We start from the raw sequence: 288,358 nt of genomic DNA on the forward strand, positions 1-288,358 counted from the left end.
AGTATAACAGTGTAACAATAATTACGACATGAAATTATTAATATTGTAAAGTTGAAAATTGCATGGTGTCATGATATGAAAAGTTAGATTTTGCTAAACTTGATACATGATGGCATAACAACATAGGCAAATATTGACACTTCACGCACTGAAAAATACCGTTATAAAAATAGGCGATGTTTTTCATTTGAATCAATTGTTATAAAATTTTCAGTGCAGAATGGATTCTACTTCTACTGCTTATACTATATGTTTCTTCTTTTTTTTAATATTTCTTTTAAACTCTTTTAAAATGAATTCCTACATCTAAAGCAGAACGATAAAACTAAACGTAACTAACCTAAAACCGAACAGATTCCGTTATAATACGTACCTTATAAACAATATTATATTGTTATACCATAAATGTAATACCCATTGGTATATCTTGCGTGATTCTTTTCGTTTTTTTTATTAATTGATACTGCAGAGTCTTATAGTACAAAGCATGCCAATGGTCTGAGTCACGGATTGGCAATAACGTGCTAGTTATATATGTAAAAGATACTATAATAAAGTTGTTTTGTTTATTTAAATTGAAAATACAATTGTGAATTGCTGACTGTGTATCTATTGTTGTATGACCTGACCCTAGTGGCAGTTTAATAGATCTTTGCTCGGGGTTTTATACTTAGCTTTTGTGTGGCTTTCAACAAATTTGACTTTTTGTCATGCCTTTAAGCGTTCAAATGACTATGTTGAATCAATTAAACGCTTGAGTGACAACAGCACGTGGTTTATCGGTAGCCCTGGTGCGATGACAGTTATAATTGAATTTAAATCGTAGGGTTTTAACTTTTGACAAATTGTCGTGTCCACTACTACTCAAGGGCAGATACTTCTTGTCGATGATACAATGTACTGAATAATAAAGCCCGTATTTGCATTTTTATGAAGTTGTTCCGTCATATATTTAAATGAAACGTTTTGAATATGAAAAATGAAATTGATCCGATTATACAAATTTTACGGTAGTTCGGAAGTTGAACGAGATAATTCGGACGATCACCTTGAAACCCCTTGGAGATCTGAACGAAAAGCAACAGAATTTCAATACCACACACGTTAATTTTCGCATAGCAATTTTATGTCTATAAATTTGTCAAGTTTACAAAAGTAAGCGCCATATATGTATATATTTACATATATTATTTATCCAGTTTATTTCGCATTTTTTAGATGCACATCGTGAACCTTCTAGAGAAAAACGATATGAAAAATAAAGTTCTTCTTGAACTATCTCATTGTTGGTACTTTGCCTGCATCACGTGATTTATGTTTACATCTTAATAAACTGCAATATCTATAATACTAAAATTACGAGGTCCAATTTGTCAGCCGTCATCACGTAAAAACGACGAATCAAAGAATTCAACTTTATATATAACTAATATAGTACAACGGTGTAGATTAAAAATTACACCACTCCAGGCCCTTTTGTTTTCCACGTAATTAATATTGCCAATAATTAAGAAGTTCCGGGTCGAGTCCGATACCGATACCAATAGTATATTCACCTGTTACCTATTACCTTATCTGTACGTTCCCCAACTGACAGGCGCACCACCAAACGGTGTATTCAGGATTAATATGCTATATACACGGGTCATAATCACAGGGTTGACACTACTAAATTGTCAAATTGTTACCTATTGTAGTATTTTAATCAGTAAGACTTTCTTAGATAACAATACGAATACTAAAAATCTGTGACTAAAAATAAGGCGTATAGATACAGTTTTCAATTTGTTAGCGGGCATGACGTAAAACAGCGAATTAAAGAATTCAACTTTATTTATAACTGATATAGGACAATGCTGTTGATTAAAAAATACTCCATTCCAGGACCTTTTGTTTTCAAAATAATTAATATTACCAATAATTGATAAGTTCCAGTTCGACGGGTTTAAACAGAAAGATTTAAAAGCAGAGAAAACTATGTATCTTATAATCGGCATGACTTTAGATGACAATACTAATACTAAAATAAGGCTTGCGCATAGTTATATACTTTAACTCAGTCACGGACCCGCGATATCACGGGTGTGTTCTAGTGTATTTTATAATTACGAGTCAGGCTTTTGAAGTTAGAATTGAAGACTACCATAACCCAGAAATGAATTGTCCCCCATATTGTATACTTAATTTAAAAAGTGAACTTCAGTAAACATCTAGGGTTTTACCTCTTCTATAAAAATAGATTTTGACAAAAAACTGTTCAAATATTTAACCCTATTAATAATATCAGCAGATTGCACAGAGTGTTTACAAGATTAAATTGTTTACATGTTTACATACTGAAGTGTTGAAGGAGAAAACATTAAATTGTTTACATGTTTACATACTGAAGTGTTAAAGGAGAAAACTATCTTTATTTCGCTGCACAAAGTACGAGTGTCAGGATATTGGTATGTAGGTTTGGAAATTTAGAGGATTGAACGAATTATCATTGATTTGACTCTTTGAAACTTCTTCATCCCAAATCAAATTTGCTCAATCCCTTTTCAACTGTCTCTAATATTGAAGTGTAACGTGTATGCTTAAGATAGCCTTTTGTAGATAGTCTCTTAAAAAAAATTGTCCTTGAAAATAATATTATATCAATGTGACAAAAATATGAACTGTTTTGTATTCTGCATATGAAACAGTTGAAAGGCTCTGTTAAAGGACAAAGTTTTTGCAGAAACTCTCGATCTTCCAGTTTCTAAGCCTCATACAAACAAAAAACTATTTTTCTGACATTGACCTAGTATTGTATATCTACGTTTCACGATTTGCTGGAGTGTGTTTAGCCTTGAGATCTACGTAGATGTTATTATGGGGTCAAATTAAGCTTGGTATATTGTATTATTGTATAGCAATATAATATTTTCAATAGAAAGTAACCAAAAGTTAGCGTGCAATAAATTCTAATATTGCACTAGTGCAATAAATCTTCAAAATTCATGACGTCATCAATGACAAAATCTTAGTTTGAACCAATTTTTACTTTCAAATATTATATTGCTATACAATAAAAGGGTTATTGCATGAATATTGGGGAATATTGTCCCTCGTAGAACATATATTGCACTCACAAGCTCGTGCAATATAAAATTCTACTCTGGACAATATTCCCCAATATTCATGCAATAACTCTATAATACTGCAACAAGTTAATCCATATACGAGGGCCTATAGGGTCTTTCCTGTTTGTTTTCTACTAGCATTTTTTTGGGGAACGTTTTACATTTATTTTCAGAAATAACGCTTATTCTGTTTAATTCTCATGAAAATCATTTTACCATAGGATACATATTTGTTTTTCATACTTTAAATAGTCTTTATTTCCTTAAACCCTATTAGTCTCTAATCTTCAATTTTTGCTCATTTGTCTTTATTTTTTATTTTTCTTGTCCCATGATTATTTTCTATTCTGGGAACCCAACCCGGAGCCTTATTAACCATACAAAAAATAAGGACTGGGAGTTAAAGTGCATATTTATTTTATACTCTTTAACGAAACGGGATATTTATTTGGTCTCTTAAACTCCGAAAATTGGTCAAATATGGTATTTTGTCAAAACTGAACTCGTAAACGTCCGACAATAATGTGACGTTGCACGTACAAGTAATGTCTACTGTGCAAGATAGATTTGTGAAGTTGGATGTACAAGTAATTCCTTACTGTGTAACATATATCATGTGTTCATATCAACCATTTAAAATACGGAATAATTCAGTAAATGCTGTTAAGCTCTTTCTGGTCCATAAAAGGGTTATGTCTTTATACGGAAGTGGGTTATAATCAAAAATAGATCACTAGTATATTATAATAATACAAAACATTGTTTATAAAACTTTTAAAAATTAACTTGCGTGTTTTTGTTGTTTTAGAATGTACAAACAATTTTTTTAGATGTCAGATATTTTTTAAAAGAATTTCACAAAAATGGGGACCAATTCTCATAAATGTTAAGTAATACACAGAAAATCACGGCCGATTACTTTTGTCATGATAACAGTACAGTATCAATTAGCGATAAAGCAGAGACAATACGAAGGTCAACAATCTTATCTCTTTACAAACAAGTAGAAGAAGATAGCTAGGCGTGGGAATGCATTTTTCATAATAAATACAAGTTTATTGATGATTTTAAAGATTTTAAATGCTATTCAAAAAAATGCTATTGACAATAAATTCTATTGCTTAAGATGATTATTGAATGGGCTTTTTACAACATATAAAAGAACATCATGATAATTTTAATGTGATTATTATTTAGAAATTCTTTCAAGGTGAAATATTTTCAATGCTATTCTAATTTAGTGTAAAAAATTAAAGCGAATTGACCGTTATAGGTATTAAAACCATTGTATATGTAATAAAACGTTTTGTAGACTTTGTCACTGTAATGGGAGTTAAAACAGGATAATAGCACGCGGAGGGTGATAATGGAAGGTAATAACACACGGAGGGTGATAATAAAAGGTAATAACATACGGAGGGTTGATTTCTTTAATATGAATAATCTCTTTATAGACGATTTTTACACTTTAATGGGATAAAGAGGCATACGTCCTTTTATTAACTATAGAACTGATTGATTCTGTTATTATACTGACTTTCTCACCGTTATCAATATTTTATGTCTGATAAAATAATATTCAGATGAATTGGTTCCGGTTGAATGGTGTAAGCGGGGAGAGGTCAATAGACCCATATTAATAAAAATCAGAAGATGTGATATGAGTGCCAACAAGACAACCCTCCATTCAAGTCACAATTTGTAAAATTTGTGAAACTGGAAGGCGAAAAAAGTAAGATTTTATAGGATAAAATAGAGAATTGGAAATAAGGGAATGTGTCAAAGAGACAACAACCCGACCATAGAAAAAACAACAACAAAAGGTCAGCTTTTAACATATCATATGGGTAAATATTAAGTTAAACCTTCATTTTTGAAACAAAAAGCGGTCACGAGGGAGGATATCACAGTAACGAGGGAGGATATCACAGAAACGAGGGAGGATATCACAGTAAATCATGGTTTATTACCGACATTTTGACATTTTAAACATGCCCAAGTGATGAAGAGTTCGAAAAATACATGGTAAATTTACCTTAGCTGCAGTTTTCTGTCTCGCAATGCCAACACGTCTTTTACCAAGTGACTGACTAGGATGTCAAGAACTCTCTCACATTAGCCATGTCAAACTTCTTTTGTGTTCTCGCCTCTTGTATGTAGGAACACGTCTGTATGTATGAGCACCTCTATATACTGAGCATTTTCCGGATTAAAACAGATCTGTCGTCCCATACATGTATAACTGAAAGTTGATGATATACGTGTCATATTGACAGGGACTTGTTTTATATTTTCAGGCTTTATTTCATCAGGTCAAGTTGACCATAGATGGGCTAGGATGTATGTATGTTTGAGGGTCATATGGTAATATAGATAAACATTGGATCTTTCAAATATTTAGGTTTGAGCAGTTCTATTCACCTCAAAAACTAACAAAACCTTTGAATAGACTTATTAAGAAGGGATATAGTTACGATACTGTTGTCAGGTCATTAAAGAATGCATATTTTGGCGTTAATATTGATTCACTTATAGGGTCTTTGCATCGGAACTAAACACATTTATTCAAAAACCAGTTCTTGGCATGACAAGGGTTATGTTCTTCTCATATATGTTATGATGGTATGATACTAAACCCCTAACGGGAAGGATAGTGCCTGATGTTCATATGATGAAATCATAATCTTTCAGTCAGTTTAATTGAAGTCTGGAGCTGGCATGTCAGTTAAATGCTAGTAGTCTGTTGTTATTTATGTATTATTGTCATTTTGTTTATTTTCTTTGGTTACAACTTCTGACATCAGACTCGGACTTCTCTTGAACTGAATGTTAATGTGCGTATTGTTATGCGTTTACTTTTCTACATTGGCTAGAGGTATAGGGGGAGGGTTGAGATCTCACAAACATGTTTAACCCCGTCGCATTTTTGCGCCTGTCCCAAGTCAGGAGCCTCTGGCCTTTGTTAGTCTTGTATTATTTTAATTTTAGTTTCTTGTGTACAATTTGGAAATTAGTATGGCGTTCATTATCACTGAACTAGTATTTATTTGTTTAGGGGCCAGCTTAAGGACGCCTCCGGATGCGGGAATTTTTCGCTTCATTGAAGACCTGTTGGTGACCTTCTGCTGTTGTTTTTTTCTATGGTCGGGTTGTTGTCTCTTTGGCACATTCCCCATTTCCATTCTCAATTTTAATGAAAGTCAATATCCCTTGGACGCACAAAATATTTTAACAAGTCACTCTTGTAACAGTTTAATTGAAACATTGTTTAAATAACCCGGTAGAAAACGTTTTATAGCTTTATCCTGTGAAAATTGAAGCTACCTGCATTAATTAGGACATAAAAGAGAAAAGTTGTTACAACTTAAACACCTGTGTCACCTATTAACTATCAGTTAAGGACAAGATTTAAATGTTTACATTCAAACTTAAGTACCAATACATTACTAGTTACGACTTTGAAAGGCGTGAAGTTAGGGAAATTCCGACAACTTCATTAAATATTTATAACACTTAGGACTGGTGCAGTACCTATGCACGTGGCTGGTTTGAGGCGCGTTTTGAACATTGTCCCACTAAAGTTCTGATTGTATTTCAAAATATTTGTATATAGTATAAAAAATGACCTTCAGATGCATTTGGTTTTTGTTTGTAGATCTGTTTTAATTACATAGCTCCTTATATTTCTACGTAATGACACAATTCTAGCCTTTTAAAAATTAAGGTTTTAACGTTCCTAATAATGGTAAATCACATATTTGGGTTTGAGCGTTTCTGGTGAAGGTAAATCACATATTTGGGTTTGAGCGTTTCTGGTGAAGGTAAATCACATATTTGGGTTTGAGCGTTTCTGGTGAAGGTAAATCACATATTTGGGTTTGAGCGTTTCTGGTGAAGGTGAAGGTAAATCACATATTTGGGTTTGAGCGTTTCTGGTGAAGGTAAATCACATATTTGGGTTTGAGCGTTTCTGGTGAAGGTAAATCACATATTTGGGTTTGAGCGTTTCTGGTGAAGGTGAAGGTAAATCACATATTTGGGTTTGAGCGTTTCTGGTGAAGGTAAATCACATATTTGGGTTTGAGCGTTTCTGGTGAAGGTAAATCACATATTTGGGTTTGAGCGTTTCTGGTGAAGGTAAATCACATATTTTGAGCGTTCTTGATACGTACGCGTAAGCATAAGTACAGAGTGGGCAAGTATACGTACGGAATGAACAAAAATACGTTCAGAATGGGTAAGCATACACACAGAATGGGTATGCATACACACAGAATGGGTATGCATACACACAGAATGGGTTAGCATACACACAGAATTGTATGCATTCGTACAACTGAATGGACAAGTGTACATATAGAATATATAGAATGAGCAAGTTTACGTACAGAATGAGCAATTGTACAAATGTACATATAAAATATAGAATGAGCAAGTATACGTATTAAATGAGCAAGTATACGTATTAAATGAGCAAGTTTACGTACAGAATGAGCAATTTTACATACACAATGGGCAAGCATACGTTCATAATGAGTAAGCATACGTACGTAAAGAATTGGCAAGTGCGATAATACGTACAGAATGGACGAGAATACGTACATGATGGGCAATTAAACATACAGAAAGGGCATGTACGCCTATAGAATGGGTAAGCAAACGTACAGAATGGCCAAGAAGTCGCATAGAAAGAACAAGAATATGTACACAATTGGTCATCAAACGTGTAAGCTGGATAATTAACGTACAAAATTGATCAACATACGTACAGAATGGGCAAGCATACATATAGAATTGGCAAGAATACATACAGAATGATAAGTATACTTACAGAATGAGCAGGAATATGTACAGAAAGGATAGGTATATGTATAAAATGTACAACCTTACGTATAGATTGGATAAGCCTGCGTACATATTGGGCATGCATATATACATACAGAATAGACATGCGTATAAAAGTGGTCAGCATACGTATAAAATTGGTCAGCATACGTATCGAATCACATGTAAGCGTAAGAATGCATTATAGTATACCTTTTATATACATTTATGACGGAATATTTGACAAATGTTCGTGAATACTTTCGTCCTTTTCTTCTTGTATTTGTTTGACCGAAAAACAAAACACGAAGTTATGCCTTGTCTTTATAAACCGAGAAGGCCATATCATTTTATAGTGTGTACTATTTTCCAACCCATACCCTTCCTTGATTGATGATCGAAGTGTCATGTTGTAAAAATGCATGAAATTGTGAAATTTTGCATTTGATTCTTTTTAAGTCATGTTTGGTATCAAAAGTCATTATTTCTTATGAGTAATTTAGTTTCAATATTTTTATTACGCTAGAAGTGCATTTTATTAGGAAAACAAGATTTTGAACTATTTTTCAAATAATCTTAATTATGTCCTGGTTTTTGACATTTGAAGCATTTTGAATTTCTAGCGGCACACACAGTCTTGTTGGTATGTTGTTTTCCACATTTTCCACACATTCTGATAAACTCTCCTCTTTCTGCCATTTTTACAACATGACAGAAGTCATATTTATCATATATTAAAATATAAACGGTATGCAATAACATTTGCACCGAAATTGTCATTCTTTACTGCAGATTAAGGCGAATTGAAATATTAATAATAACATAAACCCATCTGTCTTATATTTGCCAGTAGACAGATAGTAGAATTTAATGTTCAACTGAATTAAATCCGCTAATCTTTTTCAGAGTATTGTAATTTGCTTGAAATGTCCATTTGAATAAATTTTCTCCAATTTAAGTAATAATATTTTAAATCATTTAAAATCACTTACAGTAATGGAGTTATGCAAGGTCGGGTGATGTAAACATAGAGAAGTAGATACAACGCGTCGCAATAAACTTTGGCATATGATGACTTTAACCTTTGCTAGTGAATAACATACACATGGTTCTCATTATATAAAATATCATACATGTATACAAATGGCAGACAAATTTGGTTTAGGTTTTTTATTTCAAATAGTTTAATTTCACTGACTAGACGTTAATAGACAACTTACGAGTTCGATGCATTTCCGTCAAAAACTCTGGTTTTATTGAACGCCATTTGTGCGTTTAGGGGCGTCGTCACTTCCATTCCAATGTTGAGCGAGTGGTAGGAAAACTAGAATAATATCACGTTGTACGAATTATACGGCAAATTGAATTGTAAAAAATTGACAATCAGCACTGCTGTCATTAGGGAATTGTCATTAAGTACCTACAGAACAACCATTATTTCTAGTTTATCCTGCACAATTACGATCACTAAGACCCTTCATGAACGTAAATAGTGCAGGGATACAGGCGAGCCCATCATCTTGTAAATGACGTCATAAAGGCGTGCATAATTGACGAGTTTTTTTCCGGTGACGGATGAACTCGAAAATGGTCTATTGTGGAAATGCGCATCTGGTGCAATTATATTTGTACTCTTAATATTATAACCATTGATTTGCCCGGGACACATCATAAATGATCATTTAGTTAAACTACAAATGCCCAAGAATAGACGAAGCAGGATATATTAGCCCAGCGTTGATTGCAAAAGTTAAATACGCCGTGTTGTCTTACTCAAAGGAGACTGTACACACATATATATATATATATATATATATATATATATATATATATATATATATATATATAAAAAAAAAGTAAAATATCAAAAATACCGAACTCTGAGGAAAATTCGAAACGAAAAAAACTTTAACAGTGGCGGATCCAGAACTTTTTATAAGGGCGCCAACTGACTAACATAAGAGGGAGTAGCTCCAGTCATGCTTCAGTGATTCCCTTTATAATTAACCATTTGTTTCCCCCACAAAACGAGGGACAGGCTTCCAGACCCCCTTTTCGCTTAGACCCGCGTATGCAAACATATCAAACGAATGGATATAACAACCGTCATATTCCTTTTTTAACATTCCGGGATGTATGTAAACTAATGGTTAAACTGGACGTGTTGTAGTTACCTCTGGTTTGGTCATGAACTAAGACATCACGACGAATTATATTACCTGTAGATATTAAAGATGTAAAATTTCAATAAACTTTTAATATTACTTCGATCCAGCGTGGGAATTTTATGGATTATTGACTATTATAAATTTATATTCAATTTAAATCTCAATAAAAATATTTTGATACGTCTATATTTTTCTTATTCATCTTGTGCAAATTGAGAAAAATGAATTTAGCTTATCGGAGGCCAAGTTTAAGGGTCGAAAAGTTAATATTTCTCTAGGAAGAGGAAATATATTCAAGATTTTAAGAATACTAGTATATTAAGAATCGCTGACTTTTATAAATATTGTAAAAAGAGAGAAAATATTTGTAATAAACATGATAAATTCAAATTGAGTATACAAAGAAGAAGATTTTATAACTTTTAAAGGAAGCTTTCAATTTAAAAATTGTTAAATTGTTAAAAAAAAAAAAAAAAAAAAAGGCAAAATATTTGAAATTCATTATTTTGGAATTGTTTTTTTTTTTTTTTTTTTTTTTTTTTTTATCTTTAGTTCATCAATCATGTAATGTCTTCAAATCGATCTCCACCAGAAGATTTTTCATATATAAGTTTGGCGAGTTGGCCATGTCCCCAGTGGTTGTTTTTTCTCGGTTTAAACGTTTTCTAACATACCTGAACTTGTCTAGAAATATCTCAAAAACTAATTTAAATATTGTAAAAGTGACTAGTATTACTTAATCGTGATATTTCCTTGCAGTGCCCCACTAAACCAAGTAAGACATTTTGTTAGTTTCTATGCAGAGATATTTAAAAATAACTTCAGTTATGTTGAGAACCTTAATCTGATTTTACGCTTCAATTTTGCAAAGGATAAATAATAAAATCTAACGTTATATGTAATAATGTCTGAACGGAATAATCAAGCATGTCGTTCCCACGTTAAAGCGCCACCTGGCATCAAATATTAGGAATTGATTATCCTATACATGTATATATTCATTACTATTGACAAACAAATCCGAATTTGACTATAACTCAATCACGCAATCGTATTCAACAGAAACGTTATCAGACACTTACTTGCTGATATCTCATATATGTCTTTGTGACATTAGTTTTAAATATATACATTTGTATTATCGTCGTCGACTTCGTTGTTGTTTTCATAATCTTCATCGTCGTCAGCGTCTTCATCATCGTCGTCGTAGTCTTCATCGATCGTCGTCGTCATCATCATCATCATCGTCGTCGTCGCCGTCTTCGTCGTCGACATCATCGTCTTCGTCTTCATCGTCCTCCTGTCCTTGTCAGTTGCATCAGCAATGTCAGCGTCGTAGTCGTCGTCGCCATCCTTCTCCTCCGCAGCAGTTCAGCAGCAGTAGCAACGTCGTCGTTGACCTTATTATCTACTTCATAGTTTTCGTCATTATTCTCCCCTTCGTAGTAAGGGAGAAGCCAATTAACTTCGGGGCCGGAGGAGTCTGGTTTTTTGTCTCAGTCAGCCTTTTTTTTAGTTTTTCGACACTATCAATCAAATGATTTTTTTTCAAAATTTTACGTTTTTTAATCAAATTAACTTTGACGGAGAGATTGGAATACAGGAAAACATTTTGGACGTACCTATTCATGAAGTGTTATTTTTTTTTTATTTAAAGTATTTTGTCTAACAATGTATGAAAGTAAGCCTGAGAAGTTTTGTGCCTTACAAAGCGCCACTTTTTTATGCGACAGCTCATCTATAAAAAGTAAAATCATAAAAATACTTAACTCCGAGAAACATTCAAAACGGAAAGTCCCTAATCAAATGGCAGAAAAGGGTATATAATATAGCATTTTTTTATTCTAATGTATGAAAGTCTGCCCTAAATGTTTTTACTCGTCTTAAAGCCCTATTTTTATTGACATTTTACTATTGACAGTGCAGCTTTAAAAAAATATTATATAGTATCTTATCTAAAAATGTATGAAAGTGTCTGATTGGATAAAAGAAATTCAAATTTGTTGTAAGTAATCTTCCTCTGAAAGATTTTTCATCTTATTACAAAATCATTGTGAGTCTATTGAAATAATTTCATTTAAAATCATACGTTATTTCTTTTCAAGAATATTTACTCTTTCTTTTTGTACAAAACAGGATTTAAAACCTGTTAAAAACTGTATATACAATAAATGTACCGTACTGTATAAGTGGAAAATAATATTGTAAAAAGTTAATGTTAGTAAATAATCATAAAGTCGGTGTCCTTTGATGTCTAAGTATCGTCTAAAGATACTGTTATAGAATAATGAAGCCCATTTATTAAATACCACTTCAATACTGTTCCGCCTTCCAGAGCCTTTCAAGAGAAAATGACAAAATGACAAAAACTACTCTAACAAACAAAATCCCTGCATGACATCAAAACACATTATTTGTTAGTTAATTTTATTGTATGATTACAACACGGAAATGGTAGTATATCAAAACGAACGCTTTCTATCGAAATCTGGATCTCTTATGGGGAAAAAATGTTTAAACTATTAAACTAATACACAATTTTATTTAGGGGCCAGCTGAGGACCAATTTTGGGTGCGGGATTTTCTCGCTGCGTTGGAGACCCATGCATTGATGGTCTTCGGCTGTTGTCAGCTCTTTGGTCGGGTTGTAGTCTCTATGACACATTGATTCCACATTTCCGTTCTCAATTTCATTCTACGTAAATCTCTGAATTTAACAAACGGTACAACAGATGAGTGTTCTCTCTATCAAATCATAGTCAAATCATTGTCAAATCATAATCAAATCATAGTCAAATCATAGTCAAATCATTGTCAAATCATTGTCAAATCATTGTCAAATCATTGTCAACGCATAGTCAAATCATAGTCAAATCATAGTCAAATCATAGTCAAATCATAGTCAAATCATTGTCAACGCATAGTCAAATCATAGTCAAATCATAGTCAAATCATTGTCAAATCATTGTCAAATCATTGTCAACGCATAGTCAAATCATAGTCAAATCATTGTCAAATCATAGTCAAATCATTGTCAAATCATTGTCAAATCATTGTCAACGCATTGTCAAATCATAGTCAAATCATAGTCAAATCATAGTCAAATCATTGTCAAATCATTGTCAACGCATAGTCAAATCATAGTCAAATCATTGTCAAATCATTGTCAAATCATAGTCAAATCATTGTCAAATCATTGTCAAATCATTGTCAACGCATAGTCAAATCATTGTCAAATCATTGTCAAATCATTGTCAAATCATTGTCAACGCATAGTCAAATCATAGTTAAATCATTGTCAAATCATTGTCAAATCATAGTCAAATCATTGTCAAATCATTGTCAAATCATAGTCAAATCATTGTCAAATCATTGTCAAATCATTGTCAACGCATAGTCAAATCATTGTCAAATCATAGTCAAATCATAGTCAAATCATAGTCAAATCATTGTCAAATCATAGTCAAATCATTGTCAAATCATTGTCAAATCATTGTCAACGCATAGTCAAATCATAGTCAAATCATAGTCAAATCATAGTCAAATCATAGTCAAATCATTGTCAACGCATAGTCAAATCATAGTCAAATCATAGTCAAATCATAGTCAAATCATAGTCAAATCATTGTCAAATCATTGTCAACGCATAGTCAAATCATAGTCAAATCATAGTCAAATCATAGTCAAATCATTGTCAAATCATAGTCAAATCATAGTCAAATCATTGTCAAATCATTGTCAACGCATAGTCAAATCATAGTCAAATCATTGTCAAATCATTGTCAAATCATAGTCAAATCATTGTCAAATCATTGTCAAATCATTGTCAACGCATAGTCAAATCATTGTCAAATCATTGTCAAATCATTGTCAACGCATAGTCAAATCATAGTCAAATCATAGTCAAATCATTGTCAAATCATAGTCAAATCATTGTCAAATCATTGTCAAATCATTGTCAAATCATTGTCAACGCATAGTCAAATCATTGTCAAATCATAGTCAAATCATAGTAGATAGATAGTTTATTCTCATAAAACCATACAAGTACAAAGGTTACAGAGAAGTTAAAAAATAATATACATAAAAATAAAAATACTGATATAGTCAAATGTAAAAGTTAAAATTGTATAAAAAAATACTTTCCATAAGTATAAGTATGGTAAATAAATAATGGTTGTTAAGAAAATCAAATCATAGTCAAATCATAGTCAAGTCATAGTAAATTCATAGTCCTGTATATATGTTCACAAAACACGTATGCTTCATTATCCACACATAGGAAAGAATTTTGCCCAACCGGTTTAAAAGGATTGTCTTCTCATTGAGATAGACAGAGAAAGGAAAGTTGATGATGGAAAATTCGATGACAGAGCCAAGTGTATCTTTAGATTGAAATGTATTCTTCTGATAATTTCACTATGTGTGTTGAGTTTTGCGACATAACACAGTTATTAGATTTCGTTCAAAAGAATTAAGAATGGACTGATTCGCTATTTGCACTGAAACCTGTTTAAACCGAACCTTTTCGTGATTTCAGATTTTGTTCGGTTTTGGCCAATGTTCGGTTTTATCAGGTTCACAACGCATACAATTTGATATGACGGTGCTTCAGAACATGTTTGGTTTATACGGGTTTTCGGTGTATGCAGAATTCGGTTTAGCTGGGTTTCACTGTATTAAGATAACTTGAAGTATAGTAGCTGATATCCTAATAAATGAGAAAGTAACTGTTTATGTCTTCAAAAGGTTTTAACGAACGAATACTGTTGGGAATATAATTTTACTTAAAATGTAAATGACAATACAACGGTTATGTCATCTTGATGTAATTGAAAGAAATTTTACTTTGATCTTTGCTTCAAGAAATATGAATTATTTATTTTTTTGGTAGTTTCTTTTCTATTTTTCTACAAAAATAAACTTTAATAAAGTGTCGACTACATATTTCAATTGATGTACAATTTTTATCATAAAACTTTTAAATGCTATATTCGATTATGACAGTTCGCATAGCTAATTTCTTCTCTGAAAAAAATTTGTATTTTGATAAAATTCAGTGGAAATGGATAATATGTCAAAGAGACAACAACCCGACCAAAAATTCAGCCGAAGTTCACCAATGTCTCTTCGGCGCAGAGAGAAAATTCCGCACCCGTGTGTGTTACATTGGTTTTTTCCTGCATGTTGACATGTCTGTGTTGTCGTCTATTACATATTACATTATGCTAATTTGTACCATTGCTTAAGATTCGATTCTTGCGTTTGTTAATTTGTTAGTCCTTATCTGACCTTAAAAGTGCGAGATTTGGCTAGCCACAAAACCAGGTTCAACCCTCCATTTGTTTTAACAATATCCTGTACCAAATCAGAAAAATGGCCATTGTGATATAATAGTTCATTTCTGTGTGTGTTACATTTTAAAATTTTCTGACGTCAGTTCGTAGATAGTAGATGTTTTTGTGTTCTGTTAAATTGTTCCTTTTAAAATTGTTAAACGATGATGACTGATGTACCCATATTTTGACTATTTTATTCATTGTGTCTGTTTATTTAACGCATCAATGTAAAAATATCGGAAATTGATGAGTCTGTCATTAAAGTGAGAGGGTTAGCGCTATAGAACCAGGTTTAATCCACCATTTTCTACATTTGAAAATGCCTGTTCCAAGTCAGGAATATGACAGTTCTTGTCCATTCGTTTTTGATGCGTTTTGTTATTTGATTTTGCCATGTGATTATGAACTTTCCCAATTGATCTTCCTCTAAGTTCAGTATTTTTGTGATTTTACTTTTTAGTGTTGTGTTTCTGTTGTGTCGTAGTTCTTCTTATATTTGATGTGTTCCCCTCAGATTTAGTTTGTAACCCGGATTTGGTTTTTTTCTCAATTGATTTAAGAAATTTTAACATCGGTATACTACTTTTGTCTTTACCTATGTGTTATCGTGTGATTAATAATTTTTTTGTTAAAATTTTGGAAACCACCTTGATGATACAAAATAAATTTGCTGGACAATTATTCTTTTCTATATATAATATTTTTTATATACTTTTGTATGTTACTAGTATTATGACATCTGTTTATGTCTTGGGTCTACTTTTACTGCCAATACCTTACTTATAAAGAGTAAAGAGTTGGTATTCCACTTTTGATTTATTGAAGCCTAGAAAAACGTCTAGATGAAAGTAGATGCAGGACCCATTGACAGTGTAATTTGAAGACATTTATCTATTTAATAGACAAGTGGTATGAAAGTATGTGAAATGCCTATAAACTAAATAACATAGACAAATATGGGTTCACTGTTAGTAACAACCGTACCAAGTCTTAATATTAAAAACAATCAAATCATAAAAACCCAATTTTCTGATAAAACGTGATGTCTCGGTAACCAGCGAGACTCTCAGATATTTAGTGTTTGTTTTACAAACCTTCACATGAAAATTTACACTTGAAAATAATTGACAATGTTTACATTAGACATTTTATTGACAAGAAGTTTGATAAAACTTCAATATTTTTGATAAGCATATAAGTGATTGTGATCATAGTCCATAAAAGGCTTGACACCTAACATTACCTCGGTATAATTATACAATATTTGCACACATAGTGTTGCATCTCTTATCTAAAATAAAGTACTCATAAAAAAGATACACATTATAAACATAAACATTGCAATTTGACCTAACAAGAAATTACAACTATCAAATGCATTGTCAGATGCAAGTGAATATAACGGTTTAAGTTAACAATCATTTACTATTGTATCACTGCAAAACATTAAGTAGTGTTTTGAATGTTGTTCAATTTGACCGTGATGTATCTCGGTATTTAATCATATGCTGCTTTAATACTTTATTTGCATGATCTCTCTTATGTTTAAGTTAATTATATTCGTTCAAAAGCTTCCAAAGGTTTTCGTGTTCGAACTGGTCCCGAAAATAAAACATACAGAATATTTCACATTACCATAAAAGCGCGAGGTTTGGCTAGTCACAAAACCAGGTTCAACCCACCATTTTTTTCTAAAAATGTCCTGTACCAAGTCAGGAAAATGGCAAATTTTATCTTATAGTTCACCTCGGTTTTAGATTGTATCCCGGATTTGTTTTCTCTCAATCGATTTATGACTTTCAAACAGCGGTATACATGTACTACTGTTGCCTTTGTTTGACACCTAATTTAAGTTTACTGTATAAGACTACTAAGTCAATGTTTATGTAAGACGAAACCGGGTTTTCTTTTTGAGAAGTGCATTGTTTTAGCAAAAATGTCTACTGGCATTTTCAAAAACCTTATTTATTTGTCATTTCTTGACACCTCTCAGCGGGCTCTCTGCAATTATATAGGACTTGTGTGTGGTCACATTTATAATCAGATTACTAAAACAGCATATACGTGTTAACAAACGGTTCTCAAAGATCCCGGATGAGCTATATCATTAATTTTATTAGACAGCTGTTTGTTTGTGTCCATAATGTAAATGTCTATTTAAGAACTCATCAATCAACTTTCAAAATGGCTGCCATTGTTAGTGGGTCTTTTAAGACACAGTAAAAAGTAAACATTTATTTCTTCAAATTTTGTTAAATTTATTTTATCAGAATAATAAATTATGTTACGTCACGGTACTTCACGTAGGGTTATCAAACAAAACAGAATATTTTATGGATTTTTGATAATTTTACTCTTCACATTAAAATGTTATTTCACAGAGGGCTACAGGATTCTGCATGTTTGGCCCACGGTGGTCCGATATTTTATAAATTGTTAATAATTTACGGACCAGAGTGTTAAGATTGAAATATTTAACATATCCCATTAAAATGTTATTTCACAGAGGGCTACAGGATTCTGCATGTTTGTCTATGTATATGTATAAAGGTCTTAAACATGATAAATTATTGTTCTATTAATTTCTCAGTATACAAAAACCTAACTCTATGTGATAAGTATTACATAACGTTTACTCAAAAGTAGTCCGTAGGATTTATACAAATGTCGATTACATCCATATATAACTATAAACAGGACACAATATTTTTTCGTCAGTGTTTTTGAAATGTGTCGCCATGCCAATTAAAACTGTGTGCAATTTCTTGGTGAAATAAAATAGACCAGAACAACGATTTTTCCCTTAGACAACAAAACATACCAAAGAAGACAAACATCGACATGCAAGGACAGTTGGTTAATGTCTATCTTGTATAATTTGGTTAATTGTTTTAGTAGTCAGCACTTGTTGTGCTGACATGAATTATCATTGATATGGTTACATTTATAAATTAACTGTTTATACAAAATATTGAATTTTTTAAATACTAAGGCTTTTCTACCTCAGGCATAGATTACCTTAGCTGAATTTGGTAAAACTTTTAGGAATTTCGTACTTTATTTTTTTTTTTACTTTTTTGGATTGACTGATGAGTCTTTTGTAGACGAAACGCGCGTCTGGCGTATATACAAAATTTAGTCCTGGTATCTATGATGAGTTTATTTAGCGAAATCAAGGAATTCGGTCTTCTCCTTTGAAATGTTTCCCATTTTGTTATGTTGATGCCTTTTGTAGCTTACTATACACTATATATATATTGTATATTGAGATATGGTGAATCATAACGGCAAGAGTGATATACCGGTGTTCCAAAGTCATCAACTGATCTAGAGAAAACAAATCAAGGTTACAAACTAAAACCGATTAAAACACATGAACTACATGTATTTTATAAGGAACATGTCAAAGATGATTTAAATGTGAGGCAGCTAGGACAACGGAACATGTAGCACATGCATGTACATGGTGACCGGCTATGACAATGGAACACATATATATATAAAAGGTTCTTTCAGAGGCAAGGTGGTAACTCACTGGAACACAAACATTATGTTTTAAGAACTGAGCCGTCAGCGACAAAATTTAAAAGACAAAATCACGGCCAAAACAGAAAAGACAAAAACATGGCAAAAACTAAAAAGACAAACTCATGCATGACCAAAACAAAAAAGACAAAACCATGATCAAAACAAAAAAGACCATACTATGGCCAAAACAAAAAAGACAAAGCCACGGCCAAAGCAGACAAAAAAATCACAACAAACTATCCACACAACTAACTACACGGACAACTTTGATTGAAGAATGAGCAACATACACCCCATCAAATGCCATGGGTAGACTGATGTGCTTCGGTTGTCGTTAAAGTTTTAGGTGACGGCTTTCACAGGAGACAATATAGAAAGTGCATTTAGATGGAGGATGACCACGACAATGGAATATATATATATAGTTCTTTCATTTTCTGGCTAAGTGCTACAATGAAACATATAAAAAAAGGCATTTAGATGGGAGGCGCCCACAACAATCGACTATATAACACGTGAATTCACATGAAAGGTGTTTATGACAATGGAACATACAAAAAGTGCATTTAAATGGATGGCGGATACAGAAATGGAACATGTACGAAGTGTCTATAAATACACCGGCTACGATAATGGACGCCGTCACGAAGTCCGTTCAGTTGACCGGTAGCTACGCAATAGAAGATATAAAAGTGCATTGAGATGGCAAAATCTCGAAATCAAAACGACAAACAACTAATATACCAATTGCGAGCTGACTGTTACATTTTAAAGTTGGTATGAGCGAATAGTGGTAGGCCACGGTAGTTTTCAAGTGAAAACAGAATAAATTTTAATAAATCTAACGGAACCATAAATATCAGCTTTGTGTTCATTAGTAAGTATTTCCCTGGGTTTTTTTTTTCTTTCGTTTATTTTCTGTTAGATATTTTTATCTTTTTAAATTATTAAATTATAATGACTATGAACTTTTCGGTCCATATCACAACTTGATGAAGATAACAAATTCTAGAAACACCTATCAAAATGAAATATTACGTCGTGTCGTCATCAAAACATCAATTCATTGTTTAGAATATTAGCTATGATTTATGTTTAATAATTTTACCATAATCATTTTTATTTCATAATTTAACTCGTTCACTATCAGCTCCCGTTCTAAAGCGATGACCTCCATGAATATTTCATTCAAAGAATTAAAACCTTTTATTTGTTATTTTATCTTTCGATGATCATTAATTTCTATTTAGTGTTCCCTATTCATCCAAAATTTTATATCAAAATTCAATAGTTTATCCCGTTGCACTTGAGGTCAATGAACAAATTAATTTTTTAGCCCTAGTAACTATTTTAAGTTTGATAATTTATTCGTCAATGTAATATTTGCACAATAAATAGATTTTATACAATACATAAGAAATGACATTCATTCAACATTCCCACGCTCCGAGCCAGACAAATCAGCTTTGTCGGAATGTCCCATACAAGACTTAATTTAAATAAAATCTATAAATGTACATACTAAACGTGGTTTCCAATACAAAAGAGTTATATAGCAATGGAAGCTTTCGTTATAATTTGCAATGCATTGCTGATCACTAAATGCAATCTATCTATTTCATATAAACCATTTTATAATTTACTTTCTTATGTTTACTAGTCTAGCGTTATGTGGGAAATGTTAAATATATTAATAAAGTTAATGTTCCATGGGATTAATGGTCGTTATCAAATTTTTAAGTCAAAAGACATGAAAATATATCAAAATGTATCAAAATAACACTTGCGTATGTTAGATATGAATGTTTTGTGATACACTATATACGGTTTACAGAACGAAATGTTATTAAAACATCCTTAATGTTTTCTTAAACCCTTGTATATAGCCAAAATCAACTGTTATGTTTTACTATAAATCCTTTCAGACCTGAAATAGGACTACTATTTTTATCATTTGTTATTAGGGTTAATCACTTTTTATTGCATTTTGATACATACAAACATTTTCTAATGATTTTAGAGGTGTATGTTGGTTAATAATAAAAAATCACCAAAAGGAAAAGCCTCATTTTATAAGTCAATGGGGTAACCAAAAGACAAATTAGTAGTGTAAGAGTTATCTTTCTCAAGATTTCTGCATTTACAACAGTTTCTCCCTTATCAATGTTACCTGTAAGCATGTTATGCAAAAGAAAACAAACATTTATGTTGAAAAATATTAAAAGTAAGTAAACGCTATATCGTAAATGAAAATAGTGCCTATGGTGTACCCTTATAAAAATATTTTTTTAACAATTTCCTGAACTTTGAATTATAAAATATATTAATTGTAGAAGCATGCACCAGGAACAACATATAAAATAGGGGAATGTAGCACTTATTTTGTAACTAAATCTTAAAATATACATGTAAATCATTGGTGTTAATGTAAATGGTGAGGCCACTTTGATAAAATAACACCATTGACCAGTTTAGTACCACCACTGAATATGTTACGACAATCACCATTTTTTTGTGTTTTTTTATGTTTAAGAAGCGAAACATCATATTATTTATGAAAAGCAATACTTATTTAACAATGTTTTAGCAATAACATGAATTACATATACAAAGTTTTCAAAAACTGGTGTCTGCTGGTTATACCAATGACACTATTTAGTAATACTACTGACATTTTTAGTTATTGATATTATGTTCTATAATTTGAGATTTTTTAGCTTAAGAAATATTTTTTTTCTTTTTCTTTTGCTCAGTGTTCTTTGTTTTGTGTTCAGTACTTAATAAAAGTAAAATTTAAAATGTGTTTTCAGTGGTGATACTTTTGTGTCATTGGAGTTACTGAAGGGTCAGTGGTGTTACTATATAAAAATGCGATATTTTTTTTAAATTTTACTCATAATGTCAATAAGTGGTAATTTAAACCTTAACAACAACATGGAACAGTTGTTTGATGTTAAACAATAATATTTAGTTCATAAATGCATGTTTTAAATTGGTAACACTTTTGACACGATTCTATCAAAGGATGACCTAAAATTGTTAAAATTGAAGGAACTCTTCATTTTCCCTTTGCATATTTCTGAATATAGTTGCTAAAATTGAGAAAGGAAATGGTGAATATGTCAAAGCGACAACCACCCGACCATAGAGCATACTATTTACAATATACAAAATATAGTCCTGGTATCCATGATAAGTTTATTTAAATAGAATAGAGGAACACATTTAAATGTTTTAAACAATAACATCGTTTTTCCAAATATTCCTTCATCGAAATTTGCATGTTTTTCGATATGACCCTTAAAACATATTATGTATTGAGTTATCAAACTATCACACTTACAGTTATTTATTTTATTTTGGTATGGAGTTCAGCATTCCATTTCCTTTTTACAAAAAAAAAAGACAATATGAACAAATATTTTGGAACAAGCCAAATAACTGATTTAGAAGCCAACTGCATAATGATGGTTGAAACCAAGGAAGATATATGAATATCTTGGCAGCGTAAACTACATTACCAAAATTATTTTCAAAAAGAAAATACAAATACTCATTCAATGAAATTACAAACAGAAAATATCAAGTCGATACTGTTGGCCAATCGGGTGCATGATAAGAATGAATGACCAACGTTACTTTGTCCCCCTTGTTCAACAATTATTATTCTTGTTCAACAATTATTATTCTTGTTCAACAATTGCTTAATCATCGATTGGTGTTCTTGTTCAACAATTGATGTTCTTGATCATCGATTGGTGCTCTTGTTCAACGATTGGTGAACACGAATTCAACGATTGGTGTTCTTGTTCAACAATTGGTGTTCTTGTAAAGCGATAGTATATTTAAGGTTTCACTAAATTCAAAACATAGGATACGTCATAAACAGGTAAACTTTGCTTGTATTTTACAACCTATAATTAATAAAGTTATAAACTGTATGAAAACATCTTCATTTAAACATACTTAACATACACACACTGTTTCAATTTAAAATACACTTGTAATTGTTATGTTGTAGCCAAACCAGTTCTTGGGATGAACACTTAATTTTCAAAACAATTTGGAAGCCTGCTAGACGACTGTATTGGTATAAAATTGGTATGGACGAATACTGTTAAATGTAATGCAGTACAAGCTAATGTTGATTTTTCAGAAAATGTATTGATTTACGAGTTTATGTTAATTTCATGTATCTAAATGAACGAATATCGAAGGTACAATATAGAAATTGGACAAATTTTGGCATTGAAACATATTTATTTGACAAAACAACATTTTATTTTTTTTAAAGCTTGTACTTTATTACATGTAACATTATTCATCCATACCAATTCTAATCAAATTAAGTCGTTTCGTAGGCCTTCAGATGTCTTGGAAAATTTAGTGTTCACCCCAAGAACAGGTTTGGCCACAACATAACAATTTCAAGTTCATTTTCAATTTACAAATTGTGTATATGTTAAGTATGTTTAAATGATCAGAAGATATGTTCCCATAGTTTAGGACTTTATTCATTATAGGTTGTAAAATACAAGCAAAGTTTAGATGTTTATGAAGTGTCCTATATTTTAACTTTAGTAGAACCTTAAATATCAAAAGGACTTTAAAAGAATCAGCAGGTACATCTTAAAAATATTATTATGTAGACTCTAGATTAACTGATCAGACATTGTCGTTTAAAATCGTGCTAGAACATGTAATAGTAAGAACAGTTGTTTTAACTAAAAATTACCGAAGAGTACAAGTACGTACACCATTCATGTATGGCTACTGTTATTAGGATATAGGTTCACTGTTAAAATATTGTCGCATCGGTCACGTTAGTGCAAATGTTCCCAACAAATAAGCGATCTATCAATCAAAATGATTTTAAAGAACCTGCATATATACATGCATTTACACTGCAACCGGTTGTGTTTATTTCCTTAATATAGTAACACAACTATATTGTGTACAATGTCAATTTTATTATGGATCACTTTTCCCACAACCAGGGGTTCCTTAAAGGATGAAAATAAGTTTGTAATTAGTTTTACAATTAAAATATCAATGCATTAATTTAAGTTGCAGTATAAAAACAATTTGAGGTGACCATCAGAAAAATATAAACTCTTTTGTATTCGGCGCAAAACTGGGAAAGGGATCTGTAGAACCTCACCCTTCCCCAGTTTTACAGCCTCATACAATAAAGTTTATATATTTCGGACATTGACCTCCTATTGTATATTTATTGGTACTATTTGTAAACTTTTGGTTCCCTGATCAGACATGGTCGCAGCCAAGTAGTCAGGACTTCTGTTTTGACATGAATTATCATTGGTATTGTCATATGTATACTGATTACAAAATTTTAGATTTTTGAAATTCTAAGACTTGTCCATCTCGGAGAATAGATTTCCTTAGCTGTATGTATTTTTCAAACCTTTTAAGGAATTTTGGTCCCCAATGCTCTTCAACATCATACTTTATTTACCCTTTTTGGCTGTTTTACCTTTTTTTATTCAACATTGTTCAAGCGCCGCTGATAATTCTTTTGTAGACGAAATACGTGTTTGGGTCAAATATAGAAATTTCAATCCTGGTATCTAAGATGAGTTTATTCGCAGTAGTCGTGTTATTACATGTTAAATTATTCACCAGGAAACAAAAAGTAAGAACAGTTGTTTATATATAAAAATACCTAGCTGCAAAGAGCCTGCACTTACATGTCTATTGGTGTATTATATATTATTGTGTATAGAATCGAGGTTCATTGATTATACATTGTCGTTTCTGTTTTGTCATAGATTCAGAATAGTAATAAATCAAAGAATATTTTACCGTGTGACATAATATGAAAAATGCATACTGCGGAATTATGTAAATTTGTTTGGTATTAGAATATGAAAAATCATCGCTCTATAGAATTCATGTTTTACTTATATGTTTAACTGCAGTAAAATTACAATATATCTTTATATAGAACATGTTCTTCATGCTTACGTTGTTTTAATGTGCAAATAATGTGTTTTTATGTATTACCTATGTCGGCTTGTTACTTCGCTTTTTATTGGTCTTAGTTACTTGTTAAATAGTGCACGCATGTTCAGAGCCGTTTCATGTCTGCATGTTTAAGTGCAAGTTCACAGCCGTTCCATATCTAAATATTTCAGTTGTAGATATTGCTGTATATATTCGCACTTTGTCGCCTGTTGAAATTAAAAAAAAATAATATTTAAAATAAAAAAGGGGAAAATAAGTTACAATAGAAAACATGAAAGTCAAATAAACAAAGATAAAACCATGACCAAAACAAACAAAAAGCAAAACCATGGCTAAAACAAAACACAAAAGACAAAACCATGACCAAAAAAAAAAAAGACAAAACCATGGCCAAAACAAAAAAAAGACAAAACCATGACCAAAATTAAACCGACAAAATCACAACAAACAATCCACGCAACAAACTTCCCTGAAAACTTTGATTGAGGGTTGAGCGATACGCATCCCATCAAATACCATGGGTAGACTGATGTGCTCCAGTTGGGGTTACAGTTTTTGTACAACTAACAGCATCTGTCCTTCTCATGTTTGAAAAATGACATCGCAGTCACAAAACTATCCGGAAAACATTCCCTTGGATGATAAATAAAGATGAGGGAATGGAAAAGGGGAATGTGTAAAAGAGACAATTGAAACAGCACAAGGCCCCAGATGGGTCGTCAACGTAGCGAAGATGTATGCTAATTTTTTCCTAGGTTTCCTAGAGGTAAACTTTTATGGGCTGATAAGAAGGTAAGCAATTTAACCCCTTTGTACTTCTTACATTATATAATTTTAAACTCGTCTCTAATCGTCACCATTCCAATGATAAACTGATTATCGCAAGAGAGTAACATATCAACATAGTTTAGTATGCATTTGAATAGATATTTCAGAAGAGGGCAATAAATAAAATTACACAGAAATTAAAAATGAAATTTTTCCAGCTGATTTCATTTTTGTCATGATGACATATATATCAGGTGTATTAAAATTGTCGATTGTGAAAATAAGTATGTCGTATAAATGTCATTAAAGCAACAGAACGGGAATATAACAAGGGGAGACAAATGGAAAGATAGATACTGACTCTTTTATCTCTATAAAAACGACATGAACAAGTCTATATGTTCTATTAAACTGAAAAAGGTAACAAAATAAACGGTTTAATTTGCAATTGCAATGAGCATGGACTACAATAAAATGGTAACGATCTCAATATAACCTGCAAATCACGCGGTAATAAATTTAAGGAATGTTGAAATAATTCTGAGAACCTCACAGATCGTCACGTGATTTGTTAGAACCTGAAAAATCGTATCGCGTTCAAATATTATCTTAGTACCTTTGAAGTTCAGTCTGGCCAATTCCTTGCTTTTTTATTCTTCTGTTATCCTTTCTTTAATTGTTTTGTTTCCTAACCCGGCTGTTTTAATATTGCCTCAGCCCTGCTAGAGATATAATTGAAACAAAGGACGGATGATGTCCCCTCTGTTTAATTTGAATTAAGGTAATATTGATTACACTTCCTCGAGTAATTACTATATATTTAAGGATCCGGTTTTATATGCAAAGTTTGTAAATGCAAAATAATGTAATATCGGTTTTTGTTTCAGTGTTGGGTTGAAATATACACCGTTAACCGTCCTATATCATATTTCAAACACAACACGGATACGATCATACAACGTTGTGTCTATGCATATTCTTTTTTCTAATGAAAACGGAGTTCTGTTTTACATTTTTATATTAAATGGACACATATAGTGGGACAGTGTTCTGTGCTCTTGTTTATACTCTACAAAAATATATGATCTTATATTAAAACAAGGAGTTTTAATACTTGTTCAGCAAACTCATGAGTTAATAAGGAAGAATGAAAAAATAAAGCATATCTTTCCAATCAAACTTAAAATAAAAGATACAAAAGATATAGTTATGTCTGGCTCTTTGGCTAATATCTGGACTTACATCTAAATATTGCCAATAAGGGTAGGATGAGAACAAAACTTTACGTCTATATTATTAAGGATTGATTTGATTACATATGCATTAGTGTCTATAATACTAGAAGATGCTCGGGAAATTTGCGGTACAGTTGGGCAAGTGTTGAAACAAAGGAGATTGAAATTTCGCGGGCAGTACGTCGAATAAGCATGCGCGAAAGCGTATAAGACACGGATCAGTAACGGTCCCCGAATTTGGTTATTTTCTCAAAAATTGGCGTTTTCCGTGGAAAGATGGTTTTAAAGACAAATTTATGAAGTACAAAACACTACATTTATATGTCATATCACAAATATTTCCGACTTTGTATGGTTACAGAGTAGTTGCGGTTCGACGAAACCCCTTCCTTTTGTAGTATAGAGATGATAAAACATATTTATTTATTAAGTATTTTTTTAATGGTCTCGGTGACCGAGCGGTAAACAAAGGTTCACCTAAAGGGATCACTAGTTAGGTTTGTGATGTTGAATTGTGGGTAAAACTTGTGAAATAGATTGCTACATTATTTTCCGCTACTAAGAGCGGTGATTCTCTCCGGTTATTTCGGTTGTCTCCATAACAAAAACTGACCGTCATGATATTGTTAGTGATTAAGCATGGGTTAAACACCATATTTGGACAAGATTTATAATAACAGAATGTATTTATAACCAAGCACCTGGTCTTTCTGCTATCATTACCGTAACAAAAAGAATAGAGGGCAGCTACCGAGGCTTTTAAGAAAATATATAAGGGACACTAACGGTAATTATTTATAGATTATCGATGGTCATCTCAGCGTACGGCGAAAGTGAAAAAAGCAATCGAGATAACATAACCAATGATAATCTGTTTATCGCTATTTTACTTACGACCACATTGATGATTTTTATTGACAACAGCACGTGTGCCCTTACTTTCTAGCGATAACTTTTCAGTTTCTAGCGATAATTTTTCAAATAACTCTACTGCGCCACGAAAGGAAATTATCAATGCAGTAACATCAAAGAAAATTCTAAAAAATAGCGATAAATGTAATTTATATATTTTTTAAAGTATTTGTAACAAACAGCGCTGTTCATCATGGACCCTTTATTTTGAAAATAAGCTTTTCTTGTCTTATCTTCTTGTACTAAAATTGCACAAGAGCAAAAAATACCTTTTACCAAGCAATCATAAGCGTCACAAAAAGGATAGATGACAGCAACCGTTTCCCAAGCAATCATAAGCGTCATAAAAAGGATAGATGACAGCAACCGTTTCATTAAAGTTGAAGAATATAAGTGACAACACCCTGTTCTATATAAATACAATTTAAATACTTAAATAGAATCATTATCAGTAAATTTATCAATTGAAATTTAAATTTCGATGCACATTAATAGTAAATTGAATTAAAATCATTTTGTTAAAGAAAGAAAAAGGTTCCGATCTGACGTCATAATTAGGACTATATAATAGTATGAAATTAAAGAGATATGAACACTTTATGACTTATAACGATAAATGTCATAAACCTAGCGTCATGTGACGGTCGTGGCGCGTTTTTCCCATCGACTTATTTCACCCACAATTTGACAGTCATGCACGCATTTAAATCAGTTGTACAATTGAATTGAAATAAAATAGAAGTTTAAAATCATAAATGATATCATAAAATCAATCACAATAACATAATATGGAACTATATTGAGGTGCAGAATTAGATCAGATGGGTTCTAAGGCTTTCAACCTAAGGGAAAGGGCTTGTGGGGAAGAAAGACAGGATCCAAACACCAATGCCCAATTCCACCAACAAGAAATGCGTTAACATTTAAATACTGAATGGTAGATGAGCCGCCGTTGTGTAGTTGAGCCGCCGTGTTGTAGTGGTTTGGGCATCGGACTACTAACACAAAGGTTCCTCGTTCGATTCCCGTTTGGGATGAAAATTTCAGGGACTGAATTTTCGGCGCTCCCTTGACACCATTTGCGAGTATGGTCTTGCGGAAACGATGGTAGTCCGTCGGAAGGGGACGATAAATGGCTGACCCGTGTTAAGAGAGAGCCATATCTCTTGCACGTTAAAGACACCCTTGTAGATTTCGAAAAAGAGCAGGCTAATGCCGCTACAAGGCAGCACTCGCACCCTCAAAGTGGAAAGGGATTAATATAAGTTGCAAAACTTGTGTCCCAATCCACTATAATTAAATATGTTATAACTAAAGACTGAATAGAAAGATTAACATTCTCAGTTTGTTTTGTGTACTGCTGCTGTCTTTAAGTTTGTTTGTTTTTTTGTTTTTACGTTTTTTGTCATTATCTGTTGGGTTTTTTTTTACTAATGAGTTTGAAAATCCTTATAGATTATACAAATATATATATAGTCTATGCAGACCATGTTCTATCCTGTTCTTTATAAGTACACGAAAAGCTGATTTATTTTCATAGACTTTTTAAAGTTTGACTTTTGCTTAGCTGCTTTTGGTACAATTCTATAAAACAAATTTATACAACAATAGGTCTTGAAGAAATACATTTAACTTGTATATAGAAAGCTGCATTATTGAAATTTTATTAGCATCTTTCTTATAAGGCCGCCATTGTTCAAGGTTATTTTTACGTCAATCAGGAACATATACATTGAAATACTGTCCCAGCATCAACATAACTTTAAAATGATAAAATCATCTCTACAAAGTTACATAAATAAAGTTTGGAGGTCACTGGTTTCATCATGACTAAAGATAATCAGAAAGTTACTTTTTTTTATCTTTTGCACTGATTCTCCTTTTATAATTCCTGGAATTTATATATATATATATATATATATATCTTCCACTGCGATTTGGTTTTGCCAATTTTTGATAGCTGCACTGTGCAGATATTTATTTCATGTCGTTTCGTTCTTAAAAGGAAAGGTGTCTAGTGTTTCATTTAAAATAAAACCATCACGATTTAATGACAGGGTGGGGGATTCCCTTTATTTCCTGTAAATGAGAGAGGGTCTATATGGGGTCATTCATTTCTGTATTCTGTAAGTAAATAAACTCATCGTAGATACAAGGACTAAATTTAGTATATGCGCCGACGCGCGTTTCGTCTACAATAGACTCATCAGTGACGCTCGAATCCAAAAAAGTTAAAAAGGCCAAATAAAGTACGAAGTTGAAGAGCATTTAGGACCAAAATTCCTAAAAGTTTTGGCAAATACAGCTAAGGTAATCTATGCCTGAGGTAGAAAAGCCTCAGTTTTTCAAAAAAATCAAGAATTTGTAAACAGTAAATTTATAAATATAACCATATCAATGACAATATTTTCTTTATTTATTTAAATGTTTTTCCTTCTATTCGTTGTTCTCTATTCTAAAGCACTCCCATTACTTTAAAGTTAGCTCCCAATTATTTTCTCTTCTTTATTGTTTTGTCCTTTGGTCCTTTTTTTATTTGTAAACCCTATCCAGTCCCTCATAAATGACACGGTTCTATTGTCTAGTGTTCTGCGACTGTCACTCCTCATCTGTCTGTGTCCTTACAATCACCTTCTGACCACTTTGTACCAGTACTTTAACTGTTTTATTTTAATTACTTATACCAATTTTCCTTACTCTCTGTGTCCTTGCTGTCACCTTCTGACCACTTTGTACCAGTAGTTTAACTGTTTTATTTCAATTACATATACCCGTTTTCCTTACTTGATCTTTTGATTATCTTAAACTTCACAAAAACATTTCTTCTCTAAGTTGACAAATGTAAAAAGATTGAAGGGTGTGAACTACTTTGATCTTCCTTTGTCGATATAATTGGTAAGGATTCATCAAAAGCTATCATATTCAACAAAATATTTGTACAAGTTATTGTATAAATTAAGTGTTTTAGTCAAAGAAAAGTCCAGTGTTTATACGGTCATTATCTTCCATGTGATAATTGGTTTTCAACACAACCTTTCGATCTTTTGTCAATAGAGGCGTAAAAAGACGTGTACAAAGGGTGCCCCATGCTGTGAATTATAGAAACTTAGAGGGAAAAGATAACTAAAATTGTTTCTATAACGTTTTGCATATTTATTGTAACAGTTTGGTTTTGTCGTTTCATATGGCTCACTTTATACTGGTAACCCAAATATATGCATTAGGGGTTTTTTTTGTTGGGGAAACAAAGTCAATGATAAATGGATTGATAAGAACATGATAAATTGCTGAAATTCTTTAATCATGCTAATAAAGGCACGGGCATTACATAATCACAGACACACGGATGATTTGAGTTGACGGATTTGAGCTGAAATGCTTAGGCTTCACTGACATTAGGTATCCAGGGTCAGATTCAAAGAATTATATTCCTAATTTGAGACTTTTTTTTAGCATGGTACACAATTAAAATAACTTGACCAATGAAATTCTGTACATACATGACATATATCAATATAGAAATTCCATTTTTTTTTTCAATTAGGAACAATATACAATAAAACGTAATTAAATTTCTACGTGAAAATTTGTTTCTATGAATCACTACAATTTTGCTTTCTTTAAATGTGGGAAAAGTAAAGTGTTGAAATGAATAACGAAGTTTATAATCCTTTGATCTTTTAAATCATTCAGTTTTCACTTTACTTATTAAATTTTACAATATTTTTGCCGACAAGTTTTGATTCAATAAAAATATCTGTGTCACTGTTTCCATTATAAATGGATGTAATTATTTTCATGAAAAATCAATTAAACTTTATTTATTTGATAAGTACACATAAAGACGTTGTAAGAAAGGAGATTTATTATATTTGGTGTATAGGGACGTACTCTCAATTTGCTGGACAAAATAGTCGTATTTATTATGGCCTGACGGAGCATTATAACATTAATTTGAAACTTCACGCATTGTCGTTGATATAGTCACAAAAAAATAGTCTTGTTCGTTCGTACTCATAAAATATTTAGGCATTTTTTGGGATGGTATCTACGTTTACAACATTAACATGATAAATACTTAAGAAAATGCTGAGTGCCAATGAGACAGCTTTACATCCAACTCACAATTTTAAAAGTAAACCATAATAGGTCAACGTACGGTCTTCAACACGAAGCCTTGGCTCACACCGAACAGCAAGCTATAAAGGGCCTTAACAATTACCAGTGTAAAACCATTCAAACGGGAAAACCAACGTTCTAATCTATATATAAAAAATAAGAAACGTATGTTTTTTCTTTCTTTATATAGGTTAAGTTACAGTCTCAGTGTCAGAAGATCCCAGAGAAAACAAATGACATCCGGGAATCGACACTGTGTTACATGTATGACAATGTCATAAAAAGACCAATCTGACAAGTGATGTCTTTGTAAATGTAAGTCTCGTTTTGACAAGTTTGATATTTCTATCTCTTCACAAAAGATCTGATTTCATACCGATATTACTAGTATTCAGGATGAAGACATATTAATATCTACAACACAACGAACTTTAATACTTTGTGAAAGATGATAATATTTCTGTTTTCCATTGTAATTATATATATACCTCGTGTAATTACAGATGTAAAATAAAAATATTTGACAGCTTATTTTTGAACCGGTTATTTTTGATGAGTAGTTCTCGGTATAATTCTTTGGTTTATCTATAAGAAAGCGATTTAAGAAGAATTTTAAGATTGTCTAATTGCTATAGTATATCTTTTTATCAGTTCAATTGGGTAGAAGGTATTTATATTTGGACCTTTATCAGACTGAATGAGTAAGATTGTTATGTGATTGAACCCCTATCGGAACGTAACAGGGATTTATATTGATTAAGATTTAATCCTTTACAAACATGGTACATCTTACGAAACGTGTAGTAGATTTACTAGGATATTTGATCAAAGTGAACAGATTCAAAAGTATAAGAAAGATATAAGAAGATGTGGTATGAGCGCCAATGAGACAACTCTCTCATTCAAGTCACAATTTATAAAAGTAAACCATTATATATCAAGTATGGTCTTCAACACGGAACCTTGGCTCACACCGAACAGCAAGCTATAAAGGGCCCCAAATAAAAATTACCAGAGTAAAACCATTCAAACGGGAAAAACAACGGTCTAATCTATATATAAAAAAAAAAAGAGAAACGAGAAACACTTATTAACCACACCAACAAACGACAACTATTGAACATCATTAGAAACTGGATTATTAGGAACAGACATGAATCAAACAAGAAGCATCAAAAGGACGGAAAAGGAATATGCTGAAAGACATAGAATTAGAAAAAACAAGAATGTGTCCCCAGTACACGAATGCCCCACTCGCACTATCATTTTCTATGTTCAGTGGACCGTGAAATTGGGGTAAACCTTCTAATTTGGCATTAAAATTAAAAAGATCATATCATAGGGAACATGTATACTAAGTTTGAAGTCGATTGGACTTCAACTTCATCAAAAAATACCTTGACCAAAAACTTTTACTTAAAGCGGGACAGACGGACGCACAGACCAGAAAACATAATGCCCCTCTACTATTGTAGGTGGGGCATAAAAACATTGTTTGAGGTTTTATATATGTACCCTTTATTCAGGTACTGATTGCGATTAAAAAATATGGAGTTTTGAGATATTTAAACTGAATGAAATTCTGTCAGGTTGCTATGCGCCTGACCCAAGGAGAATAGTTGTCCTTTGTGATAACTTTAGTTTTTACATTGTTTTGATAGTTTGGAGTTTGGCTTTGGTATCATGTCGTATATCAATGAATGGTTTACATTGTTCTGAGAGTATTGCATTGATGGCAGATCTTTCATTGTTTCTGGGGTTTTTTCTTCATAACTTTAAAAATTCTTATGACGATTATTAGCTTTCAATATTCTAAAGATACCAGTCCTATCTATTGTCACTTTTTGATGCCTTGTTTAGTGTATTTTAGGAATCAAACAAGAAGCACCAAAAGGACGGAAAAGAATGCGCCGAAAGATAAAAAAAACTTGTTTAACCCGCCACATTATTTATGTACGTGCCTGTCCCAAGTCAGGAGCCTGTAATTCAGTGGTTGTCGTTTGTTTATGTGTTACATATTTGTTTTTCATTCATTTTTTTTTATATAAATAAGGCCGTTAGTTTTCTCGTTTGAATTGTTTTACATTGTCTTATCGGGGCCTTTTATAGCTGACTATGGGGTATGGGCTTTGCTCATGGTTGAAGGCCGAACGGTACCCTATAGTTGTTAATTTCCGTGTCATTTTGGTGTCTTGTGGACAGTTGTCTCATTGGCAATCATACCACATCTTCTTTTTTATATTGTTCGAACCTCTATGTACGCCTTATTCATGGACTGAATGGGAACCTATCAGGTTCCATTGCGCATGACCCACGGATAATAGTTGTCTTTTGTTATAGCTTTATGGTTTATATTGATTCGATAGTTTGGCGTTTGATTCGATAGTTTGGCGTTCATGGCATATCTTTCGTTGGTTTCGTTTATTTTGTCTTCGTATCTTTTCAGACTCTTAGTAGTTTTGAATATTGTATTTACATCAGTACTGTCTATTTTCCCTGTCTGTTCTCTTTTTCATAGATATAGGAAGATGTGGTGTGAGTGCCAATGAGACAACTCTCCATCCAAATAACAATATAAAAAAAGTAAACCATTATAGGTCAATGTACGGCCTTCAACACGGAGCCTTGGCTCACACCGAACAAAAAGCTATAAAGGGCCCCAAAATTCGTAGTGTAAAACCATTCAAACGGGAAAACCAACGGTCTAATACATGTATGTCCTTTGGGTTTGTTTTTGTCTTCGGGTCGCTGTGTCATTGATGGCTCCTTAATGTACACCCCCTGGGTCGCTGTGTCGTTGACGGCCCCTTAATGTACACCCCCTATACAATGTCGGATCTCGAGGGTAGATATAGAGTTTTTCTTATTGTGCTTTTCTTCTTTAATGTACAGATATATTCTGTTTACATGTTAGATCTCAAGGGTATAGATATAGAGTATTTTTCACTGTGCTTTTATTCTTTAATATACAGATATATTGTGTTTACATGTTAGATTTACAGACAGGTTTATATTTACCTGTTAATCGTCCATAGTCTGAGTTATGGAGCATCAAAGGCGGTAACAACAAAGAAAAGATAGGTGTATAAGTACCGTTATATTTGTTGATATATCCGGGACTTTTGTCACAAGGGTATCATCAATGATTTGTGAGATGGGTGGAATTTAATAAGGAAATCTGGTGATTAGAATACAAATCTCTATGGTCAATAATCATCATAAAAATTGTGGTTTCTGTATTAGTTTTAATATTACTTTTTTATGGTGGCTGTTTCTTAGTTACAGGGAGAACTCATTTGTATCGTATGGAAGTAAAATGAAAATATAATACTTCCATGTTTGTACTAAAAATAAGGCTCATCTCGTCAAAATATACGGATGGCCTTTTTGTTCAAGATCATGTCCGTCGTTACTGTTAAAATATATCGGTCTCGATTTCTTACATACTAGAAAGGAAGTATCAGTACCAATTTTTCGGCAGAAGATGTGCACTTCGATAATAAACGTCTCGTAAGTGATGTTCGAGGGAAGTTTCTATTTATATAAGTAATTACATAAAGCCATACAAACAGTTTTGCAATGTTTTTACAGGTGAATACATTTCTTATTGTTCAAAATATGTATTTAAAGACTATATATACCAAATGTTTGCCCCGTTAGAACAATGCTTATCAAATATTTTATAGATAAGTTATTTCTAGAAAAACTATTTATGTGTGTATCTATTTGAGTATTTTGATCCCATGATTTTTCTTGATAAAATTTTATACTTTTAACAATATCCAACTATTCCGTTCGAAAATTATCTAAGTTGATGTCGAAAAAAACTGATCAAAGATGACTGGCTTATTATTTGTTACGCCAGAAACAAGTTTCGTCTACAGTATATAATATATATAAGAAAATGTTGTATGAGTGCCAATGAGACAATTCTCCACCAAGTCACAATTTGTAAAAGTAGACCATTATAGGTCAAAGTACGGTATTCTACAGGGATCCTTGGCTCATACCAAACAGTAAGCTACAAAGGACCCCAAAATATGGATAATGTAAAACCATTCAAACGGGAAAAATAACGGTCTAATCTATATAAATAACGAAAAAATACTTAAGAACCACATCAACAAACGACAACCACTGAACATTAGAACACTTTTAATCGACACTCGAAGCCAACGAGTTGGAAAGCTTAATCAAAAACGAAGTAGAAGAGCATTTAAAACAAAAAATTCTGAAAAGTTGTGTCTAATGTGATGTAGCAGTCTTTGTGAGGATGTACAATCCCTCCTCCCTCAAGTGTTTCAAATTATTTTACATTTAAAATCAAGTCAATTTACAGAAAATGATCATGAACAAATCACATGTATCATTTGTATTCCCTTTCAACAAAACAAAAATATGCTGACTACAGTATTGGGATGGTGCTAAATAAAGGCAACAGTAGTATACCGCTGTTCAAAATTCATAAAACGATAGCGAAAAAAAACAAATCCGGGTTACAAACTAAAACTTAGGGAAACGAATCAAATATAAGAGAACTACGACACAACAGAGACACAACACCGAAACGTAACACACATGGAAACGACCTATAATGTAACAATGGCCATTTTCGTGACTTGGTACAGGGCATTTTATGAAAAAATGGTGGACTGAACCTGGTTTTGTGGCATGCCAAACCTCGGATGATGAAACGCCACCAACAATGGCATCAACCCAGTGGTTGTAAAAACTCATCAAATATATCAGGATCGTAGATATGTGATGAAGCATAGAAAGCTAATAGCTCTTTGATTAACACTTCTAATCAAAAATCATTTACAACAGAAGCTTTCAATTCTTAAATATTAAATTAAATAGAACTTGCACCTGCGAAAAAAAAATATTAATGACATATCCCCCGATTATCTGTCTTTACAGAAATATTAATCACAGAAGATAAGGCTGACAATATGATTATTTATATCGGATTTGTTGTTAAAGCCTCCGACTTTTTAATAAGCCTCTATACTGCAAATAGACAAATGATCAACAATAAAGTCAAGTTAAGTATGACTAATACAACCTAATACACCCTTCAATATTATTAATAAGTTTTCAATAAAGTGAGAAATACCTGTAATCACAGATGGTAGTTTTAATAGAAGAGGGATTAGTGGATTACCCTGCATAACGCTGTTGCTGAGACTGTAATAGTTAGCTATGTTATTTCAGATATTTTATTTTATATAATTATGATTAATAAGCAAATAAACGTTATATCCCCTGTTGTTGGCTTAGCATTATTGTAATTTTTTGAAGATTTTTCTAATTAGTCACTTTCTTTTCTATTGATTGATGAATGATTTGATTGCATTTCAAAAATGTCGAAAATGATTTAGAATATTGTTTTGTGTTGAATATCAATAAGGTATGAACTGTTAAAAAGATTTGTCAATTTTAATTTTTATCTGATCATTACATTTATTTTGAATGTAAATATAGTTCTTTTTAATCATATCTTTCTCTCTGTTTCTCTGTTGCTCTCTCTTAATTCATGTCGTGATTCTTTTTGCAGGCTGTTAAACTAAACCACGACAATTTGTCAACTGAATATTTTGGCTTCGTTTTAATACCAATGTTGCATGAACCAGTCATACAGGAAAAGACTTCCATCAAATATTTTAACTATGAGTAGTTGATAATAAACTCATCATAGATACCAGGACTAAATTTTATATATACGCCAGACGCGCGTTTCGTCTACAAAAGACTCATCAGTGACGCTCGAATCCAAAAAAAGTTTTTAAAAAAAGAGCCAAATAAAGTACGAAGTTGAAGAGCATTGAGATCCAAAATTCCTAAAAGTGTTGCCAAATACAGCTATGATTATCTTTGCCTGAGGTAGAAAAGCCTTAAAAGATATTGGTGTATATCTTAAGAATTTAAGTTCCAGCATACAAAGAATTACAAGTATACCATACAACTGTCATTGTGATTAAAACATTCATAAACAATTAAAAGTTCTAACACACGCAATCGTCAGAAGCGATTACAATGTTTGTAAACAATTACAACGACTGCCACATACAACTGTCAATAACAATTTAAAGGTATTTGTAATATATATAAACAATTACAACTCCTGACGCAATATACTTACTATTGAAAAGATTAATTACGACGAAGACAATGTTTTGAAGAGCTGGTTAAGTAAGGTGAAAAGTAGGATATGATTTACAATAATGTAACGAATATGGTTCAAGAATTCGCTACAGAAATTTTCATTGTGATGCCTGTCGCACGTGTCTTGATTATTCGCCTTTGAAGTTTATTATGTTTAAAATAGACTTCGTTTTAAATCAATTGGTTTGTTAGCTGATATCTTACTAGGAAAAAACAACTCCATTTTTTAAGAAAAAGATAGAAAAGATAATAAGTCGATCCAGCCAATTTTAAAAGGCGGTCTCAGCCCATTCAAAAGCATTGATCGTTTCCCCTGGATCCTCAAACAAAAACAGACAGCGACATTAATAAATAAAGTTTACAACAAACCACTATGACAAAACATTTAAAAATTCAAGCTTTCTTAATATGACACTGAGTGTTTCGAACAGAAGCATACATTGGGTAAGGGATATTGTTGGTAACTGTTTAAACGTTTGAACCCGCTGCATTTGTTTGCACCTGTCCTACGTCAGGAACCTTGTGTTTTTAATTTGTTTGACTAGAATGATTACACTATTGACACTTGCCAAGTTTCGTAAGACTAGGAAAAGCCTGGTAATAAGTCATAAACGAGACAACAATAATGGGATAGTGATATGGTCTGTCCTGCTAGTATCATCTATGGTGTTGGCAATATGTGACATTTGACGTTGTCACGTGATCGACATACAGTTTCTATTCTTACGACAGAAGAGGTCCAACATCTCGAAAACGACGTAATAAGATTAAGGTTTCTGTAGATTAATCACGTGTAATTAAAAAAAAAATTGTTCTTGTGAGCAGGTCTGTTTGACTTACTTTTCTATATTTATTTACTGTTATTCAAGTTTACATCAAACGTTTCTATATCTGTCACTACACACTCCGTGTCGGTTTGTGGTGTCCCGTTTATAGGATTTGTCCGTTGTTATTTGTTTATAGGATATGTCCGTTGTTATTTGTTTATAGGAGATGTCCGTTGTTATTTGTTTATAGGAAATGTCCGTTGTTATTTGTTTATAGATGTCCGTTGTTATTTGTTTATAGGAGATGTCCGTTGTTATTTATAGATGTCCGTTGTTATTTATAGATGTCCGTTGTTATTTCGCTTTTTACATGCGGAAATGTACCATTATATTATTTATTTATGCATTTCTTTGTGCTGACTGTTCTTGTGTTTGTTTGTGCTGTAATCCTGTCACGTAGTGTTATCATATTAGCGATACGCTTTTAACATTGTCATATGAGCGGGAAGTTTGGCTAGCCATAAAACCAAGTTCTACCCACTACTGTTTTTCCCCTTAAAATGACCTGTACCAAGTCAGGAATATGGCAGTTGTTATCCAAAATGTATGTTGGCGTTTGTTTTTGTTGCAATTCAGTGTTTCTATTGTTCCGTTGATTTCCTCTTATATATAGTTGATGCGTTTCCCGTGGTTTTAGTTTGTAACTAGGAATTGTTTTCTCTTGATCGATTTATGACTGTTTAACGGCGGTATACTACTGTTTCCTATATGTTTTGCTAAGTAATAAACAAATATTAAGGGTTTTCTATCATTTTATTCAAAAATATATTTTTTCAAAAATAACTTACATCACAACTTTTACACAAATAATTCTAAATCCCTAGAAATCATGGACGGATTGATAAGGGAATAAGATCTGGCATCAGATCATACAATGTTACAATACTATATAATTGTTAAATAAATATACGCAGAAGATTACTGACAGAAAAGACAACATTTAACATGCATAACTACCGTATTACCATAGCAATAACATATTTAATATAGTATCGTATTGCAACTAAAGAAAAACGATGGAATAAATTAAAGAAAAAAATGTAACCAAAATTGAATATGGGGTAACAGTAAATATTTTTGAAAGATTTCATAAAGAATAAATTTGATTTAATTTATAAGATCAGCCCAAGTACAAAAATAACCTAAAGATATCTAGAGGTCAAATTAAAGTGCTTTAAACAACTTCGATGTTAACATTCCAAAAAAATTGTAATTTATCAAAAAAAGGAAAGGAGCAGATAAAAGTACCGGAAGTAGAGTAAGGCCGTATCGGAAGTAGAGTAAGTCTTTTACTGAATGAACCGTAAGTGCAGTTTTGATGTTGTCTTATCTGCCACGATAGTGTAAGAAATAGTGTTCTATTCTAATGTAAAAGTGGGAATTAATAAATAAGTATAAATTAATCTATAAATAATTAAATAAACTCTATCAAGTATCACTGTTTGTCAATATCATCACACAACACAATACAATACCGGTAAAGTAAAATAACCTTAATATCTCACCAATATATCATATGTCGCCATGTCAAAGCTTATACGTCATATGTCGCCATGTCAAAGCTAATATGTCATATGTCGCCATGTCAAAGCTAATATGTCATATGTCGCCTTGTAAAAACTTGAATTTAATATCACTCTATCGTACTGCAATTTAATTTGTTCCCAATTTCATTTTCAAACTTGAATTAAAAATGGCAGCTTGTTGAAGCTAAAATTTAATATGACGACATGTGAAAACTATAATTTAATATGTTATCATCAAACTTGAATTTAATATGTCGCCATGTTAAAACATGAATTTTGATAAGTCAAAATGTCATAACTACAAAATAGTTGATGCGTTTTTAATTTTTTCCCTGAATCAACATTAACTGACAAACATAACTATTTTTAGAATTAAAAGAGCTAACAATGCTTTAAGACAATGTTTACCTGTATATCTCTAATTAAATATACTAATGGTGAAAAAAATCAAGGACGTTTTACTTTGCCTATTGTATCAAATCACACCAAACCACAACAAGCTCACAGCAAAGAAGTCAAATACACAGAGTTCTCTAACGTTATAAATAGTGAATGTAATGAACAATTAAGTAAGAAATGTTAGTGCTCTTCCACACATTCTAACAATGGAGTGTTATCTAAACGTTTATCCATCATGAAGTAACTATGAGATGAAAATGATCATGTGACATACTAACCTAAATACAGATATATACTAATTAACATGTTTTCATGCTTACACGTTTTCCACTTTATTTTGAGTTAAACTCGTGAAAATAAATAACATGGATTTTTTGTTCGTTCATATTTCGAGTTAAACTCTGTTGATGTATAATGAATGAAATTGTAAACAAGGACGGTTGTTTATCATTATAAATAAAACAATGTTTGAACACATATAATTGTCAAGCCATAGAATGTTTATAATTTGCAGTCTTTGTACCAAAGTCAAATTGTCAAAAATTGAAATATACACGAGATGAGACAAGAACATATTATATTTTAATTTGCTGATAAAATGAAATGAAGAGGAACAATATTTTAAAAAATAAAGGCAGTAAAGGAAATTAAATAGAGCAACCGAAAAAACAAAAAGAGTCTGCAAACATTATTTTCCATTGCAGTTAATTTGGTCGAATTGTAAACTTTTATGTTCATAAACATTCTATGGCTAGTAAAGTTCTCTTCAGAACATTTGTATCTGAACACATTGTATAAAGAACACTTTCAAATAAATATTTAAAAAATAACAATAATATATTGAGATATATCAATAGAGTCACTTACAGACAGTTTAACAAAGCGATGAAAGATCATTATCGGAATAAAATTTATTCACTTGTTACCTACTGATATAAAATTTTTAGCTGCTTGTAATTGCATAGATATTTTACTTAATATGAAATCACTTAATTCGAACTTGTACTTCGGGTACAGATCAAGTTTTAAGGAACACATAAAGCAAAGAACACAAAAGTTACAGATAATGATCTCTTAGCGCTTTAAAACTTTGTACAATAAAAAATACATCGTTTTCTATCTGAAAGTGACTTTGGTGAAAATAACTTATGGACGGCTGTTCGATATATTGTTCGGAAGGCATCGTCTGTTTTCGTTTAAATATATCAATGAAAAACACTTTAAATGTTATTTCAAAATTATTTTTGATTATACTAAAATAGCAACTGAATTCTGTGTGATGTTAAAAACAAAAGATTTTATGTATCACAGTTAGCTGTCTTATATACTAAACTCTTTTTTGACACGAGACATTCTTCGGTCTGCCACGCAATTAAATAAATTAATAAATAATATTCGTATTTCCTTACAAAAACATCGTTTAAATAAAACCCCAGAGAATTCCTCATTGTTGTGAGGGGCAGTTTGATTTATAAATAAATAAATAGTATAACAATAAATAGATTTCAACAATAAATAAATATGTAAAAAAAAAACATGTATTACGTCAACCCGACGACAGAACGGTGTTCACAAAACTCTTTCATATTGTTTAGTACTGTTAATGAGTCCTTAAGTATCTTATTAGTTTCGGTTAATTCTTTGCGAAACTGTGCAAATCCGTCAGCAGATGTGTCATGTCTGCGGATGTTTTTGTAGGCATTTTCAGCCATTTGTAAGAAATTTCTCTCCATGATTGCGCATGAGCAATTATTGTCTGGTCTGGTTTCCAGTTCCGATTGACGAAGTTGTTTGTTGAGAACAGTAACATCCGTTTCAAGTTGTTTCAAATAATTCATGTTCATCTGCCGTTTCAGATCTGAAATAAAATTAGAAAAAAATTAATCAGACTATTCTGATTGTATTATACATTTGTATTCATACTTTTATTCGTGTATCTGAATTTTCATAGTTCTAACATTATACACTTGTTATACATACACTATAAGAATACAAAAAGTTTTTTTTTAATTAAACTACAATTTTGCTTAACGTTATGCATATATATGACGTATAGAAAGATTGCTATACGCAAATTGAAAACCCATCGGTCTTCAAACAGAATCTGACGTTACTCTCGATGTGTGTCTTTCATGATTTTGTTGAATAATTCAAATATTAGCTATTTAAAAACACCTACCTGATCGTCTTTTCTTTGCAGACCTGTCCTCATAATCACAATCACAATCTGATCTTTCAGACGTTTTTCTTTTACGTTTCGATAATTGGTCGAGGATTTGAGACAAAAGTGCAGTAGATTCTGGATCCCTCAGACGCTCTGACAAAAGATCTGCTTCCTCATAATCAAAACGTTGATTCGACGTGGACGGTAATCTTGGGGAATACTGCTCTCTGTGACAATACTTATCTGAATAGAAATAAAAGCACGTTTATTAAAAATGTCTAAACATAGTTGATATGTATTCACTAGCTGCATGATATATTTGAGATGTGCGTTAAAAAATTGAATTAGTTCATACAATTATATTTTGAACGAGTCTTAGATTAAAGAAAGGCAATTGATAAAAATACTTTCATCATAACGTTAATAAGCAAGTGCGTATCAAGGTGGCGTTCAAAGCCAAACCACAAATAAATGATGTATATAAAAATATTATCGTCCAGCAATGCTTACCTTCTTGTCTTCGGGGGTGGCTTTCAAACACAAGTTGTTTTCTAACTCCTCGTCTTTCGTCGACATAGTCAGCAGGAAAGTCTGGTATTCTTCTAACAGGTGAAGATCGATTCACTACTTCTCTTGCATAGTAACCCGGAGATAATTGATCCGAATTTGATTCAGTTTTATGTGAACTTCCTGTCATTGATCTTGCAGGTAACTGAGGGTCTTGGGAAACTTGTTTTACTGGTGTTTTCTCCAAAAAGTCATGATGTTCCAATCGATTTCGAGGAGATATGCACCGTTTCTGTGAAGTTCTTTCTAATCTAGGAGATTGTAAATACCTTTCCATTCTCGGTGATGGCGATGGACAAACAAAGCATGATTCCGGAGACCGATTGAGCACCTGCAATGGAACAGAATCAAAGAGTCATAACAATGTTTTATTGGTAATACCTATTGAATATCAATACCGAACTTTATTAAACACCTTTATTGATTAATTCTTTACGGCTTTTAACATTGCCAATTATCACTTCTGTTCACAATTTTCTTTCCACAAACGGGGCTCCACAAGCGAGGCTCAATAAGGTGTTCATATACAACAGGAAAATATATCGAACTTACATGTCATGCAGAGTCATAAATTTAGTAAAAAAACGTGAAATTATTTTATATTTTCCAATAATTTCATTTGGTTCAGAAAATTCTTCAAATGAGTTGTAATTTCTTTTCTTATCAGGCCTCAAACAGAATTCAAACTAGGCTATTTATTAACATTTGTTTGGAGTTATTGAACATTGATTTGTCGTTACAAAATTGTGAAAGTGATAATAGTCATTATCAACAGAAATAATAGTCCCACAGAATTCTTTTGTAGTGTTAATTAACCAAGTAATCGTTATGCCAATACCGTGGTAAAACATTTATAGTGCCAGAATCGGAACCTTATATAATGATACCAAATAATTACATTTTACAGATAATATGAGCTGCTGTACCAAAGCAAATAAAAAAGAATTCAAACGTAGAGGCGTTTGTACTTTAGTGTAAAACAAACGTAAATGTCCTCCCCCGGAGCAGCTTATACAGGTTTTTCTCATTGTTGAAGGTCTACAGTAGTCGATATATAAGCGTTAAAACATCGACTGTTTTAATAGTTGTTGCATTAGCATCATACTAAACCGCTGTATTTTATATCCATATTTTACTTACCGGATATCGGTCTCTGTCCGTGAAGGAGCAAGTTGACGATCTTGAAGATGTATCCGGTGAGACTGGTGGGGTTCTTGGTTTCAATCTCTCCGCCATCATCCAATCAGAATTATCTCCAAACAACTGACAATGGTCGGTGTCCGAGTACGGTGAATGTCCTGCTCTTTCCAGATATTTCCTGGGAGATTTAAGTCCATTATTTTCACTGAAGTCCTGAAACGAGGGTGGATATTTGAAAACTAAATCGTCCGATAACTTTGATCTTGGAGTTGATGGTGAACTTGAAACTCTTGACCTCGGAGTCGATGGCAGGTCACATGATCTACTTCTAAAACAATCCTCGACTTCTGCATCGTCTGTTCTTTCTTCCTGGATTGACCGGTAGTCTTTAAGTTTTTCTAAGATATCTTTTGGTAGTGAATCTAGTGACACCAGTAGGGAGTTGGATTTCTTGTCCACGTACTGCATACTTTTCTTTTCATCTACGACAGTTTAAACTGCAATACAATAAAAAAAAAACACTTATTAATGTCATTTTATATTATAACAACCGCTTTTAAAAATCATGAAATTTGATTAAAAAATATTTATTTATTTACTATGTATATAGAATAGCTCTTTACCTCTTTAATAAATCGAATGCATCCATTTTCCTTGTAACCAACAAATCATTAAAAATGTCTTTAAACGGATGCCATCGTTATGTCTCATTTAAATATCTTAATTAAAATGAGATACTTTAAACAGGTGCCCTTTTTCAATTTATTTATAACGTTCCAGTGGAATTCATCTCCACAACCGTTATTGTCCAGGGATTATACATGACTAATGGATTCAGCAAAACGTTTTAAGATATTTACCTGAGTCGGTCTCGTGTCGGTCTATCGAACACCGTTATACCTATAACTTATAGATTATTGAATTTCATGTCTCTTTTATGTACCGTCACCTTTATAGCGGCAACAATGAGTACGAAGGTAAATCTTAATCACTTAAATGTGTGGACAGGTGAGAGGCTGATTACTTTTGTTTCAGAACGAGATAATTGGTACTAACGAGATTTAACGAGATTTTATCCCCAGATTAAAATTCTCTTCCTTTACAATCTTGTCATTAAACAGATATGTCTATAAATTATGCAAGAAACATTTAATGAATTGATTTAAATTCTTTGAACATACAAAACTTTTAATATACATTAAGCCCCTGATCAATATTTATAAACATTTCCTATCAATAGTAGACAAAATCGGGTTTAAAATAATGTAAAATGAATAGATATCTATTCTAGTATCTCTAAATAATAAATCGCCTTATCGTCTCTTTTCGATCCGCTTTGAAGAATGTATTTGAAATAAATATCTCCTAATTAAATTATATAGATAGCTAGTTGTTCTGACTAATACATCCAGTAAGTAGAACATGTAGAACCTTACAACAATTATTTAACCGATCATTTTTCAAGAATTACTCATAAATGTATAAAGCGCTAAAAAAGCACTGGCTATATGTGCAAAACAAACTTAAGATAACTTGTACTCCACTAACAATAGCTTCAACCCAAGTTCAGTAAAACTTTGGTCTCCCTTTCGGGAATGAACTGTACTTCCGATGTATAAACAGATAAATGTCCATGTTCAAATACATTCAGGTTGATGGCATTGTAATACAGCAATAAAACAGTCTCTTATCCGTCCGTCTCATTTTTAATTTTATCGTAAATTTAAAAAAAAATCGTTTACTGTATTTGTACATAATCTCGCATTCAGATATCTATTAATCAATTCGGTCATGTGTGCACTAATGACTGCACACACTACACAACAGTGTGCATGTCGTCAGGCAATGTATTACACTTATTTTGACATTCTTATAAAACTTCAACATTGAGTACAATACGTGCTGATAACATCACGATAATATAAGGTTCAGGATTATGCAGATTAATCAATCTTTTTTTCCATAAATTATTCGATGTTTGATAAAGTTGATTTATTTTTGGATAAGCAATCGGTATTTTTATCAGTGGTCAAATAGCGTGTCCTTTATCACACGAATTCATTAAACCGGGACAAAAACTCCACAAAATATACCAATAAACTGCAACAATTGTATCTATTTCTTTTCAAACTACATTGATATGTATTTCTTTATCGTTTCTGGGGTCAGAGGTTGGATGCCTTTAACGGTTCTAATTAAATAAAGTGGAACTAATAGACCTCCTTGCTGAATAGCATCAACAACGAAAGAACAATAGAAACTGTGATGTTCTCCGAGTATCAATGTCGAGGGCGGGTATTGGTTTACAGTGTAATCAATGTTATGCACATCATTCTATTGTATCTGTTGATGTTTTACAAACAAATATGTAAAAAGTGCTGAGAATATTTAACCAATAACGTTTCCCAGGAGTTTTTATTCTGTCATCTGAATACACTTTACAAGTTGTATACTAAAATGTTTTGTTAGATAAAATGATTATGTACTTTTAATTAGATGATGTTTAAAATGACTGGAATTTTTCTCATGTTTGTAAACCAATGAAATCCCTTATCTAAAATAATGAATTAATTGACCTTCATTTTTGGAGAAAAAAATTCATGGCACTTGTCATGAAAATAAGGCGAATTTGGGTGTAACCTGAATGAGACCGCAGCCCAACAGTTGAAAAAAAAAAAGAGAATACATCACTTAGACAATCATTCTAACTTCTAACGATATCATAGGATATGTTTATAAGTACATTCAATTCCAAATACATTCATAACGTATTTTCACATTTAAAAATTGTGCTTTTTCAAATACTGTTGAAATTTCTTATTCATACCATTTCTAAAGTCTTTTATCTAATGTACATTTAAATGCAATCCGATTTTTATCCATTTGAATTAATTCACAGTATTCTATTACCGCAAGCTCTTTGTAAAATTTTATTTGCAAACTTCTTTTCAATAGAAAATCGTTGATAAACATTTCTGTTTTTAAATATATTTCAATAACGGTAAAATTATAGAATACACGTAGGAATTTTGTTGACATTGAAGTTATTCATATGTTTGTATTCTTTGGTAATACCTTACACAAGCACAACAAGGGGAGGAGTGCGGATGCATGGGAAAATAACGACACGTAATAGAATCCCAATGAAGCATGTAAAATGTTTCCCCAACACATTCTTTAACGGTTTGATCAAATCATAGGCTTTCATGAATTTCGTTTAATGGAAAGAAGAATAAAACTATTCGTACGATTTACACGTATTAAATACTGTTACTTGACTTAATTCCGCGTTTTTTAATAATGGGTTTAAAAATGTAAAGTTACGAAGCGTGTGAAAAAAACTTATGAATCGTACCCATTTACACCTAGTGCTGACATTAATAATATACAAACAATGATAAGTTTATTTGAAACTGATGACTAAGTATAAAATAAATGGTCATTCATAAATTTGATTTTTATTTACCAATGTATAATGTGTCCCATTCATTTAATAATGTTACCGCAAATAGTATACCATTGTGTACAATAATAAGGGTATTCTATTATTTCACATTACAACTCATTTTGAATTAGAATGGAACTCTGTTAAGTTTGAATGAAAATGCTCGGAAACTGCGGTTGCATTCGATTAAAGACAATGCGGACACTGTTTCGGAGGTTGAAAAGTGAAAGGCTGAAACTATATATCGACTATTTGACTAACTAGTTACTCTTATAACTTATTAATGTGAATTTCGATCTTATTGATAAACATTAGAGTATGGTTTTAATTTTATTGTTACTTTAAAATTTCACGTGTGTTTGCATAACAGGTATAAATCAATTATCTCTATACAATCTTTGTTTTTGTCAATGATTTTGCAAAAACATTGAATATTTAAAGGTCTGCTATAAAATAGTCAATTTTTTATCAATTTAAAAGTACGTCAAATCTTTTCGGGTTTTATCCATTTAAAAGTACGTCCAATCTTTTTCTGGGTATACCGATTGAACTTTACCGCGTCACTTTCCTTATTAACGAAGTATTTGTTTATTGTATGGTTTTAAGGGGACAGGTATTCACGTAATCACATACCCATACTGATTGTTTTGGGTTAACATTAGGTATACAGAAGTTCAATGAGACAATATTACATGAATTTAAAAACCAAAATCATCGCGTGTCGCTAACATGTCTTTTCAATCATTTTAGTCAGCCATCGCGTGTCACTATAAATTCTTTAATAAGTCCTTCATTTTTAATTTTTTATGCAATGCAACTTTATATTATTAACCTGATATAAATATTAAGGAGAGATAAAAAAAAATATACAAAAAACGAAAGTACATTTTACTACTATACGCGGGAAGTAAAATTTGGTCCTTTGTATTATAACAAATTTACAACGGATAGTAACTACTGATTGGATGATTATTCAAATCTGGTGCTTTAACGGTAGTTAATTCAAATTCCTCTTCTAGGTAGAAGTTAATTAAAATGAGTATGAGAATGAGCGTACAGAAAAATGCTCTAGTTAACAACCGAGAGTAGAGAGAGCACGTGATTTTGAGAGTGCAAATGTTAACAGAAATTCACTGAAGCCCAGGGTCCGTATGCATAAAACCACAAGAAATCCAATCATAGTCCTTATTTATCTTTGGACATGTAGAAAAATCCGTTGGGAACAAATCTTAAATTTAAGTAGCTCTATGCATATAAGGGGCCCAGACATGCATGACACCAGAGCAATAGAAAACAATTTGACAAGGTGTCTATATCACAAGTGAAATCCTAATTTTCCTGGTTCTCATCACCAATGATCCTTGTGTTGGATGTCATGATATAGGTCCATTTAAACCAATTATACAGGAACAAGCACCTGTTACCGTGTTAATACATGTACAGGAATTAGAACCTGTTGCTGTGTCAATACTTATACCAGAATAGGAACCTTCTTGTACGTACTATACATGCAATATGTGTTATATTAGGGACAAGAGATCAACACTTAATATTTCACTTTAAATTAATAAAGTTATAGGAACGATACTTGAGAAGCATTCTCACGACAGTAGTGACATTTTCTAAGTATTTATTTTCAGACAAGTTTGCAAAATTGCGTTTTGACAGTTGTGTATCTTTTATCAATCATCCTCTTCATCTTCATATTTTATATTTCAAGGTATATATCTATGGCCTGAGCATAGATATTAACTATTGTCTGACTGTAACATTTAAACCGACAATTAGAACTGTTGGGCTTCTGGATATTAACAGAGACATATAATACAATTATTTGTCTCTGATATCAAATAATTGAACATTTAAACCGACATTTAGAACTGTTCTGCTTCTGCATATCAAGTAATTTTAACATTTAAACGAGTTAGTTCCTTGTTACCCACACTCCGATAGCAACTTAAAAGCAATCACGCTGATGTTTACCTTATATTACAGCGCCAGTGCTGAAACGTCTGTTTTTATTGTAACGTAAGTAGATACACGCCGGTAGTACATTAAACTAGCAAACGCTGACGTTTAAGTAATATTACAGCGGCAGTGTTGAAACTTGTGTTTTTATGGTCTTATAAGTAGGTACACGCTCCGGATTGTTACCGTTATAATGGGCGATTTTAATGTGTAAACACCGTGTCCAATCCTGTTTTATTGATGTTTGTCTTTATTTAGACCAAACTCATTTTCAACATAGACAGAGTAATTTGTCAATGAACGGACAGATTTAAACCGACACAAAAATCAATAAATTCTGACACAAATCTATTTAGGGTTCCTCCAGTTACCTGAGTTTTATATATATATATAGGTAAAGGCCATCGACACCACTTAAGTCTTTCAAATCTTCAAAAGACCTCGTTTCTATCTGCTGATTTCAGCACTATCATTTATTGCATGATAAGGTAAATTTTAACAGGTAGAATCAAATTTCAATATTTGATTGAAATGACAGCCTTATTAGTTTGTCTATAAAATGTTTGGTTCTCATAATATTGGCTTCATGGATGTACTTTCCATTGGCCTTTGATGTTTGTGATTTTTGCAATGAAAAAATGTTATTGAAAACATAATTAGAAATGTCAGTATATATAGCGAGTATTGATTTTCGCGATTCATGCGGGTATGATTAATTAAGTTACAAAATGAATTCATGTGTAACTGAACTCAAATTGTTTTATAAAGTCTTGTGCGACTACTTATTTAATATTTATGTAATTATTATTTTTTCTGAAATATATGAGACGGTGGACGGTTTCTATTTTTTATTATATGTTTATTGCCTTTGCTTATTAAATAAAGTAAAAGTATTACGTTCTATTTCATTTATTTTTTCGTTATCATTTTTTATTTACATTTAATGAAGTTCCTAAAGAGTAGTTTTAATTTAACACCTTTATAAAGGCTACCTAAGACTGTATTCTTTTAAACGCTTTGCATTGCCGCTGTGTTTTAAAGGGGCACTAGCTGTCAAATTCATTGTAACCGATTTGACTCAAATTCTCATATTTGGTTTATAACAATGTAAAACATTTATCCAAACTATCAAAAGTCTAAAATAAACAGTTTACAGAGCATGGGGTAGATAATATATAGGTTCGTTTCGTGTGTATTTTAGTCCAGACGCCATCTAATTAACTATCGATTTGACCTCAGATGACCATATAAGCGATGTAAACAAAAATAAAGATACGAATAGATTAAACCAACACGTGCAATTGGATTTTTATAGGTCTGTTTGATTTTATTTTATAGATTAAAAATAGATATTTCTCATTGTTTTTAACCATATAAGAATGATTTTATGTGTATCGAATTAGTAATCAAATGATTTACCGTAGTTTCACTTTCATTGTTGACATTCTTTTTCTTTAAATAACCAGTACACGTACAATGCATGCGATGTCAATCTCTAGCTAGGGGTTAACTTGAAGTTCACATGAATACCGGTTAGAATGATGATGACGTTTTCACTTGCAAGTGAATCAGTCAAAAATTATGTTTAATCGCTTATTTCAACAAAATTAAAGGAAATTGATTGCTAAAAGCAAATTATTATTTCATTATTCCAATTTGATTAATGATTGATCTAAAAAAAAATCATACTTTATTTTTTTTATATATCGTAGCTAGTGCCCCTTTAAATGGCAAACGCAATTTACTGTGCAGGATAATTTAAATTCAATTTACAAATGCGTTTAGACGATTATTAAGGTTTAATTTAGCGTATCGTTCACATTTGACTTTCAAATTTAACATCGCTGTTTCTATTTAATTTATAACTAATAAGCGGGGGTTTTTTTTTTGCAAACTGGCGTCTGACGTCACAAAATGTAAATATAAAAGCATATTTCAGTAATAAAAAGTCCTGTCAAACGTTCTTGCTCAATTGAGTTTTATCAAAGTCGGTGATCCCCAACTAAATAATCCAAAGCACTAATTTGTTTTTTAATTGATAATTAAATAACACCCTACCTTTAAAATAAAACTTCATTTTTTCTTCCAATATCTTCAAGTCACGTTAGTAAATCCGAGAAACACATCATGATTTGTCCGTCACTATCATAGTCCCCGAGACGTTTAAATATATACAGGTAATATAACGGGATATATATATCGCTTTTATCTTTGAATTCAAAATTTGCACCTGAATATTCGAATGTCAACATAAGCTTTTTACTATAACCACGTGGTAACCTTTAACCCTAAGATTCTATATAGATTTAAAAACGTTACCTGAAATCGATGCATGTCAATCCGACGCTTGTCAATAGATCCGGACACGCCCCGTAGCCACGCCCCAAACAAGGGATCACCCACAGGTTGGGTAAACCCGTGGAGATATGAAGAAAAGAAGTTATATATACCATGAGTTTGTTTACCTATGTTGAACGATTGAAATTTCAATTAGTTTGTATTTTACATTTGCATAAACCGTTAAGTGGATTCGAATTCTTATCGTCGATAATATGCAAAAATATTGAAAAATAGTCCGAAAATTGTAAACTGTATTTTCAAACATGATGCAACTTGTTCTAATATTAAAATAGAAATTTGCATTGGTTTCAAGGATGTAGTGCAAGTGTCTTAACATAATATTAATGCAATTTGTATACGATCTTTTTATCGCTTTGAAACGTCTTTTGTATCTATGACAATATTATTTGAATATGCCACTGCATAAATATAAGCATACACTATTTTTTTTTAATAAACTATACATTATGATGTTTAATCTTTTGTTATGGATGTGATTTGGTTTTTTTTCTGCTTTTGCCGGTTTTAATTTTTTTAATTCAATAAATCAACTTATGGTGCAAACAGTGTCTGTGCTCACGGTGATTATGTTTCGCTAGATTTATACGTGTATCAAGCTTCTACAGAACCTTTTGGAATTAAGCAACACCATACCTCCATTGGCCTGCCCTTTCGTTATACCCTTAATGACTCTTTGAGGCCAGCATAGCACCTTTTTTTTTTTTCAAAAGTGGTCCTTATATTTTACGCAAAGTTTGGCAAAGATTGTCGTGCAAATTTTACAAGAAAGCCATAAGGAGATATGGCATAATTGCCAATGATAGGACTATCCGCCAATCGTCACAACTCGGCCAATTCCGTACCTCAAGGAAAGTAGCGGAGTCACCCGAGGATTGCTGATTGGACTATCCGCCAATCGTCACAACTCGGCCGATTCCGTACCTCAAGGAGAGTAGCGGAGTCGCCCGAGGATTGCCGATTGGACTATCCGCCAATCGTCACAACTCGGCCGATTCCGTACCTCAAGGAGAGTAGCGGAGTCGCCCGAGGATTGCCGATTGGACTATCCGCCAATCGTCACAACTCGGCCGATTCCGTACCTCAAGGAGAGTAGTGGAGTCACCCGAGGATTGCCGATTGGACTATCCGCCAATCGTCACAACTCGGCCGATTCCGTACCTCAAGGAGAGTAGCGGAGTCTCCCGAGGATTGCCGATTGGACTATCCGCCAGAGACCAAAGTAGGGATGTGAACTACAGGTCACTGTAAAGCTTTAAAAAATGTATAAAAGCCATACTGTATACATGTAAAAGGTTATAACAGACCTCGATATGAAATACATAAAACAATTTACAAAAGAAAACCAGCGGCATGATTAATGATAAAAATAACGTAAACAAAAACATATATGGTATTCATTGACCAAAGACATTTGCTAAATAACAAGACTCTTGGCTTGGGGCGAAATAACACAAAATGTGGCAGGGTAAAAAGGGTTCCCTCTTTCATTGCAAAACTGGTCACCTTAAATTTGCGTTTTTTTGTCAGTTTAAATATAATGTCGCAGCATATAGTTCGTTTCTATTCGAATTAATTTTTTGTTCGATTTATTTTGCTCACGATGCTTAAACCTTTTCCATGCTTTAAAACATGTCTATCGCTGTTCATGCGTGTGGGTCATCTTAAGTGCTTATCATCTTAAACATACTATCGATATTCTACTAACATTATTTATTAAATTTTGAGAAAACAGGAGAATTAAACGCGAATTTTCTTGTCTTATATGTTTTCTTCCCTTTATAAATTTGCCAGTTATTCCGAAATTTTGAAATAACATGAATATTTTACAAACGATTCGTGTGCGACTTCAAACATTAATACCAAACAACATATTGACCTTTCTATGTAGAAATCCAAAAAATATATACAAACACAAACGTAACCTAATCTTGGTTTCCTTTTTATGGTTTTTGTTTTTAAAATTATAAGACAACAACAAATTCGGAGATCAATATTTTTAATTCCGTGTTTGAGCGTAATGACACACGGTACTTGACGAGGAATCCTTTGTTGTAGCGCCTCGATGGAATGTCTGATAACCACAAACAAGGTGACAATTACACGTAAGCCGTTATAATAACACGACCTATAATTACCCAGGTAACTCGCACTTCCAACGGCTTTAGTTTTTATCATAAAGCTTTCATGGTGTTTTTTTTTTTAGATCGATTAAATAAATTTCATTGGTAAATTTTACTTTTATTTTATTTTTTAATGAGATAGATAGATAGATAGATAGTTTATTAACGTCTCACCATTAATATACACAATACAATATTTACATATATCATAAAACATAAATATATATTAATGCCATTCTTAAAAGAATTATGAGAGACGAAGAGCCCATACTATGACCTGTAAACAGGAAAAGTATAAGATTGGCAATTTAATTTAATTTACAGCTCTTTGACTTTAAAGTAAAACATTTGGCATAGGCCTTTCTTAAAAGGGTTTATATTTGGCTTTTCTTATATTTTCGAGGAAAAAAAACGGTTTATTTTGGACAGTTTTACGCAGTAGATAGGTGCATCTTGTTGAACTTGCTGCTGTGTGCAAAAAGTAAAATCACAAAAATACCGAGGAAAATTCTAAATCGAAAGTCCAAATGGCAAAATCTAAACCTCAAACACATCAAACGAATGGACAACGACTGTCATATTCCTGACTTGGCAAAAATTTGAGGATTAAACCTGCTTAAATAGCTAGCTAAACCTCTCACTTGTATGCCATTCGTATATAATTCCATTATATTGACAATGATATGTGAACAAAACAAACAGACATAATATTAGGTAAAAAAGTAGGGATAAGAGGTTATAAATACATCCTTGTCATTGTTTCGTTTTCATGTTTCTATCTCGTTCTCGGTTTCACTTCTGACTACCAGTTTTGAATATCCCATTCGACCTAACTTTGTTGTATATAGCACACATAATAATAATGGATTCCATGATCAAGTAATGACGTCTATCGATTTAGAATTTTGGAGTACAAAACTTGTGCTTAAAATACCAGTAAAACTTACCGAGCACGGTTATCGTAGCAGGACTCAAAATTCAACCAATCAAAATGCTGGATTTGGTGTTTCGAGCACACATATGGCAATGAGTGAAGTTTTATAATAGATTTAGCTGTCCTAAGTCTGCGCAAGATTATCCTGAACGAAATGTTTTTGATCGTACGTTGATTTGTTTCATGGATTACTGATAGGAATCAGAATTTTATCTATAAATATAAAACAACTTCGATTCAAGTGACAACTGAATGAGAAGTCATAGATTCAAAGCACTACCTTGAAACTGGGGAAGAAACATGCTACGGAATTTATAACCTATCACTTCATTACCATATTTGTATTCTTGTTTAATTGAATTATATTATATGAGCTCTATTAAGGGTTATTTTATACATAAATTGTTAACACTACATGATGGGTTGAATAACACCTGCCAGTAATACTTTACAAGCAGATGAAAAGTGAATTCACAATTTATATGCCGATGTAAAAAGACGCGGGAAACGTGATATAGTACGTACGTGAAGAAACATAATCTCGTTCGGACGAGTGTTCGGCTCGCGACTTGAATACATTTAAATTTTAATAAATACCAAGGAATAATTGTCATTAGAGACTTTATTTTTTAATTTAACGGTTTCTGTAAAGAACCATTTAAAAAACAGCAAAATATGTGCTAAGAGGAAGATCTGATTTCGGTTTATTTGATATCTCAAATGTGAAAAATGCAGGTTTTATGTGCTTTTTTTCCGTCCGTTATTATTCAAAATTTATAACACTATATTATTAAACAACTTTAATTTCTTCCTTGTAATGATGCTTGCCTCAGAGGCCATGACATTTTGTGATCACGTTTTATGAACGTCATCGAGGCGTCCTTGAAAGAGTCTAGTCTGGTGGATCCTAAAGTATTATTGTTAAGAATGTATGTCGGTTTCCGTACGTCACGAATATCTGTTGTAGTAAAACTGGTTCCGATAAATAGTACTAGTGATAAGCCTAACGTATCCGCGCGAGTCACACTTTTGTGTCGAGTGAGTGAAACGAGACAAACAATATCCTACTGTGTCGCGCGACTTCTTGATATTTAAATATATCAATGAAATTATCAGTATACCACTATTACTAGATGCTCATTTCTATCACTTCAAGACCTTATATAACGAAAAAGGAACTACAGTATAGCTCAATCTGGACACGGAATCAGAGCTTTGCATAAAAAAGATATATACTCCTTTCTTTTTAAAATGATTTCAAAAATCGTACTTGTAAAGTGATCAAAGATTGAGGATCTGTGATAATTCTTTTTTTTTTTCTTGATAGATTAAAACATTTTATCAATGCTTTCAATAGAACTAGTAAAGTCAAAATGTGTCGGCTAAGACATTGTGACTTCGCTGAAAACGCATTCAAATCAAAACTATCGGGGTTAAATTATTTGCTACATGCTAAAAAAAAATGTCCGAATCAAAATAAAAGATATCAGGCACCATTTCAGTAAACCAAGTGTAGCGACCTTTAGTTGTTTGCAATAAGTTATCCTGTGTCGTTACGTTGCTGACAAATTGATTAAAGCGCATAATGGATATATCATACTATTCATATCAATACATAATTGTTTCGTTACGGACATTATTTATTAAAGAACTGTTAAATTAATTCAATTATTTGTCTGTTTCTTTTAGCACCTGTTTCACTCAAAAACATGTCACGTTTTCTTAAAATACGCGCGAGCATGTTCAAATTTATTTTACCACATCAACAGGTTTATTTTTTTGTCAGTCAATTCTATTTTTCATAACGGTGTGAAATGTCCTGAGACGGCTTTATAAACAAGTAATAAAAAAACTGCTGATCAAACAAATTCCGTATATACATAATAAAATCTATACCTATTTATCCTGTTCCGTTCTTTCCGTATCATTCAGTATATGGAGAATTATCATAAAAAAGATAAATTGAAAAACAAATTCTATTTTTCATAAAGTGTGAATTGTCCTGAAACGGCTTAATATGCAAGAAATAAAAAACAAACTGCTGATCTAACAAATTCCGTATATACATAATAAATCTATACCTATTTATCCTGTTCTGTTCTTTCCGTATCATTCAGTATATGGAGAATTATCATAAAAAAGATAAATTGAAAAACAAATTAAAGGATTAGTTTTCAGTTCGTAACATGACTCAACCTGATTTATAAAATAATCCGTTAATTTTAAGATCAATCTGCAGATAATGAAAGCGATCAGACGACAAAATACCCGGATTGACAAAAGCTAGTTAATGGCCGCTTTCTCCAGGCGACGGAGTTTTACATCACGCTGGGAGGGTACAAATTGTTTGTTTGTAAAAATACATTTATTATCGTGTGTTAATTAACTTATTATTAGAACGTCAACACATGATAACATTGAAATTAAGGTGTTTATAATTGTTATTTACCGTCAAACAGTTTGTTCAAATTTTGATTTTAAATTATGAAAGTGATAAAATGACGATAAGTAAAGAATGTGGTTGTATATAAATTCCGACTAGTGGACTTAATAATAACATGACATAAAGAAAAAGCTATAAAAGTGTTTTATCTGTAGGTTTTATTAAAATGGGGAAGGAATTGTATATCACGATTTAATACTGATATAACTAATACACCATATATTTCTGTAAATAAAGTTAAACTAGCATCTAAATTGAACAGGCCTGGTGTGGTTACATACATGTTTCAGTTCATCTGCTGTTGGTTTTTTTTTTTCAATTCGACACGACATATAATAACTATGTTCCTTTATCGGCTACCCAAGGGTTTGCACACATGAGGATAACTATTATTTTTTTCTTCGCGCGGCCGTTTTGACAGTAAAAACCTTGTTTAAGTTGGGTTCAAGTTTGGATGAGAGTGATGCTTCTATTTGCAATGCCGGTTAAGTCTGATGCTCCCTGTATGGCATGTGCAACGCTCTCTGAACATTAGATAGTCATAAAAGAGGGGTACGTATAGTGGCCTGTTGCAAAGCAGAATGACAGTCTTAGTTTCTAGCGGCAATTTATCACCAATCATTCCGGACGTCGTACTTTGCAGAACCTAGATATTGTGTGTATTGTTAATTTTTATGCATTCTGACTATGCATTTATGAATTTTGAACAGCGGTTTACTACTGTTGCCTTTATTATGCATGAAAAAAATGCAACTGGAGTTTCGACAAGGAACAATCAATCCATTACCTGCCATTTCGCTGTCAATGGCCAATACAAAAACGTCTGATGGAAATAGGCCTGTATATATGTAGTTGTCTTCAGCATTGGTCTTACTCTCAATCGTCCCCATAACTAGTAATTTTGCTGCCAAAGGCCAACAAAATTACTAAAATGGAAATACGACGCTGTATAGTTGTCTTCAGCATTGGTCAAAATCTCAATAGATCCCAAATAAAATCAATTGTCCACTGATCGATATTTGAGTTTATTATGTGTGAAATTACAACAGTTTATTGTCTATACTGTTTACATGTCAAATTTAAATGACTTTGACAAACTTAATAAAACTCCAGGCATTATTTGATTGGCTATGACACGAGAGTGACGTGGACATAGGTCAAGACTGACCATTGTAATCTTATCGATTCATTATGGATTTTGATGACTTTATATCAGTTTGATTATTTACTTAAATTGAATTGAATTAAAATTCCGGTGTAATATTTCTGAATTATATTCCATTATAATTATAACGGTATATTGTGTGACACTTATAAATGACCTGTCAAATATCGGAGGGTCACGTGGTAGTTTTACCGAGGCTAGAAACATGGTTGTAGAGGAATTGCACAGACTTGGTACATGGCGAAAAAGCAAATTAAAGTGAATATGCAACATTCATAGACAAACAACATATCGCCATGACAAAATATTTCGTCGAAAAACATTTATCTGGTCACACGAATCCTCTTAAAAAAACTTTTAAAAAATCGAATATGATCTAGCTGGTTCTTCTGAAAGGGAATGCAATTTTAAAACATCAATTAAACTAGACTGTTTTAAGACTGCCAATGCCATCCAGCAGAAGACCTCAATGTTCCGATTCTAAAGCCTCATTCAGTAATGTAATACAAAACTAAAAAGAGAAGGGGAAAACTAGTAAAATATCATAAGTTAATAGACAAAAATCGCTCGTGACGCGCTTTTTCAGTCTGGTGACAGATTAAAAAAAAAGATAAATCAATTAATTCGATGGTTCAACTTTTGACTCTATAATTTCAGTTGTTCTTCAGCAAAGAACAATAAGACCTTAAACTCAAGGTGTTAATCACTTATTTAACATTGACTTAAAAGGTTTCATCAACTTCTGCATTGTAATCCTGTAAGTGAAACACATTGCAATATAATGTGCCATACCTTGTTTAAAGGTGTTAATAAATTAAAATGTTTTAAACAGACTATTTTCAGCTTCATTACCAAACAATAGCCTTGTATTGGATATATTACCGGCATCACTGACCATGTAATATATAATAGATCGGATTTCACCACCAACCCATTCAAGTAATTGCCGTTTCATTAAACCCTGTATAAATACTTCACAATGAAGATTGTTTGTAATATAGAACCATACTCTTTTTCTCCGCCCCTGTTTCGTATTAATTTTTATAGACGAGTCACTTGACCGGGTAGCGATTAAAACATTACAAACACAACTTTTGTTTGGTTTTTAGACATTCAGTAATATTACAAATAACGGATGAAGAAGTCTATTGTAATGAGATGGCTTTATAAAGAACTTTAGGGTCACAATGAAGTATTGAATTAATACCAAACAGATTATGGCAAATATAGAACTTTAGGGTCACAATGAAGTATTGAATTAATACCAAACAGATTATGGCAAATATAGACAACAGTCACTTAAGTATATATTGAGTTTTGTACTTAACATATTTCTACTTAATGATAATACGACATCGAGGGTGAAACTCATTTATTATTGTAGTGCAGCAAAACAATGAAAAAGAATAACTCATTTGTTAACTATAAATAGTACAAATAAAATGTTCTGACTTTTGTCATATAACTTTGCGTCCCATACAACATCCTGGCTAGCACTGAGTCGACACGACTGTCGTTGGATTCTTAGTGGGCAGCACCAGTTCTGAACTTCATAGGTACTGGCACGATTTAAAATTAATTGTTTTTTTTATCTTTAAAATCAACCAGTTGGCAAGACAATTATTAGCTATTCACCTTTTATCTATGTACATATATTCATCCTTGGCTTTCCAATATTTCCGTTTGAGCGTTCCTGAAGAAAGTTTAGTGGGGAAATCGCTTCAGATGAAAAGACGAGACTTTCCTGACTGGTAAGGTTGGAACTTACGATAAAATAGTTTTCAGTGTTCATTTTACGAATGTCAAATCGAATACCTTGTTCAATGAACATACACATCATCAAGCCGTTTTAAGAAAATATAATTAAAAATTGCGAATCTAATTATAAATTGCGAAATTAATTATAAACCGGAAATTTAGAAGTAAAAGAATTTGCCAAAGATGTCATACAAAATTGTCGTTTCAAGTGTTTATGTTTTGATCTTCGTCGATGGAACCAAAAACTTCTCTTGAGGTCAGTTCCCACTCCACATGAAGTGGACAATTATAAATACTCATTTGACAATTTTAAATGACCAATTCATTTCACATCAAATTTGTCAATATTTACTGTAACTTCTGAGTGACACATTGGTAATAAAAACTTGTCACATTCCAGTCGGATCTTTCTTAATCCGGGTATTCATGCTCCGAATGAAACTTGTCTCACCCGGGAATTTGTTAAATAAATACCCGTATTAGATCCATCCGATATATGTATTATTGATTAAGTTCATTATTTCGATAATTTGGCTTATTAATTTGGATGAAATTTCATGGATTTTGAAGAGTAAATAATATCGAAGATAAAATTTCGTGTGAAATCGCTGGTCTGTTTATCTCTCTGTGTGTTGATTCAGCTTGTTAAACATGTTTAGACAAGTCTTAAAAAACTTATTGACTTAAAATTATTAAAAATTCAAATAATCGTTGTCGTAAAGAATTTGAATTTTATTGGCTTTTATAAAACTATTGAACAAGTTCATACAAGTGTAAGCTATTGACATAATTAAAGAGAAACGCCTTTTATCTATATAGAGTTATTTTATCAGAAAACGTCAATTTTACCATATTTTTTCGCTTCATTCGTGAGAAAAGTTTGTATACAGTTGTAAAAAATCCATTCAAACCTTCAAAATTTACAAAAAAGACGACTTACTTTAAATATGGAAAAAAATTAAATAGATGACGTAAATGGGATTTTAATGTCGTAACATGATCAATTAACTGAATATTAATTCTGCATCAACCTTCTTATTTCTTGAAGGAAAATACAACTTTTTGTCAATAGTATGACACAGCAGCAAACACACGTCAATTAATCTAATAATCTAAATTCGTTCACAAACACACGTCAATTAATCTAATAATCTAAATTCGTTCACATACACACGTCAATTAATCTAATAATCTAAATTCGTTCACATACACACGTCAATTAATCTAATAATCTAAATTCGTTCACATACACACGTCAATTAATCTAATAATCTAAATTCGTTCACAAACACACGTCAATTAATCTAATAATCTAAATTCGTTCACAAACACACGTCAATTAATCTAATAATCTAAATTCGTTCACATACACACGTCAATTAATCTAATAATCTAAATTCGTTCACATACACACGTCAATTAATCTAATTAATCTAATAATCTAAATTCGTTCACAAACACACGTCAATTAATCTAATAATCTAAATTCGTTCACATACACACCGAATTATTAGTCAAAGTGTCTCGTTGCAGAAATGACGTTACAATTTTTTAATTTTTTTTTTGTCTATCAAATTGTAAACCTTCAGAATTTCAGTATATGTGAAAATCTGGTTTGCGGGTTTTACAGAACTTTGATTTATAAAATATCATTATGGGACTGTAATTCAAGCCCCAGAATATCAATTTATTTGATAGTCAAAAAGTACGATGGCAAGAGACCACTTTCGAGTTTGTCCTTCACCGAAAAAAAAGACTCGCCTATAGTCCATTTGCCAATTACCGATTTGATTCTGTTGTTACACACTTTTTAAACAAATTACTTCCCTTTGTCAATTTTCGACTGGTTCTATACCGGACAATATTGCCAATGCAAAGTATGATGAATTGAAAATGATGTTCCGGCGGTTTAACTAATTTTTCAAGAAAAATAATTTCTGATGTTGTAAGTATTTAGTTAAACAACAACCCAATGTAATTAAGATATTTCAAATCTTAAAGATTACTCACATTACGCACAGGTAAATTTGCTCTTTTTGCTAGCTCTCCATTGTTAATAGAAATTAATGTCCTTCTTAAGGGAGACAACTAAAATAAGGGTCTCTAATTACAGGGTCAATTACGGGAATTGGCAAATGGACTATTATGCGCGCCTTTATGACGTCATTTACCAGATTGAAGGGATTCCCTGTATCCCTGCACTATCTTCGTTCATCAAGCGTCTTAGGCAGCAACGATTTGATTTTCTGGGGGGGGGGGGGGGGGGGGGGGGGGCTATGGGTTTTTTTTGGAAAAAAAAGTTTGTTTCCAGTTTTTGGAGAAAAAAATAATTTGTTTTTGATTCTGAGAAAAAAAAATTGTTTGTTTCACCCTCAGCTGCCACTATATGTAATGCTAAAATTGAAAGAAAAAAATTGTTTTCGACTTGTCGCAAAAAAAAATTTGTCCAGAAAAAAAAAACATAGCCCCCCCCCCCCCAGAAAATCAAATGGTTGCTGCCTTAGTGATCGTCATTGTGAAGGATAAACTAGATATCTATAATACTAAAATTACGAGGTCCAATTTGTCAGCCGTCATCGGGTAAAAACGACAAATCAAAGAATTCAACTCTATATAGAACTAATATAGGACAATGGTGTAGATTAAAAATTACACCACTCCAGACCCTTTTGTTTTCCACATAATTAATATTGCCAATAATTAACAAGTTCCGGGTCGAATCCGATACCGATACCAATAGTATATTCACCTGTTAGCTATTACCTTATCTGTACGTTCCGCATTTGACAGGTGCACCACCAAACGGTGTATTTAGGATTTTGCTATATACACGGGTCATAATCAAATTAATATTACCAATAATTGATAAGTTCCAGGTCGACGGTTTCAAACAGAAAGATTTGAAAGCAAAAAAAACTGTGTATCTCATAATCGACATGACTTTATCAGATGACAATACCAATTACTAAAATAAGGCTTAGGCATAGTTATATACTTTAAGTCAGTCACGGACCCGCGATATCACGGGTGTGTACTTGTATTTTTTATTCTGTAGGTTCTTAATCACAATTCCCTAATGACAGCAGTGCTGATTGTCAACTATGAGAATTCAATTTGCAGAATAATTCGTGCAATATAGCATCATAGTTTAGCAATCACCCGCGTATCATCGGAACGGAAGTAAACGCAGGATTAATGTTCACTAAAATCAAAGTTTTTGACGGAAATGCATCGAACTTGTATAATAGTTGCAAAACTAAAATTCGTATATTATCAGATATTTTTCAGTGTTAACACATATAACATGGTTTATGGTTCTTATACGTAATTGTCTTTCAAATATTTGGCTTTGAGCGTTCCTGGTGAATAATTCAAGAAAAGTGCTTATGGCTCGTAAATTTAGAAAACATATTTTGTGTTGTTGTTATTAAGTCCGTTTTTATCATTAGAGTGTTAATTTCTTAATCTACATTTTTTTCCTTCCAAATCGTTTGGTTTTTATGCTGGATCAATGTCTTATTAATGTAAACTACACATCTCCTTAGGTAACGACTATTTAACTTCCAAGTGTTGAGGGGGTAGGGCTTATGTTATTTTCCTTAAAATATATTCTGATCCCCAATTGACGGGGGGAAAATCTGACTCAGAAAAAAAACATAACCCCTTTCATTTGAAGTTAAATAGTTGCTCCCTTGTATAGTCGTCTGCTGGCCACTTTCCTTTAAATAGTCTATAATGTATTTGACGGGGTGACATATTTAAGGTCAAAATAAATTACATCACTGTTACAGAAGTATACTAAATTACCATTTCTCTTAAAAATTAAAAAGAATCGAATGACAAAGAAAAGTATCGTGTAACCTCGTTTTCATATCATCAAAGTTACAAACTTACATTTAAATATTATTCGGATTGTATATTTGACATTTTCAACTACTGTTATTTTCATTTGTAAAGAAAGTTTTGACAATTTAAATAATAATTGTAAAGATATGATCGATCAGATCAGAGGTTTATAATATTGATATGGGCGATGACCGTACGATCAGTCCACTTTCATAGTCTTTATCTTGATATACGAACTTGAGCTTGTAATTCAGTGGTTTTCGTTTGTTGATGTGTTACATTTGATGTGTTACGTTTGACGTTCATTTTTTGGTGCATAAATTCTCGTATGAATTGTTTTACTTTTGTCATTTCTTGACCTTTTTTAGCTGACTACACGGTATGGGATTTGTTCATTGTTGACTGCCGTATATACGTTGACCTGCGTGCAGTTGTTCATTTCTATGTCATTTGGTCTTTTATGCAGAGTTGTGTAATTGGCAATCATACCACATCTTCTTATTTTTCTGAGCTTGAGGGACATAAAGCTCCTGAAATTTGAATAATCATTTTCATAAGTGTTTTTTATGAAGGACAGGCGAGTATGTTGAATGAGTTTTCCAAAAGTTAGTTAGAGTTCTAAACCATAAAATTGAGAATGGAACTTGGGAATATGTCAAAGAGACAACAACCCGACCACAAAGCAGATAACAGCCGAAGGTCACCAATGGGTCTTCAATGCATGCAGCGAGAACATACCGCATCCTGAGGTGTGCCTTAGCTGGCCCCTAAATAAAATTGGACTAGTTCGGTGATAATGGATGTCAAACTAAACTCCGAAATATATAAATGAACTTAAATTTTAAATCATACAAGACTAACAAAAGCCAGAGGATCCTGACATTGGACAGGCGCAAAAATGCGGACACACATATAAAGATCAACTAGAACACACCCGCGAAATCGCGGGCATTCAGAGCGTAGTTTAAAGTATCAGTATGTAAAGTGTTGTTGGAAGAATTTTGTTAAATACAGAATGACTGGAGAATTTCAGGAAAAGTATCATAAGTCATAGGTATTTGGGGACAGGAAAATGTTTTTTTTTACCCTCCACCTTTATTTCCAAAGTTCACAATTCTATCAATTTCAATATGAACATACATTTAGTATGTTATGAAAATTTATTTAAGTAAGGAGCCTGTAATTCAGTGGTTGTCGTTTGTTTATGTGTTATTTGTTTTTCGTTCATTTTTTGTACATAAATAAGGCCGCTAGTTTTCTCGTTTGCATTGTTTTACATTGTCATTTCGGGGCCTTTTGAAGCTGAGTATGCGGTATGGGCTTTGCTCTTTGTTGAAGGCCGTACGGTAACCTATAATTGTTAATTTCTGTGTCATTTTGGTCTCTTGTGGAGAGTTGTCTCAACATGGCAATCATACCACATCTTCTTTTTTTTGTAATCAATGAATTTTGTAAAAGATTTAATGACTGGAGAATTTCAGAAATAGTATCAAAAGTTCACATGAATAATTTTAGCGCTTATCTGTATATTATGAACATTCATTACTAAATAAATAAAGCGTATTTACTTTCAATTCTAAGTTTACTAATCGATCCATGGTGATCATTGATATAGTATACAGGCCCTCTCTATTTAATAAACTCTGTGACTGCCGTGGATAGTAAACTTGAAAATGATAGCAGATTAAATTCTGAAAATACACTTTATTCGTAGTATATGTATGTTCAAAGTGTACAGAAAAACGCAAACCGGAAGTCTAATCTGACTTAAAATTTCGTACAATGACGGGACAATACCCGGATGCCTATTTTCTCGTTTTTCTCCTAAAATAACTCAATCTGAATAATCATATGAATGGATGACAAATGCGACTTTGCACTGTACCTATAGGACACAGAGGCGTGTTGATTAATTTATTGTGGAAAGAAGAGAAGCGACACCAAAAATGAGGTCTTCTCGTTTAATAGTATAGATGTAACCTATGCATACACAATCTCGAAAACGAAAGTGGCGCTGTGACGGACATTTTAATTTAACCAAGAAAATACTATACAATACCTTATTTAGTATTTATATTCTTTCAAAGTTAACGAAAATATTATAAAGTATAGTAATTATTAATATATTCCAGTTTAAATTTGTTTTATTTCTTTCTATGATTGTATGTAATTGTATTTTGTATGTATTTATCTCTTGTTTATAACATTTTAATGTTACGGAGTGTTAATAAATAAAGCATATATTGTATTGTATATTACATGATCAAACAAAATTTATTCATTGCTGATGTTACATGTATAGGGGAATTTTAATTTTTTTCTGCAGTTGCATGAAATTATGTCACGAAAAAGGAAGTGTTCATTAAGTTTCAAATATCTTATTTTTACTTAAATCATCCAATTTTCCCTTTCATTATTTAAATCCTTCAGATTTATGTGCAAAATTGAAAGGAATTAGAATAGGAAAAAGCGAAAGAAATACGAACCCGGATTTTCACTTTTGAAGGACAAGTGAAAATTACTTTTAAGCAACTATTTTGGGACACATACTAAATTATTTGGAATATCAGGTTTAAGTTTTACTCGCAAAATAACAGAAGACAACGTTTCTGTACCCGGTCAACAGTTAAAATGAATATTTTCAGCTAAATAACGCATTGACATTGTCACGCTCTATATTGTTCTAACTATACACAGAAACTTTTTCTTTTAATTTTAAACCATGATCATATTCATACTGTAGCGATATCTTTACAGCAAGCATATTATTCACGGCTGTATACGATTTTATCTTTTCATGGGAAGCTGGCACATTGGAAATTATACCACATAATGGATTCATTAATATTTACGGATACCAATATTTCATGGATTGACAATTGAGGCATTTCCACTGATATCTGTTAGTTTAGTTTAGATAAAAAAAAATTCTGCATACCAATATATAGATAGTTTGTACTTCGTTAAATACCTTACTTCGTAGCTTACCTTTACACGAAATCCACGAAATTTGTCAAACACACGAATCATAACGTAGATCAATAGTAGAATGAAAATATTTGTTTTAAAAGTACACAAATTTAGATCAATATTTAATGTAAAGACACATTCTAGGTATTTGATATTAGATATCAAGTTTGCGATATTGAGTCGATTTTTGTTTCCCTGAATGTTAAACAAAGATGGGAAACAGCTAAAGAGCCTGTTATTAAGATATAATGGTCTAATGTATTGTATTCTAGGACAATGTTCATAAACCCCGGGAAATATAACCAGCACAATGTCACTACAAACATCAAAAGTAAACTTGTCGATATAATTAATACAAATCTATAGCATGTCATTGATTACAGGTTTTGTAATAATAAATTAAACAGGTGCCCGTTCACAAAGGTGACAAATAATGACCAACTGTCAACACAACAAAGGTTATTGGACCTGGCCATTCGTGACAGTGTGACTTCATTGTAAATTCTAAATGACATCAGGAAAAACAATTTCCGATATATCGAGAAACGTAAATATTGTTAGACTAAATAAATATGAGGAAAATAGGTTGATAATTCGTATAACTTGAATTTTACACCATGTAAAACTATTTTTTAAAAGCACCGTTAAACATCCATAGAAAACAATTTTTAATATTTACCATGAACATGGCTTCTTATTTTGGAGTATTGACCCTTTGGCGATCTTATTCATTAAACATTGACTTCTTTTGTTCTTTTCACTTTAATATACTTAATAACAAGAAGCAAAGACCGCGAATTATTTGTTTTTCTTTTTTCACGAGAACTTAACCTCGGATTTTTCGGAGGGCGAAGCTGTTCTTTGTCTTTTTCTTGCTCGATGCCAGCCTCTATTTGATACTGTGTTAAGATTATGCAGGTTATTTCAGCTTAAGTGCTTGATTAACACTATTGCTTTAATCTTTCTCTTTCTATAGTAATTGAATTGTCCGTGACCAAGTTTTTAAGGCATTCTTATGCGCAATGGATACAAATATATGAAAACATAACATACTTATATATAAGATAACGTGTGTTAAAGGTTTTGATATGTTATCAATTTTTGGTGTTTGACAAAGCTGTCAAAAGAAATAGGTTTCTATCACGACCAGTAAATATAAGAGTATATATCCTGTAACGCCATTCTAGCTAGGACATTCGTGCCTGACGATCACGACATATAAGAGTAAACCCGTAAAGTCATTCTGGCTATGACACTCGTGTTTAACGACCTGAAAATGCATACTGTAGTATTTCTAACTATGACTTTCGTGTTTAAGTGGTACTATCGGTATTATAACAGGTGCCCGTTGAAAAGCTACTCTCCCAATTAATCTTATTGTCAAATAGAAGAATGTTCGTAAAAAGTATAACAAAATACCAAACTCCTATGCAAATTCAAAAAGGCAAAACGGATAATATCAAACTCGACAATTCTAAAGTTCTAAATATTTCGTGAAATGTTCCAATCTTCTTAAAATAACGTATACTAGATCTTCAGAACCACTCTCCATTCAGGCGCGGATCCAGAGGGGGGGGGGGGTTCCGGGGGTTGGAACCCCCCTTTTTTGGACGATCAATGCATTTGAATGGGGACATGTAATTGGAACCCCCCTTTGTCCTGGGTTAGGAACCCCACTTTTTAAAATGGCTGGATCCGCCCTTGCCATTTGTCTGTCGCGGGCAGCACTCGCGCATACATACCGTGTCCGTGCACGATTTCACTTTAAGTTCACCTATTAAGTTTACTTGTTTGCTTGATCCATTAATGTCCTCAGGATTGAAGGAAGTTTAAATATTGTTTTGATTCATTATTTCTCATTTGTACTTTAAAAAGCACAACCGCTAATTGAAAGATCGACCATTAATCCCATAATAAAAAGGTCAATAAGTTTACCTATCCAAACTTCATTTCACCTCGTAATAGAAGGAATTTAAAGTCAAACATCCATTCTTTACTATTGCAAGAGAGTTAACAAAACAAATCAAATCTGGTTTATAAACGAGAAAGGCTCGCGGCGCCGATATTTGTTAGGACATAAATATAGACTTCTAAATCTTATCTTCGTTTTGACTTTTGTAAGTGAATTTTCTTGTCGGTATTGTCGGAGTTGTATAAATGGGATTAATTTATCATAAATACCCATAAAAACTTTAAATTGAATGTTTATATTGTAAGTGTAACTTTCATGATAAAAGTGAAAAGTAGAGCTTAGATTGATAACATCTATACTCGAGCCCATCCACGGGTGATAAAATCACTGGACCGTTGCTGTGATCCGGTTACGGTAGAGTTGTCTGATGGATAACGTAGTCGTACTTTTTAGTGGTAGCTTGTCAATAGATATAAAAAAAAAGATGTGGTATGAGTGCCAATAAGAAAAATCTCCATCCAAGTCATAATTTGTAAAAGTATTTACCATTATAGGTGAAAGAATGGTCTTCAACCCGGAGCATTGGCTTACACCGTACAGCAAGCTATAAAGTGCTCCAAACAATGACTAGCGTAATACCATTCAAACGGGAAAACCAATATGTATAATACGAAAGGGTTATTAATCTTTAGGAACTCTAACACATAACGCTTTTGTCCAATTTGACCTTTATATCAGGTAAACCAGCCGAACTCCCAACATCGTCACAGTAACATTTAAACAAGTATACTGTCTGAATACTTCTGAGAATTTGAGTCTATCAAGTGCACGTTACAACTTATTTGACAAGGAAAGTATGTCCTTTTTGAGAGTTGTCTTTCATTTGTCAAATTTTTTTAATTAGATTAGAAAAGGGTTAGGTTTTTATAAACTTGTTGATTATTTCTACCAATTATAGTTTTATCCCTGAATCAACAGAATTTACAAAACGCAACCCATTTGTAGTTTGGTTTGGTTGGGGTTTTTTTGCAGCCCCTTTTTCCCCATTGCCCCTAAAATAAACACATAAAAAAACAAACAACTATTGAAAGATCGGAGAAGTCTTACACAGCTACTTTTACATAGGTACTATTTCTGTACCAAATATTTGTAGTACTGGAAATTTATTTTTAACATTCAGTTCTATTTTTGTTACTTTAAAATTATTGTAATATTTAGGTACCTGTATTTTACAGTACTTGATGTGTACTTGAAATTTAAGTACTACATATTTTTGGTTAATACCGTTACATTTTCAGCATTTTAAAAGTTTGTCTATTTCAAATTTCTTAGTTTTTTTTTGTAACATGGAATATTGTTGTGATCACTGTTGGTATTATTTCTGTACCAAACTATTTAGTACAAATCAAATACTGTAAAATAAAGGTACCTAAATATGACAATAATTTTAAAGTAAAGAAATATACTAAATATAAGAAGTAAATTTTCGGTACTACAAATTTTAAGTACAGAAATAGTACCTATGCAAAAGTAGCAGTATACTGTACTTACTGATTTTTATCAAATACCATTTAATGATGTTTGCTCCTCCATTTTTTATATTTTTTGCCAGATTTTCGTAATCCTCTGGTTTTATCCATGTATTGTCCATTAAAAAATTTTGCACACTAACCCCTACTTTTCTTTTCATCATTTTATTACATAAAGTTCAAAAAGCCATATTTCAAAATTTTATAAAATTCTTGTAATTTTTTCATACTTTTTGAAACAGATAAAGTGCGAATGTTAAATATATGAAAAATCTAGAGAGAACTATTTCCCGCCAAATTTTCAATGGCTTATATCTCGAAAACGAGCACACGGACCCTCCACTTTTTTCTACTTTTTTAGTTTCTTTATTCATATACTATCAATTCATAACAGTCTTTCAAAAAGCTTGTTATTTTTTAACAGAGTAGCGAACATCCTTAATGTATTCATTCATATCTTTAATTTCATTTCAATATCAAGATCACAAGGAGGAAGCGTATCATGGTTTTTTTTTTCAGAACCAAAATATAAAGTATTCAATATCAACGACAAGAAAACTGAAAGGATCAAAAGAGTGAAATATTTGTGGTTAGTGGATTTGTCAAAAAGTTGAGTTCTGTTTACACGTTCTGTATAATATGGTTGACCAATATTTCAATAATGTATAGAATTGTTCTATAGTGAAAAATCACAGTCCAATTTCGATTTTGTAAAACTACAGTCGAACTTCGTTGTGTCGAACTCGGTTGTGTCGAAAACTCGGATGAGTCGAAGTAATTTATAAGTCCCACTAAAATTCCTGTTTGATCAATGCATTATTACCTTTGTTGAGTCGAACTCGATTGATTCGAATACTCTTTTAAGTCGAGTAAATTTTTATAGAACCTTCGATACAAAATCAATATGAATTGACCCCATGTAATTCAAATGTATCGGGGAAGCCTGTTCGTCTTTCATTCGCTTTACAGGTTAATTTTGAATTGCAATGATAGTAGAAATTTGACTTCTGTCGTGCTTATCAAATGAACCCCAAACAGTAGCTCCTTTAAACTTCATAGACTTGTTTCGAATTCTTAGTGCAAATACACTAAAAACAACTTTCATTCTAGGTTAAATATTATATATCTATATTATTGTTTTTCAAATGTATAGATAGTATTATTTCTATTTTGATAGCATGATAAAACTTTTTATTTCATTAATAAGATGACACTATTTCAAAGGTCGCGTGGGATTTTTTTGGAAATTCCATTATAAAAATATCAGCTCTTCGAAATAATTTAAAAGAAAAACGGAAATTTATGCAAATATAAGATATTTGTGGTTTATTGCCTTTGTCGAATATCTTAGTAACTTTCTGTTAAATGATCAATTATACTGACCCGATATTTAGATTTTGTAGAATTGTCCAGTCATGTTTCTTTCAAATGACAAATCAAATTTTAATCTAAATTTTATAAAACTACTTCAAATGACCTCAAATGACCTTCGAAAGCCAGAATGGATAATAGCATTAGTTAAATATTTCACCAATTATTAACACTATATAATTAAAGTATTTTTTATTTCTTTCCTGATTTCATCAAAAACAAGGTCAGATCTTTATTTTTACTTTTAATTTGGTTAAAAGAAAAACGAAATTGTAGCTAAAAATGTCAAAATATGACAAGAGTTTCGACGACCGATTTTTATTGATAAACTTTAATAAATATCAATTAAAGTATTAAGTTAAATTTAAATTATTTGACCTTTTACATTTACAATTAAACAGGTTGACATCAGACACAAAACTTTACTTTCTCTGCTTTTGTTATAGTGAATTGATGTTTTATAATTATACCCCTATCTGAGAGAAAATTGAAGATCATATTTTATTTAATCGTGACATCGCCTCTATTAGTCTATAGTCTATAGATGTTAAACTGCTTTATATATATATATATATATATATATAAGTACGTCTGAGTCAGTGACAACCCTACAACAGATGTATCCATCGGATCGCCATCAATGATGGTGATACATGGCTGTGTACATAATGTATATACAACTATATACAGACTTTATTTATAGCTGTCTGTGCGATTCCGGGTCCACCCAAATGTTTTAATAGGATATGCAAGTGCATGCAAATTGTCAATAAACACTTTTCTTTTATAATTCATATCGTCACTTTAGTGAACAGGTAGAGATTTATTAAATTGATACAATAGAAAATAGAGAAAAACGAAAATACGTCAAGATGATTATCGAAAGGCAACAAGTATATATGTCAATATTCAATATGTTATAATGTAATCCAGAAAGCTTGACATCTTAAAACGAGAACATACGAGAATTCTAGATGACTTAATCTGTAGCCGAACTTTTTTTTATAAAGTGCGTTCATCATCACGAACAACACTCAACGAAATGATGTCGTATGACACTACCTTGAAGTCTCTCAAAATAAGTCCAGGGCCTTTTATAGTTAACTATGTATTATAGGTTTTACTAATTGTTGAAGTCCGTACAGTGACCTATAGTTGTTAATTTCTGTGTCATTTGGTGTCTTGTGGAGAGTTGTCTCATTGGCAATTGCAAGCATACCATATCTTCTTTTTACATGTGACTATGTGATATGTGCTTTGTTAATTCGTCGTGTGAATATTATAATGTTATAAGTCCATTTTACAGTGGAAATGAGTTATGGGTGTCAATAGTTTCGTGCTGCAATGTTTTATCTCCCTATATATTTAACCAGGCTTAATTATCTTCAAATTTGCCTAAAACAGTAGTATTAAAATGATATATCTCCAAATACAATGTTGTATTCAGAATTATAGTGATCTAAGTACAAACCAATGAAATTGACGGATTCTGGGTCACATGACAAAAGTTTACCAATGGAGATAGTATGAAATGAGGGCATTATAATTTAATAGGACTTTATGGCACTTTCATACATAAATATAGTCTTTACATGTTGTTAATATTATTGACAAAATATAGAAATTTTCAAATGGTCCAAGTGACAGCTTTTTAATGAATAATAGCAAAAAATATACATTTTGTTTAGCTGAAACATATACAGATCCCTTTCATATTATGTCATGAACTTAATGTCCAACTGTTATGATGATGTGCTAATTATGATTTGTTTATATATCAGCATCCTATAAGGAGTAAAGGTGCCATTTTTGTAATTCTTTAGTTTTATATTCATAAAGTCATTGTCTAATTATTATGTGTCATTTTATTACTGTCCTTTTAGAAAAAGAATGTCTAATGACACTACATGCCCGCCAATGATCTGTATTTAAAATGACTAACAGTTTGTTCAGACACAGACCCATTACAGACTTAACCTTAAGATCATATCAAATTAATTTTTACATTCTTATCCCCATCCGTTCCAACCAATTAGGTTTTTTATGTATTTTTACAAAGTTCTTTGGAATCTGTAATAAAAATACGTAAAAATAAAATATAAGAGTCCAACTCAACCCAATATTTTCAATTTAGGTGGATGAGAATCTATCAATTAACTTGATCTGGCCTTACCCTAACTTTGGGTCTTTAGCATTGACTTTTTATTACAAAAGACAAAGTCAATAAGTCTTGACTTATTACGACCCAAGCATCAACTTTGCATCAAACAGTCCACATCATAAGCTATCTATGTACAAAGCTGCTTGATGATATCATAACTCTTATATCAAAAACTTAAACCTGAAACTTAACCTGGTTTTTTAACATTGAAATTCTATTAAGAAAGACAAAGTCAACGTGTACCTTAACCTTGCAAGGACAGACGCATAGACAGAAGAACTATACGTCCAGTTTGCCTTGCAGGCATAGCTATATAGTTCAAAGAAAACATAAGACACTATTTTAACCAACAAGATTGTGTATGGCCTTTGTTTCTACTGCCGATTTTATTCAATTTTAATGGCATATACATTGCCCAGTAATAATATTATAATGTTTTATGTCCAATACCATTTTAATTCTTTCAAATGTACTATCTCCAAACTTGAAATATGAAATTGCCGAAATAATATATACTTGATCAGATTTCTGAAAAGGACAATTTAATCAGATGTGTTGGAACTAGTATTACGCATACTTTTTGCATAGCTCTTGTTTTATATGACTGGATATCAGACTGTCCAACTTTAAATGCCATTTTCTCAGTTTTAGAAAAAGGGGACATAAAACATTATAATATTCACACGACGAATTGTTGAAGGCCATACAGTGACCTATAGTTGTTAATGTCTGTGTCATTTGGTGTCTTGTGGGGAGTTGTCTCATTGGCAATCATACCACATCTTCTTTTCACAGCTGAGTTTGCGGTTTGGGCTTTGCCCATTGTTGAAGTCCGTACAGTGAGTGATTTGTTAATTTTTGTGTCTTTGGATTTCTTGTGTATATATAATTGTCTCATTGGTAACCATGCCACTACTTTTTATACGTAAGAATGCATTGATTTGATTATGTGTGATAGCAGGTGCTTTAGTAATGTCAAGGTCAAGATCAGAAGAGGACCAACAATGAACATACCTGCATACTATCTCCGTTTACCCTCAACTAAATTTAGTGCTAAGTTTGTTAAAGTCAGCGCAGAAATTCCAACCATTGAGGCTGATATTTTGATATTGTTTTGATGAATAAATTGCATCATTCTCAACTTCTTTGAGAAAGTTATTAAAAAAAAACAGAGAAAAACAAATGGTTCCAATTGAAAATATGGGGGATACAACATTGTATTTCCAAAATGATATCTTGCTAATTGTTCCTGTTTTTATACACAAAAAAGCCAAATATACAATCGTCAATGACTCCTTAATTTATTTCTCATTAAAAGTCAGAGAAATTGTAGTCAGTATGTTCAAAGAGGATATAACCTCCTTGGTATGTCCATGGGTCATTGTAATATTCATCAAACGAGGTCAAATATGTACTTCTACGTAACACATGTAAGTAAAGAAAATATTTAAATTTGAATTTTCAGACAATGCAATCAAAGACATACATTTCAGCGTTCCACCATACACATGTAAGTAAAGAAAATATTTAAATTTGAATTTTAAGACAATGAAATCAAAGACATTTATATGGTGTCCTTATATACAACGTACGCGTTACCTATAACATTACAAAAAAAGTATTATATCCTAATTCGGTTATCTGAGAGATATAAGATTGCTGTATATTGTATACCAGTTTGACGCCACTTCACTTTTCCATTCAGTTCGTGAAACAAAGGCTTTTTAAAACGTTTATTGAATATATGTCATGGTGCATTGACCTATTAGGGTTTTCAGCATATCACAAAAATTCAGATATCAACTATAGAAATAAGAGTGTCAAGGAGATTTTATTATTATATTTTTTTTGCATAGCTTGTCAGTTGAAGATAAATATCTCAAGAAATATTAAACATTATATAATAAAATAAGGAAATGTGGTATGATTGCAAATGAGACAACTTTCCACTAAGGTTCGAATTCATTTGTCATTGAATGATAGATTCTTACTACCAAATTGAATAAAGTTTCTCGAATGTAAGGAGAAACAGTTCAGTTTTTGTTCCTGATGAAATAGTTCGATATCCAATTTTATAACCATGTTTCATAAAGAACATAAGAACATTAGAAATATATAACATAAGGACTTCAGAAATATATAACATAAGAACATTAGAAATATATAACATAAGAACTTCAGAAATATATAACATAAGAACATTAGAAATATATATAACATAAGAACTTCAGAAATATATAACATAAGAACATTAGAAATACATAACATAAGAACATTAGAAATATATAACATAAGAACTTCAGAAATATATAACATAAGAACATTAGAAATATATAACATAAGAACATTAGAAATACATAACATAAGAACATTAGAAATATATAACATAAGAACTTCAGAAATATATAACATAAGAACATTAGAAATATATAACATAAGAACATTATACATATATAACATAAGAACTTTAGAAATATATAACATAAGAACATTAGAAATATATAACATAAGAACTTCAGAAATATATAACATAAGAACATTAGAAATATATAACATAGGAACATTAGAAATATATAACATAGGAACATTAGAAATATATAACATAAGAACATTAGAAATATATAACATAAGCACATAAGAAGTATAAAATATTATAACACTTGAATTATGTAATATAAGGTATAACATTTGAAAATAAAAATTAAAATAAAACAAAAACATTGTTTATAGGCTCCAAAGTAGATATTGAATATACCCCTACAATGCAAGTGTGGTTGAAAATATTTTTTATAATTATAACAATCATGCTATATATATATATATATATATATAGGCGTAAAAAATAATTTTCACATGTGCAGATATATATATATAAAAAAAACAGACGTGAAATTTCAAATAAAACATATATATTAGTTATGATTTATATTTGAAGGGCAAACATTTTCAACGTAATGGAACAAAGCGAAGATAAGAAAAGGTGAAGTCATCTATTACAAACAGAACACGACACAAAACAACTCATAATAGGTGCATCCATCCCGTACAGATAACGGCCATGATAATGGAATCCTTCAATCGTCCAAAATCTCTTTTCTTTTATTTCTTCACATTTAAATAGTTTTTCACACATTGAAGGCCAAAGTAACTCGATAAATGACAGATAAAATAACAAAAGAGGACAAATAGATGTTTTATGATAGAAGTCTTGGTATGATAATCACAACTATGATAGCTTGTGTTATAATTATTGTCTAATTGTAAAATTAACATAATTTGTATTATTGTGACGTGTTATTATTGAGGATTTAGATGAGGAATGACTAAAATATGTTGATCGTTGATTTACACGGTTAAATCAGGCGTTAAAACGACAACGTAAATATTGGAGTAACAACACCAATATTATTTTAAGCATTGTAAAAAAAAATCTTTAAAGGTGAACACAGAAAAAAAACGAATAATCATCGAACTATTATTGGTATGAATACAATTGATTATAAACCTTCAGGAAAAATGTTAAGTAGGCTTATTGTATAATTGTATATTCACATTACTTCTCTCTCTCTCTCTCTCATAATTCGTCTCTTTTGTCTCTCTCTCTCCGTACAGTGACTATAGTTTTTTACAGGCACGTTTCATAGACTCTGTTGGATATTTGTTGAATTGGCAATGATACCACATATCATTATTTGCATTTTCTTCACTACATTGCTATCGGAATCTTTGATTCTCCTCAGAGCTATATGAATACGCCTCATCGGCAATCATTTCAATTTTTTTTTTATATGCCAAGATTTAAAAGACTAGGTTTAATGATAAAAATTTGCAAATTCTCATAAAATGATTTATTTATATAAACAAACACCGTATGTATATTGTGTATTGTCCATTGTATACCTAACACAGTAATACTGTTATGTTGCGTGCTATGGAGGGGATATAAATCGATATCAGACCTCAACATTTATAAAAGAATGTCAAAAAGTGCAGTGTGACATTATAGTCGCTGTTGAACTTCACTTATTATATTATAACGTCACAGGGTGCATACTAGTATTAAATATCCCCGTATTACAAACAGAAAACGTTAAGTGATTGATGTTTGGTATATTTCAATTATACTTTTTTTTAAACTGCATTATTGTCAAAATTAGAACCTTAATTTTAAATTATTGCAATTGTAAATGTTAAATGCATTTTTGCACTATTTTACAATGCAGAGTCTGCAGTTAAACAAAATGGAAGCCAAAAAAACAGAAAACGTATAGAATGAAAAAGTTTTGGCCGTAAGGGAGATTTGACCCCCTTCCCCCTGAACAGTCCATACACCCTATAGCTGAACCTACGATACAATTAAAGTAAAATGATATTAATACAAGAAGCTTCCATTTTACCACGGGGACAACAAAAAAGTGTTTTGGCCGTAAGGAAGGTTATAAATATCCCCTTGCCCTTTAACACTCCTAGCATCCTATAGCTGAACCTATGATATAATACAAGTAAAATGATATTAATACAAGAAGCTACCCTTTTACCACGAGGACAACAGTCATCATGTGACGAAGCGTCTACTAGTATTTATAATAAATAATCATATTTCTTTTATAAGATCAAAACATTCATTGCAATTTGATTAAATAAAACTAAATGTCTCTAGGATTGATCAGCATAAAAAAACATAGCCTGGCAATGTTAAAATCTATTTATTTCTAGGACATTTATTGTATTCATAAGGGAAATTGATGTTTGTAATGTTTCTGAATTTTGTGAAAAAAAATACTTTGATTTATGCAGTTATAATTTGAAGTAATTACAACATGGATTGTCTACGGTGGCACACCATCTCAGGCTGGTACAGGATTGGGCAAATGGTTTGCCAAGCTGTCAAGATTCTGAATAAGACCCCTGTTTGCCAAGTTCCTCAACATCTGAGAATTTCCTTACATTCAGTTCTACGATGGCACAACGTTTTACAATTTCCTTAACCATAAATTTTACGATGGCACAACGTTTTGCAATCTCCTTACTTGTACTTTTACGGTAGCACACCGTGACAATATTTTGTTTTATCTTTAAATAATATTGTAGTGACTAAAGAGCGACAACTCATTTTCACTCATGTAAAATTATAATTATTCTTATTCGTCACTATGGAGGACTATATTTTTAATGATCTCTATAATAACAATAAATTGATGATCAACTTTATTATTCTTTGAGATCGACTCTGAAATTTGTTCCTGTGAAAAAAGGGTTCCTCTGGCATATAATTATCACAGGAAATATATTCCTGAAATGTTTTTCAAAGATATTTTCGATATTATTTGTTCCATCTAATGTATAAAATAATTTCCACAATTTACGAGGTTTGTGCGACTTGTTCCTTACCTGTTAAAATATGTTTCTTGTCTGTAAAATATGTTCAAACATTTATCATACATGTATACATACAATTTAAAAATAAGAAAGCAATGAATGAGTTGTTGAATTTGACAATGTTTGATATATGCCTTTTTGTGCATCTTGGTTAAGTATCAATCTCATTAAAATCCGATGTTCTGATACGAGTGGACATTCGTCTCAACTCGGCCGATTCCGTACCCTCATCTAAGGATAGAAGGAGAGTAGCGGATTCTACCGAGGATTGCCGAATGACGAGTGGAGGGTAGCGTATCAGAACATCGGATTTTAATGAGATTGGGTTAAGTATCTGTTTGTTTTTATTGATACTTCTCTACCTGTACATTCTGTCATTATTGTTTATTCTCGTTTTCTTGTCTTTTATTTTTCTAATGTGCTTTGTCTATTTGCCTTTTGGTCTTACTTTGAAAACTTGTTTGTTGCTTGTCTTTTATTTTTTAATGTGCTTTTTCTATATGCTTTTTTGTGTGTCTTCGTTACATACATGACGTGGCCATGTACTTATACATCCCGTCATTGTGTTATTGTACTGTAAATTTGTGTATTATTGTCTTTAATTTTTACTAATATGCTTGGTCTGTTGCCATTTTGTGCTTCTTTTTACACGTTTATATGTTTTTTAGTAATTTGGATTATATATATAGCACAATATTTACTGCTGTGTGATTGACATTGACGCGTCGTTGTAAATATAAAGGAATTTGATGCGACTGTCATTAAAGTGACAGGATTAGCTAGCTATAAAACCAGGTTCAATCCACATTTTTTTACGTAAAAAATGCCTGTACCAAGTCAGGAATATGATAGTTGTTATCCATTCGTTTGGTGTGTTTGAGATTTTGAAATTGACATCTGATTAGGGACTTTCAATTTTGAATTTGCCTCGGAGTTCAGTATATTTGTGATTTTACTTTTTATTTTTGTTTATACTAAAAACAAAACAAGATAATTAAAACTGCAATCCCATACAAAACATATAAAGTTTGAGACGATGGCCTTATAAGCATAATATTTCTCTATATAAGGACATTGAAATCACTAGACATGTGAGAAAGTTTGTGTCAAAACACACTTATAGAATGACGACAAATTATAAGTCTGTTAACTTATTTATTAGAATTGGTCAAAGGGACAGAACTAGAATTTGAAAAAAATGCACCGCTTAAATTCTTGTTTTTACGAAACAAAAACAAGTTTGCTGTACCTTGAATATTAATTTGAAAATTCCCGCCATGTATTAGTTTCTTGTATGGGTAGTCACATGGATATCCCGGCTATTGATTTTCTAGATTGGAATGAACTCATGATGAATATTTCCAATTAAAATGTAAGTTTTAGATTTAATTCGATGTTTCCAAGATTTATTCCTTTTTAAATTTTTGAAATTATATATTCTTTCTCATTTCTATGACCTTATTAGGTGGCATTCGTAGAGGTTTATAATTTCAACTTTCGTTTTGATACCAGATAAAACCATAGTGAAGCATATCATGATCTCTGCAAGTTCATTTGTTTGACATAGTATTCATAACATGATAAAAAAAAAGGCAGACATTAGAAGCTGTTATATATTTTTTATTTACTAGACATATTAATGTAAGCTAAATATATATGATTTCTGTCGGAAAGATATATATATATATATATAATGTCTAAAAATAGCAACAATCAACATTCAATCTATTTAAAGTCATATGAAACCTCCAATTAAAAAAAAATATGCATCTGTTTTTTATAACTAAATGGATAGTTTTCATTATAAAACTTTTGTACATATACTTTTTTCTGGGGAAAATTCTTTAATTTGTCCACATTTAGAAGACGTTTACTTATTTTTAATTGCTTGCTTCCAGGAAGCAATTCGCCGACATATTTTCCGTATGCATAGTGACCTGAGCGTAACCCTCCTCGTAAAAATCCGGTGATCGCAATACGCACGAATCTGTCATTAAAATAAACAATTATCTGATTGTACATGTTAAGCACGTGCTCAATACCCATGCTTTTTGTTATTTATTTACTATAAGGTGACAATCGGTAAACTTCGGCTTCAAAACACGGCATTTAATGAGCAGCCATATTTGTTAAATCATAACAGACAGAGAGAAAAAAAAATTGACGATTATACGATATATTTGCGTAAATAATGATATAATCGTGCACAGAGGACTTATTTTGTGATATATACATGCATTGGTTCAAGAATTGGAAAAACATTATTTTTCACCTCTCACTCGTTTCATATGACTTTAAGCGTGGATCAGAATGTGAAGATAAACTGATACAGTTACTGAATTAAAATTATATAAATGTCTAAGAATATAACTTAAACACACTAATTAATACATTAAAAAGTTCTATTAGATGTTAAATAGAAATACGCAATATTTCGCTAAACAAATTAGCTTCATCAGGCGTGTGCATCTCTCAAGGTGAAATCGGATGCATGACAAAAATATTTTTGTAGCTAAATCTATACAAGAGTTGAGGAAAAGTGTAACATCTATACTATTAAACGAGAAGACCTCATTTTGGGTGTCGCTTCTCTTCTTTCCACAATAAATTAATCAACACGCCTCTGTGTCCTATAGGTACAGTTCATAGTCGCATTTGTCATCCATTCATATGATTATTCAGATTGAGTTATTTTGGGAGAAAATCGAGAAAAAGGGCATCCGGATATTGTCCCGTCATTGGACAAAATTTTAAGTCAGATTATACTTCCGGTTTGCGTTTTTCTGTATACTTTGAACATACATATACTACGAATAAAGTGTATTTTCAGAATTCTATCTGCTATCATTTTCAAGTTTACTGTCCACGGTGGTCACAGAGTTTATTAAATATAGAGGGTCTGTATACTATATCAATGACCACCATGGATCGATTAGAAAACTTAGAATTGAAAGTAAATACACTTTATTTATATAGTGAATGTTCATAATATACAGATATAAGCGCTAAAATTATTCATGTGCACTTTTGATACCTTTTCTGAAATTCTCTGGACAGTCATTCAATATTTCACAAAATTCTTCCAACAACACTTCCTACGCTCTGAATGCCCGCGATTTCGCGGATGTGTTCTAGTATTGATTGATGTTGCATAAAATATGTTTGTAGCTACAACTACATGAACTTGGAATAAAAGTTTAACACATTTATAGATGTTCGATTAATTGTATGAATTTCTATAAATTAATTTGTATGATTTCAAGATAATTATGGTTTTGATTTGTTTTATATATATATATATATATATATATATATATTTTGGATTTTGATGGACCTTTATTTTTTGTCCCTGCAGAAGGTGTAACAATAAACTTAGCTGGATCAAATCTTTGAGATATCTCTTCAGGTAATGACTGTATTTTTTAAATGTATAGATTGTTATGGAAAAGACATCAATAGATATCTACAAAATAATGGTTGATTGAAATAATGTGTACATGTAACTGAGGGAAATATTAAATGCAATTCATGTGTTTGTTTATTTTACCATCATATGTAGGGAGGGGGGATCCCAGAAGATTTTATGTTTCTGAAAGGTTAAATTGCACTTAAAACTTCTCTAACTGCTCAGTTATGTTTTTCTGTATTATATGAAAGAGTCTGATGGCTTGACTTTATTTTACTTGTGTTAGTTACTTGAGTATGTGTGTTCCTAATGTCATATGTGGCCTTGTTTCCGAATTAATAGTCATCGAAAGCTGTTGATTTTTTATTTTTCGTTCATCAATCAAATTGGCGACACTTCGAGCGTGTATTATAGTACCAATTCCAAGTACAAAAATTTGAAATATTCCTATAAGAATCAAAATAATTCTATCATGTCATGCTCTATGATTATTTTAACATTTTATTTCTCAAAATCTAATACCTCGCTAACGATCAGTATTAAGATATTGACAAATATAATACCTACCCATGTTAAAAATTGAGAAAAAAAAACACGTTTAATAATTTTATGCGTCTGAATTGCTGTTCTGGATTTACCTTAATCAGGAACGCTCAAAGCCGAATATTTGAAAGCCAATGACGTGTAAGTACCGAAACAGTTAAAGAGCTATATGACAAAAAATACATAAAAAGGGCCAATATCCATCTAAGGTCAACTTTGCACGACGGAGTTGAAACCATAGTTTCTATATAATTTATAAATTAATAAACGGACAAATTTAGAAAGCTTTGTTATAAACCATGTCAGTACCGAAAAAAGAGGGAGAAAGATACAAGAGGAACAGTCAAACTCATAGATCGAAAACAATCTGACAATTCCATGGCTAAAAATGAAAAAGACTGATAGTCTAGCAGCAGAGGTATCGATTCAGTGCTGTAAAAAATTGAAAACGACACGTTTAATAATTTTATGCGTTTGTAGCGCTTTTCTGGATTTGCCTTCATCAGGAACACTAAAATGAGCATAAAGCATGGCATGAAAGAATTATTTCTTAATTATATAATATTGATTATTTTGTAGTTTTGTATTTAATGGCAACATTCTCCCAAAGCTGTGGTGTTTGTGACCTCCGTCACACCACGACACCATCCATAGTATGGTGTACAGAATGTGACGAAGGGCTATGCAAAGACTGCCAGGAACACCATAGTTTGTCTAAGGCGTCTAGGAACCATAGTGTGATACCTATTACCGATTACCAAAAGTTACCGTTAGACGTACTGAAGATCAGTCAGTTCTGTAGTAAACACAATAAAAAGTTTGAAATGTATTGCCAGAAACACGAAAGTTCTTGCTGCAGCAAATGCATGCTACAAAGTTATAAAGAATGCCGGGATATAGTCGATTTAGATGACGTCATTCAAAATACCGAAACTTCAAATGCCTTGTCCGATATAGAAGAAACATTGGTTGAAGTAGCAAAAAATTTACAGAAAATTCGCAAGAACCAACAGGACAATCTATCGACTTTGAAAGAAAAAAGAAAGGCAATCGAAAAAGATATCAGACTAGAATAGAGATCAACGTCATTTATCTCGACAAACTACAAGAAGATTTAATGAAAGAACTCAATGCGACAGAAGAAAAGGAAAACTCGAAAATTTGTCAGTTATTGTCATCATTAGGAAAGAAAGAAAAAGAAATAGAAGAATGCCAGAAACATATTATCAACATCAAACAGCATGCAACAAACCTTCAGATGTTCCTTTCAGTGAAGCCAATCGAAGAAGACGTCTCTAGCAAAGATAAATTCCTGAACTCGTTACTTCAGGGTGAGGAATTAAAGCAGCATTCTCTAGCATATAAACTAAACCGAACTATTCAGACTCTCATGTCCGATATCAAAAGTTTTGGAGAAGTACATATTGAGGCTAAACTTTGCGATATTGTTCTTAAAAAGAAGAAAGTCAAACAAGCCCAAATGATGGTATCAACAGTTCAATCAAGATCCATTGAACATATAAAGTTGAAGATACACAAGACCATTAAAACTCAGTTAAATGTTATTTACGGTTGCTGCATGATGTCGGATGGAAGGATGGCATTTTCTGACTTTAAAAATACAGTAAAAGTGTTCAATACCGAAGGATTAGAAGACTTTCAAGTGAAGATGCCGTACCGCGCGTTTGACATAGTGTATTACAATGAAGATAATACATTGGCTGTTACGTCTGATAGTCACAGGATAAGTTGTATTACCATTATAGACATTGAGACTACCCAAATCAAGAAATGTATTGCGCTGCCTTCGTCCAATTACGGAATAGCACTTAATGAAAACCGATTAATCTATGTCGGGCATCAAAAGGGAATATACGAGATCAACCCGTTAAACGAGTCTATAACTGACATAGTCCGAAGTGAAATGGCCATTGACTCTTACATTGCAACATTTAGGGACAAAATATATCACACAAATTGGAGAAAAAACACAGTTACATGTTATAATCTACAAGGTAACATACTATGGACATTCCAAAAAAAATGGCGTCCTGGCGAATCCTCACGGAATTGATGTTGATGAGATTGATAATTTGTACGTCGTAGGAACTAGTTCAAAAAATGTTGTAGCAATCTCTTCTGACGGACAACAATATAAAGAAATATTGTCGGCAAGTGATGGCCTTATAAAACCATTTTCACTTCATTATAGTGAATCAAAGAAGCAGTTGCTAGTTGCAGAAGTTTCTGACAAGGCGTATGTGTTCAATATGATGTGAAAAGTTGAGTTACACAAAATGTCTATTTTGATCATTCTGGGAAGTGTTTATAATGAAGTCAATTTCGGAACACTATGTTGTTTATTTATTTCAGTTATATATTATTTGATATGTAGTGTTAGTCTGAAGAACAAAAACAAAACAAATTATCAATTCTATTAGATAAGGTTGTTAATTGTGTACTTTGAAATAGTGTTTAATTTATATATGTGGAGTGCTGTAGCTACTAGTGTTTTTAAATATAAATGAATGTAGTTGCTGAAAAATACCTACCATTATTTTGAATCAAACTCCTGAACGAAGTCATGATATCATAGTTGATTTTTTTTTATGTTTGATCACTGCAAAGAAAATATACAAATCAAATACGCGTTGTCATTTTGAAAGCTACATGTTGAAAGCGGTTTCTTCCCACACAAAACAGTAAATACAGCATACTGTATAAATTTGGCGGAATTTATTTTGGCAATTTTTTTTATCCGTTAAAATAAGCGAAATTTTACAGCCCGCGAAATTAACCCGCTATACTGTATATTTTTCAAACATTACTGTGGATTCATATTTATTCGTTGGATGACATTTTTTGTGAAATTCATGGGTACAGGTGAACCATGTAATTAAATGTTTAACTAATGACACATTTTTAATAGGATATCGTGCAGCTTTTGGCAAAACCACAAACTAAATATCCATGAAAAATAAGTTTTCCTTAATCCACGAAAATCGGTAACCACGAAACAAAAAATAAAACTACAGTACTTCAAATTGCAGCTACATTTCAATTTACAATAACACTCAGTCATATCAAAGCTATATAGAATATACACACACATGACTTTCATTGGTATTCATAAAGTCCTTCATTGGCCAATTTTAATATTAAACAGAATTGATAAGAAATTCAACCTCTGCTATCAGTATAGTCATGAAATCCTGGGGAGTCGTTAAACAAACTTTTGTCGCTATTAAATCAATATTTTCTATATAACCTTTGGGTATTGGTATTTCAATCTAATATACCTTGTTCGGTGATAAATAATCGGAATGAATATCACCATCTAAAAAGGGAAAATTAACAATAGGGGAAAAAGAATCTTTGTATTTTTTATGTAGAGTTTCTCGTGTAAAACTGAAATATCTAAATCTAGAATGAGGCAGTTATTTCTGTTACTAATTGATTTATTTAAAGTAAGTTCCTTTTTGGTGAATTTCGTCAACATATTTAGAGAATTCTTTATTATTTAACGAAAATCTATCACCAGGATATAGGCTAGTATAATTGAATTGACCAATTAAAACGAATCTAAACGGGTCTGTACTGAATGTGACAATTAACTGTGTCATAACAGTACAGATCTGATATTATATTTAAAAAAAATAAGGAGATGGTGTATGATTGCCAATGAGAGACAACTATCCACCAAAGTCCGAATGAAGTGGATGTAAACCAATTATAGACAACAGTACGGCTTACCCGGATTTGTTTTTGTCTGTCGATTTATGAGTTTTGAACATCGGTATACTACTGTTGCCTTTATTTACAACAAAGAGAAAACCCCATACCGTATGGTCGGCTATAATAGGCCCCGACATGAAAAATAAGAAAAATAATGGCAACAGTAGTATACCGCTATTCGAAATTCATAAATCGATTGAGAAAAAAAGAAATCCGGGTTACAAAACAATTCTATTGAGAAGTCTAACGGCCCAATTTTTAACAAACAACTTAAGACACACAATTATGCCGGACATGAATCAACTACACCACGACTGAACTACATGCTCCTAAATTGAAGCAGCCACATAAAGAATGTGGCGGTGTAAAACACGTTTGTGATCACCAAACCATTCCTTTACTTAGGAAAAAGGTGTAACAGTACAACATAAAAACAAACTATAAAAATAATTTGAAAAATGCTCATCAGATGGATACAAATAGAAATACAACTTACAAAAACACAAAGTGGACGTGGACGGGTTCTTATACATTAAAAAAAAAAGAAAAAGAAAGACACTTCTATATACTAAATTATAATCCTGGTACCTTTGATAACTATTCTACAGATCTAAAATTACAGTTACTGACAGCTATTCCAAAGCCAATAACTACTAATAGAAAAAAATATGTATCTACGACAAAGACTAAAATATCAATCATTACACATCCAACATCCAACACCCAATGGATTTAGTGTAAAGACGTCATTAACAGTCAGAGAAAAACATGACCATTTGTTTGCGAGCATCCAAGTTTTACATTTAACATGGGAACGTGGTGTAAACTGCAAAACGTATGTGCAAAGTATTAAACTCGAGTTTTGGTTTAACAAAAAGAATATTATATACAAAATTTAGTCCTGGTATCTATGATGAGTTTATTTAAATAGATTCAACTACTGTATCCAGTTACGACAGTCCTTTTTTGTTTCGCATTGCGGGTGATATAGAAACGCCGGGCATCCATCGTATGCCCCTTGGAAACATGGATTTTATGGTAAATAAATTTAGCAATTTAAAATGTAGATATACAGAGCTTTGGTTATCAAAAATCCGTTCTCCTGGATTTTAAATTCCCATGAAGTACTTTACTTGGAACGTATTTGTTATTTCATTTGGTTCCGTTGTACATTTTTATTTGAACATCAAGTTAACTACTGTCATCTTAATTCATACGATTATAAAGACTTGAGTATTGTCTTTGGTGCAGTGACGATGAAGATACTCATAACTTCACAACCAAACGACTTTTATGGTGAAACCAATGCAGTAGAGAGGGATGATTTGCTGTGAAGCATCTGTTAATTTGCATTATGCCTGAATGGGTACATACATTCTGATGCCTTATGTAATGCAAACGCCTTGCCCCTTATCCGATCAATCATTTACCGCGTGTACCCATTTCATGTATAATCATTTTTTTTCTATTTTTGACAAAGCATAAAATATTTGTTATACTGAGTGCAAACAAACAATAATCAGCCAATCAAACTGCATCTTTTTTTCTGCTTGATAATCCACACTTGTGTTGTTACCCCTTCGTTTGATGAGTTTGAGCTCGAATGTTGAAATCGAAAGAGGAATGTTGAAAATGAATGCAATGAAAAAACAGTTGAATGCTAAACGGAAAAGATATGCACATTCAGATGTTAAAATTTAGCTCATTTTCCCGAAGTATCGATTAAGAAATTAATTGAATAATTTGTTGAATTTCAAATATCCTGTTTGGATATGAATTATCAATGTTTCTGATATAATACCAGAATATGAAATACATTTGTACTTTTCAACGTTATGATAACAATTTGTTATATGTTTAATAATTTGTAAAACGAGATTTTAAACTCCCGTGGTGGTTAAATTTCATCATTTTAATGATACATCAATATTTAACATGTAAATTATTTAATGAAATGCAATCAAGCTGTATAACTTGTAAATTGTTCATCAAAATGTAATAACGATTTAGTTTAGTTACGTATGAAAACAGTGAAAAGTATAGATCAAAGTTCTTTTCTATTTTTTCAGATGCGTTTATCTATATAAATAAAGGTCACACAAGTATAAATACCGGTGTTTAAAAGTCTTAAATCGATTGGAAAAAAATACATGCGGGTTACAAACCAAAACCAAAGTCAGAATGATATGAATTCGAAGAATCAAGCAGTATACTAACATTGCAAAGAACGAAGAATGATATGTTTATGAAATATGTGACTTTCAATAGATGGTGCTTGATACTTCGTGTTATTGTAGAAGAAACAAGAATAATTATAACTTAAAAAAAAAATCAAAAATTTTGTAATTTTGAAAAACATTTTAGAGCACTAATTGTGCATGTATTGTTACATACAACATTGAAAAATGGACAGACGCCGGATAATTTTAGGATTAATACTTATCTGGATACACCACATTGACTGTGAACTGTTAGATGATGTATGTTTCAAAGACGACATAGAATGTAAAAGACCAAACATTAAAACAATAGGAAACCTGCAACATGGGAAATGCCTGAAGGAGAATATTTTACGTCAATTGCGCGGGAAAAGTCTGCTTGAATGCGTCAAGGAATGTTTGGTGACGTCACAATGTATTGGCATAAACTACAGAAAGGCTTGGCCACTTTGTGACGTAGTTGGACGGTCAACTGAAGCATTAAGTAATGAAACCGGATGTCTGTATAGCGACATTACCACGTGGTCCAAGGTTAGTTAATAAATTACCCATAATCATCATTAACAAATATATTTTTGTATTCCTTTTCAAAATTGTCGGCTATCCTAACATGGTTGACTATGGTCAACAAATGAGTTCTTGGATTTCTTGTGGAGTTTAACCCAGATATGCGCCTTTAAAAACTTCAGATTTAATTAGATATATATTTGACTTTTCATTTGATATTTTGATTCACATATGCAGGTGAAGTTCGTATATTGCTGCTATAGTGGTGGAAATTAATAATTTGAAAATTAAAATCGACTCATTTGTCATACATTATGATACTAAATTGACCATGTATGTCAAATTCGAGATATAAGTCTAAAAATGAGCCTGAGTAAGTCGTGTCTGTTGTTTCTTTAATGTCTAGTTCTGAGGATCTATTAACTAAAACCACCCAGAAAATTTTGGATTGTAAATTGATATCGACATTATCCTTATGTGTTGTTTATTGACAGGATCTTGCAGGACATTGTAAAGATAAAACATGTGATGCTGGAAAACATTGTAAACTGGACGATACTGGGCAACCAATATGTATACAGTCATGTAAGTTCTGTGACTTGTATCTGTTCACTCGATGTTAGGTAACCTTTTGTATATTCAGCTTTCCTGTCTTCTACTTTCCAGTTTGCCGTTTCAGAATCCTTTTTAACTTTTATTAGCGAATTCAGCTTCTCGGTCTTTTACATTCAAGTTTGCGGTTTCGTAATCTAATGCAGTCTGGGTAATATTAGATGACGCTTCTCGGTCTTTTACATTCAAGTTTGCGGTTTTATAATCTAATGCATTCTGGATAATATTATTTGAAACATAAAAGCAGTTATATGAAAAAAAATAATAATGATAATTTTGTGAAAGCACATAAGAGTTTCCTTCTCATTTTGTATCTAAATATTTTTCATGTTGGTGTCTTTCTTTTCACAAATAAAAATTTTGCACAACCTGTTGATTGGGTAAAAGATCGGTAAATTTGAAATGCATGGACAAAATATGGATTGCGCTCTGACGTTTCATGCCATAAACAGTCCGTAAAACTGTAAATTTCAGAAATCACTGCAATCTGGGATCTGGGATTCTAATCTCAAATAATTTTACTACATATATAGATGTTTCATAAGCTGCATAATATTTTGATAACCAGGTTTTAAATGGTCAAGTTGAAATCATCCTTTCGTTCATTTTACGGACGCCATCACGAGTTGGTTGACCGTTATGGAATAACCGTTTCACATATGATATCGGATATGTTCCTTACGTCGTAACTACAATCCCCTTCCCTTTCATGAGTGTGACCTACCGAATTAGACTATTTACCGGATTTGATATAACATGAGCAACACGACGGTTGCCACATGTGGAGCAGAATCTGCTTACCCTTTCGGAGCACCTCAGATCACCCCTACTTTTTGGTGGGGTTCGTGTTGCTTATTCTTTAGTTTTCTATGTTGTGTCATGTGTACTGTTGTTTGTCTGTTTGTCTTTTTCATTTTTAGCAATGGCGTTGTCAGTTTATTTTCGATTTATGAGTTTGGCTGTCCCTCTGATATCTTTCGTCGCTCTTTTATAGAACAAAAATATAATTATTAGCGTAGGATATGTTGTATTAAATTAACAAAGGAGAGATGAGCAAAAACAAAACAGTGTTTCCTACACAAAATACTGATTTCACAATTATGTTTAATACAAATAGTTTATTTTTGGAACTTAAATCAGACAAAAAAGTGATTTTCCTGAAGTATTTTATACTGTTATGCCAAAAGATAAAATTGCATCTTTTTTACACACCTATTAAAAAGGGAACTCCGCCACTATTGATTTTCTTACCTTTAAGATTGGTTTTGTTGATTAAAATAAGATTAATTGATATATCTCTTGATTCATATATACTCCATAGACTGTGCTGGGAAACCTCTGATATCTAACGCGACCAGTACAGATAAGTTTGGTATGCACCGTGACATTGGGAAGGAAATAAATACAAATGTGACGATGGTTACACCATGAGAGGACGTCCTTTCTTAGTTTGTGAGATAGATGGTACATGGACATCTCTTTTCTGCTGCATTCGTAAGTTTCATTTATGTTCTGTTTAAAGTAAAGCATTCGCTACAAACGATTTATACATTGTCATAGTATTATCACAGAAATACGTTGTAATAGTATTGTTACAGAAATACGTTGTAATAGTATTGTCGCAGAAATACATTGTAATAGTATTGTCACAAAAATACATCGTCATAGTATTGTCACAGAAATACTTGAGCGTCACTGATGAGTCTTATGTAGACGAAACGCGCGTCTGGCGTACTTATTATAATCCTGGTACCGCTGATAACTATTTACAACACTGGGTCGATGCAACTGCTGGTGGAAGTTTCGTCTCCGAGGGTATCACCAACCTAGTAGTCAGCAGTTGTTATTTTTATAAATGTCCTGTTTACTAAATTTAGAATTTTTCGAAAAACTAAGAATTTTCTTATCCCAGGCATATATTACCTTAGCCGTATTTGGCATAACTTTTTGGAATTGTGCATCCTCAAAGCTCCTCAACTTTGTACTTGTTTGACTTTATATCTGTTCTGATAAGAGCATCACTGATGAGTCTTATGTATACGAAACGCGTTTCTGGCGTACTTAATTATAATCCTGGTACCGTTGATAACTATTTACACCACTGAAGCGATGCCACTGCTTTGGACGTTTCGTCCCCGAGGGTATCACCAGCCCAGTAGTCAACACTTCGGTGTTGATATGAATATCAATTATGTTGTTATTTTTATAAATTTCCTGTTTACTAAACTTTAAAGTTTTCGAAAAACTAAGGATTTTCTTATCCCAGGCATATATTACCGAAGCCGTACTTGGCACAACGTTTTAGAATTGTAGATTCTCAAAGCTCTTCAACTTTATAATTGTTTGGCCTTATAACTGTGTTGATATGAGCGTGACTGATGAGTCTTTTGTAGCCGAAACGCGCATCTTACAGAAATACATTATCCTACTTATATGGTCACATAATTACATTGTCATAGTATGGTCAAAGAAAAAAATTGTAATAGTCTGGTCACCGAAATACATTGTTATAGTATTGTTACAGAAATACATTGTAATACTATGGTTTTGGAAACTTCTTGTAATAGTATTGTCACAGAAATACATTGCAACAGTACGGTTACAGAAATACATTGTAATACTATGGTTTTAGAAATTCCTTAAACCGACCGTGCAAGGGCTGTATAGCCAGTCAAGGTCGTTAAAAACTTCCATTTGTTGTTGTTTAGAAATTCATTGTAATAGTTTCGTCACAGAAATGCATTGAAATAATATGCCACAGAAATACGTTATAACAGTATGGTCATAGAATTACATTGTCATAGTATTGTCACACAAACACATTGTAATAGTATTGTCACAAAAGTTCATTGCAACAGTATGGTTACTGAAATACATTGTAATTGTATGGTTACTGAAATACATTGTTGTAAGTGTATGGTTAATGAAATACATGTTAATAGTATGGTTACAGAAGTACATTGTAATAGTATGGTCACAGAAATACATTCACTGACATATAGTGACACTAGTGACGACAACTCTTCTATTGTAAAAGTTGATTATCAAAAAGTGAATTGTTAACGACTGGTCTCTTGAAAATGTTAGATTGTCTACGTCACACAAAACAGACAAACAAACCCTACCATACACCGACCAAAAATGTAATGAGTTATGTGGTTTATGCTTATCTAGTGAAACTAGTCGACTTGTTCGTGACATTTGTTTCAGGCATTTATAACCTTTTCAACCAATCGATTTGCTCGAAACATTTGGTTTGGCAGTGTACAGCCCTTTCAGCTAATCAATTTGCTCGTGACATTTGCTCTGGGCATTGACTCCAATCTTCTTTTGAAGTTATTATTCTGTAATATCGTACTAGTTCATTTGTACCCAACCCAACAACTTAAAAAAATAAAGCGCAAGACATATGAGCCAGTCCATGCGGAAAGGTACAAAAACGAAAATTTTAGGAAATTCTAAAAAGGGTGCATAATTATTGGTAGTAGGCTTGTGATTTATAAAACACATTTACTTTTCCTCATATCCTTAAGCTGTGAGCTACACGCACCTGAAAGTGTTGAGACCCCCCCCCCCCCCTTTAAGTTTTATCAAGATTTTTAATGAATTATTTCATATATTTCAATCATTTTCAAAGTACAGTTTAAATGGCTTGATTTGCCGATTGATAATGTTAAACCCGGTAGCAGTGGGGATAAGGCTCTCGCTTACGATGCTGATATCAATGCAAGCAGACCGGGCGACGGTTCGAATCCCGTGCAACGACGGTTGATTTATATAATATCAAATAACTTCAATTTCTAAAACACAAGAGGTCATAGTTTTTGTATTTTCCCTCATGTTTTAATGTTGTCTTACTTTCCTTAAACCGGTAAAACGGAAGAAAATTATTGACTTTTGTCTCGTAAAATTTTAAGTTCCTGGTCGGTATAGCATTAGTCCGGGAAACAAATGCACTTGCTCAAATACCAAAAATTCAGATATTTCTACGTCTTTTGCTGTTTTAATTGACAAATTCGGGATAGAATTGACAATCTTATAAATGTTTACATTAATGTAAATTTTTTCGGATAAAATCGTTTTTCAAAAATATTATAACAAACTTTGATAACGTATCCTGTAAAGTTTATCAAAAGGACTTTTTGTACCTTTTCGCATGGACTGGCTCATATATTGAAGTTATAATATAAAGTTTTCAAGAATATCCCGAGAAGTGCAATAAAAAACGAAACATATCGAGAAGAATGGTCAATTATGTAAACTATCGATGTCAACAACAAGACTATAGAAATTAAAATTAGCATCGTTTCAAATGTCAAGATAGGACATAATTAAATGAAAAAGAAATGGAAATGCAAGCTCAAAAGCTTTACGTTTTTCTTGTCAATAAATTAGTTTTACTTGTACAACGTTGAGCTAACACGATAAGAGTGATAATACTTACGATCTGAATCAATTGATATATATGTATATAACGTTAATTGTTTTCTTTCCTTCAGCAAAAGAAGGCATCGTCGATTGTCGTGATTTACCAAAAGGTAGTCGCTCTGGAGTGTACACAACAGTCTACAAGTTTGATGTTTACTGTGAAATGAACAGTACTGGGAGTGGATGGACTGTAAATATTGTTTTATTCAATTATTCATTTATCAAATCTTTATTTGTAATAACTCGATTTGACATAGTTTAAATCTGTAAAGAAAGTTTCAGTTGGTCTCTCGTAGAGAATTATCTCATTGTCAATCACACAACATCTTATTATTTTTATGATTTAGCTATACGAACTATGATTCGTTATTTACATTTTTAACTTTAATGACGGTCAACTTAGAAACTAGATTGATTGATCAATTCAACGTTGTTGTTTAACGCCACTTTCAGCTTTTCATCATTGTAAAGTTATGTTATATTTACTAATTTTAAACCGTTTCTTTTCTATAAGATATCTGAAAGAACATATTTAAGTGCTGCAATCGAAATAAATATTAAACGGTTTTTTTTATAAGGCTTATCTTTGCAATCTTCCTCCTTGATAGTAGCATTAATTCCATAGAACAATTTAAAAACATAACGCAATTTCAATATAACCTCGGGGCGGATCGAACCATTTTTTAAATAAGGTTCTAATTCATAGGTCCCTATTTAAAGCATTGATTGTCATAAGGTGATTTTAACGCCCAGATTCTATGGAACCGCCTACGCAACCCTTAAAAGATACGACTGACGCTGTATCATTTTATATACAAAGGTCATACAGAGAAGAACAAATGGTGCCATAGATTTCAATCTACAATGGAATGATTACAAACAGGGATTTGGTAGCCTTATAGCAGAACACTGGCTTGGTAATCACCATTTTAATTAATATAAACATAAATAAAAGCACGCGGAACTTCCGTAAAGTATACACTTTTTAGATGGCAACCAAACGAAAAAAAAACTCTTAGAGATCCACATACGGTGTTTGCATGTCTGGTTTCAGGGTATCCCATTTATTTACAATCTTTCGTGTTTCCTTAATTACTGGCGTTTTTTACAAGCACAGCAATATTTCTGTTTCAACCTTTAACACTGAATCAAAAGCATTATAAATCTCATGAGTTCTTAACGAATATACACATAAAAATGGATAGAAAACCCGAATAACGAAATGAACAAGATCGGGAGCTTCGACAAGATAAGAGTCAACTACTTTGCATGCATCACTCGTCCTGCGAATTCACACTCAAAACAATTGTCCCTGTAGGCATTACGCGAATAGATCAGACGACTTTACCAAACAAAAGTCCTTCCAATTGTTTACTGAGTCAGACGGAACATTTTCGATGACGTTCGTTTTGCTAAATTTACTTTCTTCACTGTATCGTTTGGTGCACTATTGTTTGTCTCTGGGTCTATTCAGCTTTGGCCGCCATGTTTTGTCTGTCACTCTTCGGACACGTGATATTTTACAACCATTAATTTACTATCCACAACATAGATCGATTATTTAAAGAGAGAGTATCTTTATCAGTATGCTTAACCTATTGACAAACTAATCGGGCTACTCACAGCTTAGACAAGCTTCCATTTACGTTATAACAATTGTATATTTTGTTTTCTTTTTTCTAATATCCGATGGTTTGACTTGGTACATGCATCTAGGATCATTTGATACAAATTGTTAGGAAAGTGATTTTTTTTATTGTACATGTAGATGTGGACAGTATTAATATTACGGGAAATAGGAAAATTGCGAGTGTAATGAAAACGTAAAATGAAATATTGGAGCGATCCACCACTGTTTCACCACTTTTACACACTATACATTTGTAGGCAACAGTAAAATCCATCAACTGACGTCATTAAGAAACTACAAACTACGTGTAGAACTTGAAACATTTGATGGAAAGCTGAAATATGCAGAGTACGGTCAGTTCAATGTTGGTGATAAAGATTCCAACTTTAAACTAACAATTGACGATTATACTGGGAATCTTGGTATGCATACTTTAATGTTATGTGTAATAACATATTTAACCACGTGTTCATACTCGAGAGGTTTAGCAATAAAAGGAGTTGTGGGGTTTATGTCATTCCTATAAGATCCCAACCAAACAAATATTTAAATATAACATATATATCAAAAAGACACTTGAAAGTCTGCGATAGAGTTGTTAAGAAATAAAACAGAAATTAACAAGATGTAAACTATATTCTCAAAATACCATGTAAACTATATTCTCAAAATACCATGTAAACTATATTCTCAAAATACAGAAACATTATAAAAGAAAAGAATTTTGTCCAAACGCGTACGCTGATGCTCCAAAAAGTTTCACAGGTTCCTACTTCGCCATGAATTGTGTTTCATTTGAAGTACAATCATTCCATTGCACTATTTTCAAACCGTTAATGTGAATATTATAACATAAGGCTTATAACAAGGACAATTCCCATTCCAAAAGTACACACTGCTGTCTATAGAATTTTTTTTTTTGTAATGGCATTGTTCAACTTCGCACTTAACGGTTGGCCATTTTAGCTTGTATGATTCGAGCGTCACTAATATGTCGTACACAATTTCAATTCTGGTATCTATGACGAGTTATTTATATTGCAGTCTCACGTACGATTTTTTAAGGAAATTAGAGATATATAGTTTGTTGTCGATGTTTAGGCTTCGCTTATTTCTGAATTGAGTATGGTATATTTACAAGGACGCATACTAATATGAGATGTTAGCAGACTGCTGATTATATGTCCTTGGTTTAAAACATTGTTTTCATTTCAGGTGATGCCATGTATAATAACAACAACATGATGTTTACTACGAGTGACAAAGACAACGACCAAAGGGATACTACTTGTATGAGCGGAGGCGCATGGCAGGGGGGTTGGTGGTTAAATGGGGGGAGGGAGAAAGTATGTAGTCTCTCTAACCTAAATGGAAAATATATAAAAGAAGACCAGAATAGAGTCAATTACAGAGGAATAGTTTGGAAAGAGAAGTGGTCAGATTCATGGTATTCTTTTAAATCATCGAAGATGACAATATACCCAGTCGATGCGTCATGTGATTATTTAAGTTGCAACGAAAATAACAATAATGATGACTAAACTTTGAAATTCGTTTTTGTTCTGACCTTTGTATGATTTAATAAAGGATTACGTTTTGCATTTTGTAATAAAACTGACATGTACTTATTAACCTTGGCTTCCTAATTTTTGCAAGCACTCATTGTTAGGGTATCGGTTCTTCTTCAAGTAACCATTATTCCTATGGTGGTGTTACTAAATACCTACAGGATGCTTTTAACCATTATCTTGTATTATGCTTGGTTGTTTCTACATCCTGTTTTGTAAAGAGTAGATGTATTTGCCAACAGATATACAACCAAATAATGTTAAATGATTGAGAAAAGCTGGGATAACTGTGAAACAGCTACACAGAGGAACAAGTGATCAGTAAGCTGGAGATTTATTTTTTTTAACAACATATTTTCTAAATTTTAGAGGTAGACTTTTTCAACACATTGCTGGCATTCTTATGGAAACGAACTGTGGGCCTATCCTTGTCGATATCTTCTCATTTTTATATGAGTTGGGGTTACTTTAGACATTTGTCAACAATAAGAAAATCAAAGAAGCCAGATCATTTAATTTCACATTCAGATATATTGCTGATGTTCTTTCCATTAGCAATCAAAACTTTTCCGATTGGGTACCATTGTAATATATCACACAGAACAAGAAATTAAACAGACAACAGAAACGGCTTCCTCTGCATCATATTAAGACTTTTGACACGATCGGTCATTTCAGTACTAGAATCTATGACAAACGATACGATCTTAATTCTGAAACTAAATTTCTCTAATCCACCTTAGTAGTAAATTACCAACTTCACCTGCATATGGGATATATATTTCTCAACTATTTCGGTATTCAACAGCCTGCAGCTGCAACTCAGACATTGTAAAACGTTACTAGTGTCTGAACAGAAAGTTGTAAACCAGGGATATTTCAAAAAACGTCTCATTCTCTTCTAAAAAGTTCATTTGAAGATACCAAGACCTTGTTAATAAATATTCCTTATCAGCTGCAAAAATAATAAACGATAGTCTTGAGGTGTAGATTTTATGATCTGACGCTGTTTAATATCTTGTGGACGTATTAGAGTATTCTATAATAATAAATCCCGTCATTGTGTATTTTTGCAATGGTATTTTTTTTACTCCTATCTTTCGTTGTTATCTTTGTCTACTAGTATATGCTTTTATGTTTTTCTTTGTTGACATCTTTGTTTGATTTAATAGTGATTATGATTGTGATACAATGTTGACTGTTGTTAGACATGACTGTGTTATTAACACATAAGTGTTTTTGAATACAAACACTCCAAAATATAAATATTCAAATATTTTGTTTAAGGAACTTCTGACCATAAATTCAAGCAGGTTAGTATCTTTGTTTAAAGCATGTATGTGAGTACATCAAAAGTTGTATCATATAGTTTATAATTTGACACGGAATAATGCTTACGTATGTCAAGATAACTTTTCAGAAATGTTGTCCAAATCTGATCATCACTATACAAAGATCAAATTATTGCAACAAAACCTTCTCCAGATGCTGTATTGAGTTTTCATTTATCAAACATATAATCTAAACTGATACAGAAGATAAATTCTAAATTTGCAAATATGAACTGGGGCTTATTAATTAATCTTTCAATATAGCTGCTAGAGCAAAAACAAGCCAATTATCCCTTAGATGTCTTTCTTAAAGAACATTCATTGAAATACTTAGTAACAACATCCAGTTATGAAAACAACCATTTTTAGATGATAAATATTTTGATATGAGCGTCACTGATGAGTCTTATGTAGACGAAACGCGTGTCTGGCGTACTAAATTATAATCCTGGTACATTTGATAACTATTTTAGATTATGCTTTCTGTTTATCTCAATGGCTTAGCACAAACAGTACATTTTCATTGTTCTCATACATGTTTATAAAAAATATAGCCAATACAAATGAATAAGATATACATAAAATATAGGAAAATCAGCTATAAACAAGAGAACTGTTCATTCAAAAAATTGTTAATAAAACACTAAAAGATAGCTTTGAAAATATATTCCTTGATATATTAAAATCAACTACTGAAATAAGTAAAATGTTCTTGAATAGTAAAGCTAAAACAACAAAATATGAAGAAGAAAAAAAAAAAATTCTTAAAAATATTTGAAAAACAAATATAACAATTCGTTTGGTGTGCTTGATTTTTGATGATGCCATTTAATAAGGGACTTTCCGTTTTTACTTTTCCGCGGAGTTCGTTGTTTTTGTTATTTCATTTACTGTTTTATATGCCTTACACCCCTTGTGGTATAAATGTGCTTTTCATTTATACATAGATATAAAAAAAAAAAATACCTACCAAAAACAAAAGTCTATGAATTTTATTGTACTACCGGAATAAAAAAAACCAAACGAATCGATATTGTTATAATAATAAATAAATTATGTGGACACTAACGGTGTTTTTTGTGGACTTAAGTGGAACTTGTGAGTGACGGTAGGTAAATTTCCGGATTTTAGAGGGTTGTGAACTTTACATGAATTGTGGACTTAAACGGTGCCACAGAGGATGTGTGCATTTAAGGTAAAATTGCAAACATTTGAAATTTTAGCAAAAATGTTCAAAGGAAATATGCTTTCATAAGGACATGAACATTTTATCTTTGTTCAAGACATTATGCGTATTTGGACCATGACCATATGCGTATATACTCCGGCATATGTTTCGACCATACGCGTATGATAAGGGTTATTGACATGATGAACTTTGAAAAGGTGTCCCATGTATTAAGAGTTTATGCAGTTTTAGCGTTTCCAATCATATGATAATCATTGTTGCATGATTAATGAAATAAAAGGAACTTTACTATCAAGTAAGAATTATAGTATAAATCATTGATTCGTGGTTATTATTGACTTCTCCTCACTGAACACAATATTTCGACTTATATATAACTTCATGCAATATAGGTTTCGTGCACCGATTAATATTTTAGTCTTTGGTACTTTTTTCATTAGTTGTTATTTGCTTTCAACTAGCTGTCAGTAACTGCGAGTACTTTCATATCTGTACTTCGTGTTTGGTTGGGTTTTTTTTGGGTTTTTTTCAGGGTGTGTCATTTCTCTGCAACGTCCGGTCTGTGTTTACGTTAGATGTGTTTCTGTTTTGTATCAACCTCTTGGTTAATAGATATACGAGGATGTGGTATAAGTGTCAATGAGACATCTCTCCATCCAAGTCCCAGTTTACAACAGTAAACCATTATAGGTCAACGTGCGGTCTTCAACACAGAACGTTGGCTCACACCGAACATCAAGATATAAAGGGCCCCCCAAAAATTACTAGTATAAAATCATTCAAAAAGTAAAACCACCGGTCTAATCTATATGAAAAAATGTATAAATGTTTTGATGGTACCAAACCTTCACCCTTATCTGAAATAATAGTGTCTCATCACAACATAGAAAGATACACTATAAAATATCAGTTGAAATGCATTGCCTTACTTAATCAAAAGACATATTAACACAAGTGGACATTTGTCTTTTTCAACCAATTATTACAGTTTGTTCTTATGTTGTGCTGTTACATCACAATCCAATGTTTGGGGGAGTGAACGCTCACAAACAGGTTTAACCCCTCCATATTCTGTAAGTGCCTGCCCCCAGTCAAGAGTCAATAGTTCAGTGGTTGTCGTTGATTTATATAGATTGGAATCCGTGCTCAGTAACTTTTTGGCAGACTAATGGCTCATTGAGACAGGATCTTTATTAGATATTTCGTAAAATAAAGCTCTGAAGCTATGCGTGCGTGCTTTTCAGCGTTTTCAGGAAGACCAGGGTGCCGCCACCCGCCCTTTTATGAAGATACATACATGATAAATACATATTCTTTTTACAAGCATTAGTCCAAACGTTCGCTAACTATAGCGCCCTCCCCCTCCTGGTCACACACTTACACCTTTTTTTCAAAATCCTATTTCTTCACTTGAATCGCCATTTGAAGTAATAAGTTTAATAAGCAAATTTGAATATTGATTTGAAAGACATTGATAAAAACAACAAAACGCACCTAATAAGAGTCACACCTATAAATATACTGATATTTATTATAATTGAATTATTTGTAAACAATTCAATGTCCAGTGTGAGATGGATAATATATACTTAGTATGCGAATACCCAAATATAACAGTCATGTTTACAAATAGTCAGACATTAGTTATCATATGTCTATTTGTGTAAATAATATAAACTAAATAAAGTGCAAAGTCGGTCTTTTCAATTAAAGGGGTGGATTAAAGGTGAGTTTAAAAAAAAATATTGTGCATATGAAAAATAGTGTATTATTCTAAAATCTTAGGCGCTTAGATATATATTCGTATTGTTATTGTTATTGACATTTAAACCTTTTTTATTCATACTTTAATTTTGTATTCCTCAAAACAGGATGCGTAGGTTTAGAAAAGAGGGACGAAAGATACCAAAGGGACAGTCAAACTCATAAATCTAAAACAAACTGACAACGCCATGGCTAAAAATGAAAAAGACAAACAGAAAAACAATAGTACACATGACACAACATAGAAAACTAAAGAGTAAACAACACGAACCCCACCAAAAACTAGGGGTGATCTCAGGTGCTCCGGAAGGGTAAGCAGATCCTGCTCCACATGTGGCACCCGTCGTGTAGCAAACTATGAAATTCGCTGGCGTTCAATTACGTTGATATTTATTTTCTGTTGAAACTGTATCAACTCCGCAATTGTTGGTCTAAAAAAAAAGCATACAAAATAGAGTAAGATTTTTTATTAAAAAATAAAAGCATATGTTGATGCAGAAACACAAATCGTTTTGAAAGATTTCATTTCAATAAAGAAAAATATTGAAATCTTGATCTTATTATTACGACTGGTTTTTTTTTTACAAATACAGAATTCTTGTTTTAAGGTAAATTTTTAAGAGAATTATTTAAGGGAGATAACTCTTATAGTATAATTCATTAACGATTGATCAGTAAGTTGTTCTGTTTTGCATTATAAAAATGAAGAGCTATATTCTCATATATTTGTTTAATTCTGTCATTAATTTTTCTTCCTTATATAGTAATGCATTTTCCCTGTATGGTCTTTACAATATGTGTCAACTGTTCACTACATATTGCTTGAAAACACATTTTAGTGTATTTTTGAAAATAATACGATGTTAACTACATTTGGACAAAGTACGAGATCAAATATGTAAGTGTATATGTATAACTGTATCTCATACCATATTAATAACTACTTTTTGAAATTGTTATGCACATTTTGCGGAAGCAATATATATATCACTGGTATTTTCAATTTCGTTATATTCATATAAAGTTACTACTAGTATTTTGTATTCTAACCTTCCTGTTATATATTTAGTTATGGACGGGTAAAACAGATTGTATTATCATGATGGTGCCTTTCTGAAACACATAAATAAACAGAAGCCAAAATGACTGCAGGGACTAAAAAATCAACAGCAGCGACAACTACCCTATCATCAACGCTATATACAACCCTTATCACAACAGCCTCAATGACGTCAACAACAGGTGCGTGCCCATGTATTTTAGTGGAATTCTATAATTATTAAGACACAATCTAGCTTGTTATTGTCCATTCGTTTGATGTGTTTGAGCTGTTGATTTTGCCATTAGATGAGGGACTTTCCTTTTTGAATTTTCCTCGATGTTCAGTATGTTTGTGATTTTACTTAACTTAAGAGTCAGAAACAGTAGACATAGACTATTCAGTGCGAAAAAGTGCATTAGTATGTTTGTTAAATTTTATAAAATAAACTCTTTTTTTACAATTGAAAGATAAGTTGTTGAATAATATATATAACGGCAGTCAGGACTCGAAGTGATGTCCCCATTAAAATGCATTGATTTCTGCTTTGTAAGCGGGAGCCTTATCCTCACTGATATTTATATGTGAGAGAACATACTCAATTGCCAAGTCAAGACACTAAAGACAATGCAAGGTTATTTTGTACTATTTTATGTTCTTTCGTTTTTGTTTTACGTGTTTGTTTTTATTCTGTGTTCAGTCACCACTTCGGTGTTGACATAAACAACAATTATATGGTCATTTTTATAAATCTACTGTTTGCAAAAGTAAGAGAAATTCTAAATACTAAGGATTTTCTTATCCCAGGCATAGACAACCTTAGCCATACTTGGCACCACTTTTTTTTTTTTTAGAGTTTTGGGTCACCAATGATCTTCAACTTTGTACTTGTTTGTCTTTCTTTATTATTTTGATCTGAGCGTCACTGGTAAGTCTTATGTATACGAAACGCACGTACGATGTATTAGATTATAAGCCTGGTACCTTTAATAACTTTTAGCACGTCGAAATGTCCTATTGTAATGTTCATTTGTGTATTTCTTTTTCCTGAGTGTTCTTGCATTTATTTATACTGTAGTCCTGTCATGTGATGTTGTCATTTTAATACTATATTTAACATTGACATAAAAGCGCGAGGTTTGGCTAGCCGCAACACCAGTAGCCCTTTTCACAAAAAATCTTAAGAATAAAATTTACCATAAGTCTAAAATATTCCTAAACAATTCAACTAAATATTTTTATCGTAGAATAATTTTAAGATTTTACACTTAAGATTTCTTGTGAAAAGGCAACAGGTTTAAGTTCCAACCAAGTACCAAGTCAGAAAAGTGGCCTTTGTTATCAGTATTGTAGTTCTTTTCTGTATGTGTTACATTTAAGTGTTGTGTTCCTGATGCGACGTAGTTCTCCTCTTATATTTGTTGTGTTTCCTTCAGTTTTAGTTTGTAACCCGATTTTTTTTTTCTCAGTCGATTTATGCATTTCGAACAGCGGTATACTACTGTTGCCTTCATTTATATACAATACATGGACACTATAAAATCATCAAATTATCAAGGCATTGAGCAAAATGTTTTTTTATCACATCTGTTACCAACAAATATGCACATTTTATTTGAATTTCGCTAATGTTTCGTTTTTATACTTTTTTGTATGGACTGGCACATATATATGTTAAGTGACGATTTTTCATCTTTTTACATTAAACAAAATACCAGTAATCAAGTGTTATGCACAAGCAAGCTGTTATATAATTTACATATACAAACAAGTCTAGTACGAGTAATGCAACAATCATTCATTCCAACTTCTCATTTGAATACAACGGACACCCTAATATGTAATGTTTTAAAAGATCAGCAAACCCGAAGCATCTCTAATAAGTAACCAGTATATTTACATATATATTAAGCAGTATCTAAATATTTGTGGCCTTTTTTTTTCATGTCTTTTTGCCTACACTTTTAAACAACAGTTTTTATCGATAAGTATCTAAATATCTTTTCTCAAGATTTTGTCTTTGCCAAACTTTGTCTTGTAGGCCCAGCACTAAGTAAGAGCACATTTATCGATGCAGATATTGACGTAGTGATTGTTACCAATGCCGCGATTAGTTTACTCTATTATTTTACCAAATATAGGTATGTATTCTTATAAAATCAATCACTATAATATTTCATATATATATATATATACATTTACTTACAAAGCAAGTTTAAGATCTTTATGCTAATGACTTGTATCCATGATATTTTTCTTGATAACTAAATCACATCGAAATGTTACTGGCAGACGGACATACAAATGCCGATATATACAAAACTTTTCTTTTCACAATATAAATGAGCTGCGTCGGATAAAAATCGACCTTATGCAAGTGCATGTAAACATCTATAATACTAAAATTACAAGGTCCAATTTGTCAGCCGTCATCACGTAAAAACGACGAATCACAGAATTCAACTTTATATATTAATAATATAGTACAAAAGTGTAGATTAAAAATTACACCACACCAGGCCCTTTTGTTTTCCACGTAATTAATATTGCCAATAATTAAGAAGTTCCGGATCGAGTCCGCTACCGATACTAATAGTATATTCACCTGTTACCTATTACTTTATCTGTACGTTCCGCATCTGACAGGCGCTCCACCAAACGTTTTCAGGATTAATATGCTATATACACGTGTCATAACCACAGGGTTGACACTACTAAATTGTCAAATTGTTACCTATTGTAGTATCTTAATTAGTAAGACTTTCTAAGATAACAATACGAATACTAAAAATCTGGACTACAAATAAGGCGTATAGGTACAGTTTTCAATTTGTTAGTGGGCATGACGTAAAACAGCGAAGCAAAGAATTCAACTTTATTTATCACTTATATAGGACAATGCTGTTGATTAAAAAATACTCCATTCCAGGACCTTTTGTTTTCCAAATAATTAATATTATTGTTGTTTCAGTTCGACGGGTTCAAACAGAAAGACTTGAAAGCAGAGACAAACTGTGTATCTTTAAATCGGCATGACTTTATCAGATGACAATACTAATACTAAAATAAGGCTTGCGCATAGTTATATAATACTTTAATTCAGTCACGGACCCGTGATATCACGGGTGTGTTCTAGTATACATATATAAGGCCACTTTTTTTTTTATTTGTTGGTTTACGGATCCGCCGACCCTGTTTTTCACGATTTTAAAATAAAAATAAAAACGATTTTGAAGATTTTATTTAATCCCGCCGACTCTTTTCTGTTTGAAGAAGTACAAATAAAAATAAAAACATGATAAAAAAGATCGGTCTTTCTTCTTCCAGTCGGAATACCCTCGGAGTGGATTAGAAAATCCCGTGCGGTTACCTGTTCAGTCAACGTTTCATCACGATCTCATGTGGTGAAAAGGAACCAGTTGAAAGGCGGTTCCCTGTTCAGTCAACGTTTCATCATGATCTAATGCGGTGAAAAGGAACCAGTTGAAAATGAAACACCAGATACGATTTTACAAATACTTACTTATACTTACTTAGATTTAAGCATTAATTGTTGGAGATTTTCGGTGTTAATCTTGCGGTTGAACAAAATGAACATCGCAGTCATAAATTATAAAAATAAAAATTATTTTTGAGATCGTTTAGGAATTTTGGTTTAAAAGGTCGGACCACCGCTAATTTGAACACCTGTTTCAGACAGTCAGTGAGGTTGACGGCGGGTCAACTTTGGGTCAAGTGTTGATCAGAAAGTCTGAAACCCGTCGAAAGGGGCTGTTTTAGTTCCATTACACATATGAGGTACTAGTCCAAATAATTATGACGTCTGGCAAGGCTTCCTGGCATCCCAGATTTGTTTTTAAATAGCCTTGCCAGACGTCACTAAAGGGAAGGATCTTTTAACTTGCTGCCAGGGATGGGTGTCTGATTAATTGGCCTTATTATATAAATACCTAAATACCATCCCACGGTACCCATTAAAATTTAATGGAACAGAGATGGGATATGGTGAACAAGATCCCAACACAAAATCAGAACATGTATTACTGTCATAGAATGCCTGACAATTAAAATCACTTCGACATTTATAAAAAGGAACAATCACAGGACACTTCGAGATATAAGCTAATACTTAGCAGTGTAAAATAGCATAAAAAGCCTAAATAGGACATGTTTTCATGTACCACATATGAAGGCATATGACATGCAGAGCGCATATGGTATTTCCTCAATAAGATTGTATTGTGTTATGAGGAATTTTGTCACTCCCTGATATAAATTTGATAAATAAATACACAGAACAAAGAGAAATGCAATTGGAAAAGACACTTCCCTTTCATCAGGGACATATATATATATATATACGTCTGAGTCAGTGACAACTCTACAACAGATGCATCCATCGGATCGCCATCAATGATGGTGATACATGGCTGTGTACATAATGTATATACAACTCGTCTAAACATCAACCCAACAATGTTAGATCTGTAAATTTGCTTTCGCAAATTTTTGGTTTTTCCCTCGCCGGGATTCGAACCCATGCTACTGTGATATCGTGACACCAAATCGCCTGCACTGCAGCCGTCCCGCTAGACCGCACGACCACCTGGGCTCTCAAAAAAAGAGCTTTCGCTGGCCGTGTGTTACCTTTCCTCGTCAGTTTTAATCTAGCGGCGTACTACAGTACATGATATATAAGGTATGAAGATGTTATTGTTACAGATCAGCTAAATTATCTATAGTAAAGGATCCTACAAATTAATGTAATATACAGTCACAGAAAATAATTATATTTATAAGTACGTCTGAGTCAGTGACAACTCTACAACAGATGTATCCATCGGATCGCCATCAATGATGGTGATACATGGCTGTGTACGTTATATATATATACAACTCGTCTAAACATCAACCCAACAATGTTAGATCTGTAAAAAAAAGGGGACTAAGACGTTTTAAAGGGTTGTCTTCTTATGAAAACCTATTTTTGGAACAATTACAGACTTTCCGTAGAAATTCTTTTAACCCAAAATAGGTTAACAGGGGTATGGATTTTTTTATTATTATTATTTTTGGCATAAGGTCGATTTCTATCCGACCAGCTCATATAATTAATGTAAAAAAAAATATTTTATTATAAAATATACAAAATTTTACGATAACAAAAATCAAAAAGTTTGAGTAATAACACAAATGTTTGCATTGTAACACAATAGTTTACAAACTTAGGAAGAAATATATAAAACAAGTTGTTGTGGCGCGAATACGCTTCTATGTATAATATGAATAACAAGTTTTATTTATTCAACTTTGAACTTGTTTGGCCTTGTAACTATTTTGATGTGCGCGTCACTGATGAGTCTTAAGTAGACGAAATGCGCGTCTGGCGTATTAAATTATAATCCTGGTACCTTTGATAACTATTTACACCACTGCTGGTGGACGTTACGTCCCCGAGGGTATAACCAGCCCAGTAATCAACACTTCGGTGTTGACATGAATATCAATTATATGGTCATTTTTATAAATTTCCTGTTACAAAACTTAGTATTTTTCGAAAAACTAAGGATTTTCTTATCCCAGGAATAGATTACCTTAGCTGTACTTGGCACAACTTTTTCGAATTTTGGATACTCAATGCTCTTCAACTTTGTACTTGTTTGGCTATATAACTTTGTTGATGATGAGCCTTATGTAGACGAAACGCGCGTCTGACGTCTTAAATTATAATTTTTGAACCTTTGATAACTACCAATTATTAGAATGAGGCACTCCAAAAGTTACGTGTTTTTTATATTTTTTTATTATGGATTTAGGAAAAGTATATTTACTTTTTGCCGAAATCTCAGACGACGAACTTGGTATTCTGGACCACATTACAGTCAATACAACACACAAGAAGGAGATGAACCAGGTAAAAGTGAACCACCTTCTGGGACAGAAAAATAGTTGTTTTTGGATGACAGTCCGATTACGATGGATTTGTGTATGAAGAGATTTGCTATGTTTGAGAATTCAGACAGACGAAAAAACTGTCAATAACAAAATTGTAAACCGCAACACGGGCACATAAATATGTTCTAGATCTGAATCTCAGAATTAAAATGATCAAAACAAATCCGATACATGTTTAGTTTAGAAATGTTTTTGAATATAATTTTTAAATGGAAAGATTTTGTTAAATTTGTCAAAACCTTGGACTATTATACTATAGGTATAATAGTGAAAGTCAGAACTGTTCCTGCTTAACGAACGAGAACGTGGTAATGGAAGATATTTAAACAAAAATGTTTTAGAACGTTTTTAGACCTTCGAATGCATTAATAGTTTACTTACTGTGTAATTTGTTCTGTCAAAAACAACCCAACAAATTCAATAGCAATTAAAACTCAATATAAATGAGGCCCTTCATGGGGGGGGTCCTAGTAATCACATAATCACCATTTTTTTGCCAACATAATCACATAATCATTAAATATTTGCTTATCTTTAGTAATCAAATAATCATAAACTAAAAATACAGTCCTAGGTAATCAAATAATCATGAAATATTTGGCTTAATAATCAAATAATCATTAAAAAAACGGCCAAGTAATCACATAATCAAAAACCCCATGAGGGCCCTCATAAATCCTTGTTATAACAATCAGGGGAAGTATAACTTGCACCAAGAAGATGCTAGAGAAGAGAAAATAGTCAAATCATAAAAGTACTGAAATCCAAGCAAACTCAAAAAGGAAAGTCCCTAATATAAATAGCAAAATTAAAATCTCAAATACATCAAACGAATAAATAACAACTGTCATAAGCTTGACTTGGTACAGACATGTTCTTAAGTAGAAAATGGTGGGTTGAACCTGGTTTTATAGCTAGCTAAACCTCTCAATTGTTTGACAGTCACATCAAATTCCATTATACTGACAACGATACGCGAACGAAACAAACAGACACAGTAGGTAAAAATGTCAAAAATAGGGGTACAGCAGTCAACATTGTATTATCATCTTTATCACTATAAAAACAAACAAATGTAACAAAGAAGAATAAAGAGGCATACATCAAATTTATCAAAATTTAGTATACTCTAAGGAGTCTGAAATTTTCTTTTCTCATTTACACAGTGCTAATATAATACAAATAAAGAGGTGATCATTCAGTTCTACTATAGAAATAAGATGTGGTATGATGGCCAATCATACAAATCTGTACCTTATACCAACGGACATAGAATTTAACAGCTACAGGTCACCAATACAGTCTCCAACAAAAGAACTTATATTGTGCTGTTTGGTGTGATCCCATGCTGTGTTGATGACGGTACATTGCCCTATAACGGTTTACTTTTATAAATTGTGACTTGGATGGAGAGTTGTCTCATCGGTACTCATACCACATCTTCCTATATCTATACTGCATATTAAGCTATAAGAGGACCCGATATGAAAATGAAAATTCAAGCAAGAAAACGGCCTGATGAATGTACAAAACGTCGAACAAATAAGATATACGACACACAACCACTGATTTATAGGCTTCTGATTTTGGACAGGCACATACAGAATGTTGGGTAGGTATAAACATGTTATGTTTTTTTCATTGATTATACCAATTCTCTGAAATTTCAGTGATTTTACAAATTCCCTGTAACATATACATCATATATAAATTACTTGACACGGCATGGCTTGGATCTAAAAAATGATCTTCTAAATGCTGTGGTGTGTGTGTATTCACAATAACTGACAGAGAAGACGGTAGAAATAAGGATAATCAGCCAGTAACAAATTGGGTAATATCCCCCCCCCCAAAAAAAAATATTAAATAAATTGAAGGCGAACAGAATACCATAAGAAACATGAGGACTGAACACTTCTTCATTTTTGAAAGTTATTAAAGTTCCAAGCTGTAAAAGCATAGCCTGCTCTCATGATTTATTTTTGTGATGCTCAGTTTTAAATGGTTGGGGATGCTAGAGTTGGAGAAAACTTGCATGAATCAGCTGCTAAATGTAAACATAAATAAACATAAATAATGTAAAACAATAATATAGCACAGGTACATTTATTTGCCATAAAACTGTAAACAATGTACAAAGATAGCACATGTGACTAAAGTAACAGTAATAAAGGTCATCACATTATATGAAGGTCAACTCCATGGTAACAGAATCATTCACCATTATTTTTCTACATTAAACTGATCATATTCTAATTTCAATACTGATTTACATATGGAAAACCCAGGAGAAAAAGTGGAGTAACTTAACAAAGCTTATGTTGTGTTTATAATTATGTATTCATTTGCTTCTTAAATTGTTAGACCATATATAAATATATAATTAAAATGTCATCTCAAAGAAAAAATACATATCTAAACTGATTTTATAATATTGCTTCTGAAAGCCATAATGTCATTGAAATAAGTCCATTTACAAGTTCTATTTTGAATTGTTGTTCTCTTATTCTTTTGTTATCTTAGATTGGCTAACATGATTCACTTGTTTGTTATACCTACACTTTTGTACTCACATTTTAGCTTTGAAATTAAAAGTTAATCCTAAAGGCATTTTAATACAGAAAGGCTGAAGGACCTTTTTAGGGAAATTTGAGATTGAGCCGTTTGATTCCTGGCCAGTTAAATTGTAAGTTTTTTGGGGGGTTCATTATGCTGGATGCTTGAATCGACCTGTTATTTTCACAGGAATTTAAGATATGGCATCCATTTTCTCAGGATGTCTGGAGTCTAAGCTCTTCTTATAACCTCCCACCTACTGAAGTGGGGCATAGTAATTAGCCATCCTACCTATCTCAATTTAATATATAAATATATTAGCAAATCAAACATTAATTATTCTTCTAATAAATATGTTCAGAGCAACAGATCTACAAAACTAAATAAAGTTTAATGATAATCATTTTATCCTCTTACATTAGACCTACTTTCTGACTAAATTCGTTACTACGGTATAAATTTAAAATATACCTTAAACCACAAAATCAGTTATATGGGCTAAAAATTAGAATATCATAAAGGAGAAAACTGAATCTAATTCTTTCTGATGTAACTGATTGGGAACAAGTAGAAGTACAGTGAAATCTGTCTAAACCTAATCCAGAATAAACCGAAAACCTGTATAAACCAAACATGTTTTTAAACACTGTAATATCGAATTGTAACCCCCCAAAAAAAAAACATCACCCAAACTCATACAGCATCTTAAGTCCTTATGAGGTTCAGTTTAAACAGGTTCCACTGTATCATTTAAAGATTCTTGATTTATATGACTTAAAGACATTACATATAACACACGAATTGTGGAGAATAAAACAAATAATCAATTATGTATTGTTACAGTTACAGTTCAACCTTGTGTTTAACTGACACACAAATCAGATTCTATTTGTTATATCATCTTTAATGGTCAATCATGATTTGTTATATCATCTTTTATGGTCAATCATGATTTGTTATATCATCTTTTATGGTCAATCATGATTTGTTATATTCATCTAGTCAAAAATTAGCCATACACATAAATCTTTGAGGCATGAAATGTAGGTCACAGTTACAAACTTTTTATTTTCTACTTCCTTTATTTTTGTTTATATAATTTTACACACATTGTGCTCATGACAAGGAAGATAAACATAGATAAAATATATGCTTGTTTTTTTACCCCTAATTTGGTATGGAAGTGATAAATGTATTTCAAAGGCTTTCTTTGTCCAAATAAATAAGTTGTAAAATGAAATACGGTTAACCTTGTAATAGTAACACAGGATTTAAAATCAATGAGTCTAAATGATTATAAAGCACCATTGTAATGTGTGAAACAGGTTGAGAAAGCTACTAGTTATACATATCACTCCTCATACTTAAGGTCTCGACGTTATATTGTATTTGAAAAGGGATATTTTAACAAAATCAGAAATAAAAATCCCTATTAATGCTATTATGTTTCTATTCATAAGATCTTTATCTTAAGACATTCAATGCGATGAAAAAGACTAACATTAAAAGGTCCTATCTAAGTTAAATCAGTTTGCAGAAGTGGGTGTTCCTGTTAAGTATCATTCAATGTGATCTAAGTTTAATATAAGTCAAAAATAAATTTACCATACATTTTAAATTATTTTAGCAAAATCAACATTAAGCAACTACTTTAAAAAAGCTTTCAACTAAAAAATATTTACCTGATTTTTGAAAGAAATATTTGTAATATAGAGAAGCAATGTACAAGCTACTATAGAAGGGGAAGTAACTCTTTTGGTCACCGGTATCATTATAACATCCTGAGGCACTTTACATGTCAGAGTTACTCCCCTTAGTTTTGGCATTATAATATTTACAGCATCACACAACATTCTATAAATAGATGTCTTATACCAGAAATCACTCATGTGTAATTCTATAAATAAATGTCTTACACCAGAAATCACTCATGTGTAAAACATTCTAAAAATAGATGTCTTACACCAGAAACCACTCATGTGTAAATCAATTCTCTTCTCAGTATCAGATAGCCTTTTGATTTTTTAAGAGCTATCAAAAAATCATTTCTTAGTTGTAAAAATAATATATCAGCCAAAATTGATTGAATTTTGGTTGTTTAATGTCCAGTGGCAAATATATCGTGCATGTTCAGGACAAAGTCAGACTTTGCATCTCTCAAAGTCAGAATGAAACAGAACAGAGGTTTTTCACCAAAGCAGAATTGAATTGAACACCAAGTAATGATGTTTAGAAAGCTCTTTAAACAAATCAACCAAACAGCCAATGGGTTCAAATAGTTTTAACTACCCTCTGTTTATTTGATTTTCTTGGCACATGAAACCCAGAGTTTTAAGTGCTCTGATAATTGATAGGTAGCTACTGTAAATTCAGAAATGCTTGCAAGATTTTCAATAGTAATGTGACTGGCTGAGTCTTGCAATGTAGATAATAATTGCCATTCCAAAATATGTTGCACATTTTTTCTGCAGCTTTTACTGTTATCACAAAAGTTATTCTTAAATTTTGGTCTTTAAGATTGTACCCAACACTTTAACTAAAATCAATTTGGCTCGTTTAATTTTGATAAAATTTTGACAAAGTATTTACTTTGATCCTTTGACAAAAACGTAAAAATTTCAAAAAATTTGAACCAACCGTTTTATCAGAAAAATTACACTGGTTGTATAGCAGTTTGACAAACACTTATTTTGATCATTGAGAAGCTTAAAATTACCTCAACAACACAACGTAATTAAAACGTTTAGCTGATTTTACAGAGTTATCTCCCTGTAGGGTTAGGTACCACCTTAATGTAGAAATTGCAATAATAAATGCATCCAATAAATTGTGAATTTACCAGAAGTTTTGTTAGCAACAGAGCTATCGGTGTTCTATCCAATTTTAGGGTTTTACATGAGAGAGATAATCAGGTATTAGAGCTCCTTGTTAATTCATATTGCTTTCATAGCACTATCTTTTGACCCTAGGTAAAATCACCTCATAGTAATCCAATCTTGATCTCTATACTTAATTTCATAATCTTGATCTCTATACTTAATTTCATATAATAATCCCTATATTTAATATGAAACTACATCAATTGTTTTCCATTGGTATAAATGTTAATATTTTATCATGAACAACATTAATATATCATTCAAGGCTATTTGTTTTTCTTTTTTGTAATTATACATATTATTGTTCTATGCTTGCATAAAGCTTGAAATGAAGAAAAATATTCATTTTAAGAGAAGCAGACTGGCCTGAGGAGTAAATCTTATGTTGGTGGTCAATTTACAACATCAATTTAAGTTTAAAACACATTGACAGTTTAACATTGGAAGATATATACCACCATACATTTTATATCACTATAAAAGAAACTTTTAAGTGAAAAAAATCAGTACTTTCTAAAAAAAATAAACAATTCTGTCTACATCTGTATCTTATCTCGCTTCACTGATCACAGCTTCAAAATGAAATTAAAAAAACATTATAAAAACTGACAATATATTTCTGTTTTAAAATATCTTAATTTACACAATTTAAAAACATGCAATCTATGAACATACTAATTAGCTATTAAGTAAAACCATGGAACCCTTGCTCTTCTTATAACCTCCCATTTACTGAAGTAGTGGTTCAGTATTCAGTCTTAGCTGTTTTAATAACCTCCCACTAACTGAAGTATAGTAATCATCTTATATATTTAAATTCCTCATTATGTGAAAATATTTCTTTGAAACTTTACCAGAAGTTTAACTAACACAATGACATACTCATATTAAATAAATGTGGATTTTTATTTTCAGATTGACATTTTCATAAAGGGGCAATTTAAGTGCATTATAGTTAAATTCAAGCCAACAAATGTATTCATCCATTCCAAACGTTTTTTTTAACAACAATTTCATCCAAAATAACTATTAAATTTATAAAAAGTATAAATTAAGCCAGGGTTCCAAGTTTTCTCTTTTAACAATGAGAAATCATAATGATGTATAATGTGTATATAAAATGATCAGCCACATGATATACAATAAAATACAGGGGGTTAACACATACAAAGCACATGACTATTCTAACTTTTCTACCTCCATCTATAGAGAGCAGTTAACAACTTTTCTATCTCCATTACAAAAGAGTTCAGTTACAACCTTTTTCATGACTTTGTCAATAACAATTCAACATAACAATGCCACTTTTCAGTTCATTTGATGACTATTTTGACCTTTTGACTTTTCGACCTATGACATACTAGAACATGGCAGTCCCGGTGACCCCATCTGACACAACACCCTGTCCAGCCATTGTAGTGGTCCATTCAGATGGATCTCTATCCAACATGGCGTACTGGTCACGGTTTGTCGTCTGCAAAATAATAACGCCATTAAACATTGTACTGAAATTCATAAATTAATGCAAGGTTTTTATTATTTAAAGCGAATTATGCGATTGTGTAAGTATTGCAATATTAAGAACTTGCAATCTGGTATAGGATACATATATATGTATGCAAATTTTCCTGACATTGCAATAATTAATTTGTCCATTTACAAAAATCGCAATAATAAATGCACACAATAATTTCTGAACCTTCTAAACCTTCCATTAAATTAAGTTATGTGGCTATATAGATTTCACCACTGCATATTTTTCCACACGAGACAGTTAAATTTAATATCTAAAGCACGAAGCTTGCAAGCTTTTTAAATCATTTAAATTTAAGTGTTGAGTTCATAACATCACAATAGGAAATTTCAGAAGAAAAAAATAAAATTTAAAGTTATAATTAAATTTCTACCAATTATATGCCGAGAACAGATTTTTCAATAATGATGAAAAATATTTTTCTCACATCATACATGAAATGTGAAAAAGGCAAAAAAATTAGAGAAACACTCATCTAACATTAGTGTTACCTGTATTCAGCGCCCCATCCTTTAACAAAACTCATACGAATAGTACACATGCGAGTTAGTTGATAAACAGATTCAAATCCTTGATTGACAGACTGGGCAAGTAATGCAGCAAATTCTTGGTTGTTAAAAATCTTTAAGTTACATCCTGAAAAAAAGAAAAAAGTCAGATTTAAAATTTGCAAAAGCTGATTTTTTTGGATTATCTCCCTTGCACTAAACTTTCTTGAATTATTTTATAAAAGATCCTCTACATGCTGTTTATGGATTTCATCGGTTATCATAGGTTTAAACTAGACCTATAAGGATGACACGAATATGCTGCTTGAAAACAACCTATTTGAAACCATCTCTAGGAGTTTAAAGGAGTAGGTCCGGAAAGGGCCAATTTTGGCCTCAATTTTCAAGTTCATCTGACAAAAGATTTTAGACACTTTTTAAACACTTAAGTGTCTATTTCTGATGATTCAATAAGTTAATGTGAAAAATTTTAACTGATATACTCATTAAAAACGCTCCGATTCTAGCTTAAATATGAAAAATCCATCAAATATGCCCAAAAATGTCACTTTTCAGATGGGTTTTGTCAAAAATGAAAGTGGCCGCATCCGTGTTCATTCACAACCTTTATATATGTTATGTATTATCATAAAATACAACTAACAGTTAAATATTATGAATGAACACGAATGCGGCCACTTTCATTTAAGACGGAAACTGTCTGAAATTTAGCTAAAATGCTAAAATTGTGAAGATTTCAGTAATTTAGCATGTCTAAATGATGCTGGTACCCGATATATGTGCATTGTATTGTCAAAAACAGCCCATATTTATGTAGCATAAGCATTTTACTTTCAAATGAATGACTAAAGTTTTGCATCGTAACAATTTTGTAAAACAGCTATATTTTGGGGCCAAAAAGGGGGCTTACTGAACCTACTCCTTTGAGAATAAAAGTCTGTTCAACTGTTATTTTCCTGAAATATTCAAAGTCTGTAAGGGGGAGACAACTTACATATTTTCTTTAAGGGGTAGATAACTCACCTGGTGGTATTTTACATACTGTAGCAGGATGCCAACCATATCTTTGGTTACAATTAGGACTTTGTACAAAAACAGCACTTTCACTCAGACACTCAGCAAACACCTCTCCTCCTATGTAATACAGCCTCACACCTTTACCTAGAAATACATATAACATATAACATTAAAAACAGCACTTTCACTCAGACACTCAGCAAACACCTCTCCTCCTATGTAATATAGCCTCACACCTTTACCTAGAAATACATATAACATATAACATTAAAAACAGCACTTTCACTCAGACACTTAGTAAACACCTCTCCTCCTATGTAATATAGCCTCGCACCTTTACCTAGAAATACATATAACATATAACATTAAAAACAGCACTTTCACTCAGACACTTAGTAAACACCTCTCCTACTATGTAATATAGCCTCACACCTTTACCTTAGAAATACACAAACACTTAATGTTAATATTTCACTGTTAGTTTAAACTGTTTACTAACAGTAGCAGTTTAGACAGATTATCAGTATTTAATATTATTTTTCTTTTAAAATTTCAGGGGTGACAGAATTTAACTAACATCTCTTGAAATTTGCGGTTTCGATAGGATGTGTTTTTGATGTAAAATTGTAGTAAAACAGAGTCTAAACTGTATAATTGATATAAATTTGAGTAAAGGCTGGAATTAAATGTATAATTGAAGTGAAGTTGAGGTTAGGAAGGGTTTAAGTTTGGAGGTTTTAAAAAAGAGAGGGGAAAGATACTAGAGGGACATTCAAACACAAGTCAAACTGAGAAACAATAGTAAACAAAACACAACATAGAAAACTAAAGACTGATTAACATTTTAACTTGCAATCATTGTAAAGACAAGGCTTAACTTATTATATTCATTGTAATGACAGGATTTAACTGTATATTCATTGATTAAGTGCCAGGGTTTAACTGTATAATCATTGTAAAGACAGGGTTTCACTGTAAAAGCATGGTGAAGACAGGGTTAACTGTATATTCATTGTATAGACAGAGTTTTACTGTATAATTGTTAGAAAGAAAGGTTTAAAAGTAAAATCAATGTAATAAAGGTTTGACTGTATAATATACCGATATGTCTCCTTGTCATTTCTACTTGTTGTGTCCTGTTGATGTTAGACAACAGACCAAGACAGAATCTCTCGGAGTTTGACGGATCAGTGAATCCATCTACCGTCAACGAGGGCATTGAAGCATGAAACGTCTCCCCAACACGATTATTTAGTTCATAATACGCAATGGAACACCAAAATGCTGGCTCCTTGTAAGTGACTGGTTCTGCATCTAAAAATAACAAAAGTACAGTGAAAACTGGCTAAACCGAATCCTGCATAAACCAAAAAACCTGTATAAACCAAAAATATTCCTAAGCACCTTCATATCAAATTGTATGCACCTTGAACCTAATAAAATCAAACATCAGCCAAAACCGAACAAAATCTTTAGTTCCGAAGAGGTTTCACTGTATCAAATAAGTGATGGAAACTGACACTGGAAAATGAACAGACAATACAATCTGATGTTCAGTAGTTATTGTTTGATGATGTGGTTCATAAGTGTTTTTAGTTTCCTGTTTTTATATAGTTTAGACCTTCAGTTTTCCCGTTTAAATGGTTTAACACATGTATAGGTTGCTGTTTAGTGTGAGCAAAGACTCTGTGCTGAAGACCGTACTTCGACCTATAATGGTTAACTTTTACAAATTGCGACTTGGATGAGAGAGTTGTCTCATTGGTCCTCGGCTCAAGTGAGAAAATCAATCTTGTTGAGATTATCAACAATAATCTATAAATAGAGGAACTATCAACCAATTGTAAGTTAAGGTTACCTGGAAAACTATCAGGGATACATTAATTAATTTTGAATACCATAAACAAATTTATTTCCATGCAAAATGAACTTTGGTTTAAGCCATGTTTTTATTATTTCATGGTGATTTATTTTAGTGATGTAATTTCATTGATGTATTATTAGAAAAGAAGACAGAACGTATTCACGAAGATTTATATTTGCGTTATTTTTTATTCCAGAAAGTTGCAAAAATCAATCAATCGCTGACGAATATTAGTTAATAGTTAGTTTACAGTATTGTGAATGATCTGTACCTAAATAATACTTTAATATGATGTTCTTCTTTCGCTTTTGGAAACAAATCCATACTCATGTTGACCATGGTGATTGAGAGAAACAAATCCATACTCATGTTGACCATGGTGATTGAGACCGTACTTTGACCTATACCGGTAATCCATACTCATGTTGACCATGGTGATTGAGACCGTACTTTGACCTATACCGGTTTTACTTTGGAAACAAATCCATACTCATGTTGACCATGGTGATTGAGACCGTATTTTGAACTATACCGGTAATCCATACTCATGTTGACCATGGTGATTGAGACCGTATTTTGAACTATACCGGTAATCCATACTCATGTTGACCATGGTGATTGAGACCTCATTTTGACCTATACCGGTAATCCATACTCATGTTGACCATGGTGATTGAGACCTCATTTTGACCTATACCGGTAATCCATACTCATGTTGACCATGGTGATTGAGACCTCATTTTGACCTATACCGGTAATCCATACTCATGTTGACCATGGTGATTGAGACCTCATTTTGACCTATACCGGTAATCCATACTCATGTTGACCATGGTGATTGAGACCTCATTTTGACCTATACCGGTAATCCATACTCATGTTGACCATGGTGATTGAGACCTCATTTTGACCTATACCGGTAATCCATACTCATGTTGACCATGGTGATTGAGACCTCATTTTGACCTATACCGGTAATCCATACTCATGTTGACCATGGTGATTGAGACCTCATTTTGACCTATACCGGTAATCCATACTCATGTTGACCATGGTGATTGAGACCTCATTTTGACCTATACCGGTAATCCATACTCATGTTGACCATGGTGATTGAGACCTCATTTTGACCTATACTGGTTATGGTTTTTCTTTTACAAATTGTGACTTGGATGGAGAGTAATCTCATTGCCACTCAAACTACAACTTCTTATATATCTCATTGCCACTCAAACCACATCTTCTAATATCTATCAAATTTCCTTGATGTAAAGATGTGTGTTGTGTTTGTTTTAATACTAAACTTACCAAGAGGAGAACTTGGAGAAACATCCACGCCATCTAGAAAATATAAAATCAACATTTTATAATTCAAACATACAATACATGCAGAAAATACCTCTTTTCATAATTATACATTGCCTAAATAATATCCATGGTCAATATGCATTTTAAAAATTCAAAGTATCACCAAACTGGAAGAAACTTCAATATCTGAGAATAGGTAGCCTTTAATTCATTGGTTGTCACTTATTGCTTTATATCATATTTGTTTGAACGAAAAACATATATGTAAGACAGCAACAAATAAACTACCTCGACCAAAAACTTTAACCTGACATGGGACAGACGGACAAACGAACAGACGAACGAACGAACAGACAGACGGACGGACGAACGGACGCACAGACCAGAAAACATAATGCCCCTACTACTATCGTAGACGTAGACAGGGCATAAAAACAACCACTGAATTACATGCTCCCGACATATCTGGTTTTGTACATAAATCTGGCCTTTACTAGCTTTCTTGTTTGAATTGTTTTACACTTGAAATGTCAGGGTGGTTTACAGCTTGGTATGGGTTTTGTTCATAATCCAGGCTGACCCGGCCGCTTGAACTTTTGACGCATACAACAATCACTTTTCCATTGTGGCGTCAGATATTTTGTATTGTGACCTCAAAATTTTACGGGAACCTGTGTGATATCCAGTAATGGCGGACAAATAGCGATAAGGTGTATTGTTGAAGGCCTTACAGTAAAATATAGTTCTGCTTACTTCTACCTCATTTGGTTTCTGGCGAAGAGTTATGTCATTTGTAATCATATCTCATTTTCTTATTTTTACAGGATTCATACTTATCTTTAATTAACTCAAATTATAAACTTCTTGAATAGATATCAAATCAGGCTTTTGTGCAGAAACTGTAAACTAAGGAATAAGGGAAATTAATTTATGATTTTCTGAATCTCTGATAGATTTGTAGAATAAATTTCAAAGTATTATTACACAGAAGGTGACTGCTTGGTAGATTTGAAGTTGATCGTAATTATTCAGCAATGGCCCCTTTTAAGGTTGCTAGACTTAAAACTGTAAGTCAAAAATATTGAAACAAACTATTCAATGGTATATAACTATCAGCCCTTTAATAAAAATATTAATTCAATACCAATCAAAAATGCCAATTTAAAAATTAAATATCAAATAATGCTCTGAAAGTTTAACCTAACACCCTAATTACTGATATTGGGTTATACAACCTCATGGCCATCCTGAGTATAATTTAATAAATATATCACATATAATAAAATTAAGTATTTCGGAATCAGATTCTAAATCAAACTTCTGGGACAAGCTGCTTAACAATCTAATCAAATGTATCCAAAAAAAATACCAGTTCTAGTCACGTACAAGTATACTTTGGTCATAAAAATATTCTTTCTGTTATTGATGAAAACCAAATATTTTATTATATTCTACTATTGTGTACTTCAAAGATTAAATGAACCTTCTGAGTATAAAAAAAAAGCATTTTTTGAATGTTTTCAAGGGAACCAATTTGTGAAAATTAACCAATAACTTCCGTGAAGCTAATGACTTCTGGGATCAATCTTCTCTGAATGATCGACGAAATAAATTAGGTTAGGAAAAAAATCTTCTCAACGATGTCTCCCTGGAGGAAGGAGGAACATTTTTAAACCTAGAGAAGTCATGATTTCAAGTATTCTTTATACTGATCTCATTTCACTACAAAAATTGTTTGAACATTTTTATAACCTAGAAAAGTCATGATTTTAAGTATTTCTGACCTCATTTAACCACAAAAATGAGGTAACATTTGAGTTATTAAACATCTTATTTGATATGGTAAATTGGGCTGAGATCGGGGTTCAAAATTGTGTAGGTTCAACTGTATTGGAGAAATAAAATAAGGTGTTTAATGTGAAGCATAAAATATGTACAGCAAAAGCTCCACTCACACTATCATTTTATATATTCAGTGGACAGGGAATTTGGGGTCAAAACTCTCATTTGGCATTGAAATTAGAAAGACCATATCATAGGGAACATGTGTTCTAAGTTTCAAGTTGATTGGACTTCAACTTCATCAAAAACTACATTGACTTATAAAAAATTTCACCTAAAGTGGGACAAACGGACGAACAGACCAAAAAAACATAATGCCCCCAAGTGGGGCATTAAAATTCTAGTATGATCCTTTACAGTTAGTTGTTGCTATCTAGCTGATTGACATGCTTCTGATGATAATCTTAGGCGACTACTTGTTTTTGGGTTGCTGTCTCATTGAAGTTTACCCCACAATACCTGTTAAGTATACATACCCATGCCCTGTGTGTCTGTGTTGTCACCATCCTCACTCATGTACCCAGGAGGAGGGGTATCTGAAATAAACAACAAACACATTACCATCTAAATATCTAAGACAACACATGTATAAATCTAAGACAACACATGTTAATAGATCTAAAACATCACATGTATGATCTAATACATCAAATGTATGATCTAATACATCACATGTTAATAGATCTAAAACATCACATGTATGGATTTAAAATAACACATGTATGATCTAATACATCACATGTATGGATTTAAAATAACACATGTCTGGATTTAAAACACCACATGTATAGATCTAAAACATCACATGTATGGATTTAAAATAAAACACATACATAGATCTAAAACAAAACAATAAGCATGTATCTAAAACAACACATACAATGTATATAGATCTAAAACAACACATGTGTGGATCTAAAACATCACATGTGTGGATCTAAAACAACACATATATAGATATAAAACAACACATGTATAGATCTTTAATACCACATATATGGTTTTAAAACAACACATAGATCTAAAACAACATATGTTTGTAAGGATCTAAAACAGCACTTAAAAAAAGAGAATGGGAACAAGGAATGTATCAAAGAGACAACAACCAGACTAAGGAGCACAACACAGAACAAGGCCATGTATAGATCTGAAACAACACATGTGGGTGCATACACTAAAACAGTACACATTGATCACATAATATTTGTTACTCCTTTTTACATTGGTGATGTTATGATTGTTTTAATGCCATCACATGGTGAGCCCCTATGGATCTGTATGTGATCAGTCAAGCTATTATTCTATATATCTGACAGGAAGACATTTGTAACCTGTATTAAACCAGTTTGTCCACCACTGTAGGATAATAAATAACACTTTATTTCTTTCTATAAATAACTTTTCCTAATGACCAGTGATTTTTTATTGATCCATGCTGAGCTTCTAGGATAAAGTGTTTTGAATGGCAACTGCTAATTCCATCTATCTACTGACAGTCTATATATAGAATTAATTTTTGTACTTTTGGTCGAATGTGGAACATTATTGAATCACATCAAACATTATAGTATTGTACTTCTGGTCAAACATGATTCAATCACATCAGACATTATATATTCTATTCAATCTTTTTTTATGGTATATAATAAATATTTAGGTGATTTGAATTTAAAAAAAAACACTTTTGATGAGATTATTGCTCTCTTGGTTATGATGTGTTGTCTTATTAGGTTTGCTGTCACTCAGATTATATCCTTTCTTTGATCTAAAAGTGGGAAAACAATCTTTTTAATTTGTTATGACTTTCTATTTATTTATGAACATGCAGATACACAACAGCCCGGGTGGATTTAGCTTTTTCCACCAGCCCACCCGTGCCCACCCTAGCTAAAATTTTCTTTTTTTTTGTAAAAATAGTGATTACAAATGCTTATCTGCTTTTTTCAATTGACTGTACTTGCCAGTCTTTTGATTAAACAAAAGAAATTGCATGCCCACTCCTATTGGTGGGCAGAGTGGACAAGGTAGAAATTTTGCCCACCCGGTGCCCACTCTCATGGTGGGTCGGTGGACAAAGCAAAATCCACCTGAGCTGTAGTGTAAGAATTTTATTAATAATTTAAATATCTATATATCTTTCAATGATCTATTTTTTCTACTAAGAAATCAACACCACAAGCAAGTAACTGCTTCGATATCAAATGTTCTTTCCTAATCTTACAGTAAAACTTTCACTGCTGTCTAATTCAGATCTTTATGAAAATGTATTTAATTTCTTGTGAAAAATAAAATATCAAAAATACTGAACTCCAAGGTAAAAGTGCAAATAGAGAAATTGATTATAACAGCCTAACAAATCCAAAGAGTCTGCTGCACTGTATAAACCAATAGAATTATTGGAAAATAAATGTCATTGAAATGGTACAAGCATTCTCCAAAGAAAAAGATGGGTCAAACCATTTATAGGTTTAAAATGTAAAATTCAACACCCAAGATATTAATGGCAAGATCTTTGAAAATCTCTTTAATTCACTCACATTTTGTTAAAATTCTGTCAAATCTAGAGCATGACATATTGGTCATATACAATAGACTCTTGGTGCTATGCATTTTCTGATTGGCTGTAGCACATTGCCTTTTATAAATGATAAAGTGAAAACAAATTTCTTCTTAATTTCTTATGATATTATGACTTTTCAATTTCATAAAAATGTTTGCAGCATGTTATGGATTATACAATAAAATCAATGTGATGTATACTGGCATTAAACATATCTTATTTCTGACTATGGAGAACAAATGAATAATAACAGACATGTTAGGTGAGGCCAAAATAAAATTTAAAATGTTTAATGATACCTAATTTCCCACCTAAAATTTAGCAGCCTACCTGGAAAAATTTTATTTTTCCTAATCTAACGTCATTTTCTTAGCTATAACATGTTACTTATGTCGATCATTGACCAAAAAAAGTTTCAAATTTGTTTTTGAAAGATTTTCCTCATCATTTATTTTTTAAAGAATGTGAACAAAAAAAAATGTTTTGATTGATAATTTTTTAAGATTATTTGTTTACCAGCACCAGTAACTTACTGTAAATTCAGAAACTATGTATAAATGTGTGTGATTTTTATTGCTATTTTAAAAGAATGAACAAAAATGCGTGTTTAATTATTGCGATTGAAGGAAAAGTTTCATTCAGATATATAGGTATCATATAATAAACAGAATGCTAGTTTTTCTTATTTTTGCAATACTCAAGCAGTCTAATTATTCATATTTATAAAACACTTGCAAAAATTTCCTAATTAACATTTGTTGGCGATTTTTTTTACCAGCTTTTGATATAAGAACTATAAAATCTACCCATAATGCATTAGGTTTTAATGATTATAACCCAAAATGCACCTGTTAGCCCTGTTTCACTGGAGATATAGATATTGTTGAAAAAATTAAAGACATTTATCAAGAAAATCAATTTCCATATACAGATATTTATTTAGAAGAATTCTTTCTGACATTTAAAGCAATTTTTGCCTCAAATAAAACGGATTAGAGGATATTTGTTTGAAATATTTGTAAATTGAAATTCCAACAACTAATTGGAATAAAACATTTGTAAAGAAATTGTTTACATGTATGTACATCATGTGTTATATGAACATGTGAGTTTGACTAGTTCAACTAAAGGTGCTTTGATTTATTTTCAAAGTGTCAAATTTTCTAAAAAGATGCATGATAATATTTCGATTTCTGTGCTTTTATTTTTTCAATTGTCCCCATTCAAATGCATTGATCTTCCAAAAAAAAGGGGGGTTGGGGTTTCAACCCCGGAACCATCCCCCTAGATCTGCCACTGGATACTTAGATTTATTTTCAAAAGTGTCAAATTTTCTTTTTACTGCACTGTTCTTTTATTCTCCTTTTTGTTTCTTATATTTATTAGTTGAGAGGTTAAAGATCTCATTATATTTCCCTAATAACCTTCTAACATTTCTTAAGTTAATATAAAAATACATCACTCCTACATAGCACTGTAAAGAAAATAGATTTTTGTGATTTTTTTAATATGTTGTGACTGTTCTTGCTCCTTGACCTTCGAAATCAGAACATGTCAACTAGCTCAGACAATATCCCTAATCTATTTCACTTTCAGTTAAACACAAATTGAATTTTCAGACAAACAGGAAGGTTTTTGTGACAATAAAATGAAGGATAAAAAAACTGCATAATTTTTTTAAAAAGAGTTTATATGAGGGTACATTTTGACTGCTCGTCACATATGAATACATGTGTGTCCATACATCAATAGTTCTGGGAACCAGTTCTTTCTTATGTACAATAAAAGGTATGTTGCTTCATTTGGTACAATACACGAGGGGTGGGGGGGTTTGAGGGGTCCTGATCCCATAACCCTTGGCTTAAAAACATGAAATCCCAAGGTCTGAAATTAAAAGAAATTTAAATCCCCACATCACATCCCGAAATTTGAAAAAAGAATTCCAGGATCCCATAAAAGAACAATCCTGAAATCTTAAAAACACCCGATCCCAGAGTCCGAATAATATTACAGGTCCTATCCCCCCCCCCCCCATACACCATAAGGCATTGCTTTGACATGCAAATGATTGTCACCTTATTTGAACTTTATGCACCAGAGCTTTGCCTGCTTAAAATAAAGGAATTTAACATAGTAATGGGGCCATGATTTAGTGGTGTACTTCCTATAACTAGAATTATTAATGGGGCCATGATTTAGTGGTTTACTTCCTATAATGACCTGTCCTGATTATTAATGGATGACTAATGCTATTGGAAATCAATATCATCAGGTCAGTAGTGGTCAGTGACTACTAATGAATGGCCTTAAATGTCTAAATCATTCAACACACTGACCTGTGTTATACATGTTTTTTATATTTATATAAACAAGTCTAATTGAAAACAACTTTCAAACATAATGATTGCTTGGATAAAAACCACAATTTTTATATGTGTGCATGTAAAACAATTTTCCTTGTAGAAGGTTATATATTTATAGATATATACTATATTTTCTTTATCAAAACCAGTTTAAACTGAAAATGACAAGAAAAGTGCAGATTGTAACTGAAAAGCCATTTAAAAATCTGATTATATTAAAGGCTGTTTACAGGCTACATATCCTTTCAAGGTCCTGCTTAATATTGCCATATGCTAAATATGCTTTGTATGTTAATAAGATCCTTCTGATGCTGATTTTGGGGTAAACCGATTTATAAAACCCTTAGCTAATGCCTTTTCTGGGGCAACACAAAATTCCCATACAGTGCAACCTTCCTAATCCAACACCTGGGTATTCCAATATCCTGCTTTAACCAAACTTTCATCACTATTGGGTACATTGTGGCAGCTGATGTTTTATGCCACTTTTATCACTATTGGGTACATGGTGGCAGCTGATGTTTTATGCCACTTTCATCACTATTGGGTACATGGTGGCAGCAAGTTTTTTTCAATGAAGCTAAAGTACACAGAGAGAACCAGACCGTGTAAGGCAGGTAAAATGGTGAGAGAACCAGACCGTGTAAGGCAGGTAAAATGGAGAGAGAACCAGACTGTGTAAGGCAGGAAAAATGGAGAGAGAACCAGACCGTGTAAGGCAGGTAAAATGGAGAGAAAACCAGACCGTGTAAGGCAGTTAAAATGGCAATGCAAGTCATTAAAAATTGGGAGTCGAAAGCATGTGCCTTTTGCAGGGTTTACAAAATAGCAATATATTATATGATCTACTTTGATCACTCAGCCACTTAGGTCCATAAAACAGCCTATGTACTATGAAATAGTTTGAAGAAAAACTATTGAATATCCTTAAAATATGCAGAAAGCCAAATATATCATTGGTAATTTTATCAAATCCTGGCACTAGACTATCTTTTATTCATAACATCATATTAATGATCATTAACATTGATTTTGTACACTGAAATCTGTCTTATGTTCATGGCTATGTAAACTGAGACCTATCTTTTGTTCATGGCTATAAAATTCATTATTTTTGGGGACAATTTTAAAATGTCTTTGGTTTTAAATAATAATCTATTAACATGTTAACAACCTGTTTACCAGTCAAAATGGGTGAAACTAGAGGCTCTCAAGAGCCTGTATCTCTCACCTGACTCTAACTTGGGTTTTTGAAATCATATAAAAAAGATAAAATTTGTCTACAAAGTAACAAGACCTGGCCAGCACCTCATAAGGAAAGGAACATTTATGCTATGTTTCGTTTCATTCAATTCAATGGTTCTCAATAGAAGAAGACTTTTATATGCATTTCCCATAAGGCCCTATGTTAAGCTAAGACCCCCCCCCCCCCCCCCCCCCCCGGCAGCCATCTTGGATGATAGATAGCTACAAAGTAACAACACTTGGTCAGCATCTCATCAGGAACATTCATGCTATGTTTGCTTTTATTCCATTCAGTGGTTCTCTAAAAGAAGTCATTTGTATGTATTTCCCATTGGGTCCTATGTTATACTAAGTACCCTGCTGGCAGCCATCTTGAATGATGGATCCACTACAAAGTAACAATACTTGGTCAGCACTTCATAAGGAAGATTCATGCTATGTTTGGTTTCATTATGAAGTGGTTCTCTAAAAGAAGTCATTTGTATGCATTTCCCATAGGGTCCTATGTTATCATAAACTAAGTCCCCAGCTGGCCGCCATCTTGGATGATGCATCGGCTACAAAGTAACAAAACTTAGTCAAAACTTTATAAGGAACATTAATGCCATGTTTGGTTTCATTCCATTCAGTGGTTCTCTAGAAGAAGTCATTTGTATGCATTTCCTGTAAGGTCCTATGTTAAACTTAAAGTCCCCTGCTGGTGGCCATTTTGGATGATAGATCGACTACAAAGTAACAACACTTAGTCAGCACCTCATAAGGAACAAACATGCCATGTATGGTTTCATTCCATGTAGTGGTTCTCTAGAACAAGTTCAAAATGTATAAAGTTAACGAAGACAACGAGGGACGATGATGGGGGAAGACGAAGGAAGACGACGGACGAAGACGACTGACAACAGACGACAACGACAGATGACAATGACGGACGACAGACACCAAGTGATGAGAAAAGCTCACTTGGCCCTTCGGGCCAGGTGAGCTAAAAACTGTTGACCTGTCAGAGATGGGCTAACAACCTGTTGACCTGTCAGAGATGGGTGAATAACCTGTTTACCTGTCAGTGGTATGTGAACAATTTTCTTTTCCTGTTAGAGAATAGTTATGTAATTTTAATTAAACCGGTTAATGTCCTATTTTTTTTTAAATAGTGTTTCCACATACTGTGAATTTAATTAAGAAATATTTTGTGCATTTATAATTGAAATTTCGGACAAAAGTAAAAAAAAAAAAGAGATTATTATTGGGATTTCAAGAAAATCTGATACTACAAAAAGTTTAAATTTCAGTTTACAAGAAACATAGCTATCAAATTGTGACTTTTTCCAATAATAAAAACACCCTGATTTTGACATTCAACAGTCTTGTAAACAACAGATGTCAATAATTAAAAGTAAAAGTAAATTGATTTCTTCTTCTTCAATACAAGGAAGTAAAAATGTATCTGCACAATAATCATGTTCACAGTGCAACATACAGAATCTATAAGTAGTCCAGGTTATTGTTTGTATAATGAAGGCTTAGGGAGGTACCATTGGATTTTTAGAGGGGGGAGGGGGGGGGGTGCAATGATGAAAATTTTAGTTCTGCATTTTTTCTTAGTTGTAATCTCTGTCATGCTTTTTTATTTTTCACTCCTGCCTTTTTTTTTATTAGTTTATCCTGACTTATTTTCCATAAATTGTCACTGACTTTTTTTTTCGATGTTAACTCCAAAGTCCTGTCCTGCTTTTTTTTTCAAATTTCATCATATGAGCTGCGTCAGATAGAAATCGACCTTATGCATGAAATAATTTTTACGGAAAGTCTTTAATTGTTCCAAAGGTAGATTTGCAGAAGAAGACAACCCTTTAGAACGGACCCAAAATAGGTTAACAGAGGTATTAATTTTCGTTTGCATAAGGTCGATTTCTATCCGACGCAGCTCATATGCTAATACAATTTTATGTCATTTCATTCAAGAATCTGTATAATCTATTTTGAACTTTACTGAATTGAGAATATGAGACTATACTTATGTGCAACAATAACTTTTGTGAATTTGATAATTAATTAAATTCTAAAAATATGATTTAATGACACTGACAGTTAAATAATTTGTATCAATATAATACATACCTTAGCAATCACTAATAAAATAATTAAGATATTACTGTATTTTTATCATTCTTTCAAGGAGAATAACCCCTTTTCAGCAGCAAAATTCATGTAGGCAAAATAATTGGTTGGAAATCAGTACCCATGCAAAATAAGTGTTTGGTTATTTTTCTTGATGTGGGTAGGATATTGACGTTTAATGAAGATCAAATTGAATTAACATCTTTTAATTAAATGTATAACATTAAGGAATCTTAGGCCGTGTTCACACCAAACGCAATGTATAGTAAACACGTTTACAATTAGTTTAATGTAATGTACACTGGTTTCACATTAAATTTGTTCACATCTATTACCTGTGTATAAGTTTTGTTCACACTTGTAAACTATATGTCATTTAAATGTTCATTACATAGAACAGAATGCAAAATTTGAGAGCAATTTTTCTAGCAGTTTTGGAACAACCATCTGAAAGTTGGGAGAGGACTGGATTTTTCCTTGAAAAATAGTCTGATCCCCTATTTGATCAAAAAGAATATATATTTTGGTAATACCTATGATAAAAAAATATTCTGAATCTAGAGTTTCTCCATACATTATAGTGTAAAATATTGAACAAAAGTTATTTGATTGCTAGCATAAAAAAAAAACCTGAATAAAAACATTGGCGCAAAAAAAATACTGACTCAGAAAAAACACATACCCCTAACCCCCCTTTTTCTGAAGTTATTAAGTGGTTGCTTCTTTAAAGCCATTTTGATGATTTGCAGTAGTTTAAAGCTACTTTTAAAAGATGTCTCAGTTACGCAAGGCTGCAGCAGTGTTCTTACAGACAAAGAAAAAGGATTGCGTTATAAAGGATCGCTACATTTCTATCTTTTTGGTTTCTTTCAAATGGTATTAAATCTTCTCCACATGTCCAAGGAGTATTTGACAAAGGGTGGAATAATTTTTTTTTTTTATTTCTACGTGTATTTTAACAGATCCGAGATACTAGACAAGCAATACAATTTACCTCACACTTTTCTTTAGTAATGCATTTATGAGTGTATCGTTTTTCGAGTAAAAAACAGTAGAATATTTCGGTGTACGTCAAGTCGATTCATGACCACCTAATCAAATGAATAATGTGTTTGGCAATGATGATGCTTTAAGTCTTGATAAGGGGTTAATAAAACTACGTACAAAAATTTTTAGAACAAATAAATATATCAAGTTCTAAGACTTATATTTCTGTAAAGAACTTTATTAATAATTGTTATAGATATCAATTTTATTCAAAAATGGATTCTTCCTTAAATATACATGGTAAAAGAAATGTTGTAAATGCCTAGTTTTGTGTACACTTACCTACACAAGGCCTACATTGACTATTGGCTGCATGTAGACAAAACATGATTTAAACTACATGTAAACATTGAGTTTTATCAATGGGAACGTAATTGTGTACACACTTAACACAGCCCCCAATTTAGGTCAATGTGAACACGGCCTAATTTCAGCTCAAAAACAATTTAATCAAAATTTCTAAATTCTAAAATTGTTCATTTCTTTAAAGACCAGTGATAAATAAATTAAAAGATATACCGGATGGTAAAATAAAAAACCTAAAAATTTCTCAATAATTGTGGAAATATTTAAAATGGCACAACACAAGGTGCATCCAAAGATCTAGAAAACTTCTGCAAGAATAACATGGCGGTCAGTCTGTCACTTTAAGATGTAACAAAATTAATAAACAGCTGCGCCATGAGCGCATGATACGCCCTACGTCTTGTGTGTAAGTTTTATGCAATAATCATAAATAGTTTCTGAGAAAGTTTTAAGCAACAACCATATATTGTTTTTGAGACACAGCGGGACATGTGAAACCCCCAACCCTGTTTTTTTTTCTAAAAACTAAATATCACTAAAATAAGATTTTGAATCAAAACCAAAAAGTATACAGATCTTTAGATTAATATAACAAAGAAATGTGTAAAGTTTTAAGCAATAATCATAAATTATTTTGTAGATATGGCGCGACATGAAAAAAAAAACCTCCCATGTTAAACAAAATACTCAATAACTCCAAAATAAAGCTTTGAATCATTTGAGATACAGCACAACATGTAAAAAAAAACCTCCCCCTTTTTTACAAAATACTCAATAACTCAAAAATGAAATTTTGAATCATCACCAAAAAGTATACAGATCTATAGATTAATTAAACAAAGACATGTGTAAAGTTTTCAGCAATAATCATAAATCGTTTATGAGATATGGTGCGACATGTAAAAAAAACCTCCCCCTTTTTTACAAAATACTCAATAACTCAAAAATAAAATTTTGAATCATCACCAAAAAGTAAACAGATATTAAGATTAATATAACTAAGAAGTGTTTAAAGTTTTAAGCCATAATCAAGAATTGTTTTTGAGATTCGGTGCGACATGTGAAAAAAACACACCCCTGTTTTAGTTACAAAGTGCCGTAACTCAAAAAGTTTTAATCTTATTTTCACCAAAAAGTATACAGATCATTTGACCATCATAAGAAACAACTATCTTAAGTTTCATGAAATTTGGATACGTCGTTCTCAAGTTACGGTGCGACAGTTTACGCCGGACAGACAGACGGACGGACGGACATTTGTATACCATAATACGTCCCGTCAAAATTTTGACGGGCGTATAAAAATGCTTAAAATATAAGATATGGATAATAACTGTTCCCAAATTATGTTATGTATACTGCGAATTTATTTATTTTTCGTGGGTATCAGTTTTTCTAGTTTGATGAAAACTTGCATTTTCGTTTAATCTGAACCTTTCCAGGTTTTATACACCCCCACTAATCTCCTCCCCCATACACACATTTATGACATTTCAAAATTGGCATTAAATAATAAAATCTGCACCTTTCAAATCTCCATGAATTATTTATACAAAATTAAGCATATATATAAACAATTTAATTGTTTTATAAAAATTACAAAATTTCTAAACAGCAGCAAGTTTAAGACTTTTTAATGTTTATGAATTATTAATATCAAAATATGCAAGTTTAAACATTAATATTATGTGAATCCTGCATACAAGGCTAATTGTGTATTTTTTTGTTGAGAAACAAGCGTTTATTTCATATATAAATGTATATATTGTAAAATCCGTCTTTTTAACATTCATGAATTATCAAAAATGCAGCAATTTTATAGAATACTTTTTTGTGAATCTTAAAGACCTTGCTTACATTTAAATATCTTTAGAAACAGCAAGAGATTTGACTTTCAATGTTTATGAATTATTAATACCAAAGTATGGAAGTTTACAGATTAAAATTATGGGACTCTAACATACATCAATTAAAACCTTTATTATACTTGAACATGTTTTCCCGTTCCTGTGTTAGCCAATCGGTTTGCTTAAAATTCTTGAAAACAGCAGCACTTTATATTTCTTATACGATGTTATATATTGTTTTAATATCTATGAATTAATTTGTCTATAACGAAATATGAAAGTTTAAAGAATAAAATTATGGGACTCTAGCATTCATAACTTAAAAGTATATATAACATTATAACATGTTTACCCATTCCTGTGTTAGCCTATTTTGGGTAAATTTTTGAAAGCTCAATCCACATAGTCAGCTATAAAAGGCATACTTGTTCATGTTAACTTATTCTCTAAGTTAATTTCTTGGAAAACAGCAGAAGTTTGAATTCTTATTTATATTGTACCACTTTTACCTATAAAGTCCATAAATTATTAAATAAGGCAGCCAGTTCAAATAGATAAAAATTATCTAGTTAAGTATATATATAATATAAAAAAAGATGTGGTATGATAATTGCCAATGAGACAACTCTCCTCAAGAGACCAAAATGACTCAAAAATTAACAACTGAAGGTCACCATATGGCCTTCAACAATGGGGAAAGCTCAATCCACATAGTCAGCTATAAAAGGCATACTTGTTCATGTTAACTTATTCTCTAAGTTAATTTCCTAGAAAACAGCAGAAGTTTGAATTCTTATTTATATTGTACCATTTTTTTAATTTGAACGCCAATGAATTATTCAATAGGCAGCAAGTTAATTAGATTAAAATTATTAAGTTAAGTATATGTATACATGTATATAATAATGGTTCATTCTGTGTTCATTTCTTATAAAACAGCAGAAGTTTTGATTTTTAATATATATTGTACCATATATGCATTTTTTACTTTTAATGTCAATAAATTATTAAATATGCAGCACATAAAAATTAGATTAAAATTATATATTTTTAACAGTACATATATATATACCTAGAACATGTTTTAAACCCAGCATGGGTAAATTTCTGGGCAAACAGCAGCAGTTTTTATATATTGTACCATATTTTACTCTTAACATCAATGAATTATCATATATGCATGTTAAATTAGATTAAAATTATAAAGTCAGGTATATATATATAACAAGTATATTTTTACAATGCTAGAACATGTGTTATGCCCATCCTGTGACAATTTCTTCAGAAACAACAGCAGTAGCTACGTACCATCTTGTTCACCGATTGTTTTTCAGTGGACAGGTTCCATTTTTAACTTTATCAGCTGATAAAACCTTCTAAATCAACAAATCAATAGTTTTTTAGAAGAATTACAAATCATATCACTTAAACAAGCTTTAAAATCTACATATTAAGTATCATCTTCATTGGTCATTTAAATAAAACATATTAAGACAAATGTATTTATCTTACCAGCTGATTCAAAACATCCATGTTCAAAATATGGCATCATTATATTAAATATCCACGTTTTAAATTCCAAACTTCCTCCTCCCAAGTGGGCCCCTTATTTTTCAACGCAGTACAAAAACATTAACCTACCGCTTGTGCTCGAACAGACATGCTCACAAAGTGGCATCGCTTTACTAGAATCCACACAGAATGATGGCAGATTAATACTATCCACACGGTTTATTCCACCCAAATTACGGTGGATGGCCATCACTACATTAAGATTTACATCGATAATTTTTTTTTTTACCAATTGACCAAACGACTTTGTGAGAGGTCATTTGAATGTTTTAATCTGGTTTTCTGTGCTGGCAATCACTCAGAGTCTTATATAACAACAAACTGTAGAAAAAAATCTATATCTACATTGCTATATTTAGACTGAAATCGTTATACAGAAAAAATTCTATGTATATATACTGTCTATTGACTTAGAGGGGAAGTCTTAATACAAAACAGACATTTATACAAGTATTGTCTGTAGTCTAAAACGGGGGTTCATACAAAACAGACATTTATACAAATATTGTCTGTAGTCTAAAAGGGGGGTTCATACAAACAAACATTTATACAAGTATTGTCTGTAGTCTAAAAGGGGGTTCATACAAAACAGACATTTATACAAGTATTGTCTGTAGTCTAAATAGGGGGGTTCATACAAAACAGACATTTATACAAGTATTGTCTGTAGTCTAAAAAGGGGGTTCATACAAAACATACTTTTATACAAGTATTGTCTGTAGTATAAAAAGGGGGGTTCATACAAAACATACTTTTATACTAGTATTGTCTGTAGTCTAAAAGGGGGGTTCATACAAAACAGACATTTATACAAGTATTGTCTGTAGTCTAAAAGGGGGGTTCATACAAAACAGACATTTATACAAGTATTGTCTGTAGTCTAAAAAGGGGGGTTCATACAAAGCAGACATTTATACAAGTATTGTCTGTAGTCTAAAAAGGGGGGTTCATACAAAACAGACATTTATACAAGTATTGTCTGTAGTCTAAAAAGGGGGGTTCATACAAAACAGACATCTATACAAGAATTGTCTGTAGTCTAAAAGGGGGGGGGGTCATACAAAACAGATATTTATACAAGTATTGTCTGTAGTCTAAAAGGGGGGTTCATACAAAACAGACATTTATACAAGTATTGTCTGTAGTCTAAAAAGGGGGGTTCATATAAAACAGACATTTATACAAGTATTGTCTGTAGTCTAAAAAGGGGGGTTCATACAAAACAGACATGTATACAAGTATTGTCTGTAGTCTAAAAGGGGGGTTCATACAAAACAGACATTTATACAAGTATTGTCTGTAGTCTAAAAGGGGGGTTCATACAAAACAGACATTTATACAAGTATTGGCTGTTGTCTAAATAGGGGGGTTCATACAAAGCAGACATTTATACAAGTATTGTCTGTAGTCTAAAAGGGGGGTTCATACAAAACAGACATTTATACAAGTATTGTCTGTAGTCTAAAAGGGGGGTTCATACAAAACAGACATTTATACAAGTATTGTCTGTTGTCTAAATAGGGGGGTTCATACAAAGCAGACATTTATACAAGTATTGTCTGTAGTCTAAAAGGGGGGTTCATACAAAACAGACATTTATACAAGTATTGTCTGTAGTCTAAAAGGGGGGTTCATACAAAACAAACATTTATACAAGTGTTGTCTGTAGTCTAAAAGGGGGGTTCATACAAAGCAGACATTTATACAAGTATTGTCTGTAGTCTAAAAGGGGGGTTCATACAAAACAGACATTTATACAAGTATTGTCTGTAGTCTAAAAAGGGGGATTCATACAAAACAGACATTTATACAAGTATTGTCTGTAGTCTAAAAGGGGGGTTCATACAAAACAGACATTTATACAAGTATTGTCTGTAGTCTAAAAGGGGGGTTCATACAAAACAGACATTTATACAAGTATTGTCTGTAGTCTAAAAAGGGGGATTCATACAAAACAGACATTTATACAAGTATTGTCTGTAGTCTAAAAGGGGGGTTCATACAAAACAGACATTTATACAAGTATTGTCTGTAGTCTAAAAGGGGGGTTCATACAAAGCAGACATTTATACAAGTATTGTCTGTAGTCTAAAAGGGGGGTTCATACAAAACAGACATTTATACAAGTATTGTCTGTAGTCTAAAAGGGGGTTCATACAAAACAGACATTTATACAAGTATTGTCTGTAGTCTAAAAAGGGGGGTTCATACAAAACAGACATTTATACAAGTATTGTCTGTAGTCTAAAAAGGGGGTTCATACAAAACAGACATTTATACAAGTATTGTCTGTAGTCTAAAAGGGGGGTTCATACAAAACAGACATTTATACAAGTATTGTCTGTAGTCTAAAAGGGGGGTTCATACAAAACAGACATTTATACAAGTATTGTCTGTAGTCTAAAAGGGGGGTTCATACAAAACAGACATTTATACAAGTATTGTCTGTAGTCTAAAAGGGGGGTTCATACAAAACAGACATGTATACAAGTATTGTCTGTAGTCTAAAAGGGGGGTTCATACAAAACAGACATGTATACAAGTATTGTCTGTAGTCTAAAAAGGGGGGTTCATACAAAACAGACATGTATACAAGTATTGTCTGTAGTCTAAAAAGGGGGGTTCATACAAAACAGACATTTATACAAGTATTGTCTGTAGTCTAAAAAGGTGGATTCATACAAAACAGACATTTATACAAGTATTGTCTGTAGTCTAAAAAGGGGGGTTCATACAAAACAGACATTTATACAAGTATTGTCTGTAGTCTAAAAGGGGGGTTCATACAAAACAGACATGTATACAAGTATTGTCTGTAGTCTAAAAGGGGGGTTCATACAAAACAGACATGTATACAAGTATTGTCTGTAGTCTAAAAGCGGGGTTCATACAAAACAGACATGTATACAAGTATTGTCTGTTGTCTAAAAGGGGGGTTCATACACAACAGACATTTATACAAGTATTGTCTGTAGTCTAAAAGGGGGGTTCACACAAAACAGACATTTATACAAGTATTGTCTGTAGTCTAAAAGGGGGGTTCATACACAACAGACATTTATACAAGTATTGTCTGTAGTCTTAAAGGGGGGTTCATACAAAACAGACATTTGTTATTCAGGCCTATGCAGACCTAGGGTAATTAAGAGCCTGTGTCCCTCACCTTGGACTATGTGCATATTAAACAAAGGACACAGATGGATTCATGACAAAATTGTGCTTTGGTGATAGTAGATCTTACTTTACTGAACATTCTTGCTGCTTAAAATTGTCTCTATCTATAATGAACATGGCCCAGTAGTTACAGTGGAAAATATTTTGTAAAAATTTACATAAATTTACAAAATTTATGAAAATTGTTAAAAATTGACTATAATGGACAATTACTCCTTAAGGGGTCAATTGACCATTTTGGTCATGTAGACTTATTTGTAGATCTTACTTTGCTGTACATTATTGCTGTTTACAGCTTATCTGTATCTATAATAATATTCAAGATAATAACCAAATGCTGCTTAATTTTCTTAAAATTACCAATGCAGGTGCAGCAACCCAACAATGGGTTGCCTGAATGGTGTAAATGCTTTGGTTTCAGAGATATGAGCCATAAAGTGCATTTTACTCCATGTACTATTTTTATCCATGTGGACCATCTTGGTTCACAGGCGAGGTCATCCTACACTTTTTTAAACTAGATACACTAATGATGATTGTGCACAAGTTTGGTTAAATTTGTCTAAGTAGTTTCAAAGGAGAATATTTAAAAAAAATATATATATAAATTGAATATAGAGGGCAATAACTCCTTAAGGGGTCAACTAACCATTTTGGTAATGTTGACTTATATGTAGATCTTACTTTGCTGAACATTATTGCTGTATACAGTTTATCTCTATCTATAATAATATTCAAGATAATAACCAAAAAAGGCAAAATTTCCTAAAAATTACCAATTCATGGGCAGCAACCGAACAACAGGTTGTCCAATTCATCTGAAAACTCCAGGGCAGATAGATCTTGACCTAATGAACAATTTTATTTATCAACAGATTTGCTCTAAATGCTTTGGTTTCAAAAATATAAGCCAAAATACACATTTTACCCCTACGTGTATGTTCTATTTTTAGCCATGGTAGCCATCTTGGTTGGTTAATTATCATTTAATTATAATTTTCATCATTTATTAAACTAGATACCCCAATGATGATTGTGGCGAAGTTTGGTTAAATATGTAGTATTTTCAGAGGATAAGATTTTTGTAAGTTAACAACAACAGACAACAACAACAGACACAGTGATGAGAAAAGCTCAGTTGGCCCATCTGGGCCAGGTGAGCTAAAAATGTAAATGTTATTAGCTGTAATTAATAACAATTTTGAAATTTAATTCAATGTAATGTGAAATTGAGCATATTTTCAATTACATGTAAATAAGTAAGTAAGTATATATAAGTTGCCTTTTTCCAATGTAATTATGAATTACTTTTCAATTACTTTGTGATGTAATTAATTACATTTAAAAATTACTGTAATTGAATGGTAATTGACCCCATGTCTGCATGTTTAACTGTAGTTATTCCATGAACCTTAGTCATCATTTATATAAACTTTTATATACAGGTTTTGATGGTTTTCTTCCTTTAAAATGTTTTCATTTTTATATAAAGTTTTATATTCAGGATTAACTGTTTTTATTCAATAAAACAAAGACATTGTGTATATAAACTTTGATATACAGGTTTGACTGTAGTTATTAAATAAATACAACACTTTTTCATATAAAAGTTTCATATGCATGTTTGACTGTAGCTATTCAATAAAACGGAGACATCTTTTATATAATCTTTATATGCAGGTTTGACTGTAGTTATTATGTATTTTAAAAATATAAAACTAAGACATCTTTTATGATATAAACTTGTATATGCAGGTTTGACTGTTTATAGTTATTCAATAAAGCCGAAGTCATATTTGATATTTTAGAAGACTAATAATTAAAGTCATAAGAAACCTCAAATTAAAAAAAAATCATGCATATGTTTTTTATAACTAAATGGATAGTTTTCATTATACAACTTATGTACATATACTTTTTTCTGAGGAAAATTATTTAATGTGTCCACATTTACAAGAAGTTTATTTGTTTTTAATTGCTTGCTTCCAGGAAGCAATTCGCCGACGTATTTTCCGTATGCATAGTGACCTGAGCGTAACCCTCCTCGTAAAAATCCGGCGATCGCAATATGCATGGATCTGTCATTAAAATAAACAATTATCTGATTGTACATGTTAAACACGTGCTCAATACCCATGCTTTTTGTCATTTATTTACTATAAGGTGACAATCGGTAAACGTCGGCTTTAAAACACGGCATTTAATGAGCAGACATATTTGTTAAATCATAACAGACAGAGAGAAAAAAATTGACGATTATACGATATATTTGCGTAAAAAATGACAAAATCGTGCACAGAGCTCTAAGTTTATGATATAAACATGCATTGGTTCAAGAATTGGATAAACATTATTTTTCACCACTCACTGGTTTCATATGACTTTAATAAACAGAATCATGATTTTCTTAGTCATGTTTTGATTTACATCAGACATTTTTGCAAACAAAGCAAAATTTGTGATGTTGCCTTAACAATTATAATTTCTTCATTTTCTGAGATTTTCTAATTAACTTTTTTTCAATTTCAAACCATTAGCAAATACATACAAGCTGATGCCAAAAGAGAGAAGAAAAACAAATCTTGGCTTAATTTTAAATGTTAGATAAATCTTATTTCTTTATACAAAAGCTTTTAATGAAAAAATCACCAAAGACATATATTTTATAAGAAGTTGACAATTATTTTTATATACTTCCAGCGACAAAGAAAAATCAATATCGTCTCTCAAGATTCAAGACGCAGAAAAAAATTTAATTTATAAAAACCCTCTGTATAGAAATAACTAACAATTAAATGGATTATCAAGTTATGCCAAAAAACTGACTGCCGCGGGCTCATGTAAATTGAATTCAATGTTATTAATTGAAGTTGGAGAAAAAAAAACAGGTTTTATTTAGTCTGCATGAAACTGTTTAATATGATGGAAATTGTCAAGAAAACAAATGTAACCTGTGTAATCTGACACACTGAGGGACCTGAAATAAGAATGTCAGATTAAGCAGGGTGTCACCTGTGTAATCTGACACACTGAGGGACCTGAAATAAGAATGTCAGATTAAGCAGGGTGTCACCTGTGTAATCTGACACACTGAGGGACCTGAAATAAGAATGTCAGATTAAGCAGGGTGTCACCTGTGTAATCTGACACATTGAGGGACCTGAAATAAGAATGTCAGATTAAGCAGGGTGTCACCTGTGTAATCTGACACACTGAGGGACCTGAACAAATAGGTCAGATTAAGCAGGGTGTCAGAATTACATACTCAGTTTTTTTTCTACAAAGATTAGCATATTTTGGGACCATGAAAATGTGGGGGTTAAGGCAGAATGTTGGATTACTCAGGTGTCGAATTAGACAGGTAACACTATACTTGGCTTGATGTTGGAATACTCAAATGTTGGATGAGACAGGTTACACTGTAATCGGCTTCTACGAACTTTTAATGAATGTTTTCCAAGAAAGCTGAGATTTGTGTTTAGCCACTAATTACACTAACAGAAGATTTATAGTTATTTGTAGGTTTCGTAGTTATCAATGAAACACTAATTTAATAATTCAACAAGGATAAAATTTTCTTTATGCTTTTATGCAGAATACATGCCGTCTCAACTTCCAAACCCCAAGCACTTAATTTGAATGACATAGGACCATGCATAAGTTCAAATGTTAAAATGACAACTTTTTCTTTACTTTATTCCCACTTAAATATTGGTCTCCCCTTTTCATCATAAACGTGTCTAAATGTTTTGCTCATGTTCCCCATATAATTGAGGGTAGTTGCCTGACATATTCACAGTAAGTCCAATCGTCACATGGTGATGATGTCATAGAATACTTTCCATTGTTATGATCTGATTTCTCCTGTATGACTGATGAAGGATCTTTAAAAAATCTTAATTAAAACATATCCAGTATCCAGCAGACATCTTGATTTTTCTCTATCACTAATAACACTTTAAAAGAACAAATCTTAAGGTTTTTACGAATCAAATTCATCAAATTCAAGACTTACTATGTTCTATATAACTTTGAGATTTTTTGTTGGGACGACTAAATAATGTCACAGAGAATGTTTAAATGACTGATGCATATTTTAGGGAGTCATCTTCACAGAGACAAAATTTCCAAATAAACTCATCATAGATACCTGGAGTAAATTTTGTATTTATGTGTATTTTAATATTAAAGAATATAAGTAACTGTTTTCACAGTAAAGTGCCTATGGTATTTTTTTCTAAACTGAATCTTGAATAATACAAACTCTCATTTGATAATAGAAAAATTTCAGCTTATTTTAAACCACTACCAGATTAACTAATCTTATTACAGGAGTATTATACAGATTTGTGCTTTAAAAGACATTTGAACTGTACACACTGACAGTGACAGCTAGCAGACGCCTTGTTTGTCTATTGTTTATATATACAGATCAATAAATGTCCGTGTGTATATTGTAGTTGGGAGAATTTGGCACAAACTGATTAGTTTTGTTTTGGAAGAATTTTGAACAAAAAAAAGATACAGAGGCATATGACATACAGTGTAACCTGTGTAATCCTACACACTGGGGGACTAGAACAAAATGTCGGATTAAGCAGGGTGAATACTCAGGTTATTTCCACAAGGATAGGCATACTTTGGGACCATGAAAATGTGTAGGTTAAAGCAGGATGTTGGAATACTCAGGTATCGGATTAGACAGGTTACACTCATTTTAACTGAAAAAATTGTTACCTGTAATTACAACACTTTCATTACAGCAAATGTTCGGACTATTGAACAGATGAAGATAAAGCAGTTTAGGAGAATTTGACACAGTAGTAAAAACATGTTGGAGCTTCTAATTCTGGAAAGAGAAGAGATGGAAGTCAGGAGAATTTGACACAGTAGTAAAAACATGTTGGAGCTTCTAATTCTGGAAAGAGAAGAGATAGAAGTCAGGAGAATTTGACACAGTAGTAAAAACATGTAGGAGCTACTAATTCTGGAAAGAGAAGAGATGGAAGTCAGGAGAATTTGACACAGAAGTAAAAACATGTTGGTGCTACTAATTTTGGAAAGAGAAGAGATGGAAGTCAGGAGAATTTGACACAGTAGTAAAAACATGTTGGAGCTTCTAATTCTGGAAAGAGAAGAGATAGAAGTCAGGAGAATTTGACACAGTAGTAAAAACATGTAGGAGCTACTAATTCTGGAAAGAGAAGAGATGGAAGTCAGGAGAATTTCACACAGTTGTAAAAACATGTTGGAGCTACTAATTCTGGAAAGAGAAGAGATACAAGTCAGGAGATTTTGACACAGAAGTAAAAACATGTTGGAGCTACTAATTTTGGAAAGAGAAGAGATGGAAGTCAGGAGAATTTGACACAGTAGTAAAAACATGTAGGAGCTACTAATTCTGGAAAGAGAAGAGATGGAAGTCAGGAGAATTTGACACAGAAGTAAAAACATGTTGGAGCTACTAATTTTGGAAAGAGAAGAGATGGAAGTCAGGAGAATTTGACACAGTAGTAAAAACATGTAGGAGCTACTAATTCTGGAAAGAGAAGAGATGGAAGTCAGGAGAATTTGACACAGAAGTAAAAACATGTTGGAGCTACTAATTCTGGAAAGAGAAGAGATAGAAGTCAGGAGAATTTGACACAGAAGTAAAAACATGTTGGAGCTACTAATTCTGGGAAGAGAAGAGATACAAGTCAGGAGAATTTCACACAGTAGTAAAAACATGCAGGAGCTACTAATTCTGGAAAGAGAAGAGATACAAGTCGGGAGAATTTGACACAGTAGTAAAAACATGTTGGAGCTACTAATTCTGAAAAGAGAAGAGATGGAAGTCAGGAGAATTTGACACAGAAGTAAAAACATGTTGGAGCTACTAATTCTGGAAAGAGAAGAGATACAAGTCGGGAGAATTTCACACACAGTAGTAAAAACATGTTGGAGCTACTAATTCTAGAAAGAGAAGAGATAGAAGTCAGGAGATTTTGACACAGAAGTAAAAACATGTTGGAGCTACTAATTCTAGAAAGAGAAGAGATAGAAGTCAGGAGAATTTGACACAGTAGTAAAAACATGTTGGAGCTACTAATTCTGGAAAGAGAAGAGATACAAGTCAGGAGAATTTCACACAGTAGTAAAAACATGTTGGAGCTACTAATTCTGGAAAGAGAAGAGATAAAAGTCAGGAGAATTTGACACAGTAGTAAAAACATGTTGGAGCTACTAATTCTGAAAAGAGAAGAGATGGAAGTAAGGAGAATTTCACACAGTAGTAAAAACATGTTGGAGCTACTAATTTTGGAAAGAGAAGAGATGGAAGTCAGGAGAATTTCACACAGTAGTAAAAACATGTTGGAGCTACTAATTTTGGAAAGAGAAGAGATGGAAGTCAGGAGAATTTGACACAGTAGTAAAAACATGTTGGAGCTACTAATTTTGGAAAGAGAGCAGATGGAAGTCAGGAGAATTTCCCACAGTAGTAAAAACATGTTGGAGCTACTAATTTTGGAAAGAGAAGAGATGGAAGTCAGGAGAATTTGACACAGTAGTAAAAACATGTAGGAGCTACTTATTTTGGAAAGAGAAGAGATGGAAGTCAGGAGAATTTCACACAGTAGTAAAAACATGTTGGAGCTACTAATTTTGGAAAGAGAAGAGATGGAAGTCAGGAGAATTTCACACAGTAGTAAAAACATGTTGGAGCTACTAATTTTGGAAAGAGAAGAGATGGAAGTCAGGAGAATTTCACACAGTAGTAAAAACATGTAGGAGCTACTAATTCTGGAAAGAGAAGAGATACAAGTCAGGAGAATTTCACACAGTAGTAAAAACATGTAGGAGCTACTAATTCTGGAAAGAGAAGAGATAGAAGTCAGGAGAATTTGACACAGTAGTAAAAACATGTTGGAGCTACTAATTCTAGAAAGAGAAGAGATACAAGTCAGGAGAATTTCACACAGTAGTAAAAACATGTAGGAGCTACTTATTCTAGAAAGAGAAGAGATAGAAGTCAGGAGATTTTGACACAGGTGTATAAACATGTTGGAGCTACTAATTCTAGAAAGAGAAGAGATACAAGTCAGGAGAATTTCACACAGTAGTAAAAACATGTAGGAGCTACTAATTCTGGAAAGAGAAAAGATACAAGTCAGGAGAATTTCACACAGTAGTAAAAACATGTTGGAGCTACTAATTTTGGAAAGAGAAGAGATGGAAGTCAGGAGAATTTGACACAGTAGTAAAAACATGTTGGAGCTACTAATTTTGGAAAGAGAAGAGATGGAAGTCAGGAGAATTTCACACAGTAGTAACAAGAATGTGTCCACAGTACACGGATGCCCCACTCGCACTATCATTTTCTATGTTTAAAGGACTGTGAAATTGGACTAAATTCTCTAATTTGGCATTAAAATTAGAATGATCTTATCAAAGGGAACATGTATACTAAGTTTCAAGTTGATTGGACTTCTACTTTATCAAAAACTACCTTGACCAAAAACTTTAACCTGAAATTTGCACTATCATTTTCTATGTTCAATGAACCGTAAAATTGGGGTCAAAACTCTAATTTGGCATTTAAATTAGAAAGATCATATCATAGGGCACATGTATACTAAGTTTCAAGTTGATTGGACTTCAACTTCATCAAAAACTACCTTGACCAAAAACTTTAACCTGAAGCCAAAAACTTTAACCTGAAATTTGCACTATCATTTTCTATGTTCAGTGAACCGTAAAATTGGGGTCAAAACTCTAATTTGGCATTTAAATTAGAAAGATCATATCATAGGGCACATGTATACTGAGTTTCAAGTTGATTGGACTTCAACTTCATCAAAAACTACCTTGACCAAAAACTTTAACCTGAAGCCAAAAACTTTAACCTGAAATTTGCACTACCATTTTCTATGTTCAGTGAACCGTAAAATTGGGGTCAAAACTCTAATTTGGCATTTAAATTAGAAAGATCATATCATAGGGCACATGTATACTAAGTTTCAAGTTGATTGGACTTCAACTTCATCAAAAACTACCTTGACCAAAAACTTTAACCTGAAGCCAAAAACTTTAACCTGAAATTTGCACTATCATTTTCTATGTTCAGTGAACCGTAAAATTGGGGTCAAAACTCTAATTTGGCATTTAAATTAGAAAGATCATATCATAGGGCACATGTATACTAAGTTTCAAGTTGATTGGACTTCAACTTCATCAAAAACTACCTTGACCAAAAACTTTAACCTGAAGCGGGACAGACGGACGAACGAACGGACGAACGAACGAACAGACGGACGGACGAACGGACGCACAGACCAGAAAACATAATGCCCCTCTACTATCGTAGGTGGGGCATAAAAACATGTTGGAGGTACTAATTTTGGAAAGAGAAGAGATGGAAGTCAGGAGAATTTCACACAGTAGTAAAAACATGTTGGAGCTACTAATTTTGGAAAGAGAAGAGATGGAAGTCAGGAGAATTTGACACAGTAGTAAAAACATGTTGGAGCTACTAATTTTGGAAAGAGAAGAGATGGAAGTTTGGAGAATTTCACACAGTAGTAAAAACATGTTGGAGCTACTAATTTTGGAAAGAGAAGAGATGGAAGTCAGGAGTATTTGACACAGTAGTAAAAACATGTAGGAGCTACTTATTTTGGAAAGAGAAGAGATGGAAGTCAGGAGAATTTCACACAGTAGTAAAAACATGTTGGAGCTACTAATTTTGGAAAGAGAAGAGATGGAAGTCAGGAGAATTTGACACAGTAGTAAAAACAAGTTGGAGCTACTAATTTTGGAAAGAGAAGAGATGGAAGTCAGGAGAATTTCACACAGTTGTAAAAGCATGTAGGAGCTACTAATTCTGGAAAGAGAAGAGATGGAAGTCAGGAGAATTTCACACAGAAGTAAAAACATGTAGGAGCTACTAATTCTAGAAAGAGAAGAGATACAGGTAAGGAGAATTTGACACAGAAGTAAAAACATGTAGGAGCTACTAATTCTGAAAAGAGAAGAGATGGAAGTCAGGAGAATTTGACACAGAAGTAAAAACATGTTGGAGCTACTAATTCTAGAAAGAGAAGAGATACAAGTCGGGAGAATTTGACACAGTAGTAAAAACATGTTGGAGCTACTAATTCTGGAAAGAGAAGAGATAGAAGTCAGGAGAATTTGACACAGAAGTAAAAACATGTTGGAGCTACTAATTCTGAAAAGAGAAGAGATGGAAGTCAGGAGAATTTGACACAGAAGTAAAAACATGTTGGAGCTACTAATTCTAGAAAGAGAAGAGATACAAGTCGGGAGAATTTCACACAGTAGTAAAAACATGTAAGAGCTACTAATTCTGTAAAGAGAAGAGATACAGGTAAGGAGAATTTGACACAGAAGTAAAAACATGTAGGAGCTACTAATTCTGGAAAGAGAAGAGATGGAAGTCAGGAGAATTTGACACAGTAGTAAAAACATGTTGGAGCTACTAATTCTAGAAAGAGAAGAGATAGAAGTCAGGAGAATTTGACACAGTAGTAAAAACATGTTGGAGCTACTAATTCTGAAAAGAGAAGAGATGGAAGTCAGGAGAATTTGACACAGAAGTAAAAACATGTTGGAGCTACTAATTCTAGAAAGAGAAGAGATACAAGTCGGGAGAATTTGACACAGTAGTAAAAACATGTTGGAGCTACTAATTCTGGAAAGAGAAGAGATAGAAGTCAGGAGAATTTGACACAGAAGTAAAAACATGTTGGAGCTACTAATTCTGAAAAGAGAAGAGATGGAAGTCAGGAGAATTTGACACAGAAGTAAAAACATGTTGGAGCTACTAATTCTAGAAAGAGAAGAGATACAAGTCGGGAGAATTTGACACAGTAGTAAAAACATGTTGGAGCTACTAATTCTGAAAAGAGAAGAGATACAAGTCAGGAGAATTTCACACAGAAGTAAAAACATGTTGGAGCTACTAATTCTGAAAAGAGAAGAGATGGAAGTCAGGAGAATTTCACACAGTAGTAAAAACATGTTGGAGCTACTAATTCTGGAAAGAGAAGAGATGGAAGTCAGGAGAATTTGACACAGTAGTAAAAACATGTTGGAGCTACTAATTCTGGAAAGAGAAGAGATGGAAGTCAGGAGAATTTGACACAGAAGTAATTAAAGAACCTTAGTGAGCACGCTCACATACCCCACGTCCCCACATTGTCATTGGAGAAATTAAATAAGTATAAGAAAAAAAAATTGTATAAGAAAAAATATTGAATAATAATTTCCTGTCAATATACATAGTATGTCCTTATTATCTACAAAATTTCATGAAATTCTGTTGTGTGTTTTCAGAGGAGTTGAGATGACAAACTGTTGCAGAAGTACATTGAAGCAAATAAGTTCAAAGGGGCGTAACTCCTAGAAAAAAAAATTGAACCGTAATTTCCTGTCGATATGCACATCTACATAGTATGTCCTTATTATCTACAAAGTTTCATGAAATTCTGTTGTGTGGTTTGAGAGGAGTTGCGATGACAAACTGTTGCAGTAGTACATTAAAGTAAATAAGTTCAAAGGGGCGTAACTCCTAGAAAAAAAATTGAATCGCAATTTCCCGTCGATATGCACAACTACATAGTATGTCCTTATTATCTGAAAAGGTTTCGTGAAATTCTGTTGTGTGGTTTGAGAGGAGTTGCGATGACAAACTGTTGCAGTAGTACATTAAAGTAAATAAGTTCAAAGGGGCGTAACTCCTAGAAAAAAAATTGAATCGCAATTTCCCGTCGATATGCACAACTACATAGTATGTCCTTATTATCTGAAAAGGTTTCGTGAAATTCTGTTGTGTGGTTTGAGAGGAGTTGCGATGACAAGAAACAGGACTGACGGACTGACGGACGGACGGACTGACGGACGGACGGACGGGTCAAAAACATTATACCCTCCGCAACTTCGTTGCGTGGGGTATAAAAACATGTTGGAGCTACTAATTCTGGAAAGAGAAGAGATACAAGTCAGGAGAATTTCACACAATAGTAAAAACATGTAGGAGCTACTAATTCTAGAAAGAGAAGAGATAGAAGTCAGGAGAATTTGACACAGAAGTAAAAACATGTTGGAGCTACTAATTCTGGAAAGAGAAGAGATACAAGTCGGGAGAATTTCACACAGTAGTAAAAACATGTAGGAGCTACTAATTCTAGAAAGAGAAGAGATAGAAGTCAGGAGATTTTGACACAGGTGTATGAACATGTTCGAGCTACTAATTCTAGAAAGAGAAGAGATACAATAAGGAGAATTTAACCTAATGAGGTGATTGGTATACAAAAATCAGTTTAACAAATTTGTTAAAACTAAAATTAGTTTACAAACAGGGAGAATTTGACAGAGTATGGATAATGTACATCTCCTGCCATGGAGTGGACAAGATGACCAATAGGGATTATGTAGACCCCTGTCACGGACAGGACAAGATGGCCAGTAGATCTCATATAGACCCTTTGGTATGGAGAATAAGAAGAGCAGTAGGGATAATGAAGAACCCCTGCATGGTGTGGACAAGCTGACCAGTATGTATATATATATATAGTATAGACCCCCTGAAATGGTGTGGACAAGATTACCATAAGAGATAAGGTAGACCACAAGCCATGGAGTAGAGAAGATCATTAGTAAGGATAATGTAGACCCCTGCAATGGTGTGGACAAGCTGACCAGTATGAAAAGTGTAGACCCCCTTTCTGATAAAATCAGCTGAAAAGACAGGCAATGATTTTTATGAATGGAGTTGACAAGATGACAAGTATGAATAGTGTACATGTAGACCCCCTTTCTGATAAAAATCAACTAAACAGACAGGCAAATGTTTGCACCTGTCCTAAGTCAGGAATCTGATGAACAGTAGTGGTCGTCTTTTATGTAGTTCATACGTGTTTCTCGTTTCTTGTTTTTAAATAGATAATAGTTATAGACCACTGGTTTTCCTATCTGAATGGTTTTACACTAGTAATTTTTGAGGCCCTTTATAGCTTGCTGTTTGGTGTGAGCCAAGGCTCAGTGTTGAAGGCTGTACCTTGTCCTATAATGGTTTACTTTTATAAATTGTTACTTGGATGGAGAATTGTCTCATTGGCACTCATACCACATCCGTCGATATTTTTATCAATAGACAAAATGACCGGTATAAATAATGTAGACCCCTTTTCTGATAAAATCAACTTAACAGACCGGCAATGTTTTTATCTATGTAGTGGACAAGATGACCAGTAAGTATACTGTAGACCCCCTTTCTGATAAAATCAACTTAACAGACCGGCAATGTTTTTATCTATGTAGTAGACAAGATGACCAGTAAGTATACTGTAGACCCCTTTTCTGATAAAATCAACTTAACAGACCGGCAATGTTTTTATCTATGTAGTGGACAAGATGACCAGTAAGTATACTGTAGACCCCCTTTCTGATAAAATCAACTTAACAGACCGGCAATGTTTTTATCTATGTAGTGGACAAGATGACCAGTAAGTATACTGTAGACCCCCTTTCTGATAAAATCAACTTAACAGACTGGCTATGTTTTTATCTATGTAGTGGACAAGATGACCAGTAAGTATACTGTAGACCCCCTTTCTGATAAAATCAACTTAACAGACTGGCAATGTTTTTATCCATTAAAAACATTGACTTTTTATAAGATAAAATCAATAAAGAGTTTTGTCTTAATGAGAAGTTTTTTCCACCACTGACAAGGAAGCTATATTTTTTGGAATTTATTGGACATGTTTTATTTCTTATTTGAATTTTCAATTAATTAGAAAATCTCAGTGGGTTAATAATAAAAAACTAAGAATGATTTCTGGTATTAACATGCTCATATGTACTAATGGTATTCTAAATACTTGTTAAATGAGAAAATAAAAATAATTCATTTCAAACATAGAAATATTAGATAGGTAACAAAATTACTTCATACCATTTTCTCATATATAAATATGAATTCATTGAATAAATTCCCCAGTGATCCAGTGACTAATTCACAGGGATACTCGGCCAACTGCTGTAGGTGGAGTAATTTGTCACAACAGCAAAGAAAAGTGCAATAAAGATATAATATAAAAAAAAAAAAAAAAAATCTCATATACAAGCTTTTTATCTTTATTTCTCCTGAACCAATTTAGGTACTGTGGATTCCTATTATTGGTTGGATACTAATTTTTCGTGGGTATAGGTGAACCACAAATTTAAATGTTTAACGAATTACAAATTTTCTATCAGGTTGTATCAGTATGCAGACTTTGGCAAAACCATGAATATCCATGTAAAGGCAAGTTTTCTGCAATCCAGTAAAATTGGTACCCATAAAAATAAATGAACCCACAGTAATTCTTTGTTTATTGAAATTGAACATTATATGCCTTTTTTTTACCTTCACTGCACAGAGGATTTAAGTGTTGATGGTAACTATCTTTTAGTAAGACCGGCCCTATATACCCATATAGGTAATGCCCCAAAACAATCAATAAATAAAAGTCACACCTACCTACACTGTCAGACCAAAGATGGATCAATAAAGTCACACCCCTACCTACACTGTCAGACCAAAGATGGATCAATAAAGTCACACCCCTACCTACACATTCAGACCAAAGATGGATCAAAGCCAAACCCCATGAGTGTATGAGTGTACATCAATATTCCTAACCTTTTTATTGTTTTTTATTTAAAACTTTATGTGTTCCATTTGTTTGACTGACAATAATCTTTAAATCTTGGTAGGAGAAAGATTTTCAAGACTGCAACAAAAACTAAATTGTGTAAAAACATTTATAATAAAAAAAACCTTCATCACCTGTAATGGTCAATCAAGATGACCTTCATCCAATCCATAGGTCAATTGACCCATTGTTTCAATTTAGTTCATAAACAAATCAGCAATAAACATCTTCTAAATTAAAAAGATGTTGATATTGAAAAAAGATAATCTTCTTTAACTGAACTTCATCTAGCCCATAGTTCAATGGAATAAACAAATCACCCATAAACATTTTCTAAATTCAAAAGATGTTGATATTGAAAATAAAAGCCATTCTAATTTGTTTACCATCAGTGTTAATTTATAGAGCTGTGTATCAATGATTTATATGAGGTAACTGTCAAATAGAAGCTTTATAAGACAAAAGATTTCAATGTTTTCATGACTCATTTGCTTTACTTTCTCTTGTCAAAGGAAAACATATGTCACATGTTTTTTAAAGGACAAAATCACATTTTCAAAAATAAGATAAGAAACTTGAGGCTCCTAAGAGCATGATTAGTTCACCTGTCAAGTAGATCAGACATTTTCTTTTATCAAGGTTGAAAAAATATTTAGAAGTTGTCATGCTCCTCCTTTAAAAGTTGTACACTCCTCTTGTTTTTTTAATTTTGTAAAGATATTCAAAATCAAATGATCAAATAATATTTTCATGTACATATGTACATACATAAGTACTGTAAATTCAGAAACTAATGCGTGGTTTTAATTATTGCGAAAATTGCGACAGAGTTGTACACTCAATAATTTAAACTCGCAGTTTGAATTTTTTTTATGAATTAAACAGGATTTTTCTGAAAATTGTAAAAATTAAAATCACATTTTAGTCTAAAATGACAAAATCACAATAATAAATGCACGCAATAATTTCTGAATTTACAGTGTATATGAATTTTAATTCCCGCACACTTATTGAGTATCTATCACTAAATCAGTTAAACCTATTAGTATTTTATCTCCCCCACAAAACTATGATTCTATTACTATAAACTATAACAGACCACTACCAGACAGGTGGGTGGGCACTATTACTGTTTTTTCTCATCTTCTAACTTGAGATATATATGGATAAATAACATGACCTTATCAAGTTAGAGGTCAGTCAGGACAATCGATTGTCCTACTTTTACTGACCATACATAACTGGACAATTATAATCTGGTCAACACAGATTTATTCCTTAGAGAACATTTCCAATACAGATATATATATACATTGTGGGGTTCAAAAGAGGGTAAAACTTGGAATATAATTCTTTATGAATTTGACCCTACTGAACTTGACCATTGCAATCTATAGTCAATAAAGATCTATTCATTGGAGAAAACATTTTTACAGTGGGGTTCCATACAGGATATTTAAAAATTTCACAATTTAACAGCTTAAGTATATAAAGGTATTCTTCTCTATATAAATGTTGAATAGATGTTCAAACATTAAATATCTAAGGGTGATATTTAACTGGCCTACCTACAAATTATTTCTCATCCTTAGACCATACACTAAATATAGACAATGCAATTTTCCATATGAACTTCTTTTACAGCTATATGCTAAAAGTATACCACTTTTGTAATAAAATTTTGAAAAAAATTATATCCTTGAATGGACAGCTCACATACACTACTATTTTTTTCAAAGGTCAAAATATAGGGGTGTGCAGAACATTTTCAACATTTATATAATGCTTAACTTCTAACAGTTCAAACATATACTAAAATTCTGTACTACCCCTAACTTCACTTTTAGTCCTATTCAGAATGCAAGTCTAATTTTTTTTTTCATACTGGTAACATTCCAAAGTTGTGTCTCTATGAGATGTAACATAGAGATCATATCTTGAAACCAGCATGTAAACACAACAAAATATCTATGAATATTATATATTATCTCCCCAAAAGAGGTGTGGCTTGAGACACAGCTGTATTTACAAAGTGCAACCTGGATGCCTTTTTTCACCTCTACCATTGGTTTTTATACTGGTAACATTACCAAGTTATGTCTAAGTTAGGAGATGAAACAGAAAATATCTATAAATATTATATATTATCTGCCCAAAAGAGGTGTGGCTTGAGAAACGGCTGTATTGTGTACTTACCAGGTATATTAAAGACTTCACTGTTACCACTTGGAAAGTCTGTATTTTCAGGCACTGTCATGGCATAGTTTTCTAATTGTGGTAAGTTGTCCGGTATATCATTGTGACGTGGGACCAAAACTGGTGGCAGGACTGAAAAAAACCAATCAAAGGCAACAGGTAAAATGTGGTCTGTTGATGTGATATGGAACTATGGGTCTTCACTGTTTTGATTATGAACTAATTAGTCCATTGCTTACTTCTATGAAGGAAATGAATAAGTCTATCTGTTGCTTTAACAAATATTTAAAAGATATCCATATAATGGATGCCTCACAATTCATACAAGACAACCATGATGTATGAGGGGGGGATAGGAGGGGTCCTGATCCGAAATCCCAGGCTTGAAAACATGAAATCCTGAGGTCCTGAATTTAAATAAAGTAAATCCTGACATCCCGAAATCCGAAAAAAAGAATTCTTGGATCCCGAAAGGGTTAATCCAGAAATCCCGAGCTTAAAAACACCTGATCCCGGAGTCCCGATAAAGATCCTATCCCCCCTCATGTATGTTACATGTGTAAATAACAATGAACAAACAATAAGCACTGATTTAACAGGCTACTGACTTGGACAGGCACAAACAATAAGCACTGAAATCACAGGCTACTGACTTGGGACAGACACAAACAATAAGCACTGAATTAACAGGCTACTGACTTGGACAGGCACAAACAATAAGCACTGAATTAACAGGCTACTGACTTGGACAGGCACAAACAATAAGCACTGAAATCACAGGCTACTGACTTGGACAGGCACAAACAATAAGCACTGAAATCACAGGCTACTGACTTGGGACAGACACAAACAATAAGCACTGAAATCACAGGCTACTGACTTGGGACACACACAATTAATAAGCACTGAATTAACAGGCTACTGACTTGGACAGGCACAAACAATAAGCACTGAATTAACAGGCTACTGACTTGGACAGGCACAAACAATAAGCACTGAATTAACAGGCTACTGACTTGGGACAGACACAAACAATAAGCACTGAATTAACAGGCTACTGACTTGGGACAGACACAAACAATAAGCACTGAATTAACAGGCTACTGACTTGGGACAGACACAAACAATAAGCACTGAATTAACAGGCTACTGACTTGGGACAGACACAAACAATAAGCACTGAATTAACAGGCTACTGACTTGGGACAGACACTAACAATAAGCACTGAATTAACAGGCTACTGACTTGGGACAGACACAAACAATAAGCACTGAAATCACAGGCTACTGACTTGGGACACGCACAAACAATAAGCACTGAATTATCAGGCTACTGACTTGGGACAGGCACAAACAGAATGTGACAGGGTTTAATATGTTAGTAGTTGCCTCACCCTACTAACTTGGGACAGGCACAAACAGAATGTGACAGGGTTTAATATGTTAGTAGTTACCTCACCCTAGTTACACAGGCTACTGACTTGGGACAGGCACAAACAGAATGTGACAGGGTTTAATATGTTAGTAGTTGCCTCATCCTAGTTACACAGGCTACTGACTTGGGACAGACACAAACAGAATGTGACAGGGTTTAATATGTTAGTAGTTGCCTCACCCTACTAACTTGGGACAGGCACAAACAGAATGTGACAGGGTTTAATATGTTAGTAGTTGCCTCACCCTAGTTACACAGGCTACTGACTTGGGACAGGCACAAACAGAATGTGACAGGGTTTAATATGTTATAGTAGTTGCCTCACCCTACTGACTTGGGACAGACACATACAGAATGTGACAGGGTTTAATATGTTAGTAGTTACCTCACCCTAGTTTACAGAATGTGACAGGGTTTAGTAGTTGCCTCACCCTACTGACTTGGGACAGACACATACAGAATGTGACAGGGTTTAATATGTTAGTAGTTGCCTCACCCTAGTTACACAGGCTACTGACTTGGGACAGGCACAAACAGAATGTGACAGGGTTTAATATGTTAGTAGTTACCTCACCCTAGTTTCACAGGCTACTAACTTGGGACAGACACATACAGAATGTGACAGGGTTTAATATGTTAGTAGTTACCTCACCCTAGTTTCACAGGCTACTAACTTGGGACAGACACATACAGAATGTGACAGGGTTTAATATGTTAGTAGTTACCTCACCCTAGATTCACAGGCTACTGACTTGGGACAGACACAAACAGAATGTGACAGGGTTTAATATGTTAGTAGTTACCTCACCCTAGTTACACAGGCTACTGACTTGGGACAGACACATACAGAATGTGACAGGGTTTAATATGTTAGTAGTTGCCTCACCCTAGTTACACAGACTACTGACTTGGGACAGACACATACAGAATGTGACAGGGTTTAATATGTTAGTAGTTACCTCACCCTAGTTACACAGGCTACTGACTTGGGACAGGCACAAACAGAATGTGACAGGGTTTAATATGTTAGTAGTTGCCTCACCCTAGTTACACAGGCTACTGACTTGGGACAGACACATACAGAATGTGACAGGGTTTAATATGTTAGTAGTTGCCTCACCCTACTGACTTGGGACAGACACATACAGAATGTGACAGGGTTTAATATGTTAGTAGTTGCCTCACCCTAGTTACACAGGCTACTGACTTGGGACAGTCACAAACAGAATGTGACAGGGTTTAATATGTTAGTAGTTGCCTCACCCTAGTTACACAGGCTACTGACTTGGGACAGTCACAAACAGAATGTGACAGGGTTTAATATGTTAGTAGTTGCCTCACCCTAGTTACACAGGCTACTGACTTGGGACAGGCACAAACAGAATGTGACAGGGTTTAATATGTTATAGTAGTTGCCTCACCCTAGTTACACAGGCTACTGACTTGGACAGGCACAAACAGAATGTGACAGGGTTTAATATGTTAGTAGTGACCTCACGCTAGTTACACAGGCTACTGACTTGGACAGGCACAAACAGAATGTGACAGGGTTTAATATGTTAGTAGTTACCTCACCCTAGTTACACAGGCTACTGACTTGGGACAGGCACAAACAGAATGTGACAGGGTTTAATATGTTAGTAGTTGCCTCACCCTAGTTACACAGGCTACTGACTTGGGACAGACACAAACAGAATGTGACAGGGTTAAATATGTTAGTAGTTGCCTCACCCTAGTTACACAGGCTACTGACTTGGGACAGGCACAAACAGAATGTGACAGGGTATAATATGTTAGTAGTTACCTCCCCTAGTTACACAAGCTACTGACTTGGGACAGGCACAAACAGAATGTGACAGGATTTAATATGTTATAGTAGTTGCCTCACCCTACTGACTTGGACAGACACAAACAGAATGTGACAGGGTTTGATATGTTAGTAGTTGCCTCACCCTACTGACTTGGGACAGGCACAAACAGAATGTGACAGGGTTTAATATGTTAGTAGTTGCCTCACCCTACTGACTTGGGACAGGCACAAACAGAATGTGACAGGGTTTAATATGTTAGTAGTTGCCTCACCCTACTGACTTGGGACAGGCACAAACAGAATGTGACAGGGTTTAATATGTTAGTAGTTGCCTCACCCTACTGACTTGGGACAGGCACAAACAGAATGTGACAGGGTTTAATATGTTAGTAGTTGCCTCACCCTACTGACTTGGGACAGGCACAAACAGAATGTGACAGGGTTTAATATGTTAGTAGTTGCCTCACCCTACTGACTTGGGACAGGCACAAACAGAATGTGACAGGGTTTAATATGTTAGCAGTTGCCTCACCCTACTGACTTGGGACAGGCACAAATAGAATGTGACAGGGTTTAATATGTTAGTAGTTGCCTCATCCTACTGACTTGGGACAGGCACAAACAGAATGTGACAGGGTTTAATATGTTAGTAGTTGCCTCACCCTACTGACTTGGGACAGACACATACAGAATGTGATAGGGTTTAATATGTTAGTAGTTGCCTCACCCTACTGACTTGGGACAGGCACAAACAGAATGTGACAGGGTTTAATATGTTAGTAGTTGCCTCACCCTAGTAACACAGGCTACTGACTTGGGACAGGCACAAACAGAATGTGACAGGGTTTAATATGTTATAGTAGTTACCTCACCCTAGATTCACAGGCTACTGACTTGGGACAGACACAAACAGAATGTGACAGGGTTTAATATGTTAGTAGTTACCTCACCCTACTGACTTGGGACAGACACAAACAGAATGTGACAGGGTTTAATATGTTAGTAGTGACCTCACGCTAGTTACACAGGCTACTGACTTGGGACAGACACAAACAGAATGTGACAGGGTTAAATATGTTAGTAGTTACCTCACCCTAGTTTCACAGGCTACTAACTTGGGACAGACACAAACAGAATGTGACAGGGTTAAATATGTTAGTAGTTACCTCACCCTAGTTACACAGGCTACTAACTTGGGACAGACACAAACAGAATGTGACAGGGTTTAATATGTTAGTAGTTACCTCACCCTAGTTTCACAGGCTACTGACTTGGGACAGTCACAAACAGAATGTGACAGGGTTTAATATGTTAGTAGTTACCTCACCCTAGTTTCACAGGCTACTGACTTGGGACAGGCACATACAGAGTGTGACAGGGTTTAATATGTTAGTAGTTACCTCACCCTAGTTTCACAGGCTACTGACTTGGGACAGACACATACAGAATGTGACAGGGTTTAATATGTTAGTAGTTACCTCACCCTAGTTTCACAGGCTACTGACTTGGGACAGTCACAAACAGAATGTGACAGGGTTTAATATGTTAGTAGTTACCTCACCCTAGTTTCACAGGCTACTGACTTGGGACAGGCACATACAGAGTGTGACAGGGTTTAATATGTTAGTAGTTACCTCACCCTAGTTTCACAGGCTACTGACTTGGGACAGACACATACAGAATGTGACAGGGTTTAATATGTTAGTAGTTACCTCACCCTAGTTTCACAGGCTACTGACTTGGGACAGTCGCATACAGATTGTGACAGGGTTTAATATGTTAGTAGTTACCTCACGCTAGTTTCACAGGCTACTGACTTGGGACAGTCACAAACAGAATGTGACAGGGTTTAATATGTTAGTAGTTACCTCACCCTAGTTTCACAGGCTACTGACTTGGGACAGGCACATACAGAGTGTGATAGGGTTTAATATGTTAGTAGTTACCTCACCCTAGTTTCACAGGCTACTGACTTGGGACAGACACATACAGAGTGTGACAGGGTTTAATATGTTAGTAGTTACCTCACCCTAGTTTCACAGGCTACTGACTTGGGACAGGCACATACAGAGTGTGACAGGGTTTAATATGTTAGTAGTTACCTCACCCTAGTTTCACAGGCTACTGACTTGGGACAGACACATACAGAATGTGACAGGGTTTAATATGTTAGTAGTTACCTCCCCTAGTTACACAAGCTACTGACTTGGGACAGGCATATACAGAGTGTGACAGGGTTTATTATGTTAGTAGTTACCTCACGCTAGTTACACAGGCTACTAACTTGGGACAGACACATACAGAATGTGACAGGGTTTAATATGTTAGTAGTTACCTCACCCTAGTTTCACAGGCTACTGACTTGGGACAGGCACATACAGAGTGTGATAGGGTTTAATATGTTAGTAGTTACCTCACCCTAGTTTCACAGGCTACTGACTTAGGACAGACACATACAGAGTGTGACAGGGTTTAATATGTTAGTAGTTACCTCACCCTAGTTTCACAGGCTACTGACTTGGGACAGGCACATACAGAGTGTGACAGGGTTTAATATGTTAGTAGTTACCTCACCCTAGTTTCACAGGCTACTGACTTGGGACAGACACATACAGAATGTGACAGGGTTTAATATGTTAGTAGTTACCTCCCCTAGTTACACAAGCTACTGACTTGGGACAGGCATATACAGAGTGTGACAGGGTTTAATATGTTAGTAGTTACCTCACGCTAGTTACACAGGCTACTAACTTGGGACAGACACATACAGAATGTGACAGGGTTTAATATGTTAGTAGTTACCTCACCCTAGTTTCACAGGCTACTGACTTGGGACAGTCGCATACAGATTGTGACAGGATTTAATATGTTAGTAATTACCTCCCCTAGTTACACAGGCTACTGACTTGGGACAGTCGCATACAGATTGTGACAGGATTTAATATGTTAGTAATTACCTCCCCTAGTTACACAGGCTACTAACTTGGGACAGACACCTACAGAATGTGACAGGTTTAATATGTTAGTAGTTACATTTTGTACCTCCCCTAGTTAGTAGCTACCTCCCCTAGTTACAAATTTTAACCAATGGTGCTGATATACAATTAATGGTATATATTTTAAAATTATTTTTGCAATTTCTATTAGTAGATTATAAATAATAGACTGAATAAAAAGAGAGACAATTTTGTTTATTATAGCATTTGCTCTTCATTGATTTTACATCCCAGCTCCGCATTAAACTTAGAAATTTTTATACAAAAAAGGCAAACTAATTTGTGGATAAAAAATTCTAATGCTTTTGCTGGGAATCCAACTCAAAACTTTTAGTATATAGATTCAAGAGTTGTGCCCCTACACCAGGACGACTAGATTATCAGGAAACAAACTTGCTATTCATTTTAAATCATATTTAAATATTGTATTCAGGGCTAATTTTTTTTCCTTATCTATAGCTGGGATGTAAAATAGTTATCTCATTTGGACTTGGTATGTCTTTGGCCTCTGACCATTGGGTGATCTTTCACTGTAAAAAAATGACCAAAAAAGACTGCAAGAGTTATCTCCCCTTCCAATGTTAATTTCCATAGGAAATTAAAAATGCTGATTTTGAGTTTTCCTCAAGTTCGATTTTATGGGACTTTTTTCTGTGTATATAAAGGGCATAATGCTATAGATTAGAACTAAAACATTTTCTGTTGCAATTAGTTTGAGGTTAAATCTTAGTTTGACTGGACTATGGCACATGGCATCCTCATGGGATAACTATTAAAGAATTTAATTGTCAGATTGAAAGGTCATAAAAGTTAGAAACACCAAACATGTGTATGAAGTGTTTAAATGCTTTTTTTACTGTTATGTATCTTTGTGTATTTATAACTACCAGAACATCTACATGTGTGTAATGACAAAGTCACATGTGTAATTGGTTGGAGCGTCTACAATACATGTGTGTACATGTATGTTAGTCTTGTATGTTTTTCTCATTTTGGTTCCTTTATATGTTTTGAAGTTAAGTGTGACATGCATTTTCCTTGATCTAGTACCAATTCTATTTAGGGGCCATGTCAGGACAACCTTCAGGTGTACGATTTTCTCGCTTTGTTAAAGACCCATTGGTGGCCTTCGGCTGTTGTCTGGTTTTTGGTCGGGTTAATGTGTTTTTGACATATTCCCCATTTCCATTCTCAATTTTAGTGATATGTGTAATTACCTGGACCTTCTACATGTGTGTTAATATATATGTAATTACCTGGAGCTTCTACACGTGTGTAATGATATGGATTAACACACACTTTGTCCTTCTTTAAATCCCCATTTCCATTCTCAATTTTAGTGATATGTGTAATTACCTGGAGCTTCTACATGTGTGTAATAATATGTGTAATTACCTGGAGCTTCTACACGTGTGTAATGATATGGATTAACACACACTTCGTCCTTCTTTAAATGGAAGGCATATTCACATACATCCACTGCTCTTAACTCTTGATGATTCTGAAGATCAGGCCATCGCCATAAACGACAATATATCACGTGTGGTAAACCTTTACGATGAGACACTTGTAATCGTCCGTCCAATGATCTGTAATTAGAATATATGTTATATTTATATCATATGGTACAACAAGAGAGTATAAGCTCCCTTAAACATTAAAAATTCTAGCTAGAGGAGCTACATTTTTGTGTGTAGTTGACAAGATATTCATTTTAACTAGCTATATGTGACGTCACTGCGTCCGTAACGACACGTTTGTGATAAAATGTTTAAGATTTTACCTTTTATCTTTCATTAAATTGTTATAATTGACATTTTTTTCTCTTTTCTGCAGAAATTAAATATGTGATAAAAAGATTATAACATGTCTTTTCCATATTGGCCCTGGTATCATCCCTCGACCCATATCGGCCCTCGGCTAAAGCCTCGAGGCCGATATGAGAGTCTCGGGATGATACCAGGGCCAATATGGAAAAGGGCATGTTATAATCTATACATATACATACAAGTGTATTTATATTGATGTTTATCTGATATTGATGTATATTGTGAAATGTCCTGTAATTTTAGACTCCTAGTCAAATATCTGTTATCTTTATTTGTATCCTTGTGACAACCCCTAAATAGGACTGCTAACCAAAAGGTATGATGTTTCAAATCTATGTTTTACACTTGAATCTTAATATGACAAGGATTGTCAAAAAATTCAAAGTATTAAAAAGTCAAACTTTAAATATTTAAGAAAATGCCTTCAGTCTGACTATAATGTGATAGTAAATCCATCACAAAACCATTGGACCAATAAATTATCTAAACTTTACAATTCCATTACTTTGTTGATCTGTGAAGTTAAAAATTAAAACCGAAAGTAGAAAAATAATTGTAGTTTTATATTATACAGGGGAGATAACTATTGGAATATCAATACATCGTCAATAATTTACTTCAAGGTTAACCTACATCTACAACGACAATCAAGTCTCCTTATTATAACTTGATATGTTGTCTCATTAATTGGTAAAGGGATAATTGATATCCTATACAATGTATATATTTATTTTAGGAATCATAGATCATTTACTGTACAAGTATGGTCCTTAAGTTTTTTAATGGCAAATATATAAGGTAGATATAAATAACAACTTTTTTTAGGGGGGTTTTGATTGTATCTTCTGCCTTGATGATACACATAAAGACTTTTAGTTAGAGCAGGTACGCTTGCACTAAAAACTTACCTGCTTTTTACCTGATGAAATATTCTCCACTGTGACCTTGATATTGAGGCCCCCCTTTAGGAGCAAATCCAAATAAAATACCTCAAAAATCTTATCAACATATCTTACAATTGCCTAACATCTACATAATATGTTATTTTAAAGCCCAATTAACTCATCATTACAGAAATTAGTTTTTTCTCTATTAATTAAAAATTATGACATGTTAATATCACTTAAAATGTGAAATAGGGACTAAGTTATCCTGTGTGTGGCCCCATAACAAAGATGACCCAGACAGTTTGACCTACCTTTGAGAATGACCTTAATTTACCTCACACTACAGCAGGTGCCCTCCTGAACACAATGTATTATTGATTACTTTTTTATCTCTATACAGAAGAGTTTTTGTGTACATTAATCAGTGACATACGATTTATTTATGGCAATGTGTTATTTTTGTTTCGATCTTTATTTGGTATAAATAGATATAACATGATACATATGAATGTTACTGTGCAAAGGCATTTAACAGACAGCATTGCAACAGTTATTGAATACTTGTGTATTAAAATCAAATACTGTGATATATAGATTGTATGTATACTCTCTTTGGTAGGGGCCTTCCCTTGTTTAAAGGATGGGACAGGGGTAGAAACTTTAAAAAGAAATAAATGTTACTCTCCACAGTCATTTAATGCCATTAATCTATTACTGGATAACATTCAAACATTACTAATTTGGGCTTACCATGTTAAAAGAAAAGAAAACATAGATGGAGTAGTTAACATGAAAAGAAAGGGACATTTAGGAATAAAAATTTCCTTTTCACTAAATAGAGTTCGTGGGACTCAACATTTCAGTTCAAACCACACAGGCACTTGTCTCATGTCTCAAAAAAAAAATTCCTATATATATACTATTATAGGAAAACCTTTTCTGAGACAAGTGCCTCTGGCAAACCATTATTTTGGGATATTTGTATAGGTTAAGAAAATATCACAACTTTTTTCATTAAACCCTGTCACATTCGCAAATAAAATTGAGAAGTCTTTTTCACAAACCATTAACAGTCATTTTTTTTTATTACATTTTATTAATTTTTGGGAAGTTATATAAGATTAACAGGCCTGTACAGCCAGGAATTTCCAAAGGGGGGTTATTTGGACACAATTCGAACAGAACGTTGACTTTAACAGTGCTTATTTGTTTTCAAGGGGGGGTCGTCCGAACCCCCTGGCTACCGGTATGTTTAAATTGACACTCAGATTCAAGATATTTAAAGTTTGAAAATTATGCTGCAAAAATTTCTTTGTAGGAAGATTTTTCATAATTTAACATATATGAAGAGACAACAGGCTCATTTTAAGACCACAACCAATCATTTCATTGATATCATAATACTGAATCCTAATTAAGATAAAGCACCCAATTAATGTTTGAGCCTAACCCTCCCCCTCACCATTATTATTTTGGAACAGACCTTATACATGCATATATGCATCAAACAGAAGTAGATAAGTGACCAATCTGAAAACGTGTTACATGTATAATACATTGTACATTGTATGGATTACCAATATGAGGCTTGCTACCAATCAGTTTTTATTTTAGCTGATGAGAAAATTCAACATGCAACAGAAATAATCTGCAAACATTTCATAGGAAAATGTATACCTATATACTCCCACTCAAGTTAAAGCTGTGGTATAAAAAGAGGCTGGGTATTTCCCATCTGATATGTTTGCATATATCATTGTATATGTTGACTGAATTTTCCATTGTTCCTCTAGAATCTTTACAAAAGACTTTATCAGCAATTTGTGCATTTTCCCTTTGATCTTACTGTCTAATATTTTAAGATCATGGACAGGACTTGATACTCAAAAATACTAGGCAATTAATTGCTGATAAAGTCAATTTAAAAAACAAAAAATGCCATTATTCTGCAGTGATTTTAATTTGCTAGCGCTCTTTACTTACAAAAGAAGGTGTGCTTACTGTTTACAATGGTATTAAACAAATTTACTTTCAATGGAAGACTCGCTGACATGACTGATGAAATATGAAATAAAAAAATAATCCACAAACAATGGAAGGGAGACAACTGTAATTTTATCAAAATTAAATTCACTTATTAAAAAAAAGGTTATTTTTAAAAGAAAATTTAATCCCCTCAAAAGACTATTTTCCTATAACTGACATTTGACTTTGAAGTTTATATATTTTCAACAGGTTACCTATGACATCCTGGTACCAAGTCAAGTTAGAGCAAAGTAAAGAAGTAAAGTCTAGCTTTTAATCTGTACAATTCTTTGGGAAAATATACTGCCTCATATTTTCTTAACCCGACAAACTCATCAGAAAATAGTAAAATTTCCCCTCAAATTACACCAATTAAATGTTTGATTTTACTTTTTATGCAATCTTATATAATAAATTGACCGAGTACCAGGATGTCGTAGGCAACCTGTTGAAAAATATTATTAACCAAAGTCAAAAGTCTGAAAATAGTTTATTGACGGAATAATCATAGAAATACATGAAAAAAAAGAAGAGTTCAAAAGGAAGTCTAACTTGTCATTTATTCATGAAAATTATTACTCATTGATAAAATCAAAAAGTTAAGTTTCTAAATACAGGTTTCAAGAGTGCAATAGACTTGTTGAAATCTTTTTAAGATAACATATATATAATTGATTGTCTTCACTCTTGGTAAAAAAACATTTGTTGAAGGTAAACTTAAGTTAGAGAATGGAAATAAAAGAGTCAACAATTTTTTTATTTGAAAGGGGCATAACTCTAGAACCGTAACAGTGACAAAAATTCAAATTTTTGGTGTGTTTTGTAGTTAAAAGCATTGATATAAGCTTCATAACATTTAGTTGAGGGAAACTTAAGTTAGAGAACAGAAACAAAAGATTCAGCAATTTTTCCATTTGTAAAGGGGCATACCTCTAGAATGGTAAAAGTGATGCCACCCATCATTATGATCAAATATTTATAGTGACTGTTTTGCTCCCTTCATGAAGAATGTCACTGAATTGGGTAAAAATAAAACTGTATTATATATGTATCAATGTTAATTGTTTTAAGCATTCACATAACTATAATAATGTTGCATTATACACATACATGACAACGACTTTTTTTTTTCCCCAAGGCCAAAATTAATATATTGTTTGTTTCCCCAATCCCGACCCTGCCAAGCCAGGTGTGGGTAGGTAGGTAGGGAAATAATATTTTTTTCCAAAAAGCTTGAACATTATCGGACGATCCGGCAAGCCTGGAAATCCAAAATGAATAAAATAATATTTGACTTAGTTCTGACAATAAAACTTTATGGGTAGCACCATTTATGCCGGGTCGGTCGGGATTGGGGAAACAAACAATATTTTATTTTAGGCCCAAACAGAGTAAATGTCTCAATTTTAAAATCATGAAAAAATGAATGGGGAATGTGTCCATGGGACACAGATAAGATGCCCCTGCTTTCAAAGCATATAAATTTGTAAAGGGACATAATTGAAGAATGGAGAAAGTGAGGCTACTCAAATTCATAAATGATCTGACATTGTGGAAATAAGTAATTTGTATAAGTCTCATAATATTTAGTTGAGGCAAACTTAAATAATAAGTTAGAGAATGGAAATAAAAAATTCAGAAACTTTTATGTTTATAAAGGGGCATAACTCAAGAACGGAAGAAGTAACATTAACCAATTTCAAACTCGATCTGTATTTTGTGGTAATTAACATTGTGTTAAAGTTTCATATTTAATGTTTGCCTGAGTTAACAGATCTTTAACTTTGGAAGTATTGTTATGCATAAAATACATTTGTTATCACTTTTTTTAACTTAATATCATAAAAAAGTTTAAATGATGTTCAGTGTTTTGTGACGTCTTGAAACAGAAATATTTCTCAGGCTTTTCAAATACAACGGACTTAGGATTATTTTTAATATTTCATTTCCTTTGATCAATCATCATGATCATCAGAACCATGGAACACAGACACTTCATGAGCAAGAATAGTTCAACTGTCTGATTTTTTTCCAAGCAACTTTATATTTGTTAGATAAAATGAATTGTAAAAGCATAATACCTTGAGAACTAATGGATGAGAAATCAGAAATTACATCTGACATTATGTTGACCAAAAAAGTCATAGGTGTGAATGTGAAATTCAGAAAAGACAAAGTTCAGATATGAATTTCTGTATCTTCTCAACAGTAAGATGCTTAGTTTATTCTGATTCAAATTTTTCAAATAAATTTAATAAAAGTGTTATGAACTGGCTGTTTCTGTATTGGCCCTGTTAATATAGTCTCTAAATCAGCTATATTGACCCTCAACTCTTCATGTCTCTGGTCCATTACAGCTAATCTTGAGCTTTAACAGGACCAATACAGGAACAGTCAGTCAATATCATTATAAAATAAAATTCTTACAACAAAATGGTGAAAGAATTAATTTGATTGCAATGTGCAGTGATTTGTACTGTTGATCTTGTTCATGCAGGTGTATTGCTATTTTAGATAGCTAAACTTGTACCTATTTCATCATTTTTTTTCAATGTACACCTGCTAGCCTACTGAGCAATACTATTGTCCAGTATTGACTTTATAGTTATTTTGGGATTATGGGAAAATTGAACTATTGATGACAACAGGCGACATATAACAATCACTTTTACTATGTTGTATGAGACATATTGTATTGTCATCAAAATGTTGCAGGAAGCTTTGTGATTTAAAAATCCATGGATGGTACCAGTAGGAAGCTTTGTGATTTAAAAATCCATGGATGGTACCAGTAGGAATCGAACCTTTAATCTCGCGATCTAAAGGCTCCTCTAAGGCAAAAAAAAAATATATGTCTGTTTAAGGTTACATCATCAAAATAAATACATTGTAGGGTAGGTAGGTTGGTATTTTCATTTTATTTTCTGCTGTCCGTTTTGCTGTGGTCTGAGTTGTCCATCATGTCCATAGGCCGAGATTTTTAATGATTGAATTATTTCCTTTTGTTATTGAATCACAGGATTAGCGAATTTCCTTAAAACAGCTATCATATTCATGATTATAAACATTGGGATGTATCAGGCAACACTATCTTCATTTTTAACACGAGTTCAGTTTATTTTTCACTTTACGATGGAAATCAAATGGCTTAGAGTCTGCGCTCAAAATAGGGTCTGTCGGGTAACCGTAAACAGACATATATTTTTTTTTGGCCTAACTGATTTTAGCCAAAGAAAATCTTCCCACAACTCAACTACTTTCAAATCTCCAGGTCTACAACACTCTTCAGTCTTCCACCTTTCTTTTTTTCAGGCTGAATACATCCATCCGAAACACTCGCCGGCCTTAGTGCTACTGTACAACCCCTAGACATCTGCTGGGAAATCCTCTGGCCAGCTCCACCTAGATATGGCACGGTGATCCTATGACCAGCTGGTCAACCACCATGACCATATCAAATTGCCAGGCACCTATATATATCATGTATATACACTTATTTGTATAAGTAGTAATCTGGTAATTGGTCACAGTGCCAATGATTTGAAAAATTATTCATGGATGCTATTACTAATCTCAGAATATAAAGGCAGCGCTCTAACCAATTGAGCCAAAGAAGATCTTCCCTAACTTAGTTACTTGAACTAGTCAGACTATCTTTATATCTCCAGGTCTACAACATTTGTAATGTGAAGTAATACTAATAGTGGACAATGAATAGCAATAAGGTGGATCTGCCTCCCTTGATCAAGGTAAAGCTTTAAAAGGTCAAGCAGTTTTATATTATATGCTTTAACATGTTTAATGTCGAATTTAAAGAATACTATTCGGGATGTTGAATTAATTTACCTTGGTATAGTTATACATTTTGTTGATTCGTCCTGCCTAGTGATTGCCTTTTCCAATTCATCAAGACCTCCCGTTTTCTTCAGTTTTTTTACCAAACTTTTGACGGCCTTTTCACTCCATTTGTCATCCCTTTCAGAACTGTCTCCTTTTTTCCACCCTAACAAACGCTTGACGATAGGGGGTGTAAAAGGAGACAGTGTTGTCATTTTCTGGGCCTTAAATTGGTGGTTTCAATCTTGACTGAGGCTTTTAGACTATAAAATTGAGATTCATAACAAAATGACACTACGCTAAAATTTACCGGAAGTTTAGAATAATTGGAGCATGCGTAACACATTTTCCTATACATATTTCTCCTTTGATGGAGCACCGTCTTTTTAAAAGCATAACTGAACATTTATTTAAAGTGCCTTTAAAGTCGGTTTTACATATGACAATACAGCATAAGATATGGATATTTCAACACCCTGAAGTACCCCAGTACACCATGAGCCTATGTCTTTCACCTTGGTCTATTTGCATATTAAACAAAAGACACAGATGGATTCATGAAAAAAATTGTGTTTTTGGTGATGGTAATGTGTTTATAGATCTTACTTTACTAAATATCTTGCGGTTTACAATTATCTCTATCTATAATGAACTTGGCTCAGTAATTAAAAAAAGGAAATATTTTGTACAAATTTATGAAAATTGTTAAAAAAATTGACTATAACAGGCAATAACTCCTTAAGTGGTCAATTGACAATTTTGGTCATGCTAACTTATTTGTAGGTCTTACTTTACTGTACATTATTGCAGTTCACAGTTTATCTCTATCTAAAATAATATTTAAGATCATAACCAAAAGCTGCATAATTTTCTTAAAATTACCTATTCACAGGTAGCAACCCACCAACAGGTTGTCCGATTCATCTGAAAATTTCAGGACAGATAGATCTTGACCTTATGAATAAATTTATAATCAATATATTTGCTCTAAATGCTTTGGTTTCAGAGATGTGAGTAAAAAATTGCATGTTACTCTATGTACCATTTTGAGCCATGTCGGCCATCTTGGTTTGCGGGCCAGGTTATATAACACATTTTTTAAACTAGATACCCTAATGGTGAGTATGGACAATTTTGGTTAAATTTGCCTCATTAGTTCAGAGAAGATTTTTGTAAAAGATTGCAAAAAACTATGATTTTTTTTTTAATTGACTATAAAGGGCAATAACTCCTTAAGGGGTCAACTGATAATTTTGGTCATGTTGGCTTAGGGAGCTACCATTTGATTTTTATGGGGGGGCTAGGATGAAATTTGAAAAAAATAGGCAGGACAGGAGTTTTGAGTGAAAAAAAAAGTCAGGATGAGACACTTGCAAAAAAAAAAGTCAGGACGACAATTTAGGTAAAAAAAAGTCAGGATAAACTAAAAAAAAAAAAAGGCAGGACAGAGATTACAGCTAAAAAAAAATGCAGGACAAAATTTTTCATCCTAGCCCCCCCATAAAAATCTAATGGTAGCTCCCTTATTTGTAGATCTTACTTTGCTGACCATTATTGATGTTTACAGTTTATCTCTTTCTATAATAGTATTCAAGATAATAACCAATAACAGCAAATTTTCCTAAAAATAACCAATTCAGCAACACAACAACGGGCTGTCCGATTCATCTGAAAATTTCAGGGCAGATAGATCTTGACATGATAAACAATTTAACCATGTCCGATTTGCTCTTTATGCTTTGGTTTCAGAGATATAACAACAATAGTGATCAAAGGTACCAGGGTTATAATTTAATACGCCAGACGCGCGTTTCGTCTGGATACGACTCATCAGTGACGCTCAGATCGAAAAAGTTATAAAGACAAACAAGTACAAAGTTGAAGAGCATTGAGGACCAAAAATTCCAAAAAATTGTGCCAAATACGGCTAAAGTAATCAATTCCTGGGGTAAAAAATCCTTAGTTTTTCGAAAAATTCAAAGTTTTGTAACAGGAACAGGAAATTTATAAAAATAACCACATAATTGATATTCATGTCAACACCGAAGTGCTGACTTCTTGGATGTTGATACCCTCAGGTCTACCTGCAGCAAAATCTACATTTTACACCTTTGTTCTATTTTTCCTACGTAGTCGGTTTAATTTCGGTTTGTGCCCTTTGAACTTAAGGACGCTTAACTATGGCAACAGAATACGCATGCTCGAAAATCCTTTCTGTGATTGGACAAAATGCTGTCATGATGGGTGATTTTGGTTGTGTTTGAAAAAACGTCTCGTTAATTATATCGTGATGGAAAGCAAGTGAAAAACTATAAATATTTGAACTAGATCTTACAAAGATTTATATTTTTGTTAAAATAATTGTTTCTCCAATAGCTCTTTGCATCCGTGACAGCTGTTTATTCGGGACAATTATATAATTGTTAATGTAAACTTTGTTGTACGAACGTACATAACTTTTAGAACGCACCTACGCATGTGAGATATCCGCGGGGTTTTTGGTGAATGTAAACAGAAAGATACGAGGACCGAGAATACTGAACACAAACAGAGATAACGTTATTTAAATGGTATCTTAAAAAAAAGTTTGTGCTTCTGAAGGTTATCGAAATGAAAGTTTTAAACATATACTCAAATGTAAATACGTCGGATATCTTTTTTAAAGATAGTTCTTGTTAGCCGAATGACGGCTATCCGTCTTGGTTGGTTGGCGGGGTCACTGGATACATTTTTTTAACAAGACACCATACTAATGATGATTGTGGACAAGTTTGGTTAAATTTGGCCCATTAGTTCCAGAGGAGAAGATTTTGTAAAAGATTACCAAAACTTTTTACGAAAAATTGTTTAAAATTGACAATAAAGGACCGCTATTACCATTTTGGTCATGTTGGCTTATTTGTAAATCTCACTTTGCTGCACAGTATTGCTGTTTACAGTTTATCTCTATCTATAATAATTTTTCAGATAATAAGCAAAAAACGGCAAAACCTTGATATAACAATATCAGGGGCAGCAACTCATCAACGGGTTGTCCGATTTATCTGAACATTTCAGGGCAGATAGATCTTAACCTGATAAACAATTTTACCCCATATCAGATTTGCTGTGATTGCTTTGATTTCAGAGATATAAGCCAAAAACTACATTTTACCCCTATGTTCTATTTTTAACCATGGCGGCCATCTTGGTTAGTTGGCCGAGTAACTGGACACATTTTTTTTAACTTTATACCCCAATGATGAGTGGCCAAGTTTGGTTTAATTTGGCCCAGTAGTTTCAGAGGAGAAGATTTTTGTAAAAGTTAACGACAGACGACGACGACGGACGACGGACGCCAAGTGATGAGAAAAGGGTAAAAAAGGGATCTTCATTAAAAACTGATCACATCAAACGATATACCTTATTAATTAACAGAACGGAAAACGACTGTCAAATTCCTGACTTGGCACAGGCATTTCCGATTTCCGAACAAAATAGTGGGTTAAACCTGGTTTAGTAACTAGCTAAACCTTCCACCTTTTTGACAATTCTTATTATACTGTTTAAATTGATTTATGCATAACCAAGTAATGGGTTTAGAGACGTTTTTCATGTCAAAGATTGCCACACACTTTTAATGAGAATATTTTATATAATATACTTAAGACTTTAGAAACATCTACATAACTTTCAATGGAAAAGATTAAAAGATTGAATATCAAATCATGCTGTTTTATAACAGTTTCCTGTTGCAGACTAGTAATTTCTTTAATCATACAATTTGCATACTAAATGTTATATAACCGTCTATCCAATCAGTAACTTGCACATGCATGCTAAAATACAACAAAACTACAATAAAGCCACACAACACATAAATGCGCAGTTTATAAAAAAAACCTTTCCCTGACATATTCAGGTGTACTGTTTTTTGCGTAATTGTAGTGATATTTTATAATGCATTTTGTTGTGTTGATGTTGAACATGTTTCTTTTTGGTAAGTTCAATTAATCTTTAGAAGACCAAAGTCATCCATATTGTATGTACTATCTCAATATTAATTTCATATCTTATGGGAAAAAATGGGAATTAAACCGTTGCCCTTTTTTTTTTGTCTCTTTTTTTAGTATAAAGGCTTCCTTAATCAGAACCACGAACGGAATTATCAAATTATAACTAATTGTTTCCTTATTTTTCTTATGTTTGAATTGGCTAATTAAATGATCACCTTTTAAAAAAAATGATATATAATTAATTTATAAAGTTGCCTTTTTAGAGTTCGTTCTTATGTTGTACTGTTATAACACTGTCCCAGGTTAGGGGAAGGGTTGGGATCCCACTAGCATGTATAACCCCGCCACATTATTTATGTATGTGCCCCAAGTCAGGAGTCTGTAATTCATTGGTTGTCGTTTGTTTATGTATTACACATTTCTTTTTCGTTCATTTTTTTATATATAAAGGCCGTTAGTTTTCTCGTTTGAATTGTTTTACATTGTCATATCGGGGCCTTTTATAGCTGACTATGCGGTATGGGCTTTGCTCTGCATTGTTGAAGGCCGTACGGTGACCTATAGTTGTTAATGTCTGTGTCATTTTAATCTCTTGTGGACGGGGCTTGTGGACAGTTGTCTTATTGGCAATCATACCACATCTTCTTTTTTATATTTAGCTTTTAGAATTTCTATATGCCTTCACTGGGAATCGAACCTCTCCTTGACGTCTTTTATGTTTGACTGATATCAAAACATCGATGAAACCTTTCAGCTACTATTAGGTTGCAATAAAGATGTCTATTGTTTCAATGAACATATGATACACATCTAAAAAAAAAAAGTACACCACGTCTTGTACCTTTATATATGCATAATAACAGAAGTCCATTACTAGACGAAGTGTCCACCCTGTTATATAGTAAGGCGATCAGTAATGGACTTCGGATAATAGATGATTGTATAGTATAGTAGCCGCAAGGTTTAGATGATTGAGTTGTAGAGTCAAGTTAGAAATACAGTATTTTTGGTGTAGTTTCGTATCCCTGTTTTCCCTTTGTTGTCCCTTTTCTTACCTTTTCTGTTTTTTATTTTTATTTTGTTAGTTATTATAGCGGGTTTTCTTGATTTTTTTTGGTTATTATAGCGGGTTTTCTTTAATTATTTTGTTTGTTATTATAACGGTTTTTCTTTCATTAATATTAAGGGCATGCAAATGTGTATGGCTGATTTAAACTAACGTTAACTAACGTTAAGATAATTTGATGACAGCTTTAATAGTATACAAAAGTCGCTGTACTTACTGGACACTAAATATATATAGGCCATGATATCTTTTTCAAGACCCGCTTATCTTATTCATAAGAAACGAGTGACCTTTGAAAAATAATGTTCTTCCAATTCTTGGACCAATGCATACAAACATCATAAACTTAGTCTTCTGTTCAAGAATTTTTCATTTTTTTCGCATAAATTTCGTATAATCGTCAATTATTTTTCAATCGGTCAGTGTTGTTGTGAAAATATGACAGATAATTAAAGTTCGTGTTTTGAAGCCGAAGTTTAACGATTGTCACCTGTTTGTCAACAAACAAAAAATCAACAAAAAAGCATGGAAATTGAGATAATAGTTTATTTTAAGGACATCCATGCGTATTGCGATCACCGGATTTTTACGAGATGGGTCACACTGAGGTCACTTTGCATACGGAAAAAATGTCGGGGAAGGAAGAAATTGAAATAAAGTAAACTTCTTCTAAATATGAATAAATTAAAGAATTTTCTTCAGAAAAAAGTATATGTACATAAGTTTCATAATGAAAACTATCCATTGAGTTATAAAAAAACATACGCATTATTATTTTTAATTTGAGGTTTCTTATGGCTTGAAATCAAGGTGTTTCTAATATTGTACTTCTAATACTCACTCAATCACTGTTTATATTAAATTAACTTGAATGCTTGCACAAATGATTCGATATACAACAGATGAACGAGAGAAAAAGTCAGGTATATGACAGTTTATCCATTCGTTTTGTGCGTTTGAGCTTTCAATTTTGACATTTTATCAGGGACTTCTTTCCGTTTTGAATTTTCACCGTAGTTCAGTATTTTTGTTATTTTACTTGTTTCTAACAATTTCAACGTTATATCCAAACAAAATGGCGTAGACATTCTATTTTCTATTTGTATAAAATGATAATACAGTGCATATATCGCCACCGTTTCTAGCTGCGTCGATATAAAGACTGTAATCTATTTGTTTTGAATTCAAAAACTAATATTAATAAACTCATCATAGATACCAGGACTAAATTTAGTATATACGCCAGACGCGCGTTTCGTCTACAAAAGACTCATCAGTGACGCTCGAATCTAAAAAAGTTAAAAAGGCCAAATAAATTACAAAGTTGAAGAGCATTGAGGACCAAAATTCCTAACAATTTGCAAAATACAGCAAAGGTAATCTATACCTAAAATATCTTTACTGAGTGCATTCGTTGATGGTAAGTTGAATACTAAATGATATAAAATATGCATAAATTTGGTTATGAAAGCATAAGCTCACAGACGATCTTGTAACGAAGCAATTTGACGTTTTATATATATATATGTTGTGTACAAGTTATCATTTTGTACAACTTATAAAATTATAATTTGTACACAAAAAAAGTACAAATTATAATTTGTATTTTGACTTTGTACAAATTGTAATTTGTATAAAAAGTGCCTATACACATTATAATTTGTACAAAATCAGGCTTAATTTCACTTATAACTTTGTACAATATTTTACATAGAATAAGTTTCAAATCAATTGATAAAAAAATAATTTCTATTTTAATTACGAATCAATATGAAACACACTGATAACTTTATTTACAATACCATACAATAATATACAATGCTCTTATTTGTTAGAGCAGGTGCGCAAATTATGACACCTTGAATTACACATTACATTCCGCCTTTTGCATTTACACTTCGAATTGTTACAACAGCCCTTACATTTGCAAGAGAGATAACCCTGTCCACCAGTTTTTGAAAACAATTCAATAGCTACAAGGTCATTCTGTCCTCTACAGTTGAAGTCAGCAGACATAATAGTTTTAACAACAAGTTGTGATATGTCAGAACGTTTTCGTTTCAAGATACATTGTTCACAGTTGGTTATAAATATGTGTATTGCTTCCCGGCTAATGAATCAGCTCATATGGTCTTCTTTTTTGTGACCTAAAGTTCTTTAAATAATACTTGTACACCCTTATTTACTGTGATCATATAGTTACGATTTTAGGTTGATGTGCCATAGTGACTGCAATCTTCTGTATGCAATAATGCATAGAATGTGTAATTGATACATCATCATGAACATGCATGACATATTTGCCACTTGATGTTAAGCACCCAACAATCAATCAATTATAATTTCATTTTTTAACATCTTAACTTTTACTTGTGTTAATGACAAAGTGAAAGAACAGTGAACAGGAGTTCAATTAATAACCTGAAAGCAATAGGAATGAATCAATATGACTTTAAAGATAGCATTGAATTTTTTTTATAGTGGGTATCACAATGTCCATATGATAAATTATTGTACAAGTTATAAGTGAAATTAAGCCTTATTTTGTACAAATTGTAATTTGTACAAGCACTTTTTGTACAATTTGTACAAAGTCAAAATACAAATTATAATTTGTACAATTTTTTTGTACAAATTATAATTTGTACAAAATGATAACTTGTACACAACATATATACACATGGAAAAAAAGTCTTGCAACACCTTAATTTTTTAAATCTTAAAAAATCAGCCTCGTATTTTGGATAGAATATGATAAAATATTTGTAAATTAATATTGAAGTAACGTAGTTAGTGATAACATTGGCATTAAAACGAATAAGAAAATGTATGAAAAAAAATGTTTTATCTAACCACAATTTTGATAACAAAATGAACTATTTTTTGTACAAAAAAATGCATTTTACAACTTTTACTATAGTCGACCTTTCATATGTCCGACATTTAAAAATTAATCTTAAGCTGATTGTTGACATCATGGTTGATCGTTATACGCCAAAGAATAAGTACTTGGTGCAGCCTCCATTCAAACAGATAACCGCCTCTTAACGTCTTCTGATTCCAGCCACCAATCGATTAATTTGGTGTTGAGATAACCGCAACCATTCCTGATGCAGGGCATTGTTTATTTCATGACGTGTTTGAACTGGGGTGTCCTTATGCGCACTTTACACCCAATAGTGTACAATATTTGCTCGGTATGGTTCAAATCCGGGCTACGATCGGGCCAAGGAAGATAAGCCATATTCCTCTTGAACAATAGATCTTCCTCCACGATGCTTTTTTCCAACTTTTGGCGAGCTCTGCACTACATTGGATAAGGGCCACTCCATGTCTGTTCGTACGATAACCAAAAGAGATGAGTCGATCTCGAACAGTTCTTGTTTAAAGTCTCCTGTATGGCAACCACTCTCTTTTCTCGGGTGATATTTAAATAATATTCAACTAGTTCTATTTCAACTAATTATATCACAAAAAAATAAATAGTGTTTTTTTTATTTGAATTTCAATTCGGTGTTGCAATACTTTTTCCATGTCTATATTTAGTCAATGATCTTTTGTGTTTTCTTTTTATTCGTCGACTAAGTTGTTTTCGTCATTATATTGTCATTTACAAATAACGCACGGAACAACAGAAACACTGAATTGCAACAAAAACAAACACCACCATACTTATAAACGGATTGAAGATAACAACTGCCATATTGCTGACTTTGTACATGACATTTTAAAAAGAAAAAAAAAGTAGGTTGGTGGTTGATGAATAATTTATATAAACAAGTTTATAGATTTTTATATTACGCTTAAAACCGATGTGGGTTTTTTCACGTGACCGAACATAATGCAGCTTTTGAGGAACATATTCAAAGCATATCCTATTACTAGTCTGAAACAAACAAAAACTGAATTCTACATTATATTCATTTTTGCCGAAACCTCATTATAAAACATATTCGAAAATGTATCTCACAACAGACTGATAATTACCATTTATCGGTAATTCGTATATTTTCCCTTTGATTTTACTGCCTTATATGTTCGAGTATCAACGTGCTGGCTGTATCACTGAAAATATTAGGCAATACAGTGTATGACGTCATAATTTATTACCGATAAACAGAATATTAGGTAGTTTCGTTTTTGATACTAACTATATCATGTGGAATATCTCAACTCGCCCTGACGGGCTCGTCTAGATATTCCACATGATATAGTCAGTATCAAAAACGAAACTACCTATTATTCTATATTTAGATATATCTTCAGCCAGTTTATTCGCAAACCTGGCTAAATAGATAGTTCGTAATTCAAATTCATGAAAGTAGTAATGTAACACAATTCTCGCATAGATTTCTGAAGAATTTGCTAATCACTGAGACAGACTTGAATGTAAACAAAATTCATATTCTCTTACCACTGTGCTATATGACTAATTTGATCTGAGCGTCACTGATGAGACTTATATAGACGAAACACTCGTCTGGCGTATTAAATTATAATTCTGGTACCTTTGATAACTGTTAACACCACTGGGTCGATGACACTGCTACGTTTATTCCCCGAGGGTATCACCAGCACAGTAGTCAGCACTTCGGTGTTGTAATGAATATCAATTATATGGTCATTTTTATAAATTTCCTGTTTACAAATATTGATTTTTCCGAAGAACTAAGAATTTTCTTTTCCAAGACATAGATTTCCTTGAGCCGTAATTGGCACAAATATTTTTGAATTTTGGGTCCCTAATGCCCTTCATAAAAGAGTAAAATCACAAAAATACTTTGTACTTGTTTGGATTTATAACTTTTTTGATCTGAGCGTCACTAATAAGTCTTTTCTGGACGAAACGCGCGCGTCTGGCGTATTACATTTCAATTCTGGTACCTTGGATAACTACTAACACCACTGGGTCGATGCCACTGCTGCATGGTGGACGTTTAGTCCCCGAGGGTATCACCAGCCCAGTAGTCAGCACTTCGGTTTTGACACGAATATCAATTATCTGGTAATTTTTATAAGTTTCCTGTTTACAAAACTTGGATTTTTTGAAGAACTAAGGATTTTCTATCCCAGTTATAGATGACTCTAGCCGTATTTGGCACAACTGTTTTGGAATTTCAGGTCGCTAGTGCACTTCAACTTTGTACTTGTTGGCTTTATAACTATTTTGATTTGAGCGTCACTGGTGAGTCTTATATAGACGAAACGCACGTCTGGCGTATTAAATTACAATTCTGGTACCTATGATAACTATTTACTACACTGGGTCGATGCCTCTGCTAATGGACGTTTCGTCACCGAGGGTAGCACCACCCTAGTAGTCAGCACTTCGGTGTTGAAATGAATATCAATTATATGGTCATTTATAAATTTCCTGTTTACTAATCTTTGATTTTTCGAAAAACTAAGGATTGTCTTATCCCAGGCATATATAACGTTGAGCCGTATTTGGCACAACTGTTTTAGAATTTTGGGTCTCTTATAAATGCTCTTTAACTTTTTACTTGTTTGGCTAAACGCGCGTCTGTCTTATTAAATTATAATTCTGGCACCTTTAATAACTAATTACCTTTACTATTTTTCACTTACAGATGAAGAAGTTGAGAATATTACCTGATCAAAACGACTATTTTAAGAAACAATTTGAACAATCTAACTTGCATTGAATTTAATTTTTTTGCTTTACACCAATCTTACAAAATCTGACTAATGACAACAAAAAATAAGTGAATACTATTCAATGGCATAATTTGTGCGGCGGGATGACTTCTTTTAGATATTAAAACGAACCGATTGTATAAGAGTATTGTAGAGGGGCAAATATAATGATTAATTGACAAAATGTTTTATAGTTGACAAAAAAGAACAAGCAAGATGTGGCAAGTCAAATTATTCGTGCCTAAGTTTACATCTTAAGACTAATTTCCTTAGTTAAGTGACACTTTCCTTTTATTTTTTTTATTTAATTGATTAATTTTTTGAACATTTCTTGCCAACGTTCAGCTGCAAATGTTTTATGCATTTTAAAGATGACATTCATATGTTGTAAAATTGTTATATTCTATCTGCGTATCGTTTCTAAACCTTTGTAGTCAATACAAATATTCATTACATCTTTCCTGTTTCAATGACCTTCTATACTTGTATTCTTCGTTTTGAATATTTTCAGACATATTTAATGAATAAATAGAGAATGGAAATGGGAATGTGTCAAAAAATAATAATTGATATCACAAAAATACTGAACTCCGAGGAAATTTCGAAAAGGAAAGTTCCTTATATAATGGCAAAATCAAAAGCTCAAACACATCAAGCGAATGGACAATAACTGTCATATTCCTGACTTGGAACATGCATTTTTCCATGTAGAAAATGGTGGATTGTGTCTGGTTTTATAGCTAGCTTAACCTCTCACCTGTTTTACAGACGCTTCAAATTCCATTATATTGACAACGATGCGTGAACGATGCATGAACAAAACAAACATACACAATATGTATAAATGTCAAAACAGGGGTACATCAGTCAAAGACACAACATCCCGACCAAAGATAAGAAAACAGCATAAAGCCACCAATAGTATATATATATTTTCATGCATTTTTACAGAGTGTCTGTTACTTCTTGAAGTATGATTTTAAATTAAACTATTTGTGAAAATAAATCTGGTGCACGGAATAGTATAGAAACATTTTCTTTATTTATATAAGGTAGTTCAAATTCGTACTTCTATCAACATTGACGTATAATAAATAGTGTACATGAAAATCTCATTCGATTGAAAAGGGTTTTTGAATGATAACAGTAAAACTCTGATCATGATATTCTAAAGTGTGTATTGCTTTTACAATTTTAGTGATTCTACTAAAGGAGTATGATGGAAAACTCACATACAACTACTTTGATGAGATGGCGCAATCTTACTGTGCGAGTGGCAGAAAAGGCTGGGTGTTTGCGCTTCGAAGAAACTGCCCGAAAGTAGGAAAAAGTTGCAAAGCTATATGTGCTGGTGCAAAGAATAAAATACTGGCTTCGATCAGGAAACAGAAGAGACGGTGTATACCTACTTTTACTATGAAATGTGGTAGTGAACCATTACAAATATTGTAATGCATCAATAAAAACGAACATTCCCAATTGAAAGTGGAATATATTTTTCTTATAATAACATTTATGTCAAATTCCCTATTGTACATTTGGTTCTGATTCTTTTCAAATATGTTAATAAAGGTAACGATAGTATACCGTTGTTCAATAGTCATAAATCGATACAGTGAAAACAGATCCGGGTTAAACCCACTACCTATGGAAAAACATCAATTATATGAGGAAAACTAACTCGCTTAGTGGATTCACATATCGGTCAGTGCATGCTATAAAATGCACACCAATATATTATTACACTGTATTCAATTCGATTGACCATATCAGTGCAGGGTTTTGCTTATAATGTCACCAACTGTTTTAACTCCAACAATACATTTTCCAAAATATTCCAATATATTTTTTAATTTCAGTGTCAGTTGCTTTGATGCGTACCTCATTGTTAAAGGTCATAGCAAGCTCCGGGACAATCCATCGAATTCCCAGCCTGATGCGGGGAAGGTAAACCTGAGGACCTATGGCTATGGTGGAACAGGGTGTACCTACCCAGGAAGAAGTTGCGGACCAAACTACTGCTGCTGCTGGGCTTTCTGAAAAGTCTAAAAAGGGCAATCTCAATTAAAGTTATCATATGTTCTTGCCTTAATCATATATTGTTACTTTCCTTCCCATAGTGACTTTAATCTGCTATGTGTTCTAACATGATGTAAAATAAAATACTGTGGATTCATTCTATAATTCGTTGGATACCAATTTTCTTGGATTTCGTGGTTACCACCAAATGTCCGACGAATTACAAATTTTGATTACCTTAGCTGGATTTGGCAAAACATTTAGGAATTTTGGTCCTCAATGCTCTTCAACTTTGTACTTTATTTGGCCTTTTTAACTTTTTTGGATTCGAGCGTCACTAATGAGTCTTTTGTAGACGAAACGCGCGTCTGTCGTATATACAAAATTAAGTCCTGGTATCTATGATGAGTTTATTTGTATAGATAGGATTTCATTTAAACTACAAACTCAAATCAGACGAAAATACAAGTTATCATATATTCTTGTCTTTATCATGATTAAAGTGTTACTTTCTTTCGCATAATGACTTTAATCTGCTTTGTGTTCTAATCTGACGTAAAATAAAATACTGCGGATTAAACATATTATTCGTTGGATACCAATTTTCTTGGATTTCGTGGATCACTGTAGAACCAATGTTGAAAGTTTGATTTGAAAGATAATAATTAAAGTATATAAAATTATAATAGGAGGGCAAAGTTGCCATGATGCTCAGATCAAAAATACCTTTTTTCAGCACAAGTCTGAATAAATTATAATTTTGACATTAAATGAATGCCACCTCATTTAACCTCAAGACAAAATTAGTGCTTGAAATTTCAGAATTTAAATAGAAAGCAATTGGGCTATGAATTAAGTGGTTTTATAGCTTAAAAGGCTATTTTTGACGATGTGGTGTGTAAAGGTAACAGTAGTATACCGCAGTTCGAAAGTCATAAATCGATTGAGAGAAAACAAATCCGGGTTACTAACTAGAACTAATGTATCATTCATTTCATTCAATGTGTTCTAACAAAGCAGCAGGTTTTTTTTAACAGTAAATACAAATGATGATATTTATATAAATTTTTTGTGTGCATGTTTTCTGCAAACGGCTTAAATCACTTAAGGTAAATTCATGGTATACCGCCATCTTGGATTGTACAATCACAGAACAAAATCGGTCTAGTTATTTGCCCAAATCTGCAATAGTTATCAAAGGTACCAGGGTTATAATTTAGTACTGTGGAGACAGACTTGCAATTTTATGTTTAGACTGTTTCTATATATAAAGAAAACTTGATGATTTTTTGTAATATTCAAAATATTTAAAAAAATATATATTTTGTTTTGTTTTTAAGAAACATTTTTAAATGAGCCATTTAAGGAGAGATAACTCTTTTAGTAACAAAATTATACTGGACTAATTGAGACATTTGTAATTTTTACTTGTAGCAAGAAAACAAGTTCAGTGACACTATTTTTTCTTTTTATTTTCTTAAAACATATTATAAAACCTATGTTCTCACAATTGATTTCAAAATTCTATTTCATAGAGAAAAAAAATTATGCAAACAAATGTGTTTTTGGATGAACAATCAAACCAAATTTAGGCAATTTTCGGCGACCAATACTTTTTATTATATTTTGGAAAAAAGAAATGTAAATTCATTTTGGTAAATTATAAGAAAATATTCTGTCTAAAAAAAATTATACTTATGATCTATAGTCCTTAAGATCACAAAAACCATTGTTTTGCATCTTTTGTGAGTTTTTTTTCATTGTTATTCACCTCTAATATTTTTGTCTTACCACCGTTTTTATAGTTGTCAGTTGTTTTCGATAAGTTCTATTATTGTTAGATGTAGCCGAACGTTTTGTTTTGTCAAAACCTGTTTAACCTTGGAGTCTGTACTTTCGTCAATACAGTTTAGACGCAATTGCCACTGATTGTAGTTTTATTTTTAGCAAATTATTAGTCTGTGATACACAGCTACTTTTGCATAGGTACTATTTCTGTACTAAAAAATTCTAGTACTGGAAATCTAATTTTAATATTCCATACTATTTTGTTACTCTAAAATTATTGTAATATTTAGGTACCTGTATTTCACAGTACTTTATTTGTACTTGAAATTTGGGTACTACAGATTTTTGGTTACTACCGTTACATTTTCAGCATTTTGAAAGTGTTTCTATTCCAAATCTCTTAAAGTTATGATTTTCAAACAAGGAATATTATATAATTTCTGTACCAAATGTTTTAGTACAAATCAAGTACTGTAAAATACAAGTACCTAAATATTACAATAGTTTTAAAGTAAAGAAATAGTACTAAATATTAAAAGTAAATTTCTAGTACTGCATTGTTTTAGTACAAAAATAGTACCTATGCAAAAGTAGCTTTGTAAGAAACACAAAAACTTCTTACGACTTAACTAAATCTTACGTATACTGAATGGTTCAAGACTTACGATCAATTCTAGTCGTAAGTTTTTTTGTCTAACTGATCATTGGTTTCTTTGATTAAGGTTTCACAATCATTGGGTTATTTTTAATATGGGACGTATATTACTCAGGAGTCAGTGCTACTGTCCAGAAACATACGTTCAATTGTCGAAAGAAATCGTTAAAATCATTCAAAACACAATGGGTTTTCTATCAACAGCCCAGTAGTCAGCAATTCTGTGTTGACTTGAGTTATTATTGAAATATTCATATTATGAATACTGTTTACTGAATATAGAATCAGAAATCCGTGATTGTTATGTTTTTTAATCAAAGACTTTACGCTCGAACTTTGTCAATTAAATTCATACAAACAATAAGGGAAATGTGTAATTTTTTTATTTGATTTCTTGATATATATATCACAGTAGCATGGGTTCGAGTCCCGGCGAGGGAAGAACCAAACATTTGCGAAAGCAAATTTACAGATCTAACATTGTTGGGTTGATGTTTAGACGAGTTGTATATACATTATGTACACAGCCATGTATCACCATCATTGATGGCGATCCGATGGATACATCTGTTGTAGAGTTGTCACTGACTCAGACGTACTTATACATATAATTATTTTCTGTGACTGTAAATTACATTAATTTGTAGGATCCTTTACTATAGATAATTTAGCTGATCTGTAACAATAACATCTTCATGCCTTATATATCATGTACTGTAGTACGCCGCTAGATTAAAACTGACGAGGAAAGGTAACACACGGCCGGCGAAAGCTCTTTTTTTTTAGAGCCCAGGTGGTCGTGTGGTCTAGCGGGACGGCTGCAGTGCAGACGATTTGGTGTCACGATATCACAGTAGCATGGGTTCGAATCCCGGCGAGGGAAAACTAAAAATTTGCGAAAGCAAATTTACAGATCTAACATTGTTGGGTTGATGTTTAGACGATATATATATATATGTTAGCGGCAATAAGTGAAATTGGGCATTAAGCATAAATCCTAGGCAATATGCTAACGCCTAGGCAGTAAGTCTATTGCCTAAATGATGTTAGGCATTAGGATTTAAGCTTAAATCCTGAAAAAAGTGTGCAGACATTAAGTTTAATGCCTAAAATATAAATAAAAGTAAATAAAAGACATTTATTCATTGAAATAAAAATGTATTTGTTTAATACATACATGTAATAACATTTTGAGAACTGGGGCCTGTTTATCGAAACTGTCATCAGATCGGTCCTTTAAGATATTCTTAGGACAGAAATTATGATAAAGTTATGACCGACTTTATACAACATGTCTCAGCATGCACATCGAAGCAAATGAAAAAAAATGAAATATTTAATCAAATTTAACCAACTTTTAAAAAAAGATATTATTAGAAAATAATTATTAGGTTTTAAATTAAAGGGTAATAATAATTTTGGTATTATAATTGTACATTTAAACGCTTTGAAACAAAACATAAGTAAAACAAATATAACTACGTTGTATAACAGAATTGGTTAAAAATAACTGTAAATAGTTGAAATTAAATATATAATCGGTAAAATCATTATATGCTTTGAGGGAGCTGATTCGAAGTTTCACGGTTTCATATTAATGCAAATCTCGTGAATCTTTCATATAAATATGGAGTACTTCAACTATTTTATTTTATTACTGCAATTTCATATGTTTGAAAATGAGCAAAAGAAAAAATCAATGCAAAACTACAGGTCCTAGTTTCATCCTAAATATAAAAAAAAGAAGATGTGGTATGATTGCCAATGAGACAACTGTCCACAAAAGACCAGAAATAAAATCACTAATGAAATATGTTATTTATATTAAAACGCATCAAATAATAGTTCAAAAATACTTGATAGAAATTAGTGTTAAACAATTTTGTTATCACAAGTTATGGAACTGTTAACAAAGAAAATTTACTTATTTAATAAAAAAAAAATGGAAAATGGTGTGAGCAAAAAATCAAATCTTAATTTTGTCTACTTTTGACTAGTTAAGTGTATAATTTGATATTATAATTATTCTACAGAATTTCCCCCTTTTTTAATTAAATATTTTTTTTATATTTTGTAATACCACAAAAACAAGTACGAGTTAAATCTGTCTTTTAACTGCTAAAATTACTTACTTAACTTACTTTATTTGAAATCTATCAAAAGAATGTATATTTATACATGTAATATTAGAAATGTAATTAAGAAATGACAAAATATGCATAAATTCCAGGGTTTTCTTATTGCTTTAAATTATGTTCGGCAATAGGATTAATAATCATCATCAGATTTCAGGAAATAAGCTTAATGCCTGAATATTTCAAGCAATAACTTAATGCCTAGGTGTTAACTTATTGCCTAGGATTTAAGCTTAATGCCTAATTTCATATATTGCCGCTAACATATATATATATGTCAAAAGCTTCAGAAAAGTTATCACTGGTATAGATTGAAATTCTACTTTGAGCCATATTATTTTCAACCACTTTTGTTTTTAAATATTTGTAACAAATAAATGCAGATTGTTTTCATGGTTACACCAAAAAGAGATTATATTTTACCATTTCAAATGTATGGAAGACTGTGTTTGTTTCTATACAAATGTACATATATGACACAAACAGTAAGCATAATAGACTTATTAAGAAGGGATATAATTACGATACTGTTGTCAAGTCATTAAAGATTGCATATTTTGGCGTTAATATTGAGTCACTGATAATGTCTTTGCATCGGAACTAAACACATTTATTCTAAAAACAGTTGTTGGCATGACACGGGTTATGTTCTTCTCATATATGTTATGATGGTATGATACTAAACCCCTAACGGGAAGTATTGTGCCTGATGTTCATGTGATGAAATCATAATCTTTCAGTCAGTTTAATTGAAGTTTGGAGCTGGCATGTCAGTTAACTGCTAGTAGTCTGTTGTTATTTATGTATTATTGTCATTTTGTTTATTTTCTTTGGTTACATCTTCTGACATCAGACTCGGACTTCTCTTGAACTGAATTTTAATGTGCGTATTGTTATGCGTTTACTTTTCTACATTGGTTAGAGGTATAGGGGGAGGGTTGAGATCTCACAAACATGTTTAACCCCGCCGCATTTTTGCGCCTGTCCCAAGTCAGGAGCCTTTGGCCTTTGTTAGTCTTGTATTATTTTAATTTTAGTTTCTTGTGTACAATTTGGAAATTAGTATGGTGTTCATTATCACTGGACTAGTATATATTTGTTTAGGGACCAGCTGAAGGACGCCTCCGGGTTGCGGGAATTTCTCGCTACATTGAAGACCTGTTGGTGACCCTCTGCTGTTGTGTTTTATTTGGTCGGGTTGTTGTCTCTTTGACACATTCCCCATTTCCATTCTCAATTTTATAATGTGTTACAATGCCAGGGACAGATGCAGATAAAACATTTTGAGAGTCAATTTAAAGGTTATTTTTATTTCTAACTCATTGCTATCTAACCTCTCACTTGTCTTTTTCAAATCGTTATTGATGTCACGTACGCTCCTAATGAAAAATGAGACACTGCCTTGATTCTCGCTTTCCTGTGTATAGTTGGTGGATATAAATAACACATTGAGATGCTCTTGGTATTAAAGCCAATAACTACTCATCAACTATCATATCCCTGTTTTACTAGGATTTTCACTGTTTTTACAAGGACATGGTCTGTTCCACTTTCCAGATTGTTTCATCATTAATATCAGATATAACTTTAGCATGAACATTTATTGAACACATTGTAAATTTTAAGACCGTTATAACAACTGCACTTAAGTGATGTAATGAGATCGGATGTGCCTAATGCATCCTCATAGATATAAGAACAATAGTCAAAAGTACCATTTGATAAGGGACTTTCAGTTTTGAATTTTTCTTGAAGTTCGGTATTTTTGTATTTTTACTTTTCCGCCAAAGTAAATATTTTATGTCCTTATCGGTACTGCCCTGATTCTATTGTATCAAAATTATAAAATAAAAAATCCTTTTTTTTTGGAATCGTATAAAAATAGAAGTCTGCTGTCTGATAATCACTCAGGTCGAGTAGGTACAAACTAGCTCATCATAGATACCAGGATTAATTTTGTATTTACGCCAGACGCGAGTTTCGTCTACAACAGACTCATCAGTGACGCTTGAATCTAAAAAAAGGTCATATATTTCGGAGGTAGAAAAGCCTTAGTATTGCAAAATATTAAGTATTAATATGAAACAGAAAATACGATTTAAGGTAGCACAATACAAAGATGTTTTTCACTCACAATCAGACAACTTTAAACTGATGTAATTCATTTCACCCTTCTTTATATTTTATAAATGAGGTACCAAAAGAAAGATGAAAAATTAATCTTTCAAATTGTGATAATTTCATTATGACATTATTATAACATAATTAATTGTTATGTAATTAGTTGCTATATTGTGATTTCCACCCTTGAATGAATGTATAGAGACACGATTTTGGAGGTCAAACTGTGTTGTGCAAGAATCTATAAAGTATTTTGGGATGCTAATTCATTCAAGTATGGACATCCCAATAAAGCAACTAGTTACATAAAAATTATTATGTAATAATTATGTCATAATGAAATTATCACAATTTGAAAGATCCTTTTTCTTTTGGTACCTCATTTATAAATTATAAAGAAGGATGAGTGGAATTATGTCAGTTTAAAGATGTTTGATTGGGGATGAAAAAGCTTTGTATTGTGCTACTTTAAATGTTTATAAACTGATCACTTGTCACATCTAACCACACACACACTTAAACAGGATATGTTATATAACATACTTTAGGTTGCATTAACCGCATCTACAAAACTTTCAAACGAAAACATTTAAAAATGGAAGATTTAATAAGATTATAAATGTAAAAATAAGACGATGTGGTTAGGATTCTTTTGCAAATATGTTATACACAGTTAGAGCACAGAATCAAAATATTGCCAAATGTAAAAAGTAAAACAACAAAAATGCAAACTCCGTGGAAAATTCAAATAGAAATTCCCTAAGTGATGGAAACATTAGTTCTCTTATCTATCAAATGCGTAGCCTAGGTGCAGGAAATCTACGACAGTAAATCCTACGATACACGTATAGGGTTTAAAAACAATATGACGCTATATCCTTATCTATTTTGATTCATATCAAATCATGTTATTGTATAAAAGTTTTTATAGTATATTGTCATAAGAAAGTTATTTCTTCTATACTAGAAATACAAAATACATGAAAAATGTTAAATAACCTTTTTAAAGCGAATCAGTATATTACCTGCGTGTGCGTGCGACTTTTAACCAATCAAACTACAATTAACACAACACATATGCGCAGGTTAAACATGTTAAAGAAAACAATTCCTCGACACAGTTAGACGTACTTTTATGCGTACTTCGACAGTGATATTTTAAAATGAATTTCGTTGTGACATTGTTGAACATATTTGTTTTAGGTAAGTTCAATTATTTTTATAACTTAAACAAAAACAGGACACAAATAAAATATGTATTGTGTGTACTATAAATAAGAAGATGTGGTATGAGTGCCAATGAGACAACTCCCCATACTAATTACAATGTATAAAAAGTTAATAATTATAGATCAAAATACGGCCGTCAACACGAAGCATTGGCTCATGAGCATCGAACACCAAGGTATAAAGGGCTTCAAAATGGAAAACAATTCAAACAGAAAAACCAACGGTCTAATCTTTATAAAGAAGAAACCCCTATGAACCACACCAACAAACGAGAGCCACTGAACAAAAAGCTCCTGACCAATCTTATAATAAACAAATTCATTGTAGGAAACAACCACTGAATGTAAATGATAGAATATAAACTTGGTTTTTTTTATATTCAAAGTAGTCATAATAGAGCCTTCAGCGGTGAACTAAGAAGCCACCCACAAATCTAAGACCTCTTGAAAAACAACTAACAAAGATTATCTGCTTCATGCTTTTAATAATACTTTAAATATTCGCTCGTTCACTGTTGCAAAACCTCACTTATATATGAATTATTACCCCAAAAAAATCAACTCATTAATTAATTTTGATTGAATGTGCAATAAAAATCATATACATAGTAAATACACGAAAAAGTAAATGAGAAACCAAGATAAATCAAAATACATTTTCACAAACGTAACTTTCACATCTTGTTCGCCAAAGTTCAAGATCAAAGCTTGACCTTTTCCACGTGAAATAAATCAACGGAAAATATGTGAAATAAATTACATGTTTTAAAGGATCTACAGGGCACAGAATGACATTGCGGTTATTGTGGGTTTCTCAATGATAACATATATAGAAAACGTAGTAATATGAAAACAAGAAGGAAACGTGGTATGATTGCCAATAAGTCAAACTATCCAACTGTTTCGAACAGCGGTATACTACTGTTGCCTTTATTTTTAAGCAATACAATTATAGGCATGTGATTTGACATAATCTTAGTTATAGATGTACGGTATTTTACCATACACAAAATTTAAGCTGGACTACTCGACGAATCTGCTTTCTCCGAGTGAGTACTTAATTAAGAAGTACAAAGATAGATATAAGAATATGTGGTGTGACTGTCAGTTAGACAACAAGCCTTCCTTGGAGAGACTACTCATAACTTTAGATAAATAATACATCATAAGCAGTAAACAATCAATCAAACCTAATTGTAAAAGGGACTCTGTGATAAACGTAAACAAGGCAGCAACCTGAGAAAAAATTAAAAAAATACGTTTAGATTTTGATACAAAATGAAAACAATACATCCTTTATATATGTCATGCGTCCGAAGCACTTCAGACTTCAGACGAATATATCAAATAAAGGCAAAAGTAGTATACCGCTGTACAAAATTCAGAAATCGATAGAGAAAAAAAATCCGGGTTACAAACTAAAACTGAGGGAAACGTATCAAATATAAGAGAACTACGACACAACAGAGACACAACACCGAAATGTAACACACTCAGAAACGAACTATAATGTAACAATGGCCATTTTCTCGACTTGGTACAGGACATTTTATGAAAAAATGGTGGGTTGAATCTGGTTTTGTGGCATGACAAACCTATCGCTTTAATGGCAGTGTTAATTATAACATTAAAATGACAACATTACACGACAGGATTACGAGACAGGGTTACAATAAATAAACAGATAAATGAGAGAAAATATAGGACAGAGAAACAAACGAATAATAGCCATCAAAAGGTAACAGGTTAAAAAATATTTTTTTACGCCAGACGCGCGCTACGTCCACACAAAATTATACTCAGATGTAAAAAGTTTGAAAACCATAACAACTACAAAGTTGAAGATCGCCGAGGATTGAGAGTTCCAAAAGGTTGTAAGGCCAGGGTTATCCGCCTTGGACAAAAACAGCATTATTATTAAGAATAATACATACTTTTGCAAACAGTAAATTTTATAGAATGACTATATAATAGATATACATGATTAAACTGAAGTGGTGACTAGCTATAGAATAAAAAAGAATACATTACAAAATCACAGCCCTGTTAGCCTTAGTCAATGAAACGCCCAAAGTGACGTCACATTTAAATTTCTAAAACGTGTTCCGAAAATTAAGAAAGAATTTGGATGAAAATCAAGATTAGATTTGTATGACTTATCTAACTTATATTAATAACAGTGAAAATTATAGCCAAGAATGTATGAAACAGTTTGAGAGCTTTATGATTTCAAAATTGATAAGCGGACTAATTAATTGGTAAAATTCTAGTCTGATAATTGATTTTTTTTTAGTTATTGTTGTCATTTAAAGAATTAAGCTTTGCTGTCATATATTACGTTTGGTAGTCTCTGTACAATGCACTGTAACAGTTGTTACACATTCAAGACACCTTATAGCTTGCAATCTTATTAAAAAAGAAATAGGAATGTGTTTATGTTGTTCTATAAAGCTTGACATGTGGCAATGAAAGTTATCACACCTCTTGTGTCATTAACATTTTTTAGGACCTATTTATTGAACTTTCATACAATCTCTCATACATATTTCCATAGTTTGATAAATTCGTTTAATAGGAGACATGTTTCCATTTGTAGTGATCTTCATTATAAGCTGTGTCAATGGACTGGACTTTGCATCCTTTGACAAAACAGCCCATGCCTACTGCGCTAGTCATTCAAATGGCCACGTGTTTGTTTTGAGAAGGGATTGTGAGAAAACGACAAAGGACTGCAAGGCAATGTGTACAGCAGCAAAAGATGCAATAGTTGGCACAATTTACCACAAGAAAGACACGTAAGCAATCTATCATGTTTTATGTAACCATGGAAATGAAGAATCTAAATGATTGTGGGTAATTTCATGTCCCGGCTTACCCCAAAATGAAAATAACGTTCTATCGTTGGTTGAATGAACAATATTAAGAACGTGTTTTGCCAATCAAAACGTTTTTGAGTACGCTTTTGAAAAAAAATACCGTGAATGTATTAGATTCTGAAACGGGTTATTGTGCAATCAAAAACAATAAGTCGATGAACTACAAAAGACATCAACATGACCCCAAAATATGAGGAGAGGAAATATACAGAATTAAGGTATACCAACGCATACAATAAATATGTACTCATGAGATCTGGAGGGTTGGACAATATTTGAACATGTATTGATACCCGTCTTCGACTCTTGTGTTCCTTATGTCAAGTAAGAAATGTTGATTAGAGAAGGGTCTGACATGTCTTAAATGAAAAATGTGGACGTGATTGGGACTACGACAAGTGATCGAGACACATAATCAGTTACACATACATTCTAGAGTGTTGTGGTTATGGTCAGAAGCTCTTGCTATTCAGTCATGACTGGTCAATTGATGTCCATTATCGTACCATTTTTTTTTATTCGGAGCCAAATGAACTTTTTCGTTTTTTTATTGCATGCATATTTTAACCGTTGTTTTTCAATTTCAGAGTTGCCTGCTTTGATGCTTACAAAGTTTACACACACGAATATAACTCCACTGATGTCATGCAGACCACTGGTTTAGTGGGCTTCCATACCTATGGGTTCGGTCCAAGAGGGTGCACTGGATCACCAGATCATTGTGGACCAAACTACTGTTGTTGTGTGGCATATTAGAGCAACTTTTAAATTGTCTATTCCAAAACAACCTTTAAATTTTTTTATAAAAATAAAAGGAGCTTTAACACTTTTTTTGTTTCCATGGGATGCCTTTTAAAATTGTAATTGTTCCTTCTCGTCTGACATAATTGAAGTTCGTTTATTTTTAAGATATATAAGTCAGGCCGTAAGTTTCTCTTAAATATTAAACTGTTAGTGATAATTGGTAGGGTCTTCTATAATTTACTTTTCGGTATTGGTTTTGCTTTTTATTAAATGTCATAAGGTGACATAAGTGTTCACATCTTTATTTTTTGGTTTCCGTTAGAAAAGTGAGCTATTGGCAATCATACCACATCTACTTTTTATATCTAAAATGGAGACTGGAAATGGGGTATGTATCAAAGAAACAACAACCCGACCAAACATCAGAAAACAGCAAAAGGCAACCAATGGGTCTTCAGCACAGCGAGAAAATCCCGCAATGGGGTGGCGGGATTCAGCTGGTCCCTAAACATAAATGTGTACTAGTTCAGTCAAAATGGACGTCATACTTAACTCCAAAACATCTATATAAATGAACTAAAATTAGAAAAAAAATTACATACATGACTAAAACATATGCCAAAGGCTCCTGACTTGGGACAGGCCCATTAATGCGTCGGGATTAACCATGTTTTAATATATATGCCCTTGAATTTTTACTAGATAACATTTTTGTTCGCTTTGGGGATTCCGTATATCGTCAGATTATCGGAATTCCAATGGGGACTAACTGTGCACCACTTATTGCGGACCTGTTTTTGTATTGTTACGAGTTACAATTTATGACAAAAATAAGCAAAGACCCATCGAAACAACATCTGATAAACAAATTTAATAATACTTTTAGATATTTGGATGATATTTTGGCTCTCAATAATAACGACTTCAGTATGTATATTAATGAAATTTATCCTGTTGAACTTACTTTAAATAAAGCTAATACTAACAATGACCACTACCCTTTTCTCGATCTTGATATCTATATCACTAATGGACAGCTGAATACTAAAATTTATGATAAAAGGGATGATTTTTCATTTCCTATCGTTAATTATCCGTTTTTAGTTGGTGACGTTCCCTTGTCACCATCTTACGGTGTTTATCTATCTCAACTTGTACGATTCGCTCGTGTGTGTAACAATGTTTTAGATTTTAACGAGAGAAATTTATGTATTACTGAAAAATTATTACACCAGGGTTTTCGATATCACAAACTAGTCAAAACATTTACTAAATTTTATCATCGGTATAAAGACATCATTCGTAAATATAGCTCAACATGCAGACTTCTAATATGTTCAGGTATTTCACATCCAATCTTTTATGGAAATATTCTTTATAAAGCACAAAGGTGTCAGTATTCATCTCAGAAACTTACAAAACCTTTGAATAGACTTATTAAGAAGGGATATAATTACGATACTGTTGTCAAGTCATTAAAGATTGCATATTTTGGCGTTAATATTGAGTCACTGATAAGGTCTTTGCATCGGAACTAAACACATTTATTCCAAAACAGTTGTTGGCATGACACGGGTTGTGTTCTTCTCATATATGTTATGATGGTATGATACTAAACCCCTAACGGGAAGGATTGTGCCTGATGTTCATATGATGAAATCAAAATCTATCAGTCAGTTTAATTGAAGTCTGGAGCTGGCATGTCAGTTAACTGCTAGTAGTCTGTTGTTATTTATGTATTATTGTCATTTTGTTTATTTTCTTTGGTTACATCTTCTGACATCAGACTCGGACTTCTCTTGAACTGAATTTTATTGTTCGTATTGTTATGCGTTTACTTTTCTACATTGGTTAGAGGTATAGGGGGAGGGTTGAGATCTCACAAACATGTTTTACCCCGCCGCATTTTTGCGCCTGTCCCAAGTCAGGAGCCTCTGGCCTTTGTTAGTCTTGTATTATTTTAATTTTAGTTTCTTGTGTACAATTTGGAAATTAGTATGGCGTTCATTATCACTGGACTAGTATATATTTGTTTAGGGGTCTCCGGGTGCGGAAATTTCTCGCTACATTGAAGACCTGTTGGTGACCCTCTGCTGTTATTTTTTATTTGGTCGGGTTGTTGTCTCTTTGACACATTCCCCATTTCCATTCTCAATTTTATTTAAGTGATGTCAACCCTACCCCTATATCTTTAGTCATTGTTGGATAAACAAACACACAGCAATACACACAATTAAGCTCAGTTTAAAAGAATTCTACTCTGTATACTAAGATATGGACCCCTTTATATATAGAAACCTTTTCAAACGCAATACATTATAAGATTTTAAGACAAAATATGAGTTAAAAATACTTATATTAATATACCAGTGTGTAAACCTCGTTTGTGAAAGCTGTAGCTATTAGGTTATTGTAATAGCTTTATACCAATAAAGCAAATATCATGATATTGAAAAAAAAAGAAAATATTTGTCATATAAAAAATCATTTTATTAAGCGGGATTCTAACGATCAAGTTGTACCTGAGATCACGCCGGGCTTTTATTGGAGTTACTCAGTCTTTAGTTTAATTTCTGTACTATTGTTTTTCTTCTCGTCCGTTTTAGTTTTCTGTACTATTGTTTTTCTTCTCGTCCGTTTTAGTTTTCTATACTATTGTTTGTCTTCTCGTCCGTTTTAGTTTTTTGTACTATTGTTTTTCTTCTCGTCCGTTTTAGTTTTCTGTACTATTGTTTGTCTTCTCGTCCGTTTTAGTTTTTTGTACTATTGTTTTTCTTCTCGTCCGTTTTAGTTTTCTGTACTATTGTTTGTCTTCTCGTCCGTTTTAGTTTTCTGTACTATTGTTTTTCTTCTCGTCCGTTTTAGTTTTCTGTACTATTGTTTGTCTTCTCGTCCGTTATAGTTTTTTGTCATGGCATTGTCAGTCTCTTTGAATATCGCTTTGGTATCTTTAACCTCTCTATCACTCTAAATTTACCTTAACGATATATATATAAAAAAAAACTAGATGTGTCAAAGCGACACGAATGGCCCCGTCTCCAAAAAAAATCTGCAATTTCAATAACACATGTGGACACAAACATGATGGTAGTCTCACATATCAAAATTCAGCTCAAAATCTGGAGTCGTATAGAAAAAAAGTCTGTATAACTGTATAATTTTCAAAGTTGTAAACCCTTAATTTTGGCAAAAATTGGCGGAGCGGAACGAAAGTTAAACTTGATCTGTAACTCATCATGAGTAACTCACATAAAAAAAATCAGCCCAATATATGAAAGCGTTTAGAAAAAAAGTCTGTATATATAACTGTGATTTTCAACGATTTATCAAAGTCCATAGCCCGTAATTTTCAAAGTTGTAAACCCTTAATTTCGGCAAAAATTATCCGAGCGGAACAAAACTTAAACTTGATCTGTAACGCATCTTGGTTAACTCACATGCTGAAAATCATCCCAATATCTGAAAGCATTTAGAAAAAAGTCCGTATAACTATGATTTTAACAACTTATCAAAGTCCATAGCCCGTAATTTCGGCAAAAATTAGCCGCGCGGAACAAAACTTAAACTTGATCTGTAACTCATCTTGGTTAACTCACATACCAAAAATCAACCCAATATTCGAAGGCGTTTAGAAAAAAAAACTCCGTGTAATGGTTTGTAGCGGAATGACGGAATGACGAAATTACGGAATTTCAGACAAAGATAAAACTATATGGCACCGACAACTTCGTTGGGGGGCCATACTAACTTTCGAAGAATTATTTTACTTTTTTAACGACCGTCTATATTAAAAACTAATATCACCCTGAACATCACATTACGATTAAATGTAAGCTATATTCAATCATTTCAAAGTTTATTTTTACATTTTTTCATCACATAACAATATGAACATAATTGAGTACAGGCTTATTTTTCCCTCAAAGAGATTGGTATCGATAAACCAAGGCGAGTTCAATTTAAAAACGAAAGAGAAAAATCTTCTATTAAGAACCCTCATAATAACAAGTATCTAATGAATCTTGACCCCAGAGAAACTGGTTCTTATATCCCTGTTACTTTCAATACACCGTCCAGCATGTGCGTGACCAATGCGGACGTAGACACTATCCCCCTTCACCAGATATAAGGGTGTTGATGTTGTTGCTTGATTCCTAAAGTGACCTCCATTCATTGAGGAATCAGGCATACTAATATCTCGGATTCTTCCATTTTGTATTAACTGAATTATTGCCCATGATTTAAAACAAACGCCCGTGGAAACATGGAACAGATACACACCCGTAGATGGTGCTGTGACTATACCGTTATGTCTGTTGTATGCATTCCCAATGTTAAGATCAACACGGTCGTAGACAATAGTCTTGTATGTTCGACCATACCTGGAGCTTATACCAAGATTTCCACTTCGATATGCAAAGAAGGCAACAGCGGCAGATGTTTCTCTATGTGCTGCAATGATATGGTATATATTATCATAGGAATGATAATTCCAAGAAATGTGAATACAGTTTTACCTATTATATAAATTCAGTGTGTTACATTTAAGGTATATGGAGTTAAACCACGTGACAAAAAGTTTGAGTACTGGTTGTTAATCCATTTATCGTTGGTCTACTATCGGTGGCTGTCAATTATTAGATTACAGTAAAGTACCTTTGACAGTACGTACTAGTCACAGTCACAGTACGTACTAGTCACAGTCACTGTACGTACTAGTCACAGTCACAGTGACATGATTTTGATCATGATAAGTTTTTCGCTGATAAAGCCCATATTGTAACGTCACTTTCATTTGTTGTTGTTATATTGCTGTCCTATTGAGGTATAAACAATTCGACAAACATATTAAATCTGATGTGTCTTACATTAATCAGAAGGTTGTTATTCACTGATCGTCGCAGGTTGCTGTCTGTCATAAATTGTTTTACGCATAAATTAATTAAGTTGCTGGTTATAAGAAATTATTTCACATTTTGTCATGCCTGGGTCTTATATATAACCCCGAAAGAGGCATAAATGTTAGATGGGCTTGTAACTATGTACCTAGCCACAAACGTACTAACTTTCTGGTTTTACTTTTTCTTACATAAAAAATCATACAATTCCTGAAAATTTGTATCTGGTTACACCAGAAACGGTAGCAAACGATTATCCCGCAAATATGTATATCTGATTTCCGAAAAGTAACATGGCATATGTATTCGTGTATTTGTAACAAATGGGGGAAGACCGAAAGGATACGCACAAAACGAACGAGAAGACGGAGACCGTAAAAAACAACAACATATTTTTACATATCATTAAGATTTTTTGTAACATATTAACATACCTCTAACTTCCCTTTTAAGTTCATTTGGGTCAATAGTTTCTGGTCTTGTAATGGTGTGTTTCGAAGACACAAATGTATACGACAGGAACACAGAAAAGACCAAATGTGAAAGCAACATTGTCATTAACAATGTATAACAACAAACATATGTAGTGAAAACAACTTCCCAGGCAATGTGCAAGCAAAACAAATGAAAAATGATACATGTAACATCTGTGCTTTTACCTGGCCTATCATTTTCATCTTTCTTGGAATTTGTTTTTGTACAAGGTTACTGAAATGAGGCCCCTCATAGGGGTGTCCAAGTAATCACAATTCTTTGCCAATATGATCACATGATCATTAATTACTTTTTTCAACAGCATAATCATATAATCAAAAATTATGTCATAGATTATCAAATAATCATGAAATATTTGGTCTGGAAATAAAATAACCACATAAAAAAATACGGCCAAAGTATTCACATAATCAAAACCCCCAGAAGGAGGCTAGTTACTGAAATAGGTAACAACGAAGTAGCGAGTTTTGAATCAATTAAAGGTGTCAACTGATTTTTCTGCATATAGCTTGTCTTATTTATTTTGTGTAATGTCAGGATTCCGCAGTTTTAAGTCAACTGGCAAATATTGATCTATGGAAAACGAATAAAAAAGCAACTTTGTATATGTCTGTTTTATAGTGGACATATGATTTCGGATACAGAACTTGTAATTTGTACATATAAAAGTAAGATAGGAAATGATTCCAAATCATTGCAAATGAGAACACTCTCCATCAGTGATCAAATGACGAAGAAGTAAACAATGAGCAAAACCCACACTACCGTCAAATACCTTCAGTATAGAAGTTGTAATTTGTAAAGGTCCGCCTTCTAGGGGGACACTTGACCCTGAATACAGAAGTTGTAATTTGTACAGGTCCATCTTCTAGGGGACACTTGTCCTTGAATATAGAAATTGTAATTTGTACAGTTCCGTTTTCTAGGAAGACACTTGACCTTGAGTACAAAAGTTGTAATTTGTACAGTTCCGTCTTCTAGATGAACACCGTGACCTTGAGTACAGAAGTTGCAATTTCTACAGGTTCGTCGTCTAGGGGGACACTTGACCTTGGGTTAGAAGTTGTAATTCATACAGTTCCGTTCTCTAGGGGATGTCTGATCTCGAATAAAGACGTTGAATTTGTACATGTCGGTCTTTTATGGGAAACTTGACCTTGGATTGATGTGTTGTTTTTTGTCCAACACCCAGTGGCAAATAGTTCATGCAGTCAGGACGACCTTGCCTGCGATAGACAAGTTATAATCTAAATGTAAAGTCTGACAGGAACCTAGACCTTGGAAAGTCAGGACATATATACGATAGATTTTGTAGATTTCTCTGTTAATTAAAGTTGAAGAGAATTTGATGTAAAATGGTTTATATTATAGGTTTATTTGAAATGGTGGCATGTTCATGTGATATAAAGGTATCATGCTTCATTATAGTGAATCTGATTTCCAATATGCTATCTCAAAAGATGTCCACACCAACATACATTATCTGACACCAGCTGTTGTTTCAAACTGTATCCTGATTGGCAGATAAATAGAAAATGCCATTGAAATTTTTACATTTACACAGTCAGGGGTCGAACACACCTCCTCCTGCACTCAGAAGTGTATACACATAGATATATGGTGACCTATGATTTCTTACATCCACTTCATTTGAACTCTGGTGGGTAGTTGTCTTATTGGCAATCATACCTGGCACATCTCTATTTTCTATAAATGAAGATGTGTAATTTTCTATAAATAAAGATGTGTAAAAACAACCATATACTGGTAAAAGACATGCACAGAGTAGAAGATAAATGTTAATGATTTTCTCAAATTTCAGTTAATGGATCCAAATAACTTTCTGAATACAACATGATTGAAGGGATGAATTCTGTATCCCCCATAATGCATCACATGGCAGACAAATAGAGATTGAGTGGGCACACATGATAATAATACAAAAGAGTAGCCCTATCATTGCTGTTGCATCTTGACTGTTGCTCCATCATGTTAAACTATGTATTCAAAATCACATCTAACGTCAGGGGGACCTATTTACTGGAATGGTACTACAGTACTCCAGTTTGATGTAAAGTTCCATTCTTTTGTGTTTCTAACGTCAGGGGGACCTATTTACTGGAATTGTACTACAGTACTCCACTTTGATGTAAAGTTCCATTCTTTTGTGTTTCTAACGTCAGGGGGACCTATTTACTGGAATGGTACTACAGTACTCCACTTTGATGTAAAGTTCCATTCTTTTGTGTTTCTAACGTCAGGGGGACCTATTTACTGGAATGGTACTACAGTACTCCACTTTGATGTAAAGTTCCATTCTTTTGTGTTTCTAACGTCAGGGGGACCTATTTACTGGAATGGTACTACAGTACTCCACTTTGATGTAAAGTTCCATTCTTTTGTGTTTCTAACGTCAGGGGGACCTATTTACTGGAATGGTACTACAGTACTCCACTTTGATGTAAAGTTCCATTCTTTTGTGTTTCTAACGTCAGGGGGACCTATTTACTGGAATGGTACTACAGTACTCCACTTTGATGTAAAGTTCCATTCTTTTGTGTTTCTAACGTCAGGGGGACCTATTTACTGGAATGGTACTACAGTACTCCACTTTGATGTAAAGTTCCATTCTTTTGTGTTTCTAACGTCAGGGGGACCTATTTACTGGAATTGTACTACAGTACTCCACTTTGATGTAAAGTTCCATTCTTTTGTGTTTCTAACGTCAGGGGGACCTATTTACTGGAATTGTACTACAGTACTCCACTTTGATGTAAAGTTCCATTCTTTTGTGTTTCTAACGTCAGGGGGGCCTATTTACTGGAATGGTACTATAGTACTCCACTTTGATGTAAAGTTCCATTCTTTTGTGTTTCTAACGTCAGGGGGACCTATTTACTGGAATGGTACTACAGTACTCCACTTTGATGTAAAGTTCCATTCTTTTGTGTTTCTATGTCAGGGGGACCTATTTACTGGAATGGTACTACAGTACTCCACTTTGATGTAAAGTTCCATTCTTTTGTGTTTCTAACGTCAGGGGGACCTATTTACTGGAATTGTACTACAGTACTCCACTTTGATGTAAAGTTCCATTCTTTTGTGTTTCTAATGTCAGGGGGGCCTATTTACTGGAATGGTACTACAGTACTCCACTTCGATGTAAAGTTCCATTCTTTTGTGTTTCTGTGTTAAATGAATTGACCTAAGGCATTGTATGTCAAATTGCAGTCAAGCATTGTATGTCAAATTGCCTCATACCTTTTGATGAAAGTATTTTCAGTCCTTGCATTTCCTTGACAAAATATAAATTGAAAGCATTCCTTGGTCCAACAAAATTACAGTCAAGCATTGTATGTCAAATTGTCTTGCAAGTCTTTTGTAGGAATTGTTGACTGATAAATAAAACAAATTGTACATTGTAATTTTTTTAATTTGATATTAATGATAAGATGATTGAATGTAAAAACTGGTATGTACAATGTCTATCTAACATAAATAAACACATTTCATTGGTCAATTATTTACATTATTGACTGGTTTAATATTACAATTTATCACACATTATTTACATACAATTACATAATGTCCTGACTTCAGTCAATATTACGACCAATAAAAGTGGTCTTGACTTTTTTTTTTAAAGTACTGCGGATTCATTATTATTCTTTAGATACCTTTTTTCGTGGGTTTTATGACACAGGTGAACCACGAATTCAAATGTTCAACGAATATCCTATTTTCAATAGGCTTTGTATACAGAGATTGATAAAACCACAGAATCAAATATCCACTAGTATGCAAGTTTTCGACAATCCACGAAAATTGATAACCACGGAAATAAATGAATCCACAATAGTCAATATTAAGACCAAAATAAATGGTCATCCTTTCATTACTGACCAGTCTTCAGTAATATTTAACCAGATTAATGTCATCTTTTCTGACCGGTCCATTCTATATTTTTTATTTACTGTTTTTGTGTTAGTTTAGCATGCCAGTAAGAAATAATTAGAATCTTATAAAAAGTAAAGTCTACTGTAGCTGAAAATCAATTTGATTTATTAGCTTGTCTTTTTGGAAGAAGTTACAGACTTTATAAGTCAAACAATTGTAGTGATGATATAAAAATTCCAAACAATTGTATTACGCACAAATTGGCTGTAGAACTTCAGGTGGTTTATATTGAAACATAAATACATTATGTTATTTGGGACAAACTGAAGATTATTATGATATCATCAACAAAGTTTTTCTGAAACAAACATGATATTTAAGAGATTGCAGCCATTTTATCAGTCATGTGATCAGAGATTTGGCAGTGACATTAGCTCTGTAAATATTACAGTGTCTTCATAACATATAGTCTACAATGTTTCTTATCCTTCGGACTCTGAACAAACCCATACAATACTATATTGTAAATTCAGAAATTATTGCGTGCATTTATTATTGCGATTTTGTCATTTAAGACTAAAATGCTATTTTAATTTTTGCAATATTGAAGAAATTTTAAAATGCAAGTTTAAATTATTGCGATTATAACCCTGTCAATTTTAAAAACATTGCAATTATTTCTGAATTTGCAGTATATAAATCAGACGTAAATGTTTGTTGTGCAGCAGTATGTTACCCATATCAATGCATATATTTATTGAATGCTGGTAGTTATCTATAATGCAATTGAATATTTCAAATACAGTTATCTCTCCATATCTACATGAACTTATACTTTGAATAGCTGAAGTCATTATTTATTTCTGTATCAAATTAATTAAAACACAATATCAACAATTTCTTGTTTTTATCAAAATTAATGTTTGTCATTCTGGCAGTGTAATTCAACCTCCTATAGAATCTTTTCTTTAGTACTAAGCATTAGTGTCCAGGAATATAACATTGTATTTTAATAAGTAAACACATTTATGAAGTAAATTCAGAACATTCTATTCTTTGAGGTAAGGAGACAACAATTCAGAATATTTACCAAATTAGGCATAAAGATAGGATACTTAATGTTGTTAGGGCTACTACATTCAAATGTGCAGGAAGGGACTTCAAATCCCTTTTCCCCTTCCAAAAAAAAACACCAAAAACTTACCAACAAATAATTTTGCAAACATCAATTAGACATACAACCCTAAATATACCCCTATCCATGTTGTGCAATATAAAACTTTATCCTTTCCTCCCACTCTAAGTTTAATGGAATAGTCCTTACAGAAGTATTTCAGACAATAACACAGTCTTAAGTCTACCCAGAATTCCTTACTGAACAAACTCATAAGTAAAGTAGACACATCTATTCATCTGTCTCTGCTTCTTTAAAGAATACAGCTTTGTATTTATGATAATCGTAGTAAGGAGATCGGTCAGGGTCTGATATTAGATGTTTTGTTGTCTCACTCGGTCTGACATCACCCGTTTCTCCCATAATCCAATTCTCGCTATTTTCCATCATGTCTTCTGTCACGTTTTCTTCTCTCCACTTAGACACAAGGTTTTCAAACTTTTCATGCATCTTCAAAGATACTCTCTTGTGTGACTAAAATAAACAAGAACATGCAAGTTTAAACAAGGTTTATAATGCTAGTCAATTCAGTCCAAGTCAGATTCGTTTCAGATTTGGACAATTCATACCAAGTCAATAGTCAATTCGTTCCAACTGATTTAGTTTATTATTAATCAGACTTAGCAATTTGTTCTAACTGATTTAGATCATTATTAATCAGACTTAACAATTTGTTTCAACTTTTTTTTATAATGTAGACTATATTTTTGTAGACTAACTTATTTGTTTGCTTTTTGGCCTTGCATGATTGTCCGTAATAGTTTATTAACTGTGCATTTGCATTCAGGTATCGCATATCTAATTTATTCGTTCATAGTGTGTTAATTTACATTTTTTGATTGAGTTAAGCCTTCCAATTGATATTTTATCGTGTGGTTTTCTATGTTGTGACGTTATGCTATTGTTTCAGAAAAAGGGAGAAGGTTTGGTACCATTAAAACGTTTAATCCCGCTGCAATGTATTTCATATAAAAGATCGTTTTTCAATAATAACTTTGAAGGCTTTTATGGTTCGATTTTAACAAATTATAATTGTGTTGAAAAACGCAGATTTATGTGTACAATATTTGTTTATTTAGTCATACATTTTTTGGCCGGGTTGTCTTTGTTTTGTTTTTTTTTCCTTTTTCCAGTCAACTTTATCATATTTCGGGATAATCTAAATAAGTTACTTTTTTTCGGTTTCATACAGGAAACTGAGTAAAATTTTATAGTTAGTACTTTATTTAAATTTAAAATATTGAATTGCCATGAAATACTTATCTTAATAATATCAATATATCATGCCCAATATATTTTCCTCCCAATAAATAAACCATAAATTTTTTCAGATAAATATTTATATACATTTTATATAAGTACAGCATCAAAAATTATAATAATAAGGCTATTTAAATGCTTAATATTGTTTAATATTGTTCTTGAAAAAGTTGGAACAAATTGACCAAGCAACTTGGGACGAATCGGAGTTGGAACCAATCATCCAGATACCATGTTTTATATGCCTTTTTTGTGTTTCTTTGTAACATATTTGTTTGTTTTTATAGTATTTAAGATTATAACACAATGTTGACTGCTGCACCCCTAATTTTGACATTTTTACCTATTATGTCTGTTTGTTTTGTTCACACATCAGTCAATAAAATGGAATTTTATGTGACTGTTTACAAGTGAGAGGTTTAACTAGCTATAAAACCAAGTTGAATCCACCATTTTCTTAGTAGAAAATGCCTGTACCAAGTCAGGAATATGACAGTCGGTCATTCGTTTGAAGTGTTTGAGCTTTAGATTTTGTAATTTGTCTATGGACTTTCTGTTTTGAATATTCCTCAGAGTTCAGTATTTTTGTTATTTTACAAACTCTTTAACAATTTTTATGAAGTACTTCACAATAGAAGTATAAGACTTTGTAGTCTGTGGTAGTGTAAATCCTGTATTTATAGATATAGACTCACTTGTTCATACAATTTCATATTTTCACCTCTTCCTCTTTATATAGAGGGGATTGATTAGTCAGCTCCTTTGAAAACATTTATCATAATTCTATCTTAACTCTTAAAAGACAGGGGCTTTTCACAAAACATTCTATGACAAAAATTGACACAACTAAATAAGATTTGTGTGGAATAAGCCGCAAAGGCAGTATGTTTAAAAAGGTATTCATTCTCCAGTATGTACTGTACATTCAGAAATTATAGCAAAAAATGTAATATGGTTATAATTTTAACTCACATTTGAAATTTTTTAAGTACATCAAACTTAATTTTTCTCAAAGTCGGAAAAATTAAAACCGCATTTTAGTCTTAAATGACAAAATCACAATAATAAATGCACTCAACAATTTTTAAATTTACATTATTAGGTATTTTTATCTACTCACCTCTCTAGCTTTAGTAAGAGCTGTACGTTTATAGAGGTAGTATTCACTGTTGACGACATAGACAATTTTAAACGAGTTGACATTAAATTTACACTCGGTATTGTCCATAATGTCCATGTCATCAGTATTAGCTTTCGGAGAGGTGGAGCCACCATCTTCCTGTTCTTCTTCATCTTTCCTTTTCTCATTCTTGTTCCGTTGTCGCCATTGTCGAACATTTCTATAAAAGGATAAAATGATAAAATTAATGATAGTAGAAAGTCAGTTTTATGTCCCAAGTATACAATAAAATATCTTTTTTGTATGGTCTCATTTTTTTAACTTAGGATTCATTTATAGATGAAGTTACCACTTTTAACTGACTGAGGATAAATTGTATCTACATATAGTTTGATTTTTAGTTGTTTTCACTATTTCAGAAATAAAGCCTATTGAAAATTTGCATAAATATGTGGTTGACCTTTACCTTTGAAATCAACAAAAACTTTTGTTGACCAAGTTATAACAGAGAATTCACAATAACTGAAATTAATTACAACTGACACTTCAGAACTCTTTTTTTTTTCATTCTCTCCAGAATATTTAACTTATCTGGTGTACTTGTGTTGCCCTCTGAATAATTTTATTATGGTTTGATTAATGGTTGAAAATAAAGTAATATCATAGGCCAAATGATTGGGTTACTTAATTGGAAATATCAATTTTATATAAAAGACATTACTTCTTACTTCTAAGATTTTTTTGGGGTAATTTGTCTCACTTCTTCCTTTATTCACATAAATTATCTGGCTAAAAATCCAAATTGTATCAGTAAAATAAAGAATTGACGTTAGTAAATACCTTGGTAAGAACACAGGTTTTCTGGCAAGTTGATCTTTTAGATCCTCCGACACTGTGTCATCGTTAGCCACATATTTCTCTACATACTCTGACCATCGCTCGACCTCGACAGGATCATCTGACTGCTCATGCTCAGTGTCCAATAACTCTAACGTTAATTTACAGTCACGTTTAAACTGAAATAAAAAAAAAACCTGAATTAGCTATCAAAAGGATACCATATTTATATTGATTGGAAGTCATACTTTAAGATGAAGACATAATCCTTAAATCAGTATAATTGAAGTCTGGAGCTGGCATGTCAGTTAACTGCTGTTGTTATTTATGTATATTTGTCATTTTGTTTAGTTTCTTTTGTTACATCTTCTGACATCAGACTAGAACTTCTCTTGATCTAAACTTTAATGTGCGTATTGTTATGCGTTTACTTTTCTACAATGGCTAGAGGTATAGGGGGAGGGTTGAGATCTCACAAACATGTTTAACCCCACCGCATTTTTGCACCTGTCCCAAGTCAGGAGCCTCTGGCCTTTGTTAGTCTTGTATTATTTTTAACTTAAGTTTCTTGTGTATAATTTGGAGTTTAGTATGGCGTTTATTATCACTGAACTAGTATATATATTTATAAAAGGGCCAGCTGAAGTACGGCTCCGGTTGCGGGAATTTCTCACTACATTGAAGACCTATTGGTGACCTTCTACTGCTGTCTGTTCTATGGTCGGGTTGTTGTCTCTTTAACACATTATCCCATAGTCCTGCTCAACTCAACAAAAAGGCTCATAATACCAATTATAATGCAATGTGAACAATTTTTGTGACTGCTGTAATAAAAACTTGTTGTGATTCATGTGACAAGTCAAAAGGAAAAATCTGCCCCAAAAAGCCTACTTTTATTTGAACTGTTTTTTACACTACCAATAAGATTTAACAAGCATTTTTTTTTATACAAGAGGAGGAACACTGTAATTTATTCAATATTTATACCAGCATGGCCTTGAAGCAGTTCTCATCTGTCAGTAAATGCTCTGTAGCTTTCTGGTAAGCTAATTCAGCATTGGAACGTTGGTGGTATGTGGCTACACGGCCACCGGTGGCACGATTCTTCCTCTCATCTTGGAACATGCTATGGATTTTACAGCTTGTGTCTTCACAGACCATATTTTGTACCTAAATGTAAAAAGATCTTGTGTAATTGGACAGTTTAAAAGTGAAAGGCAGCAGCCTTTTAAGTTCTGTTTTACCAATTTTTGACACATGAAATTGAACAATTTTCTAGCATATTTAACTAATGCATCAGTTTCATCAAAATCCTAAAAAGAAAATAAAATGTTTCTCAAAATTGTAAATTTCTAAAAAGACCTTTTTTGTTGATTAGTAAATTTTCATAGAAAACCTTTTTTTTTTATTATTCTAAATGAATTTGCCAATTTTTACAAACAAATTAAATGGAAACCTGTGTAAAATTTCAAACATTAGTGGTTTTTTTTATGAGTTGACAAACATTATTGATGGACACACAAAGTGAAAACTATAGGGCTTTCTCAACCTCATCGCAGGGCAATATAAACATCATTTTAGTGGAGTTTTAATGAATTGGGTCTCACAGCCAGCAGGAATGCACTGGATGAACATCAGATATGAAATAACATTCTATCAGAGAACTATGGGGCCCTTGTGAGGCAATAACATGGATTCAGTGGAATTTGTTTGAATATTGCCATTCAACCCTGAAGAATATACTAGCCCAACATCAGATAGAATAACATTCTATCAGAAAACTATGGGGCCCCTGTGGGGCAATAACATTGATTCAGTGGAATTCAGACAAATAATAAGTTATAGTGGTTTGTAAGTGGTATATGGATCATTGTACATAATGTTTAAATGTTGCCATATTAACCCCTACTAATTACCTGTCTGACTAGGTTCTGGACCAGTTTATCCATAGTAAATGCTATGTAGGCATGGATCCCGTACATCTCACGTAACTGGTCCTCGTATTGAGTCGGTTCCATGTTCCCGTCCAGTAAACTTTTGACCATTTCCAGGAAGTACGAGTAATATTCATCCGGTTCTACCTCACCTACAAACACACAACATACATGATACATACTGTGGATACATCAATTTTCGTTGGGAACCAATTTTTGTGGAAGACAGAAAACTTGCATGTTCGTGGATATTCAATTTCATGGTTTTGCTGAAGTCTCATACAAGCCTTAAGAAAATTTGTCATTCGTTGAACATTTAATTTCTTGGTTTATACTGTATCCACAAAAGCCACAAAAATTAGTATCCAAAGAAAAATAATGAATCCACAGCATACACATCACAAATGGTCTATTTTTTTTTTCGTATTGGTACCTTCTTAAGGACTATTTTGTTAAAAAGGCCATGAAAGAGTTGAAAAGTCTTCCCACATCATATATAATTTCTTGGGAGTTGTTTTGGATAGATTGATTGATTGTTAGCGTTTTAACGTCACTTTTAAGCGCCACTTTAGGGCTATTTCTTGGCGGCTAGTTTTTATTGGTGGAGTAAGCCAAAGTGTCCGGAGGAAACCATGACCTTCCATAGGAAAACTAACAATTCAAGTCATTTAAGATTGGAGTCTAGTGCACCCACACTAGTGAGGTTTGAACTCACAACCTCAGTGTTGGCTAGTGATTACAGTAGCAGAACTACATAAACCACTTGGCCCCAGTTTTGAATAGTTCAAATGGACATATAGCCACAAATGACCTACAAAATGTCAAAATATCGCACTTCCTTTCCATTCTTTAAATGGAATAGGTTAAACAAATATAATTAGACATAAATGTTGAGACTATTTTAATCTCACTAGAAGCTCTGTTCTATGACAGCTTCTACTGTTTACTTATTATCATGTTTTGTCTGAATTTCGATGTTTTTTTATTGTTCATACAACATTCATAATCTGTTCTATAAAAGATCCTAGTTCTTATGTATTTTTTTATGTTTCTAGAATTTGGTGACTTTAATCAAAGTGTTATAATTATTGTGTGTAGTTTAAGTGATCTAGGTGTATGAAGACTTACTTGGAGCCTTTAGTCTGAGGGCTATAGCGGTTGATTCTTTTCGATCTTTCCGACAAAGTGCTTCCTCTGCAGCAATTCTATTTGAATAGGAGTATATCTTGTATAGCCTGTCACACAATATATGGTGGAGTCGGAAGAATAGGTACCAGTTATTGTTTATATGCAGCAATGTGTACACGTCATCCTGTAAAATATAAATATGTATATATACTGTAAATTCAGAAATAATGGCCAGCATTTATTGACATTTTGTTATTTTGGACTTAAATGCGATTTTAATGTTTTTGATATTGTTGAAAATCCTCTTTAATTTATATAAAAAGTTTACATTATTGCGCTTATAACCCTGTTGCCTTTTTGACAATAACAAGAATGTGTCCAAAGTACATTGATGCCCCACTCGCAGTATAATTTTCCATGTTCCGTGAAATTGTGGTCAAAACTTTAATTTGGAATTAAAATTAGAAAGATCATATCATAGGGAACATGTGTACTAAGTTTCAAGTTGATGTGACTTCAAGTTCATCAGAAACTACCTTGACCAAAAACTTTAACCAAAACTTTAACATGAACTTCGCACTATCATTTTCTATGTTCAGTGGACAGTGAAATTGAGGTCAAAATTTTAATTTGGAATTAAAATTAGAAAGATCATATCATGGGGAACATGTGTAATAAGTTTCAAGTTCATTGGACTTCAACTTCATCAAAAACTACCTTGACCAAAAACTTTAACCTGAAGCAGGACGAACGGACGGACGATCAGACAGACGGAGGCACAGACCAGAAAACATACTGTCCCCCTACTATCGTAGGTGGGGCATAATAAAAACATCCCAATAATTTCATAAAAAACTTAAACTCAAACACTGACGCATTATCACCATTATGCAAAACAATATAGTAGCACAATATTTTGAAATGAGTTAATTTCCATTTGACCATAAAATTGTAGGTAGAAAAGATATATTCATCACCATAATTCTGTTAACTCTATCATTGGAGACAAACTTCAAACCTTGCATAGGCAGACATACACTTAATTTCTATCTAAAATATTTCCTAAGGGAGATAACTCTTACATCATCCATATCTGAATCTTCATTATTAATATCTCCATTAACCATTGGTGTCTCGTCCTTTAACAAATCCTCTTCTTTCTTAACATCTGCATCAACATCCATCGACTCTTCCTTAACAGGGACATTTTCTTTATCTTCTTCTTTACTTTCATTTTCTACTTTCACTTTATCTTCTTTTTCTACTTTCACTTTGTCTTTGCTATCTTCTTTTTCTTCATCACTACCATCTTCTACAAAAACAAAACATTTTTTTATATTTGCATCAGATTTCAGCGTTTTAACAACAGGGCTTGGTTGACTCTTGTCTTCAACCTGTCACCAACATTAGCTATAAGACAGATGCCTTAGACTAGTAAATCTTTATTTGGTCTAATAATTTTTGTATTTCATAGATACATATGAAAAATATAGGGATTAAATGCTTCTGGTTGGTGTGCTTTTAATAATTTCTATCAACAGGCTTAGGGATGGGGGACATTACATTTTCAAGAACAGCTCTTAGTACCTTTCAACTGTACTGTGTTCCCCTAGCGCATTTTTCTGGCTCAGTGTAACATAAATCACTGTTCCCTTGACTCAGTGTAACATAAACAACTGTTCCCATGTGTAACATATATAATTTCTATAGACTTACCATCATCTCGCTCATCGTCACTCAGCTCTCCTCGAGCAGTATAAAATAAATCAGGAATGAAATGTTTCAATAATTGCTTTATTCTTTGTTTATGTTCTTTTGCTAACCCTGAAATATAACAATAAAACATACATGTAACTATCTATGTATCTTTAATATGTCAAAAGGTAAACAGGGAACACTTGTGTGCATCTTCTAATATAAGTCTATCTTTAACATGGCAAAGTGTATGTTGGATCTATTATCTCCCCTTTCCCACCAAAACATGGAACACTTCAGTGCATCTTCCAATATATGTTTATCTTTAAAATGGTAAAGTGTGTGTCAGATCTATTATCTTCCCTTTCTCACCAAAACATGGAACACTTCAGTGTTTCTTCCAATATAAGTTTATCTTTAAAATGGCAAAGTGTATGTTGGATCTATTATCTCCCCTTTCCGGGTTTCCCACCATAACCTAGAATTACCTGACTGTCGTTTCACATGATGAATAATTAATGAAGCTGCATCTTCTAACATAGATTTATCTTTATGATGTAAACTTAGATGTGGGTTCCACGGTTCATTACTACTCTCATTATACTGTTCTTGTCGCTGAAATTACAATAAATATTTTGTAACTATAAATTTTCCAAAATCTTTTCGAAAAATCCTGAAATTTCATTTTTTTTCAATGTAGTTGCATAAACATTGTATCTACTTTAATTAATTTTTTAGCAATCTTTATTAACCAGTTATGCAGTATTGTACTAAGAACAAAAAAGACAATTATCTAGACAAAAGTAAATCTGAACAACCTTGTAATATAAACAAGTAGTTGAACCTGATGTCATCCAAAGTATACATTGACAAAAAATTCAATGTTCAATGGGTATAAAAAATAATTAGATCTATTGAAAAAAAAAAGAATTTTGGCGTACAAAATTTTAATCAAGATATTTAAAAAGTTGAAATTCAATACCAACCTCATCATATATAGTTTCTATTTCATTTAACAAAGCCTTAGATCGCAATGACTTGACATCGTTCTGTTTAAAGTTAATGCCCTGATGATCCAATGATTTAAGATAATATTTTTCATTTTGTTCTCGCCACACTTTATTAAAGTTTTTCTGAGCTTCCCGCCATTCTTCTTCTTTTGCTTTTAATCTGAAATAAAAAATATATCTGTAACACACTGTAGATGTATTGATAAAAAAAGATCTACAATATCTTTCCAATCTAGAAAACTTAACCGTAGCATATCAAGATTACCTATTCATTATAACATTCTTAACAAGAGGCTGTCAGAGAGACAGCAAACCAGATTTATTAATATCCATTCGTGTCCTGGCATTTTTCAATATCACAAGAACCATAATGGATCAACGGTGAAAGGGAAAATCATCAATATCATACTTGACCTTTATTTTGTCATCAGTAACAACATATTTGAATTTCAAAAGCTTTGGTTGAACGGTTTGTGAGTAAATACACGGACACAACTGGAAACACCATTTTTTAATCTTTCAAGAACCATAACTCCTGAATGGTAAAAGTCAAAATCGTCATTATTGAACTTGACCTCTATTTTGACAGTCTGCACCAAAAACTTTTTCAACTACTAGTCAGAAGACCAATATTCTGACATTTTTCTTATTGGGCCAAACAAAATTTTGCAAAAACTTACTAGTCCGAATGAAATTTTACTAGTCTGGGGCATCGGACTAGTGGCTAACCGTGCAGAAAGTTTTGACATCAGTAACAACATATTTGAATTTTAAAAGCTTTGTTAAACAGTTCATGAGTTAATGCACAGACAGGACTAGAAACACCATTTTTCAATCTTTCAAGAACCACGACTCCAGAACAGTAAAATTTACAATTGTCATTATTGAACTTGACCTCCATTTTGTTGTCAGTAACAACATATTAAAATTTCAGAGCTTTGGTTTAACTGTTCATAAGTTAATACACGGACAACATTTGACTGCCGCCCGCCCGCCATACATCCCCAAATCAATAACCAACATTTATGTCCCAAAAATCCGGTTAAAAATTAAACCAGTCAGCTTGTGAAAAAAAGTGCAATAAATACAAATAATTTTTGATACACAAATATCAAGATGGGAAATCTCCTTGGAGTGATGCTTCCAGGTTACAATAAACCATTAGATTGCATGGGTGCAGCCATTTTATCAGCATAACATGGTATTCAGAAGTAAGAGTATGGCTAATCCTGATTGGTTGATATGTGCGCCCTTTATTATTTATTATAAGAGACTTCGTGCATTCTGCATTATACCAAAGGCCAAAAAAAATATTTCTCTTAGCCCTAATGGAAATGAGTTGTATTTTCAACACTGGGACAAGACATAGTTTTTTAAGTGCAAAATTGATAGGCATAGGAAATAAGTACACAATACATTAAGAAAAGCAACGCGAACTTAATATTTTTGACCCAAAAAAACTGTCCGAATATCTTTTCTGTAATTCTAGCAAGGTTTTGTTATAGGAAATCAACTTTCTAAAGTCTGTAGCTCAAAAAAGGCTATCATTGTCGCCTATGGGAAAACAAATTGTTTATTTCAATCTCCAAGCCAGTGGAGATAATACAAAGAGAAGCAACTCTTACCTTCTTAGCACTAATGGTACTGCCACAACAGGGTTTTTCTTGAGACCATCAATAATATCTGGAGATTTGTCACCATATATCCTGTCAAAAGAAATACAGTTTAAACTATTGGTTTTATACCTCTGTACTGACTGCATAATTGATCATAATTTGTGACTGTGAAAGACCTTCATGTGTAGTCATGGTTGTTAAAAAAACTTGTCGTATCTACCTCCTAGTATATCCAGGTATTTATTCATTCTTGCTTTTTCAATTTTTTTACGTTTGATAAATTGGTAAACTTCTGTCAATGCTACTAAAACATACATTCAAATATAACTGTGTAGAGCTCTGTCATGTGTAACGGATAAGGTGTTAAATATATAACTGTGTAGAGTTCTGTCATGTGTAACGGAGAAGGTGTTAAATATATAACTGTGTAGAGTTCTGTCATGTGTAATGGAGGTGTGAAATAATCTCCCTTTGCTAAAATATGGGAAGACTCAAAATGAACTATATCACTGTACAAGAACAGAATACCAAAGTGAAAATATAAATGAAATTATATTATAATGATTTAAAGACGTTTTTTTTTAACTTACTATACATTTTATAGAAAACTTTATGTATAACAACTTTTCTATGTACATTTTTCAGAATCTAGAATATCCTAGAAAGACACTTACCTTTGTATAGCTTTTCTATGTAAAACTTAGAGGATCCACCTAACGTATTGTCTAGAATAACTTAGAAAGACACTTACATTTGTATAGCTTTTATATGTAAAACTTCGGCGGATCCACCTAACGTTATGTCTAGAATGACTTAGAAAGACACTTACCTTTGTATAGCTTTTCTATGTAAAACTTCGGAGGATCCACCTAACGTTATGTCTAGAATGACTTAGAAAGACACTTACCTTTGTATAGCTTTTCTATGTAAAACTTCGGCGGATCCACCTAACGTTATGTCTAGAATGACTTAGAAAGACACTTACCTTTGTATAGCTTTTCTATGTAAAACTTCGGAGGATCCACCTAACGTATTGTCTAGACGGAATTTAGCTGCTTCCTCAGAGTTCATACGAGACATTTTCTTCTGAACACCTTCTAGCACTTTAATTGTAGATAAATTGGACTCTATAACTATGTCCAACTGTAAAAAAAAAAAAAATATTTAGGAATTTATATTTCAAAATTGATTTGCATTGTATAAAGATCAAAACTTATCTAAAACTTTTGTGTATTGATTTATTGCTCTAAAATCAATCAAAGTTTTATACATGTACATGAATACATGCAATTCGCCGTTTCAGAATCTAATGCATTCTGGGTAATATTTTCAAAAGCGTACACCAAAGATTTTTCATTGGTTTAAAACGTTATAAACAATGGAATTTCAACCAATGACGTAACGTTATTTTCACTTTGGGGTATGAACAATGAAATTACCCATGATGCTTTAGATTCTGAAACGGCCAATTGCATTAGGTTCATTTCTATCTGACACTGTTCTTAGAATTCTCATTTATCATAAAACTTTATAAAGACACCTTAACGTCACATCCACATATTTTCAAGAATGTACAGTTCATCTTTCAGATCTTCTATTTTAGCGCATTGAATTCTATACTGCTATTCAACTTTAAATCAATATTACAAAAGCCAAAACATAAACTTACTTCTGGGGAGAACACTGCATATTTTCAAGAATGTACAGTTCATATTTCAGATCTTCTATTTTTGCACGTAAGCATTGAATTTTATATTGATATTTAAAAATGTTAGTATTCACCTTTAAATCAATAAAACAAAAGTCAAAAGATAAACTTACTTCAAACCGTTCATCCTCACATCTGTATATATGTTCCTCATACTGTGTTTTCCGTGACGTAACGAATGTGGAGTCTTCTGACCATGACGGGAAAGATACCCATGTGTCATTTAACACCTGTAACGAGAAACAAGAGTTAACTAACATCTCATCCACAATCAGTAGTGTATTGATTTCTACCAAATGTTTGAATTGATTGACTTGATCTGTTCATCAATGGATGGTGCTTTGTAGAAAAAAATCATACAGATTTAAGTTTGTTTTTTATCCTACCAATTTGGACCTATAGACCTTTACAATTTTGTTTCAAATGTGCAAGGAAATCCATGAAATTGTTAACACATAAATAAAAATACAGTACATCTTTTCCCATTTTTCTAAACCCATGTGCACTTATTATATCGATGCATTGATCTTTGCCAGTTTAGGAATCTTAATCACATTGTAAATTAGACAAACCTCTTTACACAATGATGTCCTGCCAGTACATCTAGGCTGAGGATAAGACTTGGGTAAAGCTCGATAACTTGTTCCATACTTTTTACATGTTGCATAATCTAAAAATTAAAACAACTTTCAGTCATAAAAAATAACATTGTCAATTTTCAACATTGTCCTAGATATCCCATAATAAAGACAACTACTACCCATTGCCCAGTTAGTCCTGCCTTATAATCTTTTCCTAAAGGAATAATTTTGGATTTAGAGTAAATTCTTTAAGAAACAAATAAATCATTATAACTATTGAATAGGCTTATACAATCCTTAAATTCTATTAATGAAGTAAACATACATCTACTAATTCATTTTTTTTTTTATAGATTTATCTTTAAACAGAAACAAGTTGTCCTTTTTCAGACAAGATTCACACTTAACGTGTCCTTCATATTAAAACTCTGCTTTAAATTCTCGCCAAACTTCATCAACATAGAGGCACTATGGATGACAGATTAAAACATTCCATATATTTCCATGGTAACATCAACATGGTTTTGAACCTTCATAATCATAAAGGGTTAAAAATTTTATTGATAAATGTTCCTTTTTCATTGTAAGACCATTTGACACTAGTGCCCACTAAGCAAGACTTTGTAACATACCTATTTCCATAGCCAGATCCCCACTGACTCGTTCCTTTCCTGTGGCTCCCATGGGTATTGATTCTGTTGTTCCGCCTGATTCCTTATAACCGAGGAAATCTTTAAACCATTTATATAATTCTGGATATTTACTGAAAAATTAAAAGTTCTATCACAAATTGAGCTATCACAAATTGAGCCAGTGACTTAGGACAAAATATGTGTATATTAACAGTGCACTGACCCTTATTCTATAGATCTCCTACCCTGAACCTTTCATTGGTACTTTGAAAATATTAGAGTTATCTTTCTTAGAACAAAATGCATGGGGGCAAATAATGTCTTTCAAGAAGTCTGAATGAAAATAACAAAACATGTATGATTTTAAATAATTTTCAATTTTATTAAGTAAAAAAGTGTTTTTTTCTAAGTTAATTTCAGATTTCTTTGCTAAAAATAAGGCTTACACGCTAGAATAATGGCAAATAATGTTTGTTTGATAAATATGTCCACTGACCAAAGTTAACTCTAAATACTGACAAGACTTCACCATAATTCATCACAACCATCTTTAAAGTCAAAAGGATGCTTTTTATAGCGGACTGTGTGGTATGGGTTTTGCTCATTGTTGAAGGTTATACAATGACCTATAGTTGTTATTTAACTTCTATATAACTTAGTCTGGGATTGAGAGTTGTGGTCATTGGCAATTATACCACAACTTCCTTTTCATTTGCGACTTATTTGTCAATAACAATATTCAGGCCAAAATGATGCAAATTTGCTGAAATGTTTGTCAATAACAAAGTTTCAACCATAAATGGTACAAAGTTAGTAAATCATTTGTCTAAAACAAAATTCCAAACTGAGATATGACAAGAAGTTGTTAAAGCAGAATCAAATGTTTGGTTCTATAATGCTCATGTTTAAAGGCAACTCTAGGCGCAGAATTGAATACCCATTAGCGGCCTTAAGCTATTTTCTGCTCTTTGGTCGGGTTGTTGTCTGTTTGACATATTCACCATTTCCATTCTCTATCTTATTGCATACTTACACAAGAAATGTTTGGACTAACTGCACCAATTCTGATCTGGATATTACTTCCTGGTTAAACAGAACTAAGCATCGTAAAAAGTTCTCATATACTTCAGGGTACTTCAATGCTTTACGTACCTACAATAAAACAATTATCATTTATAACCATTGAATTATTGGATTGTTAGGCCATGGAAAATTAATTGTTGGTTTCCCCTAACATGGGAAAATTTTAAAAGCCTGCATTTTTTTTTTTTTGTAACCATGCATAATTTTATATCTATATGTTTTGTTTCTACAGCAGAACTTTAATCTTGCATATTTCAAACACGCTAATTTTAATTTTTTTTTTTCCAGAAAAATTAAATGACCCGGTCGGGTTAGGGGAAACAATGAATTATTTTTCCATGGCCTTAGAAAATCACTGGTTAAGAGGTTTTGAATTCGGGGTTCAAGAAAGAAAAAGAAAGAAAAAATTAAAGGTTTTATGGAAAATCTCCCCCTTTATAAAACTACATTGCTGTAGCTCCTAAAAGGCAGAGGTACCTTTATAAGAGACTTGAAAAGTTCAAAAAGTGACAACCTGATCATGTTTAAATCAAATCAATTTGAAGGAATGAACACATTGTTGTATATTTTGCTAAATTAGAATTATCTTTATAATTTAAAAAGCTTTTCCCTGTATTTCTTATATTTTTTGCTTTAAAACAGAAAAGAAAGAAAGGGTACCATGTCAAAGAAAGGGGGGGTGTTGTACACATGTATTATGTGGAGCTAGGACACATAATTCTTGTTTACCTTGTCAAAGAAAGGTGTGTGTGTGTTGTGCACATGTATTATGTGGAGCTAGGACACATAATTCTTGTTTACCTTGTCAAACAAAGGGGGTGGGTGTTGTGTACATGTATTTTGTGGAGCTAGGACACAGAATTATTTATTGTGTACCTTGTCAAAGAAAGCAAACTCAGTAAGTGTTCCGTATCTTCCTGCTTCAGCCAATGATATATCCTTCAGGGTACCAGTCTTCTGTTTCTGTAAAATAAGAAACCAGTTGATTCCTTATAATTATTTGAAATTTACAACTTTTTCATGCATGAAGAGTAAGAAGCATTGGAACAATTTATCAATTGTGTTTGCCCTAATGGTTCAACAAACTATAAACGTGAAGATTATTTTCTCTTTTTTGGTAATAATAAACTGCACAAAAAATTTGCAAGAGCCATAGCTTGATCAAGTAAATGGTACTCATATGAAGGCTAACAAGAGCCATAGCTTGAACAAGTAAATGGTACTCATATGAAGGCTAACTTGTTTGATGAGTGAATTTAACACTACCATGAGAAGTTTTGGCATTAAAGTTGCAATAATTTTTTGTATTATCATTGATTTCTTGCAATATTTTTTAAGTATCTAGACCTATCTTTTGTAGTGGCTGTTGGCCACTAGAGGGCCTAAGCATCTATCTAGACCTACCTTTTGTGGTGGCTGTTGTCCACTAGAGGGCCTTCTATGCTGACTGGATTTATTCATTTGACTTTTCATGCCTGGTTTCTTGACTGTAGATGAATGATCATTCCTGACTCCAAGTGCAGAGTCATTCTGTAGCATATTCAACTTTAAATAAAAATCATAATGAATATTTACTTCGTCATTTCTAGTGAAAGATTGCAGACTCAAAAAAAAGTCTGTAGAATATAAATTCATGTTGTGGATACTTGATTTCATGGTTTTGCCACCGTGTTTATAGAAAATTGGTATTTAACCAATCAAAACCAACAAAGAATCCACAGTAACCCAAATTTATTTAAAATCCCATCCTCCATGGATTTATATTTTTTACATACTTGATTTGCATAGGATTTTTTCATTGAAAAAAAAATCATCAGGTTTAAAGTAATAATGCGAAAACTATTATTTCATCAGTGAAATTCCAGTCAGACATTCTCCTGAGTATCCTGTTTATATTAGATACAAATTTTATTAAGTCTGAATATTATTTTTTATAGGTTAGGACGTTTCAACTTAGGCACTACACAGGCGTCAAAAAGCGTCATTATGGGATAAAGGGGGTGGCGTCATTATGGAGGAAAGGGTTAATATAGCAAAATTTCAAAACAAAAACAGTCATCTTTTACATGTCATATTTTATGAAAACCTCTCTGGTTTATTAAAAGGAAAATAAAATATAATAATTACATAGCCCCCATAAGATGAGCCATTGGCGTCAGGTAAGAACTGTCCAAACTCAGCTAGCAGATCTTCTTGGTTCTGGAATAACTTAGCAACCTGTGAATAAACTTCTGCTTCTGTCAGAGGCTTGTAACTTGTTACTATTCCCTGTAAATAAAAAAAAAATTAAATGAATTATAATATTTGGTTTGCAAATATTAGCTAACTAATCTACATCAAGTGTAAAATTTGATTATTTTAGAATGAGAGGCAATTTTACTGTCCCCTTTGAATCTGAAATAGGAAAAAATGTTTAAAAGGTTATTTAATTTACAAAAATTTACATCAATACATGAATGACACATTGACACTACAGAGGGTGCCAATGTAAAAATCCTGCAAATTTGGAACAATTTTCATTGTCCTTGATTTACAATGTATAAGTATCATCTACTTAGTATAATACCTCTTTGAGATTCCTCTACAATGTATAAGTATGATCTACTTAGTATAATACCTCTTTGAGATTCCTCTACAATGTATAAGTATGATCTACTTAGTATAATACCTCTTTGAGATTCCTCTACAATGTATAAGTATGATCTACTTAGTATAATACCTCTTTGAGATTCCTCTACAATGTATAAGTATGATCTACTTAGTATAATACCTCTTTGAGATTCCTCTACAATGTATAAGTATCATCTACTTAGTATAATACCTCTTTGAGATTCCTCTACAATGTATAAGTATCATCTACTTAGTATAATACCTCTTTGAGATTCCTCTACAATGTATAAGTATGATCTACTTAGTATAATACCTCTTTGAGATTCCTCTACAATGTATAAGTATGATCTACTTAGTATAATACCTCTTTGAGATTCCTCTACAATGTATAAGTATCATCTACTTAGTATAATACCTCTTTGAGATTCCTCTACAATGTATAAGTATCATCTACTTAGTATAATACCTCTTTGAGATTCCTCTACAATGTATAAGTATGATCTACTTAGTATAATACCTCTTTGAGATTCCTCTACAATGTATAAGTATCATCTACTTAGTATAATACCTCTTTGAGATTCCTCTACAATGTATAAGTATCATCTACTTAGTATAATACCTCTTTGATTTACAATGTATAAGTATCATCTACTTAGTATAATACCTCTTTGATTTACAATGTATAAGTATCATCTACTTAGTATAATACCTCTTTGAGATTCCTCTACAATGTATAAGTATCATCTACTTAGTATAATACCTCTTTGAGATTCCTCTACAATGTATAAGTATCATCTACTTAGTATAATACCTCTTTGAGATTTACAATGTATAAGTATCATCTACTTAGTATAATACCTCTTTGAGATTCCTCTACAATGTATAAGTATCATCTACTTAGTATAATACCTCTTTGAGATTTACAATGTATAAGTATCATCTACTTAGTATAATACCTCTTTGAGATTCCTCTGTTCTTTCTGATAAGTGTGAAGTATTTCTAGAAATGCTTTGTAGATCTCTGGCTGTCCATGAAAACGATTCTGGAAAAAAATAACAAAAAAATTGAGAATAGAAATGGGGAACGTGTCAACAACAACCCAACCAAGAGCAGAAAAAAGCCAAAGGTCATCAATGGATCTTCAAGCATACATATAAATAAAGAGACTTCGTTTTGCATTGAAAATATGCACAATATTGTTTGCAGGTAAATCTTTTATTATTTTCTGCCTGATTAACTTTTTGCACTGTTTACATAGTTAAATATTCATTACCAAGGTCTATTATACCAATATCTTTCAAGTCTTTGGATTACAAACAGATCATTTAGAAACTAGGGCTTACATTTATAAAACTTTAGAGTACTCAGATTCAGAAATCAACCAATCAAAATACTTGATTTGGTGTTTCAAGCTCATATTTCAGAGACTAAACTTTACTCTTTTTCTCCAGGGGCCAGCTGGGCCCCAACTGGCCCCTGAAATATTTTTTTTAGGAGCCCAGTTGAAATTTTAGGGGCTCAACCAATTTCTAAATAATAAAATAAAACTTAAATATACTTTTCATATACTATTAAAGCCTTTTTATGTAATCCTAAATGTAATGTTTGAGTCTGGAAAAGATAATGTACGGTAACTTCATAATATTTGAATTATTGCCATCATAAATGTATCATACGATATAACAGTACTGATTTTTGAAAATTTCCTGCCAAAATTGTCTCCCTTCAATTCGAACTTCCTGTTGACAATAGGGCTGTTTCCATAAATCATTAAATCTTATTTCAAATCCAAGCCATCCTCTAATAAGTGTTGCATCAACATTATTATTCAATTACTTTTCATCGAGGATTGGTTCCCATACTAGATATTATGACATTTATTTATGAGATTTTGGGTTTCGTTTTTTCATTGAAGAACAAGTTGTGTTCGCAAGTTTTGTCAAAAAGGGACTGGTAATAACTACCTTAACAACTGGGATGTATTTTTGATGTATTTTTGATGCAATTCAGATTCAAAAGCCTAACGAAAAATCTTAAAAAAAATGAATTTATCAAAGAAGTTTTCAAAAGAGTATTTAGAGAAGGTGATTACATGTGTCAAATCATGACTTCGCATCGAAAACTTAAGTTGTCCAACTGGATTTTGGATATTAGAATGACCTAACTGGTTACCGTTCTATTTTCCCTCTTTAATTAGACAATCAGGTTTCCATTTGGGAACAGTTTTTATACGCCCGTTTTTTTTTAATTATATTGCGGGGGAAAGGATAGACATGGGGTTCAATGCAAAATATTATTTGTCACCAGACAGGCGATCAGGATAATAAATATATTCACCCAGCCGAGAAATCTGGTCGCATTGGGCGACTGTTAAGTTTAGTCCCTGTATTTTGTACACCGAGTACTGAGTAAAGTATATGACCAGAGTCTAGAACTTGCTGTCAACTTTGGTAATTCTTATCTTAAATGATCTTTCCATCAACTGTGACATTATCCTATGCGACTACTGTAAACCAACTTATTTTCATGAGCAATTTAATTTTTTCGCGTCTTTAGGAAGTAGAATAATAACTTGAATATATTAAACTTGGATTTTTCGTGAACATCTCAGTAAAAGTTAGGATCGTACAGGTTTTTTTTGTGGGAAGAGCCCCAGATGGCACAAGTTACATACCATTATCTACATGACTATTTTAAGTACCATTATTTACACAGCTTTTAATATAATGTACCTTTATTTTGTTGACATAATTTATTGCATGGTTGAATTCCACTGGTTGTCCTGCCTGCTGCTGTTGTTGTTGGACTGGAGTACTATGCTGGTTACCAGAGACAACTGGTTCCTGGTTATGACGAGGTGATTGATGGTAACTATGGTGAGATGATTGGTTGCTATGGTTATGACTGCTAGGTACATGAGCTGAAGGAGGAACTTTCTACAATGATAATTACAAATATGTCTCTTTATTCTACAAAATATCCAAATGACACTGATGAATCTAATGTAGAGAGAAAGTGTGTTTGGCCTGCAAGATTATTGGCCTGGTATCTTTATCAAGTTTATTGTACACACATGCATTTCTTTCTCCAAACTTTTAGAAAATTCATGGAAGTAATATTGAAAGGAATAACATCGTCGTCACTTCAAAGTTTTCATCTGCGTTACCGCCCATTTTTCGATAACTCGTTAATTGGTTTAATATCTGGCATGGAAGTTGATTCTATGCATGTGATCAATCAAATCACTGACACTTTTTGGTCATTTTCGTGTTCACAGAGAATTACAAACAGACAAGTTTTTTGTTGAATATACGTGCGGAGTAACCTAAATAGTCCTTTTGTTACATTGCGTTGAAGTACGCTGCCGAATAGAGTCAATCGTTCAATATTTATTCTAGTCGAATTTTCCTATTTCTGGTTAGTTCGATCTTAATAGTTTAAACCGACAGCTATCACATATGAAATTGGAGAACACGGCTAGGTCATTATCAATTTTAATATTTACAGACAGTTAAAAAGCAATTTCCGTAAGTTATGAAGATGATTGTACAAAAAATATGTTTGGATCCCCTTTTATTAAATACGAATAATCTAAGTCTTTCGTGTATTAGTCAATTAAAATATTCACAATTTTAAACGGTTCTATCCTTTAATCTATAATTATTGATACATAAACTTTAATTCGTGTAAAAATGAATTTGCAATAAGGCAGCTGATTTTTTCGGTTTGTTTTCATTTTTGCTGTAGCTTGTAATGGTAGTATTTCACAATAAACACTTTTTGAAAAATATATATCTATATTTACGAACATATTATCCCAATTTTAGTTGTCCAGTTTCAATAATGAAATCAATGACATTTATGACATGTAAATAAATTTAGAAAACTTGAAAGTAAATATCCTTTTTTGAAATCCAATAAACTTTGCACATTTTAACAGTAAAAAAAAATCTATGTCTAGATTTGTCTACATTATTTTGTTAAATGTCATGTGAAACCTGATCGATTCGTCGGTATTTAACTGTTTTACTCGGAATCCACTTTTATCCGGAAAATACTTTTTGAACAGTTTAAACAAACGGTAAAAAGCAAAAGTATGCTTAATTAAATACAATTTTCCATGCTGAACTGTTGTAGTTTGAACAATTCTCATCCGTTTTTCAAGTATTTTACATCATACGACTTCTTTCTGAAGATAGAGGTTTTTCATGTTACAGCGCCACCTTCTTATAAATTAACCTCGGATTTCACACAGGTACTTTATAATTACCGGACTAGATAAAATCATGTGACTGATAAGAAATTCCAGATGCCAATTTACAACCTGGGTATCACAGATAGTAACCAAAGGGGTCTTGCCGCTGAGACTTTAATTGGATAAAATCATATGACTTTAGTACAGAGCTCTGCAGGCCATTAATACATGCTAATTAGTCTTTGTTATTCCTTTTGAATATTACTTCCATGGTGTGACATATGCAATGAAGACATAATAAAACTTTGCCCTCAGTTTTTAATGTATTAAGGACATTAAGCAACCAACAATCAATGAATCCATCTACTGTATTGAAACCTTCTAATTGGTTTTTAATCTCAATACTTGACTTATCATAGTTTTTAACTAATAATTCTTCTTCAAAATAAGATGTAACAAGACAGTGTTCAAAGTACACAGATGCCCCATCTGCACTATCATTTTCTATGTTCAATGGACCGTGATAATGTGGAAAAATCTCTAATTTGGCATTAAAATTAGAAAGATCATATCATAGGGAACATGTGTACTAAGTTTCAAGTAGACTGGACTTCAACTTCATCAAAAACTACCTTGACCAAAAATTTTAACCTGAAGCAGGACAGACAGATGACAGACCAGAAAACATAATGCCCATAAATGGGGCATAAAAATATTTCTACCTAAATAAAATGTAATCTTACCGAGGAAAGATTGACCGGTCCTGGTGTCATGCCTTGCACTGGGATACATAGAGTTTGTTGTCCTGGCTGGTGGACATTTATCTCATTAGCTTGGACCTCTATCTTATATCCTGGCGGTAGAAATGTATTAAATCCAACGATTAAATCAGGGTGACCTTTAAACAGGTTGGACACGCGACTGATTACCCCTGGTGTATCAATTCTACAAGTAAAAACATAAAAGGTTATACCACTATGTGCACTTATAAATCAAATTTTACTTACAGTCCAGAAAATGTTGGTTTTATTTTTTGTTTCTCGTTTTTTATATTGATTAGACCGTTGGTTTTTTTGTTTGAATTGTTTTAAAGGGCCCTTTATAGCTTGCTGTTCGGTGTGAGACAAGGCTCTGTGTTGAAGACCTTACTTTGACCTATTATAATTTACTTTTATAAATTGTGACTTGGATGGAGAGTTGTCTCATTCGCATTTAAACTACATCTTCTATATCTATATAAAAGCTCAAAGTCACAAAGAGCTTATTTTATTGTTATGTGACATTCCTTTTGAAACAACGCTTTTGATTTGAGTTGATACAAGGCGATTTAGTTAAAATAGCAATTGTCCTAAACTGAGTGTAACAATTGGAAAAGTGTTGAAGTAGTGGCAATACTATACATGTATTTTAGAAATAACATCCAGCTTCACTTGAGAAACAAAAGGCTTTTGAGCACTGAGGGGTATTACCTGGTAATGATTGCATTCATGTTGCAGTGGGAACTAAAAAATAAATATTTAGCATTGGAAAAGAATACTAAGAATTGGTCAAAGGAAGATAACTCCAATTTTAAAGATTACTTTTATTTTATATAATGAGTTTATTTACAATGACATCACTGATATTGCATGTAAGTAGTGCAGATAGTAGATTCATGCACCATGAACAATTTAAGCAATATTCTTGTAAAGTATGGTTAAAAATAACATTTTGAAATGTAACTTGAATATATATCTGAATGTATTATCTTGTTTATAACTTTCTTGAAATGTACATGTATAAGATGTACAGACCAGATAACAATCTGCTTCTTTTTGTTTATCACAAAAGGAGTGATCAAGTTTGTATTGATAACTATTTAGCCAGCCCTATTAGGGTTTTGTATTGATAACTATTTAGCCAGCCCTATTATGGTTTTGTATTGATAACTATTTAGCCAGCCCTATTAGGGTTTTGTATTGATAACTATTTAGCCAGCCCTATTAGGGTTTTGTATTGATAACTATTTAGCCAGCCCTATTAGGGTTTTGTATTGATAACTATTTAGCCAGCCCTATTAGGGTTTTGTATTGATAACTATTTAGCCAGCCCTATTAGGGTTTTGTATTGATAACAAGTGAAACTGCGAGCTACTGCTCACTGATGATACCCCCGCCGCAAGTGGATAATATTAATAGTGTAAAAATATGCAAGTGTTCGGTAAACAGGAAGTTGTCGAGTGATGAATCTGAAAACACATCACACGGTATAGCTGACTTATAAAAATCCTGAAACCAAATTTCAGAAATCCTTGTATTGAAGTTCCTGAGAAAAATGTGACGAAAATTTTGAACTTGGTTATGATGTGTAAAATCATACAAGTGTTCGGTAAACAGGAAGTAGTCGAGTGATGAATCTGAAAACGCATCACACGGTATAGCTGACTTATATAAATCCTGAAACCAAATTTCAGAAATCCTTGTATTGTAGTTCCTGAGAAAAATGTGACGAAAATTTTCAACTTGGCTTGTAAAATCATACAAGTGTTCGGTAAACAGGAAGTTGTCGATTGATGAATCTGCAAACGCATCACACGGTATAGCTGACTTATATAAATCCTGCAACCAAATTTCAGAAATCCTTGTATTGTAGTTCCTGAGAAAAATGTGACGAAAATTTTCAACTTGGCTATCATGTGTAAAATCAGACAAGTGTTCGGTAAACAGGAAGTTGTCAAGTGATGAATCTGAAAACGCATCACACGGTATGGCTGACATATATAAATATTGATACCAAATTACAGAAAGGGTGGATGTGTAGTTCCTGAGAAAAATGTGACGAAAGTTTCATGGGACGGACTGACTGACGGACGGACTGATGGACGGACAGACAGAGGTAAAACAGTATACCCCCCCTTTTTTAAAGCGGGGGTATAACTATTTCGCCAGCCCTATTAGGGTTTTGAATACATGAATACAATCTTGACCAAACAATCACTAACAAACATTTTAGTCCTTCTAAATTCAAAAAGTGCAATCGTCTCTACAGTGAACAGGTCAATAAATAATTACTTACGACTGAGATTTGAACTCTTTCATGATGTCTAGAAAGTCATTATAAACTTGTGGTTGGTTACCAAACTGTAACTTCACCTGGTCAAGGTAGGACAGTGCATCCTCGACCTTTAACCTTTGAAACTGTTGCTGTTGACCTTGAACTTGTGCTGTATGTGCCTGTAAAGAAATGACATGATTGTAACAATGTGTAATTTCTTGGCTCAACCTCAAAGTTAATCACTTCCTGTTGTTAACAACATACACTAAAGCTAATTTGTCCTCTCAATACATTTGTAAAACACTCTACCAAATTTCATATTTGTTTTTTTAATCTAAATGCATAACGAATAATGAGTTCATATTTTTTTTTTATCTAAATGTGAATAGATCCCTTCTTAAATATTTCAATTTGACTTGTAGGTATGCTAGGTATATTTTTATTTTTCAAACTGACAAAAAAAGACAAAAAAACTACCTCTTAATGAAACCATGAAAGTTGTTTGTGTGCAAATATACTTTCTGCCGGTTATATTACATGGCATCATTGCTACACAGAAGATGAAACGAGTTAAACAAATTTATAGAACTAAAGAGAAAATTTACAAAATTAATCAGAATAATACAAAATGTATTTTCTATTTTATTTTTCTGCCTTAAACATTCACAACACAATTTTAAACTTAAAAAATTTCTTAATTTTCTGTAATACACAAACAGTTATAACAAATGAGCTGTATCAGATAGAAACCAACCTTATACATGTTATAAGCAATTGCACATTCATTTGTACATGTATATGACTGATTGATTTTGAAAGATGATTTTTCATATGTCTTGCAGGGTTCTCAAATCAACCCAATAATCAAACAGTTACAGACTTTGTAGAGATTTTTCAACTCAAAACAGCTATCTTGATATTCATTTGCGTGAGGTCGAGTTCTATCAAACGCAGCTCATGTTATATAAAATACCCAGCTCACTGCAACATCAAAATGGGTTAGAATTATTTAGAAAGCTTTACTGCAAACATGAACCTGATTTCTCCAATAAGTTAAAGGTTAGATGAACATTGGTTAATATATCATCATGTCATTATAAGTGTTAAAAAAGACACACTGTGTGTTAGAATTAAGTATTTAAGTGTAATGACAGAAAGGTTTTAGATGAAGTACAATTATAACCTTTATAACAGTAAAATATTGTATTTATTTTCAGCCATGAAATTGTACTGTCATGACTATTTCAACAGATCTGTTAGAAGGTGAAAGGTGAATTAAAGACTTGTTAGAATAGGCCAAAGTCACATACAAATGGAGAAGATGAATATCATTTCTTAATTGGTAGTCAAAATTCCATTATCTTTCTATGTAAATATTGTTCAAGAAGTAATGAAAAAAATGCATTATTTGAAATATCCTAATTATTTTCATAGATACAAGTTTTAATGGATAGAGGAAACTTTCATTTTCGTTGATAACTTATTTCATAGTTTTGCTGAAGTCTACGTACAAGTAACATAAATTTGTGGTTAACATATCGCCATGAAATCCAGTAGTTTGTTACATATAAAATAATAATGAAAACACAGAAGTAGAAATTGAACAGCCCCAATTGTGTCCCCTTTCAAAATCACAATGAAAAAGAATCTGATATTCATCCTCCATTGTAAACAGGAAGTTATCCTCCAATCTAAGGGACATAACTCCTCCAAGGGACATCACTCACAGCAGTGTCTTGTTTTGGATCTGTTTGAATGACTATAGCTTTGTGTTTATCATCCTTCAAATAGACAAAACAAGAAAGGTAGAAAAAAACAAATGTCACAAACTTTAAATCTTGTCTTGTTTATTTACACTACACATGTCCCTAAATATGTCTCTGAGATAATGTTTGTCAAATCTCTTGGTTTTCAAAAGATCAATCCTGATAAATAACATATCTATGGAGAAATATATATAATACACATAGCAAAGCAATTACAAATACATGATACAAATTGGCTATTTACAGGGAGAATAAGTTTTGTGATCTGTAGATTGTCGGTTTGTATTGACATATATACGTATCTGGTCTTCGATTTAATCTTCTATAAAGATTAAATTAATGTGAGCGCTAATTTAGAGATTTTATCTTGTTACAAAATTAAAGCAAATAAATCTAAGAAAATTCTCATAATTACAGTCAAAATAAGTAAATCTCTGCACAACACACAATGGAAATGGGAGATGCAAATGCTTATACAAATATCATTCACTAACCATTAGTGGTTCCCTAAAACAGACCAACTTACTGACTTGAAAGTTTTAAAGTAAGGCAGAAGATTCAGAACCAACAGACTATGTCTGAGGGGACAGGGCCAAGTGGTCTTCAATGGTTAACTGATCTCTTTTGGACAGACAAAGGACAGGAATTATTACTTGTTTTCCAATCCTAATAATCTGTTATATAGTTTGTCATGTTTATATTGTTATTTTCCCATTGCAGTAGGGTTTATGGCTAAAACAAATCATTGAAAATAACACAAATGCTAGCTTTCATTGACTTGCCATTAGTGGTTCACTTTAAACTGATCATATCACTAATTAATGATGATGCCTTAAAACACACACTTAAGTCACCACCACTTCTATGTAGAGAAAAGACCAACAAAGATACATGTTTAATTTCTGAAATATAGGACATCATTTTAACTCATTAGTTTGGTTTTTTATATAAAGGCATGCTTACAAGCAAGAGTATAAATAGAAGCAATACATTTGAAATAACTGCATGCTTGAAAATAAAATGTCTGCCAATGAAGGATATAAAAAAAAATCACAAAAATAATAATTGCATGTTCCTAATTGTCTACCAGCAATAAACAGTGAGATTGGAGTCAGTTACCATTCTTTTAAAACAAAGGTAGGAAGATTATTTCTCCTTTACTAAACTAATTTGATTATCTCCCTTACCCAAATTTATAAAGATAGATGGGTTGTCTCCCTTTTCCTTTGAACTAAGTTTGGTAAATTATCTGCCTTTCCCAATTGACCAAATTAAGTAATCTCCCTTACCCTAATTAACAAAGTTTGGTAGATTATGTCCCCTTTTCCTCAAGAATTATTTCCGTTTTAACAACAGTAGTAGATAGTGATATTATTTGAGTCACTTTTATATTTTGTTATTCTGTCTAAAAATAAAACCTTGGTTAAAAACAGGTAACTGACTCTCACCTGTAAATAAGGGACTTACCTGAGGAGGCTGAATGACCTGTGGTATGGCTGACTGATTAGGAGTTTGTTGATGTGCTGGTTGCTGAACTCCATGGTGGGCATTGGGTGCCTGACCAGGGTGCATTCCTCCCCCTTGGTTCAATCTTTAAAGGAAAATTAACAAAAGTTTATACAAAAACTGGAGAAGGTCTATGAAGGGCTAAGGGGAAAATGCAGAAACAATATTAACAAAATTACTCCATTATCTCTTGTGACTAAGACAACAAGTTGCAGTAGCAGAATGGATGTGATGATAATGTCAATATCTGTATCAGTATCAAATTGTACATAATTTCTCCCTTAAAAACCTCAAAGTACATGCATAGCTTGTCAAGAGTTATCTCCCCATCGTACATTGAATTGTCCACATTATTAGATATTTGTACCAAATCAGTTTTTAATATCTTTACTTACGGAAAATTCTGTAGTGGAAACCACATGAGGTTATCTCCCCTTTCAAATCTCTGTGCAGAAGGGGTAATAACTCTGGGATATTGTGGTGGCCCTAATATCTTTACTCACGAAAAATTCTGTAGTGGAAGACATGAGGTTATTTCCCCCTTCAAATCTCTGTGCAGAAGGGGCAATAACTCTAGAATATTGTGGTGGTTCTAATATCTTTACATACGGAAAATTCTGTAGTGGAAAAGACATGAAGTTATCTCCCCCTTCAAATCTCTGAGCAGAAGGGGCAATAAATCTGGGACATTGTGGTGGTTCTAATATCTTTACTCACGGAAAATTCTGTAGTGGAAACGACATGAGGTTATCTCCCCCTTCAAATCTCTGTGCAGAAGGGGCAATAACTCTGGGATATTGTGGTGGTTCTCCTGCTGACACTCGTCTCGGTTGCTGTAAGATAAAGGTTATTTGTTCTACAGGAAGTATTTACATGTGTACATGTATACTGTATTACTGTTTTAACAATGTGGATCAATGTTGTATCATGGCCACTGTTATGTTGTTAAACAGTCATGATAATCTTCATTTTAATCATTTGGACTTGCAACTTCATAAATCAGTCTGTCTTAAACAAATTTAAATCTTAATCATGAAATAGTGAGGAAATATTTTTATCTTTTTGTGGTTAAAAGTAAAGACTGATAGAAGCAGACGTGTCCAGAGAGATGATCAACCTTCTATAGAAATGCCTTCAAGGTTCTTATATAGTTAACAGGCTGACTAACTAGCTAAGGGTTAGTAAATATTTATCTTTTATCGGTTGTCATCTCAACAAATTGATTTCCTCGATTGAGTCGGTACGGCGAAAGTGAGAAAAGTAATTGAGTTGAGATTACCAAGGATAATCTGTTTATCCCTATTTCAATTTTTACTTATGACGAAGCTGTTTATTTCATTGAGAACGACATGTGCGCGCTTAGTTTCTACTGATAATTTTTCATATTGCACTTCTCTGCTGAGAAAGGAAATTATCAGTCAGTAAGGTCAAATGAAAATTTGGTAAAAAGTGATAATTATAAATATTATATATACATTGAATCTGATCACTAACCTGTTCGTCAACTCTTCGCTGCATTATTTGTACACCTGTATAGTTAGGATAGGATGTATACCTGTCAAACAAAACCATTTCATTAGTATATAATGTTCATTATTAAATTGACAAGCACATATGTTTTTGTACCAATAATATAAGTTATGCCAAAAAAAAATAATAAGGTAGATATAATAGATTAGCAATTGCAATTTCTTTTCAATTTCATTAACAAAATCAGGGAAATCACATATTTTTCCAAAGCAATCCCAATTACACTAAAATCAGTTAACTTGTGCATGGAACTTAATTTATTTCCAAAGGAAAATTCATTTGGTTTATATGAGAACAAAATTTTTTTACACTAAATTATCCAGTTGAAATTGATTTTTTTCTACTAAATTAATGTGGGTTAAATCAGAAAACTAGAATTCAGTGACTCTTAGATCACATTGCTTGTAGAAACTCTTTGTTCCTTACGTCGTAACTACAATCCCCTTCCCTTTCATGAATGTGACCTACCGAATTAGACTATTTACCGGATTTGTTATCACATAAGCAACATGACGGGTGCCACATGTGTAGGATCTACTTACCCTTCCGAAGCACCTGAGATCACCCCTAGTTTTTAATGGGGTTTGTGTTGTTTATTCTTTAGTTTTCTATGTTGTGTCATGTGTATATTGTTTGTCTGTTTTGTCTTTTTCGTTTTTAGCCATGGCGTTGTCAGTTTATTTTAGATTTATGAGTTTCACTGTCCCTTTGGTATCTTTCGTCCCTCTTTTACAAATAAATTTAAAATTTAAGGTCCTAAATTAGATCCCAATTGCAATGTCACCTATATTTTATGTTTCATATAACTTTTGTTTGTAGCATTATATTAAAATCTTAAAAGATTTTTTATCACATGGACCAAAAAATATATATCAAAGTTTAAAGGTTATTAAGGTGAATAACTCTGGAACGGAAATGTCAATACCATGAAAATTGAACTCGACATGTAGTTTATGATTGATGACACTATGTTATAATTGCCTTAAGATTTGGTCACACAGTAATATTATTATCATCTGAAATCCAAGGAAATACATTTATCAACATTTACAGTAAGGGACATAACTCTTGAATGGAACATGTTTAAAATATTCAATACTAATATAACTTGACCTGTATTTTATAGTATAAATTATTTCAATTTAAATATGAATATCATAGATGTAAATGAACGATAGGTGTCTCCCGGATTCATTTACTTTTGATGTTTACTTTATAAGCTGTAAAAAACATGTTTTGATTATGATCAAGATTGACAAATTCTGTAAAACAAACTGATGCCAGAAAATAAAATGGACAGAAAGTCGTAAAATTGAGAAAGACAAAAAGGTGAAATTAATTTAGTTTACAATTGTTTGAATCATATAATAGAAAGTTCTTAAAAAAACTTTTTATCAAACAAATTCGTTTTACAGTTTATGAAATTGTTCAAAAGCTTTGATAAATGAAAAACAGTCAATTTCAAATCTTGCAATCAATATTATTTCTCAATCTTTGCATAAGAAGATATTCAAGAGTTAATAAAAGTACAAGTGTTGGTCTATTGGTGGATATTTGCCTCATTAGCAATCTCACCAGATCTATTTATTTTTCTATAAATATAGCTGTTTTACTCATAATTGCAACGTGAACATCAAACACTATTTACAGTCTCTTTTGCTTGTTTATGAGAGTTGTCTCATTGACATTCCTACCACATCTTCTTAATTTTACAAGATACATGTATTTTTGGTTGCGTCTTCTTAACATTACTGCTGTTTTTATTTTATCAGGGTCTAGATGATACTCTTTTTTGCCATTTGTCCGCAATTAGTGCACATCACAAAATCCCGTTAAATTATACGTCATAATAGACAATATATGACGCCACAACGGAAAAGCGGGACAGATTTTTAAACAGCAAGGAGTATTCGTAAGACTTCTAACACAACAAAGCAAGAAGAAACAAAGGGACCAAATTATCAACATCAAAGTTGTGAGCACATGCTTACAGAAAAAGATGAAGAACCCCTCACAAAACCTTATGTGGAAACCTTAAGATAATATCAATATGATAAAGTATTGTGTTGTTAAACAGTAAATACTAGCTCAATTTGTTATTGACCGTCAATAAATTTTCAAACCACAGAAAGGGGGAGGGGGCCGAGACAATTTTTTTTGTAAAAAAAAAAATAAAAGTTTTTGTTTGTTTTAATTTTACAAATGTTATGTTATGTGCTTTGTTATATAGTGATTACGTTGAAGAATAAATACAGAACAAGCAACGCCTTTCCCGCGGATATTTTTAGCACACACTGTTTCATCATGGCCGACATTGGTTTTCAAACATCAGTTTATGTTTCCACCCAAATTTCAAAATCCTATATTTGTTTTGGTTGACCAGTAGTGTTTTCTAATGCAATGAAAGCTTACCTTTCCTAACGTATATAACACATAAATTGGAATTTCCTAAATCATTAACAAATTAACATTTTCCACAGCTGTGTATCACCGACGTACTTGTCGGCCGTATAAACAACTGCCTGCCTTCCCCTGTGTGTAATTTCAGTAGACTCGTCCTAACACATATGTAAAGGTGCGTGTCTCGGTAGTATTTTTATCGATACATGCCCTTGACATCTTAAAAAAAGTTAATGTATACAAAATTAGGGATTGTAATATAAGGTTCATTTACAATTGTAAACCATCTGTTACTATTTTATATTAAAGTGGTAAAACGACCGAAAGACGCGCGCCTGTTTAAATGATCGTGTTCCGAATGAAAACACACAAAACACCTGTGTGAGTCATGACCTAGATACATTTATTCTTCGCGGAGAGAAATCGTTTTGAAAATTTATTTTTTAACCATTTGTTAAAAATTTATATATTCTACTTTGAATAAAAAGAGCATTAGACGAATATTCATTGTAAATCCTCAAACATCAGTACGGGTAATACAAGAATATTTCAAAAAGGGTTCTGTGTTCATACATAGACGAGTCCATTTTTAACAACATACACAAGAAACGTGTACTAGAGTACTATCATCAGACACCTCTTTCGGTTTAGTTTACAACTTCATACAAAATTGACGTGAATTATTGTTAAAAAATACAGATTACCTAGACTCCCCTTAAAAAATCAGGATGCAAAACATTATTTTCCTTCGTCTTGTATTTTATGATTGGCAAACTGCCCGAAATTTGGAATTCCAAACATAAAATTATGCAAAAATAGAAGCCAATCAAAGTGATGTGTTAAAATTAGATATTCAAGGTTACTGGGTTTCCCCGTGAATTGATTTAAATTTATTTGACTATGCATGATAATTGATTTAGGAAAGGGATTAGGCGTAACGGGAACGACCACGGTTTATATATATTTATAAACAAAATATATCTGTTATTTTTTCCCAAAAAAGAAATGTTCTGAATCAAAGCTGAAATGATAACAGGCAAAATAAAGATGGGAACCAAACAGTACATAATTACTAGCTTTTACAGACCACCAAATAAAACAGACAGTAAATATGTGGAGAAAACAATCACAGAGATACAAAATCTGAGAAACAACAACAAAAGGAGCACATTCCTCCTTGGAGGTGAATTCAACCTACCTGATATCAGCTGGGAAAGAAATGAGATTAAAGGTAACCAACTGCCACAATCAATCAATCGAGCATTTTTACAGATGTCAGCTGACTTGTCAATCCAGCAAATAAACAACAACAACACAAGAGGAAACAACATACTGGACCTGATGTTTACAAGCCATCCAGGACACATAGAGAGATGTAAAACACTGCCACCTATAGGAAATAGCGACCACGACATATAGTATTAGTGGACATATCAGCAAATGTCAACAAACTGAAACCATCAAAGAGAAAAATATACCTATGGAAGAAAGCAGACTTGGAGAGTATAGGGAAACACCTTGACAGCCAATTTGATACTTTCAAAAAGACAAACTTTGATGACATTAACAACATGTGGACATCAATTAAACAAATTATAAAGGATTCCATGGAAAAACACGTACCAACAAAAACATCACTTGCTAGACAGAGCCATCCCTGGATGAATACCAACTAAGACGTCTAAGCAAACAGAAGCAAAGAGCTTACTCTAAAGCTAACCACACCAACTCAACAAAGGACTGGAAGCGGTATAAAAACATTAAAGCTGAACTTCAAAGAGAGTCTAGACGAGCGCATACAAAATTCATGCAAAACATAGTCAGTGATGATTTATACAAGAACCCTAAAAGATTTTGGTCATACAAAAAGAGTAGGAAACAGGAATCGTCAGGAATAACAACCCTAAAAAATAAAGATGGATACCTACATAGCGACACACCAACAAAAGCTGCTATACTAAACACTCAATTCCACTCAGTATACACCCAAGAAGACCTAAACAACATGCCAGATAAAGGGCCGAGTCCATATCCAACCATGAGACTAATAAACATCAGCCAGAATGGTGTCACTAAGCTACTTAGAGGACTAAGACCGTTCAAGGCAACTGGCCCGGATGACATACCAGCCTTCATCCTAAAGAATATGGCTGATCAACTTTCACCTTACCTGACCAGACTGTACCAACTGTCAATGGACCAGGGATCAGTACCAGAAGATTGGAGGACAGCCAACATAGTCCCAGTCTTTAAGAAAGGGGAAAAGCATACAGCTGCAAACTACCGTCCAGTTTCTTTGACATCCATCTCATGTAAGCTACTGGAACACATAGTACACAGCTCTATAATGGACCACTTTGACCAAAACAACATACTCTGCGATGAACAACATGGGTTTAGAACCAAACGGTCATGCGAGTCTCAGCTGGTAATAACTATACATGAAATAGCTAAAAACATAGAGGACGGCGACCAGACAGACATCATCCTGTTAGACTTCGCCAAGGCCTTTGATAAGGTACCACACGCCAGACTTCTTCGTAAAATGGATTATTACGGGGTAAGAGGTCCCCAGCTGGAATGGATTAAACAGTTTCTGTCTAACAGAACTCAGTCTGTGATCCTTGAAAACCATAAGTCGGACCCTCTTGACGTGGTATCTGAAGTACCCCAGGGCACTGTGATGGGCCCCTTACTCTTTCTGGCCTACATCAATGACCTCCCTGAAGCAACAACATCAAGCGCTAGACTGTTTGCTGATGACTGTCTACTCTTCCGCCGCATTAGGAATACAGCAGATGCAGACTTGCTGCAAAAAGACCTAACCTCGCTGGAAAAATGGGAAAAGGAGTGGCAAATGTGTTTCCACCCGGAGATATGCACAGTCATCCGTGTCTCAGGACGACGTCATCAACACCAGACGTCCTACACACTCCATGGACACACATTAGAGACAATAGACAGCGGGAAATACCTGGGGCTCACTATCAACAAAGACCTCACCTGGACAAACCATATCAACCAGACCATAGGGAAAGCCTCAAAGACACTTGGCTTCTTACGGAGAAATCTTGGTAGGTGTACTCCAGCAACAAAAGCCACAGCCTACTCTACGCTCGTAAGACCAACCCTGGAATATGCCTCCCCAGTATGGGATCCTCACCAAATCACCACCATACGCGACATAGAGCAGGTACAAAGACGAGCAGCTCGCTTTGTTTATAGTTGCTACCAGGACAACTCTCCTGGATGTGTAACTAAGCTACTGGACCAACTTCAATGGGAATCACTGCAACACAGACGATGGAAACAGAGTCTTGTGTTGTGTTACAAGACTCAACATCAGATGATTGCCATTGATCCAGCCAAATACTACACGACAGGAGACAGTAGGACCAGGGGCAACCACAAACTTAGACAAACTAGAGTGAAGAGGGACGTATACTACCACTCATTCTTCCCACCAACAACTAGAGAATGGAATAAACTCCCCGAATCTGTAGTGGAGTCCGGATCCCTAGAGGACTTCAGGGCCAGAGTGAATACCATCCCCTGGACCCAGCCACATCTGAAATAGACAGCAGGATAACCAGTGTACAAAGATGTAATTAATATCATATTTTTATTGTAAATACTGTCCAGATTATTTCCTGGACTTTTACTTTTGGCCAGAGGAGTGGCCTCCTGTCTGTTTGAGATGCGCCCGAGTCAATTACACTTTACTACAGAGTTCGACTCGTAACGGGAAGAAGAAGAAGAAGAAACCTTTTCAAAGCAATAACCAAGGATTCGTATTACCAGAGGCGGATTTAGGGGGGGGGGGGCAGGGGCCCGGCCCCCTTTTTGGGATACATTTTGGTTGCTTATAAAGGGAATCAATGAAGCGTGACTGGAGCGGGCCCCCTCTTAGGCCAGTCATTGGGCCCCCACTTATAACATGTATAAAAATTTCTGGATCCGCCACTGATCACAGGCACTTGTCTCATTAATTCCCCCTCCTAAATATACCTTTCAAAATATATTAAGGTATATACTCAGGAAGTGAAAAGTAAGATAGATTGACTAAAGATTTATGCTTTGTAAATAGTGTCTTGGTCATATTTTTGCGATTAAAAGTTTCTATCCATCTAATATATTAGTTTCCAAGATAATCTCCGAAAATGCTACAAAAAATAATAAAATGGAAAATTGTCATTAAAGGACAAGTCGACTGACGATCTTGGACTTAAATTTGTAAATATTGTCTTGCTGATCATATATGTTTGTATTTAAAGTTTATATCTATCTTATTCTACCATGTAAAATAGTTTCCAAGGATTTGTATATAGTGACACATTTTTGACATGCTGTTTCAGTCAGTGGAGAATAGTTTTGGTCGTGCAGTTTGTTAAAATTAAATTGACCCGATAGTTTCAGACAGCATTGCAGTAGTAAATAAATGTTGCTCATCTGGTAGATAGAAGATAAGACTGGACTTTACAGGTAGTAGCTCTACTAGCTGTTATACTAAACTTCAGTAGTTGAACTATGTGGTATGGGCTTTGCTCATTGTTGAAGGCCGTACAGTGACCTATAGTTGTTAATTTTTGTGTCATTTTGGTCTCTTGTGGAGAGCTGTCTTATTGGCAATCATACCACATCTTCTTTTTTATGTATTGAGTAGTTAAACTAGATGTGATTCAATTGGTAGAGTAAACAATTTTAACTGTTTTTTTTTTGTTTTTTTTTATACTTTTTTAACTTAAGTTGCAACACTGTCCAAGGTTAGAGGAGGGTTGGTGCCTTCAAACGAATTTAACCTCGATACTTTCTGTATGTATGTGTCTGTCCCAAGTCATGCAGGAGCCTTCAATTCAGTGATTGTAGTTTGTTGCTTTGTAACACAACTGATTTAAATTCGGATTTCTTGTTTGAAATGTTGGAATTAGTAATTTCGGGTCCTTTTATAGCTGTCTATGTTGTATGAGCTAAAAGTCTTTGATCATTGTTAAAGACTGAACGGTTACCTAGAGTTGTTAATTTCTGTGTAAATGGTCAATGTGGGGTATGACTCATTGGCAACCATGCCACAGCGCCCTATTTTTACATCACCAGGGAAAGTGTAATATAAAGGTTGCTCACAGCTGGTTAAACTTTAGTAATAAAACTACACGTTGATCAAGTTGGTAAATTGCAGTGTAGATAAACCTGTACATATAATAATACATGAATATCACGTAGTAAAATGTATTCATCTACAGAAGTAAAAAAACACATTGCTCATCTTGTTAAACAGTTTAGACTTAATTATAGTGGGGAAAAAATTACATTCGGACTCCAAGCGAAACAGGAAGACATGTCACCAACCCTGGATACACTATTCTGAATCCAAGCCAAACAGGAAAACATGTCACCAACCTTGGATACACCATTGTGACTCCAAGCCAAACTGAAAGACATGTCGCCAAACCTGGATACATCATTGTGACTCCAAGCCAAACAGGAAAACATGTCACCAACCCTGGATACACCATCTGACTCCAGGCCAAACTGAAAGACATGTCGCCAACCCTGGATACATCATTGTGACTCCAAGCCAAACAGGAAAACATGTCACCAACCCTGGATACACCATCTGACTCCAGGCCAAACTGAAAGACATGTCGCCAACCCTGGATACACCATTGTGACTCCAAGCCAAACAGGAAAACATGTCACCAACCCTGGATACACTATTCTGAATCCAAGCCAAACAGGAAAACATGTCACCAACCTTGGATACACCATTGTGACTCCAAGCCAAACTGAAAGACATGTCGCCAACCCTGGATACATCATTGTGACTCCAAGCCAAACAGGAAGAGATGTCACCAACCCTGGATACACCATCTGACTCCAGGCCAAACTGAAAGACATGTCGCCAACCCTGGATACACCATTGTGACTCCAAGCCAAACAGGAAAACATGTCACCAACCCTGGATACACTATTCTGAATCCAAGCCAAACAGGAAAACATGTCACCAACCTTGGATACACCATTGTGACTCCAAGCCAAACTGAAAGACATGTCGCCAACCCTGGATACATCATTGTGACTCCAAGCCAAACAGGAAAACATGTCACCAACCCTGGATACATCATTGTGACTCCAAGCCAAACAGGAAGAGATGTCACCAACCCTGGATAAACCATTCCTGACTCCAAGCCAAAGAGGAAGACATGTCACCAACCATGGATACACCATTGTGACTCCAAGCCTAACAGAAAGACATGTAACCAACTCAGGATACACCATTCTGACTCCAAGCGAAATAGGAAGACGTGTCACCAACCCTGGATACATCATTCTGACTCCAAGCGAAATAGGAAGACATGTCATCAACCCTGGATATATCATTGTAACTCCAAGCCAAACAGGAGGACATGTCGCCAACCCTGGATACACCATTGTGACTCCAAGCCAAACAGGAAAACATGTCACCAACCCTGGATACACTATTCTGAATCCAAGCCAAACAGGAAAACATGTCACCAACCTTGGATACACCATTGTGACTCCAAGCCAAACTGAAAGACATGTCGCCAACCCTGGATACATCATTGTGACTCCAAGCCAAACAGGAAAACATGTCACCAACCCTGGATACATCATTGTGACTCCAAGCCAAACAGGAAGAGATGTCACCAACCCTGGATAAACCATTTCTGACTCCAAGCCAAAGAGGAAGACATGTCACCAACCATGGATACACCATTGTGACTCCAAGCCTAACAGAAAGACATGTAACCAACCCAGGATACACCATTCTGACTCCAAGCGAAATAGGAAGACGTGTCACCAACCCTGGATACATCATTCTGACTCCAAGCGAAATAGGAAGACATGTCATCAACCCTGGATACATCATTGTAACTCCAAGCCAAACAGGAGGACATTTCACCATCCCTGGATACACCATTGTGACTCCAAGCCTAACAGAAAAACATGTCACCATCCCTGGATACATCATTGTGACTCCAAGCGAAGCAGAAAGAATGTCACCAACCTGGATACATCATTGTGACTCCAAGCCTAACAGGAAGACATGTCGCCAACCCTGGATATATCGTTGTGACTCGAAGCCATGTCACCAATCTTGGATACACCATTGTGACTCCAAGTCAAACAGGAAAACATGTCACCAACCTTGGATACACCATTGTGACTCCAATCAAAACAGGAAGACATGTCACCAACCCTGGATACACCATTGTGACTCCAGGCCAAACAAGAAGATATGTCACCAACATTGGATAAACCATTCTGACTCCAAGCGAAACAGGAAGACACGTCACCAACTCTGGATAAACCATTGTAACTCCAAACCAAACAGAAAGACATGTCACCAAGTCTGGATACACCATTCTGACACTAAACCAAACAAGGAGACATGTCACCAACATCTGGATACACCATTCTGACTCCAAGCCAAACAGAAAGACATGTCGCCAACCCTGGATACACCATTTTGACTCCAAGCGAAACAAGAAGACATGTCACCAACCTTGGATACACCATTTTGACTCCAAGCGAAACAAGAAGACATGTCACCAACCTTGGATACACCATTTTGACTCCAAGCCAAACAAGAAGACATGTCACCAACCTTGGATACACCATTTTGACTCCAAGCCAAACAGGAAGACATGTCACCAACCTTGGATACACCATTGTGACTCCAAACCATACTGGAAGACATGTCACCAACCTTGGATACACCATTCTGACTCGAAGCCAAACAGAAAGAAATCTCACCAACCTTGGATACACCATTGCGACTCCAAGTCAAACAGTAAGATATGTCACCAACCTTGGATACACCATTCTGACTCCAAGCGAAACAAGAAGACAGCTCACCAACCCTGGATACATCATTCTGACTCCAAGCGAAACAAGAAGACATTTCACCAACCTTGGATACACCATTCTGACTCCAAGCCAAACAGGAAGACATGTCACCAACCCTGGATACACCATTGTGACTCCAAACTATACTGGAAGACATGTCACCAACCTTGGATACACCATTCTGACTCGAAGCCAAACAGAAAGAAATCTCACCAACCTTGGATACACCATTGCGACTCCAAGTCAAACAGTAAGACATGTCACCAACCTGGGATACACCATCTGACTCCAAGCGAAACAAGAAGACAGCTCACCAACCCTGGATACACCATTTTGACTCCAAGCGAAACAAGAAGACATGTCACCAACCTTGGATACACCATTTTGACTCCAAGCGAAACAAGAAGACATGTCACCAACCTTGGATACACCATTTTGACTCCAAGCCAAACAAGAAGACATGTCACCAACCTTGGATACAACATTTTGACTCCAAGCCAAACAGGAAGACATGTCACCAACCTTGGATACACCATTGTGACTCCAAACCATACTGGAAGACATGTCACCAACCCTGGATACATCATTGTGACTCCAAGCGAAACAAGAAAACATGTCACCAACCCTGGATACACCATTCCGACTCCAAGCGAAACAAGGAAACATGTCACCAACCCTGGATACACCATTCTGACTCCAAGCCAAACAGGAAGACATGTCACCAACCCTGGATACACCATTGCGACTCCAAGCCAAACAGGAATACATGTCACTAACCCTGGATACACCATTGTGACTGCAAACCAAACAGGGAGACATGTCACAATACATTAAAACACATGTGAGTCAACTTGTCTTTTGAATTTACATCATATACTTAATGATGATAGATAGGTGTTTAATGTTTAGTAGAACATGTTACATGCACATCAGGAAAGAAACATTTTAATGTGATATTCAAAAATATAAATCTAGCTAGACAAGCAACAGAAAGAGGTGTCATTGTATCATCATATATTACATTAAAATAATAAATTGTCTCATTGAATGTCATGGTAGAATGCTTATAACAACTGTCAAGATTCCAGTGATGAAGCAGGTTGTCTCATGGACTGTTATGGCTTATAAGCCAACAAGCATCAAATTCCAATTTTGAATATTTGGTTTGAACCAAGTTGTGATTAAATCCACAAGCTCCTCAGTGCTGCATCTGAAGTGAACATGGTACCATAAGACAGTTAACGCTTGGTTGACAAGCAGCAAATAAGATATGATAGCCTTAGAATTGACCTGGCATGAGATTCTGGACCTTGATCCTGGTTTTAAGTATTATACCATGACATTTCATGACCTGCTACATCCCTGGACCTTGACCCCTGGGTGTCGGCATTCTACCATAACAGTCCATGAGACAGCTTTTAAATATTAAAATCAGGAGATGTAAAATGCCAAAAATATGACAAAAAGTGCACATGTATGCTAATAACTTAAATGTATCCTCTTCTTATTTTGATTTTAAAAATCATTTGAAAGCTTAATAATGACTAATGAACCATGAAAGAGGTCATTCTTACAAGAAACCTGCCGGACAGACATGCACACCATACAATCATTCCATACATCAAATATAAGTAATCATTGACATCCTTGAAATGTGGACATGAAGACTTTGCAAAGATCCCTTTTACCAAATATAGTTTTCCTAGTATAGTTTACCCTGATAAAGGAGTATTTCACTTGACAAACAAGACAAACTATTTTTTAAGCCGTTGATTAAGCATGACAATGAGTTCAAGGACAATGGACATATGGCAGACATAAACCCAGTCACATAAGACATCTACATAGAGGTCTTCTTCCGTCTAAAATATTGAGTTTTATACAAATAGTTTACACTGCTGGCACAAATTGCAATCCCTATGTCTTGCTTTCTGCTAATTTCATTGTAGGCAAGATAGTAATAAGTGTTTCCCTACTGGTAAAATGAGAAAAAAATAACAAAACCGTAGTTAAGACAATATATGTTGTTCACCTGGTAAACTGCACAATATATGGCATTAATAAAAGTAGCATGATGTAAAAAATAGTAAGTTTTTAATTATTTCATTGAATAAATACATCTTCATTACATGATGATATGACAACAAAACACACAAATGATCAACCAATGAAATTCAATAAATGGTGGTCGTATGATATGCAAATCAACCAATGAAATTCAATATCTGTTGGTCATATGGTATGCCATGAACCAATGAAATTCAATAATAATAACAATTGGCCTTTCAAACCATGAAAATATATCAAAATGAAAAAGAATAGCAATCACATGTTTTAACTTGAATCAACCAAACCGATCAGTGCAAGAGATATATATAAGCAGTGAGTGTTTTGTCAATTGCAGCTTTTAATAAATCATTTATTGTATAACATAACAAGCAACGCCTCCGGGTGTGGGAATTTTTAGCTACAATGAAGACCTGTTGGTGACCTTCTGCTGTTGTTTTTTTTTGTTTTTTTCTATGGTCGGGTTGTTGTCTCTTTAGCACATTCCCCATTTCCATTCTCAATTTTAATATTAAAAAAATTCTAAACAAAGCTGTTGATATAAAAAAAGCCAAAAAAAATTTGAGAGTTACTTCACCTTATAAAGATGTTTCTTTTTATTTTGTAAAAGTGTGTTCAGAATACCTAGGACTGACATAATTTTTGCATGAGGAATCCGACTGATATTTGTATCACATTCTACTCCTGGCTATTTAATTTGAACATTGCTTGTAAATGAAGTGATTATAAATATACAAATTCTATAAATAGTATCATATTGGATAAATTCTGTCTATAAATAGTAAAACGGGGGATGAATACAATCTGTACAAAACAACAATAAATCTGCATAAAACTTAACAAATTAACAAAATTTAACAAATTATACATCAATATATCAATATATCAACAGAAAGGGGTTGGGTGGGAGTATTTACCTGCAGAAACCAGCTCACCTGTCATATTCTTGACAGCTCATAATAAATACAAGATATGATGCTACCCTTAGTATGATTCTAATTTAGAACAACTGTTTCTTATTGCAAAAATTGTCAGTTAGATCTGTCCACTATTTTTAAATATTAGTTCCATTGTTGGAAGGACTTTGGTTACTGAGTAGTCTAAGAAGTGTACCTTGATTCCTAGCCTGTCAATATCAAACCTGCTCATAGCAAGGTACACTAGCCTCTAATCTAAATTGTCTAGGATTATCAGTTTTTATGACCTGGGTCAGCAGTTCTCCACCTCTGGCAGCCAAGAGTGTTGAAGTGGCATTGAACACCCTCAATGAATCAATCAATGTACTACCAGGCTTTGTAGGTCTAAACTTCATTTCTGGTCAGCCATTTTAAAATGAAAAGAAGAGGAGGGGAGGGGATGGTATGGAAGGTAGAAGTTCCATTTTTGGACATGGTTGAGCTAATGAGGGTCTATTATGGTTTTATCTCTATTCCATATATGCAAATTAAACAGCTGTACAAAGAGCTCATAATACAAACATTTTGCATTTCAATGTTAGACAGCTGTTTATAATTGTCTAAAATAAAAATATATGAAACAAATACAAAATATATACATATGTAGCATAAATTATAACAATATTTATATTTGTTGAATATCTACAGGTTAAAATATAATTTACATAAAAACAATCACAGCTTATACAATAAATGCCATACTTTTATATGACGTTGTTAATTATATAGAAAACATGTCAAAACATAAGGTCTTATTCATCAAAAACTAATTCCTTGAACCATTAACTGTGGATTCAATATCATTTGTTGGATACCAATTTTTATGGGTTTCTTGGGTACAGGTGAACAACAAATTCAATTGTTCAATGAATTATATATTTTACATAGAAAAATTGATACCCACAAAAAAAATAAAGTGAATCTGCAGTATACTTATAAACCCAATAGATTATTGTTATTTCAATTAATACAGATCATAAGAAACAGTATTTATTGCTCTTTTCTCAAGCCTTTAAAGGGGTATGATCTATGACTTTGATAGAAATATATAAATGAAGAATGTATCCATGGGACACAGATGATTCCCTGCGTGCATATAATGTTATGAAGGGAGATAACTAGAGAACTTCCTGGGTGGAGAGTTGTCTCATTGGCGCTCATACCACATCTTCCTATATCTATTCTAAATTGATTTGTGTTTTATAGTAACAAGCATTGTATATAAGTTTCATAAAATTTGGTTGCAGTAAATAGTTATCAAAGGTACCAGGACTATAATTTAGTACGCCAGACGCGTGTTTCGTCTACATAAGACTCATCAGTGACGCTCATATCAAAATATTTATAAAGCCAAACAAGTACAAAGTTGAAGAGCATTGAGAATCCAAAATTCCAAAAAGTTGTGCCAAATACGGCTAAGGTAATCTATGCCTGGGATAAGAAAATCCTTAGTTTTTTCGAAAAATTCAAACTTTTGTAAACGGTAAATTTATAAAAATGACCACATTATTGATATTCATGTCAACACCGAAGTGTTGACTACTGGGCTGGTGTTACCCTCGTAAACTAAAGTTAAAGCGGAAACCAATGAATTTTTTTCTCTTGTTTTTAAAGCAGCATGACTACATGGTCTATGACATCATAATTGGAAATAAATTCAAGTAGGTTTTTTTTCTTTCCAAACAATTTCAAGATTGGAATAATGAACATTTTGGACCAAATTTGTGAAAATAAGCTTAAAAAACGTTTTTTTCAAATGCCTCTGAAAAGATTAGTAGAACACAACCCTCATTGAGTAGTTCACATGTTTTATATCTACTTTCAGAATATTGTCTCTGTGGTTAAAAGTTCTTCCTAAAATCTGGTGGTAGCAGGTCTATTGATGTGTAGTAAAGAACAAACGCTGCTGAACTCTGAAATAACAAAATATAGTAGTTATTACTCACAAATATATCTGAGGGCTTGAGAGGGGAGAGGGGGAGGTCATTCATTTCTAAAATGTTTCAATATTTAAGTAGTTTTTCTCTACTCCTTATATTTTAGCTCTCTTTATATCTATTGCCTTTTTTCTTTAATCTTTGTATCTAAGCAACCAATTATGTTCTATTCTTCAAAATCCTCCTGGATACCCTGCCCCCCCCAAAAAAAAATATAATTGAAAAAAATCAACTGGTTCAGGGGCAGATCCACCCATTTTTAAAAGGGAGTTCCTACCCAGGATAACAGTGGAGGGGGCTGGGTGTTCCAACCATATGTCGTCTTTCAAAAGCATTAATTGTAATAAAAAGGGCGGTTCAACCCCCCCTAAAAAAACCTTCCCTGGATTTGCCACTGTTCTAGTCTATGAGATAATCAAAGAGCAGATTGCTCTGAGGGATACAATTGCCATTGTTTTCATTGATGATACATGTATTAGTATTATTTTCAAAAATAATTCAAATGCACGTGTAAAAATTTTGCTTGTAAAATGTAATTTACGTAATCTGAATAGTTATTTAACTTTAAAAATAGCCAATCCTCGATGCAAGTGTATGAACAATGGACTTATTGTGTTTTATTTTTGTACTATCAATTCCAAGTTTACTTTCCTACATGAATTCTAGGTGGAACCCCATTCCTAACTCTTTAAATATTTAATTTCCTTTGGTCAGTGGGCATGACTCCTTTTCTGTTTAAATTGCGATCGGTTTTAATATAATACGACATCTATCGACAGAACAAGTTAATTTTACTCGACATATCGTTGTTTGACGAAAGTTACTTACGGAAGGGAGACAACTCGAAGCAATAACATGGAAGACTCCATTTTGGGTGAAGGGGTGCTCTAGTTACACTGTAACGTTGTGGACTACATTTATTTTAATTTAAATGATGCATATGATTTAAAATTATGCAACAACAATAACCCTCAAAAAACAGACATAGAAAGGATCTTCAAATTAATCAATGGAGTGGGGAATCCAGACCAACCATTCAATCTGATACCCCTTCAAGTCAAGAAAACTTTACGCATGCGCATAATTACCTTAACAAACCCTAGACTTGTGATTTGTAGCAAGAACGTATATCAAATTTTAATTAAACAACCCCCATTTCTTTATGGAAGTATAATATCAAATATCAGTTTCATAAGGGTGACATATAAGAAAACTTTACTGAGTTCTTATATGACAGAAATAGATTTATCAATCCGAATTCAGAGAACTCTCGCATGTTATCAAAACTGGGGAATTCCCTCTGACGAATTTCTAAATTTATAAAAACACTAAATATAAATACTGCTTAAGGTGGTACCTAACACTACAGGGAAATAACTCTGTAAAATCAGCAGAACATTTTAATGACGTTGTGTTCTTACGGGAATATTAAGCTTCTCAATGATCAAAATTGTAGTTTGTCAAACTGCTATATAACCAGTGTAATTTTTCTGATTAAACGGTTGGTTCAAAGTTTTTGAAATTTTTATATTTTTGTTAAAGGGTCAAAGTAAATACTTTGACAAAATTTAATGAAAATTAAACGAGCCAAATTAATTTAAGTTAAAGTGATGGGTACCACCTTAATTCTGATTTTCCGTGTTGTTAAAAACATGCATACAAGTCAAGGGAAATATCGAAACATGAAACAGATAAACCATACATTTCCTCTGATGTTTTTCTAAATTTATAAAAACACTAAATATAAATACTACTTAATTCTGATTTTCCGTGTTGTTAAAAACACGCATACAAGTCAAGGGAAATATCGAAACATGAAGATTATGAGAAGAACATTATAGGACAGTTGTTTAAATTCAATTCTTTTGTTTTTTATACCATTTAAAGCAAGACAATCTCAATAATCTGAAATGTTCCTTGATGTTTAGAATAAAACGGTTGACATGAGGGTACTGTCCTGTGTCAATAGTATAAGTCTACAGATTGCTTAAAAGCAATCGTATCCCGAAAAACTTACCAAAGTGATCAAGATAAATCTTTAAAACTAATTCTAATAGTCATCTAAAAAAAAACTTATTTAAGCAAACTATATGTCAAGAACCTTTTCATTAGTTGTGTGATGTCATTGCTAATGTTATTCATTATTTGAGAATTTGGTTTAAAGGCAGATTTTTAATGTTTCTGTTAAACTTATTCACCACTAGAATAGACTGGGACGTCAATTTCAGACAAGAAATCATGATTTCTTTACTTGGAGACTCTTTCAGGCTTGTTTGATATGTTCTGTGCCTATTTTCCAAATTATCACCATTCTTAAAATCTTGACGTACAACCAAAAAATTTCAGACATTGACCTGTAATTGTATCTATTGTTGAAGACAGTATGTTGCCTTCTGGAGGTCTTAATGTTAGTTTTGATATATTCTTACCTTTACATCTGATTCTGACATATCATAAACTTGCTCATCATCATATTTATACCACCGTTTGGTACAGGGATTCCTACAGAAAGCTGTATCTGTATAAAATATAAATACAATGTATTAGTTAAACCATAATTGTGTACATTTTCTTACTACAGGCAAAAAGTTGGAAGGTTATAGTAAACATTTTACCATGAATGATAGCAACAAGGGCCAAACTGTGGTAAAATTATTATAAATTTAAGCTGCCATTAATTATCTCTATTCTAAGGGCTGTTCAAGAAAATACCGTCTCCCCCCTTCAGGGCCTTTTATCATCATGATAATGTGATGCTATTTGAATTGGTTTTCTTATAGATTGAGTTATGGATGTGATGCTATAATTTTTAGAAACAAGATGGTATTTCAAATTTCCCTGATAACCAGGATGCTAAATGATATATTTTGGGACAACACTGCCCCCTTCCTCTCCTCCAGGGATTGGCATTTTTTTTAATTTAAGAATTAATTTAATAAATTTTGCTTTTATTAATTAAAGGAAATGGGATTTCAACAAATGGTTTTGTATATGGTTTCATGTTCTGATTTTTTTTATAATTCATGCATTCATGCATTTTCCTGTTAAATGCTTATTTTTCTGATGCCACAATTCGAGTCAATTGTTCAGCTAATATTGTATATCTATTATTGAAGACTGTATGCACTTTCGGCATAGTTTTGCTTATTTTTCTGACGCCACAGTCAATCATTCAATGATGAAACCTAGGATTATAGGATTATAGGATTAGGATGGGAACAGTCCAACAAATCATGACGTTGAAGATACATGTCAGCTGACATACATTATATTTCTATTTTACAACGGTTGTGAAGTCACAGTATCTGGAGAATATTTTTTTTTTTTTATGTTATCATATTTTATTGAAATCTGTACATTTGTTAGTTGAATACATCGAATACCGGTACCTTATCCCGGCCTCGTTAACATTAGTAAATAACAAGTATCTGGAGAATATCATATTAGCATCAAGAATAATTATAAACATGCTAATTCGTTCAGGGTTTGAAGAATGTTATATCTTAATCAAAAGTAAATATTGTTTAACATTTTTCAAATTATCAAAAGTAGATAAATCTTAATTAATGGGTTGAAAACCTAAGATCTTTTACTCTGCTGATTATTAATGTCAACCAACTTACAGTGTCCCCCGTCCATAGTGCCATAGTGATTCTGAAAAATAATAAAAACCACTTGTCATATACACAGTTTTATTTCAACTTGTCAACATAAATCATGATCCCCTGTACTTAGCAATTACAATTTACATAGATTCTACATTAATGTCAATTACTTACGAGATGATTTTAAATTAGGTACTATTATTAAATTGCAATATCTAAAATGCAAACTGAAGTTTCGGGTGTATTGTGTTTCCGCTAATTTCTAACTTATCAAAGATCCAATTCTACGTTTATTGAAACTTGAAAATTTGAACATTTGAAAAATTGAAAATTATTGCATATGTATCAGACAAAATTGTAGATCTTTTCCTCTGAAGATTTAATGAAAACCTCCAAGCTCCAAATTTCTGCTTGAAAATTGAATCAATATGATATAAAATCTACAATAACTCAATAAATTTTGGCTTCTTTGACAACTTTATTACTAGTGATCATGTTCAATGTATTTGCTTAGGTTAATGAGGATAAGAACGACCTCAGCCATACAGCGTCCATTAGTCTTTTTCCGGCTAATGTTAGAATCAAATTAGTTAAAATTTTATCGTCAATCTTCAAAATATACTAATTATGAATGGTCAGAAATCTCAAATATTTTACCGCTATCCTTATTTTTGGAAAGAATTTATTGTGATTCTTCATAATCAGTTGATTATTTCATGGTTGTAAAGAAAGTGCACATTTTGTTGTCATGCATCCAAAATTACTGTTACATCATTTGGCCTTTTTTTTACTGTTATTCTTCATGAAGGAACACCCATTACGACCCTTGTTAATACTTTTGATTCACTCTGGTTTTCTCTTTTCTGTGGATGCCAGTCACATGATCATTGCATGCCTAATTTACATTCAATTTTCTCTAGATTTATCATAAAGTAAAAGCTATGAATGAAAACAAAAGAACAACTTACAGATATACCATACAGATTGTATTTGCTCTTTGTTGTTGTCGGTGATTGCACAACAGAATCTAAATTAAGATTTTGAACAGGAAAGTCCACAAAAGAACTTATTTTCTGTCGCCACTGGCCTTCATAAACAAACCTATACAGAGAAAAAAATAATTAAGATTGACAAATAGAATGACAATTAGATAATAGTAAACGTTGACTCCTGTATTGATATAATAACTGAAATAATAAAATTGAGGTCAAGGTCAAATGCAACCAGAATAGATAAAATATGGTTGACCTTTCATCTATAATACTGAACTCAATGTAACAAATTTTCAACCCTCACAATGGGAGGGAATATTATAGGGTTATTGCATTAATATTGGGGAATATTGTTCCGAGTAGAATTTTATATTGCACGAGCTTGTGAGTGCAATATATGTTCTACGAGAGACATATTCCCCAATATTCATGCAATAACCCTTTTATTGTATAGAAATATGATATTTGAAAGTAAAAATTGTTTAAACTAAGATTTTGTTGTTGATGACGTCATGAATTTTGAAGATTTATCGCACCAGTGCAATATTGGAATTTATTGCACGCTAACTTTTTGAACTTTATGTGGGAAATATTATATTGCTTTGCAATAATACAAGTTTTTTCTAAGTTATTCTTCCTAAAAGAAATAAAATATTTTGTTAAGTTTTATTTTCTTACCTAAAATAAAGTTTAATGCAATATTTATGGATTATCATTGAACATCTCAATACGATTAATTATTCTTGCTTGAGCCAGTACGTTGAAAGTGAGAAAAGCAATTGAGTTGAGATGACCAATAATAATCTGTTTATCACTATTTTACATATGACAACGGGCACGAACGCCCTTAGTTTCTTGTGATAATTTTTCATATCACTCTACTCTGCTGAGAAAGGAAACAATTATCAGTCAGTAAGATGGAAGGAAAATTTCGTAAAAATAGCGATAAAAGTTTTATTTCCATTTACATTCTTTTGTTATAAAAATTAATTGTAATTTTTTTTTATTGGAACCAACTTTCAGAATCAAATGATTTACAAAAGACTTTAATTTGTTGATGGTGTTAGATTTTTTAAAACTAGATGTACATAAAAAATCAGTGTTATGTTCAAAACAATAGTTACACCAGGTCAAGTTTGGGGAGGGTTGAGATCATGCTAACATGTTTAACCCCGCCACATTCTGTATGTATTTACCTGTCTCAAGTCAGGAGCCTGTAGTTCAGTGGTTGTCGCTTGTTGATGTGTTACCTATTTGTTTTTAGTTTATTTTTTGTACATAAATTAGGCCGTTATTTTTCTCGTTCAAATTGTTTTAAATTTGTCATTTTGGGGTCTTTTATAGCTGCTCATGTGGAAAGGGCTTTTCTCATTGTTGAAGGCCGTACCGTGACCTATAGTTGTTAATTTCTGTGTTATTTGGTCTCTTGTGGCGAGTTGTTTCTGTTTTACACACAAATTTCCTTCTATAAGCTTTACAATTAATTGAAGTTAATTTAAGTTAAAGAAGGTTTTGACATAAAATCCATCACTTTACCTGTTTAGTCCAATCAGAAGAATTCTGGGTAATTTCCAGATATCAATCTTCTTGACCGAGTCTCTATCTACTTTACACCGAGGACAGCGCCACCTGGAACTTCCTGTCATCTTCTCTAATTTGAGAAATTGCCGCAGACAGTCCTGTTACAATATTAAACCAATCAAACAGCTGATATTAACATCTTTTTCCCATGTTTCCCAATATGATGTTTACATTAGACTCTTTTTTTCACAAGGAGACCTCAACAAATGAAAAATTAAGTCAAACATCTTTTTTTCTATTTGTGTTTTCCGACAAAAAGTTAACAGAATTAAAGCAGTGACTTTTGAATGTGAAAACCTATTTAAAATATTTAATTTTGTAGATTAAAAGGTCTGCCTTGTACTGCAAATCAAATTTTATTTCGATTATAACTCAGTGCATTTAGGCGATTGTGTTCCTGAGTCCTATCCTTGTGGGGTTTGAAATTTTGAGGATGATTGTTAATGTGACTTAGAATTTAATCAATTAGTTACTAGATATGGTGTTTTGAGTATTATTTTGTAATTTGAGGACTGAACAGACCTGAACAGTGCCCAAGGTGGCATTTAACACCAATCATCAATCAATCTGAGTACAGAGTAAAGTTTTATAAAATAGATTGTTTGCTATGAATTTGTTATATGCAATTACTTAGCACATTGATCACAATAAATTTACTTACATTAAGTGTGCATCTTGATCCTGATGGGATCGGTAACGACAGGTACATAAAAGCTTGAAATGTAACGGACTGTTTTCTGCATGTCAAACACATTAAGGTAGACTTTAACTGTCCCTAAAAATATGATATAAATTGCAGACACAAGACTTATTTCAGGGTTCCTGAGCTACAAAATGTACATCAAAGTTGAAATTAAAAACATACAAGCATAATCAAAATGAATATATTCTTATTCCTTTTCCATCTTGAATTATTTCCCAAGGTGTATATATAATTTTTTTTAATAGATATGTTTCCTTTCTCAATTTTATTCCTTCAAAGTCTTTTAATATAGTCAAACCTGCTTAAGAGACCATCTTTATTAAGCAAAAACCTGTGTTAATTATAAGACCATTGAATTAAGATTCCTCTGTAATGCATTTCTTATAGATTGAACATGTATTAAATGACTCCCTGTCTTATGAGAACTTTTTTTTCCTTATCTCCCTCTCTTAAAACAGGTTTCACTGTACTACAATTTACTAAACAAGAGTTGATCTTACTAGATTTCAATCTTTAATTGCCTTACCTGAAACAGTTCAACAATAATGGATTCATGTAACATACGATGATGTTTCCATGACAACTCAGCATTCACATGATCAGGTAAATTATCATTGTCTTGTTCTGGAATCTTTGGTCGTATTTTAACCTGGCAATAAAAAGTATGATATTTACATAATCATGGTTCTCAAATTCACTAAAAAAATGTTAATAATTTGGTAAACCAGCTGAGTTTTGCAGAATTTTTTTTTGCTTTCACCCCTTAGTAGCCAATTTCTTGTACTTGTTTGGCTGTATAAATATTTCGATATGAGCGTCACTGATGAGTCTTATGTAGACGAAACACGCGTCTGGCGTACTAAATTATAATCCTGGTACCTTTGATAACTAATAAGCAATCTAATTTTACTGATTTTCAAATTTGTTTGGTGTAATTAAATAACGAAAGATCCAAGTTTAAAACTTCCTATGAATTCATCATATTTGTGGGTACCAATTTTGATGAACATAAAAAAAAATTGTGCTTTCGTGGATTCTTGATTTTGTGGTTTTGCAAAAGTTTTCTTACAAACTAATAGGAAAAGTATACTTGGTTAAAGGTTGAATTTCATGGTTGGCATCAACAAATAAAATCTGTTAAAATATGTACTTGTATTTTTGTCCATCTGAGGAGTTAAGCCCTTTTCAACTGATTTTTATAGTTCATTCTTATTCTGTACTGTTATACCACTGTGACAGGTTAGGGAGAGGGTTGGGATCCCGCTTACATGTTTTACCCAGTCCCATTATTTATGTATGTGCCTGTCCCAAGTCAGGAGCCTGTAATTCAGTGGTTGTCGTTTATTTATGTGTTACATATTTGTTTTTTATTCATTTTTTTATGCCCCACCTACCATAGTAGAGGGGCATTATGTTTTCTGGTTTGTACGTCTGTCTGTCCGTTCATCTGTCTGTCCGTTTGTCTGTCTGTCCGTTTGTCCTGCTTCAGGTTAAAGTTTTTGGTCAAGGTAGTTTTTGATGAAGTTGAAGTCCAATCAACTTGAAACTTAGAACACATGTTCCTTATGATATGATCTTTCTAATTTTAATGCCAAATAAGAGTTTTGACCCCAATTTCACGGTCCACTGAACACAGAAAATGATAGTTAGGGTGGGGCATCCATGTACTGGGGACACATTCTTGTTATATAAATAAGGTCGTTAGTTTTCTCATTTTAATTGTTTTAAATTGTCATTTCCAGGCCTTTTATAGCTGACTATGCGGTAGTTTTCTCATTTTAATTGTTTTAAATTGTCATTTCCGGGCCTTTTATAGCTGACTATGCGGTATGGGGTTTGCTCATTGTTGAAGGCCATACGGTGACCTATAGCTGTTAATTTCTGTGTCATTTTGGTCTCTTGTGGAGAGTTGTCTCATTGGCAATCATACCACATCTTCTTCTTTTTTTATAACCAATGAATAATAATGAATAAACAGTAGTACATATGCACTTAGGTCTTTTTAAGAATTATTAGATTATAAGCATTTGGGAGGCCAACTAAAACAAAGTTGAAGATTATTGAAAAAACAACAATTCCCCAAAGTTTTTTTCAAATCTTGCTAAGGCTATTCCAATTTCTCATTTTTTATATAAACTCGATGGTGATTTGTCTGTTTAAATTATTTTACACATATATGGAAGTTTTTGACTGGCTATACAGCCCTTGCACGGTTGGATATTTTACACTACCGTAGTCATTTTGGGACCTTTTATAGCTTTCTGTTCAGTGAAAGCCAAGGCTCAGTGTTGAAGGCCCTACTTTTTTGTTTTACTTATTGCTTACTTTTTATACATTGTGACTTGGATGGAAAGTTGTCTCATTGGCAATCATACCATATCTTCTTATTTATACTAATTTATCCTTATTACAATAAATCATACCTTATTAAGTCCTTCATGTAAGGCGTCTAACAGAAACGTTAGGAACTCTTGTGAATCTTGCTGGTCATTGCCTGCAAACATAGGCTGATGTTTTCCTACAGTCACCTACAATATATATATTTATGTTCTATGTTGTGATGTTACACTATTGTTTCAGATAAGGGAGAAGGTTTGGTACCATTAAAATGTTTAATCCCGCTGCAATTATTTGCACCTATCCTAAGTCATAAATCTGATGTTCAGTAGTTGTTGTTTGTTTTAATATGTGGTTCATAAGTGTTTTTTATTTCTCGTTTTTTATATAGATTAGACTGTTGGTTTTCCTGTTTGAATGGTTTTACACTAGTAATTATGGGGCCCTTTATAGCTTATTGTTTGGTGTGAGCCAAGGTTCTGTGCTGAAGACCGTACTTTGACCTATAATGGTTTACTTTTATAAATTGTTATTTGGATGGAGAGTTGTCTCATTGGCACTCATACCACATCTTCCTATATCTATAGACAGTACATCTCCTTCACTGAGGTGAACACTTGTACTTTGTGTATATTTCTGAGATATCTTCTCTCATGTGTAAGTTACTTCTGAGATATCTTCTCTCATGTGTAAGTTACTTCTGTTTAATCTCAATCTCTTTTTAGGTAAGTTATCAAAATTAATTTTTCTTGGCGAATTATTTTATTGATTTGCAATGTTTATACATTATTGTTTGCCCTGATATCTACTGTAAGTTAAGAAATTATTGTGGGGTTTTCATTCATGTATTGCGATTAATGTGATTGAGTGAGTAATGCAATAAGAACTGGCATTCTGATATCTGAAACATATATTTGAATTCAATTATTCCTAAGGCTGAGTGGTCTAAGTAGTTACTACTGTAATCACTAGCCAGCCGACACTGAGGGTGTGAGTTTGAAACTCGCTCGTGCTGGTACACTTGATTAAAATCTTAACTTACTAGGATTGTCAGTTTTCCTATCGAAGGTAGGGAGTTTTTTACTCAGTCTCCTCAGTTAATAAATACTGGCAGCCACAAAATATCCCAATAAGCGTTGATTAATAGTGGCTTTCAAACACAGAATCAATTAATCCTGAAATCACACAGGGGTTAAGAAATTTTGTTATAACTCACTAGCCCAGGGCTAATTGGTTGAAAGATTTTACTAGCCCTGTTGGAAGAACTACTAGCCCAACAAAACTGACCTGCTAGCCCTAGTATGCATTTCAAATTCAGAGTTTGCTGCAATAAATTATATAAACTTAACAATTTTTTATCCATTCACGGCATTGTACAGTAGATTTTTGCAAATTGGATATTCAAAACTTATATCAGCAAAAAATATTCCATTACCATATATATATATTCAATTAATCGATAATTGAATATTCACTGAAAATTCTGATATAATGAGTTGACCAAATCCGGGGGTATGTAAAAGGATTGGAGGGAGTTTTATCAGATACAATAGCATCATCACGGTTGTGTAAAAGAATTATCAGCAACATGTTTCAAAATATCTGACAAAAGTCAGGTTTCTGCTGTCAAAAGGGATTCACATTTATATTGCAATAAATTAATCAGAAGGAGGTAAAATCAGGTTGCATAAGCAATGTACAATACCACCCCCTGTACTGTCACATCGATATTGAAAGTACAAGATCCACCCAGAGTTATTTGTTCTATTTTAAAACTGTACAAAATCAGTTCAAATTCTGGGAATCCCGGATGACGTAGTTGAATCTGATTGGATAAGATAGAAAAAGTGATGAGGGGATTTTCCCCTTTCAATTTTAGAAACGCCAAGAATTTTTTGTTACTAGTCCGTCGGGCATTTTTGGTTACAAGTCTTGGTTGCCCGAGGTCTAAATGTTGTAGTCCCGGGCGTCGGGCTAGTGGATTTCTTAACCCCTGTCACAATAAACAATCTTGCGATTTTTTTTTAATATGACCTTGAATTCGATAAGTTATACTAACCTTGAAATCTCTTGGAGTTATACATTTGTATTGCCCTGTCCAAAGATTTTTAACAATGACAGCAAAATCGTCAGCAACCTCTCCATGGCTACCAAGTTCACTCTCTCTGGAAAAAAAGATGTAAGAAATGACAGTTTTGTTTTTTGAAGAGTTCTCACTTTTAATAGGATATTTGATTGTGGCAACTCTTCACATTCTGTTAGGGAGCAACCATTTGACTTGAAGGGGGAAGGGTATGGTTTTTTGTCTGAGTCAGAATTTTTTTCATGCAAAGCACAAACATTTATTTTGGTTTTTAGATGCTATCAATCAAATTATTTCTTTTTTCAAAATTTAACACTATAAGTTATGGGAAATCTGGGTTCAGAATCTACTTAACTTCAATATTTTTGGTCATCAAATTGAGGATCAGAATATTTTTTACATCGTAAATTGAGGATAACTAGTATTTTGTTGGCTATTTGATTTTTAGGTTCTTCCCATGTCTACGTTTCGTATAAACATATCAATAATTTGTACTTTGATTAAAATTGAAATTCGTAATTCACCCGTACCCACTAAATTACGAAAATTGGTATCCCGTAAGTAATAATGAAAATAGAGAAGACGGAACTAAGTTGAGAAACTTGTGTCTAATCCATTTGTTTTGAAAAATGAAATATGTTTAAATTAAATTGATGAAAATGTCAGGAAAATATCACCAGCAGAAAAAAATCATTAAATTCTCTATTTAAAAATAAACTATCTTCCTTCCTATTTACATCATACAGGTAACTATCTTACTATCTGTAAATAAGGAACTTACCTATTTATATCATACAGGTAACTATCTGTCAGGAAGTAGGTCACCAATGGGGAGCAGTTATTTAGGCACTGTATTGTAGAATTCATGTAACATGTGTTACCTAGATTTCTCAATCCTGTCAAGGCTCGTCCCTGGAAAAAATAAAATAAATCCTATTTTAAATTTGCTTGCACAGAACACATAATACGTTTTCTAATTACTGGAGATTTAAAGTGGTCATTCAATATCTTGATAAGGACATCATTAGTCTGTTAACACTGAGATTGAAAGTTCAAACCTCACTCCTGGCAAGGTGCTTATGACTCTAAATTAAATTGACTACTTAAAAATATGACCTCCCACAATTGAAAAGCATGCTAAAGGATGTTAACGGGTGCTGGAGTTTCTCGCTACAATGAAGATCCATTGGTGGCCTTTGGCTGTTGTCTGCTCTATGGTCGGGTTGTGGTCGCTTTGACACATTTGCTATTTCCATTCTCAATTTTACAATAAGTTGATTTATATAAATTTATAAATTGAATTCAAGGTAATCACTCAATTAGACTTACTTACATCAAACTAAAACTATGAAAGTTTGATTGTCTTTATAAGTAGCAAAATATATATATAATTAAAATTCAGAAATTATTGCAAGATTTTTGTTAATGCCAAAAATGTAACAAGGTGAGTATTACAATGATAATAATTCCCATTCTACAATTGTGTTACATATCTTTGCATACAGCTCTTCCTAGAACTATTTTCACATTTTGGTCTTTCATGTCAAAATCACAATAATTTCTGAATTAACAGTATCTACCATGTTATCAAAGGTTAGATAATGGATACCTACCACATTGCCATACACAGGATTTAAGTTCCTGATCCTTGCTGCTTGTTTCTGAGGTGATGGTCTGTTCGCCTCTGGAATCAATTGTCTGAAACAACAAGTAATTGTATTATTGGTGTCATCTTTTTCCTGAATTTGATCATTAGATTCTTCATTCACTAATGGAGCAGGAACTTCTTACCCTTCTAAAGCACATGAGATCACCCCTGTTTTAGGGTTTAATTGTTGTTTTTTTATGTGTGTTTTATAGAATTTTTGTCTTTTCTTTGCCATGATTACATTAGTCTCTGTTTGACTTATAAGTATTGAATCTCTCTTGATGTTTCTTTGGCCTTTTTCATATGAATCCATACTAGGTCTCTATGATAATGACCTTTAATCCCATAGGATGTACTTAGGTGAGGTTTTGAAATTTTTGCCAGATGTTCGGACTACTTGTTTTTTTCCAATGATACCTATACTGGGTTACAATGACATTTGACCTCACATTTGTGCTGGTTTACTGATCTATCTATACTGAGTTTCTATGACAATGACCTTTGACCTTACCTTTGTGCTGGTTTACTAGATCTATCTATACTGAGTTTCTATGACAATGACCTTTGACCTCACCTTTCTGCAGGTTTACTAGATCTATCTATACTAAGTTTCTATGACAATGACCTTTGACCTCACCTTTGTGCTGGTTTACTAGATCTATCTATACTGAGTTTCTATGACAATGATCTTTGACCTCACCTTTGTGCTGGTTTACTAGATCTATCTATACTGGGTTTCTATGACAATGACCTTTGACCTCACCTTTCTGCAGGTTTACTAGATCTATCTATACTGAGTTTCTATGACATTGACCTTTGACCTCACCTTTGTGCTGGTTTACTAGATCTATCTATACTGAGTTTCTATGACAATGACCTTTGACCTCACCTTTGTGCTGGTTTACTAGATCTATCTATACTGAGTTTCTATGACAATGACCTTTGACCTCACCTTTGTGCTGGTTTACTAGATCTATCTATACTGAGTTTCTGACAATGACCTTTGACCTCACCTTTGTGCAGGTTTACTAGACCTATCTATACTGAGTTTCTATAACAATGACCTTTGACCTCACCTTTGTGCAGGTTTACTAGATCTATCTATACTGAGTTTCTATAACAATGACCTTTGACCTCACCTTTGTGCAGGTTTACTAGATCTATCTATACTGAGTTTCTATAACAATGACCTTTGACCTCACCTTTGTGCAGGTTTACTAGACCTATCTATACTGGGTCTGAGTGGTGTTACTTTGTCTTCCTCTTCCATCATTTTAGCGATGTTTGGTGATGAGTTAGACCGTGACAGACCTCTCTTTGATGTAGTAGGTTCATCTTTCAATTTTGTTGTGTACTTGCCTGCTGCTGTTAAATAAAAAATAATTCTAATTTATATTCTATTATATTAATTTGTCTGTAATTCTTAACCTTATTATTTTCTTACTAATGAGTTGATCATTTTTTTTTATAATCAAAATGTGGTTCATTTGATCTCAGTACTTCATTGGTAAAAGTTCAATTATGATGTCATGTGTTCTTGCTTTTCTCTGAATTTGCTATTCTGGCATCATGAAAAAGGAGACAATGCGTGATGAATTTCACATTAAAAGTACATATAATCTTAACAGTATAAATATTTGAAACGTTCTGCAAGAATGAGTTTTAAATTTGATGGTGGCTGCTTAACGCCCAGTGGCAAATTAATATGCATATTCAGGAAGAGAACATGTTCATGTTATATGAATATCAACCCTGCTTTTTAATAGACCAACACGCTGAGCAGGATTTAAATGTGCTAGTTCACAAGGTAAAAGTCCTCAGGAAGACAGGTTACCATTATTCTGAGCTTGCCAGTCTTGGCTCTTACTCCTAAATGTCATGTGCCTGGAAGCAGCAAATACCAATTTTTATTGAAAGTCTAAAGTTTAAAGTGTTTACCTGGTAATTTGATTTCTGTCTGTGGAGGTTCCCACTGTGTGGTTCCTCTGTTGTGATTTATATAGTAATATCTATGAGTTGGACCGTCTAAACGTTTCTCCCAGCCGGTTGGTAAGTTAGGTGAGGGTATTGTTTTTATCTTCGGACTTTCACCTAAAATAAAAAAATAAAAAAGTTGACAAGCAATTATATAATATTATGAAATAATGACATCTCATACAAATCCCATTTTGTAATTTCAAGTCTGTTTGTGAGGAAAAAATGTTTATTTGTGGATATTTCATTTCGTGTTTTTTTGCAATGCATTTATCATTGAACATATAAATTGATGGTTTACTTATACCCAAGAAATTTATAAATAATAATGTATTTACACATTTTGTAATTTCAAGTAGGTATGTGGAATGAGGAAACAATGTTTATTTGTGGATATTACAGGCAATGTATTTTGAGTTGAACATATAAGTTGATGCTTTTGAACTTTTTTGGATTCGAGCGTCACTGATGAGTCTTTTGTAGAGGAAACGCGCGTCTGGCGGATATACAAAAGTTAGTCCTGGTATCTATGATGAGCTTATTTACCTATACCCATGAAAATGTATGAATAATAGTTAATTTTCAGTACATAAAGATTTGACTAAGTACTCCTATGTTTATGTACATTGTCGAAAAATATTAAATTTATTTGTATGAGCTTCAGAAACAGGACAAAAAGCGAGGCTCGCTGAAAATGAACTGGTTCGCAAAAAGAAAAATTTACATTAACTCATTAACTCATGCTCAACATGGAAGACTTACCTTGAATAAGCTTGAGTTTTTCCTCAGCCTCTCTCCTTGCCTGATCAGCTCTTGCCTTCTCCTCTGCTTCTTTCTTTGCCTTGTCCTCTGCGATCTTTCTTGCCTGTTCATCCCTTGCCTTTTGTTCTGCCTCTCTCCTTGCCTGTTCGTCTCTTAACCTTTGCTCAGCTTCTCTCTTTGCCAGTTCATTCTTAGCACGTAGCTCAGCCTCTTTTCTTGTCTGCTCTACTTTTGCCGCTTCCTCTGCTATTTTTGCCAGTCGTCTCCTTTCAGTTTCTTCTTCTCTCAGTTTTCTATCTTTCTGTTCTTTTGTCTTTCTCTCATGAGCCTCCTTTTCTTCTCTTTCAATAGCAAGCCTATCTTCCTCTTGTCTTTTTACAGCATCTTGTTTTTCCTTTGACTTTCTATTTTCTTCTAGTCTTTTCAGAGATTCTTCTTTGCTCTGTGTTTCCTTTAAACTTTTTTCTTCTTCCTTTAATACATATAAACAGTTCAATGTGCACAGCTGGAACATATACTGTGGATTCATTAATATTTGTTGGATACCAATTTTCTTGGATTTTCTGGGTACAAGGGTACCACAAATTTAAATGTTCATTCAATTACAAATTTTCAAAAGGAATGTATATAGAGTAGGGTGCTCATTTTCGCCATATCTTTCCATGTTTTCTACAGTTTATGTTCAGGTCTATATGTTTTTGAAGTAAACTGATATTTCTATATGAAGATAACTTCAAATGCAAAACATTCATAAGCTTGAAAACATGTTTGTTTGAAAATAATCATCTGTAAAGTTAGATTAAAAGGTGTTTGAAATTTCCTGAAGTTTTGTCAATGGGGGACACATATTCGCCGTTTTACACATCTATTTAAAACCAAATAACTGCAGCTTTATATAATATTTATCAAATAAATTTCATTATAGATGAACAGCAGACATTTCAAAGGTGTAAAAAAACAGAAATTTAGGCCAATCAGTCAAAAAAATGCTAAGAAAAAAATCTATGAAAATCCTGTTTTTCATTCAGGAAATTGACCGAAAATCGTTGTCCGTTTTTCGATCTTTTGCAGTAAGGCCAGACTTTTTATTTTATCTGTTTAACGAGAAAATTTGTAAAAAATTAGGGTCGAGGGGGCGAAATAAAAAAAAATAAAAGTGCAAAATTGGTCCAGTCGACACTAAAAATAAAATTAAAACCATTATAAGTGACTTTTTTTTTTTTTTTTTTAGAATTTATCAAAATACAAGAACAATGAAATGAGAACAGACCAGTATATTAACCCAGAGAAATATAAATACATATAGTTTATATATGTCTTTGGTTAACCCTTCTATTAATATAAACATAAAAACTATGTTTTGATTCTGTATTTCCACTAATATAGATCCATGACACCACTCAAATATATATCAACCTCGCTGCATATACACTATATATGTATATACCAGTCACCCAGTCAGGAACCTCTTAGTGTATGCAGAGACATATGTATGTCTCTGGTGTAATAGTCCCAGAGTTAAGCAACTTTAACCTATAAATTGAAACAATGCTTATACATGGAAATATATACATTAATCAAGAAGATCTAACCAAAAGTATGTTAATGCGTGTGGAATGCGTAATTTTCCCTTTTGGAATAAATTTTTGTCTGTCAGCAGTGCCATTCATGCGTCTGTAGTCATTATCGCAAGAATCCGGATTTCGGTCATAGCAGGTCCGTTTCCGATGAAATCTCGATTCCAATCCGTAGTTCTACAAATTTAAATGTCGGACGAAGAAAAATTTACAAAAATAAACGGTGTTTGATACGCTATTTGGAAAGGAATATGACGTTTCTAATGCAATACATGGATGACAAGTTTACTGTAGGCTAATTTCATCAAGTTCTAATAACTGATTTTGCTGAAAGTTAGAATGATTTGATGTACGCTCTCGTGTAACAAGTATGAAAAGCATGCCACCAGCTTAAACATCTTTTAGAAGAAAATATATCGTTTATGCCTTGAATTTCTTTACTTTTAAATGAAAATTGCTGTTTCATTGACTTGGTAAAAATTAAATATTACCGATAACGAAATTGACTGAAAGCGTGAGTATCGTGAACAACACATTTAATTTTTTTCTGAGGATTTCGTAACAGTCGGCGGGAAAAATAATAATAAAAGTAAGAAGCACTACTTTTATTTTTATTCTAAAATCGGGAAAGGTGGAGTCGGCGGATCTCGTTAAACAGATAATAAAAAAAGTCTGCCGTAATTTTGTTTAAGTTTAAAAAATTATCATATTTGTTATAAAATTATAATTTATTGGCATATTTCTTCCATTTCAGCCATCCTTTGAAGTGTTTACACCTCAAAATCATAAAACGGCGAAATTGTGTCCCCGCGAATATGGGCTCCCCACTCTAGATAGATATAGGAAGATGTGGTGTGAGTGCCAATGAGACAACTCTCCATCCAAATAACAATTTAAAAAAAAAGTAAACCATTATAGGTCAATGTACGGCCTTCAACACAGAGCCTTGGCTCACACCAAACAACAAGCTATAAAGGGCCCCAAAATTACTAGTGTAAAACCATTCAAACGGGAAAACCAACGGTCTAGGTCTAATCTATATATAATAGAAAAACGATAAACGAGAAACAAGTATAAATTACACAAACAAACGACAACTACTGTATATCAGATTTCTGACTTAGGACAGGTGCAAACATTTGCAGCGGGATTAAACGTTTTAATGGATCCAAACCTTCTCCCTTTGTCTGAAACAATAGCATAACATCACAACATAGAAAAACACAATGTTTTGCCCAAACCAGGAAATTAAATATCCACAATCATGCAAGTTTCCTAAAACTATAAAAAAAATTGGTACCCACGAAAATAAATGAATTCACAGTATATCATACATGTATGCCATCCTAATTTTATTCAAAGTCAGAAATTATTATGTAGATGTAAGAAGACATGGTATGAATGCCAATGAAATAACTCTCCATCCAAGCCACAATTTGTAAAAAGTTTACCATTATAGGTTTAAGAACAGCCTTCAACATTGAGCCATGGCTCACACTGAACAGTGAGCTTTAAATGTGCATTTTCCTACCTGCCCATTCTGGAAAAGTCACTGGTATTCATTCAAATTAAATTTTCTTATATTTCTAAGGTTTTGTATAATCATTTTTTATGATAATTAAAAAAGTCCATTCTGAAGGGTGGGACCAGGGAACATCTGATAGTTTTACCAGGTCCCACCAAGGATGAGTTAACATGTCAAAATTAATGTTAGTTTTAGTACAGATAAACCAACCAGTCTCATTTTCCTCAGTTCTTCTATCTTTGTTTTGAGTTCTCTCTGTTTGAGTTCGTGAAGTTCTATCCCCATAGATTCTTCCTCCATTTGAAGTCGTCTGGCTGTTTCTTCTGCCAGCTTCAATTCAAAATCTTTCTTTTCCTCTTCTAACCTTGCCCTTGCTCTAGCTCTCTCAAGCTCTTCTTTCTGAAGGAAGATAAAAGGGACATGCTAATTTGATGAGTGAATCCCTTACTAATAATATAGTATATGGAAGTATAATATAGTACTGTAAATTCAGAAATTATTGCATGCATTTATTATTGCACTTTTGTCAGTTTTGACTTAAATGCGATATTAAATTTTACGATTTAGAGAAAAACCCTGTTAAATTCATATATAATATTTAAAATGCAAGCTCAAATGATTGTGTTTACAACTTTGTCGCATTTTTCGAAATAATAAAAACCTCGCAATAATTTCTGAATTTACAGTATATGGAAGTATTGGTAAGTAAACTCTATTATGGGTTATGCTCCTTGTTGAGGGTCATATGGCGACTTATGGTTGTTAATTTCTATGTCACTTGATCTCTGTGGAGAGTTGTCTCATTGGCAATTATACCACATCTTATTTTTATATTTATTATCTGCTGTTAAACATGTAAAAAAGAAATAATATTCTTTTTGAAAGTCCTAGGTAGGGTTCAACTGTGTGAAGATTCATCAATATTCATTTTGTCGTTAAGAGAAATATCACTTAAAAGGAAAGACATTGGAATCCCTATATACCAAATTGTTTCATGACTGCAATAATATAAATAAATGCTACTTAAAGTTTTGGATTTTTCCAATATCATTGAACAATTATCATACTCAAGACTCAGAAATCAACCAATCAAATTATTAATATTAGCTCAGCAGTTTCAGAGAAGATAAAATTTAAAATCTACAAAATGATAATTAATTAAATGACCTGCTATGGGTTAGATATGACCTGCTATGGATGGACAAAAATGTCATCTGATTAATTACCTCCTTTCCTTCCTCCAATATTCTTCTTTCTTCCTCTTTTTTCTTTCTCTCCTGTCTAAGTTTGTCTACTTCATCTTGTCTTTTCACTCTCTCATTCTCTATTGTCCTCAACTCTTGATTTCTGTAATAATAATTCACTTTACTGAAAGTGCATTTAAAAAGAAAATACAACTATATTTTACATTGATATATACATTTTTTTTGGTGAAAAAGTGTTTTATTTTTCAATTTAAAAGTTATAATCAGAAGATAAAATCATGTAATTTATCCATGTATACATGTGTACAAATTTGGTTTTATTTATAACTTTCTATTAACATGGGTCCTCCACCATATTTTGCTTTACATGTCTTTATACCTGATATTTTCTCCTCCAGAGCCTTTCATTTCTTCCTGTAACCCTCTCTTCTGTCTCATAAGATCAGCCAGATCTTTAGTTTGTTCTGATTTTTTCTGTTCTATCAATCTTAGTTTTTCTTCTTCATCTTTTAATCTCTCAATCCTTGCCTGTTGTTCCTAAATAAGACAAAAACGTAATGTAGAACAAATATAACAACAATACATTAATGAATTTTAATTTATCAATATTACAAGGGAGGTAATTTTTTGCCACTAGATTTTCTACTGAATCTATATACATCTGTCATGATAAATACTGCTATGATAATGACTTGACAATTCTAATACTGTAAATTCATTTATGCCTATCATGTGACTTCGCAATTATCACAATATTCAGAACTTGCATTTTGAATTCAATGTATATGTTTGTATGCACATTTACCTGAAATTGCCAAAAAACTAATCTTGAATTTTTGTCCATTCTTCAAAAATCACAATAACAAATGCACACAATCATTCCTGAACTTACAGTACCTTAGTAAGACCACTTTATACAAGTTTTACTGTACCTTATACAGGTTTTACTGTACCTTAGTCAGGCCACCTTATACAGGTTTTACTGTACCTTAGTCATGTTTTACTGTACCTTTGTCATGTTTTACTGTACCTTAGTCAGGTTTTACTGGACCTTAGTCAGGTTTTACTGTACCTTAGTCAGGTTTTACTGGACCTTAGTCAGGTTTTACTGGACCTTGGTCATGTTTTACAGTACCTGTCATGTTTTACTGTACCTTAGTCAGGCCACTTTATACAGGTTTTACTGTACCTTAGTCATGTTTAACTGGACCTTAGTCATGCTTTACAGTACCTAAGTCAGGCCACTTTATACAGGTTTTACTGTACCTTAGTCATGTTTTACTGGACCTTAGTCAGGCCACTTAATACAGGTTTTACTGTACCTTAGTCAGGCCACTTTATACAGGTTTTACTGGACCTTAAGTCATGTTTTACTGGACCTTAAGTCATGTTTTACTGGACCTTAGTCATGTTTTACAGTACCTAAGTCAGGCCACTTTATACAGGTTTTACTGTACCTTAGTCATGTTTTACAGTACCTGTCATGTTTTACTGTACCTTAGTCAGGCCACTTAATACAGGTTTTACTGTACCTTAGTCAGGCCACTTTATACAGGTTTTACTGGACCTTAAGTCATGTTTTACTGGACCTTAAGTCATGTTTTACTGTACCTTAGTCATGTTTTACTGTACCTTAGTCATGTTTTACTGTACCTTAGTCAGGCCACTTTATACAGGTTTTACTGTACCTTAGTCAGGTTTTAATGTACCTTCATATTTCTTTCTTTATCCAACTGATACTTTGCTATTTCTTCTTCTTTTTCCTTTCTAATCCTATTGAGTTCTTCTCGTTCATGTTCTAGTTCTCTAGACAAACTCTGTACTTCATTCCCAGTCTCTTTTCTGATTGTCTTTGTGCTAGATATTGAACTTGCATTAGGATAAAGGGAAGTAACTTTAGGTTTCAATTCATTAAGTTTTTCAACGTCAGTTTGATTGGTAAGATTTGTAGAAACACTTGATTGTAATGGTTTGGGTTTGGTTGACCTGTCTATCCTTGGAAACTGTGGTCTCTGACCTGAAAGGTCATTAATTAGTGAACTTGGTTGTGATTGGGTAACTGTTCCATTTAGTTGATTTTGATTGGCTCTGTCAGGAGTAGGTGTGTTGATGAAGGCTTCATCAAAATCAGGGTAGTCAAAATCCACTGTAAGATAAATACCAGAAAAAATAAATTTAATGTTAAGTTAAGTAAAAAAAAAATTCAATTTCTGACATACTTTGAATAATTAGTTTATTTTTTACTTTGTATGTAAAAAGATTATACCACTAAAAAGAGAGTGATACGATATTTATCCACTTGAGACAGTTGAATTTTAAAATTTAAACTGTGAGGTGACGTCATCAAGCATTTTGCCTTTTTTCATGACGTCACAATAGGAATTTTAGATGAAAGAAAGAAAATTCTACGTCATAAACAAATTTTGAACAATGAAGAACTACATGTAAGATCAAATGAATCACCGCTGATTAAAAATTATCAATAGGTCAGGAAAGGGATAAATTAAGTAAGAATTAGAAAATTCATGTATTGAAGGGCGATGAAGGTTAACAGGTAGATGCACATGATCACTAGACTTTTGTTTGTTCCTGATGGGCAATGAATGTTAACAGGTAGATGCACATGATCACTAGACTTCTGTTTGTTCCTGAAGGGCAATGAATGTTAACAGGTAGATGCACATGATCACTAGACTTTTGTTTGTTCCTGATGGGCAATGAATGGTAACAGGTAGATGCACATGATCACTAGACTTTTGTTTGTTCCTGAAGGGCAATGAATGTTAACAGGTAGATGCACATGATCACTAGACTTTTGTTTGTTCCTGAAGGGCAATGAATGTTAACAGGTAGATGCACATGATCACTAGACTTTTGTTTGTTCCTGATGGGCAATGAAGGTTAACAGGTAGATGCACATGATCACTAGACTTCTGTTTGTTCCTGATGGGCAATGAAGGTTAACAGGTAGATGCACATGATCACTAGACTTTTGTTTGTTCCTGAAGGGCAATGAATGTTAACAGGTAGATGCACATGATCACTAGACTTTTGTTTGTTCCTGAAGGGCAATGAATGTTAACAGGTAGATGCACATGATCACTAGACTTTTGTTTGTTCCTGATGGGCAATGAAGGTTAACAGGTAGATGCACATGATCACTAGACTTTTGTTTGTTCCTGAAGGGCAATGAATGTTAACAGGTAGATGCACATGATCACTAGACTTTTGTTTGTTCCTGAAGGGCAATGAATGTTAACAGGTAGATGCACATGATCACTAGACTTTTGTTTGTTCCTGAAGGGCAATGAATGTTAACAGGTAGATGCACATGATCACTAGACTTCTGTTTGTTCCTGAAGGGCAATGAATGTTAACAGGTAGATGCACATGATCACTAGACTTTTGTTTGTTCCTGATGGGCAATGAAGGTTAACAGGTAGATGCACATGATCACTAGACTTTTGTTTGTTCCTGAAGGGCAATGAATGTTAACAGGTAGATGCACATGATCACTAGACTTCTGTTTGTTCCTGAAGGGCAATGAATGTTAACAGGTAGATGCACATGATCACTAGACTTCTGTTTGTTCCTGATGGGCAATGAATGTTAACAGGTAGATGCACATGATCACTAGACTTTTGTTTGTTCCTGAAGGGCAATGAAGGTTAACAGGTAGATGCACATGATCACTAGACTTTTGTTTGTTCCTGAAGGGCAATGAATGTTAACAGGTAGATGCACATGATCACTAGACTTTTGTTTGTTCCTGAAGGGCAATGAAGGTTAACAGGTAGATGCACATGATCACTAGACTTTTGTTTGTTCCTGAAGGGCAATGAAGGTTAACAGATAGATGCACATGATCACTAGACTTTTGTTTGTTCCTGATGGGCAATGAAGGTTAACAGGTAGATGCACATGATCACTAGACTTTTGTTTGTTCCTGATGGGCAATGAAGGTTAACAGGTAGATGCACATGATCACTAGACTTTTGTTTGTTCCTGAAGGGCAATGAATGTTAACAGGTAGATGCACATGATCACTAGACTTTTGTTTGTTCCTGAAGGGCAATGAATGTTAACAGGTAGATGCACATGATCACTAGACTTTTGTTTGTTCCTGAAGGGCAATGAATGTTAACAGGTAGATGCACATGATCACTAGACTTCTGTTTGTTCCTGATGGGCAATGAATGTTAACAGGTAGATGCACATGATCACTAGACTTCTGTTTGTTCCTGAAGGGCAATGAATGTTAACAGGTAGATGCACATGACCACTAGACTTTTGTTTGTTCCTGAAGGGCAATGAATGTTAACAGGTAGATGCACATGATCACTAGACTTTTGTTTGTTCCTGAAGGGCAATGAAGGTTAACAGGTAGATGCACATGATCACTAGACTTTTGTTTGTTCCTGAAGGGCAATGAAGGTTAACAGGTAGATGCACATGATCACTAGACTTTTGTTTGTTCCTGAAGGGCAATGAATGTTAACAGGTAGATGCACATGATCACTAGACTTCTGTTTGTTCCTGATGGGCAATGAAGGTTAACAGGTAGATGCACATGATCACTAGACTTTTGTTTGTTCCTGAAGGGCAATGAATGTTAACAGGTAGATGCACATGATCACTAGACTTTTGGTTGTTCCTGAAGGGCAATGAATGTTAACAGGTAGATGCACATGATCACTAGACTTTTGTTTGTTCCTGATGGGCAATGAATGTTAACAGGTAGATGCACATGATCACTAGACTTTTGTTTGTTCCTGAAGGGCAATGAATGTTAACAGGTAGATGCACATGATCACTAGACTTTTGTTTGTTCCTGATGGGCAATGAATGTTAACAGGTAGATGCACATGATCACTAGACTTTTGTTTGTTCCTGAAGGGCAATGAAGGTTAACAGGTAGATGCACATGATCACTAGACTTTTGTTTGTTCCTGAAGGGCAATGAAGGTTAACAGGTAGATGCACATGATCACTAGACTTTTGTTTGTTCCTGAAGGGCAATGAATGTTAACAGGTAGATGCACATGATCACTAGACTTTTGTTTGTTCCTGAAGGGCAATGAAGGTTAACAGATAGATGCACATGATCACTAGACTTTTGTTTGTTCCTGATGGGCAATGAAGGTTAACAGGTAGATGCACATGATCACTAGACTTTTGTTTGTTCCTGATGGGCAATGAAGGTTAACAGGTAGATGCACATGATCACTAGACTTTTGTTTGTTCCTGAAGGGCAATGAATGTTAACAGGTAGATGCACATGATCACTAGACTTTTGTTTGTTCCTGAAGGGCAATGAATGTTAACAGGTAGATGCACATGATCACTAGACTTTTGTTTGTTCCTGAAGGGCAATGAATGTTAACAGGTAGATGCACATGATCACTAGACTTCTGTTTGTTCCTGATGGGCAATGAATGTTAACAGGTAGATGCACATGATCACTAGACTTCTGTTTGTTCCTGAAGGGCAATGAATGTTAACAGGTAGATGCACATGACCACTAGACTTTTGTTTGTTCCTGAAGGGCAATGAATGTTAACAGGTAGATGCACATGATCACTAGACTTTTGTTTGTTCCTGAAGGGCAATGAAGGTTAACAGGTAGATGCACATGATCACTAGACTTTTGTTTGTTCCTGAAGGGCAATGAAGGTTAACAGGTAGATGCACATGATCACTAGACTTTTGTTTGTTCCTGAAGGGCAATGAATGTTAACAGGTAGATGCACATGATCACTAGACTTCTGTTTGTTCCTGATGGGCAATGAAGGTTAACAGGTAGATGCACATGATCACTAGACTTTTGTTTGTTCCTGAAGGGCAATGAATGTTAACAGGTAGATGCACATGATCACTAGACTTTTGTTTGTTCCTGATGGGCAATGAATGTTAACAGGTAGATGCACATGATCACTAGACTTTTGTTTGTTCCTGATGGGCAATGAATGTTAACAGGTAGATGCACATGATCACTAGACTTTTGTTTGTTCCTGAAGGGCAATGAATGTTAACAGGTAGATGCACATGATCACTAGACTTTTGTTTGTTCCTGATGGGCAATGAATGTTAACAGGTAGATGCACATGATCACTAGACTTTTGTTTGTTCCTGAAGGGCAATGAAGGTTAACAGGTAGATGCACATGATCACTAGACTTTTGTTTGTTCCTGAAGGGCAATGAAGGTTAACAGGTAGATGCACATGATCACTAGACTTTTGTTTGTTCCTGAAGGGCAATGAATGTTAACAGGTAGATGCACATGATCACTAGACTTTTGTTTGTTCCTGAAGGGCAATGAAGGTTAACAGGTAGATGCACATGATCACTAGACTTCTGTTTGTTCCTGATGGGCAATGAAGGTTAACAGGTAGATGCACATGATCACTAGACTTTTGTTTGTTCCTGAAGGGCAATGAATGTTAACAGGTAGATGCACATGATCACTAGACTTTTGTTTGTTCCTGAAGGGCAATGAATGTTAACAGGTAGATGCACATGATCACTAGACTTTTGTTTGTTCCTGATGGGCAATGAATGTTAACAGGTAGATGCACATGATCACTAGACTTTTGTTTGTTCCTGAAGGGCAATGAATGGTAACAGGTAGATGCACATGATCACTAGACTTTTGTTTGTTCCTGATGGGCAATGAATGGTAACAGGTAGATGCACATGATCACTAGACTTTTGTTTGTTCCTGATGGGCAATGAATGTTAACAGGTAGATGCACATGATCACTAGACTTTTGTTTGTTCCTGAAGGGCAATGAATGTTAACAGGTAGATGCACATGATCACTAGACTTTTGTTTGTTCCTGATGGGCAATGAATGTTAACAGGTAGATGCACATGATCACTAGACTTTTGTTTGTTCCTGATGGGCAATGAAGGTTAACAGGTAGATGCACATGATCACTAGACTTCTGTTTGTTCCTGATGGGCAATGAAGGTTAACAGGTAGATGCACATGATCACTAGACTTCTGTTTGTTCCTGATGGGCAATGAAGGTTAACAGGTAGATGCACATGATCACTAGACTTTTGTTTGTTCCTGATGGGCAATGAATGTTAACAGGTAGATGCACATGATCACTAGACTTTTGTTTGTTCCTGATGGGCAATGAATGTTAACAGGTAGATGCACATGATCACTAGACTTTTGTTTGTTCCTGAAGGGCAATGAATGTTAACAGGTAGATGCACATGATCACTAGACTTTTGTTTGTTCCTGAAGGGCAATGAATGTTAACAGGTAGATGCACATGATCACTAGACTTTTGTTTGTTCCTGAAGGGCAATGAATGTTAACAGGTAGATGCACATGATCACTAGACTTTTGTTTGTTCCTGATGGGCAATGAATGTTAACAGGTAGATGCACATGATCACTAGACTTTTGTTTGTTCCTGAAGGGCAATGAAGGTTAACAGGTAGATGCACATGATCACTAGACTTTTGTTTGTTCCTGAAGGGCAATGAAGGTTAACAGGTAGATGCACATGATCACTAGACTTTTGTTTGTTCCTGAAGGGCAATGAATGTTAACAGATAGATGCACATGATCACTAGACTTTTGTTTGTTCCTGATGGGCAATGAAGGTTAACAGGTAGATGCACATGATCACTAGACTTTTGTTTGTTCCTGAAGGGCAATGAAGGTTAACAGGTAGATGCACATGATCACTAGACTTCTGTTTGTTCCTGAAGGGCAATGAAGGTTAACAGGTAGATGCACATGATCACTAGACTTCTGTTTGTTCCTGAAGGGCAATGAATGGTAACAGGTAGATGCACATGATCACTAGACTTTTGTTTGTTCCTGATGGGCAATGAATGGTAACAGGTATATGCACATGATCACTAGACTTTTGTTTGTTCCTGATGGGCAATGAATGTTAACAGGTAGATGCACATGATCACTAGACTTCTGTTTGTTCCTGATGGGCAATGAAGGTTAACAGGTAGATGCACATGATCACTAGACTTTTGTTTGTTCCTGAAGGGCAATGAATGTTAACAGGTAGATGCACATGATCACTAGACTTTTGTTTGTTCCTGAAGGGCAATGAATGTTAACAGGTAGATGCACATGATCACTAGACTTTTGTTTGTTCCTGATGGGCAATGAATGTTAACAGGTAGATGCACATGATCACTAGACTTTTGTTTGTTCCTGAAGGGCAATGAATGTTAACAGGTAGATGCACATGATCACTAGACTTTTGTTTGTTCCTGAAGGGCAATGAATGTTAACAGGTAGATGCACATGATCACTAGACTTTTGTTTGTTCCTGATGGGCAATGAATGTTAACAGGTAGATGCACATGATCACTAGTCTTTTGTTTGTTCCTGAAGGGCAATGAATGTTAACAGGTAGATGCACATGATCACTAGACTTTTGTTTGTTCCTGATGGGCAATGAATGGTAACAGGTATATGCACATGATCACTAGACTTTTGTTTGTTCCTGAAGGGCAATGAAGGTTAACAGGTAGATGCACATGATCACTAGACTTTTGTTTGTTCCTGAAGGGCAATGAATGTTAACAGGTAGATGCACATGATCACTAGACTTTTGTTTGTTCCTTAGATTTTTTTTTCGAAGCATTACATGATCTAGTCTTATGACAAAAAAATAAAGAAATAGCATATCTACTCTAAAGGATGGATGCAGGCTGATATATTCATTATTATATTTATTTCATTATAGAATAGCAAAGATTCATTTGGTCATTAATTATCATTTGTAACAATTCCAATGCCAAGTCTGGATGGTTCTTCCTTAGTTTGACTTCGACAGAAGATATTCTAACAACGGGCCAACGGCTGTGCACCATCATAAAACAGTCATAGAGATCTTTTGATAGATAAGAATTTGTAATAAACTGTCATTAATACATTTGTACATACATCATGTACATGATGGTATAGGAGACATAAGGTCTGTTTTTGGTCTTGAGACATTAGAATTTGTTGTTAATTGTGGATAATAAATTTGTTGTTAATTGTAGATAATAAATTTGTTGTTAATTGTGGATAATACATACATGATGGTTTAGGAGACATAAGGTCTGTTTTTGGTCTTGAGATATTAGAATTTGTTGTTATTTGTGGATAATACAATAACCACTGGTCATATCCTCCGTCTAACACCAATGGTTCACTCTTAATTATCACTGTTGAATCATACTGAAAAGAAACAATAATAAAAATATAGATACAGTTTCTGTTTCATCATGAAAAAATTATTTGATCAATCAAGAGCTAGATTATCACAAGAGTGCACACTCTGAAAAGTCTCCCCTTAAAGTCTTAGAGAAACAAGAATGTGTCCACATTACACAGATGCTCCACTTATACTACCATTTTATATGCTCCACTTATACTACCATTTTATATGTTCACTGGATCCTGAAATTGGAGTCAAAACTCCTGTTTGGCAGTAAAATTGGAAAGAGTATATCATAGCAAACATGCATACTAAGTGTCTAGTTAAATCAAAAACTACCTTGACCAAAAACTTTAACAAAAAACTTAAACCTGAAGCGGGACAGACGGATGAATGAACGGACGAACAAACAGATGGAGGCACAGACCAGAAAACATAATGCCCATAAATGGAGCATAAAAAGGGTATACAAAAAGGATTATATAAATGGAACATTATCAATTAAGGAATGACTGTAATATTTTTTCTGTCTATGAAGAAATAACATAAAAAATTTGGTGCACACTGAATAACGCGCATAGCGGGCTATTTAACAGTGTGCACCATTTATGTTATTTCAAATAGACAGAAAAAATATTACAGTCATTTCTTAAAATTTAATTCTAAATTCCATTTTAAACCGTAGAAAACTATGAAAAAATGTTGATGACGTTACGGTCACATGACTAAATTATGTCTATGGGCTGATAACAAAATAACTTCAGCAAATCAGAATACGTGTTACATCCAAAATTGAATTATTGATCAATGTAAACGAGGTTAAAGTCAGATGAACGCTGTCTGATGAATATGTTTACTTCACAATCATTCCATACACCAAATAAATCATCCTATTGCATATAGTGATTGAGAAACAGACCTTACCTACAGCATCATAACACTAATCTCTGATACATGATATGGTCAAAGTCAGGTGAATATATAAATTACAAGAATGAAGATTAGGTGTGATTTCAAATGAGAAAAGTATTCACCAAAATTCATATTATGCGGATGTAAGCAATACTTGGCAACAGTACAGTCTTCAACAATGAGAAATAAAATGTTACACTGGGTTTGACACCAATCTTAGACAAGGATTGCCAGTTTTCCTGTCCAAGGTCGCTGTCTCGCTCAGGGAACTCTGGCTTCATCCACCAAAAAATACTGCCGAACGTTTATATATACAAGGCCAATGAGAGTGGTGTTCTGCATTAACAAGAACAACAAACAAACAATTAGGCTGTTAGTTTTCTCCTTTGAATTGTTTTACATTTTAATTTCGGGGCTTTTATAGCTGACTATGTGGTAATTGCTTTGCTCATTGTTTAAGGCTATACAGTGACCTATAGTTGTTAATTTCTGTGTCATTTGGTCTCTGTGGATATTTGTCTCATTGGCAATCATACCACATCTTCTTATTTATATATCCTCTTGGTTTGACACCAATCTTAATTGAGAAGGTTTGCCAGTTTTCCAGTCCAAGATCGCTGTCTATCTTAGGGAAATCTGGCTTCATCCACCAACAAATACTGCTGACCATAATATAGCCAAGGCCAATAAGAATGGTGTTAAGCACTAACAAGAACAACAAACAAACATAATATAAGGGGTAACTCTATACTTACTTTAAATAATGCATCTTTTAGTGTTCGTAATGTAGTTCCTATGTTACAGTCCTCTAATTTAGAACTCCAGTCCAATAAAATAATATGGTCTACATTGCCTCTCTGTTGCCATGGTGATTTTGAATCTTCTGGTAAAGATTTTGCAATGTGAATAACAGTAGTCCTAAAATGAAATTAATATAATATCCTGTATAGAAGAAACACACACCAGTCAGTATGATATGATTAAAGAGGCTCCAACAGGGTACCCCCCTCAGGTTGCAAGGTTGCTTTTAAATTCGTCGAGAGGTCGTTTTTAAGGGAAATGTACAGGTCGCAGGTCATATCAATAATGTTTCTGTTGCTGTGTGATTGTTATTATTCATGGCTATTGTTAGTCTTGTATGTGTTTTGTAATTTTGGTTCATTTACATATTTTGAAGTTTAGTATGACGTCCATTTTCACTGAATTAGTTTTGTTAAGGGACCAGCTAAAGCCTGTTTCTCTGTGGAGGATTTTCTCGCCATTGGTGGCATTGATCTGTATTCTACTCTTTGATCGATAATCCACATAAACTAACAAATGACACATGCCCTGTTTTTATTCTCAATTTTATCAAAAACTCTAGATAATACTTTTAATATGAAGAAATGATTGTGTTGTGCCTTGGAGAAAAGCTACAAATACACATTATTTTAGATTTCCTGGAAGGACAATCTCTACAGGACAATTTATATTTCTTACCCTGGAGGAACAATCTCTACAGGTATATTTATACAACATTTATGGTTGATATGTGATTCTTTGAAGTCCTTGTCTGATCTGACATCCATGATAATTAACTGTACATCTTGTACCTGTAGTAAGCTGTAGAGTGATGTAGGAGTTATCTCACCTTGGATGGTCTTTGGTGTCTTTGGTTCATCTGAATAAAATACCAACTATGTAATAATGAGAAGAGTTAAGAGTTTTCTTTTCATAGCTGGTCATATGGTTTATCAGTAATTACAACCTAGATTTGATCAGGTGTAGCCATTGTCCTATATCAGTAGACTGGAACTCATCAGGCTTATGTATCGCTCACATTCTAAAGAACATATAAAACTATAAAAAAAATAATAATCTGAACAGATTACCAAAGTCATTGAAAAAATTGCTGAGAAATTCATTTCACACAATTTCATTAAACTCTATCGTGAATTGTGAACTGTAGGTTATGGGGCACTTACAAAGTTGTCTTTACATATTGATTACATTTCAAAGGGACATAACTTTCATATCTTTTAAAAAATAATGATGATAGTTTACATGACAATGTAACTTTTTGTCATTAATTTCATTAAATGTAAGAGACAGGGAGATTGTCAGCATCATGCATTTTACAAACTAACAAAACTTCTAATTGGCATTAATAACTCCTAAAAAAATATTGAAAAATCTCTAATTTCTTTATTTTGTCCATGAAATAACTGACCTAAACCTGTTGCATAAAAAAGCAAGTTAAAGCGTTCTTACAAGGTTAACTTTCCATATTTTCTATCGACATATTGTGCAAACTTACTGACTGGTTTTGTTTTAGTAATTGAATGTATTGCTGATGTTACCTTTGACAAACATTTGATAAAACTCAGATGAGAAATGTTGATCATACTGTATAATTGTCTACAGAAAACTATCCACCAGAGAACAATGACTTAGATGGTAGCAAAAATAGTTCAAACACTTTCTCACTACTGATATTTGAACTTGTTAATCCATATTAAAACTGCAATTGGTTAAAAAAAATCAGCAAATCAATTAATCTACACTTGTAAATGATTATTTGCAAGTACCAACCACCTTAGCCTTACTCAATTGTTTCTGTACATGTACATGTTTACAAAATGTTCAATCATTATGGTTTTTATGTGTCAAGAAACAGATGGTCTAAGGTATAAATGGCACATACTCTACTAGATCATATCTGATTGGAGTGGCACTGATGTGTCTTACATAGAGGAAAAGTGTGTATGGTGTACCAAATTGTATATCAAAGTCTTAATGGAACATATTTAATTCCAATCATAGAATAATTTCTCCTCATTTGAAATCAATAAATATACCTTTTACTTCTTTTTCCTTTTCCTCTTTCTTTTGTTCGCCATCAGTTTCTTCCTTCTCTCTAGGACTGTCAACCTTTCCGTTGATTGGTGGACTAGAGTCTAAGGGGGACAACTTCTCAGCTATTAATTTGGCCTCTATTTCTTCATACCTACAAAACATATCAAACAATAGTCTCCTATGTAAATGTGTCTGTATCAAGTTCTGTGTTCAGTTTCACAATTTTATTTTAAAGCTGATCATAAGTCATCAACAATTCAGCATACTAAGGATGACGTGAAATTTGAAATTCTTTATTCTAATATGACGTGCTTCTTTCGCTTTGTGAACGAACCCATGCTCTAAATCCAATAAAATTTATTTGCACATGTGTATATTGACTTCTTTAGAATAATGAATTTTATCAAATTATCATGCACTTAATATATTTCCTTAACTTTAAAACACTTTCAAACTCTTAAATGGTGCACATGACGTTACTAATTCATTTATTATGACTGTAATGTGTTGTATTCCGAAATGGACATATTTGACCTAGATACAACAACCGTTCATGCTGGCTGTTCAAACTCCTCCTTCTGAAAAATCACAGGGCCTGCCGTTTGCTTCTTTACAAACAAAATAGGGAGGTTCATGGAAGAGCCTACACAAACGCTTTTACACTTATACTTATCAGACATAGAAATTACCTTAATTGTCCTATTCAGAATCGAAATACTTGATGCAAGCTATACTTTATTGTAGTTTTAACACGGGTAGGCTTTATATTCGTGTTATTTTAGCCCTCACTATTGCTCGGGCAAAAAAAAATCACGAATATAATGCCTACCCATTTTAAAACTACAATAAAGTATAGCTTGCACATCAATTATTTCTAAATTATAAACAGGACACCTCAAATGAGTTAAAAGAGTATCTTATGTCATACATGTATATACACAACAATAATAGTGGTTGATTAAAAACACTAATAATAAGAGAAGCATAAAGTTATCTTGCATTTAAAATCCACCATGGAGATTTGGAAAAGTTGGCAGGTATGACAGTTAATACTATCAACATAATCAACTTTAGTCATAAGATTATTTGTGGAACTAACCATCAATTCCAACTAGTTGATCAATATCTCAGTAATTATGTTTTTAAAGAAATATTCAGTGGTTCTGTTTATGTGGTTCATAAGTGTTTCTCGTTTTTCGTTTTTTATATAGATGAATCTGTTGGTTTACCCATTTGAATGATTATACAAATGTTACTTTTGGGGCCCTTTATATTTTACTGTTTGGTATGAGCCAAGGCTCTGTGTTGAAGACCAGTTTTTGTATTAATACCTATAATGGTTTATTTTTACAAATTGTGACTTGGATGGAGATTTGTCCCATTGGCACTCATACCACATCTTCTTATATCTACTATGACAGTTCATTGGTAACCTGTTTTGTTTTATTGCAGGCCAGGGCTCACACTACTTCATAGAGAGAAGAGTCTTCTCTTTTTGAAACTGATAGGGAGAAGTGGTGAGATTTGAAAGAGAGGTGTTCCTTCGCATGCTGTGCTACAATGTTTGGATTTTACTATAGTATAAAGGGTCATATGTAAATACTGTTCTTTTTATATTGCTCAATTCATATCTGAGTATACAATTAAAGTAACAGTTCAAATTCATATAAAAAGTTAAACTCAAAATTCTATTGAAACAAATTACTAAAATCTCCATGAAAGAAGGGATAAAAAGTAAACTCTAATTTGCAGATGTTTACCAAAAATCTATATTAGAAGCAAGTAATACACAAGAGTGCACACGCTGAAATGTCTCGCCTTCTATACTAATCATTGATATTATGTTGATAGTCCTAAGTATAAAGCTTTATTACGTATACAACTGTCTCATAAACTTAACATTAACCAAGATAACTAAACAAAGACCAATGAACCATGAAAATGAGGTCAAGGTCAGATGAACCATGCCCATACCTGTCAACTGACCTGGATTCTGCGGGTGTGACCCGAGATTTTCACAATTCTGAGGGATCACCCGGATCACCCGCCGGGTCATTGAAATAACCCGGAAATTCCGAAAATGACCCGATTTCACCCGTATTTCTTAGCCTTGAGATTGATTTTCACAAGTAATATTCCTTTGAAATACCGGCAAATTCTTAATTCTTCCATGAACATGCAGTTCATCTAGCTATGTAAACTGTCAAATTAAGTGACACATTAAGTGCATGGCTTCACTTGACAGCTTTGGTGTCAAACACACTGTTGATTAACACCAATTACCTTAGCTTTAGGTCGTAAATAAATTGCCCTGTTGTTTTACAAAGATATTTCAACTAAGAGTTTCTTCCCCTTATTTGTCACCATTCAAAATTATTCCTTATATTTACGTTTTATGGGTGAAAAAGATTAAATCATAATAATATAATATTCAAATACATATTGAAAAATAACTTTTCATTATTTTTATACCTTTATACAATTTTTAAACAGATGCTCCGCAGGGCGTAGCTTTATACGACCGCAGAGGTTGAACCCTGAACGGTTGGGGCAAGTATGGACACAACATTCAAGCTGGATTCAGCTCTAAATTTGGATTGTGATTAAATAGTTGACACAGCATAGGTTTCTGACACAGAATGAATGTGTTTTAATGAACTTAAAATTTTTGTTTTTCTCTTAGAGCAATTCACTATGCTGTTGAATATTAATCCTCTCAAAAAAATGTTTGAAGAAATTTTCTTTTTTATTTATGAAATTTCAAATGAGAAAAATTGAACCCAATTTTTTTAATCACACCCCCCCTTTCCCTTATTCCAAAACTAATCTCAATTAAAATTTCTAATGGAGTTTGCAACAATAACTACTCATTTAAATACATCATAAAATATTAAGATGTAAAAAAAAACTGCTTGTTATCACTGAATGGTAAAGATTATTTTAATTTATCAGTTGGTAGTAAAAAGTGAATATACATTGTATATTGTATATAACAAAGATTTAAGTTGATTCTGGACAAAGAAAGATAACTCCAATTAAAAAAAAATCTTGCTATTGCACAATATTTTGCAATTAGATATTTCTTGCTTAATATTCTGGACAAAGAAAGATAACTCTAATTAAAAAAAAAATTGCTATTTCACAATATTGTGCAATTAGATATTTCTTGCCATTGCGCAATACTGTGCAATTGAAAAGACTTCCTATTGCACAATACTTTATATAATAATTTTAGATCCTGATTTGGACCAACTTGAAAACTGGGCCCATAATAAAAAATCTAAGTACATTTTTGGATTCAGCATATCAAAGAACCCCAAGAATTCAATTTTTGTTAAAATCAGACTAAGTTTAATTTTGGACCCTTTGGACTTTAGTGTAGACCAATTTGAAAACAGGACCAAAAATGAAGAATCTACATACACAGTTAGATTTGTTATATCAAAGAACCCCATTTATTCAATTTTTGATGAAATCAAACAAAGTTTAATTTTGGACCCCGATTTGGACCAACTTGAAAACTGGGCCAATAATCAAGAATCTAAGTACATTTTTAGATTCAGCATATCAAAGAACCTAACTGATTTAGTCCAGCAGATAGGTGAAAAATTGTGCACTTTGTGTTAAAAGCATAAAATTTGGTAGAAACATAGTTTGGACCATTCTAAACAAAATTAGATATGGAGGCAAGGTTGATTTGATCCACTTCCGGTTTTATCATCAAAATGGCGGACATGCATTTGATAACTGATAAATGGCTACCGAGCAGACAGGTGAACAATTGTGCACTATGTTTTAAAAGCATGAAATTTGGTAGAAACATAGTTTGGACCATTCTAAACAAAATTAGATATGGAGGCAAGCTTGGTTTTATCCACTTCCGGTTTAATCATCAAAATGGTGGACATGCATTTGATAACTGATTAATGATTATTCAAATCTCACAGCTGGTAGCCAAAGTTTGCTGTGTAGACTATAATATTATTGTGTATTCATGTTTTGAAATAATGTATCATTTCTTTGAAACCCTCGGGGTATTTTATTCAGAAATTTGTCACTTCCGGTAAAAAAAAAAGTAAACGTAATTTAGAGACAAAATACATATGTTTGATAAAAAAAAAGCAATGTTGTCCAAAAAAAGGTTAAATATCATTGACCTCTGATATTGTTCGATCAAACATCAGCATAACGAATCGTTCGATTAATTGCGTAATAGTGTTGTCGACATTCAGAGTACTCACCTGGGTTGCGTCAAATACCGTAGCGGCTACAAAGGGCTATGTAGATGTATGACTATTGAACGTGTAGCTAGCCTAGCTGCAACATAGATATAGATAGCAGCTAGACTAGCTACTCGCTCAGTAGACAATCATCTACGCATCACTACGTAGCTGCTACGATATTGGACGCAACCCTGGTCTCTCATAACGGTGTATACTCTTGTGACACCATTCAATACCATTCATGTATCCCCTGTTTTTTTTTTTCTCACCTTAACCAGCGATCTATGCCACAGTGTCGAATACAGTGAATGCATGGAAAACAGGCAATGCATATGTTTTTTCTTGTTCTAAAAAGGTAGCAAGCTCATGAATTGAAATGTATACGAAGTGGTTTCCAGTCCAAAAGCAACCCATAAATATCAGCTGCGTTGTCACATGAAACAAGTACTAATATATCTGTAACAACTGTAGCAATGATTCTCATCTCGAAAATGTTTTCATCCATCTGTTTATTTGACAGAAAATGAATGAGCTCTGTTTTGCATTGATCTACACGTGAGAAGCTCTATCAGTTTCGTGGTTAGCATGTTTGCCTTTGACAACGTCTCCTTGTACTGTCAATCTTTATATTGTCTACAATAGTTACATCTTATCAATAGTTCCAAATAGTAAAATCACAAAAATACTGAACTCAGAGGAAAATCAAATCGGAAAGTCCCTTTTCTATTCAACGAACGACGAATAGTATCAACAACTGCTGAGGGAGCTATATCTTTAATTGGTATACAGAACAAGCAGTTTGTTGCTTTCTTCAAGAAATAGATTTCCTATCTCTGCTACCACAGAACCTACATCATGGATAAACGACATTTGAGCTCTTAGTTTCTGCTCATGGTCAGATGTGTTCTCTACATTAAAAGATCGATATATGACTGTCCCTCTGGTATCTTTCGCCCCTCTTCTCAAACTCTTTAGCAAGTCTTGCCATTTCTTGTCAAGCTGATATCCATCTTCGCAGGTTATCTGTTAACAGTGCCTCCATCCGACTTAACAACATGTTTATTTCATGTGTTCTGTCAGACAGTGAACCATTATTTCTAAGTGCATATATTTCTTTAGAAGCATGATGACGGATCTTTGGAGAGTTAACGTTAAGGATTTGTTTGTAGCTGTTAAATATAAATATCCAAGCATTCGTTAGTATTTCTTGCTTATAAGAGTCGGTTGTTATATATTGTCCATACAACAACATACTAACAAGAGCTACAAGAGATCTTGGAACATAATTCTCCTCACAGTTCACTGGAAAACCAAAATGTAACAATAAACATGTCGCTGCGAATTATTGTTACTGCTTTATAAATCTGCATTTAGTTTTAGTCAAAGGCATCATCACCTGTTTTCTGAAACGAGGGTTCTATATTATCTTTGAAAGCAAGTTAATTCTCTCTCCCTTGTTTTTAT

The 288,358-nt window shown here is 33.0% G+C and overlaps 6 protein-coding genes and 2 long non-coding RNA genes across 19 annotated transcripts in view; 4 read left to right on the top strand and 4 right to left on the bottom strand.

Moving 5' to 3' along the window:
- Window positions 1-39,711: 39,711 nt before the first annotated feature.
- Window positions 39,712-52,416, bottom strand: LOC139496400 (uncharacterized). 2 transcript variants are annotated; one of them, XM_071284978.1, is made up of 5 exons: window positions 52,245-52,416; window positions 44,774-45,270; window positions 43,577-43,964; window positions 43,082-43,309; window positions 39,712-42,760 (listed from the first exon to the last, which is right to left on the bottom strand). In XM_071284978.1, the coding sequence occupies exons 2-5, from the start codon at window positions 45,239-45,241 to the stop codon at window positions 42,444-42,446; spliced, it is 1,401 nt and encodes a 466-aa protein (XP_071141079.1). In that variant the 5' UTR covers window positions 45,242-45,270; window positions 52,245-52,416; the 3' UTR covers window positions 39,712-42,443. The 2 variants fall into 2 exon arrangements, with proteins under 2 accessions (XP_071141079.1, XP_071141081.1); XM_071284980.1 differs by lacking the exon at window positions 52,245-52,416 and adding an exon at window positions 45,397-45,621.
- A 29,011-nt stretch (window positions 52,417-81,427) lies between these two features.
- On the top strand, window positions 81,428-98,839 carry LOC139496404 (angiopoietin-related protein 7-like). 2 transcript variants are annotated; one of them, XM_071284995.1, is made up of 8 exons: window positions 81,428-81,507; window positions 89,889-90,569; window positions 91,040-91,130; window positions 92,479-92,651; window positions 95,657-95,775; window positions 96,406-96,502; window positions 97,473-97,637; window positions 98,431-98,839. In XM_071284995.1, exons 4-8 carry the CDS (start codon window positions 92,585-92,587, stop codon window positions 98,754-98,756), a joined length of 774 nt encoding a protein of 257 aa, XP_071141096.1. In that variant the 5' UTR covers window positions 81,428-81,507; window positions 89,889-90,569; window positions 91,040-91,130; window positions 92,479-92,584; the 3' UTR covers window positions 98,757-98,839. The 2 variants fall into 2 exon arrangements, with proteins under 2 accessions (XP_071141096.1, XP_071141095.1); XM_071284994.1 differs by lacking the exons at window positions 89,889-90,569; window positions 91,040-91,130; window positions 92,479-92,651; ... (2 more) ...; window positions 97,473-97,637; window positions 98,431-98,839 and adding an exon at window positions 84,664-86,438 and having other exon boundaries at window positions 81,430-81,507.
- Window positions 98,840-103,803: 4,964 nt separating this feature from the next.
- LOC139496405 (uncharacterized) lies at window positions 103,804-110,277 on the top strand. Of its 2 annotated transcripts, none has more exons than XR_011657648.1 (3): window positions 103,804-104,309; window positions 106,148-106,247; window positions 109,923-110,277. It is a non-coding gene; the product is annotated as an uncharacterized lncRNA (long non-coding RNA). The 2 variants fall into 2 exon arrangements; XR_011657647.1 differs by lacking the exon at window positions 109,923-110,277 and adding an exon at window positions 107,078-107,334 and having other exon boundaries at window positions 103,812-104,309.
- Window positions 110,278-112,151: 1,874 nt separating this feature from the next.
- On the bottom strand, window positions 112,152-170,861 carry LOC139496406 (mothers against decapentaplegic homolog 3-like). 2 transcript variants are annotated; one of them, XM_071284997.1, is made up of 10 exons: window positions 170,527-170,859; window positions 163,335-163,528; window positions 155,699-155,830; window positions 124,047-124,106; window positions 121,729-121,761; window positions 119,658-119,870; window positions 118,764-118,798; window positions 118,563-118,665; window positions 117,522-117,666; window positions 112,152-116,970 (listed from the first exon to the last, which is right to left on the bottom strand). In XM_071284997.1, the coding sequence occupies exons 1-10, from the start codon at window positions 170,730-170,732 to the stop codon at window positions 116,847-116,849; spliced, it is 1,245 nt and encodes a 414-aa protein (XP_071141098.1). In that variant the 5' UTR covers window positions 170,733-170,859; the 3' UTR covers window positions 112,152-116,846. The 2 variants fall into 2 exon arrangements, with proteins under 2 accessions (XP_071141098.1, XP_071141097.1); XM_071284996.1 differs by lacking the exon at window positions 118,764-118,798 and having other exon boundaries at window positions 118,563-118,700; window positions 170,527-170,861.
- Window positions 169,999-183,322, top strand: LOC139496408 (uncharacterized). 2 transcript variants are annotated; one of them, XR_011657650.1, is made up of 3 exons: window positions 169,999-170,429; window positions 182,435-182,633; window positions 183,096-183,322. It is a non-coding gene; the product is annotated as an uncharacterized lncRNA (long non-coding RNA). The 2 variants fall into 2 exon arrangements; XR_011657649.1 differs by lacking the exon at window positions 169,999-170,429 and adding an exon at window positions 174,260-174,496.
- A 7,680-nt stretch (window positions 183,323-191,002) lies between these two features.
- On the top strand, window positions 191,003-194,888 carry LOC139496407 (uncharacterized). The gene is made up of 3 exons (XM_071284998.1): window positions 191,003-191,157; window positions 193,780-193,978; window positions 194,647-194,888. Exons 1-3 carry the CDS (start codon window positions 191,118-191,120, stop codon window positions 194,813-194,815), a joined length of 408 nt encoding a protein of 135 aa, XP_071141099.1. The 5' UTR covers window positions 191,003-191,117; the 3' UTR covers window positions 194,816-194,888.
- An 8,720-nt stretch (window positions 194,889-203,608) lies between these two features.
- LOC139496409 (paired amphipathic helix protein Sin3a-like) lies at window positions 203,609-237,295 on the bottom strand. Of its 4 annotated transcripts, XM_071284999.1 has the most exons (28): window positions 236,925-237,295; window positions 234,477-234,537; window positions 233,700-233,815; window positions 232,944-233,067; window positions 231,438-231,491; window positions 229,732-229,889; window positions 227,421-227,622; window positions 225,215-225,418; window positions 223,438-223,524; window positions 221,999-222,139; window positions 221,276-221,416; window positions 220,748-220,834; window positions 219,822-219,940; window positions 218,789-218,919; window positions 218,148-218,245; window positions 217,689-217,805; window positions 216,853-217,010; window positions 215,877-215,957; window positions 214,228-214,411; window positions 213,730-213,856; window positions 213,263-213,370; window positions 212,629-212,858; window positions 211,547-211,730; window positions 210,401-210,570; window positions 209,472-209,654; window positions 208,488-208,663; window positions 207,648-207,867; window positions 203,609-205,741 (listed from the first exon to the last, which is right to left on the bottom strand). In XM_071284999.1, exons 2-28 carry the CDS (start codon window positions 234,498-234,500, stop codon window positions 205,499-205,501), a joined length of 3,867 nt encoding a protein of 1,288 aa, XP_071141100.1. In that variant the 5' UTR covers window positions 234,501-234,537; window positions 236,925-237,295; the 3' UTR covers window positions 203,609-205,498. The 4 variants fall into 4 exon arrangements, with proteins under 4 accessions (XP_071141100.1, XP_071141101.1, XP_071141102.1 ...); XM_071285000.1 differs by lacking the exon at window positions 231,438-231,491 and having other exon boundaries at window positions 236,925-237,067; XM_071285001.1 differs by lacking the exons at window positions 233,700-233,815; window positions 234,477-234,537; window positions 236,925-237,295 and adding an exon at window positions 233,378-233,509.
- A 9,563-nt stretch (window positions 237,296-246,858) lies between these two features.
- The window catches only part of LOC139496426 (ubiquitin carboxyl-terminal hydrolase 8-like), a 53,057-nt gene continuing 11,557 nt past the window's right edge, over window positions 246,859-288,358 (bottom strand). The window contains exons 5-27 of one of the 4 annotated variants that reach the window (XM_071285022.1): window positions 282,674-282,822; window positions 281,316-281,496; window positions 280,592-280,754; window positions 278,803-278,944; window positions 271,443-271,879; window positions 270,113-270,270; window positions 269,755-269,875; window positions 268,739-268,927; window positions 265,427-265,898; window positions 264,629-264,781; window positions 263,914-264,055; window positions 263,202-263,222; window positions 262,656-262,740; window positions 261,824-261,954; window positions 261,019-261,124; window positions 259,046-259,150; window positions 257,149-257,271; window positions 256,581-256,694; window positions 255,875-256,017; window positions 254,315-254,447; window positions 253,365-253,395; window positions 252,171-252,259; window positions 246,859-249,717 (exon numbers count right to left, since the gene is read on the bottom strand). In XM_071285022.1, coding sequence (XP_071141123.1) covers window positions 249,646-249,717; window positions 252,171-252,259; window positions 253,365-253,395; window positions 254,315-254,447; window positions 255,875-256,017; window positions 256,581-256,694; window positions 257,149-257,271; window positions 259,046-259,150; window positions 261,019-261,124; window positions 261,824-261,954; window positions 262,656-262,740; window positions 263,202-263,222; window positions 263,914-264,055; window positions 264,629-264,781; window positions 265,427-265,898; window positions 268,739-268,927; window positions 269,755-269,875; window positions 270,113-270,270; window positions 271,443-271,879; window positions 278,803-278,944; window positions 280,592-280,754; window positions 281,316-281,496; window positions 282,674-282,822 — 3,460 coding nt within the window. In that variant the 3' untranslated portion in view covers window positions 246,859-249,645. Of the gene's footprint in view, window positions 249,718-252,170; window positions 252,260-253,364; window positions 253,396-254,314; window positions 254,448-255,874; window positions 256,018-256,580; window positions 256,695-257,148; window positions 257,272-259,045; window positions 259,151-261,018; window positions 261,125-261,823; window positions 261,955-262,655; window positions 262,741-263,201; window positions 263,223-263,390; window positions 263,412-263,829; window positions 263,851-263,892; window positions 264,056-264,628; window positions 264,782-265,426; window positions 265,899-268,738; window positions 268,928-269,754; window positions 269,876-270,112; window positions 270,271-271,442; window positions 271,880-278,802; window positions 278,945-280,591; window positions 280,755-281,315; window positions 281,497-282,673; window positions 282,823-288,358 lie in introns of all 4 variants that reach the window. The other 3 variants (XM_071285024.1, XM_071285023.1, XM_071285021.1) reach the window with 3 other exon arrangements.

This window comes from Mytilus edulis, chromosome 11 (assembly GCF_963676685.1).
Source record: "Mytilus edulis chromosome 11, xbMytEdul2.2, whole genome shotgun sequence".
NCBI classification, from domain to species: domain Eukaryota; kingdom Metazoa; phylum Mollusca; class Bivalvia; order Mytilida; family Mytilidae; genus Mytilus; species Mytilus edulis.

Excerpts from the sequence above, each read along its gene's own strand:
- LOC139496404 (XM_071284994.1), top strand. The coding sequence starts at position 85,202 with ATGAAAGAACTCAATGCGACAGAAGAAAAGGAAAACTCGAAAATTTGT.
- LOC139496407 (XM_071284998.1), top strand. The coding sequence starts at position 191,118 with ATGAATTTCGTTGTGACATTGTTGAACATATTTGTTTTAG. Across the intron at positions 191,158-193,779 it reads GTTGAACATATTTGTTTTAG|TGATCTTCATTATAAGCTGT; the intron begins GTAAGTTCAATT and ends TTCCATTTGTAG. Across the intron at positions 193,979-194,646 it reads ATTTACCACAAGAAAGACAC|AGTTGCCTGCTTTGATGCTT; the intron begins GTAAGCAATCTA and ends TTTCAATTTCAG.
- LOC139496400 (XM_071284978.1), bottom strand. The coding sequence starts at position 45,241 with ATGCAGTACGTGGACAAGAAATCCAACTCCCTACTGGTGTCACTAGAT. Across the intron at positions 43,310-43,576 it reads CCACCCCCGAAGACAAGAAG|ATAAGTATTGTCACAGAGAG; the intron begins GTAAGCATTGCT and ends ATTTCTATTCAG. Across the intron at positions 42,761-43,081 it reads TGCAAAGAAAAGACGATCAG|ATCTGAAACGGCAGATGAAC; the intron begins GTAGGTGTTTTT and ends ATTTTATTTCAG.
- LOC139496409 (XM_071284999.1), bottom strand. The coding sequence starts at position 234,500 with ATGCAGCGAAGAGTTGACGAACAG. Across the intron at positions 229,890-231,437 it reads ATCCAAAACAAGACACTGCT|GCACATACAGCACAAGTTCA; the intron begins GTGAGTGATGTC and ends ATTTCTTTACAG. Across the intron at positions 214,412-215,876 it reads GTACCATTAGTGCTAAGAAG|ATTAAAAGCAAAAGAAGAAG; the intron begins GTAAGAGTTGCT and ends TTTTTATTTCAG.
- LOC139496406 (XM_071284996.1), bottom strand. The coding sequence starts at position 170,732 with ATGACAACACTGTCTCCTTTTACACCCCCTATCGTCAAGCGTTTGTTA. Across the intron at positions 124,107-155,698 it reads TGAAGTCTTTAATATACCTG|ATACCCCTCCTCCTGGGTAC; the intron begins GTAAGTACACAA and ends TGTTTATTTCAG. Across the intron at positions 117,667-118,562 it reads AGTATGTAAAATACCACCAG|GATGTAACTTAAAGATTTTT; the intron begins GTGAGTTATCTA and ends TCTTTTTTTCAG.